The sequence below is a fragment of the Schistocerca cancellata genome, chromosome 6 (assembly GCF_023864275.1).
Source record: "Schistocerca cancellata isolate TAMUIC-IGC-003103 chromosome 6, iqSchCanc2.1, whole genome shotgun sequence".
Classification (NCBI taxonomy): Eukaryota; Metazoa; Arthropoda; class Insecta; order Orthoptera; family Acrididae; genus Schistocerca; species Schistocerca cancellata.
In genome coordinates this window covers 370,215,999-370,504,356 of record NC_064631.1, presented here as the reverse complement: position 1 = coordinate 370,504,356, position 288,358 = coordinate 370,215,999, and the positions used below count along the sequence as shown (strand labels likewise).

The following is a 288,358-nucleotide window of genomic DNA, read 5'->3' as shown; positions in this document are numbered from 1 at the left end:
GATAAAATTTATTAAAATTCTTTACCTAGGTTTCGGTACATATAAATATACCTTCATCAGAAGTAAAACTACTAAAATTACATCATGTAATGGAGAATAATAAAATACGCCTTTGACATAATTGTTTTTATTATTCTCCATTACATGATGTAATTTTAGTAGTTTTACTTCTGATGAAGGTATATTTATATGTACCGAAACCTTGGTAAAGAATTTTAATAAATTTTATCCTGCAACTGTTTTTGGCTGTCATCCTTTATTGTGAAGTAGTACACATTGTGAATAAACGTTGTGTTGTGGAACTTATACTGTACAGTGTAAGGTACACACATGAAGATATGGTAGAAATGCTGCTGATCTATGGAGAATGTACGTTGACGGGAAATACGTTACGAGATTGCTTGTTTGTTGATAGTACTGTTAGCGAACATTATGATTATTAAGTTAATATGTCTGTTTTCTACCCTACTCTACATACCTGTACTGTACCCTGTTGTAGGTGGACGAAATGCTGTTCAGGCAGAACGACTGTACAGAAGACGATTCCCTGACAAGCCATCGCCTTCGCGCCGGATGTTTGGTCGTCTCACATCTCGTCTACGTGAAACGGGAAGCTTAAATCCAAGACCTCGACATCGTCCTAGAACACGCACAGATGAACGTGCTGAAATTGCTGTGCTCGCTACCATAGCTGTGAATCCTCAAATCAGCACACGTCAAATTGAACGTGAAGTTGGTGTGTCGAAATCAAGTGCACAGCGTATTCTTAAACGTCATAAATTTCATCCTTACCATGTTCATTTACACCAGGATCTTCATGGAAATGACTTCCGCAATAGGGTAACATTTTGTCGGTGGGCTCAGCAAAAACTTCTGACTAATCCAAATTTTTTTGCAGATGTTCTCTTTACCGACGAGGCATCATTCTCCAACAAAGGAATTTTCAATATGAGGAATATGCATTATTGGTCCGCAGACAATCCAAAATGGCTCCGTCAGGTAGAGCATCAACGTCCGTGGAAAGTTAATGTTTGGTGTGGGATTATTGGAGATACCATTATCGGACCTTTCTTTATAAATGGCATACAAAATGGCAGACAATATTCCAGATTTATACGACACAATCTTCCTGTTCTCTTGGACACCGTACCTCTGAACCAGAGAGTGGTCATGTGGTATCAGTACGACGGATGCCCTGTACATAACGCCTTATGAGAACGACGACTTCTGAACCGTAAGTTCCCTGGTAGGTGGATTGGAGGAGGTGGCCCAGTTAGGTGGCCTGCCCGATCTCCGGACCTTACACCGCTGGATTATTTTCTTTGGGGAGCAGTGAAGGATGCTGTTTACCAACATGAACCAACAATACCAGAGGACATGAAGCAACGCATTATTGATGTTTGTACAGCCATCAAAGAGGAAACAGTAGCATGAAGTAGGGCATCCTTCATCCGCAGAGTGACCCTATGTATGCAAGCCAATGGGCATCACTTTGAGCATGAGATGTGAACGCTATGTTTAGTATGTAGTTCTGGTATCACAGTGGAAGTTTCTACAAAGGGTCATTTTACCCAATGATGTTAAGAAACATTTGTTTGCAACAATTTCTCATTTAACACATTAGATAAACATAACATTGATAAAGATGTGATAATAAAATTAATTGGTTAAACATGTTTACAATCATCTTCTGTGTCCTACCTGAACTTCCCAAATCAAAACATTTTTACCTAAACAACGGTAAAACTTTTAGTCCACTTGCTCGTTTCACTAAAACCATCAACATGAATTTTACTATTCCGAGTCAATGATTAACTGACACTTGCGTTAGTTCTACAGTAACGTAAAGTTTTAACATTGAGCGGCATTGCCTTTTTAGTAACGGATAAACGATAAGCGAAGTTAACTTTGTGACTAACGTTGCGGTACACAGATATGTTACAGAAGCGCATCACCCCTAGCCTATGGGATAAATAACTGCTGGAATGTACGACGTTAATGCAGGATGGCAGCAGACCGTATTATTCGTTTCGGATCTCTTGGTAAGTATGGAAGTGTTGGAACGTCCCCTTAGAACAATTATATACGACTGTGCTTAAACTGATACACAATATTTTTAGCGCAACGCAATCTGACTTTCAAAAATCCCTACAAAAGAATGGCCCTGACTAACATTAATCTATACCTTTCACAAATCACTTACCTCACAAAAATCTTCATTACTCGAACTACTGCAATACAGCGAGCGCCACTACTACCAGCTAAATAAAAGATTCAAACTACGGAAGGCACTAACTACTGATAGGGATAGTTAGCAAATGAAAGATTTTAATAGAGAACAAACAATGTATTTACCTTAATAGTCATAATATATGATATCCAGTATTACAAACATCAAAACTCCGCCATCTCTCTCCCCACACCCACCACTGCTGGCGGCTCACCTCCAACTGCGTAACGCTACGCGCTGTTCACATCCAGCTGCCGCTGCCCAACACTACAATGGCAGACAACAATGCAAACTAGCCACAGACTGCACACAGCACAGCCAGTGATTTTCATATAGAGCGCTACGTAACGTTGCCAATAAGAAAACATAAACAGCCTACTTACATAAAGAAAACATAAACAGCCTACTTACATAAAGAAAACATAAACAGCCTACTTACAGTGTGATTACGCATGTCAATCACATCGCGATTACGGGCAGCATGGGGTTCACGCCTGAGCCTCAGGACGTGCGCTAGCAGCGCATGTCGGGTGTTTCAAGCGTCAACTTCGCGTCTTAATATCTCGGGATGTAATGGGAATATTGCGATGCAATCAACGCCATTGTGTATGTGCTTTGTCATGCTATGGATTGCTGAAGAAAAAATATAGGAGGTCCATTTAAAAAAACATAAGTTTATGTCAAAAAACACATATGCTTTCGTTTTAGAATGTTTCCAAATATGTACATTCCTGGGCCCCAGCCCTACATTGATACCGGTGGAAGTCGTTTTCCTATAGCTGTTATTGTTCCAGAGATATTTTGGGTGGACAAGATAGCTGGGACACCCTGTATGTTCCTGTAAATAGTTAAGTTACTTATTGTAAATACTGTGTATATACAATTTTTGTACATAGTTTTTCTGTGTTGATACCAAATCCATTTTGTGAAAATCCAGGATGTGAAGAATAGTGTTTTTCTCCTGTATTGAGAATAAATATGTTTTGTGGAAAGTGAAGTAGTCCAACATGTGGGACATACTTTTTGTAAGGAAGAAACATATTATTACATGTCTATTTTGATGAACAAATAAATCTAATTTATTAAGCTGTAGTAATTTGTTTGCTTCCATTCTACCCTATCATAAGCATATATAATTGTTTACATTGTGCATTTACATCTGCATTTATTAGAATGGTCGCATTTACATTTAATTTTTTTTTATGTAGGCACATGCACACATCTTCAGAAAGTATTCAACTTCTTACAATAGGCAGAACATCCGCATTGCATGCACCCTTTCTATAAGTAGGGATGCATTTACACTTCCTTAAAATAGTGCTGAAGTAAGAACACTTACACCTATACATCAGATGCACTTACTGCCAGTTCTGTGTCAAAGCTGGCAGCAGGCAGAGAAGCTGCTGCCTGGCCCAGGTCAGCTATGTTGGGTGACGATACGATGGCCTAGCTATGCTCCCTGGCAAGTAAGCTTGCACATAGGAGGGGTAGTGCGAGATGGTGGGGGTTCTGGGGGTGGCAGTGCCATGTGCCCTTTTCCGCCTGGTGTGGCGCAAAAGATATGAACATAGCACAAGTGGAAAGATCCAAACATAGAGGAACTGGCCTTAGGAGTAGCGATATGCTGGAATTCTATTAGTACCAATCCATCTCTTAGTGAACAGTAGCTAGGGTAAACATGTTAAGCAGGTCAGCTAACTGACATCCTTTGTCTGATTATCAGACTTGGACCTGAAGGAGGAAGAAACACCTTTTGTCTTAGAACCAGTACAAGGAGGAAGGGGTTGAACTTTCCCTTTGTTCTAGAACCACATACTTGGACCTGTAGGGGAACACAAACATCCTTTGTCTCAGTGGAGAAAATCCAGGAAATCTAATGTCATACATCCTGTGCCACAATTACAGATCAGACATCTCAGATCAGCATCTTGGAATCTGACATCATAGACCCTGCACCAGTGGTACAGGTCAGCCATTTTGAATCCTAATATGACAGTGCACCATCTTGTATTTTTTAATTTCCTGGCAATTAATACTAACGAAACTAACTCCTTTATCTCAAGGCATAAATCTGGCAACAATGTAATCTGTCTTCATATTGTAGGTCAGCCGTATTGGATTCCAGAATGAGAATGTGCCAGCTTGAATTTTTGAATTGTCCACCAATTTATATTTCCACAGCGACATCATAGGACAGGGGGATAACACTATAGCACAACTAGGCTCGTTTTGAAATTCCATCAAAAATTTGAATTTCCTGCCATTTATACACAGGGAAATTGGAATTCGTCAAAAATTTGGCAACAATACATGATATCATCAGTGACATCATTGATGATAACATCAGAAATCTGGCAATAATGCACTCTGTCCCAGAGCCTTCCTCGTCTATGTACTCTGGATGTCGACATCATATGCCAGGAGGTAATAGAGAATGTTGAAAAAGAAATTTACGATCTTATGCACCAATCTCTGCCACTAGTCAAAGGAATAATGAAGAATGGACTCAGCCAACTCAGACTTATGCCACAATGACCAAACAGCAACCCAGCATTTGACCAACATCACGTGCAACCAACTTCTATGCCAAGTACAACGCACGCAGAAAAACGGACATTTGGAGGATGGAGAGCATAACAGTGGTAAGTTTTCACTGTGGATGATCTGGAAACGCTGTACTCTACTGCAGAGAGAAAAGATGAATGATCGATGACTACTACACTGGGAGAAGTGCTCGTCTGCCGCCGACTTCAGGAAAATTAAGCAAGGTGAGGCCGCCACAGATGAGTATTCTCCATTGACGATGGTCACCTAGATGTGAGGAAACCTCATTAATATTATCATCAGTGGTCGACTCAAGGGATTCCTCTTCTGTAATTTCGGGTGCTTATATCGTCAGTTAAAGAAGACTATGGTCTGTGATGTGAAAGCGATTGTGCTGAAAGTCCCAAATCGGAAATACGTCCAGCTGACAGGGATATGTATTGCAAGATAATGGTCAGTAATAGAACACAATAATTCTAATTTGTCATGTTAACAGAATGTAGTCAAAATGTTATTCTCGCATAGGACTTCATGCAGACATCACAAGCAGTCATAGACTATGGAAGATCAGAGCTCCAGACTGATGAAGTTATTCCAACAACCGCACATAACAAAGATTGCTCTGGGCTGTTTTTGCCAACGAAGACGTTGTTATACCGTCATCAGCAGCAAGACTAAGTTATCAATCGAGATAGTGCGAAAAGTGGCAATTGACCTTGAGTAAAGAAAAGTGTGCAGTTATTCACACGAGTACTAAAAGAAATCCACTAAATTTCGATTACGCGATAAGTCACACAAATCTGAAGGCTGTAAATTCAACTAAATGCTTAGGGATTACAATTAAAAGGAACCTAAATTGGAACGATCACATAGATATTGTTGTGGGTAGAGCAAACCAAAGACTGTGATTCATTGGCAGGACACTTAGAAGGTGCGACAGGTCTACTAAAAAGACTGCTTACACCACGCTTGTCAACCCTATTCTGGAGTATTGCTCTGCGGTGTGGGATCCGCATCAGGTGGGACTGACGGATGACATCGAAAAAGTACAAAGAAGGGCGGCTCGTTTTGTATTATCGTGAAATAGGGGAGATGGTGCCACAGACATTAAAATTCGCGAGCTCTATCTTCTTATCTCGTGTTTTCTACTGAAAAGCTCGTGCTTGTACTCTTGTTAACTTTACTATTACAGAGATCCCCTAAACTTTATTTTTTTTTGTTGGTCCTGTGCGCAGCAAATAACTTACTTGGTCTTTCTGTTGCCACTGCTTGATCTTCTACATTCCATTATTTAACAAAAACATAAAAAACCTGTTATTCATGCTGAGTGCAATGCATGTTCTGTATGGCGGCTCCTGCTGTTGCTGTGGCTGCTGCTGCTTACTACAACTACATATAATTCAAGAGAAAGGGTTTGGTCAAATCTAAACTCGATAAATGATAAGCCAAGCAAGTAATTCCTTTTTCAAAAACTATATTCTGAAAGAGCGTGTCACACTATTCATGAGTGGTCCATAAATCCTAATACGCCTTACCTGTCAAACTAATAAACACGAAAAATCCACATAAATCATCACTCTTCAAACTACCTCATAAATCAGAACTAGTGTCAGTTCGAAGGTTTCCTAATTATACTACTGCCCATCAAATATACATTCTCAATTCAGAGCAACTTATACACTATATTTTACCTGAAGATAATGTCAACAGTTTCTGTTATTTCATGTTATTTCTCCCTAAAAAACGTACATAGTTATTTCTTGCATTTTCCTTCAAACAAGTCACGAACATTTCATTGTTTTAGTGAACAATCGCAAGATGTCAACAGCTGATATAATCCTCTCGTCAGAAATGTCCCTTTGCAAAGTTCTCATTCTCTCAAACAATACAAATCGTTCATAATCATTCATTCTTGGTCTTTCATACAGGATAGATTGATAGTAAAAGATTAATGGATAAACAGGTTAGTCAAAGAATATGAAACAGTACTGAAAATTAAAATCGGAATAATATACTGTAATAGCTGGGGCACCTATGCTCGCCAAACATATATTTACTAAAGATCAGTAAACCCAGTAGGGCCTTATTACTTGAAAATTTTAATGTGTGATAAGTGATGAAGACCTCACGATTTATGTGTTCGTATTGTCTCAAGTTCCACAGCGTTTGTGTGTGCAATGCGTCGTATACGGCAGAGTCCTTCATACACCAAGAAAAACTTCCTACTCAAATATTTTCCCTTATGAGATAGTCGATGTGATCTAAGCAATGCTTTTTGGCCTACCTGTAAATTCTTGACGTTGACTCGTGGATTATGCAGCTTCTTTCTTCTGTCTGCAGCTTTCTTGATGTTCTGTAATGCTATATTTACCACTTCATGGTGTCTTAAACGTTGCTGTGCAGGGAAGGCTACTAATTGTTTTATCCTATCTGGTGGTTGTTTATTTTTCAACACAAGCAGTGGAGGCAGGGTAGTGGAATCATTAGGTAGTTCATTAATAATGTTTTTGAAATCGGATACATCTACGTCCCAGTTTCTATGTTGGCGATGGCAGTATAATCTGCAAAGTTCACCTAACTCCTTCATGATAACGTTCTTATGGGTTACATGATAGCATAAAACATGATATAAATACTGGTTTAATTTTTCTGCGTCGCAAGGTTTTCAGCCAACTGTTGGAACGTAATTGTGGGCCATTGTCAGAAATCACCTTGTCAACGTGCTCTACTTACTTCACGAAATTCTTGACGAATGCTGTAGAAACTGATTTTGCTGTAGCATTTCGTAAAGGTGTGAATGAGACATAGTTCGAAGTAATCTCAACAGCTACGAAAACATACGAATGGCCTTGTCTAGATCTTCTTACTGGCCCGAAGATGTCCACGGCAGCCATCTCTTTTAATTTGACTGGGATGATTGGAAATAGTGGTGTTCTGTGTGTCACTGTTGGTGGTTTTGCTTTCTGACATATCTTGCATATTGCCAGAACTTTACGGATTCTCTTTTCCATATTGTAAAAATAACATGTGTCTCGTAATTTTTGAAAACATTTCTGCGCACCAAAGTGGGCATAACTGAGATGTATGTGCCAAATGAGTTTATTTACAAGTTCGTCTGGTATGCATAAAACCCAAGAAGGACTGTCAGGACGTCTGCGTCTGAATAAGATGTTATCACGTGTGATATAAAACTGTCTTATAGCAGGATGTGACTTATTCTCCCACTTCCTTTTTATATCCTTCCAAATCGAATCCTTTTCTTGTTCACGAGCAATGTCTCTTAATGAGGATGAAATGAAGTTTTCAAAAGCAACCTTCTGAACGTAGAGTAAGCTGCAATTATTTTCTAGGCAATCTTCCTCGTTACTTTGAGCTAAACCAACAGGTGCTCGTGAAAGCGCATCAGCAATGATGTAATGTTTTATACGATCTTGTGTTGTCTCTGACCAGTAAGCAGATAAGAATGCGTGATAAAAATCACGATATGTGTGACATTCACGTACTATTGAGAGCATTCTTGTTGCAGGCTCTCCTTCAAGATAACTGCAAATGAATTCCAGTATGTGGCCAATTGGCCATGTTGGTGGTAAAGAATAGTCAAATTGCTGTAACCACTCTCGAGGGTGGATTTCGTGACTAGCATTCTGAAAAATTTTAAATTTCCTAACTGTGAGAAAAAGCTTATACTCAAACTCGTCATTTTTCTTAGCGGATGAGTTTTCTTTAATAGCATGACTCACGTTTCCTTCATTACGTCCCGCAAACGTGTCATATTCACGAGAAAAGTGGTCAGCATTTCCATAATTAACGCGTTCATTGTCGTTACCAATTTGGTAATTATCGGATCCACCAGTGTCACTGCTGCGATCGATCTTTTCTTCGATGCTGGCAAGCTGTTCCTGTATATTTTTCACGTCACGTTTGTTTTGCTGATTAATTGTCATCTGCCCTTGTTTAAAACGTTGCAGAGACTGAAATTCTTCAGTATCCGCGATCGGTACCGGCTGAGTGTCATCTGACCTGGTATCTAACCCGCTACTCAGTTCTGTCCCTTTCATGGATAATTCATCTACCTGTTTAGCTACTGTCGTTAATTGAGTTTCTATCTATGAAACTTCATTGGTTGTCTGTAATTGCAATGACTCGACATTTTTTGCTAATTCCTCTACTTGCAGTTCTTGTTGTGACGTCTGTTGTTTCACTTCAACAATATCAACATTTTGTACTTGATCAAGTCGGGATACAAGATTATTAATATCTGATTTGAGTTCTTCACGTACCTGACTTTTCAACTGACTGGTCATTTCTTCAAATTTACGATTAAAATGTCATTCACCTCACCCCGAAACAATGTGAGATTCTCGTTAATTTCGTTCTGAAGCGATTTGAAATTCTTTGCATTATTGTTGTTAAATTCAGTGAGTTTACTCTCCTGTCTGTCATTAAATTCAGTGAGTTTACTCAGTAATAATTGTAAAACATTATTACTGGGGTAGGGAGTACAGCGTTAATCTTCTCTGTTAAAGCAGAAGCAGTAACTGCATTTCCAATAACAGAAGGAAAGGCAAAATTACTCCGTTCTATCGGAGTGGCAACGAGACCTGAATTTCCACTGAAAGTGGGGAAAACAAAATTACTCTGCACTTTTGAAGCGGAAGCAACGCTGGAATTTCTCATAATGAGTTCGGTTTGCGTCACTGTATTGTCATGTCCTAAGTTGCCCAACACACGTGCGCGCCACAGCAGGTGGGCTCCTACACTGGCTTCTAGATTTGCCCACTGTTTCTATGTTTCGGCACAGTGTATCGACACGTGGAACTGTTTCATTATTTTGAAACGGCTATGTTTCACTGTTTCGAAACAGTGGTGTTTCATTCCGCTCTGTGTCGGACAACGTGACCAGATTCGATCCCAAACCAGCCACAGAAACTGTATCGTTGTTTCAGAATAACGCTGTTTAAGTCCACTTGTGCTTGGAACGGACTAATTGTATCGAAACAGCGGTGTTTCATTTCGCTTTGTCTCGGACGAGATTCGGGCACGGCACAGATACGGAAATACGTTTAATATACTACTTCATCAAACTTTTTCAAGAGTGTCGAAATCTTTTTGACACACAACAGCATGAAGCTTAAGATTTCCGAAAATAAAGCGTCGTTTCTAATTGACTGCTCTATTCCGAAATGCCGTAATATATGCTCTATAAACACTAACAGACAATAAAATAAAGCACACTATTCGCATTCAAAATAATAAAAGTGTGAAAAACATTCAGTTAAATTACACATCTATAACATATGCTTCTCTGTTTATGTACAGTAATCACATTAAAAAACGCAACTAAACCTACAACATTTTGAATTAAAAAAGGCGTAGGGTGGCAGTTTTTAGACATATACCTAAATTGGATGTACTTTCAAGCAATGTGATTGACGGATCATTGATGATGTAATGGTGAACGGGAAGGGCTGGGAAGCATGGTGGATTTATAGTAATGATTCGAAACACTTTGAGGGACAAAAATTCTTTTCTCTTATATTTTGTTATTTATTCGAATTATGTGGCTTTATTTGTGAGTCTATAGTCAATGTGTCTATTGTCCACAATGATTTTTTTTGCGTGTGCATGGATATTAGCAGGCAGGCCATATATTATCCACACTAACAAAATGTGTGAATCCCAGTAGCGTATCCGTTGTTTCTGCAGTATATTCCAGCCTCCAGTACCGTTCGTTTTGGTTCTTCTGTCTTCAGCTATGGCATTACGAAGCCCGGTGTGGGATTATGTTACGAACATAAATCTTGAGAAAATTAAATGTAACTTGTGCTCGGCAGTGTTGTCGTTAAAAAAGTATTTCAACTTCTTGCTTAAACAGACACTTGCGACATAAGCATCCAACAGTTAATTTAAGTGAAACTCACTCGAAATCATTTTTTATGAATCTGGGCAGTGACGAGGCCAGTTCAGTTTCCACAGCAACTGTTCAGGAATCTGCCATTTCAGTGCCTGTGCGTCAAGATGAACAGTCTGTGCAAGAAATACCCAGCACTTCCACCAGTTCAGTTCTGGGTAGGTGTGGTAGACAAACAAAGATTACTGGATTTGCATCAAGACCAGTGCCATCATCCAAACGAGCCAAAATAGCACATTTTAAGACTTGTTGTTAAAGAATACCTTCCATTTAATGTATTTGAGAGTGTAGAGTTTAGAAAAATGACTTATTTATTAAATGAAAACTATGTACCTCCCAGTAGAAAAACACTCTCCCACAGTTTACTCTCTAAAGTGTTCGACAGCACACTAGTGCGAGTAATATCTGCAGTGCAAACTGCATCCCACATCTGCATTACAACTGATGGATCGACATCTGTGAAAAATGAGAATTATATTGCAGTGACTGTTCACTTCATTGATGAAAACTGCAATCTGAAATCATATTTGTTATCTAGTTTAAATTCCATGACAAACATACAGCAGAAAACATTTCCAGTGAATTACGAAATGTGACTTCAACTTGGGGTATTACCAATAAAATTGTAGCTTGCACTACAGATAATGCATCTAATATGCTGAAGGCAGTGATGATGTGCAAATGGTGGCATGTACCTTGTTCTGCACATACACTGAATTTAATTGTGCAAGCCGTCCTTGAACCAATTACAGACACAAGGGCAAAAGTGAAGTCAATAGTGGAATTAAGGCCTCAAGCACTTGAGAAATTAGACAATATTCAGAAGCAAGCTTCCCTATTTTAACACCAAAACAAGATTGCCTTACGAGATGGAATTCCACATATGAAATGTTTGACAGGCTTTTGAAAATCAAAGAGCCTTTGCAAAGCACTCTCGCCATCCTCAGTGTGGATTCACAAACAAAACTGTCCAATGAAGACTGGTCAGTTATCGAAAAATCTTGTGAAATACTATCTCCTTTTGAACAAGTCACAACAGAAATTGACAGTGAAAGAAATGTAACTTTGTCAAAAGTTGTCTTATTAAGCAAAGGTTTATAAAGTCATTGTCTGAGACTGAAAAACTCAGATCACAGCAATGAAGCCACTAATACAGTAACTGCTAACCTTTTGGACAGAATCTGTACCCGCCTCGTTCAAAAGTTTGCAGATGAAGCAATTGCTTGTGAAGCAACATTATTGGACCCTCGCTTCAGGGAGCATGGTTTTCCAAAAACTGGGCATCGATTAAAAGAAACAAAAGATGCCATAATTAACAAGTGCTGTGCAATATGACAGAAACCCACTCGCTGTTCTACAGAAAATCCACCACCAGCAAAACCAGTTGTGGTGAGCACATTCACCTCTAGCAATGGCAACATTTGGCAAGATTTTGACCAAGGTGTAGGTGGCTTGATCCAAAATGTAGACAATCCATGTGCTGCAAGTATAGTCGAGTTTGATAAATACATGAAGATGCCACTGATACACAGATCACAAGATCCATTGCTCTGGTGGAAAGAAAATCATGTGTTGTTTCCTACACTGTTTGAAATAATGAAACGACGTCTTTGTGTTATGGCCATCTCTGTTCCATGTGAGCGCATTTTTTCAAGGCAGGGACAAACAATGACAGACAACCCTGTCTTTCAAGCGAAAAAGTATCAAAAATTAGATTTCTAAACTACAACTTAGAATAGGTACAGCAGATCTATTCAGAAATGAAACAGTAAAATTTCAATTGATTTTGTTCTTCTCTGGACAGAGTGCACTGAATTTATATTTGATTTTATTTTGTTTAGTCCACTAAGTGTGCATGTAGCTACCTTACAAGAACATTTTTCCCAAATTTGTTGCACACAGAAGACACGTTTTTGCTCACCATTCAGTGAGATTATTTTTTTTTAGTATGTTATTTATTCATTCATGTGTTTGAGAATAATTTTCTGATTTGTGTATGTATGTGTTTGTGTGTTTATTTTTGTAAATGTGCTGTGTTTGGTTATTACACTATAGGCATCTTGATACTTGTGTATGATAAATAATTCTCAGGTGAATCAACAATGGTACTTCGATACTTTTGCTTTTGGCGTTCAGATACTGTGATAAAAACTGCATTTCAACAGCAACGTAACTTCATATCTGATTTCCTGGTGAAGTTCATAATAAAATGGTAATACATCTGCTTGCTGTGAGTACTTGAGGTAACTCCATGTACCTGTACCTCAAACAAACTTCTTTAGCAAGACTATAACTGGTGTAGAGGTAGATCTGCCATCATAAAGGCATTACACTGTATAAATTGTTTTAAATTTTAGTCTGCATTTTATACTTCAAAGAAACATACCTATCTCTGCATTTCAGTTACCTTGAAATTCCAATTCTATCAAGTGTACTTACTATGAGATGCATCCAGCTAGCTTGTGAATGTTTGATGAGAAACTGCCATAGTTGACCATTGTGCTATATCCTCCAGGCTGTTACGGTGATTTTTTTGATCTGTGTGCATCAGTCACTTTGCATCCTGCTCTGTGTGACAAACAATGGAAAATTTAACTGTGAGTAATAAAAATGTGGGTGGCACACTCGTAAATGTTAATTCAGTGCCTCGCTTCCCAGAATGTTAGCTCAATAAATTACATCTCATGATATGGCTTTTCAACTTCAAATACAGATTATCACTCACAAAACCTATCAAAATTATGCACTAGAATACAGCGAAACGAGTTTGGCAAAATCTGTTATGCCAAACATTTCTAGTCTGAGGAAATATGGAACTGCAACGACGCCTAAGTGAAAGTTTCATACTTTCTGTTATATGATTGGCGGTTTCGCACCTCATTTGTGTTTTTATGACAATATTTATACAGTAGAACCTCAAGATGATATAATGTGAAGGCCTATACTATTACAAAACACAAACTGTTTCACTGTTTCGAAACAGCGTTTCGAAACATTACATTGTACTGTTTCATTTGTTTCGAAATAGTTAGGTGTTTCAGTTTGCCCATCTCTACTGGCTTCCAAACTGCCACTAATTAACGGTGCGCTGCGAAGCGCGACAACAATATCTTAGATTCCAGGGCTTGTGTATGCGCGCTGTAGCCAACCTTTAAATCCTAAGAAAGTATTGCCAAGTCTCAACGTGATACTGAATTGGTGTGGCAGTCATAAAACAAAGCCGTTTTTCGTTTGCGATGGAATCTTCTCATGAAATTTCAATCACCAATTTTCTCCTCTGATTGCGAAAACATTCTGTTGGCACCCACCTACACAGGGAGAAATGATCATCACGATAAAATAAGAAAAATCAGGGATCGCACAGAAAAATTTAAGTGCTCGTTTTTCCTGCGCGCCGTTCGAAAGTGGAATGGTAGAGAGACACCTTGTTGGTGGTTCGTTGAACCATCTGCCAGGCACTGAATTGTGAATAGTAGAGTAATCACGTAGACGTATATGGGAAGTTGTGTTGAACTGTGAAACTTCTATCGACTGCAAAAAGCTACTCAGACCAACGGCGTTCATAAGCATTGTAGGTGGTCAAGAAGAACTTTAAATCAGTAACTGTCATGAGCAACCACGACTCATCCTTAAAGGTATTTGCTCAGTGACAACTGAACCACTTCGGGTAGGGCAGCTTCGTGTCAGCAACGAACTCCGCTACCACTACATGCAAAGTAGAGGAGGAAGGTACTATCGAACTGCCAATAGGATCTGGCCTGATCAAGGAACAATTTCGACGAGTGATACCCATTTTGCAACAATTTTTGAGTGATTTCAAATCAGGAGTGGAGAAAAGACAGACCATATGGTCCATGGTAAAACACCATATCAACAGTGGAGACCAGCCTTGAACAAACGACTGCTCATATAGTGCCACCTGCTGAATGACAGAAAACTCAGGAGGAATTGGAGAAGGTGCTGCAAGATTACATCATTGAACCTTCAGAAAGTACATGATACTCCCCTGCTATCCTTGTGAAGGACAGCACATGGCGTTTCTGCTTCAACTACCAAGCACGGAACAAAGCCTTGAAGAAAGATGTCTATTCATTTGCCACACGTTGATGACATCCTAGACTACTCGGAAGGAGCAAAGTATTTCTCATCCATGGACATGCAGGAAAATGGAGGTCAGTGAGACCGACTGGAAAAGACCTATAAGTTTAAAGTTACGCCCTTTGGACTGTGTACCGCCCCAGCCATCTTTGAAAATATGATGGACAACCTGCATTGACGCTGATGAGGTGCCTTTGCTATGTGGATAGTTTTATCGAAGACATTTTCCTTGTACATCTTAACGATATGGTAACATCTTTTCCAGTCTTAGCCTGGGTTCCCGGGTTCGATTCCCGGCGGGGTCAGGGATTTTCTCTGCCTCGTGATGGCTGGGTGTTGTGTGCTGTCCTTAGGTTAGTTAGGTTTAAGTAGTTCTAAGTTCTAGGGGACTGATGACCATAGATGTTAAATCCCATAGTGCTCAGAGCCATTTTTTTCCAGTCTTAGTGTCATATGACGAGATTGCTGAGAGGACACACTGACACTAGCAGGTATGGAACTGACAACTGCGTTGAAGTGTATTTAGAGTGCAGACCTCCACCTGAATCCGAGAAAAGTGCGTCTTCGTCACCCAAAAAAAAAAAAATAAAAAAAAATAAAAAAAAATAGAAATTTTAAGGCACCTAGTCAGTGGTGGTGGAGTCTGTCCAGATCCAGAGAAATAAGAGCAGTCATAAATTTTCCAGCTATGCAGCACATTTGTGTTGTGATAGGTTATGTATGAATGTGGTCATATCTACCAGCGATTCATCAAGGACTTCTGTAGCAAGACACATGCCATGCAAGAAATTACTCGAGGGAGACGCCAAATGTTCTTGGTGCATCTTAAGGATGTGCTAACATCTTTTCCTTTCATGGCGACGTATGATGAGAAATCTGAGACAGAACTTCACACCGACACTAGCTGTTACGTGACTGTAGGAGTTCTAGTGCAGATTCAGGAAGGTGCTTAAAATATGATAGCTTATGCTTTCACATTACTCTCCACGTCCGATACGAACAACTCTACAATCAAGAAAGAGTGACTTTCAGTGGTCTGGGCGATTAACAAGTCCCAATCGTATTTATTTGGCAATTCGCCGTCGTGATAAACCACCATTCTCTATGCTGACTGAGTAGCATGACGGATCTGCCGGGCTGACTGGCGAGATGGGCACTGAGGCTTCAGCAATACCAAAGTGGACACAAGCTCAAGGACGCCGACTGCCTTTCAAGCAATTCTTTGGCAGAAAACAGCAGCACGAATGAAATCTCAGTTACTGCTGTATTAAATGACATTGCTGCTGAACAGACGATACATCCAACACTGCTGAAAACCTTAGAAGCCTTGAGGAAGTAAGTAAGGACAAAGGAGAATCCCAGTTAATAAATGGAACTCTGTGTTAGAGGAACCGTGGCCCAATGGGGCAGAAATGAGCGAGCTACTCTGAAGTATTTCCACGACGCTCCAACATCTGGTCACCTGGGAATCGTGAAGACTCTAGATATAATCAGGCCTAGGTGTCACTGGTCGGGTCTCTTTACCGATTCGTTGGACATTCTGTGAGCTACTGTAAGAAATGTAACGACAGAAGCACTCAAGGCCAGGCACCTCTCAGTGAGATATAGCTTGGGAGAATTGGTATGGATTTTTACACCTGTGGGAAAAGCAGGACTAAAGTTCTACTTTTGTTACTAACGTTCTACTTTTGGCTGTGTCGTATTTTTCATATTTCGTCGGGTGTGACATATGAAGTCGAGGATAATGACTCTTCATAACGAAAAAAAATTGCAGACGTCGTTCATTTCCTCCATATGAAGCCCTACTACAATCCTCGGCACAGTTTCAGGGAAACCGAAGACCCACTCGATTATCGCAAAACTTCGATGGGAGGGGCTACCTTCGATGCTCATGACAGTGAAGATGAAGTGATGACATAACATTGGTTGAATTTGTCCTATTCCCTCACCTCCAACATCTCGCAAATAGGAAGGCTCTTCTTGTTACTCGGCTGTACAGGACTTCGCACCCAGGCATTAGGCAGTGGCAGTGGGGTGGACTGAGTGGCAAACAACCAGGATGCACAAAAATATGAAAGCTGTTCTTTCACAAGGTCAAAATTGCGTGCTGTGAGAATAATGTCCCAAATTTTCTAGCGGCATCTTTTGCTAGCGCTGATATTTTTCAAATGTGCTTTTTTCTCATTAAAATATGAGGTCGAGATAGTGACGCTTCCCTGTAAGAGGACCTTATAATGATGTCATTATCTTTTAACACACTAATAGTGCAGGAGTGAATTCCTCCTAGACTTCGTACGTATTTGTTGTAGCGTTATAGTTGCTTAAGATGTGATATTGGCGTATTTCTTAAAAACATCACACTATGCTAATTGTTTCATGTGGGATATCGATGCTAATTGTTTAACAAATCTCGTATTTTTGTGTGTCTTAGGATGATGGTCTTGAAAAGTGGGAAAATATTCAACAACTTCCCCAAAACTGTAATAAATAGCACTGTGCTGGTATATGCATGCTATACCACCTTAGTCTCAAAGTATCTGAAGTCATTTTTGATTCAGGAATCACACTAAATAGAACGAGGTTGATGTAAATATAGAGGCAGCTATAATTTGACAGCGATTAACTTATTTCTAATACTTCTCTGTGGTGCTTGGTGATCAGGGGAGGGAAGGAGATAGGGAGAGTGTTTTTAATTTCTCATTATCACAACTGGGATATTTCTGCCTACTGAATTTTTTGATTGGGTCTTTCATTTTTCATACTTTGCAGTGATTGTTGAAGATATGGGAAGGGGAGATGAGGAGTCGGTTTTTAATTACCCACCAGCACAATTGGAGTATTCCCATCATCTTGAATTTTTGATTTCTTTCATTTATTATGCTTCACAATGATTGGTTGGATGATGGGGGAGGAGAGGGGAGAGGGAGTGGTGGAGGCGGGAGGGAAGGGGAGACGATGTGTGGCTCGTCTTTGATACGGATGATAATGTCACTGACAAGATTGCCCTCATATGTAGACAACCTGCTAAGGCTCTTGCACTTTTCAAGGTAATTTTGGTGCACATTTGGTCTCAAATCTCCACTGAATTCTTATTTCTGTGTCCTTACACCCACTCACTCTGCACCTCTATTAGATATTTAGGCGTTGTGCAGCGCTCAAATTTGAGAAAACTTTGTGACCTATAACAGCCTACCTGTCTCTTTTCCAGAGTGAATCAGTGAACTTAATTTGAAATGGTCATACTCGAACTGGTTTTCTAAGGAGTATAAAGGTTCTCTCAGAACATCTATTCTATTCTATCAGAAAGTGACCCTGCTGGCCGGCAATTCTTTGGTAGTGAGCATGTCAGAAAGTGTAAGTCCATATTACATAAAATAATCAATCGAACGGTACACATTCTCCACCATACTCTACAATGATTACTGGTACTGTTTATTTTATTATTACTCTACCAAAAATTGAGTATGCAGTTAACATTTATTTTCAAGGAATTCAACCACACATTGCAGTTCTTTCCTTTAAATTATTTAGTATATTCTGAATTACACAAAATGCTCTTGCGAAGGTTTCCCTCGAAGAACAAACTTTAATGGATCTGTAGATTTTCGCACCTCAGACGATGCAATACGAATCGATTTTTCTGTCGTTAATGGTGTGTTATGGTGATGGCGAAAATTCAGTAACCTGTAGTGGATAGGAGTAGTGAAAATAAAACACTCATACTATCAAAACTCAGTTTTATTAAATGCATTCTGTACAATATTCAAATTTTTGGCATTCCAGGAACCAATCCTTTTTCCTATATGTAAGAGAAGCAATATTTTAAAAATACTGCTACACTAGTCACAGACGTGACTGTACTACCTAGCAGCTAATCACACATCAGAGTTTGTTGGTTCACTTGAAGCAAACTGTGTATATGCTATAGTTTTCGAAGTACATTAAGGTCTCACTTCGACTTGATACTGGTAGATGAATTACTTAACTAATATGTCGAACATGTGGCTTCTGCTTCCAATAGCACACAGAATATTTAAAACACTGAGAAAGATGACTAAAAGAGAAACGTGGTTGGTGTGGCAAAATACTGTTGCCGCTGCGAACTGGGGCATCATATACGAATGTAGCTGTACACTCAGACGTTACATCAGCTAGGAAGTGAAATATAGACTTGATGACTCGTTCGAAACCTCCTTCTTGAAAGTTGTTTCACGCCAGAAAAAGCTCCAAGATGGCATTTAATTAGTGGTAATTTTGGGGGGTTAAGAGAGAACAGAGATCCTTTATATGGAATTTCTGAACGAATTTCACCATTTAAGTCGTGACAGAGATTCTGTATTTGTTATTTCGAAATGAATTTCTTACGTTTAAGTTACGGGCTCAAGGTGGTTTATTTTCAGTTTCTGGGACCGCTGTTTTTGTTGCACTCGAAATTACAAGATACAGCTACCAAGAGCATAAAATATATTTTGACTGTAAAAATAAGGCTACAAAAACCGATTGGTACTGATGGTATCAAATGTAATTGTATTCTCAACACCGATTGTTATTATCTCCAATTAAACGTTGCTGAAATGAAATGGCATGTGAGAAATATTCGCCACATTGTTGCCGAAGAATATAAGCAAACATTTTTAGAAATAAATCAGCAACGAAAAGCGTATGAATTCATAACAAATCACTGTAGGAATAGTACAAAACAAACGTAAGGTAATCTTATTATTTCGTTAAGATGTGAACTGGATTTTCTAAGCATATAAATGATACAGAATGTTAGTCATCTTCACTTTCTTACTGTGAGAGGTAAAAGTAAGCTGTACATGTCAACAGTTGCTATACCTAGCCTACGTTAAACGCTACAAGTACGTAAAAACTAATTAAATTATTGAGGTCCTGGTTGAAGGGAAGATGATGTGGACCAGCCTGAAAGGAAGGCTGTACACTGGTTCATTACAGTTAATCGAACGTGTTAATGAGATGGTAAAGTGGGTCGTTGTACAAAATAACGTGTAATGTTGGGAAATGAATATGAAGACTAGTGACACTGTTTGTAAACAAAGGTGATGTATATGAATACTCACTAACGTAACTTCTGAAGAGAAGTAATAAAGGATAACTCTGCACCATGGTTAAGGTCTCACGAAGACGAACCATTGTCAAAACGTTTCGTCGTCTTATCTTGGCAAGAACATATAATGTAGTGCAATACATGAGAGTAACTTTTGTAAATGAAAGATAGATTTCCCATACGGAACAAATACGAGGGTCATTCCGAAACTAACGCATCCTGTTTTTTGTGTTGACTTGAGTGGCCGGGCCATGTTATGAGCACGACAGTTCTAATTTTTTTATCTCCCTGCTAACGTTCTTTTCGTATCGTTGCTCTGCGACAGTTGGCGGAAGCAGAGAAGCGTTCCAGAGTGGCAGCTGCGATCGAGGTGCATATAAAACAGATATGTCGTTGAGTTTCTCGCGCCGAGAAAATTGCGCCAATTTAAATCTGCAGGTGCTTGCTAAAGGTGTGTGGACACGATACAGTAGACGTTAGTAACGTGCGGCGGTGGCTACTGCTTTTCTATAGTGGTGGAAAGGGTGTGCTCTGGTCGACTCTGTTCAGTTGCCATACTTCATCACAAGCAGCGTTTCGATTAACTCATCGGTGATGAGCGGCGAATTACGACCAAGGAATTGTGTATACAGATGAATGTCGATTATAATACCTGAGACAATATCTTACAACATCAGCTGTCGCAAAGTTTGCATGAGCTGGACCTTGCAGATTCTTTTTTTAAAAAAGATAAAAGAAACATCGAATCGAAATTTACCACGACTTGTTGGTGGACAAATACGAGGCTGGAGGTGAGAGTTTTCTGAACACCATCAGCATCAGAGATGAAAAGTGGTGTCAGCAGTAAAAGCCAAAATCCCAAAGGCTGTCCTTGGAGTGACGACATACAAATTTTCCAACAAGGAAGTAGTTCCTATGGGGTATCTACAGCTGTCGCCGCATCCCTCAAATCTGTCGCCATCAGTTTCAATCTTCCTGTGTTTCTTTGTCTTCTTCTATTTCCCTTTTTTCTTTAATGGCCATCTTTACCCCATTTAACCTGCCATCCTTCAGTCTTCCACTTGTCTTTCTACGGTGAGGATGGTATATCAAGGTCTTCTTTGGCCACACGTCATCTGTCATTCGCATTACATGTCCATACCCTAAGAGATTCCGTTCTTCTATTCTGTCTCTGATGCTTTCTTGAGTCTTGGTCATTTCCCTAATCACTGTGTTTCTCACGTAGTCTTGCTGAGATATTCTAGACGATCTTCTAATATAACGCAGTTCTATAACTCTCAATTTGTTTTCATTTTTTTCCAGTGAACTCTCAGGACTCACATCCATAAGTTTTTATGAGCTCTGCAGTGTTTCTATACAGCATCTTCTTCGCTTTCCATCTTATCTTAGAGAACCATAACAGAGGGTTTAGCTCCTGGATTGCTGTTTTTACCAGATATTTATTATTTTCTTTAATCTGCGTTGATGTGCTGGCCTTCTAGTATAATGCTGCCTACAGTCTTTCCACTACACAGGTATTCAGTCGTTTCAAAATTTACTTTCGGTTCACACTTATCATGTTCTTCTCACAATCACCCACAGGAAAATTGATGCTCGCATTCTACTGGAGTACGCACAGTGCAGTTCTTTTTCAGGTTTTGAAGCTTAAAGCCAATGTCAATTCAGAGCCCCTAAAACGATACCGATTAGCTGAGAGCACGAATTTCAAGAATGAGCTCTGGGAATAAGACAAAAAATTTCGCTTATAACACGATGACGTCAGGCCCCACACAGTTTAGCGACCCTGGAACGCAGTGCCAAATTTTGCTGGAATGTCCTACGACATCCACCTTAGGGTCCTGATTTATTACCTTCAATCTCTCATCTCTTTGAGCGTGTGAAAGTGGAGAGAACGCTTTCCAGACTCAGAGGCTGCCGTTAAAGCTGTAAGCGAGTGGCTGTCCTCAGATGGCTTAGGTCTTTACTAGCACGGGGTAGAGGCTTCTCTTCATTGCTAGCAGAAGTGGTGACTATGTGGAAAACGGGACAAGTGCGAGTGGGATTTGCGCTATGATTAAAATACGTGACATAAATGTCCTTATCTTTCGACTGCAATAACTCAGAAGCTTAAATCTCTTACACCACGAAGGCAACTTGGACCTCGGTATTTGACATAAATTTCAACTTGGTACCTCCACTGGCTCTTGAGAAAAATTGATCATAACAGAAGGGCAGACATATGAACAACAGACAACCTTGCAAGTAGGGCAACCACAGCTATCAGTAGTCATCATGGGTATTAATAAAAGGCTTCAGCTGTATTTTCTCGTTCATTTTTAGATGGCACTAAAGGCCACATCTTCAGGTGAACAGTTTTAGTTTTAGTTACATGTTCACCCGAAGATGTGGCTTTTAGTGCCATGAAACCGGCAGTAATCTAAAAATAAACGAGTAAATACAGCTGAAGCGGTTTATTAATACCCAAGATGAAGACGGAAAACAAATATAAAGAATTTTTATATGATATAATTACAAATTAACAATTTTAGGATTTTTTTCAACTTATAATATGACACTTTCCCTCTTACGAAATTTCGTGATTCTAGGTCAACTGAAAGTACACTATAGGCTTAAATTTTTCACACCGTCAAGGGATCGTAGACCTTAGCATTTGACATACATTTCAATATGATACCTATACCCGTTTCTGAGAAAAAGTTCAGACGGACAGAAGGTGATCTTATAAGGGATCCGTTTTTAACGATTGATATACGGAACCCGAAAAACGACCTTATATCTCTGAAATCCTTCTATGTTGCACTGTGTTATTGTTCTTTGAATAGCTGCCGTAGTTTCCATGAAAATAAATGGAAGGTATTAGTTTTGGAATGAGCCTCGTAGTAATTGCTATTAGCCGCACGGGGTAGCCGCGCGGTCTTGGCGCTTTGTCACGGTTCACATGGCTCCTCAGGTCGGAGGTTCGAGTCCTTCCTCGGGCATGGGGATGTGTGTTTTCTTTATCGTAAGTTAGTTTAAACTAGATTCAGTAGTGTGTAAGTCTACGGACCGATGACCTCAGCAGTTTAATCCCACAGAACCTTACCACAAATTTGCAATTTCCAGTTGATGTTATCACTGTATGATGACAGTCTTGGGAATCTTTCTTCAAATTTGCTTGGCAAAACGCTTAAGGAAGGACGATAAAAACTGAAATGTATTGCCGACGGCAAGAATCTGTTATTTGGGCAGATAACAGCGACTTTGCTAGAAAAGTTGAAGGAGATAGGTCACTGGGTGCGCTTTAAGACAAGACAGATAATGCCTCAAACGAGGAAGAGTTGGAGGTGAAGGAGATAAGCGGAAGAAAGAAAAATAGAAAAGCGCACGAATCGAAAGGAAGCAGCCGTTATCGCCTCGACGAATCCAACAGGCCAGCGGCGACGGCAGCCTCGAACTCCTGGCGTCCTTCGGGAGTGTCGAAGCTGAAGGAGATGGACGGCACCAGTAGGGGAGGCTGGTCGACGTCGGGCGACGGTTGGGCCGGACGGCCGGCCACGGGTTCGCCGTACAGCGTTTCCGGCTCCGGCACGACGACGCGCAGACCGCCCGCATGGCGGAACGGCGACGGCGTCGACGGTCGCGGCTCCTCGCTGCTGGCCGCTTCCACCCCGGGTCGTCCCAGGTCCGTGGACAACGACGGCACCACCTCCACCGACACCTGTGCTCGCTGCGCCAGATCCACCTGTTGCGAGGGACCTGCCAGGCCGTAGCTTCCCTGCTGCACGGCGGCGCCGGGCTGCGAGTTACCGGACACCACACCTCCGGCAAACGATTCGCTTGTCAGGCTTTCAGTAGGCGCGTAAGAGGCACCGACAGGCGACAGGGACGCACTGACTGGGGATGACAGTATTTGTACAGACACTTTTCCTTGCTGTTTCGAAGTCGCCGACTGCTCTGAGAGGGCAAAATATGCTGATGTAGCAGGCGACTGGGTACGGCTTCCGTCCTCAAATGTAAGACTCGTTGATTGTACTGGTGACAGTGACAGCTCCGGTAACGCGTCGCCCTGCTGGTTGGAGAGTTGGTTGTAAGCAGAAGGGGATGAGGATGGAGAAATTGTGGTACTGCTACTATCAGTCATCGGTTTAGATATAGAGACCACGGAAGGGCTACGAGAGAGACTTTGTCCTGGTATGGAGGATGAGTACTTGCTAGAAAGTTTCTCCCCGTACCTGAATCTATACAGTGCTGAGGGTAAACTATTCGGTCCAGATGTATCCGGCAGGGAGGGTGAGAATTTGAGCTCTGACGCTATAGGCAAAGGTGGCGACGAGCTAGGCGAGGATATAGGCACCGAGTGTTCGGCGTAGATCAACGTAGCGGGGGTCGTCACTGGCTGCTCGTTCCTCCCAGAGAAAGTTGCAGATGTCGCTTCTAGCGAAAATGGAGACGGTGATGAGGAGACGAAATTAGCAGGTAGAAAAAGGTCGCTGACGGATGGCGATGGCCGGAATGACACGAAGCGGTTTAGTGGAGATACTCTGTCACGGCCTAGTATAGCGAGTGGTGGCGGCAAGGGACTCGAGTACTGTTTCGGAGCTGCCGTCGACTGTGTCGCGCCGTTGATCGCTAGTAAATCAGTCAGAACAGTAGATGGCTCCCCGTGTGTGATAGGCGCCACATTGAATACTGCATCGCCAACTGTAGGAGTGCTGTCTACGATTCCAGTCCCAGTTGTACCAGCCCCCGAGAAGTATTTTGATAAAGGTGGAGGTGGAGTTGAAGACAGTTGCAAATCACCCAAGATAATATCACTGGCTGTGGTCGGCTTTGCCGAGACTACTACACGTCCACTGTCTACGGTTTCACCTCCAGCTGTTCCAGTCTCTGTGTAGTATATTGCTGCAGGGGGAGCTGGAGTTGAAGACAGCAGTATATCATCCAGTCTCTGCACGGGAGAGGAAATGCGTAATTCTTGTGGCGATTCTGGAGATTCGTTAGATAAGGGGTATGGTGTAGAAGAGACGACAGTCTGTGTGAATCCTGGTGCCCCGCCAGAAACTGTGGTCAGCGCCAGAGGAGGAACCGTTGCTGTGTAGAAGCCAGGTGCTGGGGTGGATGACGGTACAAATGTTTCCACAGTGACGGCGTTCGTAACTGGCAGTGGGCTCGGTGTGGACGAAACGAGTGCCACGTCCCCAGATGAGCTCACTGAGAACGCTGTAGACGGCGGGTAAGCAGTGTAGTCCTGCGTGGGGCGTGGTGATTCCGACGGAACTGGGCTCGGTGTCGAAGAGACGGAGTTGTCTGGCTGTGGAGAGGCGGTACTAGAGCCTAATTCCGACAGCGGTGATGGCCCCTCTGTCAGAGTCACAGGGCGCGGCGTGGTGGACGTCGATAAAGGTCCAAACGAAAAGGCAGGGGCGTCAACCTTCTGTGGAACGGTTGGGCTCAGTCTCACAGTACTGCCCCCACTGCTTCCGGGTGTCGGGATGATCACTTCGGCGCCACGAGCCACACCTGGAAACAAAAGCGGTTCCTAAAAATGTTGTCAACCCAAGGAGCCAACTCGCTAATAACGTGTAACACTGTCCCTGGTCTTTTTAAACGCCTCATTTCGGCGAGGAGGAATAATTTATTCATGTATTGCTCGGGTATTTCTTCGTTCCAGTATTCTATTAGTCCATTTCCTCCTCCCTCTATCTCTGTCCATCTCTCCTCCCCCTCTTTCTACCAACCTCCCCCTCCCCCTCTCCCTATCCATCCCTCCTGCCTCTGGGCACCTCCTGCTTTCCACCCACTCTGTCTCTACTGTAAATAATTCACGTTTACTGTACTGGGACAAAGATGAATGAGCGTACTGCATGAGTTGTGAATAAAATTCTTGACTCTGTGTTCAGTGTTATCTATGGCTGACTTGCTAGTCAGTCAATTGTGCAGCGCTGGGGAATTCAAATTTGAGACATAATAGCGAGCGGTGGCGTTCTTCAGAGAATGAGATGTGTTTTCCGTGAATCTGGGAGAAGCTATTTGGAATATTTTACTGTAGAGATGAAAACTCATTTATAATACTTGTTTGTTCTTTTTATTCCTGGAGAAGATTTTGGAGGAATTTTAAAGTTATGTTTGTAGTTTCCTTGTAATGAAAGAATTTTGTAATTGTTAGAGTCTTCCTGTGTTGTGCAGTCTTTTTGCCAATAATCAAAGCCTGATTTCTCAAAAAACGATTTTCCTTAGAGTGAAACCCACCTCCATGATTCCTCACGCAATCCTTGTCTTTGATAGACTCTCGCCGTCGAGGACCACGTACTGGGTTCTGTTACTAAGTCTTCGAGCCACTCACTCATTTGGGAACCTAAACCTTATGCTCGGACGTTCGTCAACAGTCTGCAGTGGGGTACCATGTAAAATGATTTCTGGAAATCGATGAATATGGAATCTGCCTGTCGCCTTTCATCGTGTGAGAAAACGGCAAGCTGAGTTTCGCACGAGTGATGTTTTCTAAATCCGTGCTGATTTGTTGTCAGAAACTTTTCTGTCTCGAGGAAATTTATTATATTCGAACTCAGAATGTGTTCAAGAATTCTGCACGATGTCGATGTTAAGGATATTGCTCTGTAATTATGCGGTTCAGTTCTTTTACCGTTCTTAAATGCATAAGTGAACTGCACTTTTTTCCAGTCGCTTGGGACTTTTCACTGGGCGAGAAATTCGCGAGAAATGCAAACTAAGTAAGGGCGCAAGCCTCCACAGTTTTCTGTAAAACAGAAATGGGATTGCATCCGGACCTGACGACTTATTTGTTTTTGGTTCTTTCAGTTGCTTCTGTACGCCACATATGCCAATTTCTGTGTCCTCCTTGCGGTAGTTTCTACGACAGGCAAACGACGGTATGTTTGTACGATCCTCCTGCGTGAGTGATTTCTTAAACGTGAAATTTGGAACTTCAGCTTTCCTTTTGGCACTCCAGACTGGTCGACGAGTAACTGGGTAGAAGCCTTTGACCCGCTTAGTGATTTTACGTGTGGCCAGAATTTTCTCGGGTCCCGGCAGGTTTTTTTCGCTAATGCATGACCGTGGAAGTTGTTGCAAGCTTCGCGCATTGATCTCCTTACAGACACACGAATTTCTACTAACTTCTGTATGGCAACATTTGCGCATTCATTTATGAACTGAAAGTGAACAATCTCTGTTTCCTCAACATTTTCCGAATCTGATTATTAAACCACACAACGTCTTTTCCATCCTTAATCCACTTACACGGCACATACGTGTCCAGAGCGCGATTTACGATCAGTTCAAATTTCGCCCATAATCTCTCTACGTCCGCCATAATGAAGCTAAGCGACGTCAATTTATTGTCTAAGTGGGATTCTAAGAACTACTTGTCTGCTTTTTCTAGCATGAACACTCTCCTGGCCTTCTTGACGGATTTATTGACTTACATAACCACACACATGCTGGTAGACTTTACTCCTTCTTAGGCGAAGCATAACACGTGCTTCGCAAACAACAACCAACATTCAAATGTGATATCAGAATGATTAACCTACTGCGTAATTTTTCCTTACATAAATAATGTAGATGGCGTTACTGTTACCTACTTCGAAGGTTGCACTGAAATGCTGATCATCTGCATTTCTAAACTAGTGCCAAATTGACGTAGCTGAATGTCGTCTTCATGGTGTTGGCAGCAGTGTACGTGGTAAGGCAGATTACCTGGAGGCAAATATCCGTCAGCGTGGCTGAAGCTACTGGAGAAGGCCTTCAGCTTGATCGCCGGAGGCGGCGCATCCAGCTTCTGGAGGCTCGGGTCACTTTCCAGCGGCGGCTCCAGACCCGTCGACAGCGCCAGACTTCCTTCTTTGTCCTGCGGCAAAGAAAGTTTTTTCTTACGCAAACAATACCAATCAACATCGGTCACTGCACCACTGAAACGAAGATCTGCTTCAACAAAAGGATATACAAGAAATCGAAAACCGTTACAACTGTCGAAATAGTGATCAGACGATATAACAAACACTGTATTAAATTAAGAATTTTATTCACTCTGACGTCTTACGAAGGAGGATGAACTTTTAGATACAATTTAGTATATTGGAGTAGACGGTAGAGAAAAATGACTCCATAGTTTCAAAATTGGTTCAAATGGCTCTGAGCACTATGGGACTCAACTGCTGAGGTCATTAGCCCCCTAGAACTTAGAACTGGTTAAACCTAACTAACCTAAGGACATCATAAACATCCATGCCCGAGGCAGGATTCGAACCTGCGACCGTAGCGGTCTTGCGGTTCCAGACTGCAGCGCCTTTAACCGCACGGCCACTTCGGCCGGCTCCATAGTTTCAGACCAGTCAGTTCAACAGTACATCAAATCGAGCAAAATTTACCAAATAATCTTACGTCGGAAACGCACTCGTGAGGTGATACGGCCATAAAACGATAGACAATCAGCGACGAACTCGCAGAAGTATGTGCATTGAAACTAAATTAACCAGCTAAAATTTCTTATGTTATAGAGCACACTTATTAATTGAATTAACTGAATAGTCAAAGCTATGTAAACTTTAAATTACTATCCATAGTTGGCTGCGTTAGACGCGAATTTTCTGTGGCGCTTACTACGCTAAAAGTTCCGTAATGCCATTAATTTGCTGAGATAACAAGCTGTGCGTCAAAAATAGCTGTGCAGCAAGATAGTCGAAAAGTCGTACTACAAGGCGCAATGGTATTAATAATGAAATATAAAGGCCACAGATTCTAAATTTTGCTAATGTACGGAGAGCATGAAATAACTTCTATTGTAAGAAGTACAGTAAACCAACAAGTGAAGTAACACAGTGGTGGAAAAGGAAAAAAAATAGATGTTAAACACTTTTTTCAAATCACGTTTTGAAAGCCTATGGTTGAAATTCTTCAAAGTGCGCCCGCTGTCAGCTGATTGGCTGTAGTTTTATGGGGGTGAGATTCCGGTCGATGGTTATTTGGAAAATTATGCACAATTCAAGGTCATCATTCTGCTCTGACCTTTTTATAAGGTCGTTTCTACCATCCTGTATGTAAAGGGTGAGGCAGAAAAAACAGGCCACCCCCAAATACAACTGGAATGAATGAGTATATCTAGGTGGGGTTTTCGCCAAGTTGTAGCGAACAACATGGCGAATTGTCTGATATTCGCAAGTAATTTTTATCGTTTGTAGTCGCCGCATTACGACACCGACTTTGTTTTTTTTTTCTAACTGAACTATATACTTTTTCTGTGGCATTTAAAAGAAGCTTCTATGAGAACTCAACGACATATGTGAGACTGTATCAAATAGTATCAACACAACAGCGTCACAAACCACTGTCCCGCCGTCAGGAGAAGAAGTTCGACAAACGTGTGCCCCATTACACCAAATGTAAAGAAATACGTAACTCAAGTATGGTTCTTGTGTTTAACTGTACGCTTGAAGCCCATCAGTCTCTGTTCTGCTGTTATAGCAATCAGACAACTTCCTCGTTAACATACTGAGACATTCACAATGTATACGGTAGCCGAAAAAGTGGATATCGTTTATGGCGAATATCACCAAACTAATAGAGCTCGGTGCGGTTTTATGCTAAAGAGTATCCAGATCGTGCTAAGCAGTCACGATCTGTTCAAAAATGGTTCAAATGGCTCTGAGCACTAAGAGACTTAACATCTGAGGTCATCAGTCCCCTAGCCGCGCGGGATTAGCCGAGCGGTCTCAGGCGCTGCAGTCATGGACTGTGCGGCTGGTCCCAGCGGAAGTTCGAGTCCTCCCTCGGGCATGGGTGTGTGTGTTTGTCCTTAGGATAATTTAAGTTAATTAGTGTGTAAGCTTAGGGACTGATGACTTAAGCAGTTAAGTCCCAGCCGGCCGGAGTGGTCGTGCAGTTCTAGGCGCTACAGTCTGGAACCGATCGACCACTACGGTCGCAGGTTCGAATCCTGCCTCGGGCATGGATGTGTGTGATGTCCTTAGGTTAGTTAGGTTTAATTAGTTCTAAGTTCTAGGCGACTGATGACCTCAGAAGTCAAGTCGCAGAGTGCTCAGAGCCATTTTTTGAACCAGTTAAGTCCCATAAGATTTCACACACATTTGAACATCAGTCCCCTAGACCTTAGAACTTGAAACGTCCCCTTAGTACAATACAAATCACTTACCTCACAAAAATCTTCGTTACTCGAGCTACTGCAATACAGCGAGCGCCACTACTGCCAGCTAAATAAAAGATTCAAAGTACTGAAGGCACTAACTACTGATAGGCATAGTTAGCAAATGAAAGATTTTAACAGAGAACAATCAATGTATTTACCTTAATAGTCATCAGAAGTCATAATATATACAGCAGTTCATGACATCCATTTTTACAAATCTGAAAACTCCGCCATCTCTCTCCTCACATCCACCACTGCTGGCGGCTCACGTCCAACTGCGCAAAGCTACGCGCTGTTCACATCCAGCTGCCGCTGCCCAACACTACAATGGCAGACAACAATGCTAACTAGCCACAGACTGCACACAGCACAGCCAGTGATTTTCATACAGAGCGCTACGTAGCGGCGGCGATACCAATATAAGAACCTAAACAGCCTACTTACATAGCCTACTTACAAACTACTTAAACCTAACTAACCTAAGGACATCAAACACATCCATGCCCGAGGCAGGATTCGAACCTGCAACCATAGCAGTCGCGCAGTTCCGGACTGAAACGCCTACAACCGCTCGGCCACCGCGGCCGGCAGTCGCGATCTGTCTTTGCAAATATTATAACTGAGCTACTCAAGCGTGACTTACGATCCACAGATTTACTTCCACCAACACCTAAGTCCTATTTTCTTGAGTACCTCATTTGGTAGATCAGTTGCCCGCGAAAGTGTCCCGAGTTCGGGTCTCGCTCCGGCACACAGTTCCAATCTTCCAGGAAGTTTCATATCAGCGCACACCCCGCTGTAGAGTGAAAATTCTTTCTGGAAACATCCCCCAGGCCGTGGCTAAGCCATGTTTCTGAGATATACTTCCTTCCAGTAGTGCTAGTCTTGCAAGTTTCGCAAGAGAGCTTCTGTGAAGTTTGGAGAGTAGGAGGTGAGGTACTCACTGAAGTTAAGTTGTGAGGCTCAAATGGTTCAAATGGCTCTAAGCACTATGGGACTTACATAAGTCCCCTAGACTTAGAACTACTTAAACCTAACTAACCTAAGGACATCACACACATCCATGCCCGAGGTAGGATTCGAACCTGCGACCGTAGCAGCAGCGCTGTTCCGGACTGAAGCGCCTAGAACCGCTCGGTCACAACGGCCGGCTAATCTGTGAGGAAGCGTCAGGAGACGTGCTGGGTTAGCTCAGTTGATAGAGCACTTATCTACAAAAGGTAAAGGTCCTAACTTCGAGTCTCAGTCCAGCACATAGTTTAAATCCGCCAGGAAGTTTCATATCAGCGCACACTCCCCTGCAGAGTGAAAATTTCATTCTGGAAACGTATGTATAGTGTTATGTTACTCAGAAGTGTACCTTTCTCGGTTAACTCATAAACAAACAATCGCATGTTTCCACAAGGTCACCTGTCAATAAGATGTTTACGACACCATTGGGCATGGTGGTTAGGTGCCGAAACAGGTTACTCGTTATAGACACAAAATGGTACCTGATTTTGTATTGGTTTCCTATCAGCAATTCATCTTTAAAACAGGTGAATCAATTAATTTGGGAAATAATCTACCGTTCTTAGTCAAATGAATCAACAAGTACGCTACTGTTACCTTTATTAATAACATAAATTAAGTTTCACTATTTGTCGGCAATCCAGAGCGCCTTGTGACAATATAAACAGTTTAGAAGTATCTCAAGGCACTCTACGGGAAACTTGTTGTTTCGTGGTTGGCCGTATAACCTCTCTCAACAATCAGCATTACGTTTTTTTGTGTAGTTTACAAGATTATTTTTGTGGGAAAAATTTCGCTGTTGTATCGGTTGTTTCTGAGAAAAGTCTTACGCGGTAAAAGCCGAGTTCTACAAAAATAAAATTAGTGTACTGGACCTTTTCTAGAGGAAGGTACAAGATGAAATGGTGCCTATTATGGTTAACGAGCGGTCTTATCCAACGACATCATTTTATTCGCCTTTTCACTACCAACACCGACACCCAAGTGTAATAACTTGCTACTTAACTTGGAAATATGAACAGGGGCGGCTTCTGAGGTTGTGCCGCTGTGCCGCGACACCACTTGTATAAAAAAGAAAGGAAGAGAAATCTATGCAAACTGCGCTTAAAATATTGTTCGGAGTATGTATTTTCTGATTTGAAGAGTCGCGTTTTGCCGCGCTCGTTCTCGCGGTAGATTTCTGAAGCTTGGAGCCAACTGCAGATTGGCACCGTCTGTTCTAAACGCTGTGTGAAAGGCTCCGCCGTTGGTTTCTACACGCTTCTTATGGCCGCCAGAGAGCAGTTAAGTGCAGGACCTATTGAAGCTCGATCTGCCACCTAGCGATCACGTTAGAATATGTAGGTGCTCAGATTTCCTGTAATCCAGTTTTACAATCCCTAAACGCTAATTAATGCTTAATTAAATCAAATACAGAAATAATACATTTAAATTTTGTTATAAATAGCTTTATGTAATTTGATTATAATTATGCCCTTACCTTTTGTAACGAAGAGGCACTATTTCAATATCGGTATATTTTACAACAGGACTACTGCAACAGAACTAAAATGGTAACGTATTCACCACCTGTTGAGCATTTGTTTTCCGAACAAAGGTGTAATATTTCTGTTTATACTCGTTACGTTCGTGTAATACAGTTCTGTACAAACACATTGTAGTTATTGCGAGGTCAGGTAATAGACCGTATACAGCTGTCTGAACAGTGTTATCTGCAATGGAAAATTCAGTTGACTGTGGAAATAGCAAACATGAACAGGGTAAATGAGTTATTAAAAACGCCATTTAGTGACAGGAGTCACAGATAAAAAACACTAGGTAGGCCACTCTCAAATCTGAATCTGTACCAGAAAGCAAAAAATCGATGCCGTAACTTCAGTCCAAAAATTTACCAAAAGATGAAATGGATTTCTGGGTGTGAAGAAAGCAACGCTGTTTTTTGTTTTCCTTTTGTTTCATTTGGGGGAGATGTCCATTGGTCTAAGACCGGAATAACTGATATTGGGCATATATGGTCTAGAACGAAAGTACATGAAATATCAAAGCGACACATGAATAATGCGCTTAGTCTTTCGTTTCTAGGCAAAACCAACATTCAGCAGAAATTAGATTCGCAATATAGACAAAAAATTGACAGCCGCAACAAATGTGTAGAAAAGTATAGATGTATATGGAATTTAACTGTAAACTGTATTCGGTTCTGTGGTGCTTTGGAACTGGCTCTCCGAGGCCACGGTGAATCTGATGCCTCTCAAAATAAGGGGGTTTTTCGCGAGCTAATTCAGTTCAGCGCGGAACTGGATAAAGCTCTTCAAGTTCGTCTCATTCAAGCATCAGTGTTCAAAGGCATTTTTAAGACTGTTCAGCCGGCCACTGTGCTCGAGCGGTTCTAGGCGCTTCAGTCCGGAACCACGAGGCTGCTACAGTCGCAGGTTCGAATCCCGCCTCGGGCATGGATGTGTGTGATGTCCTTAGGGTAGTTAGGTTTAAGTAGTTCTAAGTCTAGGGGACTGATGACCTCAGATGTTAAGTCCCATAGTGCTCAGAGCGATTTGAAACATTTTTAAGACTGTTCAGGACGAACTACTGCAATGCATGTTGGAAGTGTATTATGATGAAGTTATGTTGCAATAATCGCGGATGAAAGCACAGATGTGTCTTGCAAATTTCAATTGGTTATTGTTTTGCGTTATATTGTCGAGGGAATACGTGTTGAAAGATTTTGGAACTTTGTTAATCCAGAAAGTCAGAATTCTCATACTATAGCTGAGAGTATTCTGAAAGAAATTGAACCATTAATTGGCGATGATCGAGCAAAACTAATAGCTCAGGGTTACGATGGTGGCAAGTCGAACAGGGTTCAGAAATTAATTAAAGACAAATATCCAAAAGCAAACTACATCCATTGCTATGCCCTTCAGTTCGACATGATGTCTACGGCAGCCTCTGTTAATCGCAAAGCCCGCATCTTTTTTGCACACCTTTCAGGTAATTCTTCCCTCTTTTCTAACTCGTCATAGAGATCAAAAGTGTTGCATAGCATTATTCAAAAAGGCTTGCCCCGTGTGTGTGACAAGATGGAATTACCATTCGCAAGTAGTAAGAGATGTTTCTGAAAATAGGGAAAAATCTTATTACTTTTATGGAATTCACTGAAACAAGTGAGAGCATAAAACTAACTTCTGCTATCGAAAGAGCTCGTCATACAAACAAAGACTGCAAGATAACGAATTCATTTTCTGGCTATCATTTTTCTATAAGATAATGCCTCATGCATATGTCCTTTTTAATCAGCTTCAGAAGAAGAAACCAAACCGACCACAGCAAAGCAAGACAACCAGAACTTAGAAGCGGCAATGCAAAACATCAGAGATGACGTTGGTACCATTCTTAATGAGATTAGTTTCGAAGTTGACGAAACGATGCCTGCCAAGAAGCGAAAATGAACACACGGAGGAATCGGAAGCGTTACCTGAGCTGCCGAAGTGTCCTGTGCTGGAGGAGGGAAGTCGGAGGTTGCGGCCTCGGTGGTGGCGCGGCTCGACGGCGCCGCGGGTGTGCTCAGCTTGGCCAGGGGGCGGCCGACCAGCCGCTCGGCCTGCGTAAAAAAACATTCAGTAGCTCTAAGGAATTAACATCGCAACTGCCCGTGTAGCTTGTCATCTCGAAGATCTAGCAGCCTTCCAGTGGTTACAGAAACACTAGTTAAAGCGAGCTATGTTTCTAGCTTGCGAATGACTAATGAAGGTAAAACGTCTGAAGTTGAGTTTGTACTTACGTAGTTTCGAGCACAAAACGTGTCTGGGACAAAATTCAGGATTTATCAAAAAGAATCATCCGATTTCAAAAAATCGTAACTACACTACTGGCCATAAAAATTGCTACACCAATAAGAAATGCAGATGATAAACGGGTTTTCATTCGACATATATATTATACTAGAACTGACATGTGATTACATTTTCACGCAGATTGGGTGCATAGATCCTGAGAAATCAGTACCCAGAACAACCACCTCTGGCAGTGATAACGGCCTTGATACGTCTGGGCATTGAGTCAAACAGAGCTTGGATGGCATATACAGGTACAGCTGCCCATGCAGCTTCAACACGATACCACAGTTCATCAAGAGTAGTGACTGGCGTATTGTGACGAGCCAGTTGCTCGGCCACCATTGACCAGACGTTTTTAGTTGGTGAGAGATCTGGAGAATGTGCTGGTCAGGGCAGCAGTAGAACATTTTCTATATCCAGAAAGGCCCGTATAGGACCTGCAACATGCGGTCGTGCATTATCCTGCTGAAAATTAGGGTTTCGCAGGGATCAAATGAAGGGTAGAGCCACGGGTCGTAACACATGTGAAATGTAACGTGCACTGTCCAAAGTGCCGTCAATGTGAACAAGAGGTGACCGAGACATGTAACCAATGGCACCCCATACCATCACGCCGGGTGATACGCCAGTATGGCGATGACAAATACACGCTTCCAATGTGCGTTCACCGCGATGTCGCCAAATACGGATGCGACCATCACGATGCTGTTTACAGAACCTGGATTCATCCGAAAAATTGACGTTTTGCCATTCGCCCACCCAGTTTCGAGGTTGAGTACACCATCGCAGACGCTCCTGTCTGTGATGCAGCGTCAAGGGTAACCGCAGCCATGGTCTCCGAGCTAATAGTCCATGCTGCTGCAAACGTCGTCGAACTGTTCGTGCAGATGGTTGTTGTCTTGCAAACGTCCGCATCTGTTGACTCAGGGATCAGACATGGCTGCACGATCCGTTACAGCCATGCAGATAAGATGCCTGTCATCTCGACTGCTACTGATACGAGGCCGTTGGGATCCAGCACGGCGTTCAGTATTACCCTCCTGAACCCACCGATTCCATATTCTGCTAACAGTCATTGATCTCGACCAACGCAAGCAGCAATGTCCCGATACGATAAACCGCAATCGCGATAGGCTACAATCCGACCTTTATCAAAGTCGGAAACGTGATGGTACACTTTTCTCCTGCTTACACCAGGCATCACAACAACATTTCACCAGGCAACGCCGGTCAACTGCTGTTTGTGTATGAGAAATCGGTTGGAAACTTTCCTCATGTCAGCACGTTGTTGGTGTCGCCACCGGCGCCAACTTTGTGTGAATGCTCTGAAAAGCTAATCGTTTGCATATCACAGCATCTTCTTCCTGACGGTTAAATTTCGCGACTGTAGCACGTCATCTTCGTGGTGTAGCAATTTTAATGGCCAGTAGTGTATTATGTTATTTGAAATATGTGCGTGAACATCGCACTGTTGGGTAGAGCAAACTATCGAGTTTTACTTGGTTCCCGCTAGGTAGCACCAGTATGAGCCCGCTTCAGTTCTTTTAAAAATGGTGTCGGGATAACAGAAATTGTTTTGTGTCCTACGTTTTGCGCATTGCGGGTCAGTAATAATTGTTCAGTGTGGCTTTCGCACTAGGTACGGCGTGGATCCTCCTACACCACAGAGCATTAGACGATGGCATGAACAATTACGAAGAACAGATTGTTTGTATAAAGCCAAATCGCCTGCCCGTCCTCGAGTGTCTGACACAGACGGTGGACGCATCCGCCATAGTTTCAGAAGGAGTCCGCAGAAATCCGTTCGCCGTGCAGCTCGACGGCCCAATATGCCGCCGATGTCCGTCTGGCGTGTGATGCGTCGACGTTTACACACGAAACCGTATAAAATTCAGCTCTTCGCGAAGGTGACAAAGAACAACGTGTGTTCTGTAATTTCGTTCTTAGCAAGACTGAGGACGACAGTTTTCTTCCACGCATAGTGTTTGGTGAGGAGGCAACATTCCATTTAAAAGGAAAGATTAACCGTCACATTGTGAGAATATGGGGTACGGAACAACCACGTGAGGTTGTACAACATGAGAGGGACGGTCCAAAATGTAATGTATTAAGTGCAGTTTCACGGGAAAAGATGTATGGTCCATTTTTCTTTGCCAAGAACACTGTTACAGGAAGCACATATCTCAATATGCTCCAGAATTTTCTTTCCCCAATGTTGGAGACAGATTCGAACGACTTCATTTACCAACACTGCATCTGGAAACGCGAATTTTTAATTGAAAGGATTACTGAACGATGGATCGGTCGCATTGAACGAGATGATTCAGCCTCACATTACTGGCCTCCATGGTTACCGGACCTGACTGTATCTGATTATTTCTTGTGCGGGTTTATAAACGACTGTTTATGTGCCACCATTACTAACATCAATGAATGAACTGAGACATCGCATAACACCAGCTGAGGAAGCTGTAACTCAAGACATGCTAGCTGCAGTGTGGGAACAATTTGAATGCCGCATTGACATATGCCGTGCATCTCAAGGGGGCATATTAAACACCTATGAAAAGGTATAAAAAAAAACTTTTTGAGTTTCCCGTTCATAAAATAACAAAATTCATTGTATATGTTTATTAGTTTTAGAAATATAGATGAGCCACATCAGATGACTCTTTTTGATACACCCTGTATATAAAAATTACTCTTTCTAAAATCAAACAATGGAAACTCCAGGTAGGAATATCAACAATGCAAAAAGACAGATCGCTACTTACCATAAAGAAGAAACGTCAAATTGCAGACAGGCACAACTGAAAGACACTCAAATATAGTTTTCGGCCACAGCCTTCGTCAATAAAAGAAACACACACACAGCGTTCACATATACGTACAAGCAAGCACACCACACGCACGCACGACCGGCAATTCAACCCTCTCGGGCCGGAATGCTACTCTTTCTACATGCAGAGGTACGAGGGCTACATCAAACATTAAGCTACACATTATTATGGCAGGCCAAATAATTTTTATTGAATGTGAAAGGTGGATGTCACATGTACTGTGATAATTCTTAGTATGCCATGGGCCGTAAATATGAGTTAATTCGTAAATTTGATAAATGTTCTCAAGCCATGTGATATCGCCCTAACATTGTCATTATGGTTACACGTTTTGGAACGAGAGATGTTGGTCAGAGAGGTTAGCTTTGCTTTGCCAAAGTAGAGTCAATGTGTGCTGGTAGCAACTACGTGGTAGTGGACTTAGTTTGAAATGGACGGAAGGTGGCCTGCTCTGGAGTGCAGGCAGCATATTTGGAGAAATTTTTGTAATATGATTTTTAAAGAGAAATATTAAGCTGAATGATTACAACGTTGTTTGGATCAGAAAACGTAACAATTAAAGGCAACGTGGTTTGTTGTATTTGTAATTACTTAGGATACTGACTGTTATAACTGTGCTTATGGTTTAGATTTTCCGTAAACTTTGTGTAATGAGGTTATGTGGCTCTGTCTTCATGTGTGAGAAGTATGTGTCGATTCAGTTATTTCATAATCGGTGAGATCATACTTGGAGTCACGAACGAAGGTTGTCGAGTTTAGGCTTGTTCTGCACACCTACGTCACGCATTCTTCGAAAGGCACTGAGCGTTCAGTAGCATTGTGAGCGCTCTTCTGTAAATGCCGTGGTTAACCTTGCGGCAAGCGTGCTGAGGATAATTACACCAGCGGGTGCGTGCGGTACTCAGTGCTGCCTAAAATCGGATACCATTTAACTAACAGTTTTTTTAGTTTCCTGGTAGAATTTATAAAAGGGGTTTTGAGCTACAAATAACATCGTTATAGCCACAGGTTTCAGTGCTATAATAGGGCTTTATTACATCAAGTGTAACAAAAATATGTAGTGAGGAGAAACGGAAATAGTGTATAGTCATAACAAAGAACAAGTCCAATTAAGAAAAAAAATATCGTGAACACTTACCAAGAATCATACACTTTGTTCCTCTGGAGAAGTTTTACAGCCATTATAAATCACAATAATGTGGCTGCGTTGTGCGAAACCGCGCAGCGGCCGCGCGGTTTGAGGCGTCACGTCACGGATTGCGTGGCCCCTCCCGCCGGAGATTCGAGTCCTCTCTTGGGCATGGGTATGTCCGTGTGTTGTTCTTAGCATAAGTTAGTGTAACTTAGTTTAAGTAGTATTTAAGCCTACGGATCGATGACCTCAGCAGTTTGGTCCCTTAGGAATTCACACACATTTTTTGTTGCTTGCAAACAAATCTTTGCAACTGTTGCAAGTCACAGTACGTTTGTCATTTTTTTACCACCACATAGATAGTTCCTCCCATACATTCTAACAACTTCTTCGTTACTTACGGGGATTGATCGATAGGATGACAGAAATCCTTAGATGACCCTTGGTAAAGTAAAGAATTGAGTCCTTTTCTTACAACTGCCTCTCCATTAGATCCAAGGCCAGGTTTGTGAGGTGCGTTCTTCTTCTGAGACTTTTGCCTGGATTATTTGCGAAGAACAGCACTTAGGAGTTAATTCCTGCAATATCCAGATACAGGAAAAACAAGGCCAAGGAGCCGGCCGGAGTGGCCGTGCGGTTCTGGGCGCTACAGTCTGGAACCGAGCGACCGCTACGGTCGCAGGTTCGAATCCTGCCTCGGGCATGGATGTGTGTGATGTCCTTAGGTTAGTTAGGTTTAATTAGTTCTAAGTTCTAGGCGACTGATGACCTCAGAAGTTAAGTAGCATAGTGCTCAGAGCCATTTGAACCAAGGCCAAGGGCCATCATCTTGATGTCCTCTAAGTGGAGTAGGATGTACACATGTGACCAACAGTACCTACGTCATCTTTGGTTGCATTGTAGTTCAGATTTACAACAGACTTTCCTGTATAAGTGCCTATTTCATCAGTTTCATGCATTGGCGACAGAAAAAGCACATTCTTTTCGTTTCGCACGAAACAAAACAGAAGTCATCTTGAAATCCGAAAAAACAGTTTCGAGTTTCTCGCGACCTGTTTGGCAAAAATCCCGGAGGAATTCCCTTCTTGTCCTTCTTCAGTGTCCCTATGAAGTTACCCAGTCTTCTGAAAGATACTGTCCTAAAGGATAACTACTATAATAGTTATGCATAGTTACACTGCTGTGAGTACCATTGATTGGCTCAACTAATCTCTTCACAATATCCATAGGCTGGTTCGATACAAGATATGGTCCAAGATTCTCTCTGCCGCAGTATAGTACAAAGTTACATGTGTAAAATGTCTTGTTATCGCACAATGCGTACAACTTCAAACCATACTTCGCAGGCATATTGGGAATGTACTGCAGAAAACCGCAACGTCCATGAAAACGAACAAGCATTTAGTCTATGGTTGTGAGCTACCCTGGGTTGTAGTTATTTCTGCAGATGTTACAAACTGCGGTGTGGAGATTACGGATAGCAGCAAGTTTGTCAGTTGCAAGTCGCTCTTTTCCCGTTGAAGTATCTTCAAACCTCAGTAACCGGAGCAAGAACAGAAAGCGCTTGTAGCTAAATGCTGCCCTGAGAGTATTCATTCCTCTGTCATTCGATGCCCACAGGTCATGCGTTTGTGTGTCCTCCTTTTTGTACAGCAATGAGCAACAGTGATCCTAAGAGAGCATTATTTCGGAAGCAGAAGTACTTCCATAGTCTCTGTCCCTCTCGTAATTGACAGATGATCTCTTGTTACTGGGGTATCCGCCACTATTAAAGCTCAGCACCGAGCAGCGGCGCGCTCCATTAGGCGCGGCCGAGAAACGCATCGTCGGAGAAACGCATAGTTGGGCGCATTTCTTCGTGCGCGGCCCGCTGCTAAAATCGCGGGCCGCCTTCGCGCGCGTTCGCTTCAAACCACAGCGATTGGCCTCCTACACTCACCGATTGGCCGCCCAGAATATACAGCGGCCCCTGCCGCCGGCTCCATTAATTATGGAGCCTTAGTTACAGCCGCTACTGACGTCTTCAAACCAGTCCTCATCGTACTGTGTTCTACTCCACAATTAGGAAGGGCTACGCTACGGTGGACCTGCTGTTCGATGTCGATTTGGCTGCGTTCTGGACTTAGAATCCGATTGCTATACTGGAGCTTCGGCTTCAACGTTCACTAGGCTTAGTACGTCAATGGACTTTTGATTTCCGCCGGAATTCTGCTTTTCACTTGCACTTCCTGGACAATGGTATAACTAACATCAATTTATATTATTTCCATAAAGTGTTCGTCTACAGCTTGGCGCTTGGTAACAGAATTATTTTGCATCAGTGTTGTGTCAATAAACCGTAGAACGGTGATATATTTATTGTTATTCCTGGTTATAACACGATAAAAATGGCGAATGGCCAGCAACTATTTACAAGTACTCCTAACAAGGATTTCCTGCACGAGGCGCTCCAATTCGAAGACCCGTCATCAGATAAAGTTTTGAACTTAGCATAAAGCTTCGAAGTAACCCGAGCAGCAGGCAAGAAACTAGAGTCATGGATTGACATAGCAGTCGTTAATGTAAACAAATCAGAGCCAGCAGCCTATAACCACAATAGTGGCGATTTGGACGTAGCAAAAGTGCAGGCGGGACGCCGTAACGTTAACCTATAGCGTCCTCTACCCCGCTCGAGCCGATCGAACAGGTATTGTGTACCGAAACGATTGCTGTCTTGTCCGGATTGTTTTAAAAAACATCGACGTGAAGACTGTTCTGAAGATGGACCTATTCCCAACACTGTTCTTCCAACAGCCATTTAGCTTCTGCACGTCGTAGTTCCGTCAGGCAAGACAGGCTCCTGCCCAACAGATGGACGTTAATCTGGTAGCCACTATAGGCCATCAAGAGACTTCCAGTAACATTTTCGTAGGAGTGCAAATTGCAGAGAAACCAGTTCAATTACAAATAGTCACCGGCGCAGTCGTGAGCATTCTGAATTGCAGTACCTATTTGGAACTTGGAGCTCCTCCCTTACAAGAAACAAAGAGACTTGTAATGACATATAATAAACGTACCATTCCAGTACGCAGTCAAGTCGAACTGCCAATGACATATCATAATGTCACCCGCCACATTACCTTTTTAGTCATTACCAGTGATTCGCCGGCCGCTGTGGCCGAGCGGTTCTAGGCGCTTCAGTCCGGAACCGCGCTGCTGCTATGGTCGCAGGTTCGAATCCTCCCTCGGGCATGAATGTGTGTGATGTCCTTGGTTAGTTAGTTTTAAGTAGTTCTAGGTCTAGGGTACTGATGACCTCAGATGTTAAGTCCCACAGTGCTTAGAGACATTTGACCCATTTTTTGAATCAGTGACTCCGCTGAGAACTTGTTTGGACTGGACTCTTTTCAGAAATTTAGATTTTCCATAGACGATTCTGTGAATTTGATATCCGAAGATATTCCGTACCCGGACCTAGAGACACTTTGCCAGGATTATGAGTACATGTACCCCTCGAACTCGGCACCGCAAAGAATTTTGAGGCACACATCACACTGAAACATAATGCACGGCCTCGGTACTTTCGAGCCCTCGCCATTCCGGTAGCTCACAGAGACCAAGTAAAGGAAGAATTGGATAACTGCAATTGGAGTTCTGGAACCTTTTTTCTTCTAGTCAGTAGGCTAACCTATTAATCATAGTGTGAAAGCCATCGGAGGAGATCCGCCTGTGGGGCGATTTTAAAGCAACTGTCAGTGCTCAGTCAGAGATTGACACATAGCCTACATCTACATCTACATACGTACTCCGCAATCCACCATACGGTGTGTGGCGGAGGATACCTCGTACCACAACTAGCATCTTCTCTCCCTGTTCCACTCCCAAACAGAACGAGGGAAAAATGACTGACTATATGCCTCTGTACGAGCCCTAACCTCTCTTATCTTATCTTTATGGTCTTTCCGCGAAATATAAGTTGGCGGCAGTAAAATTGTACTGCAGTCAGCCTCAAATGCTGGTTCTCTAAATTTCCTCAGTAGCGATTCACGGGAAAAGAACGCCTCCTTTCCTCTAGAGACTCCCACCGGAGTTCCTGAAGCATTTCAGTAACACTTGCGTGATGATCAAACCTACCAGTAACAAATCTAGTAGCCCGCCTCTCAATTGCTTCTATGTCCTCCCTCAATCTGACCTGATAGGGATCCCAAACGCTCGAGCAGTACTCAAGAATAGGTCATATTAGTGTTTTATAAGCGGTCTCCTTTACAGATGAACTACACCTTCCCAAAATTCTACCAATGAACCGAAGACGACTATCCGCCTTCCCCACAACTGCCATTACATGCTTGTCCCACTTCATATCGCTCTGCAATGTTACGCCCAAGCCGGGAAAATTACTGTCAAAATTACAAGTTGGATTCTTCTTCTCTAGAATAGACGTAGCGGATGCACACCTCCAACTTTCCCTTGATGCAAATCTCAACTGTTTCTTATACTTAAAACGCCGCACAGGCTTTAGCGTTTGAAATGCTTAATGTTGGGTATAGCAAGTGCCTCCGTAATTTTTCAGAGGTTTTTGGAACAATTAGTACTCAAAGTGGATGGCTGCATTAACTATTTAGACGACGTCGTTATAACAGGGAGAACCACGGAGGAACACCTTCGCAATCTGAAATCTTTATTCAGTGTCTTAAGGGACGTGGCCTAAAATGCACAAAAGAAAAATGTTGTTTTTCCATCCAGGGATTAAGTGCCTCGGTCCCCTCATTTTCAGCTCAGGCATTCGTCCACTCGATAAACATGTCGAAGCCATAATCATACTTCCCAGGCCAACGACACTTAAGTAACTTCGGTTCTTTCTGCGGCTTATGCGCAGTTGTTGATAACTCCATGTCTCACACCTTTTGATCCAACAAAGCAGATAGTTCCTACAACGGACGCATCTGATACAGGCGTTGGAGAAGGCCTGGAACACAAGGAGGCGGATGGCTCTGAAAACATTGAAACTCACGCAGCACAGGTACTCCCAAATAGAAAAAGATGCGCTGACCATCATCTTCACAATAAAGAAATTCCATGTTTTAGTTTATGGCACGAAGTTTCATCTCGTCACAGACCATAAATCGCTGATCCCCTTATCCAATCCAGCAGCAAAGATTCCAGACCGGACTGCTCACCGCCTCCAGCGCCAGGCTTTATTTTTGGCGCGCTACCAGTGTGAGATTCACTTTTGCAACACGAATGAGCATGCCAACGAGGATGCCCTCTCCCGCCTTCCATGGGGATCAGATCCAGAGTTCGACAAAGAAGAAATTCTGTGTTTTCATCACGATGAAGAAGCAGAAGCCGCCATAAATTCTTTTCCCATTACCAGCTCGCGGGTCGCAGACATAATCGGTAACAATGAGGTAATCCAATAAGTCCGAAGTGACATACTTCACGGATGGCCTGAACGACAACCTCCCAAGGCTTTCCACGGCATTCCGTCAGTTCTTTAATCCCCAGAGCAGAGACACCCGCAAGTAGTCATCCCTTATTCTTTACGTCAGCACATCCTGCAACTATTGCACCAAGATCAGTGGAGGGTATCCTGAACTAAACTCCTGGCTTGTAGGTTCACTTAATGGCCAGTCATGAGCCAAGAGATTGAACAACTCACCCAAACGTGTCCATCCTACCAAAACGACCAGGCATCCCCGCGACATTCATTTGCTTCTTGGTCACCATGTTGCTCGCCCTTGGGAGCAGGTACACACTGATTTTGCTGAGCCAGTGCTTAACGCCATTTTCTTGACAATGGTTGTTGCTTGACACGTCAACCACCAACACCATCTCACCGTTAGAAAAAAATTTTGCGATTGAAGGTCTGCCAGAAGTGCTCGTAACGGACAATGGTCCACAAGTCCGTGACTAGGAGTTCTGTGCGTTCTGTGCCCAGCATGGCATTCGCCACATTCCCGTGACCTCCTTCCATCCGTAATCTAATGGAGAAGCCGAGAGGATGGTCCGCGCTTACAAAACTCAGATGAAGAAATACCTCGAGGACCATTCCACCGATGCATCACTAACTTTCTTTAGCAGTTACAGGTCCACACCCATTGGAGACAAAAGACTAGCGGGACTTCTCCACGGACGGCAGCCCCGGACTCTCTTGATACTGCTCATGTCGACGCCAAGGCCTTCCCACCTTTGCTTGCTTCCAAGTTCTGCCCTGGTACCTGTGGGCGAAAGGAATTGGCTGGCAACCAACTGGATTCGAGGAACAATCGATTGTCCACCCGGAGTATGCAGCGACGCCAGCCGCCGGCGCCTTTAACTATGGGGCCTTATTTAACGCCGCTACTGACGTTTACAAGCCAGTTCCCGTCGTGCTATGTTCTACTCCACAACTAGGAAGTGCTACGCTGCGGTGGACCTGATGTTCGATGTTGTTTTGGCTGCGCTCTGGACTTAGAATCCGATTGCTATACTAGAACTTGGACTTCGACTTTCACTAGGCAAAGGACTTGTGATTTCCGTCGGAATTCTGCATTTCACTTGCACTTCCTGGACAATGGTATAACCACCATCATTTCTATAAAGTGTTCATCTACAACTTGGCTCTTGGTAACAGAATTATTTTGTATCAGTGTTGTGTCAATGAACTGTGAAACGGTGATATATTTATTGTGTTATTTCTGGTTATAACAGTTATTTATTTATCTATTGGTATTCGCAACAACAGAATCAAATATGTCAGGGTCAATAAATTTGAGATAACTTTCGATTTCAGTTTTAGTTCCTGTATCATTGCGTTTCGGGCTGGGTAAGACTGATTATATTCTTACGTTTTGGTTTACCCGGCACCACTAACGGATTATTTATCCATAAAGTTTCCTGGTCCTTCCCAATATAAAAATGGCACTCATACTTGGTAATTCATTCACTTCATTCCCTCCATTGTACGATTGTTCAGATTCACTAGAATAATCAGCAGCCTCGACTGTTTCTGCTTCATCATCGCTGTCAAAGAAATCACTGTAATCCTCTCCGTCAGATGATTCCAAAAGACGGCGCTCAATTTCGTCTGTCGTCAATCATTTTCTGTGTGCAAACCTTGAAGACAATAAGAAAAGTGTAATACTAATATTCAGTAACCAAATAATGATTCAATCCAAGTGTTTTTGTAAAATATAGCTTCTGGTCTTCAAAACATTCAGTAGAGATTATGCCGCATCTACTTACATTGGAAATGAAAATGAGCGTTTGGTGTCATTGGCCGGGAGGCCCCTTGCGGGGCAGGTCCGGCCACCTTGGTGCAGGTCTTATTACATTCGACGCCACATTGGGCGACCTGCGCGCCGGATGGGGATGAAATGATGAAGACAACACAACACCCAGTCGCTGATGGGAGAAAATCTCCGACCCAGCCGGGAATCGAACGCGGGCCCGTAGGACGGCAACTCGTCACGCTGACCACTCAGCTATCGGGGCGGATATTTACTTATATTAACGGGGCGTTTGCGGCACGCAGTGTCGCCTCAAGTGTAGTTGTCCATTTCACAGAGAAGTCGCAGCTGTTATGAAGGGTCTTATAATGTGACAGCAGTGCAGCTTTTCGCCTTGCAGTGTCATCGAAGCATATGTAGCACCGTTGTGTGCTTTGCGCGCTAACTTAATTACGGAAAGGAAACTGGATTGGCGGTTTTGTATGCCGCAACGCGCCCGCCGCAGAGTTATGTGAGCATTAAACGTGATTGTAGCGAGTGCTTTAGTGAATTTGTGTTCCATTTGTTGCGAGTTGTCATCACTGATAGTGGTGGTGGGTAATAAATTCTACAGAAGCAAGCGAGAGACATAATGTGCAGGATATACGCTTTCTTCAAGCGGAAAGCACGCGCATGCGCGCACCGCAATTGTCATTTGGAACCGTCAACAATGCAGTCCCCGTTTGTGCCTCCACATGCGCGAACCGCAGTTGTTCGTGGAACGGACTATAGTACCTGATTATTCATTTGCATTCATGGTTTTATTTGATCTCACACTCGCACTGCACAACGAGAGTTATGTGCTGAGTCATATTTTTGAATACTGAGGAAGTCCCACCTAGCATTGCACATCGCAGGTGAGTGAAACTTAATTTTGACAGTTAGATCACTATTTTATAAGAAGACAAGGCTGCAGAGCAGACGAGCGGACCACTGAGCCCACGTAAGCCATAAATTTCATGATCATTGTAGTTCATATTCAGAGCCAGGCACATTTATTGTCAGAGTGCATTTACGAGGATAATATAAGTTCAGAGTTTAATGAGAGTAAAATACCTTGAGAAAGTGCTACATTGTGATTTCAGACAGGTTTAACAGATAAAGTCAGATGAGCTATATTCTGTGATCATTTGTTCTGTAATTACAATGATAGTTTTAGTACAGAAATTGTTTTCTAAACTAACAAAGATTCGTAACTTTCAAGGCCAACATGTAACACAAAGTCATTTTGTCACAGTCAGATCTATCTATCTATCTATATCCGAATCCCGCTCCAGCTACTGCCGGGTCTGGGTGCTGACGAGTCCTCTCCATTTGGCTCGGTCCTCCCACCACTTTTTCTTCCTCCACTTGCTGCCAGGTCACACCTCTCCTTTCAACAGATATTCTCACTCCCATTTTCCACCGTGTTCTTGGGCGCCCTCTAGGTCGTTTCCCATCCATCTTTAGTTCTTCCATAATTTTGGAGAGTCTCTGCCCATGCATCCTCTTAACATGCCCATACCATCTTAATCTCTTTCTTTCAATTTCTTCTCTCATACTTTCTTGTTTGAGGTCCTTTCTGATCTCTACATTCCTTACTCTGTCCATTCTTGTTTTTCCCTTTACTGCTCTGTGAAATTTCATTTCCCTTGCTTGCAGTCTGCTCCAGTCCCTTTCTTTCATTGTCCATGTTTCTCCACCATAGGTGACAATAGGGAAGTAATAATTCTTATACATCAGGAGTTTTGCTCTTTCTGGAACTTCATTATTCCAAATCAGATGTTTTATTGTTTGGTAGAAATTGCCTCCCTTCTGTAACCTCCTATTAATTTCGTTAGTTATTCTTCCATCCCTAGATATTTCACTCCCTAAATAAGTGAAACTTTCTACCACAGTCAGATAGCGTGCATAAAATTTATTGGATACAGATTTCTTTCTCGCAGTCGTATTGTTCGGTCGACCGTTTACCGTAGCTGGAGCTTCAATTGCCGGCCGGTTTTAGGCGCTTCAGTCTGGAACCGCGTGACCGCTACGGTCGCAGGTTCGAATCCTGCCTCGGGCATGGATGTGTGTGATGTCTTTAGGTTAGTTACGTTTAATTAGTTCTAAGTTCTAGGGGACTGATGACCACTGATGTTAAGTCCCATAGTGCTCAGAGCCATTTGAGCTTCAATTATTTCTATCTTAGTCTTGAGATATTTTCAGTCAACGTTTCTCAATTGCTCATCTTTGCATATTTTGCCGTGTGACTTCACAATAACAAGAATATTAAAACATTTTTAAAGAATACCTCGCTAGGCTTCAAAGTGGCACAGTTACATGAGACTATTGTTTAGCACAGTAACCAACTATCTGTAAAGAACGGTCAGAACGTCCTACCAGTTCAACAACTCGACGGCAGAAATCCGCTCCTTGGTTATGGAGTCGCTCGAAAACTGCTGTGTGAATGTTATCATCGTTGGAAAATCCTTTACCTTGGACGCGCTTTTAGCTTGCCGAAAAGATGAAAATCGCATGGTTTATCATATGCACTTCCCAGTCAATATTATCCACCTCTGTGCGGCACCATTTCTCTACCGCTAGACGCGACACTGCATACCGCCAGAATTCAGAATAAATATTTGTGCAATTGACACGTTTTGCCCATAAGAATTGTTCTGTGCCACGTACTTTGGAGTATGTTTCCAGCTGTCGCGTCTTTCCACTCCCGCACTGCGATGTACTGGTATAAGAGATGTGGCTATAAAATAATGGGATTATTGCTGTAAAACGTTTTATTCCAAAAACATACATATTTACTTACTGTCGTCCTCAGTATAATCCCCTCTTCTCTCTCTACAACTCTCCACGCGAATTTTCCATTGATGGAAACAGCCTCTGTGAGCTCCTTGAAGACACGTGCCGCTTTTTCTTTCGCTGTTTCAGCGGATTGGAGCTTTGTTCCTTTGAATGCAGATTTGACCTTGAGAAATAGATAAAAGTCACATGGTGCTAGATCAGTTGAATAGCGTGGGTGGTCTAACTCTGGGATGCTGTACTTCGCTAGAAAGTTCTTAAGATAACCACACGGTGTGAGCCGGTGCATTGTCTTGATGCATAACTCATGACTTGTTCGTCCTCATTTCTGATCGTTTTTTTATTATTATTTACTCACGGAGTTAAGCAAGAACCTCAGGATAGTAGTGTTGCTCAATAATTTGACCTTCAGGAACCTAGTGAAGGTCCACAATTCCATGAATACCGAAAAAAAATCATCATCGTTTTCAGTCTTTATTTCCTCATTCGAGCTCTTTTTAGCTCTCGGTGAAGTTGGGCCTTTCCAACGTATCAAATGGCGCTTCGTTTCTTGATCGTAACATGTTATCACTCTTTCCAAGAAATAAAGATAATTTTCAGTGGTATCCAAATTGTCAATACAAACATTTTCACGAGCTTCTTTTTGTTCGGTAGTGACAATTTTCGGCACCACCTTCGCACACACTTTTCTCATGTTAAATTGGTTATGTAAAATTTGTTAATTCCTACAGTTTCAGCAATCGATCGAATACTCAACCGACGGTCAGATTGAACCAGATTGCCTACTTTTTCGATATTTCCATCCATTTTTGATGTTGAATGGTGTCCCAGACGTGAGTTATCCTCAACGTCTCCTCGCTCTTCTTTGAAACGCTTGAACCACCCAAAAACTCGCGTACTTGATAAGCAGTCTTCGCCATACACTTCTTTTGTAAAATATAGGTTTCAGTAGAAGTTTTTCAAGTTTCATGTGACACTTCACGACAATTCGTTGTTCTATTATTACTCTTATAATTTTTCCAACAAAACAAAAAACAGCTCGTACGCAAACGAAGGCCGCGGCCACAGTCATTTGTGTACAGACACCAGAGATGCCGCACTCGACTGAGAAGGCTGCCCGCTTCATAGGTATTGGTCGGTTTTGGGGCATGCGGACTTACTCTGTGACAGCGTCGGTCCAGTTATTCTACAGCCACAACTCGTACGTAATGAAGCAGAACGTTATCTGCAGGAAACTCGGAACATGTAATCCGCGCGCCACTCTTGTTGCGCAGTGATCTTAGCTGGCATGGGACGACATGTGTAACATACTTTCTGAAGTCGCTACGTAGAACGGCCGCCGAAGTCTCGCCAGCGCTGCACACCACTAGTCTTGCTGTCCAACTCCATCAGTGAACTGCTCGGTTTTAGTCGGCACAAAGTATGCCAGACCGACTTTGGTGAAAAGAACTATCAGCTGAGCTGAATTTCCACACTACATCATACGGTTCCTATACTGGAAGCACCTCTCAGTGTGCTTCACCCTTGTACAGGCAAACTTGTATAAATGTTTGTAACTATTCTACAGCTTTGTTATTATTCATTACATACTGCTCTTCTCTATTTTAATTCTTGTGAAATATGTCTCATATACTCAGTAAAATAAAATTTTATGGACGATGTCTGTCATCCCAGTAAATGATTTACTTGTCATTTAATTTAATCCGAAGTGAGTAAGTAACTACCATATTTAAGTTTGCTTCTAACTGATTATTTTGTCCCAAAATATGTGGTAGAAAAGCAACGCATTTTCGGGATCCAATACCACAAACCAGCTATAAAGATAAAACCATTGCTGTCATACGACGGAAAGAAAAGGGCTAACTAATTACTAGCCGATTATCAAAGACTACTAATACAATCGGCAGTCTTCGTGTAACGTATCTCATTTTCACTGACTCCAATGGGCCCTTTCGTTTCACTTTTTTTTTTTATTTAGAGGTTTTTATATAGGTTCTGCTTAATATTTACAGCGAGGCTTCCCACACACTACCACCTGAAACTGTTCGTTGTATTGAATGCTTAAACTGTGATGCATGTCACCTATTAGGCGCATCAGCTCTCCGTCAAAATTCAAACTGAGATGTCAGCAAATTCCATTGTGCCGGTAACGCGAGACTGTCCTCTATGTGAGAATAGTATGCTGTGCCAGCTGCTGCTGATGGAGAAAAATAAATCAGATACTTCTTTCACTGCCGTTCTTTCTTCATTGGCTGAACTGAAGTTCACGCTTCAACACCCAAACGCTAAGAAACGAAGTAAGGAAGTTTCAAATCAGCACACACTCGGGTGCAGAGTGCAAACTCATTTGGAAACAGTCCCCCCAGTATGCGGCTGAGCTATATCACCGCAATATCCTTTCTTCCAGGAGTGCTAGTCCTGCAAGGTGTGCGGGAGAACTGTGAAGTCTGGAAGTTAACAGATGAGCCACTAGTGGAAGTAAACCTGACACGAGGGTTGTGAGTCGTGTCTGGATAGCTCATTCGGTAGGGCTGTTGATGACGAAAGGCATGGGTCTCAGGTTTGAGTCCCAGTCCGTCACACAGTTTTAATCTACCAGGAAGTTTCAAATCACCGCCCACTCAATTGCGAAGTGAAAATTCATTCTGGGAACGTAAAGATAAACTTCGCCAAACGTCGGGAACGGTAACAGCGTGAAGTAGAGTAAGTTGATCTGCGACCTACCAAGAGAACTCTTTGCTGAATGGCGTAATACTGTTTCACTGTCAAGACTGGAATATTCTTTTTACGAAACACTTTCAGTTAATATTTTTAACCTGTCGCTTAAGTCTGGAACTAAACATACAGAAACAAACGGCGTCACCTGGGAAGGGCAGGAGGACGAAAGGGTTGCAGTTGTGCGTGGACGGTTGTATTAGGGAGACCGGAAATTAGTGTCCTCTTTTACGTTAGAGTCACACAGATAATTTGAATTTTCTCATTTGGAGAAAACAGAAGAAGCGATCTCTTTTACTTGCTACAAACATTCTAAAGTCAAGATTGCATAGATATTTCTTTATTTAAAACAAACGATTACGACAAACTTCGCTATCTTCAGGTCGTAAAAAATCTTTGTGTTATGAAACATGTTTATAGTTTAGTTATGACGAAACCTTTATAATGTGCTGTTTTTATCCACATGACAACTGGGCGTGAGGTCCAAAAAAAATTTTTTATGATATGAAGACGACAGCAAAGTCTGTCGAAACAGATTGTTTTAAATAAAGAAACAATTACGCGATCTTGGCTTTAGAAAGTTTTTATCAAACAGATAAACTGTTAACAGGTCTCAATTTTTAATTAGTGATGTAATTACCCTAGTTATCAACAACCTTTTTCCGTCTACATTTTCAGTGCCGGATGGTTAAAATCAATTGGTTTTTGAGAAAATATCTGGAGACAGCAGTTTGGATATACACTATGTGATCGAAAGTATCCGGACACCTGGCTGAATATGACTTACAAGTTCGTGGCGCGCCCTCCATCGGCATTATCGTGTTGGCCCACCCTTAGCCTTGATGACAGCTTTCACTCTCGTAGGCATACGTTCAATCAGGTGCTGGAAGGTTTCTTGGGGAACGGTAGCCCATTCTTCACGGAGTGCTGCACCGAGGAGAGGTATCGATGTCGGTCGGTGAGGCCTGGCACGAAGTCGGAATTCCAAAACATCCCAAAGATGTTCTTCAGGATTCAGGTCAGGACTCTGTGCAGACCAGTCCATTACAGGTATGTTAATGTCGTGTAACTACTCCGCCACAGGCCTTGCATTATGAACAGGTGCTCGATCGTCTTGAAAGATCCAATAGCCATCCCCGAATTGCTCTTCAACAGTGGGAAGCAGGAAGGTGCTTAAAACATCAGTTTAGGCCTGTGCTGTGATAGTGCCACGCAAAACACCAGGGGGTGCAAGCCCTCTCCATGAAAAACACGACCACGCCATAACACCTCCGCCTCCGAATTTTACTGTTGGCACTACACACGCTGGCAGATGACGTTCACCGGTCATTCGCCATACCCATACCCTGCCATCGGATCGACACATTGTGTAACGTGATTCGTCACTCCACACAACGTTTTTCCACTGTTCAATTGTTCAATGTTTACGCTCCTTACACCAAGTCAGCCGTCGTTTGGCATTTACCGGCGTGACGTGTGGCTTATGAGCAGCCGCTAGACCATGAAATCCAAGTTTTCTCACCTCCCGCCTAACTGTCATAGTACTTGCAGTGGATCCTGATGCAGTTTGGAGTTCCTGTGTGATGGTCTGGATAGATGTCTGGTTGTTACATATTACGACCATCTTCAACTGTCAGCGGTCTCTTGTCAGTCAACAGACGAGGTCGGCCTGTATGCTTTTGTGCCGTAAGTGTCCCTTCACGTGTCCACTTCACTATGACATTGGAAACAATGGACCTAGGGACGTTGAGGAGTGTGGAAATCTTGCGTACAGACTTATGACACAAGTGACACCCAATCACCTGAGCACGTTCGAAGTCTGTGAGTTCCGCGGAGTGCCCCATTCTACTCTCTCACGATGTCTAATGACTACTGAGGTCGTTGATATGGAGTACCTTGCAGTAGGTGGCAGCAGAATGCACCTAATATGAAAAACGTATGTTTCTGGGGACGTCGGGATACTTTTGAGCATATAGTGTAGTCCAAATTTTCACACTTTCGCATTTCTTGCCATTACAAAATGTTTTAGTGATCGATATAAATGGTAATTCTATGGAGCAATATAGGGCGAGTATGATGGGTGAGGTAATACCTCCCACCGCAACACATTAATTTTTTCCAAAGTTCGTCTTGTACAATGCTGGTTTGCTTTATCGTGTTGCAGAATAACGCCTGTTGACAATTGCTGGGTGCTTTTCAGTCAAAGACTGATTTACTCGATACAGCTGTTCGCAGTAAAAGCCTACGTTCACAGTTTGTTTAGGTTACGGTATTTGAAAATGAACGACCCAGCTAGTACTCCATCAAACACACAAAAACGCCTTTTTCTGGTGTAAACCCGACTTATCGGTACTTCGTGGAGGTTGATTCGGAGAGAGCCACAACCTTTTGCGTTTTGGATTATCACAGGACACATTTGTCATCGCCAGCGATCAAGAGATCATAAAAAGCTTCTGTGTTGTGTCCTGAAGCAATAAGTTGCATGTAGTAGATTGGTTAGCTTTGTTTGTCTTTACTAATCTGTTGCAAATATTCTTGGATGGTCAGTCAAGACTGGTTAAGAGTGTTAGACAGTTCCTCGATTGTTTGGTACATATTTCTTTCTACTTCCGGCCTTTAACATGCCATTTTCTAAAGCTGTCGGTCATCGTGACGGATAAGAGTTGGAAAGACCAGAATTACCGGATTTGGACTTAGAAGAGCCATTTACGAACGTCTAATGCACTTGTATGAACATCGCAAATGCTTTTGGTAACAACTGTTGCATTATTATCCTTGTAAAACTCAAAAAGCATTCGATGCCGGATATGTACCTCTTCTGGCATTTGGCCGACAGTTTCAACATGACGTTAGAATGTCTCTGGCATGTCTTTGAACTACACTGTGTGGTGATAAATGGAAAACCAATATCAATATACGCATAAACTACATTACTTTCCAGTCCCTCCGACAAATACAATACGCATGCAGTACAGAGCTCTAAAAGGCGCGCCGAAATTTCACTGAGCGACCAAAAGTTATAGGAAGGCAATAGCTGTGACGTTAACAGCAAGCAGCTCCTCCGCCAGTGAAGCCAATGCAGTGAATCTGTGCTCCTACAGTCTCGGTAGAGGCAGTTTCGTGATGCGCCACATTCAGATCGGCGCGATGGTACTCACCATGGATGACCCCATATGGATCTGCTGATGCAACATTCCGTCTGTCTGTCAAGCACTTGTGGTCGTCCTGTGAAGCAGTTTAAGCGTGGAAACATTGTCTCTGGGACACGAAAAAAACCTCCTAGACACAACTTACCTCGGAAACCCGAATTGTTATGGACTCTCCCGCGCGTCTTCCATCGATTATCGTCCCACTTTCAAAGTCAGTTAACTTGTGACGTACTGCCATATTCGCTGAACACCTGCCTGCAACAGCCTGCTCAGATTTCGTGCCTACAGTCACGTACACCTCATCTAGTTCTGACGTTCGGGCTTGATGCACAACACTTCTTTAGATAGGTGAACTCTTCGAGTGACAGTTGCCCATACAGTTTACTGTTTACCACTCAACTAATATTTTTACTGCAGGAATGTGGTGCTGCGTCTACTGTACCTATGAGTGTGTAGGACTGCATGCCACCCTGATGACAGCAGTGACACAGAATATACACTCCTGTTGACACCGAAACGATGGGGAGCAATCGTAATCGATGACAGCTCAGCCAATGCCCATAACTCAGGAAAATTGGCTGGAGCAGAATTCAAGGTAAGCTCGATGACGTCCCGTCTTCTTTTTGCTCTAATGCCCACGTATTTCGGACGTTGATGACCATCATAGCTACATCACTTTTCGTTGTTCGAAAAAGTTTCTCGCTGGTTTGTGAATTGTTGTTCTTAAGCTTCCTAACAAAGACGTTCTTCTTCTGTTTGGTTTCTTTTATCAGGTATATTTCATTGACGAATCTTCTACAGCAATTTATCGCTGTTTCCATTCCTCATTAGGTGGCAGAGATGTTGTATTTTACCACGTCGAGGACTTCTTTTTATTCCTTATTTTTGCGGAGCATGTCGTTTTAATAATTTTATCTACCCGTGACACTTCCTGAAATGCTTCAATTCGTCCTCCCCCGCCTCCCCCGCCTCTCCCGTCTCGGTCAAAATCCAACTCTCAGCTCCATAGAAAAGGATGGGAAACATGTAACAACGTAAACATCTTCGACTGGAAGCTTGTGGTTGCTGAACACACTTATTTTATGAAACGCAGCTCTGGCTTTCTCAAGACTGACTTTAATTTTTTGCTAGTTATCTCATTGGTTTTTAACGTTAGTTCCTAGATATATGTGTTTGTTTCCTTGTTCAATAATCTTACCATTACTGGCTCTGAGCACTATGGGACTTAACATCTATGGTCATCAGTCCCCTAGAACTTAGAACTACTTAAACCTAACTAACCTAAGGACAGCACACAACACCCAGCCATCACGAGGCAGAGAAAATCCCTGACCCCGCCGGGAATCGAACCCGGGAACCCGGGCGTGGGAAGCGAGAACGCTACCGCACGATTACCATTACTGTTTCGATGACAGTTTGGTATGTCTTTCTTGCTGACGTACTAGATGTGCTCAGTAGGACAGAGTTCTGGTGACTTGCAGGGGAAAGTGGGGGAGGGGAGGGTGACTTACAAACATTCAATGTCCGAAGAAAATCTCTCAGAGCTTTCTGATCCAGTTACACTATTTGGAAGGGATGGCTGATGCACTAGATTGCTGAAGGTATAGGTCGCCCACGAGCAAACACATGCGCATGAACGTACGTCGGACCTATCGCTTCATTTGGTGTTTTTTACGCAATCGCTCAAGTCATTGGCGGCTACCAAGCGTACCGCGACTTATTAGTCCAGACGGCCTTTTCCAACGCTTAGTACATCCTTGCATCTGTTGGACAGTGACTTCTGTACCCCAGAGGACAGCTTTAGAGGTAGTGTATCGCGTGTGACGGGCATCAACGATCTGGAAGCGATGAAATGCCCTGATAACACGCTAAATGCCCATCCTGAGCTCGACTACCTTATTTATACGTAAGACGATGTCTGGCGAAATTCCAATCACATGACACTCCGAACTGTTACAATTTCTTTGTCGTCCTCTACTACTTAGCAACTGCCTCTACTGGAATTGGTCACGAATGTGTACTTTTGTTCCCTTACGTAATAAACTGCTGATAGTGACTTACAAGCAAATTATTTGGATATTTGAGCTAGATTAAACGACGTCCACCTGCAATTGAGACACCACCATGGTCGTTGCGCTCTGTCAAGAGAAGCTTGCTCAGACGTTGCAGGTGAGATGTGTCGTACCTGTGGCAGGACGAGGTTGCCCGAGTACTCCGGTATGGGCAGGTGCGGGCTGCCAGCGCGGAAGACGGCGGAGCCTGGGCAGTCGACGTTGTTCCACCAGTCGCAGGTGCCGATGTCCTGGTTGAACACCGACCCGTTGGGGCACAGCGCTGACGACTTGGGCACCGGCGACGGACCCGCACACACGTGGAACACCTGGCAGCGCGTCTCCGGGTCGGCGTGGTACCCTGCAGCACGTAACAACGTCCAATCTCAGTGCTCGGATAAGCACCGCTGACGAGCACCGTCCGCTAGTGCACATCTAACAAAGTGATCTTTTAACTTGCCACGGGTACGGGATGAACAGTGGCTAGTATGGTTGAGGCGGAGAACTACTAGGCTCTAGCAGTCGTTTGCAAGTGGCACTGTGCCGGGTTTCCACTTCAATTTACAGTTCTCTTCAGCTCCTGAATGCTGACGAAAACTATAGGGGCAAATTCATCTGTGAAGCCTACTCGACCGGCAACCAAGAGACGCCTGTTACAAATTAGACTATGAAACGTCATCTCGGAGGGGGGGGGGGGGGGGGACCAGCAGCTGCTCTCAACAAGGCCAATAAACTTGTGCGTATAGCGTTGCCACCATTCATCCTACGAGAATACACAACGGCGTATACAAAGACAGATCCTAATGGCAGTCATCCTGCAATGGCAGACAGTATGAGTAGGAGCAACAACGCCCTGCCTACGAATAAGCGCCCAGTAAACCTATACAGGGTGTTGAAAAAAGAATTCTGTATTTTGAGAGGTTGCGTTCTAAAATGCGTACCTTAAAAAGTATGAGCACTTGTTCATCTTCCTGCTGTGAAACACATCTACTGCAAGCTATTTGCTGTTCTGAAAGATCTACAGAATGAGGGAAACAAATGAGGCCACATTTCTCTGTTATTGTCCGTGGATGCAGCATGCAGTATCATCTATTAATGTTGTTACTGTGAGCCGTATTCACAGTTCTGGGTAAGTGCAGCGCATACGTTAATTCTAATGGAACCAGATTGTGTTTTGATAAAATTGTGGCACTGCCTTTACATTTAAGTTTTATCGTTGCACTAACCAGCATAATGGAAGCCTATTATTCCACTCGGGATATGGCATCCCGATCTTCTGTTAGAGTCTGGCACATTGAAGACCATAATAGATCATGTCTACCTATCACAGATAATAGACCGTACAGAAGTGTTCTATTACATTTGAATTTACAGTGAATGTACTATGTTGGTTTATATGTGATTGTGTATGTTCTGTCTTCAAAGTACGTTTGTGGGTCTGTGTGTGTGTGACTGATAGGTACACGCGAAGTATAATTGTTTGTGTTGTTGATGACGATGGGTATATTGCATTGACAATTTGCCCCATAATGTATAATGTCTTCATCTCCGTCTTCAGTCTCCATCAATCCCTCTTTATCTTTTATGGCCACAGTCTATCATTGACCATCAATATCTCCTGCCTCTTTGGCTCCCACTGCTGTTGTCTTCATCTATCTCTCTTTCACTACAACTATCTCTCTCCCCGCATCACTGTCTCCTCTCTCTCTATCATTCCCACTGTAACTGTCTCCTCTCTTTTCCATCTCCAATGTCTCTCTGTTACTCTGGTTCAGGACAAAAAGCGCAAATATGTTTGCATGCCGAAATTTTTGGTGAGGAAGGCGGAAAGAAGATTGATGCAGCTGGTTCTCCACTTTTCTTTACCGTTTTTAAAAGACGAACGTATTCGCCTTTTTTTGCTCCGCCAGGAGCAATATTTCGCTTGTTCCTTCTTTTTCCTACTACAGCCGGTAGTGCTATTTGTAGAAAATGGATTCCATACGTCAGTAAGTTTTTGACAGATTATTTATGTATTCAGGTACATTAACATACTTTGACACATAGAAACAACACGTAAGTACGCTTAACATAAGATTAAATCATTTGCTTTATATTTTTTCTGGATACTTCGCAAATCGATCGCCATTTATCGAAAACTGACAGCTTATGATTTGTATCTTAAAAGAGTAAAAATCTTATTAGAAATATTTTAGAGAATTTGCAGCTTTTCCAGTTTTACATAATTTTTGGCGGTCATTTCCAGTTTCTTTTCAGGCTTGTTAAGATCCTGTCGCTTGTCGCTGCACTACCACTTTGGCATATTTGTGTAGGTGTGAAGTGGCCTTTCCACAGAGATAGAGCATTATAAAGTTTTGCTGATGAAAAAATGCTGACTAAAAACTAATATGGCTACCGCAGAGCCTTGCCATATGTTCACCACGTCAGTTAAAATTACATTTACACCTCAGGTTGGATATTACGCGCATAAGTACGGTAACTTTGAACCTTTGGTTATCTGTAACGGATAATGACATCGGAAAGAGTTTCAAGGTCAACAACATCGTCGTCGGAGTATAAGGTAAAACTTTGCCGTGGACAGAAATTATAGATGTGGCCACCCCGACAATTGGTACTTTTGGTACCCAAAAAGCACGGTTTTTCGGGATTTTCTCAAGAACCACCCATAAGAAAAAGCTGCTTTTATAAGCCGCCTAATGTCCACTCTGGACCTCACCAAATACAAAAGAAGTAAGCGATTTGTTCTACACTCCTGGAAATGGAAAAAAGAACACATTGACACCGGTGTGTCAGACCCACCATACTTGCTCCGGACACTGCGAGAGGGCTGTACAAGCAATGATCACACGCACGGCACAGCGGACACACCAGGAACTGCGGTGTTGGCCGTCGAATGGCGCTAGCTGCGCAGCATTTGTGCACCGCCGCCGTCAGTGTCAGCCAGTTTGCCGTGGCATACGGAGCTCCATCGCAGTCTTTAACACTGGTAGCATGCCGCGACAGCGTGGACGTGAACCGTATGTGCAGTTGACGGATTTTGAGCGAGGGCGTATAGTGGGCATGCGGGAGGCCGGGTGGACGTACCGCCGAATTGCTCAACACGTGGGGCGTGAGGTCTCCACAGTACATCGATGTTGTCGCCAGTGGTCGGCGGAAGGTGCACGTGCCCGTCGACCTGGGACCGGACCGCAGCGACGCACGGATGCACGCCAAGACCGTAGGATCCTACGCAGTGCCGTAGGGGACCGCACCGCCACTTCCCAGCAAATTAGGGACACTGTTGCTCCTGGGGTATCGGCGAGGACCATTCGCAACCGTCTCCATGAAGCTGGGCTACGGTCCCGCACACCGTTAGGCCGTCTTCCGCTCACGCCCCAACATCGTGCAGCCCGCCTCCAGTGGTGTCGCGACAGGCGTGAATGGAGGGACGAATGGAGACGTGTCGTCTTCAGCGATGAGAGTCGCTTCTGCCTTGGTGCCAATGATGGTCGTATGCGTGTTTGGCGCCGTGCAGGTGAGCGCCACAATCAGGACTGCATACGACCGAGGCACACAGGGCCAACACCCGGCATCATGGTGTGGGGAGCGATCTCCTACACTGGCCGTACACCACTGGTGATCGTCGAGGGGACACTGAATAGTGCACGGTACATCCAAACCGTCATCGAACCCATCGTTCTACCATTCCTAGACCGGCAAGGGAACTTGCTGTTCCAACAGGACAATGCACGTCCGCATGTATCCCGTGCCACCCAACGTGCTCTAGAAGGTGTAAGTCAACTACCGTGGCCAGCAAGATCTCCGGATCTGTCCCCCATTGAGCATGTTTGGGACTGGATGAAGCGTCGTCTCACGCGGTCTGCACGTCCAGCACGAACGCTGGTCCAACTGAGGCGCCAGGTGGAAATGTCATGGCAAGCCGTTCCACAGGACTACATCCAGCATCTCTACGATCGTCTCCATGGGAGAATAGCAGCCTGCATTGCTGCGAAAGGTGGATATACACTGTACTAGTGCCGACATTGTGCATGCTCTGTTGCCTGTGTCTATGTGCCTGTGGTTCTGTCAGTGTGATCATGTGATGTATCTGACCCCAGGAATGTGTCAATAAAGTTTCCCCTTCCTGGGACAATGAATTCACGGTGTTCTTATTTCAATTTCCAGGAGTGTATTTGCCTGGGCTGGAGGAAGTATATAGTGTTTATATTTTGACACTGTACTCTAGGATAAGTACTCTTGCGATAAGTATGCAAATGGTCACTAAGTCAAGGGCTATCCAAAATACTTAACGCCTTATCTCTGTGATCAGTAGAACTCGAGTTAAGACCCTCTAAAAATCGCAATTTCGTGCAGGCTTTTTGGAACATTCTGGACCGATGTTGTAGGTAACAAAATATGGTTATTTACAAGCATTTACTGATTTGCACATTGAGTTCCATAGAGGGCTTCAGGTTTAGACCTACAGCGTGATATTTTCATCATCACAATCTATCCATCCATCGTCATCAAGATCATCATAATCAATTTTTCACGCAAGCTTATAGTTATAAAACCTGTTGTAGTACTTTTAATGTCTTCAACTCAGTTTCTCTTTCTTCACTTTCTTGTTATAAAACCTGTTGTAGTACTTTTAATGTCTTCAACTCAGTTTCTCTTTCTTCACTTTCTTGATCTGTCCTCACTTCTCCATCTCCTTGGTCTACAGCTTTTAGTTTTCAGAAATGATCTATATTTACATCCTTTTGTTGCTGTGGACGCAAATTATGTACTAGTGCAGTAAATCTCGTCCAGGAGGCAGCCTGTTCGAATCCCGCTTGTGGAAGAAAATTTAGATCATAATGCTAGAAAGGTGTAAAATTACAAATTACGATAGCGTGTGCCAATGAAATGAAATGATCGTATTGCATTTATTGGCCGGGATATCCCCTTCTGGGTTCGGCCGCCGTATTGCAAGTCTTTTTAGTTGACGCCACTTCGGCGACTTGCATGTCAATAATGATGAAAGACACTCAACATCCAGTCCCCTGCCAGAAATCGAACTCGGGCCCCCTTGTGTGATAGGCGGTAACGCTACTGCTGCGCTACGGAGGCGGACTGTGCCAATGATGAGGATTAAATCACAAAGCTGTCCCCAGAGTGTCATGGAGCCACAATGTTGACTGTGAACTGTCTGTACAAATACTCTTAGCTCTGTGGCCCCATTGGTGTAATTCGAGAGGAATGAGTTGTATGTCAGCAACAAGTTGTCCTGTGTTCTTTCTTTTCATTTACATAATCATCTCTGAAAACATTAGCAGAACACTGCACTGAATTCAACGCATTTTTTCATACGATACTCTTACACAATTGCCACAAATGCACGAGGTGGACGGAACCAAGACAGAATCACCTTCATTAGGGCCGCACCAATGGAATATGGAATAACCCCTGTCACCACACTCACTAATGAACATAGGTATTCACAGGATAAGTCTATCGCTATTCACTTTTATATTGTGCTTATTCCAGTTCCTTCTGTTATCTTGAATTTTTTGTTTTATTTCCAAATTTACAGAATTACATCTCGCTTGTAATGTCGATGTTTCTGACTCCGTTTCATCGTTGCTCCTCCTTCCTCATTCTAACAAGACAAGAATTTTCTCGTTTGTTATACAAATAGATAGCCATTATGGTATGAAATATTGCCTTGCTTTGTTTTGTCTTATGAATACTTGTTTTGCGTGTATTCCGCAGCCCTGACAGGTTCTTCGGTATATCACATTTCCACTTCCTATGAATATCACAACACAAGCAACTAAAGTCATTAATTTAATCTATTATTGTATTGTTTACAGATTTTCTCTCCTTGTACAGTACTTTTGATTGATGTTATTCATTTGTATTAAGCTTTGGCATCAGCTTTGTGGGTGAAAGCCGTGTACCACATTATGAAGCAGCAAATGAAATGGTTTGCCAAACAGTGTGACGATCTGCTAGAAGTACGTCATCTGTAATTTGTAATGCGTTGTGTACGAGTAGCGATATGTGTACAAGCGTGACGACAAAACGGCCGTCGCTTGAATATTCTTCTCGTTCAATACATTTCTTCTTCTTCTTCTTCTTCTTCTTCTTCTTCTGACAATCCAGGATAAGGCGTTATGGTCTTTTCCGGCCCTATCATCTCTTCCTTGACCCTCCCACACTCCTTCCGATAGGATTGTATTCCATAGCTTGTCGCGGGATTCTCTTAGGGGGCAGGCGCAATATATGCTCTACACAATTCTGCTTTAGATGGATTGCGGTTTCACTCAATGGGTGTACCCCCAGTTCTTTACTTTTTTCTTAATTTCTTATTGTGCCTTCTCCTGTGAAGCGTTTCAGTTTAAGTAGGCTGTTTAGATTTTTATATTGGTAATGCCACGTAGCGCTCTGTATGAAAGTCACTGGCTGTGCTGTGTGCAGTATGTGGCTAGTTTGCATTGTTGTCTGCCATTGTAGTGTTGGGCAGCGGCAGCTGGATGTGAACAGCGCGTAGCGTTGCACAGTTGGAGGTGAGCCGCCAGCAGTGGTGGATGTGGGGAGAGAGATGGCGCAAGACTCTTCAATGGTGATTGTGCACCTGCACAGTCACAACAGATGGCTGCTGGCCATCTCTACAAGGACTGCAGCGGGTCTACATCTTTGATGACTCACCAATACCATTATTTCTACAAGGACTGCAGTGGGTCTACATCTTTGATGACTCACCAATACCATTATTTCTACAAGGACTGCAGTGGGTCTGCACCTCTGGTGGCCCACCAATACCACAATCTCTACCAGGACTACAGTGGGTCTACTCTGTGATGACTTACCTACCAATATTCATCAACTTCGACTGACTCTGCTGTGGGTTTGCTCCATTGTGGCCCATTACCTATCAGCATGTCAAGAGTCAGCACTGTCTTTCCGTTGGAAGGACACCACTACTTCTTCAAGACTGCATGGAAATCCACTACTTCTGTGTGCAATTTTTTTTACTAATGAGACTTTGTAAAAAAAAAAACTGTAATTACTATTATGATGAATGATCAGGACTGTCTTTATGGACTGTGAGAAAATTTTAGCTTTTGACCAACATTGTATCAATAAGTGTGTGCATTGGATATCTTTGTTAGTGTAATTATAAAAAAAATTTATCAAATCATTATTGGCCACTGGCCAAAAAAATTTGTAAAATTTTTTGTGGGGAGCATGGGGGCTATGTAAGTAGGCTGTTTAGATTTTTATATTGGTAATGCCACGTAGCGCTCTGTATGAAAGTCACTGGCTATGCTGTGTGCAGTATGTGGCTAGTTTGCATTGTTGTCTGCCATTGTAGTGTTGGGCAGCGGCAGCTGGATGTGAACAGCGCGTAGCGTTGCACAGTTGGAGGTGAGCCGCCAGCAGTGGTGGATGTGGGGAGAGAGATGGCGGAAGTTTTGAAATTGAACTGCTATATATATTATGATTATTAAGGTAAATACAGTGTTTGTTCTCTATTAAAATCTTTCATTTGCTAACTATCCCTATCAGTAGTTAGTGCCTTCAGTAGTTTGAATCTTTTATTTAGCTGGCAGTAGTGGCGCTCGCTGTATTGCGGTAGTTCGAGTAATGAAGATTTTTGTGAGGTAAGTGATTTCTGAAAGGTATAGTTTAATGTTACTCAGGGCCATTCTTTTGCAGGGATCTTTGATAGTCAGATTGCGTTGCGCTAAATAATATTGTGTGTCAGGTTAAGCACAGTCGTGTATAAGTTGCTCAAAGGGGACGTTTCACAGTTATTTCTAATTTTTCGAGCTGTCTTAAGTCTTTTGTTTCTACTGTCCAAATTTCTGCTCTACGTAATACTGTGGTAGTGCCATGACATTATGTAGTTTCATTTAAGTTTCTCAACGTTTACCCTTTAACGTTGTTCCTATCGCGCCACATAAGTTGATGGGTGTTAATTTTCTTATTTATGTCTTTCTCTTATATGAACGTTATGCCACATCCTAGATGCTGGAAACTGGATGCCTGTTCTACTATTGTATTCCTGATGATTATCCTGGACCTTATGGAGTATTGTTTCTTTTTTGCTGTCAGTATCTTCAGACTATAATTTAGGCTTACATTGTTTAATCTATGTTCCGCAGTTTGTAGTTTGACTTCATGTCCTGTATGATTACCTGGCTGTCGGCAAAAACCATCGTATTTAGAAATTTGCCTGGTCCCGTTCTTGTATGTTGAGGTATACTGTCCTTCACCCATTCCCTGGTCAGGTCGTCGGTGTAGATGATAAACAGTATCCTTGATTTATTTCTATTTTTGGTGTAAGCTCTTTGCTATTATCCATTCTTATGTCGGTGTTTTCACATAAACGTTAGCATACTTTTATCACGTGCCTGGGGAAACGTCTTTTTTCATTATTGACCAGAGTTTTTTTTTCTGTGGATGTGGTCGGATGCCTGTTCATAGTCGACAAACATTAGATATACTTCATATTGAATTCTCATCTTACAAGGCAAAATTCTTCGTAACACGACAGAGATAAATGAAATACCTTAATGAGAGCAATACCGAGAATTTACTTAAGATAAGGAAATACAGTTTTACATTAAAATTTCTTAAACCGTTTAAAACGGACAACTTGAAGTTAAAATATAAACCATTAATAAAATACTACTACACTCCTGGAAATTGAAATAAGAACACCGTGAATTCATTGTCCCAGGAAGGGGAAACTTTATTGACACATTCCTGGGGTCAGATACATCACATGATCACACTGACAGAACCACAGGCACATAGACACAGGCAACAGAGCATGCCAATGTCGGCACTAGTACAGTGTATATCCACCTTTCGCAGCAATGCAGGCTGCTATTCTCCCATGGAGACGATCGTAGAGATGCTGGATGTAGTCCTGTGGAACGGCTTGCCATGACATTTCCACCTGGCGCCTCAGTTGGACCAGCGTTCGTGCTGGACGTGCAGACCGCGTGAGACGACGCTTCATCCAGTCCCAAACATGCTCAATGGGGGACAGATCCGGTGATCTTGCTGGCCACGGTAGTTGACTTACACCTTCTAGAGCACGTTGGGTGGCACGGGATACATGCGGACGTGTATTGTCCTGTTGGAACAGCAAGTTCCCTTGCCGGTCTAGGAATGGTAGAACGATGGGTTCGATGACGGTTTGGATGTACCGTGCACTATTCAGTGTCCCCTCGACGATCACCAGTGGTGTACGGCCAGTGTAGGAGATCGCTCCCCACACCATGATGCCGGGTGTTGGCCCTGTGTGCCTCGGTCGTATGCAGTCCTGATTGTGGCGCTCACCTGCACGGCGCCAAACACGCATACGACCATCATTGGCACCAAGGCAGAAGCGACTCTCATCGCTGAAGACGACACGTCTCCATTCGTCCCTCCATTCACGCCTGTCGCGACACCACTGGAGGCGGGCTGCACGATGTTGGGGCGTGAGCGGAAGACGGCCTAACGGTGTGCGGGACCGTAGCCCAGCTTCATGGAGACGGTTGCGAATGGTCCTCGCCGATACCCCAGGAGCAACAGTGTCCCTAATTTGCTGGGAAGTGGCGGTGCGGTCCCCTACGGCACTGCGTAGGATCCTACGGTCTTGGCGTGCATCCGTGCGTCGCTGCGGTCCGGTCCCAGGTCGACGGGCACGTGCACCTTCCGCCGACCACTGGCGACAACATCGATGTACTGTGGAGACCTCACGCTCCACGTGTTGAGCAATTCGGCGGTACGTCCACCCGGCCTCCCGCATGCCCACTATACGCCCTCGCTCAAAGTCCGTCAACTGCACATACGGTTCACGTCCACGCTGTCGCGGCGTGCTACCAGTGTTAAAGACTGCAATGGAGCTCCGTATGCCACGGCAAACTGGCTGACACTGACGGCGGCGGTGCACAAATGCTGCGCAGCTAGCGCCATTCGACGGCCAACACCGCGGTTCCTGGTGTGTCCGCTGTGCCGTGCGTGTGATCATTGCTTGTACAGCCCTCTCGCAGTGTCCGGAGCAAGTATGGTGGGTCTGACACACCGGTGTCAATGTGTTCTTTTTTCCATTTCCAGGAGTGTATTAGCAAGGAAACGAGAAACTCATCAGATCCAGGCATTTCCCTTATCAAAGCAGGGAAGTTCATTCTCGCAGAACGTAATTTACAAATTAACGCACTGACAAGTTACTTGGTTTTCCTTTGACCCGAGGGCTTGCCTACGTGTGACGAACCAGTAAGGTTACAAACAGCCAAACTCGATCCAGCAAACAAATTCATTACGCATCACCAACTGGAGGCATCCATATAATAAATACCATCGGCGGGCTACCCAGACTTAGAAAACTTTAACATGGAATTATTGCCGTGCAGTCACAGCTCTTGCAAAAATGTGTGTGAGTTCTTACGGGACCAAACTGCTGAGGTCATCGGTCCCTAGACTTACACACTACTTAAACCAACTTATGCTAAGAACAACACACACACCCATGCCCGAGGGAGGACTCAAACTTCAGGTGGGAGGAGCCGCGCAGTCGGCGACATGGCGCCTCTAACCTCGCGGCCACTCCGCGCGGCCACAGGTCTTGCATTCTGCGGTTTATGTAAAGGGGCAGTGCGGTACTTCGAGGCACCGAGCGCGCGAAACCGATTCCAACATTTGACTTCCGTAACATAAATCCAGCTGGAACCGGCATCCGTATCCACAGTACAGATGAGTTCACGGTTCTCCCCAAATTAAGGGCGTAGACGCTCTACTATAGCTCATTTCTCACTGCACCAAACACTCCACATCGCACACGACTCTTTAAGAAACAGTAATCACGCGTCCCGCACGCTCTGGTTCGCTCTGCCGTGTATCCAGTGAGCCAACAGAGCTCCACCAGCCGTCCCACGGCATCGGTTATTATTTTTCTCTACGGTGACAGCGTTCGTTACCGTCACAGAGCGCTCCCAAACCGGTCGACCGCCCGCCGCTCTGTTTCCATCTGCGAGCGCGGCTCCGGTCTCACGACCCAACAAGCTGGCCTTTCGCGCACGTGGGCTTCCAACGGACGATCGGCCGCGCGGCGAATTCGAAATGTGCGTGCAACCAGCACAAGGGGCTTTTCCTTCTTTTCCCTTGAATACCTGTTTTAATTCTGTCAAATCTATTAGATCTGCCCCTTCCTCTGCGTTTTCTTCTGTTGGCCCTTCAGCATCAGGATTATACTACAGATAGAGACAATCAGGTAGGAAAGAGGTGGCAGAAATCGCATTGTGGCCGCATGGTTTGAGGCGCCATGTCACGGACTGCGCGGCCGCCGGAGGTTCGAGTCCTCCCTCGGGCATGGGTGTGTGTGTGTGTGCTGTTCTTAGCATAAGTTAGTTTAAGTTAGTTTACGCAGTGTGTAAGTTTAGGGACCGAAGACCTCAGAGATTTGGGATTCACACGCACACGCACACACACACACAGACACACACACACACACACACACACACACACACACACACACACACACACACACACATCTTCTTATAAGCTCAACAAACACGTACTGTGTGGTTATAATTTTATTTATCGTACAGTACGATGTGGAGCAGTGGTTAAACTGGGCTCTAAATCCCTATACAGCCTTCCAGAAATACTGTACATCTTCTTTAGTGTGCAGTCTTGTGAGGGAACACAATCAGTTGCATACTTAAGAAACACTTCTACTGCTGTATCTCCCCTCACTTCGATTTTAAGAATTTTGCTGTTTGTACTACTGTTCATTACTTTCGCCTTGGCTTTATCTATCCTTAAGTTATATTTTGTGCTACGTATGGTGCCCGTTTCACTTAACAAGTATTAAAGAGCACCGTTACTTTCGGCTAAAGCTGCGGCCGCAGTGGCACCTGTATCGGGGGATTCTGCCGACGGTGGACATCGGCCGAAGACGGCATATCTTTTCAGATCAGTACGCCACTATGAGCGCGGCCTCACTACAGCCGGTCACACCGTTCGAACGTATAGACATCGGATGACAATCGGTTAAATGCAAATAATTTTGTTTTCTTCGGTCACTTCGAATGACATTCTCACACTCGAAATACGGCCTGTGAGAAACTGATAAGTTTACTCCAAGAAAGGGCGAATTTGTGGCATTCAGAGGATAAAATATAATCGGGACATAGCAGGACTGATATAGCACGTTTATCGAAAACCATAATTTTTAGTGTAAATTATAACCTCAAAAAATAATTTGTTAAAGTAAGAAGGATCTTACGACTAAAGTTATTGCAGTGGCTCTTGTTTGGGCTGTGGTAGGTGGACATTAAATGTCTACAAATTATTATTACTCTTACTGTCGTTTTTATGTCAGTTGGGTGGTCATTCCTAAAGACAGAGTGGACATTCCTAAGGACTAATTTAAAAACTAATATCTTCACTTTTGTACCCCAAATACTACGAAATACTGAATTTATTCTGTAACAAATTTTAGAGGTATGTTTCGTGCAAATGCACTAAAAGATACTGTAGTATAGTTAATTTCCTTTATTAAAAACTGCACTTGATCTGAAATAATACTGCCACCAGAAATCTTGTTACTTCCTTTCTCAAATCTGCTATGCAAATGTTTAAAGACCATTGAAGTTTCCAGTTCTAGAAGCTGATTATCTGAATACTGCTTTCCTTTTCGCCATTTTTGGAATAAAGTGAGCTGCTGTGAAACCACAAATCTACCTTTCATTAATTAAATAATACTTGTTTACTGACATACAAATTTTATCCATGCATTATATAACAGAATCATCATCTACTGTCACCACGTAATTTAACTATTATGTGCTTGTAACCTCATTGCCAAAACCCTTATACATCCTACCACTGTAACATAATAAACCATACTCGGACCAACGCGTTTTGGAGAATAAGGTGATGTATCAACGAAACTACGTATTTACGTAATACAGACGTATAAATATGAAAAACGTCAAGTACGGCATTTTTGCTTCAAAGATGGTAGCCTCTTCTGACGTGTTTAGGTCGTCGGAGAAGGACGGTGGTGTCACATAGTTAAAGTGTTCGTAACTTTCGTGATATTGTGTTTTCCCTGTCATCTCATATATCCGTAAACCTTGTCTGGTTATTCCAGTAACTGCTTACACAGCATGCAGTACTCACCACGCTCTTTTCGAGACAGATATGGCTGATTTATACACATTCGCCATCTTTTTAGTGTCAAACGCCGCAGTGCAGCACTTGTCTCCAAGCACAGAAGCTTATCCATTCCACCCTTGGTGGTTGAAATCTAACCCACATAGGATACATAAGGTAGATAATAACCTAACGTATCACCTCGACTCCGCCAAACACTGACGAATGTGATCGAGATCACCGTGACCGAGACGTCGGCCTATGTTATCGGGCGACCTCTGACTGTGGCGTCCGTGCCACTGTGAACGCAGTCTGAGAGACGTATGTTTTCCCTTGTGCTTATTTACTTTCACCTCCTTCTTTGTTTCATATACACGCGAGTAAATCAGTGGCCTATGCAGCTGTCCTGCGCTACACTCTTGTTAACAACAGTTTTCCGTCGTATTTTGTACTTTCATTCCTCCCACTTGATATCTGCACATTATTTCTCTATTTCCTCACTTTATCATAATCACCTTTAAGTTTAGATCATCCTGTTTATCTTACATTGTTGAATACCGCAAAAACTGCAGAATCCTCCTGAGAGCAGATGCAAGATCAGGTCGTTTGGCAGGTCGGTTTAGTTTAATTAAACCATACTCATTTTCTGTTTTTGTTTCTATTCCTCTGTATATTGATCTAAGTCAGCAACAGGCAAATGTGAGATGTGAAACGAAGTATTCGACAATCTCAGCATCTATCTAGTCGAATTCTCCTTAACAGTGTAATAATTCCACTCTTGTAGGAGTGTGTTCCGTCACTGCTTTCGTTTTATCGACTCTAGCCTATTTTGTTGTAAATATTGTCTTCTATTTTAGGTTGCGTTCCTGTTCTACTCGAGTACAGTCGCTGATCTGACTTGGAATTTGGGAGGATTTCCAGCATGGCTCATTTTGTTTGACGTGTTTAGCATCCGACTTCCTCAAACATTCTGTTTCCCTTTTTTTTTTTTATCTTTAGAATTTCAGTTGACTGCTCGTTACTACTGAGTTATGATTTGAACGTCTGCACATGTGTATATTTTTCCTTCGAGTATCGAAATGATTGTGTTCTATGACTACAATAACAATGAATCACAATTTCAACTCATAAAATACCTGGGTGTACCAGTTTGGAGGACTATGTCGCGGAATGATCACATAAGTTCAAACGTAGGTAAAGCATGTGGCAGACTTGAGTTCATTGGTAGTATACAGGGAAAATCCAGTCAGTCAGTAAAGAATATTGCTTATAAAACACACATGGGATCCATTCTAGAGTGTTGCCCAACAGTAAGAAATTAGAGTATGTGATTTCCTTTACAAGCGGACTGCATTTTCCTGGAACTCTTCCAACAAATCTAAATCTTCCATTTGCCTTCCGTAACACTGATTTTTCTTGATCATCATACTTCATGTCGCTTCTTAGTGTTACCCATAAATATTTAAACGAAGTGACGTGCTAAAATGTTCGTGACCAGTGTGGTAGTCATATACCATCGAGTGCTTTCTCTTTGTTGTAAGCATTATCATATATTTTACTATTTAAATTCCAAAAGAGACGAGTAACTCGATCTTTCACATATCTCGCGAAATGACTTAGACGGAAAATTTGAGGCTCATCGACAGTAGTTGTTCCCGGGCATCTTTCGTGACTAGAACAGGAAAATTAGCAAACAATTGTGGTACCCGATGTACCCAACGCCACACACCACAAGACGATTTGCGCAATGTAGATGTAGCTGTAGAACCCTAGGGGTGCTACTCCGGTGATGAAAGTTGGAAGTCTGCTTGGAATTGAGAAAGTAAGGGAGATGCTGCTGGCATAGGGACCTGTGTGTTGGAAATTGAGACGTGCGACCGAGTACCTCAGGAGACAGGTGCTTCGCCCGCGGGGATAAATCTCCGATACGCCGAGTTTCGCCAAAGAACGGGTTCCAATTTCCGTCGCTCTCCGAGTTGAATCTGTGACAGGCGCTTGCAGAGGAGGCGACGTGACTCACCTTCGGAGCGCCCCTGGCAGGAGAAGGCGGTGCTCGGGATGGTGCTGTAGACGGGGTAGTCGGTGCCGGGCTCTCCGGGCACGGACTCGCGCAGCTCCCAGCGCCGGGGGTCGTCCACGTAGCGACCGCCGCCGTGCTTCTCCGGCCGGTACCTGCGCGCACAACAGCTGGTCACTCCACTGCAAAACACAACCAGCCCTCGAGTATCGGGGTTCACGCGGAGTTCGGGTGAGTACTCGTATGAGTAGCAACGGCATGTGTTATTTCTGTGTTCTCGACAGGAAAACTTTGTGTTCGTGCTGAAAGGAACATTTCACTTAAAAAATTGGAAAAATAGTTTTTGACTAAGGCCTTACTGGCCGAAAGCTTTATTTGTGTCATCCTTTTTTTTGTGCCTATCAGCGACTCAGAATCTCCGCTATATGGTGAGTTGCAACTTTCTTTTTCATAGTATTGTTACAATCTGGTGAAACAAATTTTCACTTGTGATTGCTAGTCGATGCGGACCCTGTGAACTCGGAGTTGAGAAGATAACTGATGTATGTAATGAACAAAGTGTGTTAGATAGACGAAGAAACGAATATCTGCATATTCTAAAAATAACCCCAAAAAATTTTGGTCCTACGTAAAATTTATGAACGCTACAAATAATTCAATACCTTCTCTTGCTGACAGTACGGGTAATGTAACGGATGATGATAAACAGCCAGCCGCGGTGGCCGAGCGGTTCTAGGAGCTTCAGTCCGGAACCGCGCGACCGCTTCGTCCCAGGTTCGAATCCTGCCTCGGGCATTGATGTGTGTGATGTCCTTAGGTTAGTTAGGTTTAAGTAGTTCTAAGTTCTAGGGGACTGATGACCTCAGAAGTTAAGTCCCATAGTGCTCAGAGCCATTTGATCCATTTTGTAATGACTTGCAGTTATCTCTCAATATTAGTAAGTGTAACCTACTGCGTATAACAAGGCGAAAATCCCCATTAATTTACGAGTACAAAATAAATGCCCAGTCCTTGGAAGCGGTAACATCTGTAAGTATCTGGGTGTGACTACTCGAAATGATCTCAAATGGAATGATTAGATTACACAAGTAACGGGCAAGGCGAACTCCAGATTGCGGTTTATTGGTAGAATCCTGAAGCGATGCAGTCCTTCAACAAAAGAAATTGCTTACAATATGTTAGTTCGTCCAGTCTTAGAGTAATGTTCATCTGTATGGGACCCTTACCAGTTGGGTCTGATTCAAGAGGTTGAGAAAGTCCAAAGAAGAGCGGCAAGATTCGTGACTGATACATTTAGCCATCGCGAGAGCGTTACAAATCTCATGGAATGTTTGAAGTGGGACACACTTGCCTATAGACGACGCGCCAAACGGAAGGGGCTGCTCACTAAATTCCGAAATCCGATCTTCGCCGAGGATGTAGAGCATATGTAATTACCACCAACTTCCAAATCGCGCAATGATCACCTTTCAAAGATAAGGGAAATTAGAGCTCTGACTGAGGCGTTCAGACAGTTGTTTTTCCCTCACGCGATCCGCGAGTGGAACAGAAGGGGGCAATTTTTACTTTGGAGCGAATTGTGACCTCCACCACACACCGCTTGGTGGCTAGCGGAATATATATGTAGATGTAGATATCTTTTCCTTTCATTGTCCTGTAGCAGTGAGCTATTGTGGCTACTAATAAAACTGTTCTTTTAAATGCTGGATATTTTATTATAAAATCAACAAAAGTAAAGGAGCTTTTCAGAAATTATCAAATATTGTTTAGAAAACATACACATATATTCTGGTTGTCTTTACTGGCTAACATCACATAAGGAGCACAAATAACGTGCATTTGTTGCAGACAGTTTTCTTACTCGTATGACACTTAACAAATTATTTGTTTCCAACGCGGTCAGACTTCACAAAGCAATGTGTTCACTTTTCTTGTCTCTCAGGAATAGCTTCGGGGTGGTGCAGCTACTAGTCTTCCTGGTTGCTATGTACTTCTCATCAAGCTTCTCTCCCAGCTGCAGTATGAAGTCCTTGCTTTTCAACTTTTCCTCGATTAGAGCATTGTACAATACCCAGGCATTTATCCTAGTCAAATACAGCAAGTTGTAAAATGTGAGAAAAAGGTAAAATCTGAGTGGTGATGCTTTGATTATTTGCGAGCCACTCCATATTTACAGCAGTCATAAAATGTAACTGTATCTGGCTTCTTTTTACGTCCAGTCCCAATTTTCACATAAGGATGCATAATGCTGAGAATCGGGGCATTCTTGCTGCTCTTTCCATGATAAACAGTCAATGTCGTATTCTTCTTCAGCAACACTGTGCTACACAACACTTCTTTTGCTTTCTTGACGGGGGCTGGTCTTTCCCTGCGAGATCGATTTACAGTGCCCACATCCATATTACTTATAGCATTTGCTTTCAAGATTTCAGAGACAGCCAATTAGGTGAAAAAATTGTCACATGAGAGATCTCTTCCCTTATTCAAGTAAGACTGCACTAACGTATAGACATAATTGTTATAATTCAAAAGTGTGTCTATGCAGCACACGGACAAACAATTGCATAGCAAACAAATAAAAATGCTACCTGCTTCATCATATGGTTCAAAGTCATCATCTGATGAGAAAAGTGAAACTACATGTCATGGTAACTCTTCCTCAGATGAAAACTCCAGAGTCTCACCCTCATATTCATGAGCCAAAATCTCATTTATGGCATTTACAATGCCCTCTTCTGTTCTTGGACGTTTGGCCATAATAAATGTGTTTTCTGCAAGCATTATTTGTACATTTTGAATCCACTACTAACTCTGTAATTCATGCACCAAAGCACTGAATGTGCGGCACGTGTGTACTCTCCCAGACGTGTTTCAATCCGATTTCCTTCGCCTCCACGGTTGGAGAACTGCAGCGTCATCAGAAAATGACATAAAATGAGTTTTGAGAGTGTTGAGCAAACAGAATGAAAAAAAAAACATGAAGCGACAAGATACGAAGTTACTATAATGGCTACAACAGTGGGATCAGAACTGACCTGCCCGTGGCTCTAGGTGAATTTGGATTTTTCTCTTTTACGGTTTCCCCGTAAAACGTAAAATTAGGTGTGATCGTTAAGTAACATATTTGAAACAAACTCATAGAAATTCAGCAGACGCGACAATAACACAAAATAATGAACAACGAAAGAATTACGGAAGAGATCACGTGTGACCCAGCCGCGGTTCTAGTGTTGGAATTGTTTGTATCACTTTTTGGCACGTGGCGGTCGTGCGAGTATACGCTCACTGTACCTGTTTCATTGTTCATGTCGTTCAGTCGACGCTTCACTACCGCTGAATGATGGACGTGTTTTTCTTAGTTGTACAATTCTGTGATTTTCAATTTATCTAAGAAATTAAAAATGAGGAGAAAAAGATTTAACCATTTTCACCACAAACTATATTAAGTGTACAGTGGAACTTATGCTGATGAAAATAAAGAAAATGTACAAGGTGAAGTTAACTCTTTATAGCGAAATTTGAAAAGTAGTAAGAATGCTGAAGGTGAAGTAGATTCGAAAATGAAATAATTTTAAATAAAACTAACGAGAAAGGAAATGACAGCTACAGACTTTTTTTTTCAAAAATTCCTTCCTTATCAAAACCACCAAAACAACTAGAGCCTGTGGGCGTAAAAGTATGTTCAAGTTTTATATTATTTTAATAGATAACTTCCTCCACCACTAAAAATAATTAAGTGTTCCGTAACAAATTGAAAAACGGAACAACCCAATCAGTTAAGTTGTTGTTCACTACTTACAAAGCTAAGTTGGTAATCTCATCTTTCTGTCTGTCTGTTCGAGGTATTCTCGATTTCAATACAGTTTTCACTATCTTGTAGCTGGATTCTTCAAGGTAATTTAATATACATATTGCGAGAAATGCCCATATTCAACGTTTTACATGTTTACTTTTAAATACAGAAAGAAACTAAACAGGACATACCAGAAAAAACTGAAGATATTAATATGCAGTCAATTACTTCAGACAATACCTAAATCAACGCCCAGTAAGAACACTTCTAGGAATAAAATTCTAGTACTAGAATTTGAGCTCAATAGCTTGCTGGTAGCAAGCAACAGATGAAGCAATAAGGAAAGATGTTCAGCAGCAAAAAACATACTGAAGAAGATCAGCACAGCCGAATAACGAAAAAGTCTGACATTCTAGAAAACAAAAAAATTCTAGAAATCTGTGAAAGTAGTTCCGACTTTGCAGCGGCTCTAGAAATTCGAAACACTATTGATCTACCTGGAGTAGAAGGAAATAAATCCGGTTTATTTGAAGTCATAAAGAAGATTGCAGCTTTTGGTGGCGCAGCTGATGATCGACGTCGCACCGAAATTATAAGGTGCTGCGAAGCATTGGCCTACGTAGAAGCCGAACTATGTAAACAGAGGTATGCCATCAGTCGATCAAACTCTTTCCCAGACTTGTCAGTATAGAAGAAGGAAAGAAACACATGGCAACTGTTCTGTTAAAACGTGCAAACCACACTCCACGCCATATGTAAAGCATAAAGATAGCAAATTTTATACAGCTGCGATAAGAAACCTTGAATCTTTAACTTCAGTTTTAATAATTTCTAAGTTTAAAATTGCAAATTACGTGACGTCACACCAGGGGAGGGGAGGGGAGGGGTGGGGTGGAGGGATTATACAGATGCGGCCACCTGCGACAAGGACGTGAAACGTGGTGTAAGGCTCCAAACCTCATTACATTCGTGCGGTGTAAATTATGGAGGGTCCGTTTCTGGAGAGTAATGCACTCGCGCTATACAGCGAGCTTTCAAATGTGACATGTAGCTTGTTTTGTAGATAGCAGTTTCCGGTAAAACGTAGTGTAAGAGATAATCGATAGGAATGGAACCACCCTTCTAAAACAAAAACGTATGTATAATGAGAAACCGAAAGTCAAGTAGTATGAGATAGGAGAAGCGGAAACCTGTAAGGTTAAGTTACCACAAAAAAATGGTTCAAATGGCTCTGAGCACTATGGGACTTAACATCTGTGGTCATCAGTCCCCTAGAACTTAGAACTACTTAAACCTAACTAACCTAAGGACATCACACACATCCATGCCCGAGGCAGGATTCGAACCTGCGACCGTAGTGGTCACGCGGTTCCAGACTGAAGCGCCTAGAACCGTATGGCCACAATGGCCGGCAGTTACCATCATCATGGCCATTTTAGAAGCCACCATCTTGGATGAAACTCGTAGTTTTCAAATGAAAAGGGAGTCGTGTAACGCAGCAAATATATAGTTACATGAGAAAGACATTTGAGAGTAGCTTCATTCACTCTAGGGTTACGTCGCATTTTGCACAGAACAAGGCAAATGCTGGTGGTAGCACATAAGGCAACAGAATTTACTCGAAGTGTTGTGCAGCACTTTGAAGGGTTGTTGATATACGTTTCACCCATTCCTCTCGGACTTTAGCCAACATATGCACCTGAATGCGAGCACAAGCATCGATACTCTGCTCCCTGAGATGTACAAGATTTCTGACCTTCACAGCATACACAGTAATCATCACGTGTCTCCATAGATACTGCAATCCGGGGAACGTGGCAGCCACTTTTACCACATTTACTAACAAGAATTTTATCAAGACACCTGTTCACAGTACTCCGCAAATTCTCGATGGGATTTGAGGAGGGTGAATTACCAGGACATTGAAGCACATTAATGTTGTTTTCTTCAAAGAACGTCTTAACTGCTTCAGAAATGTGACACGGGGCTAGATCGTGTTGAAATGTTCCACCACCATCTGCAAAGGTCTGTAGAACGACACAATCCTGCTCCAAAGGATTTCCATGTATTTGGTTGAATTCATGCAGTCAACTGGGGAGCCACTTGCAATGGAGATATCTCACAATATTTTTTTGGGAAATTATTTTACAGTCTGTTCAAGATGGCCAGCTCTCACTGCCTCATGGATGCTTCGCCTGACAATCTTTGCTCTATGTACTTGAACAATAAAATGTGAATATTTACTTAAAATTACACGTTTCCAGTCATTGAATGTCCAAGGTTTATGTATGCCAATCATTTTTCTTCGTGGCAGATTTAACAACGGCTTCTTTATTGACTTTTGTGCCTTCGCCCACAATTATGCAATGGTGCTGCTGCTCGCAGTGTGGTTTCAGCGGTCTGAGACTGCAGTCGTGTGTATGAGTTGCGTTTGCGTGAGTGTGTGCGTGTGTGACTATGACGAAGGCCTTACTTGTCGAAAGCTTTATTTGTGGCAGTATTTTTGTTGTGCCTATCTGCGACTCAGCATCTCCGCTTTATGGTGAGTAGCAGCTTTTCTTTTTATAATTTGTTACATTCCATCCTAGATTTTCCATTGTTTGACTTTCACAAGATCTGTCAGGCGAGTAGCAGAAACACATTCCTCACTAACCTTAAAAACCACTTGCATTGGAGGATGTTACATCATCTTCCGGCGGTAAAACATACATAATATGTATACTAGTGTAGTCTGAACGAAAATATTGGTTCTAATTATGACAGACCTAGCGACCTGCCCCTGCTTCGCTAGTGTTGCAGTAAGTGTCTACAGCTGGACGACTTGTATGCTGTAGCGGTAATTTTGTTGATGGTGTGGGGAAAGAAGCTACGCATCATAGTGAAAGATGCAGAGGCGAGCAAGTGTGCCAGGACTTAACCCCGTTCACTGCTACGAACACCACATCATCATAGCGCGCCTAAGCGTAGCATACGACGTATAGTGCCTTAATATAAAAATGAAATTAAAAATTAAAATAACTTTTCCAAACTTCGTCCGAGTATGCTTCAGTATATTAATGTTAAAATTGTTAAATCTCAAAGTTTTGCTAAATATATTATTTTAAGAAAAAAATAAGTAGCTCTAAATAATGAAGCTAGAGAGCCAAAAACCGTGCAGGATGTGCCAATGTATGTCACAATCAAAATTTACAAGTGTCAGCTTGATTGTTTGCAATATTTTGGTTGTAATTGGCATTTTTACGAAAAATTGAAGGCACTAAATAATTCACACAGAAAAATGACAATTCGTATTAAGAGTCAGTTTGATATAAAACCACGAAGTATGTAACACCAATAAGCTACCTCTATTAGTTTTCAAGTTATTCACTAAAAATTAAATTTGAAACAAAAACGTCCCTATTCGTAATAGATTAAGTATTGTTTGTATTTGTTATGAAAAATTCTAATTACAGCACTCGATTACAAATGGTTCAAATGGCTCCCAGCACTGTGAGACTTAACATCTGAGGTCATCAGACCCCTAGAACGTAGGACTACTTAAACCTAACTAACCTCAGGACATCACACACATCCATGCCAGAGGCAGGATTCGAACCTGCGACCGTAGCACTCGCGCGGTTCAGGACTGAAGCGCCTAGAACCGCTCAGCCACAACGGCCGGCTGCACCCGATTACACTGATGAAATAATACAGCTGTACCAATTTCAGGACTTTAGTATGCATAACAATCACTACAAGGAATCTTAAAGAGTCTGTTCACAGGTCGTGCGTTACTGTCGGTTACGTTCTAACATTCAAGCTGGCAAAGTTTGAATGCAGTCGAGCTAAAAAAAATTTAACTAAATCCAATGTTACCCCATTCATATAAAAATTTAGAAAATTGTAAACTATTAAACGACAGAGGTATTAATTAATACGTGTCCGAGAAAGGGACCATTTAGAGGCTGCTACCTGTGCCTAGAGCAGTTGGTAGCAGATGGTTCATCAGCGCTCCGCTGCTCCCTTATATAAATACGGCCAGAGAGGCAGTAAGAAGAAACATTTCGCACCGAGTTATCAATTCGTTCGCGTCAGTCAAACGCCTGTGTGCATTGTGCCTCGGAACGCCACAGCCAGGCAGCTATCAAATGCGTTTTCGGTAAAAGTAGGAAGTGAACTCACAAGGCCTGTACATCGTCCTGGATCGCTTAGATTTCACGGAAGTAACTGTTTGTGTGCCGCTCGTAATTTTGACAAAATCGCGTGGCAAGTAGTGAGATTATTTTCCACTTTTAAGGCGAGCAATTAACCTTTGCTGATTCTCAGTCAGGACGATAGACCGTTTTACTTGGAACTTACTGTAGAGGTCGCCTCTAAACTGCTAATAGTGCTGTTTCCAATATGGACATTAGTATTATTATTATTATCAGTAATATTGTTACCTTCGTGCGTGTGAACTTTTACTGAATATACTAGAGCTACACTCCTGGAAATGGAAAAAAGAACACATTGACACCGGTGTGTCAGACCCACCATACTTGCTCCGGACACTGCGAGAGGGCTGTACAAGCAATGATCACACGCACGGCACAGCGGACACACCAGGAACCGCGGTGTAGGCCGTCGAATGGCGCTAGCTGCGCAGCATTTGTGCACCGCCGCCGTCAGTGTCAGCCAGTTTGCCGTGGCATACGGAGCTCCATCGCAGTCTTTAACACTGGTAGCATGCCGCGACAGCGTGGACGTGAACCGTATGTGCAGTTGACGGACTTTGAGCGAGGGCGTATAGTGGGCATGCGGGAGGCCGGGTGGACGTACCGCCGAATTGCTCAACACGTGGGGCGTGAGGTCTCCACAGTACATCGATGTTGTCGCCAGTGGTCGGCGGAAGGTGCACGTGCCCGTCGACCTGGGACCGGACCGCAGCGACGCACGGATGCACGCCAAGACCGTAGGATCCTACGCAGTGCCGTAGGGGACCGCACCGCCACTTCCCAGCAAATTAGGGACACTGTTGCTCCTGGGGTATCGGCGAGGACCATTCGCAACCGTCTCCATGAAGCTGGGCTACGGTCCCGCACACCGTTAGGCCGTCTTCCGCTCACGCCCCAACATCGTGCAGCCCGCCTCCAGTGGTGTCGCGACAGGCGTGAATGGAGGGACGAATGGAGACGTGTCGTCTTCAGCGATGAGAGTCGCTTCTGCCTTGGTGCCAATGATGGTCATATGTGTGTTTGGTGCCGTGCAGGTGAGCGCCACAATCAGGACTGCATACGACTGAGGCACACAGGGCCAACACCCGGCATCATGGTGTGGGGAGCGATCTCCTACACTGGCCGTACACCACTGGTGATCGTCGAGGGGACACTGAATAGTGCACGGTACATCCAAACCGTCATCGAACCCATCGTTCTACCATTCCTAGACCGGCAAGGGAACTTGCTGTTCCAACAGGACAATGCACGTCCGCATGTATCCCGTGCCACCCAACGTGCTCTAGAAGGTGTAAGTCAACTACCGTGGCCAGCAAGATCTCCGGATCTGTCCCCCATTGAGCATGTTTGGGACTGGATGAAGCGTCGTCTCACGCGGTCTGCACGTCCAGCACGAACGCTGGTCCAACTGAGGCGCCAGGTGGAAATGGCATGGCAAGCCGTTCCACAGGACTACATCCAGCATCTCTACGATCGTCTCCATGGGAGAATAGCAGCCTGCATTGCTGCGAAAGGTGGATATACACTGTACTAGTGCCGACATTGTGCATGCTCTGTTGCCTGTGTCTATGTGCCTGTGGTTCTGTCAGTGTGATCATGTGATGTATCTGACCCCAGGAATGTGTCAATAATGTTTCCCCTTCCTGGGACAATGAATTCACGGTGTTCTTATTTCAATTTCCAGGAGTGTATTATGAAGTTCCGATTGATCGCGAAATGGAAACCACTTTGAAAATCAGAAATATTTGGCTCTGAGCACTATGGGACTTAACAGCTGTGGTCATCAGTCCCCTAGAACTTAGAACTACTTAAACCTAACTAACCTAAGGACATCACACACATCCATGCCCGAGGCAGGATTCGAACCTGCGACCGCAGCAGTCGCGCGGTTCCGGACTGCGCGCCTAGAACCGCGAGACCACCGCGGCCGGCCAGAAATATTTTATCTGCAACAGTTAGCTACAGCTTCCAGCCACTGCTCTACATAGTCACCACTCCAACTTAAGACATTTGTCGTAACGTTGTACCAACTTTTCAATACCCTCGTCATAGAAGGCACCCGCCTCTGCTTCCCGCCAATCCTCTACGCTCATCTATAGCTCGTTGTCTGTGTGAAAATGTTGTCTTCGTAGCCAGCAGTTAATGTGAGCAGAAATGAAACACAGAGGGAGCCAATTACGGGCTGTACTGCGGGTGATCAGACACTTCCCACCGAAGACGCTGCAGGAGCATTTTCATTGCCCCTGCAGATTGCGACCGAGAATCGTCACTAAGTAGGAACCGTGCGATTGCAGTCTTTCTCGGCGTATTCCACTGATGAATTCTTCTCGCAGGAGATGATGGATACAAAACTCATTGAAACGTTGCAACAAGACGACGCCACCACTCGGCTGGTAACCCGAGAAGAATTCATCAAATAGGAACCGTATGACAGTCCTGTGATGTGGACTGCATAACATCAGGCGAAATCTCTCACCAGGACCTCATACTTGGCGGGAGACAATATTTTCTACGCATCTTTATGTGCTCACTATGCGCTCAGAACCGAAAAGAGCGAACTGATGCAACCGACAGGCATACTAGGGACACTGTCTAACACATATGTGCAAAGCTTTACTAGATTTTTCACAGTGGTTTCCGTTTCTTGACCCATCGGAACTTACTTTCCGAATATCCCTCGTATCGGTTAGAACTCAATACTTTTACTTATAGCTATAGTTCCGGATCCCACTGAGTAAATAACAAGTACGAACATTTTTTTATCAGTGAGCACAAGAATAATGTGAATAATGTGGACTGGAAGTTATGGTCAGCATGTTCTCCATCGCTTTCTGGCTGACCGCAAAAATTGTTTTCATGCTCTTGTAAACGGCGAAGATATTTTACTCGCCGCTCCACAATAGGGCGAACATCGTTAAGTAATTCTTATAAATTACACTATTTAAGCACAACGCGCCACTTGCCGGCCTACTGCAGCTCCAGAGTGAGCAGTGGCCCACCGCAACCCGATGACGATGTGAGTCGTGCATCAAACGGTGCCGCGCCTGGGTGCCCGCACTTTGTTCTTAGAGTGGTCGCGCCACTCCGCCGCAAGTTTCAAAATCCCTACAGTGGTTCCCGAGAGCAGCCGTAACACCCAGACAAAAAAAAAAAAAAAAAAAAAAGGCGTCAGTGGCTGTAATTCATCATACTTCATCCGAGTAGCTCCAAGTATTTATAAACTACAATTGCTGCCTGAAAAGTTCTCGACCTCGCGTCATTTTTGCCCCATACCTTAGACCACATGTTAGTAGACACCAGGTAAAATTGCAGGTCTTTCCAGGCAGCAGTTGACTAGGCAGTCGCTTGAAGCAATTGTGGCGCACATGGTGTTAAAATTGGAAAAAGTCGAGTATCGTACAGTGATTAAATTCATCATAAAAGAAGGTTTAGCACCGATCGAAAGGCACATGAGGCTTGTAAATGTGTATGACGGCTTTTCACCTTCCATTTTCACCGTGAAGAAATGAGAGGCAGAGTTTAAAACGTGGCCATGAAAGCGTCCAAGATGATCCACTCGAAGGACCTCTAGAAATTGCACACATACCGAAATTCATCGACAAAGTGCATCAAATTTTGAAAGATCGGGGTATAAAAGTGCGTGAAACTGCTGATGCTCTATGGATGTCTAAGTAACGTGTTGGTTACATCTAGCACCAGGAATTGAACATGAAAATTTTTTGCGTAAGATGGGTGCCATGTGAGCTCACGTAATCATTCGTGAAAACAGATCTGGCTTAAAGAAGAAAAACATCGTCTTGCATCTGGACAATGCACCTGCCCATGAAACTGTCTTGGCAATGGAAAATCTGAGAGATTTACACTATGAAGTGATGGACCATCAACCATATTCCCCAGATTTGGCTCCATCAGATTTCCAGCTGTTCTCAAACCTGAAGAAATTCCTCACTGGTAAACGCTTTTCGTCCAGACGAGAAGAGTTATTGCTGTAGATGGGTACTTTGCAGAACTTCTGGAGGAGCAGTACAGAGAGGTGATAATGGCTTTGGAACACTGTTGGGTAAAACGTGTTAATACTAAGGAGATTGTTGTTGCTGTTATGGTCTTCCGCCGGAAGGCTGGTTAGTTGCAACTCTCCGTGCCACTCTATCCTGTACAAGCCTCCTCATTCCTGAATCTGCTTACTGTGTTCATCTCTTGGCCTTCTTCTACGATTTTTACTTCCCAAGCTTCCCTCCGGTACTAAATTGGTGGTCCCTTGATGTCTCAGAATGTGTCCTACCAACAGATCCCTTCTTCTAGTCAGAGAGCGCCACAAATTTCTTTTCTCCCCAATTCTATTTGTTACTTGATCTACCCAACTAATCTAGAGGAAATTATGTCGAAAAATAAAACTTGTTTGGTAGCTTAATTCACTATCAGGCCGAGAATTTTTCAGACTGTCCTGTTATATACACGGATCGTCCTCATGAATCAACGTACTTATTATTGAAAAAGTTACCAAAATCCCTAAAATAATTGCTGAGAGAAGTCTTCATATGTAGACAGAAAAAGGCGATGGAGAACTTTAATCTGTAACATGTATACAATGAGAATTTCTATACAAGTTGTTAGGAGTATAAGTGCTGATATTTTTATTGGTGACTGAGGACAGTTTACTGAACAACATTACACCAGTATTTACTTCATTTGCAGATTAATAATTATACCTATTAGGTGGAGTATGTTTCTACGTTAGTTAGTACTTCCAAGTACATGCAGCAAGAGCAAGCCATAGTCGTTATTTTCCCCTGAGTAGCAGGTCAGATGTTGAAATATGGACACACGGACGCGAAACAGTTAGTCTGTACTGACAGGCGTAGTCCATTTAGTGCTACAGTTACGACAAACAGAACATCAGGTGACATGTTTGTGGGAAGATATATGCAGAGGAAAAACAACTAACATACTAAAGTGGGTACATTTTCTTCTATTTTTCTGAGTCATCAGTTTTCTGACTAGTTTGATACAGCCCACCATGTATTCCTCACCTGTGCCAATCTTTTTATCTCAGAGTAGCAATTGCAACCTATGTCCTCAATTATTTGTTGGATGTGTTCAAATATCTGTCTTCCTCTATAATTTTTATCCTCTACAGCTCCCTCTAGTACTATATAAGTTATTCTCAGATGTCTTAACACATATCCCATCATCCCGATCCTTCTTCTTGTAAGTGTTTTCCATATATTCCTTTTCCTCGCCGGTTCTATGGAAAAACTCTAGATTCCTTACCTTATCAGTCCATCTAATTTTCAAAATTCGAATTTCTATGTTTCGATTCACTTCTGTTCCTGTTTTTACACAGTCCATGGGTACATATTAAGGAACCAATGATCACAGTATCTGCACGTATACTCTTAACACGCTGTATAAAGAGTGTTTCAGAAGTGATGGTCAATAATTCACACATGGAAAGTACAGGCCCAAGTAGCTAAACATCTGCAATAAACATGGGTTCACAAATCAACCGTTGTCGACATACAACACATTTTCTGTTGCTGTTCATCAGTAGCTATGAACACATGGCATCTCTAGACGTTAAAGCAGGTGTTCAAAATGTTGTCCATGCAACATTGAACTCGTTCCTGAAGTGAGATGCGAATCCTCTCAGGCAGTCCTGGGGAATTATGTGAATGCTGGAAGGCTACTTCAGTCCGCAAGCGTAATTCCTCAAGAGAGCTGACCTCGGTAACGTAGACCAGGCCTTGAACCGTGGGATTTAAAGCCGGAAACCTTGGAGGCTATGGCTCAGGCCCTCCTCTACCTTTCCAATGTTGACCATACGACCGAGTTAGAAGCCGGCGTACTCGTAAATGAAAATGTTCTGGAGCACCTTCATGCATGAACCCAATGTTCAGGCGTTGCCTCACTGGGATATCATGATGTACATCTAGAATTACACTCTGCAGAAACAGCATGTACTGCTGTCCGGTTATTCTCTGTGGCAGAAAGTGTGGTCCAATTATACAGTTTCCGAGCAGTCCTGCCCAGACGTTCAACGAATAACGCTGCTGATGTCGTGATACGTGTGTTGCATTAGGACTGACATCGGCCCAAATGTGACAGTTACGGTACTTAAAAAATACCATCACGGGTAAATCCAGCCTGCTTACAAACAGGGAACTCAGGGTACACTGTCGTTGCACCCGTTGGCAGAAATTCTCTCTAGGAGGGAAGTCTGCATTGTTGAGGGCTTGCACTCGTTGGAGATAATATGGATAGAGTACTTGGCGATGTAAAATCCGCCACACATTGCTGTGACTCAGGACACGCTCTTCGGTAGCGATCCTCCTCGTTGAAGTACTCGGAGTTCGTGTACAATGCGTAACACCCTTTCCTCAACATCAGGTGTTCTGGATCTGGGTCAACCTTCTCGTACATGGTGTGCGAAACTCTCCGTTTCTCAAAGGCGCTGATGTAAACGGCTAAATGTACGTCTGTCGGGATGCTTGCGGAAAGGAAAAGCTTCTTCATACAATGTGCAGCCTCAAGGGCACTGCCATTTGCTTTGCCATACTTGAAGTGCATGTCAGCATACTCTTCATTGGTGTATTCTCTTTCCATGGAGTCTTCACGTTCGTACCTGTTTTTGAGGCTGGTACGGTGGCGGAAAGGTAAGTAGTTGCGCATGCATAAAGATACCAAAGTAAATACCGCGGTATCCAGTGGCGTTTACAGTTAGTTCCCAACTTGAATTAATGCGTACCTCGGCAACGGTTGAGTTGTGCACCCATCTTTACTGGAGCTTTTTATCTACTTTTGGCCTATACTTCCCGTGTGTGAATTATTGACCATCACTTCTCAAACACCCTGTATGTACTGTGTCAGTGGTGTAGGTAGAGATATTGTGATATCTGGTGTCTTAATACGCGCTACCTTCAGTGTGCTATCTGTTTTTCTTCGCCGTCTGACGGTCTTTCCGCAAACACATCACAAAATTCACTACTTAATATTTTTTGCAGAGTTGTAACTGCACCATGAAGTGGACTACGCCTGTCAGTGTAGAGTAACTGTTTAGCGTCTATTCATCTGCGCTTCAGTACCTGACCTCCTCCACAGCCACGATAGACGGTAATGAATTGCTTGTGCCACCCATACTTGAAGGTTAACCAACCTAAAAACATACTACGCACTTCATGACAGCTATAATTATTATCTGCAAATGAAGTAAATACTGAAGTACCGATGTTCAGTACACTGTCCTCATTCATCAATAGAACACGCTGTACCTATCTACAGAATCTGTTGTTGTTGTTGTGGTCTTCAATCCTGAGACTGGTTTGATGCAGCTCTCCATGCTACTCTATTCTGTGCAAGCTTCTTCATCTCCCAGTACCTGCTGCAGCCTACATCCTTCTGAATCTGCTTAGTGTATTTATCTCTTGGTCTCCCTCTACGCTTTTTACCCTCCACGCTGCCCTCCAATACTAAATTGGTGATCCCTCGATGTCTCAGAGCATGTCCTACCAACCGATCCCTTCTTCTAGTCAAGTTGTGCCACAAGCTCCTCTTCTCCCCAATTCTGTTCAATACCTCCTCATTAATTATGTGATCTACCCATCTAATCTTCAGCATTCTTCTGTAGCACCACATTTCGAAAGCTTCTATTCTCTTCTTGTCTAAACTATTTATCGTCCATGTTTCACTTCCATACACGGCTACACTCCATACAAATACTTTCAGAAATGACTTCCTGACACTTAAATCTATACTCGATGTTAACAAATTTCTCTTCTTCAGAAACGCTTTCCTTGCCATTGCCAGTCTACATTTTATATCCTCTCTACTTCGACCATCATCAGTTATTTTGCTCCCAAAATAGCAAAACTCCTTTACTACTTTAAGTGTCTCATTTCCTAATCTAATTCGCTCAGCATCACCCGACTTAATTCGACTACATTCCATTATCCTCGTTTTGCTTTTGTTGATGTTCATCTTATATCCTCCTTTCAAAACACTGTGCATTCCGTTCAACTGCTCTTCCAAGTCGTTTGCTGTCTCTGACAGAATTACAATGTCATCGGCGAACCTCAAAGTTTTTATCTCTTCTCCATGGATTTTAATACCGACTCCGAACTTTTCTTTTGTTTCCTTTATTGCTTGCTCAACATACAGATTGAATAACATCGGGGATAGGCTACAACCCTGTCTCACTCCCTTCCCAACGACTGCTTCCCTTTCATACCCCTCGACTCTTATAACTGCCATCTGCTTTCTGTACAGATTGTAAATAGCCTTTCGCTCCCTGTATTTTACCCCTGCCACCTTCAGAATTTGAAAGAGAGTATTTCAATCAACATTGTCAAAAGCTTTCTCTAAGTCTACAAATGCTAGAAACGTAGGTTTGTCTTTCCTTAATCTTTCTTCTAAGATAAGTCGTAGGGTCAGTATTCCCTCACGTGTTCCAGTATTTCTACGGAATCCAAATTGGTCTTCCCCGTGGTTGGCTTCTATCAGTTTTTCCATTCGTCTGTAAAGAATTCGTGTTAGTATTTCGCAGCTGTGACTTATTAAACTGATAGTTCGGTAAGCTAGTAATAGAATCTAGTAATAATAATTTCGTGTTGCTCGTGTCCTGGTGCAAGTCTTTTAATTGGACGTAACTTCGGCAGCTTGCGTTTTTGTAGTCATCTTTCTAACCTGGAAAAGCCGAGCTAAGGACCTGTAGTTTAACATTGAATCCGAAATTTGTTTCGTTCCTGTCAAATCTCTAAATCATTGAGAGGTGATTGCTAGACTAAAAAAAATCAAAGATAAAAATCTGGTCTTACAGATTGAATCCTACGACCGCTCGCGATTTATCGCTAAACTTCTCAGTAGAACATGTAAAATGCCTCCGTTTTTGTATTTTATATTCTGTGCCAAAGATAGGTATTATAATCACAAATGTTACTGTTGTTTTTAAACTGATCCATGTTGTTGAGAACAAATTTCATTACTGAGTAAATGTACTGTGAGGCTGTTGTAAGAATTCCTCACCTTTTAAACAGATGCCTATAAGATGGCGGCTATGAGCCACACTCATTATTGTAACCACGTTCTCTTGAGGAGTGAATACTTTGTGCCTGAGTGTTGAGTTACCCCAAAATATTATTCTGTATAACATCAGAGAGTGAAAGTATGCAAAATATGTTGGCTTGCTAATTTCTACATTCTCAAAATTAGCAATTATTCTAATTGCAAAAGTTACTGAACCTAGTCGCTTTAGGAGATCCAAAATATGACTTTTCCAATTAAGATTCTCGACTATATGTACACCCAAAAACTTAGTATGCTCTTCCTTGGCTGCTGACTTCTATTGATGTGTTATATTGTTATATTGTGTTATATTTATTGAAGGAACTGTGCTCCTTGCAGTACAAAATTGGATGTACTGTATTTTTTCAAAGTTCAGAGGAAGCCCATTCGCAGAAAACCAATCAATAACATTTCCAAAGACATTATTTGAATAATTTTCTTTTGGAGTTTCTTTTACTGGATTAATAATGATGCTTGTACCATCAGCAAACAGTGTCAGTTTAGCTTGTTTTTTCAGATAAGAAAGGAGGTCATTCACATATATTAAGAACAGAAGAGGACCCATGAGCGAACCCTGTGGAACACCTACTGTAATTTCACCCCAGTTAGATGAAGTGGAAAACTTCCTTAAATAACTTCTACATCTACATCTACATGGTTACTCTGCAATTCACACTTAAGTGCTTGGCAAAGGGTTCATCGAACCATTTTCATACTACTTCTCTACCATTCCACTCTCGAATGGCGCGTGGGAAAAAGGAACACCTAAATCTTTCCGTTCGAGCTCTGATTTCTCTTATTTTATTATGATGATCGTTTCTCCCTACGTAGGTGGGTATCAACAAAATAATTACGTATTCGGAAGATAAAGTTGGTGATTGAAATTTCGTAAATAGGTCTCGCCACAAAGAAAACCGCCTTTGTTTCAGTGACTGCCATCCAACTCGCATATCATATCCGTGACTTTCTCACCCCTATTGCGCGATAACACGAAACGAGCTGCCCTTCTTTGCACTTTTTCGATGTCCTCCGTCAATCCTACCTGGTAAGGTTCCATACCGCGCAGCAATATTCCAGCACAGGACGGACAAGTGTAATGTAGGCTGTCTCTTTAGTGGGTTTGTCGCATCTTCTAAGTGTTCTGCCAACAAAGCACAGTCTTTGATCGCCTTCCCCACAATATTATCTACGTGGTCTTTCCAATTTAAGTTGCTCGTAATTGTAATTCCTAGGTGTTTAGTCGGACTAACAGCCCTTAGATTTGTGCGGTTTATCGTATACCCAAAATGTATCGGATTTCTTTTAGTACCCATGTGGATGACCTCGCACTTTTCTTTGCTTAGTGCTAATTGCCACTTTTCACACCATACAGAAATTCCCTCTAGATCATTTTGTAATTGGAATTGATCGTCTGATGATTTTACTAGACGGTAAATTACAGCGTCATCTGCAAACAATCTAAGGAGGCTTCTCAGATTATCACCTAGATCATCTATATAAATCTTGAACAGCAGAGGGCCTATGACACTATCTTGCGGAACGCCAGATATCTGTTATGTTCTACTCGATGATTTACCGTCTATCACTACGGACTGTGACCTCTCTGGGAGGAAATCACGAATCCAGTCACGCAACTGAGACAATATTCCATATGCATGCAATTTGATTAATAGTCGCGTGTGAGGAACGGTATCAAACGCCTTCTGGAAATCTAGGAATATGGAATCGATCTGAGATACCTTGTCGACAGCACTCATTACTTCATGGGAATAAAGAGCTAGCTGTTTTGCACAAGAACGATATTTTCTGAATCCGTGTTGGATATGTATCAATAAGTCATTTTCTTCAAGGTGATTCATAATGAAACTTCCTGGCAGATTAAAACTGTGTGCCGGACCGAGACTCGAACTCGGGATCTTTGCCTATCGCGGGCAAGTGCTCTACTATCTGAGCTACTCAAGTACGACTCATGCCCCGTCCTCACAGCTTTATTTCTGCCAGTACCTCGTCTCCTACTTTCCAAACTTTACAGAAGCTCTCTTGCGAACATTGCAGAACTAGCACTCCTACAAGAAAGGATATTGCGGAGACATGGCTTAGCCACAGCCGGGGGGATGTTTCCAGAATGAGATTTTCATATCAGCGCACACTCCGCTGCAGAGTGAAAATCTCGTTCGTGATTCATAATGTTCGAGTGCAGTATATGCTCCAAAATCCTACTGCAAATTGAGGTCAGTGATATGGGTCTGTAATTCAATGGGTTACTCCTATTTCCCTTCTTGAATATTGGTGTGACCTGTGCTACTTTCCAGTCTTTAGGAACAGACCTTTCGTCAAGTGAGCGGTTGTATATGATTGCTAAGAAAGGCGCTATGTGTCTGCATACTCTGAGAGAATCCTGATTGGTATACCATCTGGACTGGAAGACTTGCCTTTCTTAAGGGATTTGAGTTGTTTTGCAACACCTAAGGTATCTACTTTTATGTCACTCATGCTAACAGCTGTTCTGGTTTCTAATTCTGGGATATCTACTTCATCTTCTTTCGTGAAGGAATTACGGAAAACTGTATTTAGTAACTCCGGTTTAGTGCCATCATCATCGGTGACATTTCCATCGCTATCCCGCAGTGACGATATTGACTGTTTTTTGCCACTGGTGTACTTTACACACGACCAGAATCTCTTTGAGTTTTCTATCGTATTTTAAGGCAATATCTCATTATGGAAACTATTAAAAGCATCTCGCATTGACGTGCGCACTGACGTGTGAAACTTAGCCAGTCTTGGAGATTTGGTATGCTTTTTTAGTTGCTTCTGCAACGGTGTTCTGACGTGTTTTGTGTACCGAGGTGGATCAGTCCCGTCTATTATTAACTTACGCGGTGTGAATCTATCTTTCAATTTAAGCCATATCTGGTCTACTTAATCCATGTAAAGAAACTTTTTGCTTCCTGTTCTGTAGATATGACTGAAACAACTCATATGCCATTCCATATATACTGTAGAAGTGTAATTTCTGTAACATAATGGCATGGGTCACACAGTCAGATGCTTTGGATAAGTCACACAAAATACCTATTGGTGACATTTTACTATTTAAAGACTCTATTACGTGGGCAGTGAAATGCTATGCCAACACAACCATATTTTGCTCTCCCAGTCACTGTCCAGTATTTTACCAGCCATTTTGACGTCCATGGAGCCTTGCACCAAGGGGGTACAAGACTCGAACTGTAGCCTTATTTGTACAGAACACATATGGCTCACTTCGTTGATCCTACTGGCATAAAGTGTGTAAATTTACACTTAGCTATGCCTATAGTTTAATTTCTGTACCAAAGTAAAATTGCATGTTAAAGAAACAAAAAATTGTCTGTATTACTTTTCTATATAAGTAGAAAACACAAGTGGCTCTCTTATTCTTCCTGCTGATATAACTTACAAGATAAACTACACTTTGCAATGAATACAGTTCGATCTTTGTAACAAAGTAAAATATCACTGTAATAAAATCAAAACGTTATCTGCATTATTTGTGACAATATGTACAGATTTGTTCTACAACAGTACATAACACATGTAGTTCATTTATTGTCACTATTGATCTGACATACACGTTAACACATACTTGCAGTGACTTTATTTATGCTGTCACACAGTTGAAACTACATGTCACTTCGATGAAATAATGCACTAAACAGTATTTGTAAGATTAGAACGTAATACACATTCATATAGATAAGAAATCAGTGTAAGTTACATCAGCAGGAAGAATAAGAGAGCCACTTGTGTTTTCTACTTATATAGAAAAGTAATACAGACAATTTTTTGTTTCTTTAACATGCAATTTTACTTTGGTAATCACTTTCAACTTCTTTTCATGGTCAGCCAAACATTATAGTGTCCCTATTCTAGAAAATTAACTTTATCTTGAATGTCACCTCTACTTACTCATGGTCTCACGCAGTGGATACTATGTAGCCTGGATCGAATTATATGTGGAACAGTCAATTTATCACCAACATTTAATACATGCTTGCATAGGTAAGACATGAGGGTTGCTGTGCTTTCAAGTACTCATATTCAAGTACTTTTCAAAGTCAGCCAAACGTTACAATGAAACCTTGCTAAGGTATTATGATTATCTTGCAGTGCAAAACGTTTGTCATACTCTGCTGAGAACTCTACCTTATGCTATTGCACAGTGGAAACGACATGACAATTCAACAAAATAACATACTGAACTAACAGTATCTATCAACATTAATGAATACACATTTGTAATGGAGTTTCTGCACTTTCAGCTACCACTTTTTACAACTTTTCAATTTCAGCCATAATGCATGCTCTCTCTGCAATCTGTCTGTGTAACTGTATATTATGTAACTGTATATTATGGAATGTTAGACTGTTATAATATGTATAAAACCAGTAGGTTACAATTATATTTTCGTTATATATCTGTAGCATATAGGCTAAAATTACATTTTCCTACTGCATACACATACAGCCACATGCTAACATGTACACAGTTACTTCTGCACACATACACAAAAAGCAACTGTTTGCCTATTACTTTAGTTCTTGTAACTATAGTCGAAATCGACTGAGTCCACATTATTTACTCGTACATGTTAAATCATACAAACTTTGCCACTGATGAGTAATTTAGATTCCCCACCGCATATAGCTGTGAATCTTGCAACAGAATCAGTCACTTGCTATTAGGGGCCGTCTTGCAGTTGTTCAAATAAACCAGCAGGGCTACTCCAAATATCGTTTTGGTGCATATTGCGCTCCAGATCTTCTTCCTTCTCTAATTCTGATAGCATTTCTTTACACGTTTTGCTTCCAACATCCTCCCTCTGCTTCAAATATTGCATAACAGAAGCAGAAGAACCCCTGTTTTCTTGGATTATGACAAGTAATTGCTACGAAAAATACGAAGTTTATTTGTAGTAGTGATATTCATGTCAGGCATAAATTTTGTGATTCCGAATCTCGCAGTATATGCACAGAGGACAACTACTTCTACCAGTAACAGTATCAGTCACGTGCTACTAGTGGCTACCTTACTTTAAATATGTCTTTCTGCTTAGTCAGCAAGGTCTCAGACAAGTTAAGGCTGTATGATACCTGTACATGCGCGTTCAAGGAACAGTCTACGCAATATCCAAGCATGTCACATTATGCCATGTTGATTTAAATACACGTGTGAGAAGTTTTTGCATTGTCAGGAATTGGCGCCTTTTCTGATCGCATTCTCATGACATCACTATCGTTCATGTCTGCTAAATTTAGAACAAGTCTCGATGTCTCTCAGGCTTCGCTGACGAAGCATATGTACACATTTTAGCAAAATCCCCCTAGCTTTTACGCTATAATAAGGGGGGAGGAGAATTGGTGGGATGGGCCACACACGTGTTTGACGCCAGTGGAATGGGCTAAGATATGTATACATGCTTAGTCAAGGTCTCAGAAAGTCGAGATGTCTTCTGAATTTTGGAGTCAAGACAAGATGTGACATCATGATTATGTGATCAGAAGTGTCACCAACAGGAGACAAGATAAATGCTTCTCATATGTGCATTTTAACTAACACACAAATATGTTACATCACTAGAGATTGATGAACTGTTCTTTGAATGCATATGTGCAGATATCAATAAGTCTTGACTTGTCTGAGACCTTACTCACTAGGAAAGATACTAAAAGCAAGGAAGCTACTAGAAACAAGTGATTGTTGCTGTTTCTGACAGAGTAAGCTGCCCTGTGGATGTGTCACACAGTGATTTCGAATTTCAAAAGTGAATGTCTAATGTATATTACGTACTACTACTACTACTAGTACTAAGCTTCGTGTTTTGCTTATCAATTACTTGTTTTAATTCAAGAAAATAGGGCTTTAATCTGCTTCCATGATGCAGAGGCTCGGTGAAGGTGAAAGTGCAGAATTCACCAAAAGAATATCAGCATTAGAGAAGGGATAAAAGCACCTGGTCTTGAGCGCAATTTGGAGCAGTACTGATCATTTTTGAAGAACTTCAACGTATATCGATCAGCTCAACAGTGGAAAGTATGAATGATATACTGTGGTAAATAACATGGACACAATCAATTTCGACATTAGTCATAAGGACTAACGATGTGGACATAGCTTCTATTCGTATGTGTGTCTGCTAATAACTGTGTATCTCTTAGTGAATGGTTGTGTATGTATTACAAAACAGAAATTGTACCTCCTGGTTGTATGTGTATGATAACAACATAAAATTCCAGAATTTATTTGTGACATCCCTTTGTGATTTTCATGTTATTTATATCTGACATTCCTGCTTGAGCCTCTATAACAGAATAAATATTCCATCTCCTTCAGTGTGTGTACAATTATATAGATTATATCACATGATAGCTTTCAGAGAATGCATGTATAATGGCTGACTTGAAAACATGTAAAAATGGGTAATTGAAATTGAAGCAACATTCGTTTTTTGGCTACATGAAAGTTTATTAAACAATGTTAATAGATCCACTGCTCAGTACGTTATTTTATCGAAATGTCGTGCAGTTTCCATTGAGTGGCAACATTAGTTAACATTTTCAGCATAAGATGATAAGCGTTTTACGCTGTAAGATAACGTTAACCCCCTAGAATGGGGCCTCTAAAATGCTTGGCTGGTTTTGAAAAGTAGAGGGCAGTTGAAACCATAACAACCATTGTGTCTTACACATGATTTATTACTAGAGTTGGGAGACTTCTGTAGGCTACAGTAGATTATGGTAAGCAACTATAGACTACTGTAGTTTTCGTATTAGCCTTGGTCAGTTAATATTTCAATCACGTCACCAGTATGTCACGCGAGTTGCATACGTACTGGGCGTTATCTCATTACGATAACTTTGTCTACAAATGGGATCAGTGTCTTACTAGAGCCCCTAGAAACCGGAAGCGGCGAACAGTCTAGAAAGAAAGTGAAAAAATAAACAATATGTGTAGCAAAATGGAAATTTTCAATGTTTAATTCAGGTTTTACTCGAAAATTATTGACTTGTAACGTGAAACGGGGAGATATTGTAAAAAATAAAAAACTCTAGATTTATTATATAGCGCTAGAAAACGCAATTTCATTAAAAATTGTAAAATTATAAAAACGCAAAAAACAACATATCAAACATCGCTTCTATACTTAGTCGAGATTATATAACAAATGCGTCTGTTATTGCTAAACAACTTTTGCACTTATCAGCAATAACTGGAAACTCTTGCCTATGACTATGATGATGAACATTGTATTCTGTACAAAATTACAACATAATTATATAGATTTTTTGTGTTATTGGATGTAAATTGCACTTGCATCACAAGTATTTGCTTTGGTTACATAAAAACGCTGAAGGTACGCGAGGAGCGAATTTTTATCACTTGCAGTTTATATTCTGTAGGGGTGTAAAATACGCAGAGGTGTAGCACTGAACGACGTGTGGTTCTAACTATGAGCAAAATACACCAAACAAGCAAACAGAAAACAAAGAGAAGTCGTCGGTTCTCGGTTCTTCTCACACTTGTTTATTTACTTATTTCCCCCTGCCAATGCTACCAATACTACCAGTATCCTACCTTTCAAAACTTCATTTTCATACTGTGCCAAACTAACAAACTGTAACTTTGGTAGGGCGCAACTCTGTGTATTACATCTATGTATTATGTAACGCTGATAAACGGACTGTTCCGTTATACGAGTAATTCTATCCAAGCTGCATACAGTTTCCACTGTGTAACTACTTAAGTAAGTCATTAAAAGCATAGCCAACAGCCTAGCCGCAGTGGTAACACCGGTTCCCGTCATATCACCGAAGTTAAGCGCTACCAGGCTGGGCTAGCACTTGAATGGGTGAGCATCCGCTCTACCGAGCGCTGTTGGCAAGCGGGGTGCACTCACCCCTTTTGAGGCAAACTGAGGAGCTACGTGATTGAGAAGTAGCGGCCCCACTCTCGTAAACTGACTTACGGCTGGGAGAGTGGTGTGCTGACCACATGCCCCTCCATATCCGCATCCAGTGACGCCTGTGGGCTGAGGATGACACGGCTGTAAAGCTGCTAGTTGTTGTGACTTGTTTCATTATCCTCCCAGTAATTCTAAGTTTATTATCAGCATTATTAATTTCAGTTTTTACCAGCATATCTCTTGACCTGTTGGTAAATTTCCTGAAAATAATATTATTTTTGAAAATGGTAGTAATACAGGAATTTTATTTGTTCTGGCCTTTATGCAACCTCCTCTTTTCCTCTACAACATTTTTGAGAAAGAACCTTTCTAACATCATTACAAATTTATCACAGATTACATTGAATTTTACATTAGCATGTCTTTCCTTATCTCATCCCATCCCAACTCTTTTATTTTATTCTTAAATCATTGTATCCAAGAAACCTTAATAAATGTCACTGTTTTTAATAACACATCTTGAGCTACATGATGCTACACTGTTCATTCTCACTAGTTGTACATAATTATCATGTTGTTTATTAACAATAGCGTAAAATTATTTTTTAGTATGAACAGTGTCTGTGAAAGTATTAGTCACGTTCCTACTCTCTTCCTGCATACAATATGGAATATTTATTCTTCTACCTTGTATGTCAGTCGCCAAATTTCCTCATAAAACAAACACATTTTACTTCTCTTGAAACTATTTGATATTTGTGGTCCTTTTCCGCTTTAATTTCTTTGAAGACTGTCTGTCCATAACCAGGTTGCAACCTTAAGAATGTGTAAAAATGTGTCTCGCTGTCTGCTGTAAACAGAGGGATTTGGCCTTGTGTTCTTGATTACGAAAGCGACCAAAACTGACGAAGAGAAAACGGCAGGTGCCATAACCTGATTGCCCAGAAGCTTCGCTCTGTGGAAAATAAACCAAAATGAGCGAATACGTGCCTCGGCTTATGCTTAGATACTCGACCGTATCTGAGAAAATGAGTCAAAAATTTTGGAGCAACGTTCTGTGTCTTTGAGCGAGTAACTGGTTCAACTGAAGCGGTGGCATCATGGCTAGCGTCACGGCTTCACAGTTTCGCACCCCGTGTTCGAAACCTGAATGTTATTTTTATTTTCGTTTTTAATTTATTTACCAATGTCCGCAGAAAATTACTGTATATATTGAAATAACATTGTCCTTATTCGTCTACTGATAGCATTTCTGGTGAATGAATTTAAAAAAATTGAATGAAAAAATTATTTTAAATTGTTTTTGATGAAATTCCTGTAGTGTATCCTGATTCATAATCAGTTGCAAGCGCCAGTTTTCGGAAAACTAATCGGTTATGCGTGGTTTGCCGTGAAATCATTGACAATGCGAGAAATCTTCAGCAATGGTAACGACGTTTCATTCCAGAGTGAGATTTATACCAAGAAATGTCGCTGTTGCTCTCCTGCCTCCGCCCGCTTCTCGTGGCATTCTGAATTTCTGTTTAGAATGTTTCTACGATCGGTGTGATCCAAGGGAATGCACAAAATCTTCCTGAAGAATATAATATATGAATTAAGAACTGATATCAGGATGATATACGAGAATAGGAGAATTTAAAAAGATTGCAACCCCTAAGAGCACCATACACACATATATTACATTATAAATCTATGAGACTTATTGTGAAACCCAAGTGTAATTTTACAATTACTATAACTCTCTTGTATCCACTAACTTCATAAGAAGCTTTCTTGTGGTAATTTTCGATAGACATGTGTAGGTAACTGAAAGAAATAAAGTAAATACAAACACTAATCAGGTTTCGAAAACGGGACGCAAAACTGAGAGGCAGCGACTCTAGCAACTGTGCCACCAACTAGACTGATCTTTCTCCCGCTAAGACACAACTAAATAACATCGAAAACTTCTACGGTCGTTTTCTCAGAAACGGTCCAGTAACTTCGGATAAGACGAAACACGTGTTCGTATATTTTTACTCCTCTTCCACTGAGCGAAGTTTTAGGGAAATAGGGTTATGGTACTAGCCGTGTTCTCCTCGTGAGTGAGGACTATTTCCAGAGAGCGATGACTTCCACAGGTAAGTACAGGTGCACTCCGCTAAATTAGTGACACTGCGGTGGTATTCAAAATCCATCAACGTTCGTAATGTTTTACAAAGATAGCATCTGTTAACATTAACGTGCCACACAGAGGACGCTACCTAGACGCCAAGGACAAAATTGTTTACTCTGAGCAGTGGTTTCTATCGCAAAGTTATGTGTGCCATATACGTAAATAACTTATGCACTTGTGAAACAACAGCAGTCAATGTACGTATTGTTCACTACCACAGCTGTCTTTTTTATTTAGTGGAGAGGACAGTTTCAAAGATTCGAAAATCCTGATGCTTAAGAAACAAGACCGTCCTATACGGTTGTCAGTGTGAGACATTAGCTGCAGTTTGACATTTTGAAGGAGGACATTCTTCAGAATTTTCTTTCTCATTTCTACCTAAAGGCTTCAGTCTGTCAGTTTCTTATGAAGAATAAAACCTTGTTTCCCATTTGCAGGTCAACGTTTCATATGGTGAAGAACACTTTACGCCTAAAGCCTCGCTTCGACGACCGTCTTGTGTGATCTTGCTTCTTAAGTACCAGGGCTTCTCCGCTTGTTTTAAATTGTCGACTCCAGTCTTGGTATTTAGCAAATCCTTATTCTCTTTTCTAATTTTCTTAAACCTTGGTATATGTATTGTTACCAATATTGGAGTGCCTCTTTAGCCCCTTCTTTCAGTCCCAATTAGTAATTCTCAGCCTCTATCGTTCTGGTCACAAGATTTGTGTAGTTCATTTACGTTAGCTTTGGTGTTTCCTGGCACTGTTATAGCGCTTATGATATTTTCTTTCATGTAACTTGTCCCTTAAACCCGCAATTCTGTCTTACACATGTTGCATTGAATTTGTTTTGTGGCAATAGGTCGTAAGTCTGAAAATTCCTGGCAGATTAAAACCGTGTGCCGGACCGAGACTCGAACTCGGGACCTTTGCCTTTCGCGGGCAAGTTTCATATCAGCGCACACTCCGCTGCAGTGTGAAAATCTCGTTCCAGGTTGTAAGTCTCCTATTTTATAGGTGCTACATCCTTGCAGATCCCATACCTCCACCCCCATTTATGCCAGTACTTCCAAAAGTATCTCATCGAATCCAGTTTGTTTATACATGATGTTTGACTATTACAGGTACAAACGAAACGGATGAGTAGAGGATAGCCGCGCGGGATTAGCCGAGCGGTCTGAGGCGCTGCAATCATGGACTGTGCGGCTGATCCCGGCGGAGGTTCGAGTCCTCCCTCGGGCATGGGTGAATGTGTTTGTCCTTAAGATAATTTAAGTTAAGTAGTGTGTAAGCTTAGGGACTGACGACTTTGGCAGTTAAGTCCCATAAGATTTCACACACATTTGAACATTTTGAGTAGAGGATAATGAAACAAGCAAATTAGCTTGATAAACATAAACCTGGAAACCAGTGGTTGTTCCGATACAAAGTATTACGACTGAGTACATGAACATCGAAGTCTCCGAGGGCAAAAACCGCAATATGCACTTCAGGACAAACGCATTACAACAAGTCCACATGGGTCCTCATCACCGCCCTTACACGTTCAAAAATCTCAGACGTGTTCCGTATGCAATGCGTTCCCAGAACTAATCGACATTATCAACATGGCTGAAATACGCCAAAGTTTTTTAGTATCCGCACACAAAAAAGTCCAACGAATTCCATTCGGGGACCAGGGAGGCCACGATGTTGGCGAGCCACGTCTGATATACTTGTCGAAAAGCTGTTTACCAGTACTTAGGCATCTGGAATGATAAAATCAAACGAGGGCAGTTTATCATTGTATTTGCTTCACTTGAGAGTTTTCGAAAGAAACATATCCTTAGACATTAACAGTGCTGTAACCTTGGCATGACTACACTTGCGCACATGTCGTTGTAGGGAATCCACTGATTTCAGGACCTGAGTATATCAGGATTATTTGCTTGTTTCATTGTTCTCTTTTCGTTTGTACCTGTAAAAGACAAACACCGTATATGCTGGAAGAAGTGTGACCCTTGGGAAAGTTACTGGCATTCGATTTACAAATATGGGTGTTGAAGATAGGTAAATGATGTAAAACATTCTAAAGATTTCATTTGGAACTTTTTTCAGCTTAAATCAATCAATATCGAGAAAGATTCACTCTGCAATACCAGGTCATCTGTTTCTTCTTCATCAATCTCTTACTTCTCTTCTAGACTTATGACCACAGCAGTTGAGTCCCATAGTGCTCAGAGCCATTTGAACTTCTCTTCTAAGGCGCAGTAACATAATCCAGCACCATCCGTAGTGACTTTCAACATATTGATGCCATCTACATCTACATGTATACTCTGCAAATCACGTGTAAGTATCTGGCAGAGGGTTCATCGAACCATCTTGACAATTCTCTATTATTCCAAACTCGTTTAGTACACGGAAAGAACGAACATATATATCTTTCCGTACGAGCTCTGATTTCTCTTATTTTATCATGGTGATCGTTTCTCCCTGTGAAGGTCGGCGTCAACAAAATGTTTTCGCATTCGAAGGAGAAAGTTGGTGAATGGAATTTCGTGAGAAGATTCCCCCGCAACTAAAAACGCCTTTGTTTTAATGATGTCCATCCCAAATCCTGTATAATTTCAGTGACACTTTCTCCCCTCTTTGACGATAATACAAAACGTGTTGCCTTTCTTTGAAATTTTTCGATGTACTCCGTCAATCCTATCCGGTAAGGATTGCACACTGCGCAGCAGTATTCTAAAAGAGGACGGACAAGCATAGTGTAGGCAGTCTCCTTAGTAGATCTAAGTGTCCTGCCAATAAAACGCGGTCTTAAGTTAGCCTTCTTCACAACATTTTTATATGTTGCTTTCAATTTAAGTTGTTCTTAATTGTAATTCCTAGGTATTTAGTTGAATTTACGGCCTCTAAATTTTACTGATTTATCGTGTAACCTAGGTTTAACGGATTCCTTTTAGCACTCATGTGGATGACCTCATACTTTTCGTTATTTAGGGCCAATTGCCAATTTTCGCACCATACGTATATCTGTTCTAGATCGTTTTGCAATTTGTTTTGATCATCTGATGACTTTACTAGTCGATAAGCGACAAGGTCATCTGCAAACAACCGAAGACGGCTGCTCAGATTGTCTCCAAAATCGTTTATATAGATAAGGAACACCAAAGGGCCTATAACACTACCTTGGGTAACGCCAGAAATCACTTTTGTTTTACTCGATGAATTTCCATCAGTTACTACGAACTGTATACTCTCTGACAGGAAATCACGAATCCAGTCACATAGCTCATACGATATTTCATAGGCACGCAGTTTCACTACAACCCTCTTGTATAGTACAGTGTCAAAAGCCTTCCAGAAATCCAGAAATACGGAATCAATTGGAAATCCCTTGTCGATAGCATTGAACACTCCGTGCGAGTGAAGACCTAGTTATATTTAACAAGAACGATGTTTTCTAAATCCATGTTGACTGTGTGTCAAGAGACCGTTTTCTTCAAGGTAATTCATAATGTTCGAACACAATTTATATTCCAAAATTCTGCTGCATATCGACAACGATATGGGTGAATCATTTAGTGGATTACTCCTACTACCTTTCTTGAATATTCGTGTGACCTTTGCAACTTTCCAGTCTTTGGGTACGGATCTGTCTGCCTTTTCATCGAAGCGTTACTTAGACTAAGCATTGTCTTGTTTACTTCTCAAAAATTATTTGCAATTTTCCTGTAATAGCGTCACTATTTTCATTCCTTTATTTGCGTCTCAGAGCTCTCCTGGGTTTACTTATTTGAACTTTCTGCTGATTTCCAACGAATGTGACTTATATTTCTGACAGCACAAGTTACTCTTTCTATTTTTTGTTCTTTTTCCATTGATAAATTATGGATCCTTAAGTTATCCGCAGCTTTCTACTACCTGAATTTGCTGTAGGAATGTTACCCTATCCGCCCTTAGTTTTCTCTTCGTTACTATTATTATTGTCTTTTCCTGTTGGACTTCGTTATTGACGAAAAGGACTTGCACTTACTGTTAACCTCATTCTTACTCTGTTTCAGTATCTCATCTCTTCTGGGTTATCTTCTTTGAAATTCTTGCTGATTTACTACATATGTAACTTACATTTCTGACAGCGCATATTTCTCTTTGTATTCTTTTGTTCTTTTACCGTTGATAAACTATGGTATTCTTGAATTACACAGGCCAACGAAATTTTTTTAAACTTTTTTACTTTGATAGCTGATCTTTATAAATTTTTTATGAGCTAAATACAAATCTGGCCTTAGTTTTTTTGCATGACCCATAGTTTTTTGAGCACTATGCTTTTTACTGTATAGTATAAAAATCCTATGCTATACGGTAAATGGGGAAATTAATGAAACGCTTTGTTCCATATATGCATGATTTGTATTTACAGTAAGCTACTTAAAACAATGATATATGTTAATAGTGTCACTTGTCAGCTGGAATTGTTTTTATTTTCTTTCTCTTTTTTCTTTGAAGCTTCTTGTGTAGCTTTTTCTGGGATGAGTCGCTTGCTGAACTTCCAAGTGAAGTGACCAACAATAGTTCCCCATCATGTTGGAGTTCCAGCGGTTTTGGTAGCGTTTTTCCATCACTTTAATGTCCTGGTGAAAACGCTCTCTTTGCTCCTCACTAACATCTGCCGTATTGTCTGGGAAGTAATCAAGGTGACCGTTCAAAAGTGAACTTTCAGACTCATTAAACATCCTAAAGTTTCAAACTTCTTTAACATTGTAGCTGTAATAGAGTCATATTCTGGATCTTTTTCATGTCCTAACAACTTTGTAAGACTTGCATGAATGATACCCATGCTTCTTTCTCATTTAAGGTCATTCTGGATTCAAAGTTAACATTAAACATCAATTTTCTAATGTCAGGTCCGACAGAGACGCCTTCTTTTAGTTTAGCTTCTGAAATGTGTGGAAAATTTTGGCAGAGATACTTAAAACATGGTCCATATTTAGGCAAAGCCTTTACAAACTGTTTCATTAGGCCTAACTTTATATGTAGAGGTGGTAGGAGTAGGTTTTTTTGAATCTACAAGGTTTTTGCGTTGACTGTTCTTCTAATCAGGTTTTAAGGACTCCCTCACGGGCCAGTTCTTTCTGCACCAGTATTGATCCCCAGCCCTACTGTCCCATTCACACAAGAAACATGGAAATCTGATAAAACTACCTTGGTGACCAAGCAGCATGCATGTTACTTTTAGTTCGCCACATATCATCCAACCATGAGCAGAATAGCCTATTTTATTTAGCACTATTTCTACGTTTTCGTAGCTTTCTTTCAAATGTACAGAATGTCCAACAGGTATAGATGCATACATGTTACCATTGTGTAGTAAAACAGTCTTTAAACTAGTTTTGGGTGAGTAAATAAATAGTCTCCAGTCTTCCTTTTTGTATTCAATGCCAAACTCATTCATCAGACCAGGAATGTCTGAGCAGTACACTAAATCACATTCTTGTTGAAAAACTTGGAAAATTGCTGCTCTCTCATTCTATGCGCGTATACGCTGGTTCCAACTGCCAATAAGTTCTTTTCTTTTAATCTAGAGCCAAGCAATTCAGCTTTTTCTTTCGTTAATCCCACATCCCTTACCAAATCGTTAAGCTCGGTCTGAGTAAACCATTTGGGCTCTAGGCTTTCTGTATTACAATGTAATTCATCATTATCTGGTTAATCTAAATCACATTGTACGTCAGAAAATACTTCTGTTGAAATAGAATTCAAATCATCTTGTGGTTCGGGAATTGGCAAATCTACATGATGCCTTACTGGTCAGATGGTGGACGAAAGGTTAGGGTAGCTTATTACCTTCTTGTTTTTCGAATTATGTCCAGTAATATCAACACTGCAAAAGTAGCAATCATTGGAATTATTTCTTGTCTTTCCCCATATCATAGGAACAGCGAATCTAAAGGCTTTTTTCTCCTTTTTGGACCATTTTCTCAGATTTTTAACACACACATGACATACCATATGCAGCGCCCAAGATTTATCTTGACCACCAAGCTTAGATCCAAAGTGTGATAGATAAAACTTTTTCGCAAAGTCTGTAATGTTTCTTTGGTGTTTTTTAATCACAAATTCACCACAAATATAACAAGAACTGACAGCAGAGTTTTACAACCACGATTAGACATTGTACTGAGCACATTTACAGGAAACGGGAAAGTGAGGTTAGGTTGACAGCAAACAAAACACCAGCTGTTAACACAAAAATAGAATAGACCTTTCTTTGCCAGCAAATGTTTTTCAGCAGTGCTACCAACGTCATCTACATTCATTAGACCACCTTTTTAAATTATTTTAACTATATAAAAGCTGCTAAATTCTTTAAAAATCGCTTAATTTAATAAATTTTACTGTAAAATCTGAAGAAATGATGGGTGATACAGTTTTTTAAGTATCATATTTGGAGTTCCCCCCTAAAAACATAAGAATAACGGATTTTCAGCAAAAAGTTTTCCCATCGTTGGCCTTTGTTATCCTTGGCTCTCTGGCCTCTTCCTTTGCTATAGGAATGTTAACCTTTGTGTTCTCAGTTTTTATTTGTTCCAGATGAACTATAGTCCTCGTATTCCCCCCCCCCTCCCCCATGGGACTTCCTTCTTGGAAGTATGTGTGTCGTAACTACATGCCTCCTTATCTATATCTGACATTAATTCCACGTACTTTTGTCAGAATTCTTCTGTTTTCTTTTCTGTCGGCCTCCCATGGCCAACTCTTGTTTATTTCAGACCTAACGGTATTAGGTATCGAGGACCGAGGGTGTCTTTCACTTTCCTTTTCTATCTTTAACGGTGAAGAATCCGATGGCAGATATGGCGGAAGAGGAGTTCTCTGGAAGGACTTACTGGCGGAAGATGTATCTTCAAATCAACCCTTACATAGAGGGTTTGACTCATCAAACACTAGAGGCAGAAGTCCTCGAAAAAAATTACCTGGCCGTCTTGGATGGGGTTTCTGCCTTGGGCTGTGAACCCATACACATAAAAAGATACACGTTCTAAAGCCTCATGTCGAGCCTCAGAACAAGGCAAGACAAAATAGAAAAAGACCCAGTATAAATAAAGACAAGAAAAAAGGATTAACGGTCGTAACAAATATGGCCACATGGAATGTACAGGGATTAGGATCAAATGAAACCGAACTAAACAGAATTCTCAAAGAATGTAAATAAATATCGTCGTGCTTAAAGGTAGAAAAGAGCTACAAGACTGTCATGCTTTACAGTGGAGTGACAAAACAACAACAGCATGTTGTGGAGTAGCAATTTGTATAGACAGTAAATGGAGGGATAAACCGAGAGTTTTTCTTTAGTAAATGAAAGCCTGTCAATAGTAAGATTAAAATTCGACAGGGGTCTCCTAACAATAAGAGAGGAAGGGTGAAGGAAGAAACAGATCTTTATTATGAAGAACTTCAGAAATGTCTAAATAAAGCAAACAATAAGGACAATGTAATTTTAACTGGAGATTTAAATGCTGTAACTGAACATGTGCCAATTCATAGTTTAACTGATACTAACGGGGAAGACATTTAAAATCATAATAGAGCAAAGTGAAGGGAATTCAAAACATTTAACCAATTGAAGGTAACAAATACCTTCTTCAAGAAGAAAGACTTTCACAAATCTACATGGTCAGTGGTTCTAGGCGCTACAGTCTTGAACCGTGTGACCGTACAGTTGCAGGTTCGAATCCTGCCTCGGGCATTGATGTGTGTGATGTCCTTAGGTTAGTTAGGTTTAAGTAGTTTTAAGTTCTAGGGGACTGAAGACCTCAGAAGTTAAGTTCCATAGTGCTCAGAGCCATTTGAACCATTTTTACATGGTCTGCAAGAGGTTTCTGTTCACTCTTAAATTACGTAATAATTAATCAAAAGCTAGCTCCAGGGACAATAGACCCTCAAGTTATAGGTGTAAAATTATGTACACCGCTATCTTGTAAAATCAGAATTCCAGTTATGGTCAAGATGAAAAAACCAATCCATAAAAAATAAAAATAAAGATGAAAACAATCTAAATAAAAGATTTTAGGTACATCTGTTGTAAGATGAGAGCATAAGAAATCTGCATCAGAATAAACTGATGCAACTACTCAACGAAATACCAACTAATGAAGCCATAAACAAAGAATGATCTAATATTATAAAACGCTTTAAAACTCATGCCAGATGATGCGCTAGGTGAAAAATATGGAACGAAGAGACAGAAAAAGCCATAAACAATAAACCGCTAGTATATAACGAATACTTATAGAAGAAATTAATAGAAGCTAAAGAGCAATACCATCGGAAAAGAAATGAAGCAAAATCAGCAGTGAAATGAGCACATAGTGCACTGTGGGACGCTTTTATTAACAAGCTGAACGTGATACCCATGGGAGACAAGAAACAGCGTGGAAATTAATGAAACAACTCAACACAGAAGAAAGAGGTACCGTAAATCTAAACATAATACAAACATCTGACTGGATTACACGTTATAAAGAAATGTTATACAATCTCGAAATCAAAGCAGATAAAAAAGAAAAACTGCAAAGAGTGGACTGTATTCAACTGACAGAATTGAAGACAGTTTGAAAAATGAAAAAACAAAAATCACCAGGACTATATGCAATAAATATCGAATTGATTATACGGAGGAAATATCTTAGAATTAAGAATGCTACATCTCTTTAAAATGTGCTGGGTAAAATACAAGATATCAGAAGAATGGAGAATAGCAAAGGTCATTTCAATATAAAAGAAAGGCAAAAATATAACATATCTAACTACAATGGCATAAGTATTCTGGATATTGCTTACAAAATCTGCAGAAAAGTAATAAATAAAGGTTGAAAAATGTCTCGAATGTAATTTTAATGGAGGAACAAGCAAGTTCCGAAAGGGAAGTTCATGCATAGACGATGTTTTTGTACTGAAACTAATTCAAAAGAGGCGAGGATTTAATATGGAAACTCACCTAGCGCTTGTGTATTCTGAAAAAGCATTTGGCAGCATTCATAGAGACAAGCCATGGGTAATTATGTAAAATGAGAAATCCCTAAACAAAAGATTTAAGGTACATCTGTTGCAAGATGGGTCCCTAAACATCTGATAAAAGTCACAAAAAGCCTTGATATGAAATCCAGAATTAGAACTAACAGATCAAGGAATAAAAGAAGGATATTGCTTCAATATCTGTATAGATGACATGATAAGAGAATGAAAAAGAGGTGAAACACCATCAACCATAAGTATTGGGAAGAATAAATATATTTACACGTTGTTTTTCAGAGTTATCCTACAAGACAGTGAAGATAAATTGCAAAAGGTGTTACATATACTAAATCAGACAAGTGCAAGCTACCTGTTTGACTGTATACATATATAAAATTAAAACTATTTACTTCTTAGGTATCCACCTAGTAAGAACTGAAATAGTCCTCAACAATAAACAGGTAGCCCTTTTTATGTATTTAGCATGTGAATACCTTATGATGAAGATTTGAATATGCAAAAAAAGGTAATACTCTCCCATGTATATGTGGCACAATAAGGAGAACACTTAAGGGTAAAACACGGACAGAAACACAACTGACATTTTATAAAGTCAGACAGTTCCTACATTATTATATGGGGCAGAAAGTTTGACGCTCATAAATAAAGATTTTTGACAAACAGAAGCATCATAAATGAAATTTCTATAATCTATGAAAGGGTGCACTAGGGAAGGCAATCAGAAACAAAGGAATAAGGGATGAACAAGGGTTCCAACCATGACCCCAAAAGGCAGTGTGATACACAGAAAAATGGAGAGAACATGTATTTTCTATGTCACCATAAAGACTTCTTAAACTACCAATGGCTTATGAACCATGGGGCAAGAGAGGTGTGCGAAGACTCAGGATGAGATGGTGAGACCAAAACAGGCCCTAGGCCTAATCATGGAATGGCAGAATAAGAAGAGGAAGATTATTATTATTTTTATTATTATTATTCTCTTTTCCTATTGAACTTGGTTGCCGAAAAAGAAAACTACTGTTAGCCTCATTCTTACTCTATTCTTCAGTATCTCATTTTCTTGTAAGCTTCTCTGTTATTATTATTATTATTAAATTTCAAACTACTGTTTGTAGCTACTCATTTAGTTTAAAATTATAATAATAAATAAAACATGTATTTTGAATCCACAAACACTTTATTTGCAGATTTATCGTTGATATGATTAATTGGATAGATAAGTTTGTTACACACTGCTCAGTTCCTCAGATCTTGAAATCAAATTGGATACAATTACCGTCATTTCATGATGCAATCTAATTTTCACTCATTATATGTACTCTTTGTTACAGCGACTCTCCAAACCCTAGTTTTGCACAAAACTGGTGCTTTAAATGAAATGATTTTTCCTTGAACTTTACCACTGAGCATAAAATATCCATTTTTTCAGATATTTGAACTCTTGGTGTTCCATATTGCCAAATTTTGTGTTCAACATACTGTTGCACGACTAGCCAATAAAATCTTCTGCTTCTATAGGTGTAGCTTTGGCTATGAAAGTGTCTTGATCCATTAAAATTTGTCCTTGGTATTTTTTGAACCATCTGATAAGCAGTGACATGTGAACTTCAAAAACAGGTTTTATGTCACAAGACAGGTCACATTAGTGAAGTAGTACAAGCTGGTACAAGAAGGGAAAAAATCGTTGCTACATACTAGGCTTACATAATATAGTAACAGTGCTATTACTATTAGGGTCATGAAGCAGTGCGAGAAAGAGAACAGTCGGTAGAATATTTAACTAACAAAAGGGACAATGAATGTTTGAGAGATTGGCATAAATTAAGAAATTATGAAGAAATGACATAACTGTCAATAGAATTATAATAAGGCAGCCTCAACATTACTAAAACAAATGAAAACTGACGAAAACAAAATTCTAGATTGACAGCAACACAGAAATAGTCATTTTACCAGATCACTAAAATAATAAATAAATAAAACAGAGAACAGTGCTATTACTGTTAGAGTCATGAAGCAGTGTGAAAAAGAGAACAATCGGCAGAAGATTGAACTAACAAAAGGGATAATGAGTGCGTGAGAGATAGGCATAAATTACGAAATTATGAAGAAATGACATAACTGTCAATAGAATTATAATAAGGCAGGCTCAATATTACTAAAACAGTCGAAAACTGACGAAAAGAAAACAGAAAAAATAACAGGGGGGGGGGAGAAGAGCGTGGAGGTCTGATTTTCAAAAGAATTAAGAAAATATGGTGAAAAAGCTTTGGCCTGTGACGGGTCCTCGTGTAGCAAAATAATTCTGCTGTTAAGAATGTCATTATTTAAACAATATGGGGGAGGTCTGAGAGACATCCCACTGCGTATACATCTGTCTTAGTAAAATAAGAGTGTAAGAGGTAATATACAAGTTAAAAACGAACTTAGTGACCTTGGTAAGTAGAAGATGTAATTATGCAGTTATTTCAAATTTCTTTATGAAGAATCAAGTACGAAAAGCGAATGTGATGGGTATATTGTTTCAATATAGTAAATTACTATCTGACCTGTAGTTTTATTAAAGTTATAAACTGTGCATGTGTGGTAATCTGGAATGAATAAGTGCAACCTAATGTAAAGTTTAGTAGTATCTCAGGTAAAAAGGAAGTGTTTTGTGACACAAAGAACGTAACATAGTTCATGTGAATCAAGTTTTATTACGCCTGATGTTTTGGAGTACGTTTAATCAATGGATTTGAAGCATCCTGTCTCACCTGTTGTGTTTTTATTGATTGAAGGTCTATCTAACGAATGATATAATCTGTCAGCCCTTTTCGGTTACCTGCTTTAAAGGAAAACTAATATTGTGAAGTAATCATGTTTTTTGTTATTTATAAGATTATTATGTTGCTGATAAGAATGAAAATCAGCTTGTTCGTTGAGTCTAACCAACAATTTTAGTGGCCATGTGACAGTCTAGTGGTTGTGATGGTCCAGTTACATCGCTAATTCCGCTGACATTTGGGTATGGTGGAGAGTTACATTTACAGCTATAAGGTAAGAGCTGAGTCAATTTTTTTAATAATAACATCATACAGCTTCAAGAATCTGAGTGTCAGGTGACGAGAAAAAGTACTAACATGTATCTTTTTTTTCTCTGCCAAGTCAAGCGACTAGCTTTTATGTCGACAAAGGCGCACGGAAGTGCGATACTCTCGCCAAGTAGCAGACACAAGATCACATAGCCATGCAACACAAAAGCTACCATGAGATGGGTCTGACATGACCATGAAGAGAATACCTCAAAGGACATAATAAATGGAATATAAATTTTTTTGTACGCGGAACTGAATATGTGGTGAAATCCGCAATTTTGTCTTTGACACTGTAATTGTAATGGCAGGGCTTAGTTCATGTGAATGAGTTCAGATCCGTTTTCATTAATATATTTAGTATTCAGACTGATGAATGTTGCTACTCACCATAGGTTATTGTGAAAAAAAGTAACATGTACATGACCTTTGTATAGATTTGATGATTATTATTTAAAATGAACTGGTTTTGGCGTTTTGTGCGATCCTGACTTTTAGTACATAAATCTAAATGCGGTATTTGATATCTAACGTTGCATTAATAATACAAGAACGCACAAATATGGAGCTTTATTTTTCTTGTTTGGCTAAAATAAACAGATTTTAACCATATTTAAATTATTCTCGCTGAAATTAATTCAGATATTAGTTATATTTATTAGCTTATTATTATAATGTGTAAACAGCAATTATAACCGAAATACTCGGGGAACATTACTTACAAGTGGAATATTTCATTAAATGAGTCTTCAGTTACTAATAAGTCTGAGTGTTGCTATGTAGCAAGAGCCTATCTCAGAAGTAGGACTGATTAAAGAATTTGGTCAATAAGTAATTTATTAAAGTCGCGACATTGCTAAGAACGCGATTTACAACTTACGTACTTGCCAACCAGCATGAGTGGTTACAAATAGCTATTTGCAACGAGCAAGGGATCTATTACAAAATATACATTCTTGATACTTGAAATACATTGCAAGATGAAAACTGATGAGCTGAATTCCCACCAATAAGGTTGTTACTTGAAAGCTAACCTTAAACAGCTTTGATGTTTCATGTGTTTTGGGAACACTCATTGGGGACCGAGATTCCTTGTTATCTTTTATTTTCGGGATTGACTCAAAAGTGAGTACTGAAGCAATTCTTCGAGCTAAAGTACATTTCTGTACATCTGATCTTGGCCGTAAACCGGACAGTTATGCTGTTTTGTACCTGTCAAACTACCGCATCTCTACCAAAAGAGTATTCAATTCATGTTCAACAAAACATATATTAAAACCGAAGAGAAACTGGGACTTTTCTTAAGTATTAATTGATTACAATACAGTACTGGAAGTGTGTTGTGTTTGGCATGTTTAAAAGTGTCGGGCACATTGTACGCAGGGGAGCTTCGTTATGCTGGTCGACTTGTTGTTAACAGGCGCAGATCACTGACTTTAAATTTCTTTAATGCTGCGTCTAAATCGACATTGGAACAAATCTACCTGCGTATGTTTCTTTTCGGTTTCTCATGAATTCTAAATTCATAAAATCAGAGCGGAAGATATCGTGCGCATCCTACGTATTTAGGGACACGGTAGGTGACGAGAAACACTCACTTTGTTCACGGTGATTAAAGCTGACATCTACGATCAAACTCAGGACAGAAAAATTGCAGTTGAAGCACTAATAGCCAGCAGTCATTTCGCACTTTAACTGGTTTCTTGAAACTATCGTCACATATGCTACATCAGCTGACGCCATACCAACCGATGAACAATCCTGATCGGCACGCGGTTCCTGGCTACAGGCGACACAGGCAGATTCCAAACGAAAAACGAATAACAGAGAGAAAAAAGTAAGAGCAAATAAAGAAGCCAATATGATTATGAAAATGATGAGACAAAGAGCTAAAAATTAAAAAAAAACATCACATTTAAACCAATTAATTGAATAAAAATAATATGGTATGTCACGTCGATAAAGATTTAAAAACAAATTATCACCTATTGAGATTCCAAATCAAAACCGTCGGAGTGTTAACACTGTAACTTACCCACTACGCTACAGCACGACATACTGTGATAACTTTATATTTATTCCTCTAGACATCACAGAGCAATGGTGATTTGCTGCCTTCAAAATGTTCAGCCTCATGCAATGTCTTATGAAGCTTATCTACTCTAGTCCAATTTCTGTGCTGATAATACATGCGTGTCTAAGAGAACAGACACAGTTGACAATCCACTGCTGTACCAAGTATCTCGAAATTAATTCGCTGGTTGAAAATCCTTGGCATCACCGTATTAGGTGTAGATATACTAGCTAATAGCAACAAGTAAAAATATGTTCCGGAGCAGTCGCCTTAACCACTACAGTTATCCAAGCATGCTCCCCGGAACGACCTAAACTTCCTTATGTCACACTCTCCACTGTCTACATCCTTATTTCGCAGTCCACGAAATTCATCACCTGACGCTCGCAGTATTATTTGGATTTCCGGCACAGAGAGACCAATGTTCTTATCGTCATGTGCCATCGTAAACGGGATAGTAAATATATAATACTAAATCTGTAATACGGCTGATATCAAGCAATTCGCTGTTAGCGAATTAATTTCGAATTGAATATCTGACGCTGAATCACGTCTTGTGCTATATGATCCAGAGGTGTTTGGCTAGTGCTTCGTACGAAACGTGCTTATTTCGTAACCATCTTTGTGTGTGCTTGTTGTTTTTGGTGTGGTGTCATGTCTAATGAAATGCGAAGTAAAAGGGCCAGATGCAGGATTCGAGATCCAAACACATCAAGAAAGAATGCCGGACAAGGCATTGGAAGTGAACTGACCATCAAACATTTCGCGCGTGACGTTGAGCACTCTGGTGGAAAACCAGATCCAACGCATGAAGCGTCAACGGGCAAGTAATTTAAATCAGCTTATATTGTGTACGTCCTTACAATTGAGACGCTCTTCTCAGCATGGCGCTCCAAGCGGCGGTTTGTGTAGCTTGGGCCTTAAACCGGCCCTGCCTAATACTTGGTACAATAGCATGCATTCTGTCCCACACACTTAACAGTGGACTGCAAAGTATACACATAAATATAGGAGTCTGAACTATCCACTGAAATAATGTCAAGTCCCTGCCAAGCTAGTGTGGCACGTGGATTATCACCTATAAACTAACTGATTGTTAAGTTACATCTCCCTCTTACTTTGTTTCTTCAGTTTCAGAACATTTCTGTTTACATATTTTGACTGCGATATATGGTAAAAAATTTTACACTTAGCCTTAGTGATAATTTGATGATCAAATCTAGAAATTAAACATAGTTCAAGAAATCTTAATGGCATAACTAAACAGAACCCGAGTCAGATACCTATACATACGCTATTTATATCTACATTATACGTATTACTAAATTAAAGTCCCTCCGCCGCGTTTTTCTCTCTGTATGTGAAGTTTAATGTCAGGAACTACTGTTAGGATTTTGATACGGTTTTCAGTAATGGACTGATTCCTGAGGAAGGTTTGTTTATATAATTTATAAATATTTCGTGTTAATCGGTTGACCTGTGATGAATTAAAGTCCACCGCCGCGTTTTTCCGCCTGTGTGTGACGGCTAATCTTAGGCACCACTGTACAGATATTGATACGGTTTTCACTGATAGTTAGACTGACTCCTGAGGAAAGTTTGTGTATATAATCTACTATCGCTATACAGACAAGTCGTCTGGTCATAGATACTTAATGCCAGCCGTGCAAAGTTGAGGCCGGTCGCTAGAATATACCTATTTTTATCAAAACGAGTTCAAATACATGGATCGACTACACTCTCAGCCATACAACGAAGTACCAAGAAGATGTCCAGAAAATGAGAGAATCCATCAGAACATGATATCAAAAATAAATGTGATTGAATTACGCACTCCAAGCACTTCTTGAGAAAGTGTTCACTTGACTTTCCAGTATAGGCCATGAATGAACATTTTATCAAATACAAGCAAATAGTACTGGAATGTTCTTTATAAAAACTGAACATATTAAAAATATTAAAAATCCATGCTAAGAGTTGGGAACTGATTATGATCAAATAAACAAGATAAGGAAAATTTTTATTTTATAGATAAGAAATCTGTTAAGGTAGATAAAAAATCATCCCAACTGAGAATCAGTAATTGAAGCTGCGCTACAATCGACTTGAGACCTGTAAAGTGGAATCTAGACTATGAAAAAACAGACAACTCTAGACCACAGTGTGATAATTGACCCAGTTCTCCATATAGTGAAATTTCTGGCCAAAGGCAGAACTAGATAAGGAAAAGGAAAAGAAATAAGGAAATAAGGAATAATATACTTCCAGAAGCCTTGAGGTCAAGAAAGTATAAAGATCACTCAAATAGGCATTTGAAAATAACTTTAATTTTTTAATTTAATAAATTTAAAATCTAGTAGAAGTATAAGATATGAGGAGAAAGAAGTATAGTTGACGGTAACCTGAAGATAATGGTTTCTTAAAGAAAAGGAAGATTGGGGCTTACATCCGGTTTGTGACAAAGTCATTACAAATGAAGCACAAGCTCGATTTGTGGAAGGCAATAGACCGTGGCCTTCAAAGGAACCAACCGGCAGTCGTCTTGAGCGATTTAGAGAAATCACGGAAACATAAAGCTGAATTTTCGGACGGATATTTGAACTGCTGTCCTCCCGAATATTAGTCCCGTGTGTTACTACTGCGCTCGATAGAGCGTGTTCCAGTGGAGAATGAACGAAAAATTCGACAGTTTTGTTCAGAGATCTTAGAGGGACATACGTATTTCAAGAGACTAAGAAAGTTAGACGTCGGTGAAAGTAAATTAAGGACTCAGAGTAAATAGAAATTTATTTAGGGGATCAAGAGGTGTCTGAGAGAGTTTCAACTAGAGAACTGACTCAAGAGGAAGAGAAACTGTTCACAAGAAGAATTGTTAACGATCAGACTAAAAGTGTCCTAGTACTGGAAAAGGACTACGTTGCCGAGAGAAAAACCAGACATCAGGGAAGACTCAGTTTCTTCTAACAGCCGTATGACCACGACTTTTCGTTGTGACCACCATTATTTTCACTTATTCTTTAACATTTGAATCTCTTGGATGTTTCCCACAATGCTCCTTGAAGATTTACTTGTCTGAAGGATAAGATCCGTTTTCTTTGAATTCTATACCGGAGAACAACAAATTTCTCTTAAAGCGCATTAGTACCTTCTTCAAAATTTGTACTCTTCTGTGGTCCTCCATAGTCTCTCCGTTGTAGTGAGAGAAAAATGTACATTTTTTTCTAATCTATTGTGTTGACTGTTAAGTAAAGTATTCTTAACAAACAAAAGAGTTATTGCTTTGAGTGACTTTGATGTGCAATAGACCCAGAGATCATTAGTGTGCTATTTAGAATGTAATGTATCTGTGATGACAACGTGGTTCATGTACTTTTTTTTGAGTTATCAGTCTTTTGAATGGTTTCATGAGCCCGCCACGAATTTCTCTCCTGTGCCAACCTCTTCATCTCAGAGTAGCACTTACAAACTATGTCCTCAACTATTTGCTGGATGTTTTCAATCTTTGTCTTCCTCTACAGTTTTTGCTCTCTTCGGCGCCCTCTAGTACCATGGAAGTCATTCCCTGATGTCGTAACAGATGTCCTATCATCCTGTCCCTTCTCCTTGTCAGTGTTTTCTACATATTCCTTTCCTCTCCACTTCTGCGTATAACGTCCTCATTCCTTACCTTATCAGTCCACCCAATTTTCAACATTCGCCTGTAGTCTATATCTCAAATGAATCAATTATCTTCTGTTTCGGTTTTCCCACAGTCCATGTTTCACTATTGTACAATGCTGAGCTCCAAACTACGTTCTCAGAAATTTCTTCCTCAAATTAAGGCCTATGTTTGACACTAGTAGACTTCTCTTGGCCAGGAATGTAATTCTTCTTCACTTTCACTCAGAATAGCAATGTCATCAGCGAATCTTATCGTTGATATCCTTTCACCTTGAATTTTAATTCTACTTTTGGACATTTCTTTTATTTCCATCACTGCTTCTTCATTGTACAGATTGAACAGTAGGGGCGAAAGACTACATCCTCGTTTTACACACTTTTTTATCCGAGCACTTTGTTCTTGGTCGTCCGATCTTATTATTCCCTCTTGGCTCTTGTACATATTTTACCCTTCTCTCCCTATAGAGTACCCCTATTTTTCATAGAATTTCGAACATCTTGCACCATTTTACATTGCTGACAAATCCTATGAACGTGTCTTGATTTTACTTTAGTCTTGCTTCCATTATCAACCGCAACGTCAGAATTGTCTCTCTGGTGCCTTTACCTTTCCTGAAGCCAAACTTATCGTCATCTAACACATCCTGAATTTTATTTTCCATTCTTCTGTATAGTATTCTTGTCAGCAACTTGGCTGCATGAGCTGTTAAGCTGATTGTGCGATAATTCCCGTACGTGGCAGCTCTCGCAGTCTTCGGAATTGCGTGGATGATATTTTTCCGAAAGTCAGATGGTATGTCGCCAGACTCACACATTCTATACACCGAAGTGAATAGTCTTGTTGCCGCTTCCCCCAATGACTTTTAGAAGTCTGATGGAATGTTATCGATCCCTTCTGCCTTATTTGTTCTTATGTCCTCCAAAGTTTTCTTAAATTCTGATCCTAATACTGGATCCCCTGTCTCCTCTAAATCGGCTCCTGTTTCTTCTTCTACCACAGCAGACAAATCTTCCCCCTCACAGAGGCCTTCAATGTACTCTTTCCACCTATCCGCTCTCTCCTCTGCATTTAACATGGAATTCCCGTTGCCCTCCTAACGGTACCACCCTTGCGTTTAATTTAATCGAAGGTTATTTTGAGTTTCCTGTATGCTGAGTCAACCCTTCCGACAAGCATTTCTTTTTAGATTTTTTTCACATTTTTCATGCAGCCATTTCGTCTTAGCTTCCCTGCACTTCCTATTTATTTCATTCCTTAGCGACTTGTATTTCTGTATTCCTGAATTTCCCTGAACATTTTTGTACTTCCTTCTTTCATCGATCAAATGAAATAATTCTTTGTTATCCATGGTTTCTTCGCAGTTACCTTCTTTGTACCAATGTTTTCCTTTCCAACTTCTATGATTACTCTTATTAGAGATGTCCATTCCTCTTTAACTGTACTGCCTACTGGGCGATTCCTTATTGCTCTATCTGTAGCCTTAGAAAACGTCAAGCGTATCTTGTCATTCCTTGGTACTTCCGTATCCCATTTCTTTGCATATAGATTTTTCCTGACTAATCTCTTAAATTTAGGCCTACTCTTCATCATTGTGATCTGAGTCTATATCAGGTCCTAGGTACGCCTTACGATACGGTACCTGATTTCGTAATCTCTGTCTGTTCAAATTGAGAGTCAATAGGTAGAGAAACAGCAGAGAATTTAGTGCAAGAAACTCTGTATCCCGATTCATTCGCTTTCTCACAACGTTCCAAAACTGCACCAGGCATTTGTTCGCGTTCGGATCACGAAATGATAAGTCGCAGTTCGTCACTTACCTCGGCCTATTCGTTTCTTGTTGTCGTTCTGTATCTGTCACACAGAATAATTTCTTTCGACTATGTGACTTCCCAATTTTTTTTTCAAACGATGCCATACTTTTCTATTACACGTTTATTCTAGTGTACTCTTATGGAATTCTCGTAACGTTCTTGGGTAAGCCGTCAACAAAACACAGAATGTCTACAATTTTCTCTCTGTCAGCCATCTGAATTCCCATTCGAAACAAGCTGAACATTACTAGCGCATATCAATGCACTTTGTCTTCGCTTCGAACCGTTTCCCCGTTACAAAGACCAAGAATGAAGAGCGTTTAAAAGTAAGGCTATTTATTTACGCACTACGTTTCCCCGTTACAAAGAACAAGAATGAAGAGCGTTTAAAAGTAAGGTTATTTATTTACGCACTACGTTTCTCACATTCAGTAAGAGCAAGAGGGAAAGCTAAGACTTGTCGATACTCTCATATCAACCAATGTCTTCAGTGCTACGAACTCCTGTTCAGTATCATGCATTCCAGCGAGTATGCTATAGTGAATCGTAAGAACGGTAGTAGGTTATTTCTCCAAAAATATTTAAATATTTTCGGCGTAAAAGATTAAACATTTTGGCTGAATGTTCATTCTTTATTCAGAACCAGTCGTTTAAAAAACTACTTGTTCGCTGAGTTAATACCAAACTTAAATTTTCTTGCATTTTAGTCGTTAATCATCGAGACTGTAGTAATGAATATAATGAAACCCATCAATCACATAGTTTGGTTTTTAACTCTTGTTACCTGAACGTTATTTTGAATCTACTTTGTAGCTCTCTTCAAGACTTCGCAGAGCTGGTCGACTCCTCCTGACTAGAACCAAAAAATACTTATAATTTCACATTCTCTATTTTTTTCCAGTAAGGAGGACACCTTAAAAAATCCTTAACCATTTTTCTACCATATTGTCTGCAGTTGTGAATTTCAGCATCTAATGTAAAGTTGACCGAGGTACCTATATGTTTCATTGTTTTGTGCTAAGAGAGGTGTTTCTTTTTTCATTTTATGTCATATTAGTCTAACTAAATTTATAGGAAATACTTTTAAAGCTGTAGCAGGGGTAATTTAGTATCCATACAAAACACTTAAAACACTTCATTCACTGTCTAAAAATTCTTTAAAAGTAATAGCCGATTCAGTGAGTAGGTCAGTTTCATTTCAGATACATCACTTCATACACAAGAACCAGACATTAACAAAAAAGATACTGTATTTTTGTCTCCTGATTATTCCTGTAAATACGACAGCTAAAGTTTCTTCCGTACAGGCACAGTTATTCGAATATCTGTCGGAAGAAATTTGGCTTCAGGAATGTCTACTGTCTTGTACAATATTACTGGAATGCCCTAAAATTTTTATAAGATTTCCTGCTTACCTGTTAACTGAAATTACTAGCTTTTATATGTGTTCGGAAACTAAGGGCAATATGTCAAACAGTGATCGCTTAAATCAGGTACAATACAGACACTACTTATCACAAATTCTCAGTAATGTAGGAAAAAAAAATAATTTCATTAGTTGTGGATTTATTTTCTCATAGTTTCTCCGTTATGGAATAGCGACAGCAATGTCAAATATAACAAATTTCTAAAGTCAATACCCACAATTGTTTGTTAGTCCGCGACGAATATCTTTTTTTCTTTTCTTTTAGTACAACCGTATCAGTGTCTGGTTTACTACAATTCTTATGAATTTTGTCTGGTCGCTCTAGTAAACAATGTTATTCTCATCTCTAAACCTCTTCTTTAAAACCGATGTTGAAACAATTTGCCTTTAAAGCCGATATTGAAATCAGCCAAACATTTAGTGACCCAAGATAGGGAATTAGCTTCATTTAACAGTTCAAAACGTTGTCGTCTTTTGCTATCACACATTGGTAAGTACATAACACTTGGATGAAATAGCGATATGCTATAGCAACTTCACGCTAGGATATTAATTTTATCCTACAATACAAAACGTTTGTCATGATTTGCTGATAGTGCTAAGCAGGCAAAACAGTTACCACTGACACAAATCAGCTTTTAGGGTTGTGGAAACGATGGTCAGTATGTAGGGTGACTACCATTATTCTGGATAAGCATATGTACACGTCCTAGCACGGTTCCCTTTACATCAGTTAACAAGTTCCGAATACTCCCAAATAGTTCTCACCACTTACAGTAATTACATCACCAAGTTACAGCGAACTTGTGGGTGACAGCTCTTGCTCATAGATGCTATTTTTTAGGGTAATGATGGTCAGTTAACAAGATGTCGGCCATTTCCGTGGATACTAATGTCTCGGGCAACGATGATTATTTTGCAGGGTGACAGCCATTAGCAGCATTGTAGTGGGTGGGGCAGTGATAGTTTACAGCATAAGTGCCACTATCCTACGTGCTTAAAATTAATTGCTTTTTCAGTGCTTCTGCTTTCACACCGCTGATTACACCACACCAACTTAAGTCCTTGCTTTGCAATAGAAAAAACATTGATTTACAGGATAACTGAATAAGAGGCAAGAATACCAATGACTACAGAAGATGCTTTATAAATAAAGGCAATACACATCTGGCATAAAACTCCTTTTAATTACAGTAAGTTTAAGACAGAAGAACCAACAGTAAACTAGTGTAGTCATCTAAAGATATGTTTCATAAATCAAAACTGGTAATGGCATTACAATAAAACAGCTTGCCACAATAATATATCAACTTGCCCCAAAACTGCATCGACTTGCCCCAAGATTGCGTCCAGTTACCCTGGAACTGTAAGCCTTGCCGCTGTTATCCCCCCAGATACAGTATTTCTGGTCGAAGGGTCTGCGCCACTCTCGAACCCTACTGGCGACACAGCACGTCATTGTCTGGGAACACGGAGCTCATGAGCGGCTGGCAATGATCTGCTAGTAGCCGAACTTTGCCATTTCTAGTCAATGATCGGTTCAGTTGGACTAGAGGGCACAGTTCCCATGTAAACACAGCCCACACCATTATTGAGCCACCACCAGCTTGCACGGTGCTTAGTTGGTAAATTGGGTCCATGTGTTCGTGGAATCTGCGCCACATTCGAACCCCACCATCGGCTCTTGTCATCTGAAATCGGGACTTACCTATCCAGGCCCTCTGGTTACCCTCCATTCAGAGGCTATTGCACGCACCGACCGTTAGTTTGATTTGTTAATAATACAGGGTGATTCAAAAAGAATACCACAACTTTAGGAATTAAAAACTCTGCAACGACAAAAGGCAGAGCTAAGCACTATCTGTCGGCGAATTAAGGGAGCTATAAAGTTTCATTTAGTTGTACATTTGTTCGCTTGAGGCGCTGTTGGCTAGGCGTCAGCGTCAGTTGATGCTAAGATGGCGACTGCTCAACAGAAAGCTTTTTGTGTTGTTGAGTACGGCAGAAGTGAATCGACGACAGTTGTTCAGCGTGCATTTCGAACGAAGTATGGTGTTAAACCTCCTGATAGGTGGTGTATTAAACGTTGGTACAAACAGTTTACAGAGAATGGGTGTTTGTGCAAAGGGAAAAGTTCTGGACGGCCGAGAACGAGTGATGAAAATGTAGCACGCATCCAGCAAGCATTTGTTCGCAGCCCAGGAAAATCGACTCGCAGAGCTAGCCGAGAGCTGCAAATTCCACAATCGACTGTATGGAGAGTCCTACGAATAAGGTTAGTTATGAAACCTGAACGTCAACTACCCGAGGCGATGGATCGGCCGCCAGGCAGCCCGTGACAGAGCACTTCATCACTGGCCTCCAAGAAGCCCTGATCTTACCCCCTGCGATTTTTTCTTATGGGGGTATGTTAAGGATATGGTGTTTCGGCCACCTCTCCCAGCCACCACTGATGATTTGAAACGAGAAGTAACAGCAGCTATCCAAACTGTTACGCCTGAAATGCTACAGAGAGTGTGGAACGAGTTGGAGTATCGGGTTGATATTGCTCGAGTGTCTGGAGGGGGCCATATTGAACATCTCTGAACTTGGTTTTGAGTGAAGAAAAACCTTTTTAAATACTCTTTGTAATGATGTATAACAGAATGTTATATTATGTTTCTTTCATTAAATACACATTTTTAAAGTTGTGGTATTCTTTTTGAATTTCAGGTATCAGTCGTCCTTTGGAATTTTTACTGGCAGATCTAGATTTCAGCTAAATCTAGAACTGCCAATAAAAATTCCAAAGGACTACTGATAGCTGAAATCTATTACCTAAATACACTCCTGGAAATGGAAAAAAGAACACATTGACACCGGTGTGTCAGACCCACCATACTTGCTCCGGACACTGCGAGAGGGCTGTACAAGCAATGATCACACGCACGGCACAGCGGACACACCAGGAACCGCGGTGTTGGCCGTCGAATGGCGCTAGCTGCGCAGAATTTGTGCACCGCCGCCGTCAGTGTCAGCCAGTTTGCCGTGGCATACGGAGCTCCATCGCAGTCTTTAACACTTGTAACATGCCGCGACAGCGTGGACGTGAACCGTATGTGCAGTTGACGGACTTTGAGCGAGGGCGTATAGTGGGCATGCGGGAGGCCGGGTGGACGTACCGCCGAATTGCTCAACACGTGGGGCGTGAGGTCTCCACAGTACATCGATGTTGTCGCCAGTGGTCGGCGGAAGGTGCACGTGCCCATCGACCTGGGACCGGACCGCAGCGACGCACGGATGCACGCCAAGACCGTAGGATCCTACGCAGTGCCGTATGGGACCGCACCGCCACTTCCCAGCAAATTAGGGACACTGTTGCTCCTGGGGTATCGGCGAGGACCATTCGCAACCGTCTCCATGAGGCTGGGCTACGGTCCCGCACACCGTTAGGCCGTCTTCCGCTCACGCCCCAACATCGTGCAGCCCGCCTCCAGTGGTGTCGCGACAGGCGTGAATGGAGGGACGAATGGAGACGTGTCGTCTTCAGCGATGAGAGTCGCTTCTGCCTTGGTGCCAATGATGGTCGTATGCGTGTTTGGCGCCGTGCAGGTAAGCGCCACAATCAGGACTGCATACGACCGAGGCACACAGGGCCAACACCCGGCATCATGGTGTGGGGAGCGATCTCCTACACTGGCCGTACACCACTGGTGATCGTCGAGGGGACACTGAATAGTGCACGGTACATCCAAACCGTCATCGAACCCATCGTTCTACCATTCCTAGACCGGCAAGGGAACTTGCTGTTCCAACAGGACAATGCATGTCCGCATGTATCCCGTGCCACCCAACGTGCTCTAGAAGGTGTAAGTCAACTACCCTGGCCAGCAAGATCTCCGGATCTGTCCCCCATTGAGCATGTTTGGGACAGGATGAAGCGTCGTCTCACGCGGTCTGCACGCCCAGCACGAACGCTGGTCCAACTGAGGCGCCAGGTGGAAATGGCATGGCAAGCCGTTCCACAGGACTACATCCAGCATCTCTACGATCGTCTCCATGGGAGAATAGCAGCCTGCATTGCTGCGAAAGGTGGATATACACTGTACTAGTGCCGACATTGTGCATGCTCTGTTGCCTGTGTCTATGTGCCTGTGGTTCTGTCAGTGTGATCATGTGATGTATCTGACCCCAGGAATGTGTCAATAAAGTTTCCCCTTCCTGGGACAATGAATTCACGGTGTTCTTATTTCAATTTCCAGGAGTGTACATTGGATAGGTCCATGATGGTCAGTTTTGTAACAAGATGGATAATGTTTCAGTGCACGTTGATATAGTTGCGGGAAAAGTTGATACAGTTCTGGGGACAAGCTCATGTAGTTTTGGGGGCAAGTCAATAGAGTTTTGGAAGGAAGCTGACATAGTTCTGGGGACCGAGTTCATGCAGTTCTGAGGCCATGTCGATACAGTTTCACGGCAAATTGATATAGTTTCGGCGCAAGTTGATACAGTTTTGCGGAAAAGTTGATACAGGTTTCAGGGGAGGGGCAAGTTGATACAGTTCCAGGGGACAAGTACTTAAAGTTGTTGGTCAAACATTTACAGGTGAGGGGCAAACTGATGACGTTTCAAGGGGAGGCAAAATTTTACAGTTGGGGGTAAGTTGTTACAGTTGTGGAGTAAACTGATACTGTTTTTGGGAGCACGCTGTTACAGTTTCATGGTAAGTTGGTTCATTTTAAGGGAGTTGACACAGTTTTCGGTGTGTGTGTGTGTGTGTGGGAGGGGGTGGGGGGAGGGGGGGATGCAGCACACTGATTCAGTTTTGACGTCTAGTTATTTTAATGTAAGAGCATTACCAGTTTCAGGTTATCATTGGCGTTAGTACATCTACGTCTACATGGCTACTCTGCAAAACTTACTTAAGTGAATGGCAGAGGGTTCATAGAACAACCTTCACAATAATTCTCTGTTATTCCGCTCTTGTTCAGTGCACGGGGAGAAAACGAACACCTGTGTCTTTCCTTATTTTATGATGATGATTGTTTCTTTCTATGCAGGTCGGCGTCAAAGAAACATTTTCTCATTCGGAGGAGAAAGTCTGCGACTGAAATTTCATGAGAAGATCACGTTGCAAGGAAAAACGACTATCTTTTAACGGTTTCCATCCCATATCCTGTACCACTTCTATGAAACTCTCTCCCCTATTTGTCGAAAATACAAAATTTTCTGCCCTTCTTTGAATATCCTCAATGTACTCTATTAATCCCACTGGTAAGGATCCCACACTGCATAACAGTAATCCAAAAGAGGACGGACAAGTGTCGCGTAGGCAATCTCTGTAGCAGATCTGTTGCATCTTCTAAGTGTTCTGCCAATAAAATGCAGTCTTTGGTTCGCCTTCTCCTCAACATTTACTAAGTGTTCTTTTGAATAAGTTGCTCGTAATTATAATTACTAAGTATTTAGTTGAATTTACGGCCTTTAGATTTATCGTGTAACCGAAGTTTAACGGATTCCTTATAGCGCTCATGTGGATGACCTCACACTTGTCATTATTTTGGATCAACTGCAAATTTTCGCACCATACAGATATGTTTTCTAAATCGTTTTGCAATTCATTTTGATCTTCTGGTGACTTTATTAGGCGATAAACGACAGCATCATTTGCAAAGAATCTAAGACATCTGTTCAGATTGTTTCCTAAATCGTTTATACAAATATGGAACAGCAGAAGACCTGTAATATTACTTTGAGGATCGCCAGGAATCACATCTGTGTTTAACTCGATGAGTTTCCGTCGATTACTACAAACTGTGACCTCTCTGACAGAAAGCCATGAATCCAGTCGCATAACCGGGACGATGTTCCATAAGCACGAAGTTTGATTACAAGCCGCTTGTGAGTCACGGTGTCAAAAGCATTTTTGAAATAGAAATAATACGGAGTCAATTTGAAATCCCTTGTCGACAACAATCAACACTTCGTGTAAGTGAAGAGTAGGTGTGTTTCACAAGAACGATGTTTTCTTAATCAATGTTGACTATGTGTCATTAAACCGTTCTCTTCGAGGTAATTCATAATGTTCGAAGACAGTATATATTCCAAAATCCTGCTGCGTATCGACGTTAACGATATGGACCTCTAATTTACTGGATGATTCTTATTGCCCTTCTTGAATATTGGTGTGACCTGTGCAGCTCTCCAGTCTTTGGGAACAGATCTTTCGTAGAGCGAACGGTTGTGTGTGATTGTTAGTATTGAGCTATTGCATCAGCATACTCTGAAAGGAACCTAACTGTTATATAATTCGGACCGGAAGATTTGCTTTTATTAAGTGACTGAAGTTGCTTCACTACTCCGACGATATCTACTTCTGAGTTATTCTTGTTGGCAGCTGTTCTTGATCCGAGTTATGGAATATTTACTTTGTCTTCTTTGGTAATGGAATTTTGGAACGCTTTGTTTGATAACTCTACTTTAGCAGCACTGTCATCGATAGCATTTCCATTGTTTTGGCACAGACGAGGCATTGATTGTGTCATGCCACTAGCATACTTTACAACGACCATAATCTCTTTGGGTTTTCTGCCAATTTCCGAGACAAAGTTTCGTTGTGGAAACTATTATGAGCATCCCACATTGAATGTCAATGGGGTTTTTATCTCTTCCTTACTTTTTCTGCAAGCCGCTGCTTTTACCGCAGCAAAATAGGGGCTCATCTTGATGGAGGGTAATCCGTAGCGGGTTAGAAGAAGCAGTGAACCAGGCATCTGTTAATGATTGTCGACACATAGGGCAGTGAGAGTGATCTATCATTGCCCCACCCAATATAATGCTGCTAATGACAGACACGCTGTAAACTGATCAGCATTACCACCCAAATTAATAACCGGGATATTTTTAATCACACTATAAACTGATCATAATTGCCATAACCCTACAAACTGATTTGTGTTAACTACCACTGCCTTTACTACTTACAAGGGAAACTCGCCATCGTATCCCGCTCAGATTTAGTGGTAAGATGGCCACGTGGATACCTCGTCAAACACTGAACACAGACAAGCATAAAAAAGGAAGAAGTCGTTCAAAAATGGTTCAAATGGCTCTAAGCACTTTGGGCCTAAACATCTGAGGTCATCAGTCCCCTGGACTTAGAATAACTTAAACCTAACTAACCTAAATCGCACACATCCATGCCCGAGGCAGGATTCGAACCTACGACCGTGCAGCAGCGCGGTTCCGGACAGAAGCGCCTAGAACCGCTCGGCCACAACGGGCAGCGAAGAAGTTGTAAAATGACCTGTGAAAAAAAGCAAAATAGAAACACTGAACGGTCTAAGCTTACGAAGTGCAATACTGAGCAAGAATGAACAGCTGCGGCGTCGTGATTTAAGTGCACGCGGTGTTGGACTGTGAAGCCGACGACCCGTGTTCAGAATTCTCTCGTGCCATTTTTTTTCACATCATTGTGAACTGTTCTTCCTATTATTGAAATGTTTATTCTCTTTCTGTAGTCTTGGCAGTTGTCATACTATACATTGATTATAAAATATGAGTCATGTGGCAAGAATACATTACTTCGAAAGTAAATGTGATGAATAGTGAGAGCAGAAGAGGTACCGCATAGGCATCTCACGGAAATTAAAACAACAAATAAACGGGTGTGAACAATGTTACAACACTGGAGTTCAAGAGTCACCACTGTTGCGTTTATTCGTTGCAGCTTACGTGACAAACTATCGTGATTTCATCATTCCCCTGTGAGTAATCACATTCACATTCATACGAACACCTAAATCGGCCAAGGAGACATATCTTTCTCATTTACCAGGCGTACAAATTAGGTGCGTCGATGAGAGATTCCTATCATATGACACACGTACTGTCACTAATGTCGTGTATGACACAGCAGACCTGTTTTCCGGTGGAGGATTAGGTTGACTTGTCGCCTTGTCATCAAACGTTGGCGGTTCTCATTCGAAAGCGACTTCCTTTCGGCTGCTAATAGAGTTGTTGTGCAGATTCAGCTGTCATTATAGGTCCCTTCCTTATACTTCGCTGTTGCAAATGGACGTTACACCACGATACAGACACAAGTCTGAATAGAGCGAACAGCGGGAATACAAAATTGGCCCGACGGAGGTTTGAACAAGGCTCGCCCGCTTGCCAGTTCAATAACGTGGCCACTTAACCACAACGCCGTTCCTGTTTGAGGCTGCTGTATATTGCACGTCTTGTCATTGGACCGCTCGGTATTTCTATTTTGCTTTTTTTCGTGGTTCAGTGCACCTTCTTCCTGCTTTCATGCTTGATCCGTGTTCAGGTTTTGAAGGGCTGTCCACTTCCTCCTCTTACCAGTGAATCTGGTGAGTCCAGAGGAGGACCGCACTGCAGTTCCTTCTCTAAATCCTCGAACAAACGAAAAAATGGCTGACATCGAAATAAGTGTCCAAGGAATAGAAAAGCAACTGGAATCACTCAACAGAGGAAAGTCCACTGGACCTGACGGGATACCAATTCGATTCTACACAGAGTACGCGAAAGAACTTGCCCCCCTTCTAACAGCCGTGTACCGCAAGTCTCTAGAGGAACGGAAGGTTCCAAATGATTGGAAAAGAGCACAGGTAGTCCCAGTCTTCAAGAAGGGTCGTCGAGCAGATGCGCAAAACTATAGACCTATATCTCTGACGTCGATCTGTCGTAGAATTTTAGAACATGTTTTTTGCTCGAGTATCATGTCGTTTTTGGAAACCATACTATATAGGAATCAACATGGATTCCAGAAACAGCGATCGTGTGAGACCCAACTCGCTTTATTTGTTCATGAGACCCAGAAAATATTAGATACAGGCTCCCAGGTGGCTGCTATTTTTCTTGACTTCCGGAAGGCGTTCGATACAGTTCCGCACTGTCGCCTGATAAACAAAATAAGAGCCTACGGAATATCAGACCAGCTGTGTGGCTAGATTGAAGAGTTTTTAGCAAACAGAACACAGCATGTTGTTATCAATGGAGAGACGTCTACAGACGTTAAAGTAACCTCTGGCGTGCCACGGGGGAGTGTTATGGGACCATTGCTTTTCTCAATATATATAAATGGCCTAGTAGATAGTGTCGGAAGTTCCATGCGGCTTTTCGCGGATGATGCTGTAGTATACAGAGAAGTTGCAGCATTAGAAAATTGTAGCGAAATGCAGGAAGATCTGCAGCGGATAGGCACTTGGTGAAGGGAGTGGCAACTGACCCTTAACATAGAAATATGTAATGTATTGCGAATACATAGAAAGAAGGATCCTTTATTGTATGATTATATGATAGCGGAACAAACACTGGTAGCAGTTACTTCTGTAAAATATCTGGGAGTATGCGTGCGGAACGATTTGAAGTGGAATGATCATATAAAATTAATTGTTGGTAAGGCGGGTACCAGGTTGAGATTCATTGGGAGAGTCCTTAGAAAATGTAGTCCATCAACAAAGGAGGTGGCTTACAATACACTCGTTCGACCTATACTTGAGTATTGCTCATCAGTGTGGGATCCGTACTAGATCAGCCCGCATCTCGTGGTCGTGCGGTAGCGTTCTCGCTTCCCACGCCCGGGTTCCCGGGTTCGATTCCCGGCGGGGTCAGGGATTTTCTCTGCCTCGTGATGGCTGGGTGTTGAGTGCTGTCCTTAGGTTAGTTAGGTTTAAGTAGTTCTAAGTTCTAGGGGACAGATGACCATAGATGTTAAGTCCCATAGTGCTCAGAGCCAGCCGTACTAGATCGGGTTGACGGAGGAGATAGAGAAGATCCAAAGAAGAGCGGTGCGTTTCGTCACAGGGTTATTTGGTAACCGTGATAGCGTTACGGAGATGTTTAACAAACTCAAGTGGCAGACTCTGCAAGAGAGGCGCTCTGCATCGCGGTGTAGCTTGCTTGCCAGGTTTCGAGAGGGTGCGTTTCTGGATGAGGTATCGAATATATTGCTTCCCCCTACTTATACCTTCCGAGGAGATCACGAATGTAAAATTAGAGAGATTAGAGCGCGCACGGAGGTTTTCAGACAGTCGTTTTTCCCGGGAACCAAACGCGACTGGAACAGGAAAGGGAGGTAATGACAGTGGCACGTAAAGTGCCCTCCGCCACACACCGTTGGGTGGCTTGCGGAGTATAAATGTAGATGTAAATGTAGACGTAGATGTAGAATCTCAGGGAGAATGTGATGGAGAGTTTCCCTTGTCAGCATTGTCGGCATGAGATGACAAACATTTTATACTGTAAGGTAAAGTTAGTGCCCTAGCATGAAATCGCTTTAAGGTTTGGGTAAGTTTGAAAACATAGCAGTCTTTGTTTCTTGCTTATAGGAATGTGTGAACTACTGATCATTTCACTGAAGTGTCATGTAGCGCCCACAGTGTGGTGGCAAAAGATGACAACGTTTTGAATTGCAAGATAAAGTTAATACCCTATCTTGGGGTCACTATAATGTTTGGCTGATTTCGATACGAGTTTTAACGAAATAAGAGCTAGGAATAACATTGATTACTTTGGTACTTGTCATCGAAAAGTGCACTTTAAGCTGTACGCTATCACCAGTAGCAGTCATGTGACTCTTTCAGTGCTATAAAATCAGTTTTTATATACACTCCTGGAAATTGAAATAAGAACACCGTGAATTCATTGTCCCACGAAGGGGAAACTTTATTGACACATTCCTGGGGTCAGATACATCACATGATCACACTGACAGAACCACAGGCACATAGACACAGGCAACAGAGCATGCACAATGTCGGCACTAGTACAGTGTATATCCACCTTTCGCAGCAATGCAGGCTGCTATTCTCCCATGGAGACGATCATAGAGATGCTGGATGTAGTCCTGTGGAACGGCTTGCCATGCCATTTCCACCTGGCGCCTCAGTTGGACCAGCGTTCGTGCTGGACGTGCAGACCGCGTGAGACGACGCTTCATCCAGTCCCAAACATGCTCAATGGGGGACAGATCCGGAGATCTTGCTGGCCATGGTAGTTGACTTACACCTTCTAGAGCACGTTGGGTGGCACGGGATACATGCGGACGTGCATTGTCCTGTTGGAACAGCAAGTTCCCTTGCCGGTCTAGGAATGGTAGAACGATGGGTTCGATGACGGTTTGGATGTACCGTGCACTATTCAGTGTCCCCTCGACGATCACCAGTGGTGTACGGCCAGTGTAGGAGATCGCTCCCCACACCATGATGGCGGGTGTTGGCCCTGTGTGCCTCGGTCGTATGCAGTCCTGATTGTGGCGCTCACCTGCACGGCGCCAAACACGCATACGACCATCATTGGCACCAAGGCAGAAGCGACTCTCATCGCTGAAGACGACACGTCTCCATTCGTCCCTCCATTCACGCCTGTCGCGACACCACTGGAGGCGGGCTGCACGATGTTGGGGCGTGAGCGGAAGACGGCCTAACGGTGTGTGGGACCGTAGCCCAGCTTCATGGAGACGGTTGCGAATGGTCATCGCCGATACCCCAGGAGCAACAGTGTCCCTAATTTGCTGGGAAGTGGCGGTGCGGTCCCCTACGGCACTGCGTAGGATCCTACGGTCTTGGCGTGCATCCGTGCGTCGCTGCGGTCCGGTCCCAGGTCGACGGGCACGTGCACCTTCCGCCGACCACTGGCGACAACATCGATGTACTGTGGAGACCTCACGCCCCACGTGTTGAGCAATTCGGCGGTACGTCCACCCGGCCTCCCGCATGCCCACTATACACCCTCGCTCAAAGTCCGTCAACTGCACATACGGTTCACGTCCACGCTGTCGCGGCATGCTACCAGTGTTAAAGACTGCGATGGAGCTCCGTATGCCACGGCAAACTGGCTGACACAGACGGCGGCGGTGCACAAATGCTGCGCAGCTAGCGCCATTCGACGGCCAACACCGCGGTTCCTGGTGTGTCCGCTGTGCCGTGCGTGTGATCATTGCTTGTACAGCCCTCTCGCAGTGTCCGGAGCAAGTATGGTGGGTCTGACACACCGGTGTCAATGTGTTCTTTTTTCCATTTCCAGGAGTGTATTTTGATGATCTACTGACTAGTACAAAGATCGAATTACGGTCTTCGGTTAACCTATAATTTATTTACGTAATGTCAATAAGTGAGCTGCATGTATTTTAATAAGTAATACAGACAGTTTAGATGTGGAAACATTTAATTTGATGTTCCAATGTGGTTCAAAACTGTGGTACAAAAATCAAAACTTTGATCATCAACAACTTTCGCTTAACCTATAATTTTTGTCAGTACTACCAAGATGCAAAACCTGTGTATTTTTTAAAATCTTACACCTCAGTTAATTAACTATAATAGTGGCATGTGTGTTTTGTTCTGGAAAGCTAATACACTGAAGCACCAAAGAAACTGGTATAGACAACCGCTTTCAAATACAGAGATATCTAAACAAGCAGAATACGGCGATGCGGTCGCCAACGTCTATATAAAACTACAAGTGTCTGGCGCAGTTGTTAGATCGGTTACTGCTGCTACAATGACAGGTTATCAAGATTTAAGTGAGTTTGAACATGGTGTTATAGTCAGCGCACGAGCGATGGGACACAGCATCTCTGAGGTAGCGATGAAGTGGGGTTTTTCGCATACGACCATTTTACGAGTGTACCGTGAATATCAGGAATCTGGTAAAATATCAAATCTACGACATCGCTGCGGTTGGTAAACGATCCTGCAAGAACGAGACCAACGACGACTGAAGAGATCCTTCAGCGTGACAGAAGTGCAACCTTTCTGCAAATTGGTGCCGATTTCAATGCAGGGTCATCAAAAAATGTGAGCGTACGAACCATTCAACGAAATACCATCGATATGAGCTTTCAGAGCTGAAGGCCCACTCCTGTATCCTTGATGAGTGCATGACACAAAGCTTTACGCCTTGGTTGGGCCCGTCAACACCGACATTGGACTGTTGATGACTGAAACATGTTGCCTGGTCGGACGAGTCTCGTTCCAAATTGTAGCGAGCGAATGGACGTGTACGAGCATGGAGACAATCTCATAAATCCATGGACCGTGCATGTCAGCAGGGGACTGTTCAAGGTGATGGAGACTCTGTAATTGTGGGGGGCGTCTGCAGTTGGAGTGACATGGAACCCCTGATATCTGTAGACACGACACTGACAGGTGACACGTACGAAAGTATCCTGTCTGATCACCTGCATCCATTCATGGCCATTGTGCATTCCGATGGACTTCCGCAATTCCAGCAGGACATAGGCGACACTCCACCTGTCCATAATTGCTACAGAGTGGCTCCAGCAACACTCTTCCGAGTTTAAACACTTCCGCTGGCCATCAAACTCCCCAGAAATGAACATTATTGAGCATATCTGGGATGCCTTGCAACGTGCTGTTCGGTAGAGATCCCCTGGTACTCTTACGGATCTATGAACAGCCCTGTAGGATTCATGGTGTCAGTTCCCTCCAGCACTACTTCAGATACTATTCGAGTCCATGCCACGTTCTGTTGGGGCACTTCTGCGTGCTCGCTGGGCCCCTACACGGTATTAGGCAAGTGTACCAGTTTGTTTGGTTTTTCAGTGCATATTTTGTGAAATAATGTAATATTGTTTTGGTGCAAAGTCTAAATTTTTTCCATAATCAGAGGTGTGTGATAGTACATGCACATTACGATAAGCGAACTGTGTGTGTGTAGGTGTTTGTGTGTGTGTGTGTGTGTGTGTGTGTGTGTTTGTGTGTGTGTGTGTGTGTGTGTGTGTGTTCCGCTGACATATTTTAGATGTGGATTTTTTGGGCATATACCTTTGAACATTGTGCAACAATTCAGATCATTCGAACACTTTTGAGCACAGCTAACATGGTTGCTGGTTGCTCTGGGACTATATTTTAATGTGCCCTAATACGCTGCACTGTGATCGGCTTTTTTGTTTCTATATTAAGTCGGTATTGGTTGGAGAGGGGACGGAGAGGGGGAGGGAGAATGTAGGGGACAGCGTGACCCGTCACGTGATGATGCTGATGTCATTCATACATGTGATCATTGATACATCTGATTTCTTATAGAAACATATTTTGTGCTTGTATAGTCAGGGCAAGAGCACACTGCCAACGAAACAGCTGAAAAAGTAAATTTTAAGTGTAAAGGAACCTTTTTTTAAATTTTTGATCTGTTTTGTGTTATTTGGACAACTTACTATGTTGCAACAAATTGCATCTCTATTACAATTTGATGAAAGTTACGTCTACATAAGTGAATCACGTTATTACTGCCTCCTTATTTACTTGATATCTGACAGACGTAGTTATTGAAGTACTTGTGTAGTAAGATACTGTGGCAGTACGTACAGTTTTTGGTAGCAGGATCCTCTTGGAACAGCGCCGTGACCATCGCAGACACCAACAGCGTCATCTCCCGCGACAGCATCACCGCCACCAACAGCACCACCACCATCAACAGCGTCACCAACACCAACCCAACACCATCCAGTCAGCAGCAAACCGTTATATCCTTATCACATTTTCAATTTTATTCTGTTTGGGACTTCAGTATTTCATGTCTAATATTTGCGTTTCAAATTTCATGTGCATTGCGTTCAAGAACTGCATGTTAACTGCAGACAGCATGCCCGCTTCATGAGGGATAAAATTACAAGGAAACGCACCGCCTGAAAACCCTGACTCTTTGCTATAAAGGTGGGAACGATGAATTGCAGGAGATTATGATTATGTGCTTTCAGACCAAATGTAACAGTATTTCTAAAGCAGTATACTTGGCCAATCCTTAATCCATTTACAGCATAATGAGGTTTTTTTCTGGGATATTTTCTAACAAGGGAACTCTCCATTGCACCCCCATCAGATTTAGCGGTAAGAGGGCCCAGTGGGCGGCCGTCAAAAACTGAACACATATCAAGTGTGAAAACAGGAAGACGGTGTACTGAACTGTGAAAAAAGAAAAAAAATACAGAAACAGTGAACGGTCCAAGCTTACAAGTGCAACACTGAGCGCAGAAAAGAACCGACGGCGTCGTGGCTAATTGGTCACGGTGTTTAAAGCTCCCTCGTGCATTCTTCTAATTTTATTTATTTTATTCGCTGTATTCAAATTTGTGTCTGCGTCGTGGTGCAACGTCAGTTTGCAGCAGCGAGGTGTAAGGAAGGGACCTGTAATGAAAACTGATTCTGTGCAACTACTCTATTAGCAGCCGGAGGAAGTGGCTTTCGAATGGAACTGCAAACGTTTGATGTCAACCGAATCCTCCACCGGAAAACACGTCTGGTGTGTTCTACATGGCATCAGTGACAGTACGTGCGTCATATGACAGGAATATCTTATCGATGCACCTAGTGTGTACGCCTGGTAAATGAGTGAGATATGTCTCCTTGGCCGATTTAGGTGTTCGTAAGAATGTGAATGTGATCACTCCCAGGGAAATGATGAAATCATAATAGTTTGTCACATTAACTGCTACAAAGGAACGCAACAGTGTCACAATCACGCAGTTTCTCTGTGTTCTGTCAAAATACATGTTTTTAACGTTTTTGAAGCTGCGTTCCGTTTTGGAAGTTTTGACACTTCAATTCCTGTGTTGTAACTTTGTTCACACCCGTTTATTTGTTGTTTTCATTTCCGTGAGAAATCTATGTGGTATCTCTTCTGCTCTCACTATTCATCACATTTACTTGCGACATTAATGTGTTGTTGCCACACGACTCATGTTCTATAGCCAATGTATAGAATGACAACTGCCAAGACTACAGAAAAAGAACAAACATTTCAATGACTGGACGGACAGTTCATAAAGGCGTGAAAAAAGAAAATAAAAATAAAAGGCACTAGGACCCAACACCGTGACCACTTAACCACGACGCCATGGCTCTCACATTCTACTAAATGTTGCACTTGTTAATATTGGAGTGTTCACTGTGTCTATTTTGCTTTTTTTTCATAGTTCAGTACATCTTCTTCCTGTTTTTATGTTTGATCGGTGTTCAGTTTTTTCACGGGCTATCCACTGTGGCATCTTATCACTAAACCTGAGGAGGGAGCGATGGTGAGGTTCCCTTGTAAGTATTTTGGTAGAAAGGACTAGTAATCTCCGGTAGCTCGCCACAGAGTAATAACGTAATTATAATTTATTCGGTTTGTTACTCCAGTTATCTTCACATCTGTAAATATATGTTCACAGCAGTGAATAGGTCCTCAAAATACTAGTATCTTACGTTCGAACGCAGAAACATCCGATTTGTCACAGACACATACGAAGAGATGCAGTGGTATTGTGATGTGGTTGCTGTTTCAGCAGGAAAAGCGCAGCGTAGCGACCTATCGCCACTCTTCCTCTGTATTCTGTCAAGCCCAGCACTAGTGCATGTTGGCCAACTCTTCATCAGTAACCTATCTTCGCTGATGATTATCACTGTAAAAGTGCAACTATCACCGCCAGAAAACGAAACCAATACAGAACCGAGCAATAATGAATGCGAGTTAGAGGGCGAACGGTAACTTAAGGTTCAAAATGGCTCTGAGCACTGTGGGACTTAACTTCTAAGGTTATCAGTCCCCTAGAACTTAGAACTACTTAAACCTAACTAACCTAAGGACGTCACACACATCCATACCCGAGGCAGGATTCGAACCTGCGACCGTAGCGGTCGTGCGGTTCCAGACTGTAGCGCCTAGAACCGCTCGGTCACGGTAACTTGGGCGTTACTGTAGTAAAGAGAGAGTGAAGTGAACGAATGGAACAAGTTTGTTTCCAAACAGGGCATAGAACCCGTGATGTCGACATCTGCGACTACTACGCAGATTTTCATTGCAATACAGACAGAAAAGTAGGAGGACGTGCTGAAAAGTAATCCTTCCGAATTTTTTATATGAAAACTCTTAAAGCGCTTCAAATAAAACAAACGTTAGTATCGTTCTATATATTCCATCTTCATGTCTACATATCCATTTCTCAACATAGTCATCCTGGCGACGAGTAAATTTCTCCCAACGAAGGACCAGTCTGTTGATACCGTCACTGTAAGAAAGTTTCTTTATGGAGCCACAACCTCATCTCTTCTTGTACCGCGTCATCGCTATCAAAGTAAACTCCCAGAAGGTGTTGTTTGAGTTTTGGAAACAGATGAAAATCAGATTGAGCCAAGTGGGGACTATATGGAGGGTGCCCCGTGACAGTGAAACCAGGGCGTTACATTTTTGCAGATGTTGCAGCGCTCGTGTGTAGTTTAGCACCGCCATATTGAAGGAGAGGGTGTTCCATGTGTGAACTAACTCTTCGAATTTGAAACTCAATTACAGCATGCTGTTTCTCACGCGCCGACATAGTTATGTTACACACAGCCATGTTACACACTACAATTCGAAGCTTTCTGGTGGCAGAGGACTGGAAATATGTAGACATAAATGGTACAGATGTAGAATATTAACAACTTCTATTTTATTTAAAAAGCTTTAAGAGTTTTCTATTAAAAATTCAGAGACATTACTTTTCACTATGCCCTCATCAATGGGGATAAGAAAAAATAAAATAAATGCAGTTACTCTGTAACGAGCGACCGGAGACCATGGGTCAATGATATCAAAGTAGCCAGAGAATATCCCTGAATAACCTCCGAAATTTTGTCAGTGGGGTTTCGTTTCACCCCCAAATAATGGAAATGATTCGATAAATTCTCTGATGAAATGCTCCGATGGAAATATACCTAGCGATGATAGATAAATGACATTGTTATGCATAACCGAAGTAGTACACTGGAGAAAATCCTACAACCAACGTACTTATTCCTCGGAGTTAAAATGTATTCATGACATGATAATTAAAGGTTGTGTGGTTTTTGTTATACGCCAGTCTTTTAATTTATAAAGTTTAATTGGTTTATATGTATATATATTAAATTATCTGCCTACTGAAAGCGATTCCACCACGCCACGCGTAAGTCGACCATTAATCTCTACTTTGCCCCATTTATTATTTTAATATTTTACTACCAGAGCTCTGTTTCTCTAAATTTCTGCGAATTTATGGTTTTCTCAAGCAGTTGGCACAAAATGCAGAACAAGACAGATTATGTTCTTGAAAATCTCTCCGATTTGCAGCCGGGTGTCAGTGTTAAACAACGCGACGTTTCGACGAGTGTCATACTCATCATCTTCTGGCGATGAGTACGATACTCTCCGAGACGTCGCGATATTTTAACACTGCCACCCAGCTGGAAACCCGAGACGGTATTCGCCTAGAGGGCCTACATTCACAAGACAGATTCTGCTTTAACTGGCTGTAGTTTTGTGGGATCCATCGACTGTGCATAAACGAAGCCCATAACTGCGGGGCACAGATTGAGACTCTATTCTTGTACGCTACGTTCCTTGCTAATTTATCTGATTTTCAAGAAAATGTCATAGAACCCATTCCAGTTCTTATTTGAGTACAAGAGAGATCATATCTGCAGTTAATCCTATAGGCTCATTTTTGAAATCTTTTATTTAAAGTATATTAAGTCACTGACGTGACTTCCCTCAGTTCCAACAAAGACATCGCACTATGAATGTCAGGGTGAGATGACTCGCCATGTATAATTTGCTTAACATTTGCATAATGTTACCGGAAAAAAAGATGAATCCATAAATGAGAGCAATAACTGCAGCACAGAATCTTTCTAATGAGCCAAATTTGTCCAGAAAACTACTCGTACGATTAATTCAATTTAACTTCATATTATATCATACTTATCAATGTACACATTTAACGTAATAGAGTTTAGAGTCATACATTTCATCTCAGAAAAAAGAAACTCACAAGGGCCGAATTTACACGATTTTCTTTCTCAAAAACTGAAATATTTGGGGTTAGATATTTTTGAAAATACGCTGAATCAAACTAATTAAATTTCCTTTTAAGGAGGAGTTTGTAGATGGGCAGATGTTGCGCACTCCCTATACTGCCTGTCAGTTAAATGTTTTCCCCATACGGTCGAACAAACCTGTGACCATCACGTCACCCTTCTATCCAAACCCTCCATGTCCTCCGTTAGTCTGTCCTGCTATATACCCCACGCTCTCGGAAGATATTCCAGTACGTCGTGTAAATGAATTGTAAACAATTTCTTTTTCTAGAGAAATTGGACTTTTCTTGTGTTTTACCAGTATATCGAAGCGTAATATTTCATTTACTTTCAACGAAGCTTGCTTAATCGATCTTCATAAAGGCCTGTCTCCGTACTGTCACCTCCAGCTATTTTTATAATATGACTGACTGTTGTTGTAAATAATTAATTCTGTGGTGAAACAGTGCTACATTCGAATTTAAAGTTCTCTACGGTAAGAGCTAACGGCTTGTGCTTGGGCCATACTGCTATTTTATCGTTATTAACTGGACATTATCAAAATTGTAAACTATTTTATTCACAATCTACGATGAAAAATTTTGAGAGGCCCGGTTATCAATTTCAGTCAGAGTTGCGCATCTTCAGATCTGAGTAATAATGTTTTGAAACCAACACGTTATTACGCTGACCTGCGTTTTTCACCACTAAACGAACTTAATTGTCTGGTTCTTTCACAATTGTAATCGATGATTGTGAGTAAAATAATTTGAATATTCTCAAGTTCGTAATACTATACACTAAGTCATTAACATATGACATGAATAGTAATGTTCTCACTATACTTCCCTGGAACAAACTAGCTAATAGCTCTGTTCCTTTAGATTACTCCTTTTCCAGAATAACATACTGCATTCTGCCCATAAAGAATATTCAATGTAGAGTGAATTTTCACTCTGCAGCGGAGTATGCGCTGATATGAAACTTCCTGGCAGATTAAAACTGTGTGCCGGACCGAGACTCTAACTCAAGTCCCGAATTGGAATCTCGGTCTGACACACAGTTTTAATCTGCAAGGAAGTTTCAATATTCAATGTAATTAGAAACCCTTTCAGATAGCCCTTTTCCCTTTTTTCTATTGAATTAGAAATTGTTCAAATGAACTGAAACGTAAGTATCTGTAAGGACACTGGTACTTGACAATAAATATATACTGTACGAAGAGTGTGAGTTTCATATGATTGATGTTTTGGGCATGCATGCTAGTTTCCCAGCCTAATTCTGCTCCAGGATAAGTCATTATACTTTAACTCATCATATGAACCATAATTCCGCTATAAGTAAAAGTGAATGTTATATAGGCGCAATTCTACGAATCAGTTCATTTTTTTTTTTTTTTAAATACGAAACAGTATTCGTGCTTCGTGTTCTTTAGCAAGTTTTAGTGGTGTGAAAGAGTAGTTATTGTAATATGGAAAAGTATTTCTTTCATTTCGTCTGAGATAAATATTATTTTCCGTACATTATCTTTAAATAAAAAATTAGGATTTATACCTCATATCATACGCAACACATGAATTATTTGCTCATAAAACCTATCTTTCGTAAAACATTAGAGCTTTCACAAATCTAGGAACATAATTCCTTTTTTTTTAACTCTAGCAAAAATTTTGTTTTATGCACAATACAGCTTGCTGTAATTGAGTTAATAAGTCAGATTGAATAATTTTGTATTATGCACGATACAGCTTGCTGTAATTCAGTTAATGAGTCAGACTGGATTTTATGATACATAATTCGCAACCCCTGTCAATTTACACATTTTATCGTACTGTTAAATCTATTTTATCTGAGTCTCAGAGAAACAGTAAAATAAGAAAGATGAGCTAGTTCATACATGCCCTTGATTACGTTGTTATGAGGATTTGAGAAACGTGAAGTAGGTAATTTACACATCATAGCTTAACATTATACTAATCACTTATATATCTTATTGTGTACACTTTCGGTAGGCTATTATTATAAGTTACCAATTAAATACAGTGAGTTTACTGAACAGTACTGAATTATATCGGTAAATTCTCTAGTTACACAATTATTTGCTTTAAAGATGGAGGTAATTATATTGTTTTTATTTACTGCTGTTTATAGTGTGGAATGAAACAACAGTAATATAATTATTTATTTATTTTCCTTTAATTCTTTTATTTCTTACATATTTAACTGTCGTATAAAACTGTTGAAAATAATAACAAATGTAACATTAATGGCGTAAATGTTTAGAAGACATTGTTAATCTGATACGATGGTAGATTATGCATTGTAAAGCACACAATTATCCGGGGCGTTTATTCACAATTCACATTAACAAATTGAAATGGAACTACTTGACACAGATTCAGATACCAGTTTGGCGATGTCCGATCGAGGTAGGATGGCAGCAGCTCCAGTAACATCGAAGTTTATATGGCCACAATTGAAGACGGAGATAACACAGAAGAAACGGAGTGATAACCGAAATTCCAGTTGCATGTCAGTGTTATCATTCTGTCTAAAAAGTTACACACAGAAGAAACAGGGTACGGTCAAGTGCTCCCTGTTCAAACAACTTAGCTTCAAATGATATGTCTTCAGAATTCCGTGAACCCTTGTGAACATATGTCTGCAACACGACTGTTTGCACTGTACTTGTGGCAAAGAAATTAATGGCACAGAAATTTCACGAAATGAGTGTCTAGAATGAGTTACACATCTCAGAATCTTATGGGGTCAGACACGAATGGTTGTCTTCAAAGCGATGGCTGAGACACTGAAAGCCGTCTGAGCTTCTTAGTAATCTGCCTCAAATAACATTCGTGAATGAACTGTCGTGAGAGGGTCAGGATAATGATTACGCACTATTCTCGCAATGTAGCTTACAGTAATTAACAAGTAGTTAACAGCCATCTCCCGGGTTAGCTTCTATTGAGGGATAGACTCACTTTCCATCGTCGGCTCGTTCCTTTCTCTGCAGCTCTCCTGTAATCACGGGAGCAGACCTCTTCTTCAAGAGGCGCAGGTCAAAATCTGCTCCCGGAAAGAGTGCTGGGTATGAGAAAGGTTGTCCTGCACTCTTCCTCGCGTCTCCTGCAGGCGCTCCTGGTGTCGGGTAAGTGAACGGGATGCTAGGTGATTCTTTTGGATAGCCAGTGAAGATTGTCTGCGTGCTGGGATACGTCACTGGCCGAGGAGTTGTGTATGTGGGCCTCGGAGTCGTATATGTCGGCCTCGGAGTCGTATATGTCGGCCTCGGAGTGGTGTACGTGTACCTAGGGGTACTGTAAGTGGGGCGTGGTGTTGTAAATGTCGGCCTTGGTGTTGTATAAGTCGGCCTTGGAGAGGTTGTGGTAAAAGTGACTGGTCGTAAAGTAGTTGTAGTGGTGTACGTGTAAGGCCGAGGTGTGGTTGTCGTTGGGAGTCTTGAAGGGTATGTGAAAGGTCTGCTGGGTGTTTCCTTGGGATACCCAGTTATTTTGGGGGTTGTCTGAATCGAAAAAGTTGGCCTTTGCGTCGTCGTACTGAATGTGTACGGCCGAAGAGTAGTGGTTGGCAGTCTCGTAGTGTAGATTGTCGTAGGTCGGAACGTTGTTGTTGGCCTCCTTGTGGTTGTCGTGATGAATGTAGGTCGGAATGTTGTTGTTGGCCTCCTTGTGGTTGTTGTGATGAATGTTGGTCTCGCTGTTGTAGTACTATATGTGAAAGGTCTCTGTGTTGTTGGGTACGTGAAGGGCCTACTAGGTGATTCCTTCTGGTAGCCAGTGAAGACTGTTGTAGACTGAGAGGGTCTATAGGTGCTGAATGTTGGCTGTCGAGTTGTAACAGTGAAAGGCCTCGGTGTTGTTGTCGAATATGTGGGTCTTGGAGTGGTGAAAGTCGGTCTCCTGGTCGTTGTAGTGAATGTATATGGTCTGACACTGGTGGTTGTAGGTCTCGTTGGGTAGGTGAATGTAACACTTGGAGATACAGTGGGGTAACCGGTTGTTCTGACGGTGCTGTATGTGTATGGTCTCAAAGTGGTCGTTGGATAGGTGTATGTGAAGGGCTTAGCTGTAGTAGTGCTGTAGGTGTAGGTAATGGGCTTGCTGGTGGTTGTGTAGGTGAAGGGTCTCGCAGTGGTGGTTGGCTGTCTGGTGGGATACGTAAAAGTGACGGTTGGAGACGGGTACTTGTATCCAGTGACAGGAGGTGCCGTTCTAACTGTAGTGGGCGGCGGCGTCGGCCTCGGAGTCGTGAACGTCGGGCGCCTCGTTGTAGTGGTGAACGTGTAGGGCCTCGCAGTGGTAGTCGGCGGCCTCGTGGGGTACGTAAACGTTACCCTCGGCGACTGCGTCGTATAACCAGTTGTAGCATACGTTGGTCTCGTTGTATAAGTAGAAGGTCGAGCTGTGGTTGTGGAATAGGGTTTGCGAGTTGTCGTAGGATAGGTGTAAGTAAAGGGTTTGGCAGTAGTAGTCGAATATGTATAAGTAACTGGCCTGACAGTTGTTACAGGAGGGAGGTAGGAGACTGGTTTGAAAGTGGTCGTAGGGGATGTGTAAGTATAGGGTCTCACAGTTGTTGTGGGAGGGAGGTAGGTGACTGGTTTAGGAGTGGATGTAGCGAATGTATATGTGTAGGGTCTCGCGGTTGTGGTGGGTGGGGTGTAGGTGAAGGGCCTAGCTGTGGTAGTTGACGGAGGGAGATAAGAGACTGGTTTTGGAGTGGTATAGGTGAAGGGCCTAGCTGTGGTAGTGGTTGTGGGGGGAAGATAAGAGACTGGTTTTGGAGTGGTATAGGTGAAGGGCCTAGCGGTGGTAGTGGTTGTAGGGGGAAGATAAGAGACTGGTTTCGGAGTGGTATAGGTGAAGGGCCTAGCGGTGGTGGTAGTCGAGGGAGGAACATAAGAGACTGGTTTCGGAGTGGTGTAAGTGAAGGGTCTAGCTGTGGTAGTGGTTACAGGGGGAAGATAAGAGACTGGTTTCCTAGTAGTGTAGGTGAAGGGTCTGGCGGTGGTGGTGGTGGTTGTCCCTCTGGTTGGGTAGGTGAACGGTTGCGGCGGCTTTTCGTACACGTATCCCTGGTCGGCACGCTCCTTGTCCGGAGCCAGCAGTTTTCCTCCGTAGGCGAGGCGGGCGTCGAAGGTCGGCCCCAGCAGTAGGTTGTTTGAGGGAAGGCCCACCTCCCCGGCGGGCGATGCCCCAGCACGGCCGCTCCATCCTGCGAACACAGCAACGGCATGTGTGAGCTGCTTCAGTCGCTAGCTACAACTGACGTAACGTCGCTAGCACGAATATCACGGTAACTCAGTTGTTCCAAATTCTTTTTCACTAAAGCTAACTCTCTCTCTTCCAGGCGGCGTCCAAAACCAGGGTGACTGACAGTTCTTTATAATGGCTAACCGAATGTCTTCGCAGTAAGACTGAGCCCGTTACAGTTCCTCGTCTAAAAGAAGAGACCTTATCCGAGTCCTCCGCTGTACAGGCAGACACAGTGACCGTATAGCGACGAAGGCAGACTGTATTTTATGTAAGATTTTACAGCCGGCCGCAGTGGCCGTGCGGTTAAAGGCGCTGCAGTCTGGAACCGCAAGTCCGCTACGGTCGCAGGTTCGAATCCTGCCTCGGGCATGGATGTTTGTGATGTCCTTAGGTTAGTTAGGTTTAACTAGTTCTAAGTTCTAGGGGACTAATGACCTCAGCAGTTGAGTCCCATAGTGCTCAGAGCCATTTGAACCATTTTTTTAAGATTTTACAGGCAAAATGCTACTTTTGTTTAAAAATCCATCCTCAGCGCCGCGTAACGTTATTTGCGAACCACTAAGGAGGATGGAAGACGTAAATAATTATAAAAAAACAGAAAAATAATATAGTAAGCGGATGGAGTGAAGAATGAAGGAAGGCACTTCGAAACCATGATGCTTCATTAAAATCGGTTAAAGCTGAAAGAAAAGTAATACAAAAGGAAGTTCCAAATATATTTACGGAATGTCTTTGGAGGAAGACAATCCCCCAAAACTGGAGCAATACTGGAATCATTCTACTTTAGAAGAATGGAAACAGGTAAGACATAGACATATCAGCCTACACTTTAGTTGGCTTTAGAAGTATATAAAACTCAGTAGACCATTTGAAAGCCATGAACGTAATTACAGAATGGAGCAATGAGTACGAATTCCCGCTTTGTCTACGGTTAATGAATATTGATAAATCTTTCGTCTATTTCAGAAAAAATCTGTGCTGCCTGTCCTTGAGAAACAAGGGTCGACCTATTTTAGTCCACTGAAGAAAATACACGTCTATGCAACAGCTTCTACTAGACACATTCGTGATCGTGGGAAATCCGATTCTGCGAAATCCAAAACTGAAAGAGACGTCAAGGAATGACAGTCCATATCACGAAAATTATTCTCAGAAAATATGGAGGAATTTTCAGATCTAGAAACTGTAAAACAGATGAAGGAAAACGGAATAATTTGAACCAAATCCGTTTCACTGTTAACAAAGTGCTGTTCGCTGCCGGCCGTGGTGGCCGTGCGGTTCTAGGCGCTTCAGTCTGAAACCGCGCAGCTGCTACGGTCGCAGGTTCGAATCCTGCCTCGGGCATGGATGTGTGTGATGTCCTTAGGTTAGTTAGGTTTAAGTAGTTCTAAGTTCTAGGGGACTGATGACCTCAGATGTTAAGTCCCATAGTGCTCAGAGCCATTTGAACCATTTGAATTTTGCTGTTCGCTTCTGGCACAGATAAACTTCAACGACTGCCTTATGAGTTTAAAGTAGGCCTTAAAAATCAAAAGCTTGAGTTTTTGTACCGCATTTTTGCGGGGTGGGCATGTTTATGAACGGTTTTGGCGTGGGTACTTGAAAGGGTGGCAGGATGTTGCTGCCACATCGTACTTCCGCAGCCCTATGTAAGCGACACTACACCTGTGTGGTGCAGGGCGTGGTGACTGGTATTTGGGTTGGCAATCTGTATGAGCTAGGAAATTAACACGTAACCGTCAATTGGAAGAGTAAAAAAGGTGCATTTGAGAATGAGGCGTGAAGTCTCGAAATTGATCACGCGGTAAATCTTTTAACGCCATAACTGCACCCTGAGGCTATTTTATTTGTTGTTATTACTATATCCGGTTGCGTTCCCCCATACGCTATAATGAATAATGATGATATCAAAAAGATGGGCCGGCCGAGGTGGCCGAGCGGTTCTAGGCGCTACAGTCTGGAACCGCGCGACCGCTACGGTCCCAGGTTCGAATCCTGCCTTGGGCATGGATGTGTGTGATGTCCTTAGGTTAGTTAGGTTTAAGTAGTTCTAAGTTCTAGAGGGCTGATGACCTTCGAAGTTAAGTCCCATAGTGCTCAGAGCCATTTGAACCATTTTGAACCAAAAAGATGGAATCTGTTTACAGGAAAAACGTTTGACCAAGTATATTGAACTAGAAAGGAAATACGTAGAGAAATAAGTGCATTTCTACCAACAAAATCGCTCTATTTCCCACCCTAACAGATAAATGTTCTTCTTGCTCACAAGGTTTGTGGATGTCAAACAACAGTAGTTTCTCTCAACAACTCCATTAGATACGCGTCATCCAACCCTTGAGAAGCACGTTACAAAGTAAATGTAATCTGTACTTCGTAATGCTCGCTAATGAGGAGCTACGCAATGTTTCCATCCTTAAAAATCCGGGTTTTTCGCACCGCCCCCTTGAGAGGGCTATTCCGTGTGCTAAGCCTGTCACGCAAAGCCACTGCGTTCCACAACGTGATGGGGATGAGGAGACGTCTTTTGACGCGTCTAGGAACTGTCTTCTTTGTTGGCGGTTAAAATCTTGTCGATATTTTTGAAATGAGGATTACAGTAGTTGCTTAGTAGCTAAAAATGTGTTAAAGAACCCCTCGTTATCTTTTTGAAGACTTCAAGCGTTAGGCTATGATGATATTTGGATATCACGGTATACTTACAACCGAACCGTCAGGCGGGGACTTCAATTGCACTCGTACTGAATACGAACAGAGCGTACAAATAACTGTGCCATCTCGGTAGAGGTAGCGGTGAGTTCTGCGCCGCTGTTTACGTAACCGCACGTCTGTTGAAGTACTTGGCCTCCGAGCTGACTGCTGTTGCTCTCACCTACGTCACAGTGAAAGTAGTGGGAGCATGCTAATCTATACTCTGCACGTTATTTCCCTAATCCGCTGCACTTCCTACTTTTCAACCAAAACAACATCTTAAACATCTCTCAAGCACCAGTAAACGTAATAAGACAGCCTTATTACAACGTTACCGCCTCTCGGTAAGTGCTGTTAAGTGCTCTAGCGGACGAAATGAAGTCGTTGCATGCTACTTTGAGCGAGTGATGCCATGTATTGTGTTGTAAGCGAATGTACAGTAACTTATGCTCGTAACAAGTCTAGGTGCCACGGCAAGCCTGGAACCAATACATCAGTCCATCTTTTGGGGACAGAAATATTTTAAGAACTTTTGGCGGGAATGTCATAGCGCTTAAATGCGCTAAAGTTGCTAGTCGTTTAATACTGCACACTCTTTTCCTCATCGCAGCGGAATGAACTTGTACTGCATGACAAAAATCGCAACATTCGTTTGGGAATAATTCCCAAATTGTGTTAAGTCCATTCCTTCACGAGTTGCATAGGCTAAAGATGGTGCAACTTCGCATTAATCTTTTTCGATCAAATTTCAAATGCTTCTGAAAACATCTGCTTTAGTGTAGCTGGTGTCTAGGCAGATGATACTCTCGTAAAATTGGAGCATGCGTGGAAATGAAATTATTTTGTGGCGCCTGGACGTTACAGATCCTTTGTTTTTAGACACACTCGCAGATTGAGAAACGTAAGGAGAGTTTCTAGAAGTGTGGACTCCTTCATAGATGCCTGTAAAAGTTGTTTCTTCACTGATATTGTACACAAATATATGACTGTAGCCATTTGTGAGGATATGAAGCGGAATGATGGTTCAGGCTCAGTCGCAGGTAAAGTTGACGACAGACTTAGGTTCATTCGTAGGATACTGGAAAAATGCAGTCAATCTACAAAGGAGACTGCTTACAGAACACTTGTTCCACTCTTTCTAGAAAATTTTTCACGTGTGAATGATTCATACTAAACAGGGCTTACAGGGATGCTGGGCGCATTGAAAGAACGCAGAAATGCTGAAAAAACAAAATCGCCAAACATTTGAAAAGAGTCTTTAACTCTCCCGCGAAAGCCTAGTTACAAGGGGAATAAAAAAAAATTAAAAAAATGAAGAGCCAGAGGCTGTAAAATGAAAACCGCCGAAGGGATCGTACACCGAGGTGACAATAGTCACGCAGTAGCGATATGCACATATACAGATGGCTATAGTACGCTATACACAAGGTATAAAAAGGCAGTGCATTGGCGAAGCTGTTATTTTTACTTAGGTGATACATGTGAAAAGGTTTCCGACGTGATTACGGCCGCACGACGGGAATTAACAGACCTTGTACGCAGAATGGTAGTTGGAGCTAGAAGCATGGGACATTTAATTTCGGAAATCGTTAGAGAAGTCAATATTCCGAATCCTCAGCGTCAAGAGTGAGCCGAGAATACCAAATTTCAGGCGTTACCTCTCACCACGGGCAACGCAGTGCCCAACGGCCTTCACTTAACGACCGAAACAGCGGTGTTAGCGTATTGTTGTCAGTGTTAACAGATAAGCAACACTGCGTGAAATAATAGTAGAAATCAATGCGGGACGAGCGACGAACATATCCGTCAGGACAGGGCTGCGAAATCAGGTGGGGGCTACGGCAACAGTCGACTGACGCCAGTGCCTTTGCTAACAGTACGACGTTGCCTACGGCGCCTCTCCTGGGCTCAGGCGGATCCTAGACGACTGGAAAACTGTGGCCTGGTCAGATGACTGCCGATTTCAGTTGGTAAGAGCTGATGGTAGTGTTTGAGTGTGTGGAAACCCCACGTGCCATGGACCCATGTTGTCAACAACGCACTCTGCAAGCTGGTGGCGGCCCCATTATGATGTTGTCTGTATTTACATGGAATAAACTGGGTCCGCTGGTCCAACTGAACCGACCATTTGTTGGAAAAGTTTATGTTCGGCTAGTTGGAGACATTTACAAGCCATTCATGGACTTAATGTTCCCAAACAACGATGGAATTTTTGTGGATGACAGTGGGTCATGTTACCGAGCCACAGTTGTTCGTGTTGGTTTGAAGAACATTCTGGACAGTGAGGGTGAATGATTTGGCCACCCAGATCGTCCAACATAAATCTCATCGAACAGTTAGGAGACGTAATCGAAAAGTCAGTTCGTGCACAAAATCCTGCACCGGCAACACTTTCGCAATAATGGAGAGGCAGCAATAGAGCTGCTGGGCTACGCCGGGCAAAAGGAGCTCCGACACGATGTTAGGTGGTATCTCATTACTTGTGTCACCTCAGTCTAACGCCACTGCACACGCAAGGGAGTGTAATCACTACAAGAGCGCTGAGGCCCCAAAGTCGTCGCTAGAGGGACACTGGCGCACACTCACGTGACCGTAGACCGAGCACATGCACGCGTCGACCGTCCACTGCGCTCAGTCGTGCTGAAAACGGTGAAATGCAAGCTTCCAAAGAAGAGCAAAAGGGTGTAGTCGGTTTGCTTACAGCGGGACGAGCGCTGGAAACGTAAATTCGTCATAGAATGGCACAAATGTACGAAGAGCACTGCATGTTCGTTGCAAGGGGCAAGACGTGATACTCCATGGTCACCCATCACAGTACAATAATAAAGTAGCCCTAACAAAGTAACAGTTTGCATACACAGATTTAGGACAGATAATACCACCTGATACACACACACACACACACGCAGGAATAACAAACGCTACCACGGCCAAAAACACAAAACAAAACACGATCGTATTCCGTAACAACGAGGCAAAGTACATGACGTGTAGGTGGATCTAGAAAACATCGAAATGAAAATATACTCCAGGTTAGTGAAGAGCAGTGTCGAGGTCGCACAGGTTAACGTGATCCCAGCGCAGAAACGCATTCTCGTCGTGGCTGCTGGGCCAGTCCATCCCTTTGTTCAGAAAGAGCGGCCACGTTAGTTCCGTGTCGCCTGGTGAGCTGTGTGCTTTATCCGTTGACGGTGGCCGTCTCAGTTTGCAACGGTTTGTCACCGTAATTCGAGCATTCTCTGTGTTGTACACAGAGTGGCACCGCAGTCTCCACGCACTGTAGGCGCAGGGAAACTGCTTCATAGTCAGCCAAGCTAGATCCTGTGCAGTGTCGTAAAATTCGTGACGGAAGAGGTATCTGAGGTAGTAAATATCCCATTATAACTGTACTAGAGAGGATTGCAGGAGCCACTGGCGTTTCCCAAATAAAGAAAGTAAAAAAAAAAGAGGGAAAACGTAGCTATACGCAATTCCCAAGGCTTCTTTAGTCCAATAAAGATCCGGAAGAAGGGAAAGAAAATAAACACTTAGAATGATTTTGATGAAAAGACTGTCAGGACATCAATACATAATTTCCCCGTGACACATAAAGAGTACACGACATGAAAGTCACCATAGTTATAGCTGCATTGATAAAAAAAATACATCTTTTAAAGAAGGAATTTTGGCATTAGGATAATTTCGTCATTAGGATCCTTACTACACAAGTTAGGCTGTAGATAAGCCATTTTCTATTTTTCCTATCTTATTTATACATTTAAATGTTCGTTAGATATACAAAGTAAACATAGTGAAAGGTGACGGTTACGTGTTAATTTCCTAGCTCATACAGATTGCCAACCCAAATACCAGTCACCACGCCCTGCACCACACAGGTGAAAGGTAACAGTAATGAGGGTAGATCCATCATATTCGTCAATTTTACTCATCAGTCTTCTGATTGGTTTGATGCGGCCCGCCACGTTTTCCTCTCCTGTGCCAACCTCTTCATGTCAGAGTAGCACTTGCAACTTACAACCTCAACTATTTGCTGGATGTATTCCAGTCTCTGTCTTCCTTTACAATTTTTACTCTCCTTACAAGTTATTTCCTGATGTCTTAATAGATGTACTACCATCCTGTCCCTACTTCTTGTGCATGTTCCATATTATTCATTTCCTCTCCGATTCTGGACAGAACCTCCTCATTCCTTACCTTATCAGAACACCTAATTTTCAGCATTCGTCTGTAGCATCACATCTCGAATGCTTCGATTCTCTTCTGTTTTGATTTTCCCACAATCCATGTTTCACTACCATTCATTGCTGTGCTCCAAATATACATTCTCAGACATTTCTCCAAATTAAGGCCTATGATACTAGCAGCTTCCTCATGGCCAGGAAAGCCTCTTTCTCCAGTGATAGTTTGCTTTTGATGTCCTCCTTGTTGCGTCTGTCATTGATTACTTTGCTACCGAGGAAGAAGAATTCCTTAACTTCATTTACTTTGTGACCATTTATCCTGATGCTAATTTTCATTGTTCTCTTGTCATTTCTGCTACTTTTCAATACTTTCGTCTTTCTTCCATTTACTCTCAGTCGTATTCTGCCATCATTAGACTGATCATTCCGTTCAGCATATCCTGTAATTCTTCTGCACTTCCACTGAGGATAGTAATGTCATAAACGAATCTTATCATTGATATCCCTGCACCTTGAATTTTAATTCCGTTGTTGAACTCTTCTTTTATTTCCATGATTGCTTCTTCCATATATAGATTGATTCCCTCTTGGCTCTTGCATGTGTTGTATATTACCCGTCTCTTCCTAGAGCTTACCCGTATTTTACTCAGAATTTGACACATCTTGCACTATTTGGCATTGTGAAACGCTTTTTCCCGGTCGACAGATGCTATGAAAGTGTTTTGATTTTCCTTTAGTCTTGCTTTCATCAATAACCACAACGTCAGAACCGCCTCCCTCGTGCCATTACCTTCCCTAAAGCCGAACTGATCGTCATCTAACACATTCTCAATTTCCTTTTCCATTCTTCTGTAGTAGACACAGGTAAAAATCGTATATCATATCACTGTATAGTTGGATAAATACAAGAAATTTATTCAATGCTCCTTTCAGTTCAAGTGGGGGAGGGGGGGCAGGAGGAGGGGGGAAGGCAGATTAACAAGCAGAGACAATCGATGTGAATTTTTCATGGTATTTATTTGAGTTATTACTGTTCACTTCAAATGCTTGCGTAAAAAAGTATTGCAGTTTGAGTGAGTTATTTTGTTGTTTATATGGGGTGGCGGTAACAGAAATCAAACCCAAAATGCTTTGAGCCAAGGCTTCAGCTGTCGCAACTGCAGCTCGGCTACGGTCAGGGAACCACCGCCACTACCCCGTCCCCACCAATACTGCTCTGTCTACGCCCACAAGAGGTACATTATTTTGCGCGACCTCTAAACCTCAGTGTAGAAGAACTTTAGGATAGACGTAGAAAGCAAAAACGAAATTGAGTCTCTCTTCTTTTTCTTGCGCCTTTATACGGCGTGTGCTCAGTGTCGCAATGGTTATTAACGGATTTGGTATGGTTAATTTAAGGGGTGGTCGGATGCCCTTTATATCACAACCCTGCTACTCCCCGGGAATAAGTGTTTGTACCCCAACTCTCTGCGTGAGATGTGATTCATGTGAAAGTGTGCGAAAGTTTTCGACATGTTTTCGAATGGTGTAACTCAGGTGGGGTCGTTAATCCGCTGAACGGATTTAATCTGGAATCGGCGTACCTATCCGTTCCGCAAGAGGCGCTTTAATACACACGGTTATCTGGAAGGATGAAAAAAAGAAAAAAGTAATAATGATACACTGAGGTGATAAAAGTCCTGTGATAGCGATATACACAAATACGGATGGCGATAGCATCTCGTAGACAAGGTGTAAAAGGTCAGTGCTTTGGCGGAGCTGACATTTGTTATGAGGTGATTCATGTCAAAAGGTTTCCGACGTATGGCGGCACGACGGGAATTAACAGCCTTTCAACGTGGAATGGTAGCTGGAGGTAGACGTATGGGATAGTCTGTTTCGGAAATCTTTAGGGAATTCTATATCCGAGATCCACAGTGTCAACAGTTTGCCGAGAATACCAGATTTCAGGCATTACCTTTCACCAGGGGCAACGCTGTGGCCAACAACCTTCAATTAACTACCGAGAGCAGCGGCGTATGCGTAGAGTTATCGGAGCTAACAGACAACCAACGCTGCGTGAAATAACGGCAAAAATCAATGTGGGACGTGCGACTAACGTGTCGGTAAGGACAGTTCAGCGAAATTTGGTGTTAATATTCTATGGCAGCAGAAGACCGACGTGAGTGCCTTTGCTGACAGCACAACACCGGCTACAGCGTCTCTCCTGTGTTCATTTGGGCCCTTGACGACTGGAAAACCGTAGCCCGATCACAGTTGGTAGGAGCTGATGGTAGTGATCGAGTTTGGCGCAGACCCCACGAAGCCTTGGCACCTATATTGTCAATACTGTGGAAGCTGGTGGTCCATAATGGTATGGACTGTATTTACAGCGACTGGATCCTCTGGTACAACTGAACCGTTCATCGACTGTAAATGCTTATGTTCGGCTACATAGAGACCATCTGCAGCCATGTTCACAAATAACAATGGAATTTTTTATGAATGACAGTGCGCCATGTCACTGGACCACAACGGTTCGCGATTGATTTGAAGAACATTCTGGACAACTCGAGCGAATGATTTGGCCACCCAGATCGCCCGATATGAATCCCATCGAACATTTATGGGACGTAATCGGGAGGTCAGTTCGTGCACAAACTCCTCGACCGCTAACACTTTCGCAGTTATGGATGGTTATATAGGCAGTAATACACTATATTTCTGCAGAGGACTTCCAACGATTTGTTGACTTCATGCCACGTCTTGCTCCTGCACTACATCGGGCAAAAGGAAGTCCGACACGATAGCAGGAGGTAAGCCATGGCTTTCGTCACCTCGGTGTAATTTAATACTGTATAATAGTAGTAATTCAAAACTTGAGAATTGTTTATGGACGTGGCAAACAGAACTCCTAGAAAAACCACGTTGTTACGATGACAACTGAAGATCTATTGAAATAAACAAAAAATAATGAGTCACGCAATGAAAATGTTCAATTATTTCACGTTCTGATCCTTGGTTCTCTGTCACTAGATGCAGTGCCGTTTCTTTTTCGTCTGCAAGAGAAAGCCAGGCGTGTAACGAGGAATGGTGTGGGATGCACGCGGGCCATGGAGAGCTGCTCTTGTCTGGAGGGCAATGAGGCTTTTGTGCCGCCGTTACTGGACGGTTACTGGCGGTTCATCAGTCTCGCGTTTGGATGGAATGAGGAAACGGAACTTCCGCCCTGCTACTTTCACTTTGAGGGGAACAGCTGGTGAGAGGACGGATGTGATTCTGTTTCCCACTCTGGCTGCGTCGTTACTGAGCTAACACTGACGCCTCTTTATACTGCACTGTAATTTATTATCGTTCGATCGGAAAGAGAGCGGTGTATCCCAATACTTGTACTTAGAGTTCAGGTAAACACAGCAGACTAATCGAACATCACGTACTACTTCGCCATTTGTTAGCCCAGACTTCTACGTCACCCGATATCATTTGATGTTTCTGACATTCCAGTTTATTAACAATGAGCAAGCATCCATATTACTCGATAGGCCTTTTGGAACAAAGAACAGGCGTCGCAGAAGAAGAACTCCCGACCAAGCGATGTGTTTGTATCTCAGATGCAATTGTTCACTCGTCGCTGACAAGAATGACTCCAGCTACATTTATGCAACTCTGTTTCGTCACTTGATGATCTTCTACTTAGTATACAGTGTGATACCAGCAGTCCTGATGATGGGGAGTAGGGTGTAGATGGAAGGGATGAAGAGGAGAGAGGGACGTAGGCGGTCAGCCCAGTTTCGCGTCAGTAACGTATCTGCATTTTACTGCTGTTCTTTCTGTTTTTATCGACTTGATATCTATATAGAGTTTTATCTGTGTTGCTGACTTCTCTCACGAGTCAGACAACGTTTTTGATCGGAAAAGTTGATGAAATAAGAAAGAACTTCTGTTCTGACAGTGTAACAGCAGGGATGTAAAAACGATAGAAAACATGCCATTTCTGTAGTCAGATGAATAAACGCTCGTGGTAAGATATATAACTCGCGCACCTGTCTTTATACGATTACCGTTAAATTGTTGCCTGAGTTTCAGAAGAGTTTCAGTCACCACAGATTTCCGGAGAACGATTGACAACTCACTACCTTTACGAAAACGCGAAAGTTTCTGAGTGGAGTGTAGAGGACGTTAAAATGAATTGAGATAAATTTTTCTACGTATTTAAAAATAACAGATACACGTCTGCCTTCGCAAGGATTACTTTTTACCTTTTTTTTTAAATCAACAAAAATGGCGAATAGGCAAACTTCTGCGCAAATGAACCGCTACAGATCACTAAATAATGAACACATTCTGATGTTGGCTATCTGACCATGTGACGGTGTTGAAGAATCATCGTGAAGGCCTGTAGTATAGTGGGAAAATGAAAGGATTTATTGGCGAGTGTTGAAAGACACATCGTAAGGGTCCGAACGGTTGGTGTCTCGAGCTTACATAAAGTAAGCCGGTTTTTGGATAAAATGAACCGATAGATGCAATTACGGTATGAGGAACTCATGACAACACACATCGTTGGCCTAACGATGGAGGTGACAAAATGCTGAAAGTCACGACTGCAGCAGGGCTCAGATGATAGGACAGCTGTTTGCCAGCCGTGCACTGTACACTTTTATGGGCAGATAGAAACATTCATCGCCAGAATTAAAAATCATACGAAAATAGAATGAGTGGAAACTATTGTATCAAACAATGTAAAGTCCAGGTTGGAACATCAACAGTTATTAAAACGAGATAATGCTAGTCACTATAAAGATCACACGTTGAGTTGCAGACAGCGACAACGATAAGACTGTTGTACACTGAGTTTTCGACCAAAGCCTTCTCCAGAAAAGAAAGTAAAACACACACACGTTCACAAAAGCAGGCACACTTAATTTACACGCGACCGCTGTCTTGGCCACACTTAATTATTTCTTATATTGAGTATCCTTTTCGGCTAACTGCCATCATAAAATCAAATACTTTAAAACATCCATTTAGTATCTATCGTCATAAGTTGTATTAATACATTGTACTGATGGTTTAACCCTTTGTTTCCTGTTGGTACTTCTAAGTACCAACTCTTTTGAACCTTATTTATTTTGACTGCTCAGGTATTGTCTACATCCTGGGCTGTTGGCTTTTTCGAGTACATGTTTATGTTTATGTTTAGTAAGAAACACCGCACTGCCTTCTAGATGTCGTTTGTCAGTCAAAGAGTATGTTTATATAATCTTTGGTGAGAGCTGTAGATTTACTTTGTTTTCTGATATACAATTGTTAGAAATTATTGTTCTTTCTAGCGTAGATATGCTGAAAATTACGTTATATTTTATTCCCGTACAACTCTTTTGTTAAATCTGTGGTTTTTATTTACGAAATATGCGGAAATCATGTGGTACTTTAAAGTATCATCTGGCCGTACGTACATTTGTCGTGTACTGTTATACAAGCGTGATTTGTCGCTTTCTTTGATATTTTATGCTGCATTTTACTAGCATTTTCGATCCGGTTGTATAAGGGTCAGGCTGCTTTTAGTGTTAGCACGGTTATCATTATTGTATATGTTGATTTGCAGGGAAGCACAACTTTTTGGTCACTGGCAATACCAAGAGATGACGGTATTGTTGCAGCTCTTCTAAAGTATTTGCCAGACGATGATAATGTTACAGAAGTAGAGGCTGATGACGACAAAGATAGTTATGTTAATAATCCTGCAGGTCTAGGTTTTTGACGAGAGTTTTGAAAAAGCCTTGGGATTCGATGCAATTTTTGAAAGAGACCAGATAGAACGGGCACTAGTGGAGGTTGAAATCAGTTTACCTGAAACTGTAGAGAAATCTGAGGGATAATTTATTGCTTACATCAAAACCCTCTCAAAAGTAGAAATATAACTGAGACTAAAATCGACAGAAGTTGGAGGAAAACATTTATTACTCAGTCATTTTCTTCAAAGGAGGATATAATGTGAAACAATATAACCCAATGAAACTTGTATAATGCGATTACAAACTGTGGCATGTTGCAGACCTGAAAGACTACATTCTTGCCTTTGTTTTTTATCAAAGGGATAACTGAAGTTTTGGAGAGGGAATTGTCTGTTAGAGTAGTACAAGGTTGTTCGAAGAAGTTGTGGGGCAAAAACAGAAGACTAAACCTTGATAACTTTTTCACTTTTTCTGCCTGTAAAAGTAAAAGTAAAGAAAAATTTGATTTTTGTACTATGAGGATCAATAGGGTAATTTTCCCACCAGGCATATCTACATCTACATGGATACTCTGCAAATCACGTTTAAGTGCCTGATGGAGGGTTCATCGAATCACCTTCGCAGTTCTCTATTATTCCAATCTCAACAACAAACACCTATATCATTCCGTACGAGCTCTGATTTCCTTTATTTTGTCATAGTGATCGTTTCTTCCTGTGTAGGTCGGTGTCAACATCGCATTCGGAGGAGAAAGTTGGTGACTGGAATTTCGTGAGAAGATTCCGTCGCAACGAAAAATGCCTTTGTTTTAATGATGTCCAGCCCAAATCAGGTATCATTTCTGTGACACTCTCTCCCATATTTCACGATAATACAAAACGTGCAGCCCTTCTTTGAAATTTTTCGATGTACTCCGTCAATCCTATCTGGTAAGGATTCCATACCGCGCAGCAGTATTCTAAAAGAGGACAGATAAGCGTAGTGTAGGCAGTCTCCTTAGTAGATTTGCTACATTTTCTAAGTATCCTGCCAATAAAACGCAGTCTTTGGTTAGCCTTCCCCACAACATTTCTAATGTGTTCCGTCCAATTTAAGTTGTTCGTAATTGTAATTCTTAGGTATTTAGATGAATTTACGGTCTTCAGATTTGACTGATTTATCGTGTCACCGAAGTTTAACGGATTCTCTTTACCACTCATGTGGATGACCTCACACTTTTCGTTATTTAGGGTCTACTGCCAATTTTCGCACCATACAGATATCTGTTCTAAATCGTTTTGCAATTTGTTTTGACCTTCTGATGACTTTATTAGTAGATAAATGACAGCGTCAACTGCAAATAACCTAAGACGGCTGCTCAGATTGTCTTACAAATCGTTTATATAAATAAGGAACACCAAAGGGCCTATAACTAACTTGGGGAACGCCAGAAATCAATTCTGTTTTACTCGATGACTTTCCGTCAATTACTACGAACTGTGACAGGAAATCACGAAGCACTCACATAGCGGAGACGATATTCCATAGGCACGCAATTTCATTACAACCGACTTGTGTGGTACAGCGTCAAAAGCCTTCCGGAAATAGAAATACGGAATCAATTTGAAATCCCTTGTCGATAGCACTCAGCATGCGAGTGAAGAGCTAGATATATTTCACAAGAACGAAGTTTTCTAAATCCGTGTTGACTGTGTGTCAATAGACAGTTTTCTTCGAGGTAATTCATAATGTTCGAACACAATATATGTTCCAAAATCCAGTTGCATATCGACGTTAATGATAAGGGCCTGTAATTTAGTGGATTAGTCCGACTACCTTTCTTGGATATTGGTGTGACCTGTGCAACTTCCCAGTTGTTGGGTACGGATCTTCCGTCGAGCGAACGGTTGTATATGATTGTTAAATATAAAGCTAACGTATCAGCATATTCCGAAAGGAACCTAACTGGTATACCGTCTGAACCAGAAGACTTGCTTTCATTAAGTGATTTAAGTTGCTTCACTACTCCGAGGATATTTACTTCTACGTCACTCGTGTTGGCAGCTGCTCTTGATACGAATTCTGGAATATTTACTTCGTCATCTTTTGTGTAGGCATTTCGGTAGGCTGTGTTTGGTAACTCTGCTTTGGCAGCACCGTCTACGATAGCATCTCCATTGCAAATGAAAAGAGATGACTTCCATTATAGGATGACATTCTCTGGAATTGTGGTACTTCGCTGAAAGACAACTAAACTGTGTGTCTGGCTTCGTATTACCATGGAACAAAAATAATATTTTCCTCCAGAAAGCAGGAGGATGGCAGTAAAATCGACATTCAATGCTCTTCTGCAGTAAAAAACTACAGTTGTGATATGGGATTTGTGAATCATGCTGACAATCTTAGATCTGCTTATGGGCTAAGAAGAAAATTCAAAAAGTGTAACTACCACGAACTGTCCTTTTCACTTCTGGAGTTTAGGAGGAATTTTGCTCATGGACGTATGGGACAGGTGAAGGCAAAGCATGTCAACCCCATAGCTGCGAAGCAATATATGCAACAAAAGCAAGAAATCAGTCCCAAAAGATGTAAAATTAGGAAAGAAAGGTGATTTTGTCACGTTTGCCGTAAACATTGGAAGATTTGATGTATGTTGTAAAAGAAAGGTTCAGCAGGACCAAACTAAGAATAGTTGTTTTGTGGAGCATTTCCCTGCTACAATGAAAATAAAAATATTTTTGCTAAACTCCATTTAGTAATTGTGTGATTACCTGCCTAATATTCACTGATTTGTAGCTTTAGTGCGTTATAACACATTTGTATTCGATAATGTTGGAAGCTGAGGAAATAAATTAAAATTTGTTCCACAGCTGGGCTTTGAACCTTGCTCTCCTGCTTGAGAGACAAATGTGCTCCCCATTACATCACCGTAGCGTTATAGCTAACACCGCTGCATGGTTTTCCCGACTTCAGTGCACTCCCTAATACAAACTTCGATTAACACCTTCAGTTTGTGTTAAGGAGGGAGTAGAGTAGTCTACGAAGGTGTGTTAACCAGACTGCTATCTTAGTGTAAGGGTTAGTACATCTTCTTAGCAAGAAGTAGATTTGCCTTCAAGTCCCGGCTCTGTCACAAATTTTAATTCATTTCTTCAGCTTCTATGATTATCGAAGGTAAAGTTTGGACTATGGGAAGTCCAGGGTGGAATAATGGCAAAATTATGAAAAGTATAGATTGCTAGTCACCATTTAGCGGATTTGTTGAGTCGCAGACAGGCACAACAAGAAGATTACTAAACAGTAAGCTTTCGGCCAAAAGGTCTTCTTCTGAAATAGACAACATACGAACACATGAACCATGGACCTTGCCGTTGGTGGGGAGGCTTGCGTGCCTAAACGATACAGATAGCCGTACCGTAGGTGCACCACAACGGAGGGGTATCTGTTGAGAGGCCAGACAAACGTGTGGTTCCTGAAGAGGGGCAGCAGCCTTTTCAGTAGTTGCAGGGGCAACAGTCTGGATGATTGACTGATCTGGCCTTGTAACACTAATCAAAACGTCCTTGCTGTGCTGGTACTGCGAACGGCTGAAAGCAATGGGAAACTACAGCCGTAATTTTTCCCGAGGGCATGCAGCTTTACTTTATGGTTAAATGATGATGGCGTCCTCTTGGGTAAAATATTCCGGAGGTAAAATAGTCCCCCATTCGGATCTCCGGGCGGGGACTACTCAAGAGGATGTCGTTATCAGGAGAAAGAAAACTGGCATTCTACGGATCGGAGCGTGGAATGTCAGATCCCTTAGTCGGGAAGGTAGGTTAGAAAATTTAAAAAGGGAAATGGATAGGTTAAAGTTAGATATAGTGGGAATTAGTGAAGTTCCGTGGCAGGAGGAACAAGACTTCTGGTCAGGTGAATACAGGGTTATAAATACAAAATCAAATAGGGGTAGTGCGGGAGTAGGTTTAATAACGAATAAAAAAATAGGAGTGCGGGTAAGCTACTACAAACAGCATAGTGAACGCATTATAGTGGCCAAGATAGACACGAAGCCCATGCCTACTACAGTAGTACACGTTTGTATGCCAACTAGCTCTGCAGATGACGAAGAAATTGAAGAAATGTATGATGAGATAAAAGAAATTAGTAGTGAAGGGAGACGAAAATTTAATAGTCATGGGTGACTGGAATTCGACAGTAGGAAAAGGGAGAGAAGGAAACATAGTAGGTGAATATGGATTGGGGGAGAGAAATGAAAGAGGAAGCCGTCTGGTAGAATTTTGCACAGAGCATAACTTAATCATAGCTAACACTTGGTTCAAGAATCATAAAAGAAGGTTGTATACATGGAAGAATCCTGGAGACACTGAAAGGTACCAGATAGATTATATAATGGTAAGACAGAGATTTAGGTACCAGGTTTTAAATTGTAGGACATTTCCAGGGGCAGATGTGGACTCTGACCACAATCTATTGATTATGAACTGTAGATTAAAACTGAAAAAAATTACAAAAAGGTGGGAATTTAAGGAGATGGAACCTTGATAAACTGACTAAACCAGAGGTTGTACAGAGTTTCAGGGACAGCATAAGGGAACAATTGACAGGAATGGGGGAAAGAAATACAGTAGAAGAAGAATGGGTAGCTCTGAGGGATGAAGTAGTGAAGGCAGCAGAGGATCAAGTAGGTAAAAAGACGAGGGCTAGTAGAAATCCTTGGGTAACAGAAGAAATATTGAATTTAATTGATGAAAAGAGAAAATATAAAAATACAGTAAATGAAGCAGGCAAAAAGGTATACAAACGTCTCAAAAATGATATCGACAGGAAGTGCAAAATGGCTAAGCAGGCATGGCTAGAGAAGAATGTTGAAGATTAGGTGGGTAGATCACGTAACTAATGAGGATGTATTGAATAGGATTGGGGAGAAGAGAAGTTCGTGGCACAACTTGACTAGAAGAAGGGATCGGTTGGTAGGACATGTCCTCAGGCATCAAGGGATCACAAATTTAGCATTGGAGGGCAGCGTGGAGGGTAGAGGACAAATGTAAGGATGTAGAGGCTTATCTCACTAGGGGTAAGATGGATACAGCCTACAGGAAAATTAAAGAGACCTTTGGAGAAAAGAGAGCCACTTGTATGAATATCAAGAGCTCAGATGGAAACCCAGTTCTAAGCAAAGAAGGGAAAGCGAAAAGGTGGAAGTGTATAGAGGGTCTATACAAGGACTTACTTGAGGACAATATTATGGAAATGGAAGAGGATGTAGATGAAGATGAATTGGGAGATGCGATACTGCGTGAAGAGTTTGACAGAGCACTGAAAGACCTGAGTCGAAACAAGGCCCCGGGAGTAGACAACATTCCATTGGAACTACTGACGGCCTTGGGAGAGCCAGTTCTGACAAAACTCTACCATCTGGTGAGCAAGATGTATGAGACAGGCGAAATACCCTCAGACTTCAAGAAGAATATAATAATTCCAATCCCAAAAAAACAGGTGTTGACAGGTGTGAAAATTACCGAACTATCAGTTTAATAAGCCACAGCCGCAAAATACTAACGCGAATTATTTACAGACGAATAGAAAAACTGGTAGAAGCCGACCTCGGGGAAGATCAGTTTGGATTCCGTAGAAATGTTGGAACACGTGAGGCAATACTGACCTTATGACTTATCTTAGAAGAAAGATTAAGGAAAGGTAAACCTACGTTTCTAGCATTTGTAGACTTAGAGAAAGCTTTTGACAATGTTGACTGGAATACTCTCTTTCAAATTCTAAAGGTGGCAGGGGTAAAATACAGGGAGCGAAAGGCTATTTACAATTTGTACAGAAACCAGATGGCAGTTATAAGAGTCGAGGGGCACGAAAGGGAAGCAGTGGTTGGGAAGGGAGTGAGACGGGGTTGTAGCCTCTCTCCGATGTTATTCAATCTGTATATTGAGCAAGCAGTAAAGGAAACAAAAAAAAATTTTGGAGTAGGTATTAAAATCCAGGGAGAAGAAATAAAAACTTTGAGGTTCGCCAATGACATTGTAATTCTGTCAGAGACAGCAAAGGACTTGGAAGAGCAGTTGAACGGAATGGACAGTGTCTTGAAAGGAGGATATAAGATGAAAATCAACATAAGTAAAACGAGGATAATGGAATGTAGTCGAATTAAGTCGGGTGATGCTGCGGAATTAGATTAGGAAATGAGACGCTTAAAGTAGTAAAGGAGTTTTGCTATTTGGGGAGCAAAATAACTGATGATGGTCGAAGTAGAGAGGATATAAAATGTAGACTGGCAATGGCAAGGAAAGCGTTTCTGAAGAAGAGATATTTGTTAACATCGAGTATAGATTTATGTGTCAGGAAGTCGTTTCTGAAAGTATTTGTATGGAGTGTAGCCATGTGTGGAAGTGAAACATGGACAATAAATAGTTTGGACAAGAAGAGAATAGAAGCATTCGAAATGTGGTGCTACAGAAGAATGTTGAAGATTAGGTGGGTAGATCACGTAACTAATGAGGAGGTGTTGAATAGGATTGGGGAGAAGAGAAGTTTGTGGCACAACTTGACTAGAAGAAGGGATCGGTTGGTAGGACATGTCCTCAGGCATCAAGGGATCGCCAATTTAGCATTGGAGGGCAGCGTGGAGGGTAAAAATCGTAGAGGGAGACCAAGAGATGAATACACTAAGCAGATTCAGAAGGATGTAGGTTGCAGTAGGTACTGGGAGATGAGGGAGCTTGCACAGGATAGATTAGCATGGAGAGCTCCATCAGACCAGTCTCAGGACTGAAGACCACAACAACAACAACAACGAACACACGTTCAACGCAAACGCAACTCCCACACAGAGAGACCGTGGTCATGAGCGTGTGTTTGGTTTGAAAATGTGTGTGTGTTTGTTGTCTGTTTAGTAGTCATTTTGTTGTGCCTGTCTGCGACTCAACATCTCCGCTGTAAGATAATTTTGTCGTAAAGTTGAGACTCGTATGTCTAAAGGAAAATGTAATTCCACATTACTTTGAAAGAGTGCTGTACTGGGAACTGTTGGTTGGAAACCACTGGAGGGTCAGATGGTACTTAAAAGCACCTCCTTTGTACAAAATAAATAAAATTAAAATTCTGAAAAACATTCACTGTTGTTTTGTTGTCCATGAAAAAAGTGGGAAATTTATGGGTTTATGACAGTTTAGGCAACAAAGGGTTAAAGTACTCGAGCCAATAATGTCAGTTACCCGAAACGCGTAATCAAAATAAGAACGGCTAAGGCTAACAAATTTTGTGTATTTATTAAGACGCGATTGGCGGCCTGAGCAGTTTGCAAGGATAAGGGAATACGTTGAGGCCTGGGTAGGGGCATCTGAAGTTCCTTTAGCACGTGCGGAAGTACGTCCCCTGTGAAAGCAAGGCTTTACGGGTAGACACAAAGGCGGTGATGTAGCGTGCTCGGGTGGGATCACGGCTTACGGGCATCACTGGCAGCAGCGGCGTGCATACGCAGCGCTCTCCCTACTCCGCTACACAGCTGCTCCGAGGCTGTCCGTGCTAACAACGAAGTCTAGGGCTAGGGCATACGTCCGCGAAATGCCAGTCGTCCATCAGCTGTCCCGCTTTAGGCTTACATATAGGTATATTCACTTAAATCAATCGAAATTGGCGTACTGTCAGAATGAAACTTTGTGCGTATTGTGTTGCTGAGATACCTCTCTTGGTTAAGAGAGTTGCTACCAAAACCCAAAGGCTTTCGAAGTTAATCTCTGACTGCAGATTCCTTGGCATCAATTGTGTTAGGCACAGATCTACTACCCAATAGTGACATACGAAAATTTTTGCCAGACGGGACTCGAACCTGGATTTCCGGCTTATCGCAAGCGCGAAATCCGGGTTAGAGTCCTGGTCGGGCACAAATTTTCGTATGTCACTATTGGATAGTAGATCTATACCTAACACAGCTGATTTCAAGGAATTCGCTCTTAGAGAATGAATTCAGGCAGTATTTGTAGAGCTACGGATCGTCAGCGTGTCGATTCTTTTGTGGTGTATCGTGAGGCAGCGTATGAAAGGGAGTTTGCGTCCCGAGAGAGAGGAAAAGAGAGGTCGCTAATCGAAAGTGTTATTATGTGATGAAATCGTGTGAAAGGGTGGTTACGTTCTACTGCGAGCGCGAACGCTAGTAATCGGTGTCACGCGCGAGAGTATTCCGTGCTATTACAATCGCGGAATGAACAAAGATATATGGTAGATAACTGATTCTGTTTGAGATAGCAAAGGAGACGGACGTGTTATAGATACGTGGAAAGAGGATACTTGCATTGTTAACGGCAGACATATTGTAATTCTCAGTTACTATTATTTTCATGTTAAAATATAAGTAGAAAACAGAGTAACTTAAGAGTGTAAAATGGAGGCTTAAATTGTGTACTACTAAGACAATATAATGAAGTTTATTTAAAGTAATAAAAGGTGTGTTGGAGTTTCAGTTCAGTGATAAATAAGTACGAAGTTCATGTAATGGGGTGACTCGCGCAAACAAAGGGACAGATGTGTACTGGAAACTCGGGGAGAACCTGCAGCTTACACGGTCAAATTCATATTTGAAAGTAAGTTTCTAAGAAGCATAATAATTGTTCTTCACGCAATTCCTTGACCACCGAAATCCAATGGACATCTGAGCTCTGTTACTGCAGAGCAGACGCCGGAAGTTTTAAGTGAAGACTGATCTCATTTTTTGAGTTTCAGGTAAATCATCAGACAAGCCGATTAATCAGCGACGAGAGAGATCAACCTACATTGATCTGGACGATATAGTAACATTTCAGACATGCATGTAAAGAGGCAAATGTCTGACTTTTCAGTCCAGTCTGGCACACAGCTTTGAACTGTCCATTACAGCTACACTCTGCCGCAGATCCTCCTACGCACGCTGAAGAGTTACTCTGGAGTATCGGAAGCTCTAACAGATGAAAGCTATTGAGTGCGACAGTCGGAGGGTCCCAACTGATCAATCGACAAAGTCTGAATAAAAAGGACGACTATGCGAAAGTGACTAGAGTTTAACAGCGCAGCAAGAAATTTCTGAGGCTAAGAAACATTCCGGCATTTTGCAACAATATTCTTCATTTAATCATTATTGACACAGTTGCAGACTTTTTTAAAAATGCCGTTTATAGTGGACCGAATTACATTTCAATGTTCATGGTACTTAAGTTACACTCAACAGTGATGATGAATACAGGTATTACACTAATGCCAATATTGTTAACAGTAAGTTGAATACAATTTTTTCATGACGTAACATCCCGATGAAACAAGAGTAATGATGAGTCAATAAAAATGCTTGATAACAGAATTATATATGGAGAAATTAACAGCTCAGAGGAAGAGTGAGAAATAATAAAGTTAGAAATCAGAAAGAAAGGAAAAGATAGTTGTTGAGGAGGGTGTGTTAACAGTGCGACAGAAAAATATGTTTGTCGTTGTCCAAGAGGAAGGCAGCTGAGGTACATTCATAGAGAAGTTACGCCGATGATAACGGGAAAAACTTTAGTGTCAAATGGTTCTAAGCACTGTGTGACTTAACATCTGAGGTTCAAAAAGGTTCAAAGGGCTCTGAGCACTATGGGACTTGACTTCTGAGGTCATCAGTCCCCTAGAACTTAGAACTACTTAAACCTAACTAACCTACGGACATCACACACATCCATTGCCGAGGCAGGATTCGAACCTGCGATCGTAGCAGCAGCGCGGTTCCGGAATGAAGCGCCTAGAACCACTCGGCCACAACGGCCGGCACTTTAGTGTCCTCTTGATATCAGAAATTTCTTCCAGAAATGTATGGCTGAATAGAGCAGGAGGAGAATCATTTGGTGCTATGCATAGGTTTACACAGTATGTCGAACGTATCACTTTCCTTGCTACAGCTAACGAACAGTGATGAGTATTTCATTTACGAGGAGAGGTGTCGAGGGCTCATTAACTAAAAAGCTGATGAAGTAAGCGGAATATGTGAAAATCGCATCACCTAATGAGGGACGTTAAACTGTTAGCCCTTTTGTTGCGTAATCAAGGGACGATATAAGGCGGCCATAGCATTTTTATACTGTGCTTTGCTTTAATGGTTGTCGATGCTGTATTATGTTCAAAGTCGCTAGTTTATGACGATAATCCGGGATGGACAGTTTGAGAAGCTCCGGTATTACCATAACGTTCTCGCCTTTCGCGTCCTTCACAGCAGTTCCAGCTCATGTCCACTATCATAGCCGTAGATAAAACGCGGTCAGTTTTCGTTCGCTGCATGCTAGTGAAGGTGTCTCCTACACTGTGTTATCCCGCACACTAACCTTTAAATGGACGTATGTGACATACCATAACAGGGTGCCCCCCCAGACATCGGACACGGCTCCCCACGATACATGCAGTTTCCTTTGTACCTCGCTAAGCACACAAACTGCGAATAAGGCGCCGTATTCCCGGCTCACCCTCTGACTCAGTTGGGCACTTTGCTGTGCAGAACTCCTAATTTTCATCTATTCCGTCAGGATAGTCAAAACAGCAGTCAGAAGTAAACAGCAGTTTCGAGGACGACGAGTGACCAGTCCCGCAAATAATCTGACCCCTCTAGCACAGTGCCATGTGGATCGACCGAACCTAGCGAAGTCAAATGATTTTTAGTCTTACGACCCTCAAAACTTTAGTTATACAAGGTGCGGCAGCGTTCATAGTAGGATATTAAAAACACACCATCAGGCAGTAACTGTAATTTATTTATTACCTCTTATGTCAATTAATAGTTAAAGGTATGCCATTTGCTGGAATATGACTCCTGTCAAATGATGTCCCCTTTGCACAACACATTCATCTGGGCGGCGTTGGAAGCTTTCCGTAACTCGGCGTGACGTATTCCCTGGGACACTGCCGACGGCAGTGCTGATGCGATCCTTCAACTCAAGAATGGCGGCGCAACGTGTTCGGAACACTTCTTGCTTCAGGTAGCCCCAAAGGAAAAAGCCTGCACACGAAAGATCAGGTCAGTGAGGCATTCACTAAAACGAGAAATTACTCTACCGGGAAATGTCTGTCGCAAGAAATCCATGCAAATTCTGGCCACCATTCCTGAGTTGAAGGATCGCACCAGAACTGCCGTCGGCAATGTCCGAGGGAATACGTTACGCCGAGTTATGGAAAGCTTCCAACGCCGCCCAGATGAATGTGTTGTGCAGAGGGGACATCATTTGACAGGAGTCATATTCCAGCAAATGGCATACCTTTAACTATTAATTGACATAAGAGGTAATAAATAAATTACAGTTACTGCCTGATGGTGTGTTTTTAATATCCTACTATTAACGCTGCCGCACCCTGTATCATTGCCACGATGGCTAGACGGGATTCGACTTTAGAGATGTTCGGTCTTAATCACATGGATCGTTGAGTGACTGTGGGAAGATACAAGACGACTTAGACAACATTTCCAGTTGGTGTGATGAATGGCAGCTAGCCCTAATTGTATAAAAATGTAAGTTAATGCGGATGAATAGTGAGTTCAAACCTATAATGTTCGGATACAGCATTAGCAGTGTCGTGCTCGACACAATCAAATCGTTTACCGTATCTGGGCGTAAGGTGGCAAAAGCGATATGAGACGCAACGAGCAGGTGACAACTGTGGTAGTGAAGGCGAATGGTTGACTTCGGTTTTTTGGGAGAATTTTGGGAAACAGTGGTTCACCTATAAAGGGTACCGCATATAGAACGCTGGTGCGACATATTCTTGAGTACTGCTCGAGTGTTTGAGATCCATAACAGGTCGGATTGAAGAGAGACATCGAAGCAATTCAGAGGCGGGCTGCTAGATTCGTTACCGGTAGGTTCGAACAACACGTAAGTGTTACGAAAATGCTGCAGGAGCTCAAATGGGAATCTCTAGAGGGAAGGCGACGTTTTTTCCGAGAAACTCTATTGAGAAAATTTAGAGAACCGGCAGTGATTCTACTGCCGCCAATACACATGGCGCGTAAGGACCACGAAGTTAAGATACGGGAAATTAGGGCACACACGGAGGCTTATAGGCAGCCGTTTTTCCCTCGCTCTGTTTGCGAGTGAAATGGAAATGACTAGTAGTGGTACAGGGTACCCTCCGCCATGCAGCGTACGGTGGCTTGCGTAATGACTATGTAGATGTAGATGTAGCATACTACCACCGGCCCCTCGGTCGATTGAGTAATGTCCGGAAAAGAGGTTTTTCTCGTACTGACAAGGAGATCGTGTCTGCTCTCATCACCGATTTTATCCGAATTTATAGTATACTCAGCACTTGGCCAGAAATAAAAGTAACAGAGCCGGGAGCGCTAGATGGCCAAGCGTTTAGAACAAAATTGTGTTGTTGACACGAGTCGGATGAAGCATGATCCGCTTCTGTTAGCAAGTTTGCCAGGCAGCAGCTGGCGCAGTGGAAAAAGTACAGAATCTTATTCAGAGAGGCGTGGAGTCCAACCCCTGCTCACAAGCTGTTTTATTTTCAATTTTTACGTTACTCACACTCTAAATGACCAAAGTAACACTCGATATATTGTATTTAAAATTTTCATTAAAGGCATGAAGAGGAAAAGCAGAGACAAATTTGGGATTTCAAACAAATTTGCAAGAAACACATGTATTTACAGCGTCCACAAGGACTCTGCAAATAACTTTCCAAGAAGGGACTGTAATTAACACGTACAGGGTGTTTCAAAAATGACCGGTATATTTGAAACGGCAATAAAAACTAAACGAGCAGCGATAGAAATACACCGTTTGTTGCAATATGCTTGGGACAACAGTACATTTTCAGGCGGACAAACTTTCGAAATTACAGTAGTTACAATTTTCAACAACAGATGGCGCTGCAAGTGATGTGAAAGATATAGAAGACAACGCAGTCTGTGGGTGCGCCATTCTGTACGTCGTCTTTCTGCTGTAAGCGTGTGCTGTTCACAGCGTGCAAGTGTGCTGCAGACAACATGGTTTATTCCTTAGAACAGAGGCTTTTTCTGGTGTTGGAATTCCACCGCCTAGAACACAGTGTTGTTGCAACAAGACGAAGTTTTCAACGGATGTAACCAAAGGACCGAAAAGCGATACAATAAAGGATCTGTTTGAAAAATTTCAACGGACTGGGAACGTGACGGATGAACGTGCTGGAAAGGTAGGGCGACCGCGTACGGCAACCACAGAGGGCAACGCGCAGCTAGTGCAGCAGGTGATCCAACAGCGGCCTCGGGTTTCCGTTCGCCGTGTTGCAGCTGCGGTCCAAATGACGTCAACGTCCACGTATCGTCTCATGCGCCAGAGTTTACACCTCTATCCATACAAAATTCAAACGCGGCAACCCCTCAGCGCCGCTACCATTGCTGCACGAGAGACATTCGCTAACGATATAGTGCACAGGATTGATGATGGCGATATGCATGTGGGCAGCATTTGGTTTACTGACGAAGCTTATTTTTACCTGGACGGCTTCGTCAATAAACAGAACTGGCGCATATGGGGAACCGAAAAGCCCCATGTTGCAGTCCCATCGTCCCTGCATCCTCTAAAAGTACTGGTCTGGGCCGCCATTTCTTCCAAAGGAATCATTGGCCCATTTTTCAGATCCGAAACGATTACTGCATCACGCTATCTGGACATTCTTCGTGAATTTGTGGCGGTACAAACTGCCTTAGACGACACTGCGAACACCTCGTGGTTTATGCGAGATGGTGCCCGGCCACGGCCGCGGTGGTCTAGCGGTTCTGGCGCTGCAGTCCGGAACCGCGGGACTTCTACGGTCGCAGGTTCGAATCCTGCCTCGGGCATGGGTGTGTGTGATGTCCTTAGGTTAGTTAGGTTTAAGTAGTTCTAAGTTCTAGGGGAATTATGACCTAAGATGTTGAGTCCCATAGTGCTCAGAGCCGTGCCCGGCCACATCGCACGGCCGACGTCTTTAATTTCCTAAATGAATATTTCGATGATCGTGTGATTGCTTTGGGCTATCCGAAACATACAGGAGGCGGCGTGGATTGGCCTCCCTATTCGCCAGACATGAACCCCTGTGACTTCTTTCTGTGGGGACACTTGAAAGACCAGGATTACCGCCAGAATCCAGAAACAATTGAACAGCTGAAGCAGTACATCTCATCTGCATGTGAAGCCATTCCGCCAGACACGTTGTCAAAGGTTTCGGGTAATTTCATTCAGAGACTACGCCATATTATTGCTACGCATGGTGGATATGTGGAAAATATCGTACTATAGAGTTTCCCAGACCGCAGCGCCATCTGTTGTTGAAAATTGTAACTACTGTAATTTCGAAAGTTTGTCTGCCTGAAAATGTACTGTTGTCCCAAGCATATTGCAACAAACGGTGTATTTCTATCGCTGCTCGTTTAGTTTTTATTGCCGTTTCAAATATACCGGTCATTTTTGAAACACCCTGTACACAACTTAGTATTCTGCTAGTTTCGTTTTGATCTTCGTGGAGCTCTCGACAGCTACTCGCGAATAATAGGTTCCCGGTGCAGGTAAAATTGTCCCATCGAGAGGGAAAGCGAAATCGCAACCCCACAAAACTGCATAAGAATACACTCCATTGTACATCACCAGCTATCCTCGTCAATATTTGGCGAAATGGTGCACCACACACGGTTTTTTGCCGAACAGTACGATGAGACAAAACCTTTTATGAATATAAACCAAATTTGTTTTTCAATCGAAGCGTTAAAACAACCATTTAATTGAAAAATGCGGCGATTATAACGCGTGCAAGGTGCCGAGGCAATTACTGCTTCCCCTGTTTTTACGATGAATATCAACGTAGCATGTGAAAACCATTAACTGAAAAAAGAAAAAAATACGCCCACTAAGACTTCCATGGAAACTTAATCATATATATATAGAGTCCGTCCATTCGCTGAATCGAGAATTTCAACGACTTTTGCATGTTATAGATATCGATACTGGTAAGATATTGCTCCCCAGAATTCCAAGACCGTATCAAAATCTTCACAGTAATTGCTCAGAATAGCCCGTACATACAAAATGAAGCGAGAAGGGAACTTGACTTTATATGTGTAGAGAGAGAAGATTTAATAAAAATTTGTTTATTTACTTACCAAAACATGCCCGCAACATACATTTTATGTTTCCATGCAGTAATGTTCATATGCTATGCTTTTGACGGATGATGACTGTAATGTATTTTTAAATGGCAAAAACATATTTTTTATGTGGTACAATTACAATGTAACTACTTACAGATTTTTTTACTGTACATGCTCTGTGAAACCTTGTTTCTTGCCGAATTTTATGATTCTTGGTCAATGGGATCTACGCTGTGGGTTTTGATGCGTGAGTCTGCGAGTTTCAAAATATGATACATAAATGACCGAATCTTTTCATCGCGTTGACTTGGAAGCTTAAATTTTTTATATCGCTAAGGGACCGTATGTCACATAAGTTTGAGCTTGAAACGTCTACTCGTTCCTGAGAGAAATGGTTCTTAACAGCCGGACAGACAAAAAGAACAACTGACGGACAACAAACTTATAACGTAAAGGTTCCGTTTTTACAGACTGTGGCGCGGAACCCTAAAAACTATCTAATTTCATATACGAAGTTCTGAAGGTCTGAAATCAATAAATGGTTCTTCCGAACAATAGTAACGTTATTTGCCTGTCGCCAAACTGCTAAGTGCAGCTACATGACGTGATTACGTCTAAGACGTGTAAAACTGGGAACTACTTGAAAAACGTAAGATGTCATTTTATTTAGGTGTAGGTCAAAGTGACACAGGTTGCGAAGATGTACTTAATATGAACTAATTGCAACTGATGGAGGTCATCATTTTCAAAATGCTAGAGACCAATAATATTTGACTCGGATATGCAATACTGATTCTTACAGGTTCTTCAACGCAAAAATTCACGCGCAGAGCGCATTAATATCTGCTGTTTAGCAGTGATGATTCAGTCTTCATGTCACCGGAAAGGAAAGAAACCGTTTAATTTGTTACAAGAACAGACCTGAATGCTTACGCGTCAAGAGTGTTCACGAACTGACAGAGTCTATTTCTATTTTGTCAAAGACACCTACTGGTGTGAAGTTGATAAGCTGAAAACACTGTAAATTGAAGTACTTATGAAATATTTAATGAACCAGCGTAATCCTCCAAGTATTATGCCATACCGCACTTGCCTGTGTGTTGCCTACAAAGTCTCAGTGTAGTAAACATAAGCGACCAGTGTGCTTTGCAATACACTTCGTCCACGAGGTGTTCTTTTTGGAGACTAGACTACGGAAACTGATAATGTAATTAAACTGGGACACCGAGCTAATCTTTACGTTTCATAAGCTAGAAGCTGAGAAGAATTCTCTGAATCCTAATGCTCGTGAATACATCCGAAATTGTGAAGCCCACTTATGGAGTATTTTTAAACTGATGACGGTCTATTCCATGTCTGAAACTGGTTGTTAATGAATCAGTTTCTGACCGGACTTCGTAGTATTCGCTTACGGTTAAAATGTCACATCGTGTAACAAATACTCCTTGTTGGCCTTCAAAAAAGTCTTGAATGCAAAACCATATTTAGTACCAGTTACTGCTTCATGCTAACTGATACGCTTTCATTTGCCGAACAAATAAATTTGGTTGCTTCATATACAGTTTACATTGAGCAACAGAGACTTCTTCTAAATGGAAACGCAGTTTTTATGTAAAAAGGATCGTATTTCGGCTATTGTTGTCCACTCTGATCTCGAAGTAGTGGAACGCCCATTTGTAATACGTGTGGTATCTTGGTTAGAAAGGGCAGAAATGGTAATGGCACTTTCGCCAGAGCCGACAAGTTTACTGTCCAAGTTCACAACTTGAAGAGTCGTGACCTTTACAGATGAAATAACGAAACGAGCTTGTGGAAACCACAGGAACGTATCACCGTTGCGATTTCACTCTCCTTGGTGACCTTTGAGGAATTCGGCAGTAGACCTTGGACACCGTGAAGTAGCTGGATGACGAAGTAGGATTTTTATGTGTTAGTAAAATAAGCGTGTTTGTCACACAGTGCCTGATATACACTTCTCCCGGCCTTGTCACGTCCAACAAGCTTACAAATTCCACGGATTAAGCCACTGAAACCTACCAGCAGCCTACAGTACGCGACTGCTGACGGTTCGGGCATGACTTGATCCTTCGCATTTCTGCTCGCGTAGCGTCTCTCACACGCATACTGACACATGGTAATATAAAAGCGTCAAGAATTTATTGTAATTCGTGATTATCAAATTTAATTAGGTATGAAATTAATTGCCCATTCATCTCGACCTGAAGGATTCCCTCCTTGAAGAACGGAGTCTCTTCTACCATGACGCATCTTCCGACAGTCTAGTAGACGCGCCTGCATTTGTTAACTTTCCGTAAGTCTAGGAAGCCAGACGGTGTTTTATGTTTCCAATTTGGACGTGGAGTACGGAAACCTATCATCAACATTTCTCCAATTCATTCAGAATGTCTCACGAGTTTGTAACACCGATTACTGGAAACAAACAGGCAATTAAGCAAGCAGATCAGTTTGAATTTTTTAAGTAGCAAACATATATTTAAAAAACATTTCGTTAACTGTAACTCATAAAATCCTCTTATGTTATGTAATGATTCATTTTTCATATTTGATCTGGCAAGTTAGCCGAGAGAGATAATGTGCTGCTTCCTGGACTCAGGTAGGCGCGCCGGCCCCGGATCGAACCCGCCCAGTGGATTAACGTCGGGGGCCGGTGTGCCAGCCAGCCTGGATGTGGTTTTTAGGCGGTTTTCCACATCCCACTAGGTGAATACCAGGCTGGTCCCCACGTCCCGCCTCAGTTACATTACTCGCAGACATTTGCAACACATTCACACTCTTTTATTATTTACACTAGACACTTTCATGATTTAAGCTTTGGGGTACACTAATTCCATCCTGGGGGGTATGGGGTGGCGGCAGGAAGGGCATCCGGCCACCCCTTAAAATTAACCATGTCAAATCCGTTCTTAACTGTGCCGACCCTGCACACGATGTGGGTGGGACAAAGGCAGTAGCAAAAGAAGAAGGAATTCATTTTTCATATTTAGAGTCTTATGAAGAGTTTCAGTGCCCATGTATTTCTGTGTTTGAAGCAAATGTCATCGATTACCATCACAATTCGTATGCACTCAGTGAATAACACTTCGAGACGGAACATTAAAGTATTTTACCTGCCTAGCAGAACACAAACTGCTCCCATCTGTCACAAGACGATCTACAGATTCCGTATTTCTCGAGTTACTTGAAGACTGAGTGGAACTTTTTTGGGTCATCAGTCCTCTGACTGGACTGATGTGATTTGCTACAATTCCTCTTTCGTGCCAGCTTCTTCATTTTAGAGTAGCACGTGCACCATACGTCCCCATGCATTTCTTGGCTGTATTCCAGTCTTTCTCTTCCTCTACAGTTTTTACCCTCTTTAGTTAGCTCCTGTACCATGGAAGTTATACCCTAATGTCTCAAAACGTGTCCTCTCACATTGTCCCTGCTTCTTGTCAGTGTTTTCGATATGTTCCTTCCTTTGCCGATTCTGAGGAGCACCTCCTCATTCGTTATCTTTTCAGCCTACCTAGTTTTCAATACTATGGTTAAAGATTCTACATTACCCTTGGTTTTATTGCCCAGGAGCAAATTACCGGAAATCTCTGCTGACTAACAGTTGGTGTCCCCTGTACAGGCTGTGTCAACTACTGTTGACACTGATGTTAAACAGGTGTAATTTTTGAGATCAATGTTGTATTTCATATAATTTTTTAAACCTCATGAAATGGACAAGGTAGTTATACAGGGTGATTCCAAATGGCTCCATACACTATGGGACTTAACATCTGAGGCCATCAGTCCCCTAGACTTAGAACTATTTAAACTTAACTAACCTAAGGACGTCACACACATCCATGCCCGAGGCAGGATTCGAACCTGTGACCATAGCAGCAGCGCCGTTCCGGACTGAAGCGCCTAGATCCGGTGAATGATTCCGCTATAATGATACAAACTTTTATGGATGATGGAGAAGAGTAAATTTATCAATCTGAGGTAAGGGACCCTAGCCCAGAAACGACCGTGTCGGAAGGTATAAGCGAAAATGTAGTCAAATTTCACCGTAGACTCTAGCAGCGTTCCAACTATGGGCCCCAACTTCCGAACCCTGAGCATGACGTACAGTATTCCCATGAATACTCCCCGATATCTTGTTTGTGGAGTAGTAACGACGCATGTACCATGAAGTCAGAGAGATAGAAAATCCTAAGTACAGCAAATTCCATTCACCTGCACAAGTTTCACGAGCTGCTACATTTACAACAGTTGTTCAAAATGGGGTCCTTCGCATAAATGCAGATGTGGTACCATCCCCGGTGTCTCCAGAATGAACACTGTTGCAGGAAACGAGAGTCATTGCCCGGAGATCACCTCCAGTCTCGACGAAATCAAGGGTGAGATGAGGTGGACGTGCTGATCACTAAACAGGATCCCCTCTGCCTACCCACTTTTCAGGGAACGTCTGTTCCAGGTGTTCACGAAAGTGAGGTGGGGCTCCATCATGCAAGAACCACATCCATTGGCGAATAACAAATCCAATATGTTCAATGAACTTGGGTAGTGTGTCTCTGAAGAACGTTATGTACACTGGTCCATTGAAGCGGCGCGAGAAAGAAGAAGAATTATCACTGACTGATAATCTGTGTTGATGACTCTTCACAATTGTAGCGCACGGATCATCATCGGTCCAAACATGACTATGGCGACTATTTGGCATTCCATCTCTCGTGAAATAGGCTTCATCAGTAAAAGTTACACACACACAGGAAAATGAGGACCTGTAAGGCTTTGCAAGAACCGTTGACTGAACGCGACACGAGGTACGAAGTCAGTTGGAGGCAGAGCATGCACTTTCTATGGATAGTAAGTGTGGAGCTGCTTTCCCCGTACTACTCGATACATAATATCTGCGAAACATTCATTTCACGCGCAACTGATCGAGGGCTAATTGCAGGCCCTTAATCCATTCGAACAAGCATTGCACCTTATAAGTCGGGAGTCGTCGTCCTCATCTGTCGTTGTACTTTGGTACCAACTGCTCTGTTTCACTTAACCGTTGGAACAGTCTGGGAAAGTGGTGTGAGCAGGATTTCTTCTACCGGATATTAGGTCCTTTACAATCTTTCCACTGCTGTTTCCATTTGCTTGTCGATCCAAGTATCTCATGTCAGCAAATGCCGTCACCGAATATAACTCCATTTGGTTAAGGCTGATCGATGTCAGTACCTCAGCTTGTAAACACAGACTGCAATCTACTGCAGTACAGGATTGTTTATCTCAGTAAGCAGTACAACATCCGCATTGGATTATTTATCACCACAACTTATACACTTAATTGCTCGTCGGTATTGGCTACCCTACAACCTTAGCAACAACGATACCGATATATGCACCTGTATTCCAGTGCCAGGCGTTTCGTAATGATTTCCGCTTATAATTTTCGACTCGGTCGTTTCCAGACCATGGTCCCTTGCCTCAGGTTGATACATTTACCCTTCTCCATCATCCCTGGAAGTTTGCAATATCATCAAGGAATAGTCCTGTATAACATGCCAAAAGCTGCGACAAAATGAGCGGGAAACATCTTTGCGATGAAGGAGCCCACCGATGCACTCGAAGACTCACCATGTTTATTTCCAGTGAGCTACACAACAGTAAAAACACCGCTACTCAATTGAAGAGAGGGCACATTTCCTGCATTCGTGAGAGTCGTAATATGCGATAAGCGAACTGTTTTTCAATCAATGAGCAGTGTATTAATGATGAATTTTTATCACTTATGACAAATGTCGCTATTTTCTGTTAAATATTACATCGGAAACATTAGAAATGGTTTTTAAAGTAACAGTGATTTTCCAAAGTTAATCTGTTTTATTTTCTGAAGTACAAAATTATTGAAAATAGGCAAGTAAAGTAAGATCTCGTGTCTGAGGTATTATTCCTCATCAAGAAATCTCATTCAGGGTTTCAGAGCCATTACCGAAAGTTCAAATGTTTCTGTGTTGCTCTGTACAGTGCCCAAAGTGACTTCCTTTCTTCATGGAGGCGCATTCCCTCTTTGCATCTAAGTGACAGGCAGTTTGTTTATTACATATAATAAGTGCCTTATATAGTAGGGACAAGTACGTATGTTACTGTATTATGTTTTCTCTTGTTATTCTCTTGTTTTTCAGGTTAGAAGTAACTTGTGCAGCACAGGTTTGTTGAGGTTAAATTATCGTTTGCTCGGATGGTGTATTTTCGGTGTTTTTTTTTTTTCGATCACATTTATTTCAACACTTCACTTCCACTCCTCACTGTGTATCAAATGTGTGTGTTCACAGTGCGTAGCGTTTCTTACATTAACACGCTTATTTGTTAAAATAAGCATGATACTCGTCGTAATAAAGAAGGCTATTAACGCCTTTGAAAAGTTGAGATATGTTGTCTGTGAAAGATTCAAAGTTTAGAATATACACTTCTGTACGATACGTCATAGTAAAGCACAGAATTCCATGGTATTTTGCGTGTTACTGAGAGAGGGTCTCCGCAGGTGTGGGGGCTGCCAGTTGCCACCCAGACGTGAGCGCGCCGACTGCCCCCGCAGTGGAGCCGCTGCTGCTGCTTTCACCCTCGTAACTCCCGCTGCCGCGTTGCAGAGCGATCGCTTCTCGGAGAAAGGCCGAACGAGGAAATGGCAGCGGGTAGGTTATCGTGCTGAATGAGACGGCGTTTTCCGTTCCGCAAGATTCAATCTCAGACACGATTAATTTCGGTTATCGCTCCATTGACGTTTTGGAAAGCCACCACAAATTTTTCGTGAAAAAAGAAAAAAATTCTAGCAATGTTTCTCCCCGAATATGTAGTATGAACATTAATAAAACAGAAAAACTTCAGAGACGGGTTCCTAACTGGAAATGGAGGAAGAAAGGTTCTATGAACTTGTGTCCGGAAATGGATCGTTGCCATGGTAGATGGCACTCTGGCCACATGCCGTTTGTTCCTTGTGTTTTGCAGACTGTGTGATTGACGCAGCGTATTGTAAACAGCCGTATGATCTGGTATTTATGTCAGAAACAAGGAGATGGTGTTTATGTACGGCTAAGCAGATGGAACGGTCGAGAGGCAGCGCGGCTACACCAAAACAAATAACCTCACAGACACCAACCACATGATACAACATTTCAAGCCATTTTTGGGCGTTTTGTATGATCGTGGGTCTTTTCAGACAGACGAAGGTGCAAGGACGCGGCAGACTGTGCGTACACCAGATACAGAGGGCCGGGTTCTACAGAATATTGGGATGAACCCTAGTACGAGCTCCAGGCAAGTGGCCCGCAGACATGGTGCAAAGCAAAGTACGATTACGTGTACCCTGCGTGACAACCGCTACCATCCCTATAACCTTCAAATAGTGCAAGGATTATCAGCAGCGGATTTCCCTCTAGGGAAGGATTTTGTCGATGACTTTTGCACAAGACCATCACAATTATGGGTTTTCTGCCATCAGTCCACTTTACCGACGAAGCAACCTTTATCAGAACCGGCATCATCAGTCGTCGTAATCGTCATCTGTGGGCTACAGACAATCCTCGGTTTGAGCTGTCTCATCAATATCGATTCAACATCAATGTGTTGGCAGGGACCCTTGGCGACATCGCCTCGATGGAGGAACATACCTGGACTTCCTGCGGAATACTCTGCCTCGGCTGCTTGAGACTGCCTTTGGCAGTACGACAGGTTACGTGATTTCTGCACGACGGAGCACACCCCACTTCCGCAATACAATTCGCCGATACCTCAACAGCATCTCTGCCGGGTGTTGGATAGGATGCGTATGCTCCTGTAGCATTGCCTGCAATAATACGCTTGGATTTTTAGATCCGGGGGCATCTGAAGAGCATTGTGTATGCTGAACCAGTTCATGATGTGCAGACCCTTCAACAGCGTGTTCACGACGCCTGTGATTCTACTCGGAGACTGGCCGGAACATGCAAAAGAGTGCGGCAGTCCTCTATGCGACGTGTGAACGCGTGGATTATTTGCCATGGAGGCCACTTTGAACATATGTTGTGACGTGGATGCGATGCAACTCTGTATTTTGTTCCGGGACGAATTGTTGTCGTTGGTCATTCACCGTCATGGGATCTCCTTGTACCGAGCAGGCACGTTGACTATTTAGCGGTAGAGACAGCTAGTTGCCTGTGCACAGATGAAAAACTGTAAACCAGAGTTTTGCACTAAGTGGCAAAAACTAATGCAAAGTTATTGGTGCACGGGTCGATTGTTGGCTGCTGAACCCTCTGCAATGCTTTTGTCTCGTACATTCCTGGCAGAAACCGGCTGCAGACGCCTCGCGTCCAAATCGGCTACGATCTGGTTCACAGTAAACCGTCCATCTAACCCTATAGCTCTGCGGAGGCGACGCGCCGTCCATTCTCCGAACACTTGTGGTTGCTCTTTGCGGCGGATTACTCATGTAAGAACACTGTTTCTGCGATACTGAAGATCTTCAGTAGACACAGTTGACCTCGTAAACGTGTAGCCTGCCGAATTCTTGTGTAACCTCCCGACTTCTTGAGTAACCTCCGACATGCTGTGACCAATGCGACCAGTCATTAGTCAATAAATTAAGCTTTCATTGATTAGCGACGTGCATAAAAGACTTCACAGTTTTCTAACATTGTAGTTTCAAACTTCGAACTGCAATGGTAGGATGCTACCTACCGGTCCTGCCAACTTTCTTCCGAGCCATCGATATACCAAGAAAGCTATTTGTTGAAATCTGAATTTCTGGTAAAATCCTATTCCTCCAAACCGAATATGCTTATCTCTTGGACAAAACTGTTCTATCTGTAGTGAAAAGTGCCTGTTTTTATGACTGAGAATTGAATGTTGCCTCTAAAAACTAAATATTTATCTTTTCACTGCGTAGGCAACACATTTTATCATCTACAGAGAGTTTGCCCTTCTAGCAGAAACTAAAGGTGAATGATGCTTTCAGAATAAGAACATCGTGGAAAAGCATTCGTATGCGATGTCTTGTCGCGCCTCTTGTATTGGGGCAAACTTTTTATGTTCTACTGTGAATCATTACTAACAATAATGTTTACATTACAAAGCTTCACCTGCCCCAGAAATTTTATTTCCTTTGCTGTCATGTCTCCTTTCCCTGTTCTGACGCCTGACTGCGGCTTAGTATCACACGAAAAGCAGTTCTTGAGAGGTTAACATCTCCGCTTACTTCCTGAATTATTAGGCGAATCCCGTTAGAGACTTTCCTCAGAAATGTCTGCTTTACTGTCATACGTAATCCTCTACAGTTACTATGCGAAGTATTTGCACAGAGATAACTTTTCCCGCAGTTAGATTTGTGCTTCATCTTGTCGATCGTCTGTCATGGCTAAAGATGCAACTCCCCAAAAACATAATCTCATGTATTTTTTATTTTTATTTCCAAAGACTGCAATTTTACAACTGTATATCATTTTTCCAGTTTAATGGAGACTTTCACAGAAACTCTGCTCTCACGCGTTCTCTTCAGATAGACGAATAGTCTTAAAACACACAAAAGGATGTATTTTTATATAAATTAACGAAATATAGCGATGAAAGTAGACAAAGTTTGTAACTGTCCTTTATTCCCTTTTTTTTAAGCTTCGCTAACATTCGTCGCCACTACCTCAGCGTTCTAGACACTGCGCAACGCGTGGGACATAATTACCCGTCAGTCGACATTTTTTAACCAGCCTAGTACAATATAGGGGCCCTAAATTTATAAAATCGGTTTAGTGAGGATCGCCAAACCGCTTTCATCGACGAGACGATTTTAATTAGTCACAACTCCTAGACCACTTAACATTGTAACTATGTGGCTGACTGTAATTGATGTCGACCAAGAACGATACACCTAAGACAGTCTCCACTTAACGTTGCCAAAGGTTCCTTTAAAAATACTCGAATTCCCAGTAGAGTGATGTTGCGAAATGGTTAAGACTATGCATTCAGGGGGACTGGAATTCAGTTTACCGTTCGCCGATACAGATTTGGTTTTTGTGGTTTATATAAATAGATTTAAGCAAATGGCGGAATGGTTCCCTTGTAAAGGAACCAGTCGATTTCCTTCGATATCCTTCCCCAATCCGACCGTGACTTGTTCCCTACGTAACGAACTCTCTTTGTAGGCAGGACATTGGACCCTAATGTCTTTTGCTTCGGAGACTACGAAACGAAAAGTCTCATAAAAATGGTTCAACCAGCCACACAAAACTAATTAATTTACCACAGAAACAACATAATTCACTTCTACTTCAAAAAATCACTTCGTCCATTCGTCACTAATTATCCGGAGGCTGGTTGGCAGTAATTCTTCATCTCTATTCCTCCCTGTTCCCGGTTAGTCTATTCATTTCATCATTATGACTCTGCTCTTACATCATATCTGATCTCTCTAGAGTATTGCAGTCTAGGTCCTTCTCTTACTCTCCTGCCTTTTATCGTTCCTTATGTTATATTAAGGAGAAAATTATCGTGTCGGTAACGGCCAATTACTGGAGTTTTTCTTTTCCGTGTTGTTGACAGTAGAGGACTTTTTTCACCTGTTTTTCTAAGAATATCTTCGTTTGCGAGTTTTGCGGTCTGCGAGGTGCTTTCCTTCCTCTTTAAGTACCACATTTCAGATGTCTCCATGTCTCTTGTCCGAGCCGTGGAAGGTCACGCTCCAAGACAGAGTTAATAATCCTCTGTTTGGTCTCCAAATTTAGCTTCCATTATGTAAGCGCTTCATTGCCTGTACAATTCTGCTCTTTATATTGGCTGAATTCTTGCCATCTTTGTCCGTGTCTTCAGGTCAAAATCTATTTCAGCTAGATATCATCTCTACAACTATGCACGACGCTGTTGCCGAAACATCCTGTAAATGTAGGAAAATCTGCACTGACGTCATGGAAAACTCTCGATTATTTAGGCTGCAAAGTATCGATGATCCGTTAGCTGTTTATGAAAGAAATTAAAGCGACGAAGACGTATGTCCAGTAATACTAAATGATAACAGTGTTCCAAAAAGTCAAGAAGAAATGGTAATCGCTCACTAAAAATTCAAATTAACCGAGAAAGATGGTGGATATGACTAATATGGCGACATGGCACATTCATACATGATCAGCCATCGAGGTTATTGGACTCCTTATTTTCCTCGGAATGTCTGTAAAGTGTATGCATGCTCAGCAGCAATACGTAAAAAATTGCAGAATTTGTCACTAAACACCTACAGTGGAGCAAGAGATCGACCTCTTTCACTGATATTTATGTACTGTTTATTAGATTAGATTTACTATCATTCCAGTTGATCCGTAGTGAGGAGGTCCTCCAGGATGTAGAACATGTCAGAAAAACGATAATACATGACAAATATTTACAACTCAAACAAATTAGCTAATGTACCATTCTACAGGTCCCTCGTAGAACGAACAGTATTCCTAAATCGATCATTCACTCTTTCTGATTGTTACTAAAAGGGGCAGTCAAATGAAAAAGAGACAGACGGAAAAAAGTAAGTAAACTGTTTATTATTTCAAAAGCAATAGCCATAACTGTTAATACATCTGTAGAAATAAGGAATACTAACAGCCGCACTTTTTATAAAATATGTTAATTGCGCGACCAGTTTCGACACTGCATTAGAGTCATCTTCAGGCCGCTATAAAAACTGCTGTTTACACATTGTGTTAACAGAATTCCAAGAGTCCAATGAATTTACATGGTGCCTGTCCTAAAGCACCGACGCTTGGATATCATTTGGTTTGCATAGGGGCCTGAAATTACGCCAACGCAGTGTCGAAACTGGTCGCGTAATTAATATATTTTATAGAAAATACAGCTTCTGGTATTCCTAATTTCTACAAGTTTATGACTTCAGTAATGGATCACGTAAAAGTTAGTACATTTGTCCCTCTGTGAGACAAGCCAGTCAGTGCCTTCATGGAAGAGTGTTTGCGGTTGCCAACGGAAGCTTGATTGTAGCCAGACGTGCACCCGTTCATCCGAAGCAAATCGAAGCCACGGGTGTCTTGTTTCAGGGCTCCAAAAATATTAAAATCTCATGGGGAGAGTTCGGGACTGTATGGAGGATGTGTAAACGCTTCCCTGCGAAACAACTTTGGCAACATCTCGGCCCACCCATTTGCAGTCTTGTCTCAAAGTAGGATAAAAGTATTAACAGTAAAACCGATTACTTTTGAAGTAATAGATAGTTTCCTGACTTCTTTCGCTCTGTTTCGTTTTCATTTGATTGTCCCTTATATTTTCGCCTTGAAGTTCCACCCGCTTTTAGAAATGCCCCATTCAGAAAACGAATGGAAATGAACGAATCTGAAATAGTTTCGGATGTTTTTGACGATGATTATTCAGATGTTCCTAGTGAGAATGAAAATCCGGATGACTGTGTGAATGAATATTTTTATGGTTCTGACGATGATTCCAGTGACATTGACATCATTAGATCTGTAAAGAAGCGTAAGGTGGCTGTGTTTTCAAGTGATCCGACACTAACGATGAAAGTAAAATGTAAATGTCGTGTGACTAGGACCTCCCGTCGGGTAGACCGTTCGCCGGGTGCAAGTCTTTCGATTTGACGCCACTTCGGCGACTTGCGCGTCGATGGGGATGAAATGATGATTATGATTAGGACAACACAACACCCAGTCCCTGACCGGAGAATATCTCCGACCCAACAGGGAATGGAACCCGGGCCCTGAGGATTGACATTCTGTCGCGCTGACCACTCAGCTACCAGGGGCGGACGCGATGAAAGTGATTCTGTTCTTGTGAACGATACGTTTTGTTATAGCGTTAGCCTTTCGAGGCGGCGCCCGACTCTCATTTGGGCACTGCCATGTGTTGAATTTCTGTCCTCTTTGAAATTAATAACAAAACTCTTACACTTTTTGACATATTTTAAAGTACTTATAATACAGTTACACCTTACGAGTCTATATTCCCATCAATATGGTCTCTATTACATTTATGAAATTCAAGGTGTGTATTATTGTGTAGGGGTTTGGGGAGTAATGTGAGTATTATTGTTATTTAAGGGTATGTTGTGTATGCCTCAATACTTACAGTACACAGCTTACATTAAAAAAAAAAAAAAAAAAAAAAAAAGAGGTAGCAGGAGTTCCTGTAACGGTAAAATAGGAAAACTGCATAGTAATAAAATAGTGAGAGGTGGTTGGTTGATTTGGGGGAGGGGAGCAAACAGCGAGGTCATGGGTCTTATCGGATTAGGGAAGGATAGGGAAGCAAGTCGACCGTGCCCTTCCAAAGCAACCGTCCTGGCATTTGCCTGGAGCGATTTAGGGAAATCACGGAAAACCTAAATCAGTATGGCCGGCCCCGCTCGGTTATAATAAGAGTCTGAAGGATATTCTGTGTGGCCAAGTTATCAGCTATCCGGTCTACCGTTCCTCGTTTCAAACACATCATACGGTGTAGAAGCAGCATTTAGTACGAAAAATCCACTTTTAACGTATTGCATTGCCGAAGCGAGCATCAAGAAAGATAAATGCAGTATTTTCGTGGATCAGTAACTTGAATTTCGATGGAACCACCTTCTGGAAGACTGTGGCTGACCGAAAAAGCGACCGGATCTGCAGCCGCTACGTAATCTTGACGATTGCCAGTCCGGCGCTGGGGACACAGCAGGTATCAGGCAAACAGGCAGGCAGGCAGGCATTAAAGTAGGCGAAAGGGAGAGTGACCGGCAGCAGGGAGAGGCGCTGTGTCATCGCGGACGTGTTTGGTCGCCCCAAAAGGCCAACCGGCTCGGCAGCCTCTCTGCATAAATCTGGGAAGCGCCTCGTGACGCAACCCGCGGAATGTGCCGGGCCGGCTAGCGGACAGGGCGCTGCGTTCACGGCTGCTCGCCGTGCCGAACGCCGCCCGTAACGCTTTACGTGGAAGATTGCAGCCGCCCGACACGCGGAAGACTTCGCCACGGCCCACGGCGCGCCCGCTGGCGCCTGCTGACGCTCTGACGCCGGCAGCCGTGCGTTTCGTGTCGAGCCTTTCACAGGGGCCGTCGTTTGACCTTCGGCACGTCTTATGTCTGTTATTTGCACCGACTGGCGCACAATATTCGCATACGATAATACTGCTTTCGAGAAAATAAAACAGATATATACACTCTCAGGGTCGCCCAACGAAATTACAGGAAATTGCAGTTATAACGTGTATATGCAAAATTGAATCAAACGGTGATGACTTCCCGTAACACTTCGCAGCTGTTCACAAGAATTCACTTCGTCTCCTTTTGCTGTGTCTTTATTTAGGTACAACGTAAGACAAAATAAGTTAATTGTTTTGCACATTGGCGACTCGTGAGTATACGTTTTGAGTATTCACATATTTTTAGATTCAGATACATCTGAAAGTGTGAAGTAGCCTCTGGTGCAAAGTAGTTATGTTTACCAGCAAATTTATACAACTGCAGCCACTGCCAATAATAATAATAATAATAATAATAACAATATGCATAACTTCCTGACAAACGAAAGAATTGTTTTCGAGGAGTTTTGCTGTTTTGTACATAATTAAGTACAGTTAAGGGCTTTCGGTAATCTCCGTTTCGCACTTTTATGTTAGTGTGAGTTTTAGTGCTTTTTTTATTTTTTCGGACAAATGTACAAGATCTCTAACACCTGTATTAGTCCACGAATTAACTTCCGGGCTACGTTGCACCCACACAACCACTTACGCTTATTGTACACTTCTTTGTTAAACGTTCGCTTGTAGTCACGCTGATTTGATTTCGTCACTTCCTGGATCAACGGATCTGGTATGGAAGGCGTTAGTTCCTTTGCGGCTAACTTTTCCTGGTAATATTCTTTTCTGTTAGTATTCAATGTAGATTCAACAGAATTCATGTTGATACTGCGCACGAAAACAGATTCCCGCAAAGTAAACTATAAATACAAACTGTCGTTTGCGGAAATGATTCAATTCAATTGGTAACGACCACCAACATGTCACTTGACTAGAATACAAATAGATTACTGTGTCATGAAATACAAAACTTAATGTGCAGGCTGTACGAAAACTCTCTTTACCCCCGTCTAAATGTGTACTAATTGCTTTTTCTTGTTGCAGGCGATATTGATTTATGAGAAGAATGGCTGATGAATCCAATTACACTTTGGAACAACGAGTCGTCATGCATACCTGGTTTCATGAACGACCTCACTCTGGGAAAACACTGAGAGAGTTTCGACACGATTTCACCATTAGATTTGATAATGGCTGCACCACTGAAATCAACAATATTAGGTTGTGAGAAGAAGCTGTTTGAAACTAGTTCCGTAAAAGGCAGACCACGCTCTGGAAGACCGAGAAGAAGAGCAGACACATTTACGGAAGTTGCAGCATCAATGGAACGTCCGGCGAAACGGTCGCTACGCAAGCGATCACGGGAAATGAACATGCCGTTGACAACTTCACGGCGACATACGCGAACAGACTTAGATCTAAATTATTGAGACCCTCGTTTGAGAATTAATTGAGTGACCAAGACTTGAAGACTTGACGTGACACCTGTGCTCGGTTACTGGAGGTGTTCGATACAATTTCCAGACATGGAAAAGTTATGTTCTCAGACTAATGTGCCGTGTTCCGTAGTGCAAAAGGTAGATATGTTTATTCCTGGAGTAACGAGAACCTGCACTTCTGTGAGGGATTGGAAATGAACTAGCCCCATGTCATGATGTGGGCTGCAGAGTTTGCCACGCATTTGATTGGTCTATTTTTATTTGAAAATCCCGGAACTCACGCTGCTATGCCAGTGAATCAGGAAACGTATCTCTCCATGCTACACGACTGGTTTGTACCGGAATTGGAATGTTTGGGACTTTTGGTCGTGTCTGGTTCCAGCACGATGGAGCGCCAGCGCATTTTGCACTATGTGTAAGGGAATTCCCTACCGATGTGTTCAGAGACAGATGGGCTGGAAGAGGATCATCAGCGTTACCGCACCTCTGAAATAGCCCCCCCCCCTCCCCGTCCTCTGACGTCCCGAACTGACATCGTGCGTTAACGCATTAAGGGGACACATGAAACAGAAAGACGCCCAGAATCTTCATCCGACAACTGAGGACCTCAAAGACGCTGTTCGGAATGCATTTCCTGCTGCGACGAATATCACATCTAACCTGGAGGTGAATAATTTTGTGCCATGAAAATAACGGATTGCACACATATCATCTGTAGTAATAGGTGGTAATCTGATGCTACACCTGCCTCTCATCAGACCCATGCTGTTGAAAGAACGTTTCGCACGGATGTCAGCAATATAGAGGGGGTGTAATGGGACTTTTGAAATAGTAGTTTGTACTATAACTCATTCAGAAACGCACATAATAGGTTGTTTAACAATACAACAATAACATATGCTGACTTCCTATCTAATTTTACCAAATAGTGAGTGAGCTGACATATCTGAAGAGTGTGCTATACCGTCTAGCGGGATTTATGCCGAGCGAACGCAAATAAAAGTCCGCTGCAGTGTGCTACCACCTAGCGGCATTGACGTAAACTTGTAGTTGAATGGTAAGGGGTAGCTGTGCAAATCACAAACTGTCTGCGATATTTATCAAATTCATATGTATTTTACCCATAAGGCAATTACGTCACCCTAGTTCCGCATGCGCAAAAGTCTCGTAAACCGTGCATAACTGAAGATGTGCTCACGATCCTAATGCCAAGCCTCTCGGAGTCTAGAGGGGCAGCAATGTTGCATAGTGGGGTAGATTTAAGTGACCTGTACGGTATTTCAGATTACTGCTTCTATGTTGCGTTTAACAGCATTCAAAGAAAAATAATCAATAAATGTGCAGGAGCCGCGCGGAGTGGCGGGTATGAGGCGCCATGCACGGATTGTGCAGCCCCTCCCGCTGGAGGTTCGAGTTCCCCCTCGGGCATGGGTGTGTGTGTTGTTCTTAGTGTAAGTTACTTTAAGTTAGTTTAAGTAGTGTGTAAGTCTATGGAAAGATAACCTCAGCAGTTTGGTCCCTTAGGAATTCACACACATTTGAACATTTGAAATGTGCAAGATATCAAAAGTCAGGGTGTTCACGTGTCCTTGTACACTTACACAGCAGGCGCTACTGGTTTAATAACACCCTGTTGTTGTTGTTACTGTTGTTGTTGATGTGGTCTTCAGTCCGAAGACTGGTCTGTTGCAGCTCTCCACGCTACTCTGTCCTATGCAAGCCTCAACATCTCCACTAACTACTGCAACCTACATTCTTTTGAGCTTGCTTACTGTATTTCAAATGTTATTTATGCTCCTTTGATGATATTTGGTTCTGCATCAGTAACCACTGCAAGTATTTTCTGGTATTTATTCCCCATTCTTTAAAAGCCTATAATAATATACTCATAATATATTCAGCTGTTGTGATCCTGACAACTTCTACAGGGTGGGACAAATAAAAGTGGCCCGGATTGGACTTGAATGTATGCATATAACCACACCCCGTGACGCGCACATCACGTGCACACCCGCCACGTTATCCACACCGGTTCAGAGCGTAGTGCGGGTTGTGGCAGTGTGAGTGGAGTGCATAGGGGACGATGGTACTTACAAGGAGCAGCGGATATTCGTTGTGGAAAGTTACGTGACAACAAAGTCGTGGAAACGGCGTGGTCAGTTGTTTTGCTGAGGAGTTTGATGTTGTCAAAGCGCCGACAAAGAGTGCCATGCAACTCTTTGTCCGAAAATGGCGTCAGACGGGATCTGCTTTGAGCATGTCAGAAAACGTTCCGAAACGTACCCGCACACGCAACGCCCGTCGCAAGAGTCCAGCACGATCATGCGGACGGATACTCCACCTGGAACGGCACATGCATCCGTACCGCGTGTCTATCGTTTATGCAATAAAACCAGCAGATGCTCCCCAGCGCCTCCAGTTTTGTGAGTGGCTGTTCACTGTGGTAACAATGAATGGCTTGGATATGGATCCGTTCTTTATGTCTGACGAAGACTGTTTTCACCTGAGTGGTTATGTCACCTCGCAGAATCACAGATTCTGGGAAGCCGAGAAACCACATAACTTCTACGAAACACCATTACATGGTAAGAAGACTGGGGTTTGGTGTGCAGTATCTGCACGCCGCGTTATTAGTCTCATATTCTTTCATCAGACGCTGACTTCGGCGCGTTACATTTCCGACATTTTGAAACCATTCGTGGCAGCATTAACGGAGGAGGAAAAGACCTGCAGTTATTTCCAACAGGATGGAGCAACTGCCCGTACAGCCGGCCGAACCTTGGATCACATTTACACAATCTTCACGCCTGACAGATTAGTTAGCACAGGTCAGTCTGGTCCCGGCCCCAGCTGGCCACACAGGTCACCTGATCTGTCAGTGTGCGGTTACTTTGTGTGGGAACCCCTCAAGTCTAAGGTGTATGGCAACAACCCTCGTAGTCTTCAAGAACTGCAACAGAGAATTTCGGATGAGATTGTAACAATTCCAGCAGAGCAGCTTCGATCCGCCTTCAGCAACCTGCTGCCCACGGCCCAAAAGTGCCAAGAGATGAATCGTGGTCACTTTCAACATCTGCTGTTGTCAGGTTAGTACTGTACTTCCTTTCCTCTGATGTGTTTCTTTGTACCCTGGAACTGTTCTCTGGGCCAGTTTTATTTGCCCCACCCTGTAGAGTAGTTGTTTCCATTTCATCGCGAACAAAACAATGAACATTAATTCACTGAAACTTCTACACTACATTGTGTCTATCTAAATATCTGCTGCAACTGTTAAGGCGTCCACATTCTGAGTTTTATTTTTTAAGCAGTTATGAGTAACTTTACGTTGGTTTTCCCAGAATACTACTGCCGGTGGCCGAGCGGTTCTAGGCGCTGCAGTATGGAGCCGCGCGACCGCTACGGTCGCAGGTTGGAATTCTGCCTCGGGCATGGATGTGTGTGATGTCCTTAGGTTCGTTAGGTTTAAGTAGTTCTAAGTTCTAGGGGACTGATGACCTCAGAATTAAGTCTCATAGTGCTCAGAGCCATTTGAACCATTTTGAAATACTGCCGGTGCGCTACGCAAAGGTTTAATAAATTTCGACAAATTATAAACACGTCCATTTTCAACAGTTCTAAAAGGTTGTTTACATTTACAAATCAGGCACAAAATTGATTTAGACATGTGTACACCTTCCGGTCCTCTGAAGTACACTACCTGACAAAAAAATGTAGTACCCGGAAGGGGAAGGGGAAACTAAATGAAACTTCACAGAGTTGACAGGGCAAGTGATATAACTGCAGTGATTACAGAACAGAGCCAAATATACAAAGAACTTGGTGGTAAGGTTATCATAAAGCCTTTGTATCCCCTGCTGATTCAAGCTGGCGAACAACTGTGGTAACTGGGTACTGGCTCTGGAACAGAGTTACGTTCGAGCTGGCCCCACATGTGTTGTGTCGGGAACACATCTGAGGCTCTTGGTGGCCACTAAAGTCAGTCATCATCACAGAGACAGAGCTCATAGTCGCACGTGCCGTTTGTGGACGAGCATTGTCCTGTTGAAAAATGGCAGAACGATACTGCCGCACGAAGGGTTACACTCACAACGCAGGATGCCCGCGACGTACCACTGTGCCGTCAGAGCTTCATCAATCGCTGCCAGCCGAGATCTGATCATACCCGATAGCTTTCCACAGCATGACGTCAGGAGTAATTCCTCTGTGTCTCTCCATAACACTCGAAGAAAACGATCTCTTCTCAGCTCGCCGCCCTAATAGCCGACGATGGTCATTCGCACTAGTACAGGTCCGCTACTCATCGCTGAACACAACGTGACGGCATTATCTTCAGTCCATCGTACCTGTTTACGGCACCACTCCAAACGCAGTTATAGTGTTAACGATAGCCTACGCATGGGATGGTAATTCCCTAGTCTGGCTGCTGAACCTGGACAACGCGTATGTCTGCCCTAACGTTCCCATGAAGTCCAACATCGTGTCACCGTCACATCCTAATCTGGATACTGCACTGTTCGATGAGCCGGCCAAATGGAGACGCACAATGAGGCCCCTTTCACCCTCCGCCAGCTACTGATAACGATGTCTCGTATGAGTGCCCAGGATCTCCATGTACTACACAGTGATCACTCAACATCCGACACTGTTCACGTCCCACATTTACCCTACCTGGTAACAACACTAAACAACACTAATGCATTGTGGCGGTACCTTTGTCACAGAGAATTGCAACTCTGACCATTTAGACACCCACTGATGGTGTGTATGTGTACGAAGTGATATTGACACGAAACCATATCTTCCGGCTGATTCAAAATTTTGGTCCTTAGGTATTTCGGAAGTTTGAAAATATTGATTGAAGATATGGTTTGGACACTGACTCTGAAATTTTACATTTATCTGATTGAGTGACATTAAAAATATCTTACCTCTCCCACTCCCCTCCCCCCCCCCCCCAATGGAAATCATTGACAGTCACAAATGTGATGCACTGTCGTCCTTATGAGACATGAAACTTCCTGGCAGATCAAAACTGTGTGCCGGACCGAGACTCGAACTTTCGCTGGCAAGTGCTCTACTATCTGAGCGACCAAGCACGACTCAGGGCCCGTCTCCATAGCTTTACTTCTGCCAGTACCTCGTCTCCTACCTTCCAAACTCCACAGAAGCTCTCCTGCGAATGTTGCAGAGCTAGCACTCCTCTAAGAAAGGATACTGCGGAGACATGGCTTAGCCACAGCCTGGAGGATGTTTCCAGAACGAGATTTTCACTCTGCAACAGAGTGTGCGCTGATATGAAACGTCCTGGTAGATCAAAACTGTGTGCCAAACCGAGACTCGAACTCGAGCTTTGATCTGCCAGGAACTTTCATATCACTGCACACTCCGCTGCAGAGTGAAAATCTCGTTCTTATAAGACATGTTCATAAAAAAATTGAAATGACAAAAGAATTATTGTCAGAGGTTACAAATAGCTTGTTTTTTTCGTCAACATTGAAGGTCGACATATTATCTTTATCATCAATGTTACGACATTTCAAAGATTTAAATATCGATACTGAAACATCAGTGTTTAATCTCCTAACAACAATATATTGTAAATATCTATGACCATTGGATGATCCTAATGGGGACTCGGTAATCCAGTATATTTGGTAAGAACTAAGCAACAAACATAGAGCCTTCCATGGCGGTGCCAAGCTCTTTATGTCACTTATGAAAACGCAATGAATGACTTGTAATAATTTCACACAGTACCAAGTATGGCACTGTAACAGAGAATAATGGCGATTATTATCATTGTTATATAACTTACACTAGCTGCCTGTATTCTTCATTGCTTCGTGCTGCTTCTCTTATTGAGGTTACTCGCATCTTGACATTGCGAGTCAGCCTGAAAAAATTATCAAGCAATGGATACCAGCCGCTGGAAACTGAACTTTTTCGGCAGAGCAGGAAGTCAAAAATCCCTTTTTGACTCCTTATCCAGTACACAAGTGGGACATTTGAGAACACTCCAGAATCAACGGTCCCCTACACTATCTGTAGTAGTCGTCAACGTTAACAGCTGCAGTAAATACAACAGAGCGCTGTTTACATAATTGCTTATTTATTTCCTTTCGATGAATATTGCCTTTCGGTGAATACACACATCATGAAGGGGAGGCGTCAACATGACAGAGCCTGCTGCATTATAAAAAGGAACGCATTTCATACCTGGCGACGCGCAGGGGCCCCTTTGTCAGCTACGTCGTTGCTCTGACCTTTCAACAGCGGTTTCGAATTTTTTTCTTCGCAGGGGCCCATTAGAAAACTGTTCAGGTTTTTAGTGGAACGATAGAGGCAACCGTACACTTCTTCGTAAGTATCACCCCCTCAGGATTCAGAAACTTGCTCCTAGTTCTACAGTTTGTTACAGAACAATTGTCAAAGACCTGTCTCCGTGGAATGTTTGAACCTTCGTCCTCGTAGTGAGAGAAAGTCTGCCGGGGATGGTCGCTCTCCTTGGCAGACATAAAAAAAATACGACGCTGTGGCGCCGGCTGTACATTTTGCAACGGAGGGTTATATAAATAGCTGCCGGTTGTATTGCACATGAAGAAACGCCTGCTCTCTTTTAGACTGTTTGCATCTCCTCTCTTTTATTTCCTTTCAGTGAAGTGATAATTTAGAGCCATTATCAGTTAGTAACTGTAAAGTACAAAGAAGGTAGATGTGAAAGAACCGATTGATAACCCTCTTTCATATTATTCCCTACGCCCAGCATAGCCTAAAACGATTTATAGTTCATTAGGATGAAATGCTGAACAAAATAGAACCACTGAACTGAATTAAGATATTAATACGTTCTGTCAATGAGGCACCATAGCACAGGAAAATGAAGGCATCGATTCACGTAATAAAAAAGACATTACCAGATTTGAATAGCAGGTCATCTTGGCGCATGAAAGATACGAGGGCCGTTCAATACGTATTACAACAATTTTTTCTGATAGGAAGTTGGTTTTATTCAGGATTCCAATACACCATATTATTCCCCACTCTTTTGGCGTATAAACCCTATTTTTCAACATAATCTCCATTCAGCATTCATGGAACCACTCTACTGGTCGACGTCGGAGCCAACCTCTTGCTGCATCAATAACCTCCCAATCTTTCCACAGAGTGCATCCGTCATTGGGCCAAGCAGATGGAAGTAGGATGGTGCGAGATCCGAGCTGTAGGGTGGGTGAGAGAGAACAGTTCAATGAAGTTTTGTGAGCTCTTCTCGAGTGTGCAGACTTATGTGAGACCTTGCATTGTCTTAGAGAAGGAGTTTGTTTGGATTTTGGTGGGTACGAACAAGCCGAAGTCGTTTCTACAGTTTACAACATTGCAGGTGTCACAGCTGTGTGCTGCCGGCTGGCACGCGGGAGATCGCACAGGTTTGCGCTACAATTCTGCGACGATGACAGACTTCTCGCACGACGACTCACCGTGTTTTTGTTCATTGCCAGGTCTTCGTGGACATTTTTCAAGCGCCTAGGAGTATGTGCGATGCTCTGGTTTTTCTCCATAAGAATCTAAACTAATGATAGATCTCTGCTTCGAATACACTTGCGGTACAGAAGCCATTTTGAAGGCTACGTATAGTACATCCACCTATCGGAACTTCATGAAACTATAGGGTCCGGAACGGGAATATTCCACGATGTCACGCAACAAATTCCGCATTTTTTCAACCGAAATTGGCCGAGAAAAATAATATGTTGAATTACTTCCTAAACGCGCCTCGTATTAAAGATATTAACTAAACTGAAAATATTTCGTAAACAAGATATGGATTTAGAATCATACTTCATTGCCTTATGACTGGCTTCCAATCACATAAAATAGACGTACCGATAACTGTGATGATATAAATCGAATTCGTAATAAGCGAACAAAGTCCTGAAAAAAAGGTGTTTCTCCGTCTTCATATAGAGCATTGATGAAATCAGAATGACACTCAGTCACGTAATTCGATCAATTAGAGATTGACTTTCTTGATTTGGTGCATAACTGTTGTCGCTAGTGGATTTCCTTATACTTGCATGTATTATGTTTCGTATTACACCCCCGTTTCACCAACAACTTATGATGGTAATGTAAACAGACCGTCCGAGTAGCGAATTTTTCATGTATATTTACTATTAACGGTTACTGACTAAGTCGCATGTGTTCTGGTATGCTGGTCAGTAATCGAAATTTTGTTATCGAAGTTAGCTCTTACCGACGTATTCGCGTATTAAATGTGAGGAAAGTCTAAAAGTCTCAGCTGATTTTGTGAATGAAAGTAGATGCTATAATATATTTAATTTATGATGGAACGAACAAGAATTGTGGTGTATGGTACGTACGTATATTCTCTTACTGACCGATGCTTATGGTGTGCCCATAGGTCCTAAGAAAAGTCAATTTGTTGACATGTGCAATTCGTCGATTTACAATTTCAATCGCCGGCCACGGTGGTCTTGCGGTTCTGGCGCTGCAGTCCGGAACCGCGGGACTGCTACGGTCGCAGGTTCGAATCCTGCCTCGGGCATGGGTGTGGGTGATGTCCTTAGGTTAGTTAGGTTTAAGTAGTTCTAAGTTCTAGGAGACTTATGACCTAAGATGCTGAGTCCCATAATGCTCAGAGCCATTTTACAATTTCAATCTCTTGAAGTACTAGAATCGTCAGACTTCGTCGAAATAGCTGACTGGTTCCCAAAACGTGGTTCTATGGAAACTCATTTGGGAATTAAAAATAATTATAAATTGTTTCTGTGTGATGTAGGCTCAGGAGCTGTCTTCCTCTTGAATTTCGATGGAGTTTCGTTTCTTACATAATAACAGAAATATTCCAAGAGTCGTTAAGTGAGCGCTACGGAATGGACAACCGTTTTGTTTTAGCCCGATCAAGTGACCGGGATACAATCTGACAAACTTTTTATTTCACTGTTACTTCAGTCACGAACTATAAGTGTTTATCAATCAGATTCATAATTTCAGTCGATGATGACCATCACTAGACCCAAAAAATATACAATGGTAGCTTCACGTACAAGTATATCTAAATTACACAAATATTTAATTTATGAAAAAACGAATGATCTGTTGTATTTTAAACTTCAAGTTTAGAAAAAACAAAAATTTTGTAGTTAATTACCTCAATTTTTACCACAGTTTTTAATAGATTCGGAAAATTCTAGAGTTTCATACACCTTTAAGTACGGTTTGTATGCTGTGCAAAATTCGTCGAACCATCTTTCTTACTTATGAAGAAAAGTGTACCTATAGCAACAAATGCTGCCATTAGTGAGTGAAAAAAATGACGAAATTTCACATGTAAAAAAAATTACTTCGTTATGTTTTCGAACTTCCACTGCTATGAGTGTGAATTCTGAATCCTTTCTGGTCATGCTGAAAAAGTTTTATGAATTTATTTGTAAAAGTATAGACAGTGGAAATTAAAATGTCCTGTGGTGCCTCTTCTGCTCCAAGTCGGCCCGTTCGAGGTCCTACCCCCCTTAAGCAACGTGGAAACGTTCTCATACCTGAGTAGATGTAGGACACTAAATGTATGGTGTCGTCACATACATACATGGTCACACAAGCTTCGCCACAAAGTTACAAATTTTGGGTACCAGAAGCACCAGTGCGACATATATGTTGACGCCTTATACTGGTGAAGCGATTGGTGACGCGCCTACATTCTGGCACGCTAGATGCTGTTGCTACATGACAATTCACATGACTTCAATAGATATATTATTTTTAATCAAGTGCACTAAATCTTTCCCCGGAATTTAGTGCAAGTAGATATAAAAGCGCAGATGATTGTGCTTTATGAAGTAAAACGTAACGAGGAAGAAGGCTTTATTAAAAATAATACTGATTATTTTACAAAAATTACAATGTGCCATTGTAGAATGCGAATTCCATAAAAAAAATCCGAAGCTCAGTAATAAATAAAGTAGAACAAAACACGAGCACACATGCTGTGCCCGCTCACTCCACTTATCAATAGGAAGCACCCAAAAAGGCTGACAATTATATGCAAGGAAACTGAAAACAATTATCACTGGACATAATCAGCGTTGTTGTCACATATATATATTCAAATGAGTTACGGATGATTTCAATAGCACGTGCGCAGAAGTTTAGTACTACTCGTATTTTATTTATTAGCGAGCTTCCAATTTTTAAAAATTACTAAGTGCATTGTACAATCGTACTGCGCAATTTTTGTACCATAATACAATTTTCAATGAAGCGTTGCATTTTATTGTATAAAGCTCGAGTACCTTCAACTCGTATAGGTATTTACACTAATTCCCGTTGGAAAGATTTTGTACACTTGATTAAAAGAGATATTTCTATTGAAGTAATGTGGCCTGGCGTGTAGCAGTGACATCTAGCGTGTTATAAAGCAGGCACGTCAGTCGTCGCTACACGGCACCATTACTTTTTTCCTTAAAGTGTCAACAACTATGTTTGCTTTGAGGGGCAATAGTACTGGAGATTCTGAACGAAAAAACTCAAATGAACATGTGGCCTTTTCTTAATCGTATGCGACACACCGCTGTTGGAAAAATCATGGGAGTCAGTCCCATGTCCTTGATTTCCTTCAAAAGGTGTTGCCAGGTACTCGGAGAATATTCGTTTCACAACACGACGTCGTACTTTCAGCGCAACGGAGCACCTATATATCCTGTACGGCCAAGGACACATTTGTTGTTGTTGTTGTTGTTGTGGTCTTCAGTCCTGAGACTGGTTTGATGCAGCTCTCCATGCTACTCTATCCTGTGCAAGCTTCTTCATCTCCCAGTACCTACTGCAACCTACATCCTTCTGAATCTGCTTAGTGTATTCATCTCTTGGTCTCCCCCTACGATTTTTACCCTCCACGCTGCCCTCCAATACTAAATTGGTGATCCCTTGATGCCTCAGAACATGTCCTACCAAACGATCCCTTCTTCTGGTCAAGTTGTGCCACAAACTCCTCTTCTCCCCAATCCTATTCAGTACCTCCTCATTAGTTATGTGATCTACCCATCTAATCTTCAGCATTCTTCTGTAGCACCACATTTCGAAAGCTTCTATTCTCTTCTTGTCCAAACTATTTATCGTCCATGTTTCACTTCCATACATGGCTACACTCCATACAAATACTTTCAGAAATGACTTCCTAACACTTAAATCTATACTCGTTGTTAACAAATTTCTCTTCTTCAGAAACGCTTTCCTTGCCATTGCCAGTCTACATTTTACATCCCCTCTACTTCGACCATCATCAGTTATTTTGCTCCCCAAATAGCAAAACTCCTTTACTACTTTAAGTGTCTCATTTCCTAATGTAATACCCTCAAAATCACCCGACTTAATTCGACTATATTCCATTATCCTCGTTTTGCTTTTGTTGTTGTTCATCTTATATCCTCCCTTCAAGACACCATCCATTCCGTTCAACTGTTCTTCCAAGTCGTTTGCTGTCTCTGACAGAATTACAATGTCATCGGCGAACCTCAAAGTTTTTATTTCTTCTCCATGGATTTTAATACCTACTCCGAATTTTTATTTTTTTTCCTTTACTGCTCGCTCAATATACAGATTGAATAACATCGGGGAGAGGCTACAACCCTGTCTTACTCCCTTCCCAACCACTGCTTCCCTTTCATGTCCCTCGACTCTTATAATTGCCATCTGCTTTCTGTACAAATTGTAAATAACCTTTCGCTTCCTGTATTTTACCCCTGCCACCTTTAGAATTTGAAAGAGAGTATTCCAGTCAACATTGTCAAAAGCTTTCTCTATGTCTACAAATGCTAGAAACGTAGGTTTGCCTTTCCTTAATCTTTCTTCTAAGATAAGTCGTAAGGTCAGTATTGCCTCACGTGTTCCAATATTTCTACGGAATCCAAACTGATCTTCCCCGAGGTCGGCTTCTACTAGTTTTTCCATTCGTCTGTAAAGAATTCGTGTTAGTATTTTGCAGCTGTGGCTCATTAAACTGATTGTTCGGTAATTTTCACATCTGTCCACACCTGCCTTCTTTGGGATTGGAATTATTATATTCTTCTTGAAGTCTGAGGGTATTTCGCCTGTCTCATACAACTTGCTCACCAGATGGTAGAGTTTTGTCAGGACTGGCTCTCCCAAGGCCGTCAGTAGTTCCAATGGAATGTTGTCTACTCCGGGGGCCTTGTTTCGACTCAGGTCTTTCAGTGCTCTTTCAAACTCTTTACGCAGTATCGTATCTCCCATTTCATCTTCATCTACATCCTCTTCCATTTATATAATATTGTCCTCAAGTACATCGCCCTTGTATAGACCCTCTATATACTACTTCCACCTTTCGGCTTTCCCTTCTTTGCTTAGAACTGGGTTTCCATCTGAGCTCTTGATGTTCATACAAGTGGTTCTCTTATCTCAAAAGCTCTCTTTAATTTTCCTGTAGGCAGTATCTATCTTACCCCTAGTGAGATAAGCCTCTACATCCTTACATTTGTCCTCTAGCCATTCCTGTTTAGCCATTTTGCACTTCCTGTCGATCTCATTTTTGAGACGTTTGTATTCCTTTTTGCCTGCTTCATTTACTGTATTTTTATATTTTCTCCTTTCATCAATTAAATTCAGTATTTCTTCTGTTACCCAAGGATTTCTACTAGCCCTCGTCTTTTTACCTACTTGATCCTCTGTTGCCTTCACTACTTCATCCCTCAAAGCTACCCATTCTTCTTCTACTGTATTTCTTTCCCCCATTCCTGTCAATTTTTCCCTTATGCTCTTCCTGAAACTCTGTACAACCTCTGGTTCTTTCAGTTTATCCAGGTCCCATCTCCTTAAATTCCCACCTTTTTGCAGTTTCTTCAGTTTTAATCTACAGGTCATAACCAATAGATTGTGGTCAGAGTCCACATCTGCCCCTGGAAATGTCTTACAATTTAAAACCTGGTTCCTGAATCTCTGTCTTACCATTATATAATCTATCTGATACCTTTTAGAATGTCCAGGGTTCTTCCATGTATACAACCTTCTATCATGATTCTTAAACCAAGTGTTAGCTATGATTAAGTTGTGCTCTGTGCAAAATTCTACCAGGTGGCTTCCTCTTTCATTTCTTAACCCCAATCCATATTCACCTACTACGTTTCCTTCTCTCCCTTTTCCTACACTCGAATTCCAATCACCCATGACTATCAAATTTTCGTCTCCCTTCACTATCTGAATAATTTCTTTTATTTCATCATACATTTCTTCAATTTCTTCGTCATCTGCAGAGCTAGTTGGCATATAAACTTGTACTACTGTAGTAGGTGTGGGCTTCGTATCTATCTTGGCCACAATAGTGCGTTCACTATGCTGTTTGTAGTAGCTTACCCGCGTTCCTATTTTCCTATTCATTATTAAACCTACTCCTGCATTACCCCTATTTGACTTTGTGTTTATAACCCTGTAGTCACCTGACCAGAAGTCTTGTTCCTCCTGCCACCGAACGTCACTAATTCCCACTATATCTAACTTTAACCTATCCATTTCCCTTTTCAAATTTTCTAACCTACCTGCCCGATTAAGGGATCTGACATTCCACGCTCCGATCCGTAGAACGCCAGTTTTCTTTCTCCTGATAACGACATCCTCTTGAGTAGTCCCCGCCCGGAGATCCGAATGGGGGACTATTTTACCTCCGGAATATTTTACCCAAGAGGACGCCATCATCATTTAATCATGCAGTAAAGCTGCATGCCCTCGGGAAAAATTACGGCCATAGTTTCCCCTTGCTTTCAGCCGTTCGCCGTACCAGCACAGCAAGGCCGTTTTGGTTATTGTTACAAGGCCAGATCAGTCAATCATCCAGACTGTTGCCCTTGCAACTACTGAAAAGGCTGCTGCCCCTCTTCAGGAACCACACGTTTGTCTGGCCTCTCAACAGATACCCCTCCGTTGTGGTTGTACCTACGGTACAGCTATCTGTATCGCTGAGGCACGCAAGCCTCCCCACCAACGGCAAGGTCCATGGTTCATGGGGGGGGAAGGACACAGTACCTTACCGAAACGTATCTTGGGCGTTGGTTCGATCGCCGTGGAGTCATTTTTTGGCCACCGAGGTCACCTGATCGTACTCTATTTGATTACTCGTTGTTAGATTGACTTAAGAGCAAAGTCTGCAAGCGCAGAGCGGACAGAAAGGGCAAACTTCTCGCTCGTATTTTGTATGCGTGTGCTCAAGTAAAGGACCGTACGAATGAGCTAAGACTAGCTACACAGCAGCACAAGAACTGCAAAATTCACTGCAATTGACGGTGAACTTTTTGAATACCTTTTGTGAGGAGCTGTATGAAATTAAACAAAACATTAGATCACAATGTTTCATTATCTATCACCTGCAATTGTCCTGTTCAAATTGTTTTCATTAGTTTCCTCGGAAACTGTTAAGAACAGGACATATGTTCGTACGACATTTTGCTCAGAATCACTATCACCCCTCGAAGCGTGTACCTTTCCTCCTGACTAAACCTGTACATACACGATACATTTAGTATACTGCACCTACTCGGGTACGGGAATGTTTCCAAGTTGCTTAAATTTATTTCTGATTGTGTATTGGATATATCGCTAAGTCGAGCCACCTCTGTATGTACATTTTTAGGTCTGAAGCTGGCCGTCATTGATCGACGTTAATTACCTCATTGATAAACACTTGAGGTCCTCTACTGGAATTATAATAAAATAAATATTTCCTGGATCGCTGTAAAATTCTACTAAGACTACGTTGCAACTCCTGAATCTGACAAACAATACTTAAGAATAGTTGAATGAGAGATGAGGCTGAGAAGGGACAGTGATAGCTACGAAGATGCTTACGCACTTCCGTATCTCAAAAATAATTAAGACGTCAATTACCAAGCTGACAGTTTAAGAACTAGGTTCAAGGATATCCGACCTCAATGAGAATTATCGACTTGCTGCTGTTATGCCGTTAACATCCTGTAAATAGAGCTAGACATATGAGAAGAGGTGTAATGCAAAAGCCACAAGCACATTCTTATGCTATTTCATTTGCAAATAATTAGTTATTAAATTTATTATACTGATGGTCACAAAAAGAGCTGCTCCCAGAAGGACCCTACCGATTCCCTGCAAACTGTGTAGATCTATTGCATGCCATCAGCTATGCCAATGATTGGTTTTGCACGGTCGCCCACCCATCGGTAGGGCCGTAACGTGGTGCCCGTCGGTTGATATAAGAGTGCACCAAATGGCCGTGACAGCAAATACGACAGCTAAACGTGTACTATGCCCAGGCGACAGGATCAACAGCGGGCTGCCCAGCTAGACGAGTTGGAGAAGTGTCGCATCGTGTGGCTGCGAGAGGCTGAGTGGTCCTACCGTCGCACTGCGCGCCACACCGCTGATGCGGACACAGCCATTGCCCATTATTGTCGGCAATGAATACAGGAACACACGCATGCACGACATGTAGGATCTGGACGTCTGACACGCACCACAACGAGGGAGAACCGACGGTACAGGGCTCGCCACACACCGACCATTACGACTATTGCCACTCAGACCCACGCAGCATCGCGCTCGATTCCCCTATTGTCGTCAATGACGGACATGGCGCCCTGAAGATTGGCTGTGGGTCATCTTTAGTGACGAGTTCTGCTTCTGCCTTGGAGGCGATGATCAACAGATCCGTGTCTGGAGTCGTAATGGAGAGAACAGTTTGTGGTCTTCCGTGACACTTCACGCCAGCCTAGTGTGATGGTGTGAGCAGCGATATCGTATGTAGCCCTTTCACCTTTGGTGCTCCTAACGGGCTCTGTGACAGCGGCACGGTACACGGACGAGGTCCTGCAAGCGATAGCTCTGCCATTCGGCCGGCCAGAGTGGCCGAGCGGTTCTAGGCGCTACAGTCTGGAACCGCGTGACCGCTACGTCGCAGGTTCGAATCCTGCCTCGGGCATGGATGTGTGTGATGTCCTTAGGTTAGTTAGGTTTAAGTAGTTCTAAGTTCTAGGGGACTGATGACCTCAGAAGTTATGTCCCATAGTGCTCAGAACCATTTGAACCATTTTCTGCCATTCGTGAGCGCTCACGCACATGCCCTATTCCAACAGGATAACACTCGTCGCCGGCCGAAGTGGCCGAGCGGCTCTAGGCGCTACATTCTGGAACCGCGCGACCGCTACGGTCGCAGGTTCGAATCCTGCCTCGGGCATGGATATGTGTGATGTCCTTGGGTTAGTTAGGTTTTAGTAGTTCTAAGTTCTAGGGGACTGATGATCTCAGAAGTTAAGTCCCATAGTGCTCTGAGCCATGTGAACCATTTGAACGCTCATCCTCGTAACGCTGCCACCTCCCGGCCGTTCATCTCAGCTGTAAATACTCCGCTATGGTGAGCCGCATCGCTCGATCTCCCACCGATAGAAATTGTGTAGGGTACCATGGAAGGTATCATTAGGACTCCGCTTCCAGCCAGCCATCTGCGGGAACTGCAAGCACAGGTGCTAGCGGCATGTGATGGAGTATCACAGGACTACGTGCGAGACTCTACGACACCATGCCGCAACATCTGCACGCTCGTATTCACAACCGTGGGTTTCTGACGTCACACTAACACCTACGATTTGTGACAGTGTAGCGTAATAACTGTTGGTCCTTCATAGTTGAAAATGTAATCATTTTGTATGTGTACTACCATCTACCCGCCTGCCAACGATGATCGCAACCACTTTATCCTTCTGGGTGACTTTTATGACGATAAGTGCATTTAATCTCATCGTAAAGGAGTTCTCATTTAAAAATTTCATTGAACATTCATTTCTTTAGATGCATACTACTAATGTGCTCGATTCAGTGCAAAAAATAGCCGTATTCCTCTCCTACTTTTTGCGACACTGTTCTCTTTTTAGTGTTTTCTGAATTACAGTAAATTTTATGTAGGTTGTTCCCCACGGCTCGAAAATAAGCCCAACAGAAGGGTTATCCCCTTACAATTATGAGATGTGCTGTGAATAACGTCTGAATGTTGCAGCCAGATGCGGCGTCTGGGACGAGTGTAGACACAATATTTGCTTAATCTGTTACAGACAGATACAGCTTTGTAGTGATCTAGCCGACACGTCGTGAGTTAACTGACTTCTAACTTGGGATGATAACTGGTGCAAGACGCATGGATCACAGCATATTGGGTGTCCGAAATCAACACTGTCTAGGATGGATCTTCAGTATCGCAAAGACAGTATTCCCACAAACGTTAAACACATAAACCACGACCACAAGTGTTTGGCGATGATTTCAGCAGCTGACGGCTGGCTAACGTCCTTTTGCGTGTCCCTGACTTCTGGCTAATCAGTAACGCGCGAGCAGTTCCGCACAGCTGGTCCTCCGTTGCTCGTTATAGTCTTCTATTAGGTGACGAGGAACGCAGCGGTCACATATTTGAGTACCCTAATTGGTGGACGGGTATGTCAGATCTACCAACAGAGATGTCGACTTAAGCAGCGAGGTGTTTGTTTGTGATCCGTCGATCACCTCGAATGAGTGTGTCCGCACGCTCCAGCATTGCAGTTGCCACATCTGTATGTTGCCGGCCTTCACGCTCAAGTTCGGATAGGTTTGCGCTGCCTTTCTGCGATGATGACAGACTCATCGCCCCACGACTCATCGTGCTTTTGTTCACTACCGGGTCCCCGTAGAAATTTTTCCAGCGCATATGGATATCTGCGATGCCCTGGTTTTCCGCTATACGACAGTTCTCCACTTGGAAAGAACTTTCGTTATAGACGCCATTTTGAAGGCTATGTATCGCCACCTATCAGAACTTTATGAAACTATAGGGGCTGAAGCGAGAATATTCCACGATGTCACACAGCAAATTCCGCATTTTTCAAACAAAATTGGTCGAGAAAAGAAAATGTTTTGCATTCCTGATTGAACAACCCTCGTGCAGTGTCTAATAAATGTCGAATATGTCATCTCCTAGTAGTTTCTATCATTGAGGAGTTCATTTGCAGTGGACGCTTCTGTCAGGATTTGCCTCTGTTCCAAATAGTGGTGCGGCCTGGTGTGAAAACCCACTCCGTTTCTTGTGTACTTCCTGAACAAACTGCCTTTCACCAAGCTCTCTTCAGAATGAGCGTTAGCCTTAAGTCGACCTACACGATGTGCCTTTTTCTTTCAGGCTCGGCACATTTCTAGTGACACTAATTCTTGGGGTTCAATACTGCTTTCCAGTCGTCTCAGAATGGATAAATACAGGCCCTGTATGGTTTTCAGGGGACTCTTGTACTAGTCTTCCTACAAACAGTGCAAGTTGAGATAACGGTGATGGAAGGGGATAACTACCACGCACCTTCCTCTCCAAACTAGATCACAAAGACTCAATTATATTGAGGTTTGGTGACTGTGTTGGCCAGGGGACATGGGACTACTCTTCCTCGTGTTCACAAAACGAGCCCTGAACGATGAGAGCTGTAATAGCAGGGGCCCTGTCATTTTGGAACACAACATCGCCGTTAGGTAACAGACATTGTACCACGGATGGACTTGACCAGACAAAATGGTCACCCAATCCTTGGCAGTAATGCCATCTTGCAAAGTAAACATGGGGCTCATGGAATAATCCGATACGGATGCCCAAATCATCACTGAACCCCCACCATGTTTTATTAGTGGGAAGTTAACTCGGACAGAAGTTGGAAATAGTGTGAAACGAGTCTCATCCAACCAAATGACTTACTTCCATTGTTTCATAGTCAGGTTTTTGCGGCTTCGGCATCACACTTTTCTGTTGCGGGAGTTTGCATCACAGGTGAGTGATTTTGGAATTCCGACTCGCTCTGCAGTTCCGTGCTTATGGAGGTCCCTTCGTGTTGTTTTGCTGCTGACAGGGTTCGCGAGTTCGGCATTAATTTCTGCAGTAACTTTTGCAGCTGTCGTTCTCTTAGTTTTCCTCACAATCCTCTTCAATGGCCGCCCATCACGATCGCTCAACTCACATTCCGCGTTGTGAGTGGATGGTGTTTTTCCGCTTACCCTGTATGCGATATAAATCTTCGATACGGCCCTTCTTCAAACACCAAACACTTCGGCTCCGTTGATTACGGAAGCTCCCAACATACGAGAACCAACACGTTCCCCTCCCCCTCCCCCTCCCACCCGTTCAAATTCACACAGTTCCGACTTACAACTACACAGAACACTATTCTGAGCACAAATGGCACTTGAAACGTGGTCAAATGCAACAACCTGGCTGGCATCTGCATTTATGTTCAAGCATGCACTTCTCGCGGTATTTCCATATTTTTTTCCAGCCCCTGAACGTGCGGTTTATCAGTCCAGCAAAGAAACGGGGTAGCTACTTTAGTAAAGTGTCGTCTTGTTTCGCATGCTCTGTTGCTTCCCTTACGGAGGTCGAGTGTTTGACAATAGTGAAGCTTAGAGTTGGAGCAATAATGAAAAGTTTGGTTGTACTCTTTTGGTCCAAAACTGCTTTATCCAAGCCATATAATCTACTTCTTTATAATTAAAGGACCGTAGAGTAAGAGCGCTGTCTCTCCTCGTAAGTTATGTGGAAGTCATAATGGCAGTCGTTGGTTATCGACGACAGGTGGATGCAGCAACCGACAAGGTTTACATTTCTTTCAGCTTGAGTGCCCAATCGGATGTGCTTTTGTTCTACCGTGTTTCCAATCATACGATGGATCTTGTCTGCTTCTTTAATTAACCCAACCTGGTAACAGACTAATGAGCAATATTCGAGAATCGATCGAACAAGTGTCTTGAAAGACTCTTCTTTCATAGATGAATTATATTTCCGTAATATTCTTCCTATGAATCTCAGTCTGGCATCTGCTGTTCCCACTACTTGTTTTCTGCTGTGATTCCACTTAAGGTCGCTCCAAATGGTTACTCCTAAGTACAGGGTGACACAGAAAAACGGGAACATTTCCACAATCCAATAAAACTAAAAGTGATGAATGAAAGAAATTGCATTCATTGTAATTGAAACCTTACAAATTTGCCATTTACGAAACATTGATGGCATTTATCATTTTTAAAAAATTACGTCCTTTTGATGGCGTCCTCCTATACGAACACATTCGTGAAATCTGGTGTTGAGATTCCTCACTGATCGCTGCAACATCTCAGCTGGGATACTGAGAACTGCATCCCGAATTCTCTGTTGTAACTCATACATGTTTCTTGGTCGAGTCGTGTAGACTTTGCTTCTGAGGTAGCCCCACAAGAAAAGCTCACAAACGGATAAATGTGGTGATCTAGGGGGCCAGGGAATGATACCGAATCGTGAGATCAGACGGTTGCCAAACAATTCTCGCACATATGCCATTGATTGTCGTGCAGTGTGTGATGTCGCTCCGTCCTCTTGAAACCAGGCTTCTTGAACGTTTGGAAGGTTGTTCAATGCAGGTGTAGCGAAAGTTCCTAACATCTCCACGTAACGATCGGTATTGACAGTTATTGTGTTTCCCTGTTCATTTGCGAAGAAATACTGTCCTATAATCCCATGTGATGAAACGTCACACCATACTGTGACTTTAGTAGCTCGCAAAGCGGGCTCATGAACGTGATTAGGAGTTGTGTTTGCCCAGTAACGGTAATTCTGTTTATTCACATAACCTGTGAGATGAAAATGTGCCTAATCTGACATCCACAAGTTGTTTAGAAATTCATCTTCATTGATTAGTTTTGTTATCATTTGTTGACAGAATCCCAATCGTAAACGGTAATCCTTCAATTGTAGCGCCATCTGTAGTTTATACGGATGAAATTTTAAATCAAGATTAAGAACTCTGAGAACACACTTCCAGGGCATTCCAACCACCACTGCCTTCTTACGAATTGAACGCTGTGGGCTCCGTAAGACAGACTTGCATACAACATCATTGTTCGTTGGAGAACGCATACTTCTTGCTCGTCCTGTTGGTTTCTTATTGAGGGCAGATCCAGTCTCTTCAAAGTTATTAACTCAGCATTTTATCGCGTGCTTCGACGGAAAGGAATCATGACGTCCTAAATTATAAAAACGTCGGAACTCCCTCTGCGCCGCTACCAAACTGTCACTGTTTTTATAAAACATTTTTATGGCTGACGCACGCTGTTGTCCGTTCCGCTGATCCATGATTACTGAAATGGTGGACTGTTACCTCGCTAACTGCCACGAACCCCCAGTGCTGCTACCTGCCGATGCTGCCACTACTAATTTCAAACATTCCCGTTATTCTGTGTCACCCTGTATTTTATGGTACTTATATTTCCTGCAATTTGTCACCGATTGTGTAACTGTACAATAGTGGATTTCTTTTCCTGTGTATACCCATGTGAAACCGGTGGAGAACTACGCCGGAAGCCTCGACGGGCTGTTTTCCGTTCAGTTGTCACACAATTTCAGTAATATAACAGATGCGACTTCTTATCTTCTCTTCCCAGAAATGTGGCTATAATATAAAGTAGCCGGAAGAGAACTTGGTCCACCGGTTTCAGCGATACGGCAGTGGGATCTGCTTGTTCCACCACCAGAGCATTGTGAAATACCACAAGAGGTTAACCAGCCAAGCCTTACAGACAGAGAAAGCATAACTTTGGAGGGAACCAGTTTTAAATTTGAGAAGAAACGTAGCGTTCACAGGAGAAGCCGGGAGAAAATCTGGTTGTGGGCGCTGATGACTTGTAACATTTGAATACGCATAAAACCAAATGCTTATGACTGTAAAATGTTACCAGGAACACCTCCAAACGCGGAACTGTAGACCACCACAGCGCGTTCCTCGTAATACTCGTGCTGTAAGCTGCGACCGATATAATCAGAAACGGAAAAAAATTACGTCTAATTAATGGCCACAGCCGCTATAACGATATTAAGCGAGAAGAAGAAAATCTGTATGAGCATAAGCTTTCACAAGAGATGTAATCATAAACATTAGGCATACGCTGGAAAAACTTTTCTGTGAGCGCCAAATGGCCCCATTTCTTGTGTTATAATTTATTATTCGTCACTTATAAAACTGTATCCTTACACTTGAGACAGTACCTCCTATTATTTAAAACGTGATCTTGATTTTTCTTTATCCAAGGCGACCAGTCTTTTGAAAAATAGAAGTGACTTTCTTTTACACGTTTGATTAGACACTAACGCCAAACTAATTATATCTATAGCCAAATGTGCCTTACTTGAGTCATTGTTGTGGCCTACGAATATTTACTTCGCATGTCGAAGCTATAAGATGGTATCAATAAGCTCTGAAGTTCTCCCTTCCACATTAGGGCAGTGGTTTATTAACGTAGCTATTAAAACAGCTAATTAATTAATATTTAGGAACTGAGTTACTCCTATGTTTTCTGTTGCTGTAGCCCAACCGATTTTCTCTCGGAACAGCTAAATATGCATTAGTTGAAAAAGGGAAGTGCGATGAAATTCCTAAGAGTACAGTTTGTATCATATTCGAAATGTACACTCCTTTCTGCTTCCCAAAATAGTGAGTGGAATACATCTGCTGCGCTATTCTCCTCCAGAACTGTTGTTTAATGTCAAGGCCAACGTAATTGACTCCAATAGGGAATCAAAAGAAACCTGATGTGTATGACAATTAGTGGAAAGGCAATACCTGATATCAACTAGAGGCACATTCCAGTTAAAGTTTTATACGATAAATTCCTGACAGTTTTCCTCCTGTCAGTTAAGTATTGGTAATAACGTGTTCTCTAAGGCCTCGAAACTGCAGTCTTTGCACGCAGTAATCTTCTCAAGCTTCCCAAACATATTAATTCATTAATGGCATTTCACTTTTTTATTAGTTAAGAAATGTTCTTACAAATGAAGTTTCTCAACTTTTGCATCAGCGTTTTTAAGAGTGTTACCTGTAAAAGGTGACTTTAATGCGGCAAAATTTTTCCACCATACACTTAATATTACATATATTATTTTCGATTTATATTTATATTAGATTATTGTTTACGGTCTACAGTCGGATTATTAATCATTTCATTGTCCGATACTGGTTAGCACCTCGTAGTAACAATTTCTGTAGTACTGCATGCGTGAGGGTTAATTAGAACTGAGCACTGACAGAAAAGGTGATGTGGGCCACGTGTTCTTCAGAAGCCGCCATCGGCTGAAGAGGGGCTGTGAATATAACTATCATGTTCCGCAGGGGAGGACATTTATTGCCCTGAGAAAGAGAGAAGACAGAGGAGGCGGTGGTTTACAATGCTGTGGGCTGCAGAATCCCATTGAGATGATGATGTTTGGTTTGTGGGGCGCTCAACTGCGTGGTTATCAGCGCCCGTACAATTACCCAATCTTTGCTCAGTCCAATTTCGCCACTTTCCTGGATGATGATGAAATGATGAGGACAACACAAACACCCAGTCATCTCGAGGCAGGTGAAAATCCCCGCAGAATCCCATTGCATGGACAGGAAATGTTTTGAAAGTAGCATGGGGTTCATGTGACTGGTTGGGAGAATCATGACCGACTTGGGGGGAGAAATGGTTTTCCAATGACCGCTTGGATTCGTTGCCTCAGCGCGAACGTAGACGCTGCGTGTCCAGGAGTGAGTGGGGTACGGTGTGGAGAGTCACATCCCTCTGAGGATCGATCGAAGCATTTCCCTCCGGGGGTCGACTCAGAGACTTCGCTGGTGAACTGCGGAGAATTTGGCAGTTAGATTTTGAGTAATGTTGCTTGCGATAAATGGGAGCGCGTGAAGATGTTTCTCTATGAACAGAGTCGTTATTCTGTTTAAAAAAAATGGTTCAAATGGCTCTGAGCACTATGGGACTTGACATCTGAGGTTATCAGTCCCCTAGAACTACTTAAACCTAACTTAACCTAAGGACATCACACACATCCATGCCCGAGGGAGCATTCGAACTTGCGACCGTAGCGGTCGCGCGGTTCCAGACTCAAGCGCCTAGAACCGCTCGGCCACACCGGCCGGCTATAATCTATTCACGACAAAACCCAGATCGCTAGTTGAAAATAGTATTCGGGACGAGCTAATTAGACATTAAACAGCCGTTTAAAAGCCCTGTGTATCATGTGACACAAGATATCGCATCTGAATACTGGCGATTAGTTTTGGTGGGACGCAGCGTCTGGATTGTGCGCTGTGCGTCGCGCGCCTCTGCCACTGACAAACCACACCCAGAGATTCCCATAAAACGAAGCATAGTGTTGTGGTTTTACTTCAGTTTAGCACGTCAGTCCAATCATTCGTGTCGGGATGTTACTAGAATGAATCACAACTTGATACCGTAAGTTATTGATTCCCAAGCAGCGGGACTGGGGGCAAACGTGCAGCGCAAACTGTTAAAGCTACAAAGAAGCGTGATAAGACCTGTTACAGAGGAAGCCAGAACTATTCTGTTGATACGCAAATGCGCTGTGGAAATAACGTGTGTGGGAAGACATAGCGGCGAGCACATTTGTTTAACTGAAATTTACAACTTTTACAAGCCTTATTACAGGAAAGAGATCGAGCGCTTTTCGATGCCCATCCCATAAACTATTCAGATGTTTCACAAAGCAATGAATTAAACTGTGAGAGACATTTTAATTGAACTTTTGATTAAAATCAGCATAATTTTATCCCAGGTAGCTACATTAATAACGAGACCGTATGTACTGGCAGGCATGATTAACATCACCTCCATTTAGTTTGTAAGATTTGCATATTTGTCATTTTTAATAAGCTTTGAATATTTGAAGTTTTTGTGGTGTCACCGCCAGACACCACACTTGCTAGGTGGTAGTCTTTATATCGGCCGCGGTCCGGTAGTATACGTCGGACCCTCGTGTCGCCACTGTCAGTGATTGCAGACCGAGCGCCGCCACACGGCAGGTCTAGTCTAGAGAGACTCCCTAGCACTCGCCCCAGTTGTACAGCCGACTTTGTTAGCGATGGCTCACTGACTACATACGCTCTCATTTGCCGAGACGACAGTTTAGCATAGCCTTCAGCTACGTCATTTGCTACGACCTAGCAAGGCGCCATATTCAGTTACTATATTGATATTGTGAATCATGTACCGTTAAGAGCGATGTTCATCATTAATGTATTAAAGTTAAGTATCAAACTATTTACGTCCGATTTCTGAACTCTCATTCCTTGTCATGTTCCAAATCTCACGTCAGTATAGTTCTTCCCTCCCCACGCCAGTCTGCGTGAGGTAAAACGCGTGCATTTCGGCCTTCAGTTGTAACACGGTGTTGGTTCTTCTGCCAACACAACAGTTTTAATTATTTATAAATTGGCGTGGTTTTGCCCGTGATTTCAAATTTGTTAGAGCTACATTAATTATGACTGTGATGGTGGAAAGAGCGGGCAAATTCCTGTAAATCAGAGGTGCCATCCATGTCTGTACTGCAATTAGTGAAGATATGGAGATCATGCTCTATTTTGATTACTGCTGCTACAGTTTTCAATTGCTTAAAATTAACGTGCGGACATAGAACTGCACATAGAACTAAGTATAATATTTGAATTTTGTCAAGATTTTAAGCGCATGTGTGATGGTACATTCAGAGTTTTTATTGCATTTGTATGTTGAAAGTTGTAAAGGAAGTTGATGATAGCATAAACTCATTAAGTGGCATACAGGCCTGAATTTTCCGGGAACTGTGCTCCGAGGTCATAAAAGGGCCACTGCTTCTTACTCTTTTGTATTGATTGGGACCGATTGGTAGGGGCAAGGTCTATGCTTATCTGAGTGGTGATCCAGCCGATCCTTTCCGGTGAGAGAAATTTTAGCGTGATCGGTGACAACACCTTGAAATATTTTGTGTCAGTTCAGTGCTCAGGATTCTGTTTTATTTCTCCTGGTTGTTCAGCAGAACTTGTATTTCTGGGAGTGAAGTTGTGGATTAGACTAGCATTTATTTGTGTTAGTATAGAGTTTAGCTTCTATTCATTTTAGCTGTGAGCTCTGCCTGTGTTTTCCATCTATTTTATTTATATATTGTGTTCGCTAACGACTTTATTGGAGACTTGAGCTAAATCTACAGTTCCTTTTAGTTCCGTTAGGCGGGTATTAACACTCCTTTTAGTTGTTCCAATATAAACAATGCCACAGCTACACGGAATTTTATACACACCTTCGGTGGCTAACGGATGTCGTGCGTCTTTTACCGATCTTAAACTTTCACTAGTTTTCTTGGTAGGTCGAAAGATTGTCTCCACTTGAAACTTGGCCAAAACTTTCCCAATACGGTCCGTGATGTTATGAATAAATGGAATAAAAACTTTTCCAGCCGACGGTTGTTGTCGTCGTGTATTTTCGGACTCGTTTCTTCTAGGGTGGAATGCTCGATCTATCTCGTTGTCAGTGTACTCATTTCTCTTGAAAGCCGTACGCAAATGGCTTAATTCATCTTGCAAATAAATTGGCTCACAGATGTTATTAGCCCTGTCCACTAAAGTTTTTATGACTCCTCTCTTCTGCCTAGGATGATGATTCGAATTCTTATGTAGGTAACGATCGGTGTGTGTGTGTCTTTCCTATATACCTTGTGCCCTAAAGTCCCATCTGCCCGTTTAAATGCATATTATGAATAGACTTTCTTTGTTAAGCTTAACCGCCTCTAGTTGGAGTATATTATTTGCACTTGTTGCACATACGATCAGCCTAAAGTTATTTTAAATCTCATTGGGATATCGTAGACAGTTTTATTATTCTTATTTTTATTTACAACGACGATAACAGGAGTCAAATAATCATCCTCTAAGACGAAGTATTACGAGCTATCATTTCCAATTCCCGCAATCAGTAGAAGTATTAAAATATCTTGTGAAAGGGAAAGAGAAACGTATTTGTCGACACGAACAAACAAAAGTTCTGCAGTAGTTCCACACTACAAAAACTACCCAGAATTATAAGAAGACATGTCAGAAATCAGCAAGTCTGACAACAAACAGACTTAAGTCTAAATGAAATGTACTGAAACGAGAGACAGAACAATACGCCACAGGAAACATCACTATTGATTTACATGGAAGGGCTGTAAATGATCATTCACATCTAGCACGTATTTCTAATAATCATTTCTTAAATATAGTAGAATACACTGGGACAAGCAGACAAAAAATCAGTAAGTTGATATATTTTGCGAATTTTTATTCAATGTCACAATGTCAGATACAATAATGTTCTAGAATAACTCATGTTGAAGGAAGAAGTCCTCATAGCTTATAAATGTGCTATAAGAATAATATGTGGTGCTCACCCACAGTCATTTTGTAGAAATCTGTCTATGGAGTTTGGCATTTTGATTACAGCTTCACAGTATATTTATTCCTTCATGAAGTTTGTTGTAAACAATTCACTGCAGCTCAAAAGGAAAAATATTAAAATACCTCAAGAAAGAATGGAATTCGTTACTCCACATTGAGGTTGCCTTTTGCACAAAATGGGGTGCACCATGCTGCCACCAGAACTTTTGATCACTTACCTAATGATATGAGTCTGACAGACAGCAAAATTGAATTTCAAAACAAAATGAAAAAGTTTCTCCATGACAGCTTCTTCTATTCAGTAGAATAATATTTCCATTTTACTAATGTGCAAAATGCAGTGGGTAGCAATTTCTAACTCACATCTGTAATTTAAGAAAGAAGAGAAAGTGGGAGAATACAAGGTCTACCTGTCAGGAGTCAAAGCAGGAATAGCACAATGGGGTGTAGGGCTTTACATCAGGAAATAAATGGAACCCAGTGTAGTTGCAATAAGGTATGTAAACGAACGACTGTTGTGGATAGATTTGACAGTGTCTAGCAAGAAAATTAGGGTTGTGTCAATATATTCGCATTGTGAAGGGACAGATCAAGATAAGATGGATAGTTTTTATGAGGCACTTAGTGATGTAGTTGTTAGAGTAAAGGACAAGGACAGTGTTCTGCTCATGGGTGATTTTAACGCCAGGATTGGAAATCGAACAGAAGGGTATGAAAAGGTTATGGGTAAATTTGGAGAGGATATGGAGGCCAACAGGAACGGGAAACAACTCTTGGATTTCTGTGCCAGTATGGGCTTAGTAATCACAAACTCCTTTTTTAAACATAAGAACATTCACCGGTATACTTGGGAAGGCAGGGGAACCAGATCTGTCATTGACTATATAATAACAGATCAAGAATTCAGGAAGGCTGTGAGGGACACACGTGTATTCAGGGGATTCTTTGATGACACTGATCATAATTTAATCTGCAGTGAAATTGGGATTGTGAGGCCGAAAGTGCAGGAGGTCAGGTCCATATGTAGGAGAATAAGAGTGGAGAAACTTCAGGATAAGGAAATCAGGCACAAGTACATAACAGCGATCTCAGAAAGGTACCAGTTGGTTGAATGTAGTCAATTACAGTCATTGGAAAAGGAATGGACAAGGTACAGGAACACGGTACTAGAAGTGGCTAAAGAATGTCTTGGAACAGTAGTGTGTAAAAGTAGGATGAAGCAAACAGCTTGGTGGAATGATACAGTCAAGGCAGCCTGTAAAAGGAAAAAGAAGGCGTATCAAAATGGCTACATACCAGAACTCAGGTAGACAGAGAAAGTTATGTTGAAGAAAGAAACAAAGCCAAACAGATAATTGCAGCATCCAAGAAGAAATCGTGGGAAGACTTTGGAAACAGGTTGGAGACTATGGGTCAAGCTGCTGGAAAACCATTCTGGAGTGTAATTAGCAGTCTCCGAAAGGGAGGTAAGAAGGAAATGATTGGACAGGTCAGGAAAACTGCTGGTGAATCCTGTGGATGCCTTGGGCAGATGGAGGGAATATTTTGAAGAGTTGCTCAATGTAGGTGAAAATGCGATCAGTAATGTTTCAGATTTCGAGGTAGAATGGGATAGGAATGATGATGGAAATAGGATCACATTTGAAGAAGTGGTAAAAATGGTCAATAGATTGCAGTGCAATAAAGCGGCTGGGGTGGATGAAATTAAGTCGGAACTCATCAAATACAGTGGAATATCAGGTCTTAAATGGCTACACAGGATAATTGAAATGGCCTGGGAGTCGGGACAGGTTCCATCAGACTGGACAAAAGCAGTAATCACACCAATCTTTAAACATGGAAACAGAAAAGATTGTAACAACTACAGAGGTATCTCTTTAATCAGCGTTGTGAGTAAAATCTTCTCAGGTATTGTTGAAAGGAAAGTGCGAGTATTAGTTGAGGACCAATTAGATGAAAATCAGTGTGGGTTTAGGACTCTTAGAGGTTGTCAGGACCAGATCTTTAGCTTACGGCAAATAATGGAGAAGTGTTATGAGTGGAACAGGGAATTGTATCTATGCTTTATAGATCTAGAAAAGGCATATGACCGGGTTCCTAGGAGGAAGTTATTGTCTGTTCTACAAGATTATGGAATAGGAGGCAAACTTTTGCAAGCAATTAAAGGTCTTTACATGGATAGTCAGGCAGCAGTTAGAGTTGACGGTAAATTGAGTTCATGGTTCAGAGTAGTTTCAGGGGTAAGACAAGGCTGCAACTTGTCTCTACTGTTGTTCATATTATTTATGGATCATATGTTGAAAACAATAGACTGGCTGGGTGAGATTAAGATATGTGAACACAAAATAAGCAGTCTTGCATATGCGGATGACTTAGTTGTGATGGCAGATTCGATTGAAAGTTTGCAAAGTAATATTTCAGAGCTAGATCAGAAATGTAAGGACTATGGTATGAAGATTAGCATCTCCAAAACGAAAGTAATGTCAGTGGGAAAGAAATATAAACGGATTGAGTGCCAAATAGGAGGAACAAAGTTAGAACAGGTGGACGGTTTCAAGTACTTAGGATGCATATTCTCACAGGATGGCAACATAGTGAAAGAACTGGAAGCGAGGTGTAGCAAAGCTAATGCAGTGAGCGCTCAGCTACGATCTACTCTCTTCTGCAAGAAGGAAGTCAGTACCAAGACTAGGTTATCTGTGCACCGTTCAATCTTTCGACCAACTTTGTTGTATGGGAGCGAAAGCTGGGTGGATTCAGGTTACCTTATCAACAAGGTTGAGGTTACGGATATGAAAGTAGCTAGGATGATTGCAGGTACTAGTAGATGGGAACAATGGCAGGAGGGTGTCCACAATGAGAAAATCAAAGAAAAACTGGGAATGAACTCTATAGATGTAGCAGTCAGGGCGAACAGGCTTAGATGGTGGGGTCATGTTACACGCATGAGAGAAGCAAGGTTACCCAAGAGACTCATGGATTCAGCAGTAGAGGGTAGGAGGAGTCGGGGCAGACCGAGGAGAAGGTACCTGGATTCGGTTAAGAATGATTTTGAAGTAATAGGTTTAACATCAGAAGAGGCACCAATGTTAGCACTGAATAGGGGATCATGGAGGAACTGTATAAGGGGGGCTATGCTCCAGACTGAACGCTGAAAGGCATAATCAGTCTTAAATGATGATGATGATGATGATGATGATCTGTAATTTAAAAAAGAAAAACTTGTAAAATATAGATAAATACCATATAGCCTTATTTACATATGAATGTGTTCCATATTATTACGGTTAATCATACGAGCGGTGCAAGGAACCCGAAACTAATTGAACATTGGTATCTATGCTCAACGTGCTGTTGAGCCCAGTGCTCCCAGTCATATGGGAACTTCTCTGTTTGCAATATCTTTTCGGTAGTTTTCTTTAAACGTGTTGTTATTGGAAGACTATTGAATGAAATAGAATTTTGCGTTATTTTTTTCTGGCTTGCGATAGGCCTACACAAAAGCAAGAATGTGACAGACAAATCACCGAATAAAACAATTTATTTCAGTCAATTATTAAACTCGGCGCTTTTCTGTTAGTTATTAGGAGTACTACGACTTTAGCGTCACGATTTGGTGCTCTGACTGTTTGAAGTATTTTTTTCTGGAGAATGCACGTTGATAATAATCTCGTAGGAATCCCTGTCTCTAGCATCTAACTTAGATTAAACCAAAACTTTTCATACCCATAAAACACTTCTGTCCGTTTTCTAGCATAAAATGTGTGTTAGAAACACGTTTTCTTTGTATATACCACAGTTTTACAAATAGAAAACGAATAAAAAGTTTCCCGAGACCTTGTTGGTAGCAGGAATTGATAAACTGCGCTATGTCTGGGAAGCAATAGTAAATAATGCAATAAACAGTAATGTAAGTTATTTTATTTGAATATGTTTGCAGATGAGCTCAATATCGAAACAGTCACTGTGGTGGGCAGTAACTTCCCCTGTCGGGAAGTCCGTAACTTTTCTCAAAAAATTAGAGTGAGCTACACGAAGTTAAAGTTTTTGGCTGGTCAAGTTTTCATCGTGTTAAAAAGAGATTAATTTGGTTCAAGGATGACGCGTAATGAACAAAATACGTGTGTACGGGATGTCAGGCAGCTTTTTAAATGGATTGATGAGTTTATCGCAAATAGAATACAGCACGTTTTGCTTAAAGTACAGAAATATTCTAATGTAAGGCATACGAAGTGAGCGTTATAGGACTATTAGTGTTCACAGTACACAGGGTGTACAAAATAATGCCGACAAACTTCTAAGGATTGAAGCGGGTGTGTTGAGGAGGAAATTGAGGGTAGAAATCCATGTCCAGAACCGAGTAAGGTGGCGCAGTGGTTAGCGCACTGGACTCGCATTCGGGAGGACGACGGTTCAATCCCGCTTCCGGGCATCCTAATTTAGGTTTTCCGTGATTTCCCGAAATCGCTTCAGGCAGAAGCCGGGATGGTTCCTTTGGCAGGCACGGCCGACTTGCTTCTCCATCCTTCCCTAATCCGATGACCTCGCTGTTTGGTCTCTTCCCCCAAATCAACCCTAACCCATATCCAGAAACGTCAACCAACGACGTTACAGAGTGTCTGAATTAACAGGCCGACGCCTCCGCCGCTGTTTCGGTTAATGGCCTCTACCGAGGTGTGGAATCGTCTGCCGCCATTTAACATCCTGAATGCTGTCAGGCCGTCCGCCAGCTTACAAACCCACGTCATATGACGGAGGAGTGAGTTTATAGTTAGGCGCTTGCTTCTATGACTTGGGCGCTCTGTAACGTCGTTGGATAACTTTTCCTAACTTAAATTTGTTCCCCAAGGCACACCCTCAAACCACTCGTAGTTCGTCGGCATCAATTGGTTACATTATGGTTTTGCTGCATCCTGTATAAGCAGTTTTTCACAGATCCTATTACAAGCTTTTACAGGTTGTTGAACGGACTTGGGTTTCGTTAGGGAACTCATGCCCGGTAATGTACCGTTTGGATATTCAGTAAGTTTCAAGATAGGAGCACTTTCAAATATACAGCTTCACGGTACGCAGACAAACTCAGAAGATTTTTTTTCTCTGCTTTTCTCACTCTTGATTGAGAGTGATCTGACGTGAGAGATAATGTTCTTTTCAGCCACAGGTTTAGTATTTATCTGTTGTGACACCATTTGTTTATAGATAGAGACAGAGAATAATTTTGAATACGATCTTTTGAATCTTATTATTTTCCTCTCTGGGGATGGCGGTGTCGCGTCTGCAGCGTGTCGGATGCGGCCAACTTGGACTGCCGTGCGCGTGGTGTTCGCGTTGAGCAGCCCTAGCAACTACATGCATAGCACTGTGGTTTAACTCCGCCATTGCCGGTCCCAAGCCCGGAGCCCCATCTCGCAGGTCATGGGGAAGGAGGAGGGGGAGGAGTAAGAACCTCGTAAAAAAACCTGGGTCCATCTGGCTCCGGACGGTAGCACCCAGTTAGGGCCCCTACCTAGGGTTACAGGCGAAGCCCGGCCAACGGTCTCGAAGGCGGAAGAGGAACGTCGCTTCCCAGCGGCAGAGAGAGCGGAAACATATCAGGTAGCGGCAGTACTCCATGTTAGGGGCGGCTACCAAAGGCGTCTGTGTCCCCATGTCAGGGGCGGCCTGAACACATCTGGAGCTAACAACTTCAGTCGTATAACTGGACGGGCATGTGAGCCATCCCAGCAAAAAAAATTTTTTAGCTCATGGAATGGATCGCACTATGGAATCGAGATTAACCCAGGGGGACAATTCCTCGTTGACCAAGGTCGGCGCAAGCAGGCATTCGGATTCTGGGGTACCTGCCAAAAAGTGCATAAGGGAAGAGTCGGAGCTCCCAAGAACCTCAAAGAAAATTAAAACTAAAAAGACTTTCAGAATTGGAACCATAAATGTACAGACAATGATTAAGACTGGTAAACTTAAACAGGTAATAGATGAGATGAAAGAGAGAAGCATTGGAATATTAGCGATGCAAGAAACAAGATACTCTGACGAAGACACAGTGGAGTCAGAAGGCTTCATAATACTGAAGGGGAAACCAGGAGCTAAAGTGGAAAGGAAAGACATGCACCTAGATGCTTTGGTACAGGGTTCATAGTAGACAAGAGATACGAGGATGGCATAACTGAAATGAAGAGCAGGTCAGAAAGGATATCAACACTGACTTTTCAAGCAGGGAACAAAAAGTATACAATAATAAAAGGACATGCACCTACAAATGACAAGAACAGGAAAGACAAGAAAGTTGCTGATAGTTTTTGGGAAGTGCTAGATGATACACTGAAAAACATACCATATAGACATGTAAAGATACTAGTAGGAGATTATAATGCACAGATTGGAAGAGAGAAGCAACATAAAGGAGTAGTGGGCGAGTACCTTGCACACCAGCGGACAAACAAAAATGGAGAAAGGCTAATTGAACTGTGTCGAGAACACAAAATGAGATTGATGACAACACACTTCAGGGCCAAACCGTGTAGGAAAAAGACATGGGCAAACCCATGCACCCGCCTTGGAGTATTTCAAATTGACCACACAGCAATCAGCTGGACAAATGCTAAAGAGATCATGAACACAAAGGTCAGGAAGAACACAAGAATAGAATCGGATCACTATCTTACAGAAGTTAAGTGCCTTTGGATTCCAAACAGGGACAGACTGCCACAGACGAACAGAAGAACAGAAAACATAAAGGTAGACAGAGACAAATTAAGACAATCGATCCAGGTATGGGGAAGGAATTGAATCATTCAATGAATGGGACGACATGAAGCGAAATATGGCGAAACAGGCTGAACTATGGGGAAAGGAAGAAAAGAAACGGAAGCACTGGTGGTGGAACAAGGAATGTGCGGAAGCGGTAGAGACTCGCAGGAAAGCCTGGAGAGACTGGAGCAGCAAGAAGGACCCGTAGAAATGGGAAGTTTTCTTAGGAGGAAGAAAGGAAGAGCCCGAACAATAAGATGGACCAGGAGACAGAAGATGAAGCAGGAACTGGACGAGATTGAGACCAAACTTCAGGAAAAACAACAGCAGACACTTTTTCGGGAAATTCAAACAGAGTCGCCGGCCGCAGTGGTCTAGCGGTTCTAGGCGCTCAGTCCGGAACCGCGAGACTGCTACGATCGCAGGTTCGAATCCTGCCTCGGGCATGGATGTGTGTGATGTCCTTAGGTTAGTTAGGTTTAAGTACTTCTAAGTTCTAGGGGACTGATGACCACAGATGTTAAGTCCCATAGTGCTCAGAGCCACACTCAAACGGAGTCTGATTGGATACAAGGGTAGAGAACTGTTTATAAGAGATAAGGAAGGGGAGCTGGCTGTCGATGCGAAGGAGAACTGTCGGAAGATTTCAGAGCACTTTCATGACCTGCTGAACTGTGAACCACCTGAAGAAGAACTGGAACTGGGGACTGACACAGAAGAGAGAGAGCCACGCCCTCCAACCAGGGATGAAGTCGCACATGCTATAAGCGATCTGAAGAATAATAAGGCAACTGGAGAAGATGTTATAGCAGCCGAGATGATAAAGTGGGTAGGCAACAAAGCAATAGCCAACATGACCAACACAATTCATCAGATCTGGAGAACAAAGAAGTTGCCAGAAGGATGCAAGAATGCAATTGTAGTACCAATACACAAGAAGGGGGACAAGAGAGTTGTAAACAACTACAGAGGTCGGATACAAGGTACTGTCAAAATTAATGCTCAAGAGAGTAGAAGAACAGGTGGAAAGTACAGCTGGCGACTACCAAGCGGGATTCAGGAAGTGAAGAGGTTGTGCAGAACAGATATTTATCCTGGAGCAACTGATAGAACATAGGGCCTTAAAAAATAGACAGACAGTAATAACCTTCGTGGACTTCACAAAGGCATATGACTCCATCGACAGACATACTCTTGTTAGGATCCTGAAGAACAGAGGACTTGATGGAACTACACAAGAACTCATAAAAGAAATTCTGACAGACACAAAAGTAAGGGTGAGATTCAGAGGAGCACTTCAGAAGAATTTGAGATCAAGACTGATGTTAAACAGGGAGATGGATTGTCACCATTGTTGTTCAATATAGCACTGGACGAAGTGATCAGGCAGTGGAGAGCAATAAACGAGGAAATGGGAATGCCAAAGACCCATGTGGGGGACAAAAAGGACAACAGGGCTCAAGTGGACTGCCTAGCCTTTGCAGATGACATAGCAATAGTAAGTGAGACGGAAGAAGACACGAAGACACAACTCGACAACTTAAGTAAGGTAGCCAGAAAGGTGGGACTGAAGATCGCTTATAACAAGTCAAAGACATTAAATTGTGCAGATGGTGGACAAATTTAAATACCTGGGAGTTTATAACAGGAAGGAACAGGAGCAAGGAGGGAATAACAGACAGGATAAAGAAGATGAGGTCAGCCTTCTGCATGACGAGAGAGATATACAATAAAAAGAATATATCCACAGAGGCAAAGATAAGCCACTACAAGGCAACAGTGAGGAATGCGGTGTTATTTGCTGCTCAAACGATGACACTAGGAAGAAATGGGGCAGAACAACTAGAGAAAGAAGAGAGAAAAATACTGAGAAAAATACTAGGTCCCAAAAGAGGTGGATGCGAAGACCTAGGGAAGAATTGTTCCGGAACATGAGAACAATATCCGGGGAAATCAGACTCAAAAGGGCAAGGTTTGTTGGGCATGTAGTTAGGATGAGTATGGACAGAATGACGAAGAGAGTGGGAAACAACAGGGAGGACAAGGGAAAAGACAGAAACCAAGTGGATTGTTGAACTTCGGAAGGACTGGTTGGAATTGGGGATCAAGGTCGAAGGAAAGGAAAATTGGAGGAACAAGTATACACCGACAAATATGCCGGAGATCAATGACAGAGAAGAATACAGACAAGGTTACTAAATAATAAGGGTGGGCAGTAAGCGCTCTGCTCTGCCATTGGCTGGCCTAGTGACGTCAGCGTGGAAGCAAGCGCTCACAAGCAGACGACACGGCATGCGTGTTTACGTCAAGTTTTTGGCGGAAGATTTTGTTTATACCAGAAATGAGATGTCTAAACTGCTTTTCTGCTGCTAAAATATTACAGTTAAAACTGATGAGTTAAATTCTTTCGCAGCTTATGCCTCACACATCGGTAAAATGTCAGATCACAACCACACTGACACACACTTGAAATTCGAAACCTCGGCTCAAATAAATCAGAAACTATTCATTTAATCGCATTGAAATGAATTTGCTTAAGAGCTCGAAGTTGCACACACTTGGCCGGCCGCGGTGGTCTAGCGGTTCTAGGCGCTCAGTCCGGAACTGCACGACTGCTACGGTCGCAGGTTCGAATCCTGCCTCGGGCATTGATGTGTGTGATGTCCTTAGGTTAGTTAGGTTTAAGTAGTTCTAAGTTCTAGGGGACTGATGACCACAGATGTTAAGTCCCATAGTGCTCAGAGCCATTTTTTTTCTTTTTTGCACACACTTGTTTGTAAGAACAGCATTCCTTCTTTCTAAAGCCGCTATAGTATTCATCAAAGTAACTTCATCTGTACATGTGCTCTTATTATGATGTTTCTTATTTGTTGACAGCTTTTCCAGAGATTTCTTATGTAGTTCTCGTTTCTTATACCGTTTGGTTCTGTCTTCTGTTGCGGGTGCCACATTGACAGTCGCACTACTGCACGGCAAATTGCGCGAAGGAACTGCATCTGGCTTGAGCATTCTTTTTCGGGACAAATTAAGCAATTCAGACTGTTAATCCCTTAAGTAATCTGTTTCTGCGAAATGGCGAGAACATATTCTTGCATGCGCAACATTTACACTGTCTTTCCTACAACATTTCGACAACCATAGTTTTTGTAATGTTTCATTACGCGGGAAACTGTGATACATTACGTCAGTTCCCTTTGTTTTCCAGTTGTAGGAAAAACAGCCCGTTACAGCACAGCCTGGCATTGTAAAAATTAATTTTCTCACTCACTTGTAGATTCTCCAATAAGAATTTCACAGGACGAACCATAAACGATAGAGCTGGCGAACACAATGTTGATTCCGCTGTCCACTATCGCTAACTATTTCAGTTCCGAATCAAATATCAATTACAGCAAAAACCGTTAACACTCCCGAATTCCGAATGTTTCCGCTGTTGACTGAGTACCTCAGAAGAAAGAACTCAATCAAAATACTCCTTCAAACACAAAACAACACAAGAAAAACAATCACACACAATTCGAACTGTGTACTGTTTGGCACAGCTGCTTCAACCGTGACGTCATGCGTACAACTGAGAAAACACGTTGCTTTCTGCGCCCCCCTGAATACAGGGAAAGATTAGAATGTCACCAGTGGAGCCGCCAAGAAACAAGGTAACTGAAGATCTCGGAAGAAGAGCGGGAGAGGAGATGAGAAAGAATGAAGAAGTTCTGGGAGAAGAAGAGGAAAATGCAGTCCACGAAGGGGCTACCCGTGGTCCTACAGTGGCCGTAACGGAAGAAGAAGATAGCACTGTGGTTTGATTTATAATTACAACATCACCTACCAACAACGGCTGCGAGAAACTGATGTGTTCGCAAGTAGGACGCGACACAATCGTCACGTCATGTCACGTCGAAGAGAGAACACGTCGACGAGGCTCGAATGAGCCCATGTAGAGCACACAGGTCATTGTCTCCGCTATATGCGTTCTGTGAATAGGGAGATTTAAAACTGCCCGATCTTCTAACTCACACTGCGTCACAAAGAAAACCTTTCCAGAAATGAAAGAAGTGATAAATGACAGACAAAAATCTTGCGACGGGGTTCGAACTCGAAACTTTTGCGTCCATAATCTGACAGTTTACTATTGATCCGCGGAGACATAAAGCACAACTCCTTTACTAAGGGGGGACCCTGGTTCAGGTTGCCTATCTAATGGCTTCTAGGAGCGACAAAAATTTTATTTTCAGTATTTCATATAATTGTTGACCGAATTTGGTCAACAATTATATGCTTTAAAGATCCTGGAGTGGAGAATTTACTGATAGGGACATAAGCAAGATTTGTTCAGTCGTTATTTTCATCATTAAACAGTGACGCATTTCATCTTAAACCATACACTGGCAAAGTACTCGTACTTCAAAACACACAGGGAAGGTCGCTTCTTTCATATAATATGTCACGTAATTGCTCGATGCGATTGTCTTTTTCTAATTCAGTAGGGCTGAACCGCGCATAAGCACGTGTATAATTAAGTGGCGTGTGAGGGTGAACAACGTCCGTATCATAGAGAGGCCAGTTGTTGCAGTGGTGAGCCACGTGACTAGGACTACTGGGCTTGTGCTTTTTCTCCGGTGGCTCGTGCGGCGGGATGAAAGGGAACCTTGGTAATAAAGGCAGCAGCAGTTCACTTTCACGCTTGACGTCACACATAATGGCTTGCCGCCAATAATTGCGCAAGTAAAGCTTACACCTGATGCGTGGCAGCACACTGCGTCCTACTAACGCCCTCACCACGTCCTGCGTCCCACACTTTGGCTAGTATTTTCCTTGTCAAAACAAAACCAGTACCCTTTCTTCGAAAGCTTTGCTCTTCTTAATACGTCCGTACTCAAAAATAAAACACAATCATAATTTAACGTTCTAACATATTCCTGATTCGGTGTCAGAATTTACCTAAAATCGGCTAATTAATTCAGGAAATTGAAGGAGTGTCTAAGCGTCTAACCGGCTATCTTTACGAGACCAACCACAGGAAAAAAATCACAATTAAAGACTGTAACTATCGTGCGTTATCTTACCTTATTTTTTATTAATACTTTAAAAATACTAGCATAGAAAAAGAACCATCTAAGAGAACCAATGGGTTACGTTTTTCTTTCTTCTTTGTTTCTTCTTCTTCTTCGAACATAATTGGTCTAAGGCACTAAATATTTCAGTTTCATCACGATAAGAAACTCGTTTTCGATGTACAGGCTGGTCATATTGAAATGTCCCAAATCTAATTAGCGCAGTTAAGCTCAAAAAATGGTTCAAATCGCTGTAAGCACTATGGGACTTAACATCTGGGCTCATCAGTCCCCTAGACTTAGAACTACTTAAACCTAACTAACCTAAGGACATCACGCACATCCATGCCCGAAGCAGGATTCGAGCCTGCGACCGTAGCAACAGCGCGGTTCCGGACTGAAGCGCCTAGAACCGCTCTGCCACAGAGGCCGGAAGTTAAGCTCACACGTAATTATTACCCTCCTAAGCGACACTGTTAAATTCTTGGTTCTGATGATAGCTCCATAGCTGAAACCGGCAATCAGTTTTAATAAAATATTATGCGACTAACACGTTGATATTTATACATCAGATTTGAAATATTGTTGACTCTTACTCTTTCCAATTATTACCTAGAGACATTTCTCCACAGATTTTAAAAACTGGTTTGCAGGATACTAATAGGTCACTAAAATGGAGAGGGTAAGCAAGACTTTATCGTGCGTTCCAGGTGTCATATTTATGGGGCTTTATGAGTAGGAGAATGTTACAGGATACATTTTCGTGAAATGGTAGTTATAACTATGTAGGGGAGAGTGTTGTATCTAGAGAGTAGTGAACCTGACGTTTCTGGTCGGCACTTCATTCTAGTGAGTGGTTAAAAATAAAATAAAATAAAGTAATGCGCATTAGAGAGTGCCATAAGCAGTTTCCGCCATTTGCTACAGTTTTTGTTGTTGTTGGACGTATTTCATGCAGCATTTGTAAATATTTTGCGTTCTACATATTTAAGTGCTGTATAGTACATTAAAGTTATTTGAAATATGTTGTCAGATCATCGTTTACAGAGTTTTATGGTGAGTAAAATGCTCTATATTTTTAGAGCTGTGAACAGTGAAGCTGTAGTTGTCGGTTGCATACCATCTTGTGCCTTGAGACAGAAGAAGGTCTTTTCGATTGAACATGTGTACAAGAAAATGAACTCAGCTTCCTTAGAACCGCGCGACCGCTACGGTCGCAGGTTCGAATCCTGCCTCGGGCATGGATGTGTGTGATATCCTGAGGTTAGTTAGGTTTAACTAGTTCTGAGTTCTAGGGGACTGATGACCTCAGACGTCCCATAGTGCTCAGAGCCATTTGAACCATAAGCTTCCTTAATGTCTTAACGATATTACGCGTCTTGAAATTGGAAATTTTCGTTGGTTTCCAACAGTTTCTGTTTCAATATGCATTAAACTTGTAACTGGTTTTTGATAACACTTCTGCTTAGTTTGATTTCACTGGTTATTGGTGTATAGTAGAGTAATAATGTAACGAACAGACGACTAGGTATAGTATTGACAAGATTTTCTCGATTGCAACGCTTTTAAATTTTAATAGAATATTTGTTCCTGGGTAAGGACCTTATCGTACCTTGGAACATGTTTTTGCATTTGGAAAAACCCTAATTTTCCAGAGTACATAAATAGTTAATGCCATCATTTCAAAATGAAATAAGAAAACATATTAAACTTCTATTATAGGGCGAAAACCTGAAAAGTGTACCAAGGTACAACACTCATCACCTGCCGTTATCTTGTGGGTGGAAGCGAGTCTGCCGGCCGGAATGATCGAGTGATTCTAGGCGCTACAGTCTGGAACCGCGCGACCGCTACGGTCGCAGGTTCGAATCCTGCCTCGGGCATGGATGTGTGTGATGTCCTTAGGTTAGTTAGGTTTAAGTTGTTCTAAATTCTAGGGGACTAATGACCTCAGAAGTTAAGTCCCATAGTGCTCAGAGCCATTTGAACCATTTTTGAAGCGAGTTTGGTGGCCCTTACGAGAAACTATTTGTGTAATGTAGCAATGCAGAGAGTCGACCCGGACCTTAAGAGCTGCTTCATCGAAAGCCTAGCACTACGTCCGGAGGCCGTGTCGCTTGCGCCAGGAAAACCTGCAGCTCTTGAAACGCGGCACGGGTCTGCGCTGGCTAATTCGCGCAGCACAGGAGAGGGCGCACTCCTGCCAAAGGCATGCTCAAGATTTGGAGAGAAGTGTGAAACACATTGTAAAATAGAAAAAAGACGATGCACCACTTAGCAATTATCTGAATTGGACGGAAATTGGTAGATGTGATGTACATGTACAGACAGACAAATGGTTACAATTTCAGAAAAATTGGGCGTTTGATTCAAGAGAAAGAGCTTCACTAATTGAGCAAGTAACGAGTTAGACCACCTCTGGTCCTTATTAAAGCAGTTACTCAACTTGGCACTGATTGACAGAGTTGTTGACCTGAGGGACATCGTGCCAAATTCTACCCAACTGGCGCGTTAGTTTGTCAAAATCCCGTGGTAGTTGGAGGGCCCTGCTCCAAACGTTCTCAACTGGGGAGAGATCTCGCGACATCGCTGGCCAAGGTAGGGTACGGCAAGCACAAAACCATGCCGCCGAAGTTCTCGCCGTGTGCGAGAGGGCATTATCTTTCTGAAATGTAAGCTAGGATGGCTTGCCATGAAGGGCAACAAACAGAGGAGTAGAATATAGTCGACGTAACGCTGTGCCGTAAGGGTGCTGCGGATGACAGCCAAAGAGGTCCTGTTATGAAAACAATAGGCACTGCAGACCGTCTCTCCTGTATGTCGGGCAGTATGGCGGGTGACAGTCAGCTCAGTATCCCACTACCGTCCCGAGAATCTCCAGACACGTTTTAGGCCTGGATTCTCATTGACTGGAGTAGAAATGTCTTCAGTAATGACTCCCGCTTCGAACTACGCTCCGATGAGCAACAAAGACGTGTCTGGAGGCGCCTCAGACAGCGGTGGGATACCATCCTGGCTGCCGCCAGACAGATCACCCGACATTCTGGAGTGATGGTCTGGGGAGCCATGTCATTTCATAACAGGACCCGTATGGTTGTCATACGCGGCATCCTTACAGCACAGCGGTACGTCGGCGATATCCTACACCTCGTTCTGTTGCGCCTCATGACAAGCCATCCCCAGCTTACATTTCAGGAAGATAATACTCGCTCGCACACAGCGACAGTTTCTACTACTTGTCTACGTGCTTGCGAAATCCTACGATGGCGAGCAAGGTCACCCTATCTCTCGCCAAATGAGAACGTTTGGAGCATTATGGGCAGGGCACTCCAATTAGCTTGGGATTTTGACGATCTAACTCACCAACTGAACAGAATTTGGCATAACATTCCTCAGAAGGACATCCAACAACTCTGTCAATGAATTCCTACCCGAATAACTACTTGCATAAGGACCTGAGGTGAACCAACTGGTTACTGACTTCCTCAATTTGCGAAGCCCTTTCCCTGGAATAAATCATCCAATTTTTTTGAAACTGTAATCGTTTGTTTGACTGCACATGCACATCACATCTACCAATTTCCGTCCCACTTGGGTAATTCGTTCGTGGTGCGTCGTTTCTTTTTTTTTCCTTTGTCTTAGTGTGTATTTAGCTATGATATGTATGTATGAGCCTACTTCTTTTGCAAATTGTGAACCCTAGGTTCCAAATAAAAATTGGCATGAAACTGACCTTATTCCGAAGAACGTTTTCTACTTTTATTTCAAATTTACCTTTAGCATCAGCTATTTTATGTAATTAAGTAGCATTGCTCAATCTTTTTATTACTAAAAATCAGTTGTAGTTAGAGAAACTGATCTCATTTTCCTATCATGGTACTCTATTTATGTACCTCATTTGTTATTCTTTTCATTTTCTCCGTAGAGCCTGCTGTTATGATAATGATGCACAATAGTGTGAGAGACTTTTCAGCCGAGACGAGCTGGTAGTGGGGCAGATGGAGTTTCAGTTGGGAACCTTTGGGAGGGAATTTCAAGTCTGATTACAAAGGGAAACACTCAGCAACCTTGGTTACAAACAGGGAATGGAAACTACCTTTAACCCAGTTCTGGGACCATATGTCCAAAACGAAACACTGAAGTCCCCATGTAGGTTAGAGTAAACTCAGCGACATGCTCAACTTGTGCAGTCTGCCTAAACGTCATCTGTTACACCATGGAGAACGTTTGTTAGTTCTTCCGAACTCTGTTTGTCTTCCTCACTTTTTATCGAGCAAAATAGCTGACTGGTTAATACTCTCGACTCGTCAAGCTAGCCAGATTGGAGCGTGGTGGAGCAATGGTTACCACACTGGACTCGTATTCGGGAGGGCGGCAGTTCAAACCCGCGTCCGGCCATCCTCATTTAGGTTTTCCGTATTTTCCCTAAATCGCTTCAGGCAAATTTCGGGATGGTTCTTTTGAAAGGGCGCGGCCGACATCCTTCCCCATCCCTCTCTAATCTGATGGGGCCGATGGCGTCGCTGTTTGGTCCCCTCTCCAAAATCAATCAACCTACTCAGATTGGGATGTTTCGTGGATCTTCGTAAACTGCTTCAGCTGAATGATGCGACGATCCGTGCGACACGACTGTGGCCGATTCGTTTCAGGGTCTTTGCCTCCGAGAGTTTGAGCTCCGTCAGACCACGACGCCCGCAGCCCCTCTCCCCTCGCGGCACTCATTGAGGCAGCGGCACGACGCGTTGCATGCCGCAGCTGATCCTGGTGGAGGCTGCTGCGCTACACGCAGGTGGTCGGCGCTGTGCGGAGCAGCGTAGCGTGCCGTGGCGCGGCTTTGTGGTGCGGCGTGACTTTCTCCAGCCGCCTCCGGCGAGTGGCAAGGTCGGCGCACCGCTGACATCCGTCACGCGCTTTAATAAGCAGCCAGCCGGAGACCGCGGCGTGGCGCGGCTGCCGAGCAGGAGCTGCACTGGGCTCATCTGGCACCGGGCCCGAGACCAACCTAGTATTCGTGATTCGTTTGTTACGGTCATCGACGATCACATGGCGCCTGTCTGCGCACCCTCCGTTTCGACTCTGCAGACAGTAATTATGCTGAGTTTAGAGGTGAACAGTGTTTGCAACCGTGCCCCACCGACGAGTACGTACTCCTGTCGAACAGCTTCGGCCATTCGAAAGGAGTCGCATTGTGGCCCTGCGGGAAGCTGAATGGACATATTGATGGATTGCTGCACATGACGGGTACAGTGTACCCGTGTTGTGTCGCTACATTCATCCCTGGTCTGTGGAACATTCCGACGTTTGTTGACCAGGTTCTGGACGTCCTCGTAGTAGAGACGCATGCCATGATAGACGCAATGTGCGAGCAGCAGTGTCAAATTGAATATCGTTCATGGACGGGGACATTGCACCTGCTGTGGGATCACTTGGCTTGCAGAAGGCCTAAGATCACGTACGCCTCTGGCCATGTTACTGCTGACACAACGACACCACCAATCATGGTTGCCCCGATGTCGTGAAAGACTTGACAGGAGAGTGGAATGGCGCTCTGTTGTGTCAGTGATGAGAGTAAGTTGTGCCTGTATCGAGTGTTCGAAGTGCTGTATAGGTGCAGGGCATAGACGTGAACTGGCTATACCAGGGTGCATTCGACCACGACACACAGCGCACGCGCGCGCGCGCGCGTGTGTGTGTGTGTGTGTGTAGTGTGTATGTGAGAGAGAGAGAGAGTGTTTGGAGCTTACGGGAGCTCAACGCCGAGGTTATTAGCGCCCTTGCACGTAAGGACACACCGGTCCTATCGCAAGCTTCTTGGTGTGGAGGGGGCTTCAGTTACAACTTGCGTTCACATTTGGCGTTTCTTCAGATAAAGCAACCAGTGGCCGCTCCATTGCACAGGCTATTATCTCCGCGCTACTGTCATTTATTCGACAGGAAGGTGGTGTGCTTCTTCGGCAGGATAATGACGTCCACATACGTTTACTCTCCGTGGTGTAGATACAAGGAATCTCGCCAATTCAACAGTAGGAACTTGATGAAGCGGAACCTTCCTCGTTTTCCAGGGCCTGAAAGAATCATTGCCTAACAGAAAAAAAAAAAGGCACAGGTTTGCCATTTCGCACGTTTATGATCCTTTACAGCCGAGAATACACGCCCGCATTGTCACCAGAGGGAGATACCATGTGTACTGATGCGGCTGTTTGGACGCCCTTTACTGTGACACATGTGTTTTATTCACTCTGAATTTATCTTATACTCGTAAAATGATGAGTTGCCTGTCACCTCACTTGTAAATATAATGACGTACTCCTTGAGTATGTTATTTTTACGGCAGTAGAGAGGTAGCCTCGAATTGGCTTCAGCACGACAGCAAGACAACCTCTGAGAGCTTTGTCACTTACGATTTAGATTTCATTCTGTGCTTAAGTAACATTTAACAGATAGCTATGCAGCAGTGTATTCCTGCATAGTGCTGCCGTTAGTAGTGGGAGGCCCAACTGCGTACATTGCACTTGAGCTGGTCACAAAGCTATTTTGTTTGTGGGTGGAAAAACGCTTTTGTGGATTTCTTGGACACTATCTTCTACTGCTGAAAATACTGAAGAGCTAACTAACTGAAGGTAAGTTGATATACTAAGGCTGCCCAGAAAGTAAGGCACTGCATTTTTTTACTCAGCCGGAAACAAAGCTACGAATGCGCAGCGTTACGTCTATACACACATCAAAAAAAGTTTTGCGTCACCACGAATCCGAGAGTTTGTGGGTGGAAAAACGCTTTTGTGGATTTCTTGGACACTATCTTCTACTGCTGAAAAGAATGAAGAGCTAACTAACTGAAGGTAAGTTGATATACTAAGGCTGCCCAGAAAGTAAGGCACTGCATTTTTTTATCTCAGCCGCAAACAAAGCTACGAATGCACAGCGTTACGTCTGTACACACATCAAAAAAAGTTTTGCGTCACCACGATTCCGAGAGTTCCGGAACCTGTACAGAAAATTGGAATAGAGATCAACATAAACATCATTTCCACCCTTTTTATTGCTCATGAAAACCATACATTGCATGTTGTACCACCATACAGCGAGACCATCAGAGGTGGTGGTTCAGATTGCTGTACACACCGGTAACTCTAATACCCAGCAGCACGTCCTCTTGCATTGATGCATCCCTGTATTCGTCGTGGCATACTATTCACAAGTCCATCAAGGCACTGATGGTCCAGATTGTCCCATTCCTCAACTGTGATTCGGCGTAGATCCATCAGAGTGGTCGGTGGGCCACGTCATCCATAAACAGCCCTTTTTACTCTATCCGAGGCGTGTTCGATAGGATTCATGTTTGGAGAACATGCTGGCCACTCTAGTCGAACGATGTCGTTATCTTGAAGGAAGTCATTCACAAGATGTGCACGATGGGAGAGCGAATTGTCGTCCATTAAGACGAATGCCTCGCCAATATAATATGCTTCCTATATGGTTTCACTATCGGCAGGAGGATGGGATTCACGTATCGTACAGCCGTTACGGCGGCTTCCATGAGCATCAGCAGCGTACGTCGGCCCCACATAATGCCACCCCAAAATAGCAGGGAACCCCACCTTGCTGTATTCGCTGGACAGTGTGTCTAAGGCGTTCACCCTGACCGGGTTGTCACCAAACACGTCTCTGACTATTGTCTGGTTGAAGGGATGTGCAACACTCACTGGTGAAGAGAACGTGATACCAATCATGAGCGGTCCATTCGGCATGTTGTTGGGCCCATCTGCACCGTGCTGCATGGTGTCTTAATTGCAAAGATGGACCTCGCCATGGACGTTGGGAGTGAAGTTGCGCATCATGCAGCCTATTGCGCACAGTTTGAGTCGTAACACGACATCCTGCGGCTGCAAAAAAAGCATTATTCGACATGGTGGCGTTGCTGTCAGGGTTCCTCCGAGCCATAATCCGTTGGTAGCGATCATCCACTGCAGTTGTAGCCCTCGGGCGGCCTGAGCGAGGCATGTCATCGACACTTCCAGTCTCTCTGTATCTCCTCCACGTCCGAACAACATTGCTTTGGTTCACTCCGAGACGCCTGGACACTTCCCTTGTTGAGAGCCCTTCCTGGCACAAAGTAACAAAGCGGACGCGATCGAACCGCGGTATTGACCGTCTAGGCATGGTTGAACTACAGGCAACACAAGCCGTGTACCTCCTTCCTGGTGGAATGACTGGAACTGATCGGCTGTCGGACCCCCTCCGTCTAATAGACGCTGCTCTTGCATGGGCGGGTTTAGTGACATCACTGAATATTCAAAGGGACTGTGCCTGTGATACAATATCCACAGTAAACGTCTGTCTTTAGGAGTTTTGAGAATCAGGGTGATGCAAAACTTTTTTTGATGTGTGTATAATTTGAAGTCTCCTGAGTGAGAGAGCCAAGTTTCCGTCACTTCCAACAGATAACACAGCTGCAGGACAGTTTCAAAGTAGCGTCTGTAGGTGGTGTACGTTAGAAGCAACGTGCCATCGTTGAATTTCTCACTGGAAAGAAAGAAACTGCGGGGAATATTCACAAACACTTGTGCAAAGTCTATGAAGCATCTGATGTCGACAGAAGTACATTTAGTCACTGGGCACGGAGGGTGAGGTCATCAGTAGGCGGTTCGGCGGAGATCCACGATTTGCAGCGGTCGGGGAGACCGTCCCCGGCTGTCATACCTGACATGATGCAGGGAGCTGATGTCCTTCGCGAGGACAGACAGATTACGACTCAGCAGTTGGCACTGCATCTGTCAATCACCAAACGAAGTTCACATAGTTGAACACCAGCCACTAGGACAAGGATTGGTACCGGCAGGGCATACACGCCATTTTTTCGAGCTGGAGGAAGGCCATAGAGCGGGATGAAGATTACGTAGGAAAATAGGGTGTGTAGATAAAACACCATTCTTTAGTGTGTGTAATTCTCATTATGTTCAATAAAAAATTATTGAAGAAAAAATACGGAGCATTACTTTCCGGTCAACCCTCGTAAATAAGTTATATGTGTAGACCATTTTGTATATGTGTTAAATTTTACAAAATTTTTCTTCAGGTATTGTCACGCAAACCGCCTCCGTGGCCGAGTTCGCTAAAGTAAGGTTGCGCGGTGGCTCTCGACCAGTAGGTAAGCCTGATAGAATCGTAGTGCTGGAGACACTTTTCGCCGCTAGTATTTGGTCAGCAAGGGGAGGAGATATGGTAACGTAAAGGTCCTGATCACCACACTTGGTGCCAATGTCCTGGTTTACATACTAAACCTCTCCACAGTATCTCATGAAGTGAGGGCGTGTGACACTGTTGATGATGATCCGTTCGACGGATGGGGAGGTGAAGCTTGGCAGCCCCCTTGATGCTATGGGTAGGCATGCGCCGGTGCCGGGTTTCACCCTCTCCCATCTCTCATCATCATTATCTTTATACAATACAAACATTACTCTGCACTAAACACCCTCCCCCCCCCCCCCCCACACACACATACACACACACACACACACACATGCAGCATTACAAATATCGTAATGGCGCATGTTGCAAATAAATGAACAAAAAAATCCTATTAGCAAGCGAGAAACATTATTTCCGTAGGATATAGGAGTAACTTCGAGAGAGCACGTCAAGTCTTATTAACGAAATTAGGTACATTTGTGAACGATCTGGGAAAAAAGGTCAAAGTTATATATTCGTAGTTGGTCGCTCAAGCCACCACGGTGCTCGGATTTCCGTCATCGATCGTATCCACAGACGAAACTACCTTCATGAGGGAAGGTATCGTCAGCTAGTACCTCCGTATGGGCTACGGAGGATCCCCATGGTATAGTGGCAGCGAACCATCAGCACTGGTTCAGCCTCAGTGTGCGATGTTATAGACGATCACCTCCTCGGACCAATCATCCTTCCATAACACCTCACAGGCGAGGCCAATCTGCGCTTTCTGCCGGTGATCTTCCTTCCCCACTGGAAGACGTGCTTTTTGTCGTACGAAGGGTAATGTGGCTATTGTGTGACGATGTTCCAACTCATTTGCCTCTTGAATGTGTGGCTAAAACAGTAGTCCAAGCAGAACATTCTCACGTGCGTGGCGTTTTCTCATGTGTGCTTTCAGTTACTGAAACTTACGTTGTCAAAGATCTTTTATCTCCACCTTCAAGTGGGTGTACCTCCCTTGGAACGCATTTCTGGCCATATGTCCATAAGGCCTTTCTTTTTATCCTCTCACGGATCGTTTCCTGCAGTTTGTCCCTACTTATCAAAATCACCCTATACGTCATATCAGGGGTTAGTGCGCTTTTGCGATCGACATAGGTATTTTTTCAAGACGGAAAGCCTATATGTGCCAAGAATTTGTAAGTTCCGGATGGTTCAATTAAAGTGCAGGTACTCAGAGAGCAAGTAGGGGCTGTAGGTATCGCATGACAGCGAAACTTCGTAGATATTCTAATGAGTTAATGCGGAACATATTTACGCTGGAAAAAAAAATCGTCCCAGCTGTGGCCACCAAGTGCAAGTTTGGTGCTATGAATGCAAGAATGACGTACTGAAATGTTTCCATATGTAATGGTTGAGGAACGGGACGTGGGCGGAATAGGTCAAACAAGCGAGGAAAGCGTAACGTTAATTTTATTGTTAACCGACACTCACACAGTTTGTTCAGTATGAACACTGGATACTTCGACGAGATGTTGCATCCGTAAAACGAAGTGATCGAAAATTGCTCGCAGCACTTCCGGTGGAATCTGAACAACGTGTTCCTGTATATTGGCCTTTACATCAGGTAGAGATCGAACAAGTCCCCACAGCCAAGAGTCACATGGATTCAGATCAGGCGATCTTGTTGGTTATGCGTGTGGAAATCCTCTGCAGATAACACGTTTGCAGGAGGTTGCATTATGCACATCTTTCAATGGGCGAGAGACATGAGGTGTTGCCCCAGCTTGCATGAAAAGTGTGATTTCCATACACTTGCGTTCTCCCAGAGCAGGAATCACATAGTGTACAAGGAGGTCTCGACAGTGTGCATACGCCACGGTACACTTGACAGGCCCACCGGGTATATTCTCTTCAAAGAAGAACAAACCGAGAATAAAGGTGCTTGTGAACTCACGCCACACAATCACATACGGCGTGTGCAGTAACTCTTCGTGCATAACACGCAGTTTAACAGTACCCAAAATCTGGTAGTTCTGTATATTCACTGCATCGTGTAGTGTAAAATGTGCCTCGTCACTCCATAGAATATTGCCCGACCACATGTCACCAACTTCGATCCATGCTAGAAACTTAACGTTGCTGCGGATCATGAGGATTCAGTTGCTGCACCGTATGGATCTTGTACGGATACCAATGTGAAGCAGACCGCAAAACTTTCCGTATTGTTCACCGTGGGGTGGACGATTCTCGTGACAATGCACGAGCACTAGCACTACCCGGGACACGTCCTGCATGGTCTGTTACAGCAGCAGCAACCTCGTCAATAACTACCACCGGGATCGGACGCCTTCCTCTTCCATATGCCAGACCAAGTGCACCCATGTTTTTAAGTTTGATTACCATCTTCGTTAAACGATTTAATGAGATCGAGCCTCTCCTCAGATTTTCCAGTCGGCAGTAATGTCTCAATACCACACTGTAGTTGCTGCCGTTCACATAAAACAGTTTCACTAACAGCGCATGGGCTCTCTTCTCGATAGCCATACTGTGCACTCGCATTAAGACTTGTCAAATGACAGCGTGGATGTCATACCTCCATACAAAGCGCATACAGCGCCAAATTAGCATCTGGCGGCCAAACTAATTTTTTTCCAGTGTAAATCAGTTCCGCATTCGAATATCTACCAAGTTTCGCTGCCATACTCACCTCCGTGAGTAGCTGCACCTTGATTATAATCACCCGGTACATTTCCCTTGTGCGGCCGTGGAACTCCGTTTAATCACTTTCCGATTTTCTAGGCAAGTGTTGCGGCTTAGTGACTGCGATTACTTTCGGTAGGACGAGGTTTCACAGTAGGCCACCGAGCCATTAGTTTCAGATGGCGCTGAACAAAAGAGATTGACTTAGTTCTAATTGAAGCCAATACATTACGCTTGTTTCTGTGGAAAGTTCAAGTGTACTGTTTTTGTGCCACTTTTGACGTATTGACTTATCCTCTTTTTGCCTGGCAGATATTGTCGGCAGAACTTGCTAGAAATTACCTGAAGATATATTTGTTACCGGTGTACGTTTTCCAGTCCATTGGTCGGATATCGGAATATTGGTGGAAGCCGTTAAAGAACACAGGAGATTAATTATTGACTTTAGAGTTCTGACACGTGTAAGTCTATCTCGTGGTTTCTAGCGCGACTGATGTTAGCAGTTTTAATATCATAGCAGTGTAGAAAATTTATCAGAGCTCTCCAGCGAACTTCTCGCATTTAGCTTCTGAGCCATACCTCGCGTACTTCGGCCACGAGCGTGTGGACTGCGGCCGCGCTCATGAGTGGCACTTGGGGTGGTAACACCACCTTTTCCAGGACGAGACGGAGGAACCTTGCAATTTTGCTAATGTTTTAGACACGTGATGGGGAAACTATGATCACCTTGTGGTAAAGCCGTATAGCAGCTGTCATGCTCAGCAGCGTTGAGGTAAAAGTAATTTATAAAACCTGACTGACAGATTATAGCATTTAAAATAATGTTATCAAGAGAAACTACTGTTCGAGACCAAGAGAGTTTCCAGTATCACCTATGTGATATGATAAACAGCTAAGTTGATTCACGAAAGGAAGAATGTTACAGGGGTCGGAAAGTACCAACGCGAATTGTTTCAGAAATTATTTACGGTGGAAAAAAGAGCAAGCTAATAACGTAGGATGGAGCGAAATTTTCCAAATAACCATCGGTTCAAACGCAACCATTCAGTGACGAGCTCACGTAAGTGTGCGCATCTAAACTAACGTACGGCAGCTAATACATATCATGCTAAAGAGCGCACTTATTAATTAATTAGTTGAAGGCAGTAGTTTCAAATGAACATCAAAGCTAGGAAAACTTTAATAAAATCTTATGCACCGTCTCTTACGCTAGATGCAAATTTTAATGCTGTTGTCAGGTAAACCTTGTCTATTAAACCATCTACACTAAAAGTACCGTAATGCCATTAATTTGAACTGCAAAAATAGTTATGCAGTAAGACGTAAGACAGTCGACTGCAATGTTGTTAATAATGAAATCTAAAAGCCACATAATTTTTGGTAATGCGCAGTGAGCATAAATGAATGTTTATTCTTACAAGTACAGTTGGTATGAATTAAGGCAATGGTGTAAATTTTTTTTTAATAAAATTAAATTTTAAACATTCTTTTTTCCTCAAATAACCACTTTTTCAGCTAATATTCGAAACCCTCGTCTGACATCGCTACAAAGTTAACACCACGGAAAAAATGATTAGCGTACCTTCTCGAAAATTCGGTCACACACACACACACAAACGTTTGCGCGCGCGGCTCTGATCGGGTGTCGCAATCACGTATGGGGTGACTATAAAGCCCCGCTGTCATTTCAAAGAGTCATAACTTGGAAAATATTAGATACAGAGAATCGTCGTTTGTTGTAAAGCGTTTAGCAGTTCTCAAAGTTTTTTTCCCTATGTTCATTGTTGCACGTTGGACTTGGGGTTCCTCTAAATGGCGACGTAGCAAGAGAAGGTGCAATCTGTCATATTGTATGCAGACTCCAAATCTGTGACGAAGGTACTGCGGAATTATCGACTCCGGTATAGAAGGACACCACCGGCAAAAACAAGCATAAATGAGGTGGTCCAGAAAATTTAAAGAGACAACACGTTTGATAACAAAACAATTTTTCAATACCTGAAGATGACAGCAAAGTCTTTCGAAACCAGTTGTTTTAAATAAAGAAACAGTTATGCGATCTCGGTCTTAGAAAGTTTTTTGCATTTAAAGAAACAGGCAGTGTAAAAGACCTTCCTCGAGCTGGACGTTCCCCTGTGTCTGAAGCACGTGTTGACACAGTACAAGCTGCATTCCAACCAAGCCCTGATAAGTCAAGTCGTCGTGCCTCATGCAAACTGCAGGAGGCAAGGCCGAATGTACATAAAGCGCCAAACATTTTTTTTTCGTACAAAGCGCAAACTGTCCACCCACTGCAGCGAAACGATGGTCCCCTGAGGTTTTCCATCCTGTCCCCCATGTATGGTGACAATGACTAGTGAAAAAGTGCTGTTTTCAGACAAGTAACGTTCCACATTTCTGGACATATGAAGTGCTACAACATTAGATCTGCGGGTTACCTTTTTTTTTCAGAGAAAACAGTAACGGGAAATATTTACCTGGTCGTGATGAGCAGTTCTTGCTAGCACAGACCGAAGAACTGCAGCCGTCCATCATCTCTCAGCATGATGGTGCACTCCTACATTGGAGTTTGAACGTGCAGGATGTGCTGTACGACGCTTCTTTTGAGAGGTGGGTGTTTCGTGATGCCCCATCCCATGGGCTCCGCTGTCTCCTGATGTCACGCTGTTAGGCTTGCAACATATTTACGACATAATGATTTGTATGATGGTACGCTTAAGGCTATTTGGAGCCATCAAAGGCAATCGAAGGTAGGAAATCTGAGACGCATTGCAGAGAGCAGGCAAAAGTAGTAGCGTTTAGGTTACCAGAGATAAATTGTAGCTCTAGAGCCGTGCGAACTGCACACCTTCTGGACAGCTGTCCTAGGAGAGAAGTTTCACACCATCCACCGCCTAGACACTATCGTAAGGCGTCACTGTAGAAGTTGGCCACGAAAAGGCACTTCTTAACGGAGGCAGCAAGCTTGATACTGGCACCTGAGAACTTTAATGTCAGTCGGATTACACTGGTTAGAGTGCTACTACAGCAATCCCTACCCACAGAAGGACGGAGGGCGGGACCAAGTGACGTAAAACACTCTTGGCGCCGGCCATAATAGGAGTGGCAGTGACGTTTAGATTTCAGCTGTACGCTGTTGATACAAAACTTGGAGTTTTTTAATGTAAAATCCAGAAGCATCCCCACCTACCTACCGAGCAGGGGAGGAATCTAAATGTGGGTGGCCAGAGGCACCCTGGAGGTGCAGAACGACTCGCCAGATTGGCCGAAGCTTGTGTTAAGTGTCGGTTGATTGGTGGGTCGACTGTAGGAAGGGAGAAATGGTGCGCCACCACGATTCCTTAAAAACCCATGTTTTTATATTCAGAGGGAGTTCTCAGTCAGATCACTGGGCGTCGACTCCGTGTCGCTCATGGCCAGCCTCGGTAAGCTCCGACATGTCTGCTTTTCCTCAAGTTGTACTCTCTCAAGTTCATACTTAACGTGCTGCTAGTGTTCTCTACTTCTGGTAGCAGCCGCACCCATGGCTTGAGACACTGACTTCTGTTGTGCAATAAACTGTCTCCTTTGCTTTTCTAATGTTTAGAATTAGCCTTCAGTGTAGTAGCTAGCCTGGTCGCAAATAAATAGTGCGAATCAGACCCCTGAATTCCACGAACCCCCTAACTTCCCTCTATCCTCTGTCGGGACAGACAGGCTTCCTTTTGTGGGGCTACGTTAAGGATCGCGTGAACACAACACCAGTCAATGACGTTGCTACCCCTCGTGCACGAGTCACTGAAGCAATCAGAACTGTTGATGCTGCAGTGCTGATGCATGTATGGGGAGAACCTAATTATAGTCTTGATTTCTATGAGCGACGAATGGAGTACACATTCAAATTCTGGCCTAACATAAAAATAACTTTGAGAACTGGTCTATCTCTAATAGTTTCCGAGATATAATTTTTTGAGCTGATGGCGTAACTTAATGGACGGCCAGTCTTTCTGGCCTACAATTATTCGGAGAATTTTGCTGGAATTGGCGACTCTTACGCCGCTGTGCCATTATTACATTGTTTTCCTCCTCCTTGTCCGGGGCAGAGGGAGTGGCAGTCGGTAAGTGGTCCATTCTGAGCACCGACCATGTTCCACAGCCGACTGGCGCCCCTGCGTGGCCTTTCCCACGTGTCGTGGACAGCACTGGGCCGTGTACGCCGGGCAAGGTGAATGCGAGGAGAAAGTAGCGCCGGCTGCACACTTTCCAGGCTAATATTTCGCTTTGTGTGTCACGAGATGCTGCCTCCGAGTTAAGCGGCCCATGAGGTCGATGGCGCGTCCTCTCGCATAAGCAGGACATGCGTGCCGCGAGGGCGGCCGTTACGTAAGGCAGCCAGGCCGAGCGGCCGGCGCGCGTTGCGCAACGTCTGGGTCTGCAGGATGCGCGGCCAGCGGGAACATCTCTCCCACGCAGAGGCGTGCCGAGTCAACTGCCTGCATATGGACAGGTGGCTCATCTGTTAAACGTGTTACCGGCACGAAATTTACACTATCTGATCAAATGTGCGCGGACACTCCATGTAAAGTGGAATTGACCGCTAGATGTCGCGAAAGATGGATTTGCCCGTATAAAAGTTTTGTGTTGTATTGGGAAAGTAAAAGCGTAGGCGGTCAGGAGAGCTCAGAGACTTCGAACGTGTACTAGTCATTGCCTGCCACCTGATTAATAAATCCACCAGCTACACTTCAGTACCGGTGAAGGTGCACAAGTCACTACTGGTGAAGTGACTGTGAAGGGGAAACGTGATGGGAAAACTACCGCTAAAACAAGACCATGCAGACTTCACGTATTGATGAGCAGGGATCATCGAGCATTGCGGAGGGTGGCTGTACAAAATCGCACGAAATCTGCCAAAGGAGGCACTCGTGAGTTTCAAAGAGTTCCCATAAATCCTGATAACGCACAGACTGTCCGTAGCGAGTTAAAAACAATAGCGGACAATGGTCCAGAACTTTTCTGTAGTCAGTGATACGCGCCGCTTGGAGGGTGTAAAGAGCAGCGTCACTGGACATTGGATGACTGGAAACGAGTGATTTACAATCAAACTGAAGGATTTGGCTTTGGTGAACGCCGGGAGAACCTTACCTGCCATCATGTGTAGCTCCAACGTTGAAGTACGGAGGAGAGTGTGTTACGGTATAGCAGTATTTTTAGTGTTTAGGGGATGATCCGCCTACAGCTCTTAAAAATGCCGAATTCGGACGGTTATGAGCACATTATACAGTATTGCTTACTGCGTACAGTAGAGGAACTATTCGGAGACTATTTATGTAACAGGGTAAAATTGTGCCCTGTTATAAAGCAGCATCTGTGAGGCAAACATCTATCAACGCCAACATACCTAAAATGGACTGGCCAGCCCAGAGTTCCGACCTGAATCCAGTGAAACACCTCTGGGAAAAGAACGTCGACTTCGCTCCAGACCCCAGCGTCTTCTCAGGTTTCGGCTCCTGACGACAAGCGGCTGCCATTTCTCCACGGACATGCACACACCTCACTGAAAGTGTCCCCATCAAGATCAAGCCGACATAAAGTCAAAGGTGGACACACTCTCACTTAATCCAAAACTTCCTGGCAGATCAAAAATGTGTGCGCGACCAAGACTCGAACTCGGGACCACTTCCTTTCGCGGACAAGTGCTCTACCCAAGAACGACCCACGATCCGTCATCACAGCCTTACTTCCGCTAGTACCTCGTCTGGAGGAAGTAAGGCTGGGAGGACGGGTCGTGGGTCGTTCTTGGGTAGTTCAGTTGGTAGAGCACTTGCCCGCGAAAGGCAAAGGTCCCGAGATTCTAAAAGTAATCTTTGATCAGCCTGTGAAACATAAGAAGTGTAAGGCACTAACTAATCAAAAATTTATATATCACTTGTAAAACACAGAACTATACACAATGATCTTAGCTCAAGTAGCGGCTTCTTTCACCGTGCTTGGCATAGTTATCGATACATGAAACCAGGTGAATAATATGAATCCGTTTCGTTAGCTCTTAATCAGATGAATATTGGTGGGTGAGTGTGCTTTATTATTATCCTAAATGCACACATAAAAAAAAGGTTTGCATCACCCCGGTTACCAGAACTCCTGAAAACAGACGTTGACTGTGGATATTGTATCCCAGACACAGCCCCTTTTCAGAGAAAACTTCAGAGGAGTCACTAAACCCGCCCAATGATGTAAACAACGATACATGAGCAACGCCTATTAGACGGAGGGGGTACGACAGCCGTTCTGTTCCAGTCATTCCACCAGGAATGAGGTACACGCCTCGTGTTGTCTGTAGTTCAACCATGCCTAGACGGTCAATACCGCGGTTCGATCGCGACGGAATTCTTACTGTGTGCCAGGAATGCTTCTCAACAAGGGAAGTGTCCAGGCGTCTCAGAGTGAACCAAAGCGATGTTGTTCGGACATGGAGGAGATACACAGAGAGACAGGAACTGTCGATGACACGCTTCGCTCAGGCCGCCCGAGGGCTACTACTGCAGTGGATGACTGCTACCTACAGATTATGGCTCGGAGGAACCCTGACAGCAACGCCACCATGTTGAATAATGATTTTTGTGCAGCCACAGTACGTCGTGTTACGACTCAAACTGTGTGCAATAGGCTGCATGATGGGCAACTTCAGTCCCAACATCCGTGGCAAGGTCCATCTTTGCAACCACGACACCATGGAGCCCGGTAGAGATGGGCCCAACAACATGCCGAGTTGATCGCTCAGGATTGGCATCACGTCCTCTTCATCGATGAGTGTCGCACATCGATTCAACCAAACAATCGTCGGAGACGTGTTTGGAGGCAACCCGGTCAGGATGATCGCCTTAGACGCACTGTCCAGCGAGTGCAGTAAGCTGGAGGTTCCCTGGTGTTTTTGGGTGGCATTATGTCGGGCCGACGTACGCCGCTGGTGGTCATGGAAGGCGCCCTAACGGCTATACGACACGTGAATGTCATCCTCCGACCGATAGTGCAACCATATCGGCAGCATATTGGCGAGGCATTCGTCTGCATGGACGACAATTCGCGCCCCCATCGTGCACGTCTTGTGGAGGACTTCCTTCAGGATAACGACATCGCTGGACTAGAGTGGCCAGCGTGTTCTCCAGACATGAATCCTATCGTACATGCCTGGGATAGATTGAAAAGGGCTGTTTATGGATGACGTGGCCCACCAACCACTCTGAGGGATTTACGCCGAACCACCTGAGGAGGACAATCTGGACGAACAGTGCCTTGATGAATTTGTAGGTAGTATGCGACGTGTGTATTTATGATTTTTGAGTAAAGCACATTTGTATATGACTTCTTAACATCCTCTTTAGAATAACATGTGTAAGATTAAAAATTGAACGTCGGGTTTAAAAAGGAAAGAGTAAAAGACATGCTTTCGGTTGGCATGCGGTACCTTTGCCTTATAATTACGGAGAGATGTTACAACATATCTTCCAAAGATGTCATTCTGTAATATCTAAGATGGAGTCGGTTTGCTGGCCAACATCACACTAGCCATATAACAGTCTGTGGCCCACGTTGCCGCGTAACAAATACGGCAAGTAGTAACTTATCGAGCCCTCCCAATGTCCACCTGCTTAAGAGCCGGGGACACAAATTTCTGTAAATCAGCCTGTGTAGAGCATCGAGGACAGGCAAGGGATGCGGTAAAATAAGGTGACACTTACAAACAGGTTCAGAACTATTTTACCCGTACGTTTAATAATTTATATAATACGTTTGTATTATAATTTAGAATACTTATGATTCGTGGGGCTGCCTGAAACCAGGTTCTTGACGTCGGAACAGGTCCTAACCATGTAGGTATATGTAGAGCTCGAGCATCCTCAAATACGTTCCTGTGCGTGGGATAGGAAATCTGTCCGAGTCGTTTCCCTGTCATCTGGGCGAGTATGGCGGTTTTGTGAGAGTGCGTGTGTACGGTAGCAGATACCAGATCGCTAGCTGGAAGTGGTGTCCAATGAACAACGTCTGCTTGATGAGTTTCAATAAAGCCAATAAATTACATTTGTTTCCATGGGAATTAAAATGTGCTACTTTTGTGTGGTTTCTTCCTTACTAACATTAACCTGTTATCTTGTTTTATACACTGCCTGATAAAAATATAGAAGCAACCAGAAGGGGAGGAGGCAACGAAATGAAACTTTATGGTTTGGGAGTGTGATGTTTTTCCACTGATTACAAAAGTGAGTCAGATTTACAAAGAACTTCGCAGTATGAGCCCACTAACTAGAATGGTGTTGCATCCCCTGCGGCCTGGATAGATGTACTGTTTTGGGAATGTTTTCATAAAGCTGTTGTATCTTCTCCAGAGGTAAGGTGGCCCTCATCTGTCCTAAATGGTTCTTGATGTTCTGGATACTGACACTGAGAAGGAGTTGAGTCCGAGCTGCTCTCACACATGCTCTATCGGGGACAGATGCTGGCTACAGAAGTACTTCAACATCACGCAGACAGCTCATAGAGACATGTGTCATGTGTAGAGAGGCATTGTCCTGTTGAAAAATGGCACCACGATATTATCGCATGAGGTGTAACACATGAGGACACAGGTTCTCTCTGACGTGTCGTTGCGTCAGCAGAGTTCCTCCAATCACTACAGCCGCGGCAGGAAGTCTTACTCGATGGTTCCCAACATGCCAGAAGTAACACCGCTGTGCCTCTCCAAAACATTGGAAGAATCGGACTTTCCCCAGGTCGCTGCCAACCGCGGTGGTGCAGAACCGCGATTCATTGCTGAACACAGCGTGGCGCCATATATCAGTAATCCATGCTTCTCGGTTACCGCACCACTCCAAACGCAGCCGTTTGTTTTGTTTCCAACAGGCTATATAGGTAGTCCGGTTGCGGGAAGACACAGAAAGTTGCAGGAAGTCCATTACTTGTTCTCGGATGATAGGCACACGTATGAAGTGGTCCCCTTCGGTGGTCAGACGTGGTCGACAGGAAACCTGACTACGACCATGCCTCCTCTAACGTCCCCATGCAATCCAACATCGGTCCACTGGCACATCCGAATCTTCTGCAAATTTGAATGTTGCGTGATTCAACCCGGCGGCCAAATGGAGGTTCGCTTAGAGGTCTTTTTTAGACTCTGTCACGTGGTGATTAACGGTGTCTCACTCTAGCACGCACCATCTCCGTGTCCTTCACAGCGATCCGCAACGTCTGACGCTGTTCACGTCCCTTATGGTATATCCTAACAGGTCTGGTAAAAACACTAAACGTGAACAGTACTGAAGTAATCTGGTGGCCTTTCTACCCGTCACAGAGGACTGCAACTCCAATCATTTACATTCCCGGTGATGGCGTATCCGTGTTACAGTGTCATCCGACCATGTCTTGTGGATGCTTCACTTTTTTTTGTCTGGGAGTGTATATTTGCGGAGATGCACGGCAGAAACTGGAAGTGGTGAAGGAACTGTTAGGGCTGCATATTTTGCGGTCCACTGTTGGATCTCGGAGTCTTTCAGGAAGTACAGAGCATTTATTGATGGTACAGAGGGCTGAGGACGCTTCCTTGGACTGATTTTGTAACTGTCGCCAACGCAGAGAATTAATGAGGGTCCGCCAATAACACGTTTCCAAGTTAGTCTGCGTAGCAGTGCCTTTCGTAATTTGTTTTCTGCGCCGCACAGAGCAAGAATGCGTGGATTCTGATCGCAGCTGCTATTGGCACTTTGCGACACCAGGGAAACGCCAAGGACGGGGCGGAATGAACGTGTCAGGCTTGTGTCACTACGTAACGATAATTTCGCAACTGATCGTATTCGTACATCAGGACACCAGCTGCTGCTAACCGCTTACACACCCATTGAAAGAACAGCGAATTCCTGTTTCTTCTTACCAGAGATATTTGTGGGAAGATGTCACCTTGAAAACAAATGAAGTAAATCATGCGCCTGATCTACGTCGATGAACAGATCGAGCACTTTGAACGACAAGTGGGTCTCGTCAGGCCTCTCGGCGATACGAGACCTCAACCTCTCGGCGCCATTTCGTGTGGCTCACTCGTTTAGTTCGTTCACGACCGGCCTATAAGAAGCTAACGGTAAGGACCCGCTTGAAGTACCGGTCCATAAACATCTTCAGGAATCGTCACCTTGGGGTGTTTGTGCGAGGCGGAACTGCAGTCACTTGTGATATCGTCCTGTGCCTCGAAGTATTGACGCAGGTGACGGATGTGCGTCATAAGGCCGTCTCCAGCAAGAAAAAATAGCTTGTTCAGAGTGTTTCTCTTCACGAGACAACAAACTCCTATTAAGAGGAGTGATTTGCCTTGCAGATTACGTCCTAGAGCAAATACGGTAATGAGCTGCACCTCACAACTTACATTTGTACGACCGTTGATGGTAATTTGTACGTTGCTGAAGATGTAGCTCACACCGCCGGTTAATCGTCAAGGTGGCGCTATGTGTCAAACGAAGACAAGAGTCAGTTACATAATTCATTAGCAGCATAGCGGCATCCGTTATGACGTAAGACTCGTACACTGACACCATTCATTTCACCCAAGGTAGTGACCAGACATTAAGGCTTGACTTTTTTTCGTTGCACGGTCTCTTCAAGGTTTAACGGCGTTCTATCAGCTTGCGAATTAGTGGCAACATACAACTTTTAATATAAAATCGGGTTGGTACGAACACTGGCAGCTATTACTTAATAAAGACGAATATAAAAGTGAAGTCTTCGAGTAACTTAATACGCGACAGCCTTTGACCAGATGGGTAATGAGTCATACGCGGAGTTTATCGTGTCAATAAAAAAAGTGTGGATATGTAGTGGATCGATCACGTAGTTTCTCTTCAGGTAAATCTTATGACAGGCTTCAGTTCGTACATAGGTAGGGCGCTGAGAAACTGCAGTTCGTATATGAAACACACTGCTCAGAAAACAGTTTTATGGCGTGTCCAATAATTAGTTGTATAGTATTCACATTAGTCTGATACAACAAATAGCAACGACAGGAGAGCCGAGTGAATAGTCGTAGTCTTGTCTGATTAATGGCTAACAGTAACAGAAATGCACGCGTACGCGTTTCATGGAAAATTCCTATTAACATCTAAAAAACTGTTTCCTTACAGGTTTTCCTCGACGTTATAATCCCGTTTATGGTTATCGCTTAAGTAAATAACAATACTGAAGTAATCTCTCAGGCTTTCTCGGTGTTATACTTCCGGCTCTGTAGCCGAGTTGTTGTTTCCACGTTACGTGTACTCGCTGCCAGTCTGCTTGGAGTCCAGGCAGCTGCTTCACGTAATACCATAACTCGCAGCATCTGAAGAAGATGGAAGGGGCGGCCGTCGGAGAATTCTACATAAATTGGAAGCAAAACTCGACTGTACACTCGGAAGTACCCCATTAAGTAATGGAGTACACTTATGGTGAAAGTAGCAGCGAACTCAAAAATATTAAGGAACGATCAAAAAGTTTCCTTTCAAGGGAACACTGACCCCTTGTCTACATGTCGGTGCCACATCGGAGTCGCGCTGGGCTGCATGTATGCTGCAGCATCGCTCCAAAACGGAAACTTTTTTATAGCTTCCTGCATTATTTATTTTCGTTATTTTTTTCATTTACTGCCTTACTTAACAACGTGCTTCAAAAATATGCAGCAAGTGACTTGATAGCCCATGACATTAATATACACTGGTGTCCAAAATTAAAGCAACTATCAGAAATGTGAAAAGTTGCGTTTATTTTGCCACAAAATAGTATAAACATGTGATAGTAAAGTAGAAACAATGTAAAGAATACAGCATGTAAGCAGCTGCAACATGCGAAACCGTAGACAAAAACGTTCTTCTATTTTTTCCAACCTATGGGATTTGCACACAAATTCTGACAACTCGTTAAAGTGCTCAGTTTGGGTTGTGACCACATCTGGCAGAAATACAGATTTGACAACGACGGGGAATACTGTGAATGATGTCTTCAATCTCATGTTAAGGCAGTAACACCCATTCTTGCTGCAGAACTACTCGCAAGTCTTAGTGAACTGCTGGTGAATGATGATACGATGGAAGCCGTCTCCCCAGTGCATCCCAGACATGCTCTATGGGATTCAAATTGGGAGAGCGAGCAGGCCACGTCATGCGTGCAGCATCTTCCGTTTTCAAGAAAACATCAACCACTCATGCTCTGTAAGGGTCGAGCACTTTCGTCCATCAGTTCGAAGTCTGGACCCACAGCACCTCATGACAACCGCACATGAGGTCCGAAAATCTCGTCACAATTCCTTAGAGCAGTTAAACCTTACCGATTCCCCCGTGCGATTTAACGAAGAGGTGTTGGAGCTGTCAATATAATACCTGCCCATACGGTTATGGATTCTCCTCGGTATCGGTCTGTTTCCACAATGTTTGGGTCCAGAAAACGTGTTCCTTCATATGTGAATCCGTCGAAAGACGTTCCCTTCTGTGAAGACGCGTCAGAAGTACACATACAGCATGTCTCCGACAATAAAGGCCACTCTGCCGAAGCCTTCCGTACACCATTTGCCTGTCGCCGCATCAGAAAAACAACAGAACGATTCACATTAAGGCATCGGGACACTTCAGTTTGCGACTATCCTTTTCCATTCTTCCTATGGCCTTCCACCGCAATGAGTCTGGTAGGAGGTTTCTCTGTGCCATACTGCACCGTCTGTGATTGCGGATGTGGGACTACCGGGCAAACATTATCCTGTTTGACAGATGCCCTGTCGTCATCGTTGGAATGGTTGTCCGTTGACCGGAATGCCATCTTCCGCGCAGAACACGATCGTGCTGACGTCTGCTGACAGTTTGTATGATTATATCGTGAATTAGACACGGCCAGGGAAATAGCGGTTTGTTGCTCTAATTTTGGACACCAGCGTAGTTGTACTAAATGAAAAGGCCATTCATCCCATCGCCGTGCCGCGTTTATGTATTTCTTGACTTTCATAATTTCACATTTTCTTTTTAAAACTTTTTGTTTTTGTAATTGGAAAATTATTTACGTGTGGAAAAACTCGTTAGGTTGTACACATAAGTCTCCTTTATCTTATTGGAACACAACCGATTTCGCATTTCTTGGTCATTATCAGCTGCAGAATAGAGCACAGCTACATTACAGACGACCAAGTGCATTCCATGTAGTTACATACCTCAACTAGTGTCGCTATAAAATAAGCCGAGTCAGAGTGCGAGAACTCTTCTGAAATGTTTTGTACGTTACAGCCTGAGGGAAAACTCGACTGAAAATATACAGAATCATGTAGTGTATTGTTCTTTTAGACAAGAGTATTACAAGAAAAAACAACATGTGACACTACTTTGACTTCCTCTCCTTAATCAGAAGCGCTTTTCATAATTTTGTATAAATAAGGAACAAAAAATGTAACGAAAATGAATAATATAAGGGGCGATCAAAAAGTAGCTGCCAGATGCAACGTGCCTATTTTTCACTACCCTGATCGTTCAGCCGCCGAGGTCTCGATCTTCATACGTTCTATGTAAGTACAAAACTAGGGTTCTCCAGACAGAATCAACTTTTGGGAGCATACGTTTGCAGAAACTACCTCTCCTTTCGAAAATAAAGTGATGACATTTCTGTATGCTACAATTTGATATGAGGAGCAGAAGCGTTTCAGTCCTATTTGCGCTGTTCGTGTGGGTCAGCAACATACGTCATGAACCCTTGCTGTGTCGCAACAGCTGCTTTCGATGTGCAGTGTTCAGTTTCCTGATAAGACACTGCCATTTTGTAAGATTTGCTTCGTCCAGAATATAGGTTATTTCCTTGCTAGGAAGAGTCAGTGCGGGCTTAAATGAAATCCATTTCCTATCTGCCATTCGGTCTTTACGCCTTTCCTCGCAACCACAAAAATACTGTCGTAAACGTTTTCTACTTTTCGGAAACAATGGTGTTTAAAACTGCACAACGGAAAGCATCTCAGGGATACTGTGTTAAAGTAATGAAATAGTTTTCATTCATTCTCAATTTAATATATGAAACTGAGTACGTGTTAGGCTCTCGACTTCCAGATAGTCCGTTTCATTTCCAGTTTGTTCCACAAAATTTTCGTTCACTACTCAACAACGTAAAATATAACTTCAGAAAACCAGAACGTTGGAAAACTACGACGTATACGCACCAGCGGACTGGACTGGTCCGCCACAAGCAGGTAAATTTTATTTTAAGAGTGGTGAAGTCAGGTTAAAAGTAACGGAGCATTGTAAAGATTATTGTTAGGTGTAGTGAGTTAACGAGCCATACCGCTACATTTGGACGAAAACAACTTTTTTCCACTAACCCATCGCTAGAATTTAGATACTTAACGGCTTAACGTTTTATGTTTCAGGTTTCGATAAGATGAGAAGTGTAACAAGGATACACATTATTTTTGGAAAGAAAGACTTTTGTCTTCGGAGAAAGTGAATCTAATGGTGACCAGTGTATGCAGATACTAGTAAATGCTTAGAAACGGTTTTTAATTGCGTCAAATGAAAATAAAATGTTAAGAATACACATTAATTGATGCACGATGTTAAAAACCTAAGGGGCATGTCATAGGCGACGACTCTGCCGGTGGATATTATGGGCTACGCAGGTGCCGTATGTACTCGGCGAGGAAAAGCCCATGCCAACGATTGGCAAACAGTCGTCTGTGCCACTTTAATACGTGAAAGCTGGCCGCCAGGTTAAGGGTACTCTGATTAGATCTCAGAAGCTAAGTCGAGAGCCTTTGCTATCTCGTCAGTCTGCAGACACTGCGAAACGGCGATGTGAATGAGTACCCAAGGTTTCTTCTGCGACAATCTGCAGATCCATCCAAACTTTCTAAGAAGCAATGTTTCATTTCCTATCGTGGACGATCAGATCGGCTACAGATCGTACACTTAACAACATATGAGAAAACAGTCATCAGAAGATCAGAACGAATTGCAAATTATTTGGATAAGATATCTGCATGAAATCGAAAAGTGGCAGCTGACCATAAAAAATATAAAGTGCGAGGTTCTCCATTTGCGTACTACGAAATTCAGTTAAATATCGCTTACACGATAAATCACAATATTGAGTATAGCCAATTCAACTAAATACCTAGGGAGTTCAGTTATGAAAAACTAACGCTTAGAAAATGTTGTGGAGATGGCAAACCAAACACTGCGGTTTATTGCCAGAACACTCAGATGATGCAACAGGTGTTCTAAAGAGGCGGTCTACACTAAGCTTTTTCCGTCCTCTGATGGAATATTTCTGTGCGGATGGGATCCTTACCAGATAGGATTGACGGAGGACATCGAAAGAATCCAAAGAACGGCAGTTCGTTTTGTATTATTGCGAAATAGGGGAGAGAGTGTCACGGATATGATTAGCGAGTTAGGTTGGCATTCATTAAAACAACGACGTTTTCGTTGCGGCGAGATCTTTTCACGAAATCTCAATCGCCAGCTTTCTCCGCTGAATGTGAAAATATTTTACTGTCGCCAACCTGCATTGGGAGAAATGATTATCGTAATAAAATAAGAGATATCACAGCTCTCGGGCGGGAAAATTAAGGTGCTCATTTTTCCTGTACGCTATTCGAGAGTGGAACGGTCGACAATTTGTGTGCTGTTATGAGGACTCTGCAAACACTAAAGTGTGAGTTCATGGGTAGTCATGTGCATGTAAACAAACATCACTGCTGAAAGACATTTTCTCTGCTGTTCCTATGATGCAACTGAACCAAAGCTCACTTTTTTTCTTTGAAAGTAGGAGAGTACTCTTTCAGTCACTAATGTCAATCACTACATGTATAAGTATTAATATTCGATACTGCGCATGTAAGACAGGAAACTATCAAAATAAAATCAATAACCGGCTGTAGTGTCTCAGTCGTTAAAACTCTTGCCTTTTATTGGTGACAAGCTGTGCTACAAATACGATTCACGCAACTCAGTTTACATTGTCTTTATTTCTTTAAATAAGTTCAGACCAATGTTGAGACAGCATTCCTAACTTGTGTGTTAGAACTTACCTACGGTTACCTCTTTAGAGACTTCAAAGTTGTCAATGCCCTTAAACGCCAGACCTCCTGCTCAAAGGTATGAACTGAAAACAGTGCGCAACCTACCCCTAATCAGTGGCGAATACGTGCTCTACGTCAGCAGCAGTAGACTGAATATTTCGAGACACCTTTCTAAGCACGTCTCTCCATCGGTGCCATATAAGGAAGCATTTTGTTTTCGCCGTTTTCTACGAGATACACATTCCATGTTAGAGAGGTTCTTGTATAAAAGTCATATTCATATCTAAGTTTTGCTTCGTGATAGAAATAGTTAGACACAGGGAACATAAATTACTTTTTTTAATAGCTACAGGAGGAAATCACTAGACACAATCACTCAATTTGTAGAAAAAATCAGTTCCTTGTCTTTGACTGGAAATTTAATTCAAGGCTTGTATCGAAATGAACATTGGGAAGAAAAGGTGAAGAAAACACTATTACAAGTAGCCACACCGCTCATGTGATAGTGACGCAAGTCAAATACTGTGGACTGCAAGTAGCGCGAAAAGCAAGTAATAGTGAAAGTAAGCGATGACTTCCTATTAATTCGCTACACATTAGTATCAAAAACCTGATTAGCTATTCCAAAAGAAATGTAATCGTAGTGTCTTTGTCTAAGACGATCGGCATCAAACAAGACTACCAAGAAAAGTGATGCGTGTTTTACAAGACACTGCCTGCATGGTGCGAGAACGTTGCATGACAAACCAATGGAGGGTGTTTGTTTTTCCATCTCTTGGCAATGATATCTCGCGCAGTGGAAAGTACTAGATAGTTCGGTGACACTTCGAGACGACATTTGGTCGTGTAAGATTTCCGCAAATTGACATCGGTGAGCAGGACAGACTGCAAGAAAGACCAATGCGTCTTGTTTTAATGCGGCACATATTACTATCCACGGCGACAGTCAAAGACAACGAAAAAGAAGATATCTACACGGAGGCGTTTTTCATCTGGTCTGCGAGCAGTACATAGCATATTATATCTCAAATGACTTTAAATGCGAGGATAAACTGGACATATGTTTAACAGACCTCGTTACTTAAATATTTGAAAGTGGAAACTCCTTTGTAAGCGTTGTCAAAATGCATTTCATCTGGAGGACTTGAGCCATGAATTTTAATAGGTATACTCCATGCCTTAGGAAATGCAATAAAATGGTACAATCAAATGCGATTTGTAGCTTAGAAAATCAACCTTAAGTTTGCGTGAGATCAAAGTCTGAATGATGTACAAAACAGACGAAAAGTTAATAGAACCATCCAGATTAGGGATAAGCAACAGAAATTTCCAGTCCATCGTTTGCTTTTAGAGTTAGTTTGTTTGACAAAAACTAGCATGTACAAACCAGAGGTGGTAATGAAACCTGTAACGTAGAAAAAGGAAACATAAGCGTCAGATGTAAAGATAAGGTATCTGGGTTCATAATGTGAAGATCTATTGGAACAGCCAATACACTGGCACGTAATTTGCATGTTGAAGTAACGTCAACCAGCACCAAGTTTCTATACGAATTTAATCAGACAGCATTAGATTGCATTTATTTTAAAATATCACAGTTCTCTACTGACTATGCTTATTGCAGGAAATCACAGTTGCTGATTTCGTATACACTTGATTAATTCCTCAATTTAGTGTAGTACCATTTAAAGTAAAACTTAAATTTTCTGTTTTCACATGGTCTTTGTAATCCGAGCCGTCGATGACATAGTATCACAGAACGGTGTTCCAGCATGCACCTTTAACTACATCCTGATGAAGAAAAGTAGCTAACGTATGGATGCTCTAGCGTACCATCGGCGACTACTGTTGCTTCCAGTTTCAGATAACGTCAAAAGGAACCTCCAATTTTGAAAGTTTGTACCGACTATGAACATTCTGACGGTGTTAACTGCGACTTCATGTGCAGAATATCCTTACTTCTTTCTCAGAATGCAAAATTCTAGATCATCTTGACCTACACGGTTAAGCTTTGCATTTATGTTGCTGCGAAGCTGACAGTCACGAGCCATGGGTGTACCTGTATCCAGATGCTAGATACGTACATCATAGATTTTTACAGTTTTGTGCAATGACTTGTGCAATGCATTGTCTTGCTTTCCAGATCTGCTTATCGGATTCACATTGTGAATATACTTTCTCGTTTACTTACTTTGGTTATTTTATGCGTTGTTAACACGACTTCATTCTTGAACTGGGGCCTCTACCCACTCAAATCCCTGTACCAGCAAGAGTAGATCTGCTCAGAGACTACACTTCTTCGATGCTAGTTACTAGAGTATATTGTTTCAGCCAGTAGAGTCATACCTCATTTTTATGGAAGGAGACACTGATTGCCGGCAGATTATCTCTCCAAATGGAAAAGACTCAGACCTGTTTATACGTGCCGATGAATCACTCGGAGGTTCTTACTGGTATCGCAGAGCCGAAAGCAAAGAAAGATTTATGCATCCAGAAGGACTTACGCCCGTTTTTCAGATTCCCAGGACATTCATCAACACGTGGTGAAATCGTCCATCACGTTATCAGATTCCAGACCATCGCTTACTCTCCTGAAGCATTTAGACAGCGGATGAAGAAATTAACCCGTGGTGCATGACATAGAAATGATGCCATTATTCCGCATCCGTCAACAACATTCCCGCCTGTGCTGAAGAATGCCACAGTGCAGCATTTAAAGAAAAAAATTATGTTCTTTGGCCTTTGAAGGCCACCTACGATGGAGAAATTAGTCATTGTCGAACCCCATCTATCGATTTCCTACGAAGAGTTTGAGGTTCAGTCACGAAAAAGTGGGACAAAGAATGGCAGAAGTCCTCCAGGAGTAGGGGTAGAGCTTACAATTATATCTAGTGTTCAGAAGGCAAGAGCCACCTTTGAGCCTACATTTCAACAACACGTCTCCTTATTCGAACACATTCTGAGATTCAGACCAAGAGTTTTGTTCTCCTTCTTGTAGTCATTATCTTGTGAGATGAAATATAAGATAATCGCCCCATTTCTTGTTAAGAAAGATCTGGGTAGCACACACCCACTACAATAACAATGGAAGCTATATTTCTACACCATTTTATAGAATAAAAAGGATTTTTAAAATGGAATTTTACGTGCACTTTCGACAAAGCAGTCCCAAAATAGTTTAGTATGATATTCTTTTTGCAGATACGTATTAACGGCGACAGCAAATCACAAGAATAATCAGTACTCCAATAGCGGCAGCAGTGCACTGGCCCACACTGGTTGTCACCCGCCACGCAGCAGCGCTGCTCAGTCGCTAGCGCTACTGGAGTACTGTTTATTCTTCGTGTTTTAATGTTCCTATTAACACATACTGACAAAACGAATATCGCGCCAGATTAATCTGGGACCGTTCTATCGAATGGGCACGTAAAATTCCTCTTTAAAAGTCACTTTGCTTATGACGGGAAACAAACCGACACTTCCCGTCGACACAGGGCACCGCGTGAAAGATTTGATGCACAGTATTTGTTTGTGCTGATTACAGCTACACATAGCGAAAGGAAATTGCAAATATTTGCCGAAACATCAGGAAAATTCTTCTGACGACTCTTAGGAACGACGCCCGGTATGTTCCTTGCTGACACCACCAAGAAACACTACCAATACAGGAGGAAAAAATGGTTTCTGTACGTGCCACTGTTTAAGAGCTCATCCAGATATGTCGACTGTATAAAGGACCCGATTACTGCCCTTTCAATTGTAGGACGAGTTATATTTGACCATGAATGTGTTCGAATTTAGAATGATTTTGTGCTTTGGTGTTTCTTGTACGAGGTGCATTCAAGTTCTAAGGCCTCCGATTTTTTTTCTCCGGACTGGAAAGAGATAGAAACATGCGCATTGTTTTAAAATGAGGCCGCGTTCATTGTCAATACGTCCCAGAGATGGCAGCACCGTAAGGCAGATGGAATTTTACCGCCAGCGGTGAGAATGAGTACTGTTTTAAATACTTAAAATGGCGACGTTTTCCTTACTTGAACAGCGTGCAATCATTCGTTTTCTGAATTTGCATGATGTGAAACCAATTGAAATTCATCGACAGTTGAAGGAGACATGTGGAGATGGAGTTATGGATGTGTCGAAAGTGCGTTCGTGGGTGTGACAGTTTAATGAAGGCAGAACATCGTGTGACAACAAACCGAAACAACCTCGGGCTCACACAAGCCGGTCTGACGACATGATCGAGAAAGTGGAGAGAATTGTTTTGGGGGATCGCCGAATGACTGTTGAACAGATCGCCTCCAGAGTTGGCATTTCTGTGGGTTGTGTGCACACAATCCTGCATGACGACCTGAAAATGCGAAAAGTGTCATCCAGGTGGGTGCCACGAATGCTGACGGACGACCATATGGCTGCCCATGTGGCATGTTGCCAAGCAATGTTGACGTGCAACGACAGCATGAATGGGACTTTCTTTTCGTCCGTTGTGACAATGGATGAGACGTGGATGCCATTTTTCAATCCAGGAACAAAGCGCCAGTCAGCTCAATGCAAGCACACAGATTCACCGCCACCAAAAAAATTTCGGGTAACCGCCAGCGCTGAAAAAATGATGGTGTCCATGTTCTGGGACAGCGAGGGCGTAATCCTTACCCATTGGGCTCCAAAGGGCACTGCGGTAACAGGCGCATCCTACGAAAATGTTTTGAAGAACAAATTCCTTCCTGCACTGCAACAAAAACGTCCGGGAAGGGCTGCGTGTGTGCTGTTTCACCAAGACAACGCACCCGCACATCGAGCTAACGTTACGCAACAGTTTCTTCGTGATAACAACTTTGAAGTGATTCCTCATGCTCCCTACTCACCTGACCTGGCTCCTAGTGACTTTTGGCTTTTTCCAACAATGAAAGACACTCTCTGTGGCCGCACATTCACCAGCCGTGCTGCTATTGCCTCAGCGATTTTCCAGTGGTCAAAACAGACTCCTAAAGAAGCCTTCGCCGCTGCCGTGGAATCATGGCGTCAGCATTGTGAAAAATGTGTACGTCTGCAAGGCAATTACGTCGAGAAGTAACGCCAGTTTCATCGATTTCGGGTGAGTAGTTAATTAGAAAAAAAAAAATCGGAGGCCTTAGAACTTGAATGCACCTCATATGTTGTATCGATGTCTCCATTAAGCGTAACATGAATCAATTGCTTTCGAGTGACGAATTAAGTAATATTTGGCTGGTACAGCAACGTAACATATGATATGAGTCACACTGATAAGAGTTGTCCTCTGTGGGGAAGATAGAAGTGGGAGAAGAATGAAAACAAACAAAGGAGAACGCTCAGGCTCACGTAAGCTGTTAATGACATTTTATAAGAAAGCTTATAAAATCAATGCCCATTTGAATATTTCCTCGTTATAATTACGAAGTAGGGAACTGTCTTAGAAACACGCCGTACTGCTATGCTGTTTATCCCTATATCAGACACCTGACAGCGGGGAACCTGTACGTTTACGTCCATTTTTTGCTTACTACCTTCTTGGTGACAACAATGGACTGTCACATACAGAATTAAATTTATGTGAATCTTCATGATACTCTACATATTTTCCTTTCTTATTTTCAATTCTGAACATCGAATTAACGTTCATCACACTATTTTTCCTGGTCTTCATTTCTTTTTACTACTGTCGCTCTAACATTTAGATGGCTACTTATACGCTACTCTAGATGCAGTTTTCCTATGACATCTTTGTCCAATCGTAGTTGGGCTTTCCTTTACTGCGACAGAAAAAGAGCCACATGTTTTCGTTATTTCAAACTGTCTTCACTAATTTTAGAATCATCTTCATATTTACTGTTACAACAACGTAAGCTGCTACTATAGTAACAAATAATGCAACTATTTACAAATTTAAAAAGTGAACGGTACAACTACCACCAATTTGGTTATTCTACAGGAACTACTACTGTTACTTCAAATTGTGTTACTAACATTAATATTAATACTTCTACTATGATCACATATGATAATTTTAGGGTCACCTGCCCCTCGGAGAACAATTAAATGGTATATTGTCCTGTGTAACTTCACTATTTCCGTTTACTGTAGTCTGAGATGAACACACACAAACACACACACACAAAATTTGCTCTATAGGAATGTATCTACTCTCTCTCTCTACGTTCCGTAGCATATCAAACACCCTATCGGGTCCCTCAATATTTCGCTGCCTTCAGACAGCTGGTGACGTGTCAGAGCGCATCACGTCACTGATTATTTTCGTTCCTTTGCGTGCACTTGTGGCCATCTTCTTTTACTCTTCCGTTACTCTACCAAGCAATCGTACAGCTACTGGGGTTCGTTATTATTCCGTAGCGTCGTCAATAGTCCTAATTTTCCCCAGGGTCGTCAACAGTTCTAACTCGTTTCTGCTGTGAAGTCTGTTGGCTATAACTAGGCCCTGCTTTTTCTGAGACAGCATCAGTTACAACATTTAAAATATCAAAATCCTCTTTTATTCGAATTATGTCGTAAAGAATTTCACCTCTTAAAGCCTGCCGCGCAGTACTTGCCATATCTTCAAGAACGGGACATTCCTATAGGACATGATCAAGTGTGCCGATATCGTCAGTCACAGGTGATCATTACTCTCTCACCAATTCTTTTCAGATATGTAGGGTATGGCCCATGTCCGGGAAGATAAAAGACCAGTTCCCTACTTGGCTCAAAATTTATCTGAAGCCATTTGTTTGTATCAGTAAGAAATTGAAGCGTCCTCCTTCCTGTAGCTGAGGAATTACATTTCTGCTGCCATTCTCCACATATTAACTTACTAATTGCTATCGGATTTGTTGCTGGTTTCCCAAGAGCTTCGTGTATTTTCTGTATAATGGTTTTCCTTCAGCCAACAGATGGCAGGCTTTTCTCATATTTTTAGGTTCAGGGGACACGTCCAGTACTATAATTAGGACGTCTTCAGCTGAGTTACTGAAGGCTCCACAGCTTCGTAACAAAATTTATCGGTGAAATGTTCTTACTGCGGCGGCAGATTTGACCAGTTGTAATCTGTGCGCCCAAACACTGCCACCATAACCCACAAATGCAGTTAATATAAACTTGTGATACACTCTCCCAGCAATTTTAACTGTTTTTCAAGCTATCCAGAGGTGGTTCTAAGGTCAAGTCCCAGAATTCGGTACCGCAAACGGAGCCCTGAGGACAACCTTTCGTAATATGTTTGGGAACTATTGATGTATAACTTGACAGCGTCACCTATCGGTTCCTGCGGAATCCAATAGACAACAGTACTGCATTCTTGGGCAGCCCGTTTGCTTTAGTCTTCTAAAGAATGAGGAATATCATAAATTATCAAAAATGGTTCAAATGGCTCTGAGCACTATGGGACTCAACTGCTGTGGTCATAAGTCCCCTAGAACTTAGAACTACTTAAACCTAACTAACCTAAGGACAGCACACAACACCCAGCCATCACGAGGCAGAGAAAATCCCTGACCCCGCCGGGAATCGAACCCGGGAACCCGGGCGTGGGAAGCGAGAACGCTACCGCACGACCACGAGATGCGGGCATATAAATTATCAAACGACAATGATATGCCTATATTCGTAAATTATCAAACGATCCTGATATACCTATCATTAAACCTGTTACATGTTTAATGTCTATAGCGTATACTAATTTTCTAACCTCGTTAACCACATAGTATATTTACTGCTCCTGAGTCCATACTGAGCATTATTCCACCCCCTTGATATCCTGTGGCATTTAAATCTATTGATCTGGGCTTCTTCCAAAATCTTACACAGTACAGTATTATTTGATGAGTATGGGACCTTTATTTGCTCCATTTTTGTAATGACTTTTCCGCCGTTTTCCAGTATTAGGAAAACGCTTTGTATCATCCATTCATTAAATACTCTGCTTATGTAAGGAGCTACATAGATACTTAATGAAATGTACTACCTTTCCTCGTACATCACAGAGATCAGGAGCTCCGTTCGCTTTCATTTCGCATACAATTTCAGCCACCTATATATCAGTACACGGGTGTATGGTGGCTATATTGTCATAAGTCACTTCGAGCAACTCTCTGTTTTTTGTTATTTTCAGAGTCTGAAAGGAGAACTTGAAAGAGAGTTTCAGGGAGTTCATTCCAGTTTGTTGTCATTCGGCCTTGCGTGTTGACTGTGGATACAGTAGTAGAGAATCTTAATATCTTAGTTGTAATTTTATAGAGCGTTCCCCCAGGGATCTACTGCCAGAATTTCTCGAACAAACCTCTCTCAGCTAGCTAGTCTGACAGATCTTATCTCAGTTTTATACCTTTCTTTGAATTGCCTATATTGCACCAATCTGAGATCTGTGTCATGCAAACTTCTGTGATATATTCTTCCCGCCTCCCGAATTTGTCTTCTAAGATCAGTAAGTTATGAGCTGCAAGGAGTCAGCTGTGCTGTAGCACAGCCTCTTCTATTGCCTTCTGGAAATCTTTCGATAATTCAAAGATTTTCCCGTCAGCTTTGTCTCCCGGCTCCGTTATGGATGGGAAAACGAACTCATCGCGCAGGAGTTCCCGGTTTGCTTTTCTGAAATTTCTTACTTGTGAACTAATGAATTTTGTGTTACTACCTGACTTTCCCCAGTGATGAAGTATTTTATCAAATTATGATCGCTATTTGTCTCTCCTGATGTGACTTCCAGGTGTCGAACGTCCCTACAAGCGGCATCCTATCAAGGGTGACGTCTCTGTTTTGGTAAGCAGGTGTGTTACCAGAAAGATTATGAACATAGCAGCTTCAGAGCCGCCTCCTTGAATCCATGACCTCCGTCATCTGGTGTTCCACTGTGCCAAACTTAGCGTTTGCGTCAACTCTAATCACAGTAAGCTTACCATAAAGAGCCTGACAAATGTACTTTAACTTTTCAGTATCGTCACAGCACTGAAAATACACGCTGACAATAAACCAACTGGTATCCCCAGAAATAACGTCTACGCCTACGGAGCGTTCATCACACAACCGAGTGATATTGGTGAGTTTTAATCTCCTATTGGCGTCCATTGTCATGTTTGCATCCATTGTCTTCGTAGGACGGTTGTAGATATTAAGATGCAAATGAAGTGTTTCTCGGACTGCTGCCGCGTCCGTTCTGTACAGAGGTACGTGCCTCGCACACCGGTAGTTGAGCTCCACGCCTAATGGGAACGCATGCGGCGCAGTCAGTCAAGCTGCTTGTCTCCGTCTGTGGGGCCACTATTCATTCTCGGATGCGACACTTTCTCTCGCGACCGTAAAATACTTCTCATTTCCGGTCTCAGTTACGTCAAAAATAATCAGTAAAGCTATTACCTTTTATGAATCACAGGATGTGCCAAAGCTGGTTGTGCTATCCCAAGAACAATAATTGTATTGTAGATCACTTCACCTCTTCTTGAATTTTCCATTATGTCCGTAAGAATAGGGTGATTAACTCTCTGTATAAAATATTTGTAGCCTGCGTCATATCAGTGAGAGCAGGGCGAATGTTCCTTCAGTCAGATGCTTTCGGAACAAAACTGATTTCCTGAGGTGCACTCACACATGAAAGAAACAATAAGAAAACCTTTAAATGGTTATAGACGGAGCCCAACCGAGAATTACTCAAGGTTTCGAAACGAAATTGTTCGTTGTCTTCTCAAATAACCTCGGTTAGTAATAAATTCAGCGAATTTACAGAAACCCAAGGAAAATTTAGTCAGAATCGGCGGCTATGGCTTCCATTCCGCTACGGCCAAACAACCGATCGAGAGGGCACAGTGTTTATTAAGTCACTGGACTAACATTCGGGAAGAATGGGGTTCAAATTCTCAATCCAGATGTTCGTTTTCTGTGGTTATCCAAAAACTCTTAAGATAAATACCGGGAACGTTCCTTTGCAAAGGATAAGACTGATATTTTCTCCACCCTTGTGCAAACTGAGTCTTGACTTTCTTCCCGATGACGTCGTCATCAGCAAGACACTACAGCCTCATCACCCTTCCATTCCCTTCCCTTTCCAACACATGTCTTAAGCCTCTCAAGGGAGGAATTATAATCAATATTTTTAGGCCTGAATCACAGTCTGATACACTGCTAAGCATATTGATAACAAATCTTGCTTACTAACTAACTAGTGACCGATGAATACGGTAGTGACAAGTGATAGACGGTTGAAAGTAGAGGAACGACCTAAGTGTGGTGGGTATTCCAGGTACGGTAGTGTCCATTGCACACCTTTGGCGGTACTCAGTTGCAGTGCGCTACTTCAAATAAATTAGTGTTTCCGTGAGACGTGCGTTTAATGATAACGTGATCAGTAAGGACAGTTACGTGGGAATGAATTTTCTCTCGATCCTTTAATAAAATATTCTCAATCATCTTACCGCCACAAATTAAAATACGAAATAGTTATTGGAAGTGTCAAAAAGGCTGAAGACATTTTATAAAGGACAGAGTTTTTCACCAACGCCAGTCAGATCAAAGACTCAGTAGTAGATCGGATAGGATGTGAGCAGCAACAGAAATCGACCACAGTGTTATTAAGGAAACCAGTCTGGCGTTCGTCTGGAGTGGAAACCTAACCAGGACAGTGGACCGCCATTAGAACACTGTTCATCGCAAATGCGAGTCCTACGTCTCAGTTGTGTGACTGGATTCGTGATTTCCTCTCAGAGAAGTCGCAGTTCGTAGTGATAGATGGTAAATCGTCGAGCATAAAAGAAGTGATAACTGGCATTCCACAAGGTAGTGTCATAGGCCCTCTGTTGTTCCCGATTTAAGTAAATGATCTAGGTGATAATCTGAGCAGCCCCCTTAGATTGTTTGCGGATGACGCTGTAATTTACCCTCTAGTAAAACCATCAGACGATCAATTACAATTACAAAATGATCTAGAGAGAATTTCTGTATGGTGCGAAAAGTGGCAATTGGCACTAAACGAAGAAAAGTGTGGGGTCATCCACATGGGTACTAAAAGAAATCCGATAAATTTTGGGTATATGATAAATCGAACAAATCTAAGGGCTGTCAATTCGACTAAATACTTAGGAATTACAATTACAAGCAACTTAAATTGGAAAGACCACATAGATAATATTGTGGGGAGGGCGACACAAAGACTGCGCTTTGCTGGCTGAACACATAGAAGATGTGACAAACCCACTAAAGAGACAGCCTGCATTACATTTGTCCGTCCTCTGCTGCAATATTGCTGCGCGGTGTGGGATCCTTACGAGGTGGGATTGACGGAGGACATCGAAAAAGTGCAAAAAAGGCAGCTCGTTTCGTGTTATCGCGCAACAGGGGTGAGAGTTGGGGTGGCAGTCACTGAAACAAAGGCGGTTTCATTTGCGGCGAGATCTATTTACGAAATTTAAAAAAAAAAAAAAAAAATGGTCCGACTGGCTCTGAGCACCATGGGACTTAACATCTGAGGTCATCAGTCCTCTAGAACTTAGAACTACTTAAACCTAACTAACCTAAGGACATCACACACAGCCATGCCCGAGGCAGGATTCGAACCTGCGACCGTAGCGGTCACGCGGTTCCAGACTGAAGCGCTTAGAACCGCTGGGCCACTCCGGCCGGCTTACGAAATTTCAATCACCAACTTTCTCTTCCGAATGCGAAAATATTTTGTTGACACCCACCTACGTAGGGAGAAATGATCATCATAATAAAATAAGAGAAATCAGAGCTCGAACGGAAAGATTTAGGTGTTCCTTTTTCCCAAGGCGCCATTCGAGAGTGGAATGGTAGAGAAGTAGTATGAAAATGGTTCGATGAACCTGCTGCCACGCACTTAAGTGTGAATTGCAGAGTAGCCATGTAGATGTAGATGTAGATCACTACACATTACGTCTACCGGTGGCGATTGAATGCGACATACTTCATTTTTAACAACTGTTACTGCGACAAATTTTTGTAACAATTATTTTGTTATTAAAATTACAACAACCCTATTTTGTACCGTAAGTACAGATACCAAGTTCGAGAAATTTATTATTTCAAATTGATTTGTTTTCTAAGTAAAACTGCTCCTTCTTTTGGTATTCTGTTTCTAGTTGATCAATAAAGGTTTGTGAAGAGCTGTCATACGTTATAAGTGCATGTCGCAGCTGGACCTGAGAGCTATGTATCGTTAATAGCCGTTCAAAAGAGCCGACCGAGTAACCATTGCTGTATGGAAAGAGCTCATATATTGCTACCTAACTGTCTGTTTGGACGCACAAACCCCGGACAATAGTTGTGGGGTTGCTGTCACTCGCTATAAACTAACATAAATGGCAGGAAAACGTACGCTGTATTACCGAAGAGAGAGTGTCGTGAGAGCTATTAATTGTGCCTTCATCAGGTTCAGAGAGCGAATTCAGGCCATTCATCGAACCCACTACAAGAACCCTGTCCGATATATTTTAAGAACAAAGTGAAATCAGTCGTGGCGTCGCTGAAGTAAGTTTAAGCTTTATGGAGTACAATGTTGCATAGGTATCATTGTTCCTCTTTTGTATTTTTTATGCTTTGGTTCTCTTAATTCTTCAATAGGCGACCATACCAGGTGGCACACTGGCAGAGACACGGGCCTTCCATTCGGAAGGACCTACGAATCATTCCCTGTCCGACCTATCAGTTTTAGATTTTCCCAAGTGGTTCTAGGCGCTTCAGTCTGGAACGGCGCGACCGCTACGGTCGCAGGTTCGAATGCTGCCTCGGGCATGGATGTGTGTGATGTCCTTAGGCTAGTTAGGTTTAAGTAGTTCTAAGTTCTAGGTGACTGATGACCTGAGATGTTAAGTCCCATAGTGCTCAGAGCCTCTTTTTCTTTTTAGATTTTCCGTAATTTCTCTAAATCGCTTATGGCAAATGTTTGGCTGATTCTTTTGAAAAGAACTCGGCGGCGAGACAGTTTTGCTTGTGCTTCCAGAGCCCGAACTGTTGTTCCGTTTCTATTGACTTCGACGTCGAGGGAACTATGAACCCTGAAGTTCCTTCTTATTCCTGACGAAGCAACTGGTTAATAAATGAAATCCTCCTAAGCAATTTTATGTGTATTTGTTACGCCAACACTGGTGGATTTATCCACTATAAAATACATTACATACCACATACATTGATGGAAAAATGTCGCAACACCAAAAGATGATTAATATATACTAATGAAATTTCGGGAATACATTTGTATTGGTAACATATTTAAGTCATTAATACTGCAATATCACAAGTTAATATAGGCGCAAGATAAGCCGTTGCAAAAGTGAAATTCTGATACATTAATAAAAGGTGCAACTGCCAGAATATTAATGCAAGCATGCAAACGTGAATGCATTGTCTTTTACAGGTACCGGATATCAGTTTGTGGATGGAGTTGCATGCCTATTGCACTCGATTGGTCAATCCAGGGACGGTTAATGTTATTTGTCGATTACGCTATGGTTATCGATTGTGTCCCTTATGTGCCCGATTGGAAACAGATCTGGTGCTCGAGAAGGCCAAGCCAACATTTCGACACTCTGTAGAGCATGTTGGGCTACATCAGCGGTATGTAGACGAGGGTTATCCTGTTGTAAAATACCCCCTAAAATGCCGTTCATGGATGGTATCACAGCAGGTTCGATCACCAGATTGACATACAAATTTGCAGTCAGTGTGCGTGGTCTATCCACGAGAGTTATCATATGAAATCGCACCCCAGACCATACATAATTCCAGGTGTAGGTCCGGATTGTCTGGCACGCAGACTGGTTAGCTGCATGTCCTCAACTGGCCTCCTCCTAACCAACACACGGCCATTACTGGCACCGAGGCAGAGCTGGCTTTCATCAGAAAACACAACAAACCTCCCCCCCCCCCCCCTACAACGAGCTCCCACTTGACAGCACAGAAATCGCAAATGGCGGTGGTTTGGCGTCTGTAGATTGCACGCTAAAGGGTATCTGGTTCGGAGCTGTCCTTGAAGTAATCGATTTGTAACAGTACGTTGTGTCGCCGTGGTGCCAACTGCTGTTCAGATTGCAGCTGCAGATGCAGGACAATGCGCCATAACCATATGCCGAACACGATGGTCTTCCCTCTCGGTAGTGCAAATGGCCGTCCGAGCCCGGTCTTCTTCCGACCGTACATTCTCCTGACCACCGCTGCCAGCAGTAATGTAAAGTCACTATATTCCTGACAAGTCTTTCTGCAGCATCGCAGAAGAAACATCCAGCTTCTCGTAGCCCTATTACACATTCTCATTCAAACTCAGTCAGGTGTTTTAATGGTGTCTTTGTCGCCTTAAAGGAATTCTTGACTAACATCTCGAAGGTAACTAACCCTTTCGACTATTACAGCGTGTATTTAAAGCAAACCTGATCTGCCCTCATAATGGTGCTACTAGCGCTACTCTTATGCGACTGGCGCGAAATCTGACCTGACATCGTTTTTCAGGTGTAGAAACACGCTTACAAATTTTCGTTTATGTCGCACTACTCCTTCTTGGTGTTACAACTTTTCTCCCGTCACTATATGAGACTAGATGTGTCATCGACGTTACCATGGTATGTATCTCCTTCACTTATATTAATCCATTAGACCATCTCATCCTTCCCTCTCTCTCTCTTCGTGTATATGTTCCTTCACCTCCTCTCTGTCCGTCCCTCCGTCCCATATCTCTGTCTGCTTCCGCCATCTGCCACTCTCTGTTCATCTCTTCCTATCCCTCCGCTCTGTCCATCCCCTCATCTCCCTTATCAGTGTCAATCGTCCCTTCCCCCTCTGTCCATCTCCTCCCCCCCCTCTAATTCCACCTCCTCTTCCCCCTCCATGTGTCAGTGTGCTTTACTCTCTATTTCTGTTTCTTTCTACTCCCACCTCCTTCTGTCCATCTCCTCTCCCCCCTCTTCCAGTTCATCTCCTCCTATTCCCTTTCTCTCTCTGTTTCCTCCTCCTTTATGTTTGTTCATCTCCTTCCTCTTCCTTCTCTCTCTGACTATCTCTTCCTCCCCCTGTCTCTTACCATCTCCTCCTTTCCCATCTCCGCCCTTTTCTCTGTCCTCTTCCTCCTCCTCCTGTCTGTGCTTATTTCCCTCTTCCCCCTCGCTGTCTGTCCATCTCCACCTCTCCCCTTCTCTCTCCATGTTATCCCGCTCATCCCAATAGGAGGCTGGTGGTTCTTACTCCAAGCTATTTCTTTCCAGACTGTAACTAATACGAGTACGTGTACCTAATTTTATTGAAATCGTTCCAGGGGTTAAGGATGAGCATCTTACCCGTGGCTTTGGCCTCACGCGCACATGTCAAAGACATTTCACATTTATTTAACACATTTCACACGTTTTTATTTACATATTTCGCCTATATGCCTAGCGAATTTCTCCCTGCAGTTTCATTTTCAAGCAGCTCATTGTTTATGACTTTGTATCTCAATAATTATGTGCTTTACGGAGACACAATTTTGTAGGTACTACTATCTGCGAAATGTGTTGCGAATATAGGTAGTAGCAAAGAAGTAATAAATAAAAACGTCAGGCACGAAGCGTCAGTTTCTCACGCGTCTCTGTATTTGACGTCGTATCTGCTGAACTATGTATCGTACAATGATATGTTTCCGTAGGTACATTCAGCGGCGGATGTGGATACTGTCTGTGAAAAGTGTTGCGAATAGAGTTAGTAGCAGCGAAGCAATAAATTTAAACGTCTTGTATGATACGGTAGTTTTTCATGGATCTCAGTGTCTAAGCTGTCGAACTCCTGGGCTAAGTGTCGTACAATGACGCAATTTTTCTAGTACATTTAGTGGTACACGAGATAACTGTCTGCAAAATGTTTCACGAATACAATTAATAGTAAAAAAGTAATAAATTAAAACACCATGCTTCATGTGGCAGTTTTACTGCATGAACAGCGAAAATGTAGTAAGTGATGATCTTTTTTCTTTTCATCATTTTGTAGAGGTTGTCAGCGAGGAAAAGTTTATGGAAGGTTTGAAATTATGTGCAAAGTTCGTTGCAAGTCTCTTAATGCTCCTGTTCTCAAATACTGAATGACTAAAGTATGGGATTTTTGGACTTCGTGGGCTACACTGCTTTTTTAGCCACACCGCCGCCCCTTTGATGGGAGAATGGTCCTTATTGCCACAGTGATCCTTCATAGACCGTATGAGATTTGTGTACCAAGTTTGGCTGAAATCGATCCAGTGGTTTAGAGAAGTGGAACATATATACATACGAGTACGTATATACATTTTTGGATTATGGCATGTGAAAATATCGTGTTCTTTATAGAGAACAACGCTCCAAACCTGATTTCTGTGCATTTACCGAAAAGACCTTCCTTGTATTTGCTGGGTTCTTGTTGCTACTCAAAGTGAAGGATGTCATACGACATTATTATTATTATTGTTATTTACAATTTTCTTAGTGCTGTGCAATTCTGATTGGTCATGGGATAGCTAAACATATGTATTAACAAGAATTCTGCACATGACTTCCAAAACAAGTAGGCAGTAGAGAATTTATTATTCTAGTGATAACAGTGTCACTGAAGGGCGTGATGGAATTTTAGGAAGCTATACACATGTATTGTTATATAACATTACATTAGTATTTGTTCCATAGATCATGAGTACGACATTTCGTAATGATGTGGAACGTGTCAGTTTAAATAAGTTTTCTTCACACGATATAAACTATTTTTTTACAATTACTACTTCATATCTAAAAATTCATCTAGTGAGTAGAAGGAATTGTCATTCATATATTAATTTGTTTTTAAATGTTGCTTGACTATCTGTCAGACTTTCAATGCTATTTGGTAAATGACCAAAGATTTTTGTAGCAGCGTAATTCACCGCTTTCTGTGCCAGAGTCAGATGTAACCTACAATAGCAAAGATAATCCTTTCTTCTAGTATTGTAGCTAAGTACTTTGCTATTATTTGCGAACTGGGATGTGTTATTAATAACAAATGTCATAAGTGAATGTATTTTTTGCGAAGGTACTGTGAATATCCCGAGTTCCTTAAATAAATGTCTGCAAGGCGATCTTGGGTGGACTCCAGCTATTATTCCGATTACGCGCTTTTAGCTTTTGTGCAATGAATACTTTTTCTCTTAATGATGAACTGCCCAAAATATCATGCCACATGAAAGCAGTCAATGAAAATAGGCATAGTAGGCTAATTTGCTGATATTTTTATCACCAAAACTTGCAGTAACCCTAATAACATCAAGTAGCTGAACCTAAACGTTTCAGCATATCATCAATATGTTTCTTGAAATTCAATTTCTCATTAGGTAATGTAACACAAACTATACTTTTTAGTTACGTCGGAATGGGAAACTTTTACGGGTCGTGAGGAAGACTTGCCCCTCTCGTCTTGAGTTTTACTAGAAACTAATTGTTTTGCTGTTTTCACGGTAGATAGCTTATCGGCAACTCACACAAACATTGGATTTCGCGGCCGTTGTCATCTGCAAGAAAACGTATCTCGATGTGTGACTGCTTCGTCATGATCAATGTTGCACAAAGAAATATCGTGCTGTACTCAAGATAATGTTTCTTCATATGGATGTGGCTTTGAAAATAATACCAGAAAGAACATGCTTCTAAACAGTACATCATACATCCTTATCAGAAAAATTTGCTGTCTAGTGTTTCACTCCATGCATTTCGTAAATTTATTTACAAATTCTTCATTTCAGTTATTTATAGCTTTTAGCTTTTTCGTGATTGTGGCGAACTTCAAATGTGATTATGCGAACTTCTGAGACTTGCTTAAAACAAATGTAGTTTTTATTTCAGTTCCAATATTATTGACACAACTGCTGGTCATATGCAGCGTATAGCAACGATGACCATCTCCTTTACCGTGAAGGTTCTTGCTCAACTTGCGTTGTGTGAATGCATTTGGCAGATAAACCGGAAAAAATATGTGTCCACAACGCTGCAATAAATTCAAGAACTATGAAACATTCCTATTCGTCTCTAAAAGACTTCTTGTAGTGAAAAGATATTTCTCCGCAGTTGCGTAGGGCGAGTTTCCCACGCTCGGTTCTTATGTCAGACCTTGAACTGACCGTTCTGTTCTGCGTTCTGCCTCTCACTCATTACAAATGCAACATTATTCTTCCTGCACGGCCGTTTTAAGTGCGGTACTTTTCGCTCAACATTCTTGCAGTCGTCAGGTGCGTAATCCACGGAATACACGAATAACGCAAAAACACACAAAATTTCTCTTTTACGGAACACTTGCTTTGCAAATCAGACTGTAGTGATATGTTAAAAATGAATATATTCTCCTAAATTTGAATTTCATAGTCCACCTGCATCATTTCTGTTTTGTCTCATTCTTGATGTTTTCTATAATTTTTGTAAATATTTTCAGAGAATAACCGTATGGATGCCGGTATCAACGGAACTTTAATTTCTGATTTATAACATAGATAATAAAATAAGTCTCTAAATTATTAGCAAGATCTTTAGAATCTTTGACAGATTTACACGGATTAGGACTACGTACACAGTCCCTCTTGCAATCTTGAAAATTTGCCTTTTAACATTTCCGTGGGATACTGCAGCAAATGTTGTACACAGTCGTGATTTCATTATACTAGTACAAAGCAGGTAGTTTCAATGTCTGACAAGTATAACAACGCGAGAACAAAGCAAACAATTCTGCTAACGAGATGTCATCTGTAGGGTAATTGCAACGTGTGTGAACCACAGACATTCGAACGTTAAAACACGCAGTAAGTGTGTAAACTAGGAACAGTTTGCTGTATACTCGTCACTTACCACTGTGCGCCATAACGAACATGTACGAACGTGATACTTACCGTTGTATCCACGCGTAAGTTTTTTTCTGTGGTGAGTTTCAGAACCAACTCTGCATCTACACACTAGCAGACTAGGTGTTTTAAGAGAAGCAGATTAGGATCTCAATGAATATATTGCACTGCCACTAGATGGGATAGTAAATATCAAATACCAACGTTTTCCTTCAAATACAAGAAAATAATTAATATATAGGTAAGTTTTTATGATTCGAATTCCGGCAATGAGAATAAACTACTGACACAGTAACTAATCATAATTGTGATGGTAATTGAAACCACTCTGTTCCCTTCGTATTACTTTGTGTTACAAGTATGTCCAGTGTTGCAAAAAGACCATGATGAATGCCCATTACGCACCATTTCCGAGTAAAGTAAAAGGAAATAAAGAAGTCATTTGAGACGATCCACAAGTTCGGATAGGGAAGGAAGGAAATCGCCTGTGTCGTTTACACTGAACCCATCCCGACATTCGCCTTCATTCAGGATAGGTGGACGAGGTTTTGAAGTGCACCGCTCTAGAGTGTGAGTTTAGTCTGCTCAGCACTGCGCCATGTCCCTACGTCAGCACAAATGAGTAACGTGAAAGACTACCGTCGTGAATGTGCCGCGTACTTTCATTACCTTGTAGAATATAAAACGACTTTCGCCCTGATAGAGACGCTGCTACTTCGCTGCGTAGACTCTACGAGAAACCGAAGGAGTTGTGCAGCCCTCCTGTGCATCTACATCTGCATCTGTACTCTGCAGAGCACTGCGAAGTGCATGGCAGAGGGTACATGCTACTGTACCGCTTATTAGGGCTCCTCCTCATTCCATTCCTTTGTAGAGTGAGAATTATTGATTAAATGACTCTGTATGCGCTGTAATTAATCTAATATTGTCTTCACTGTTCGTACGGTATCGGTGCGTGGGGGAAGGGGGATGGGGTGTAGCATATTCCCAGATTCCTCATTTAAAGCTGATGCTTGAAACATTGCAAGTAGGCTTTCAAGTCTGTCTTTAAGCGTCGGCCAGCTCAGGTTTTCCATTATCTCTGTGGTTCTCTACCAGGAGTCAACAAACCTGTGACAATCCGGCTGCCCTTCTTTGGATGGATTCAATGTCACCTGTTCGTCCTATTTTGTATGATGCAGTGTTGCCAGATGTCCCTATTTTCCCGAGATGTCCCTAATTCTTGTTGTGTCATGGCGAACCCTGCGTAGCCCTTACGCGGGTTGCCAGATATCCCAACTTTTTGACACTGCTAACAATTTGAAGTATAACATGCAGCCGCTTTAAAATGGTCAATTGCATCTAAGTTCCGAAATGAGTTTCTGTACGCGTCTTTGCGGGGAACCAAGAACGAACACGATGACCAGGATGTAGTGGTCAGCCAGCGAACTAAGGGACTCCTCAGTGCGTGCCCGAACTGTACTTTTTGAAAACAGTCAGCCGCATGGCTTCCATTGTCATATGATTAGTGCTGATTCGTGTCGGAAAATTTTTATTAACAGCCTAAAGTTGGCACATTCGATGAACAGAACAGTATTTTTAACTATAGCTGTAACAGTGCTGTGCTGTATTCATTATATATTACAAGGAAACACTTGCGGCTGTGTTGATTTAGAGGGTAGTGAGGTGGACGGGCCCTGGTGGTCCCGCGTTCAGTGCAGACAGAGGCGGGAATTTTTCCCCGTTCCGGTCCCTGCAGGACAGACTCATGTCCACTCAGCCAGTATCAATTGAGTACTGGGGTTCTTTCCCAGGAGTGAAAGGCTGTCGGCGCGATGGGTCCGCTACCGTTCCCTTGCTGGTGCCGCATCGCTGCATTCAGCCGGATAGCCTGGGCACCGACTTGTACCATACACCTTACCTATTTATCTAACGCTAAAAAATTTGCATCTCCTTTAAATTTCCCGACTATTAGGTTCTTATCTGCCATTTTTTAAACCAGCAGGTCCTAATCCCAGTTTTCTGCACATTGCATCTGCCAACACTATATGGGTCCCAAATGCTTGAACAGTACTCTAGGATGGGTCCCACAAGAGTCTTGTAGGCAATCTCCTTCAAAGACAGACTGGGTTTTCCCAAAAAAATGGTTCAAATGGCTCTGAGCACTATGGGACATAACAGCTATGGTCATCAGTCCCCTAGAACTTAGAACTACTTAAACCTAACTAACCTAAGGACATCACACAACACCCAGGCATCACGAGACAGAGAAAATCCCTGACCCCGCCGGGAATCGAACCCGGGAACCCGGGCGCGGGAAGCGAGAACGCTACCGCACGATGGGTTTTCCCAGTGTCCTACCAAAGAGACGATGTCTGCAACATTTATGACTGCTCAGAAGTAAGACACAACAAACGGAGAGTGGTCGGACACGGGATCAAGACACTCAATGGCGTCTCGGATGAGCTCAATAGAATTATGGGAAGCAGAGCTGAGAGGGTGGACGAGGTCACACGTTCAGCCTGATGTCAGTGAAATATTCTTACGCACTTCGGATGTGTTCGGGCTGTGCACTGTCTTGCCAAAACTACAGAACGGATGCGGAACACTGTAACCTGGAAGAGACCGTAAATACCTGCATCGTTCGTCGCTAAGAGACTTTGACAGACGCGTCAGCAGCGAAATTTCAACTCAACGCCGGCCGCGGTGGCCGTGCGGTTCTAGGCACTGCAGTCCGGAACCGCGGGACTGCTACGGTCGCAGGTTCGTATCCTGCCTCGGGCATGGATGTGTGTGATGCCCTTAGGTTAGTTAGGTTTAAGTAGTTCTAAGTTCTAGGGGACTTATGACCTAAGATGTTAAGTCCCATAGTGCTCAGAGCTATTTGAACCATTTTTCAACTCAACATTGCACCAAGAGAATATCTACAGCACCTTCCCACATGGTGCCCTGTTGCCAAACTTAATGGATTGCCCCGTTTTGTCTTAGACATTCTTACTGCCGATCGCTCCGTGTAGTTTTAGACGTTCTCACTCCGTCCTCGGCATACACCAATACCCACCGATTTTCATGTTTTGAGCACCAAAAGTGATGTTCCTCGAACCAAGCTAATCTCTGCATTTTGTGCCATGTGATCGGCGGAGGTAAGCGAGTGGGGCGGTGGCTTTTGTATCTTCATAGTCCTCGTATAGTTGCTTGCCGAGTGTTGTTGTTTAATACTGAAATAGCGAGTGATTTATTGCGCTGAGGCCCGTCTATTGGCTGTTACAATTTCCGATTGACGACGGCAACATTGCGATCAACCCGTGGATGGCCACTGCAGTTCTCTCCGCAGCGGCGGTTTTCAACACATCAAGGCCCACTCTTGCCACGGAGACACGAGAGCAGGCCAGTGTTCGCACGGATTTAGAAGTGGAGTGCCCAGAGCGGCAGGCCCATACATCTGGCCGCGACTAAATGCGCCGACATCTCACGTCTTGCCCATCATTTTCTTCTCTGTCACTTCAATGCCCAGTGAAAGGTCTTACATCGCAGTCGCGTGATCCGCTACACTACTCCTTTCGGCGTGACGGTAGAAGTGCTTTCTCCCTTAAAACAGTATCTGCCTCTTGTGTGATTCATCATTTTCGTACATGTTCAGCTTTAAACGATTTGCTACATTAACAGTCACTTCTAAGCATTTACGTGTTTACTTCGTATAGTACCCGATTCCATTCGATTACGAAAAATTTGGCTAAGTTGCAAGTACAATTGTTTTCTTCGACTCCTGTAATTGTTAAACTACAAATATAGCCGAGTCAGATGCGCAAAAATCTGTTTTCACATGGGTTGAGGGTTGTTTATCTAACCTTCTATTCTTTTTAGGGTTCCGTACCACAATCGGTAACAGCGGAACCCTTGTGGGATCACTTTGTTGTCTGTATGTCAGTTAGTCTGTCTGTCTGTCCGACTGTTAAGAACCCTTTTTCTAAGGCATAGGTAGACATATCAAGTTGAAATGTATGTCGCAGGTCTGCAGTCACTTCGCGTTGCAATCAATTTGAGCTTTCAGAAGACACGACCATTTATGTCACAAGTTTTGATACTTGCGAACTCACTCATGAAAACCTATAGGGTTTCACCCAGAATCACAAAATTTGGCAAGAAGCAACTTCTCACAGTACGAGTAATGGAAAAGATCCGAAAACTGTTAAATTGTAGTTATATCACATAAACATATTTTCCGTCATTAGAACTAACATTGCATTAATCATCCGTCAAAAGCATAATAGAAAAATATTACTTCTTACAAACATGTTATAGTAAGTAAACAAAAAATATTTTATTAAATCTTCTCTCTCTACATGCAGTATATAGACTGAAGTCGCCCTCTTCCCTTCTTTTCGTTTGTACGTGCTACTCTCAGGGTCAACTGTAGAGATTTTGATAGTCTTTGAATCCCCGGGATCGATATCTTGCCAGTATCCGTATCGATAAAAGGTAGAAATCTTCGCAATCCTCGATTGCCAGGATGGACGATTTATCTGTGCGTGAGTCCTAGTAGCACTTGGTCAATTTTTTCGCGTCAAGTAAAAAGCGAATTTTTTTTCATTAACAGTACAGAAATGATACCAATGATACACTGACGAAAAAAATTGCACCACCAGGAAAGAACTGAGCGCCATAACGAAAGCTGGTAGCCGTGTTTCTACATCTGAAAGATGATATTTATTCAATTTTCTCACCAGTTGCGTTAGCAGTGCCACTATGAGGATGCAAATCAGGTTAAACACACGCTGTAACGGTTATGAGCGTTAGTTATCTTTAACATTGGTCGTAGTGAGTTCGTGTTAGTCCAGAATGCCTTTAAGGCGACAGGTCGTGCGGTAGCGTTCTCGCTTCCCGCGCCTGGGTTCCCGGGTTCGATTCCCGGCGGGGTCAGGGATTTCCTCTGCCTCGTGATGACTGGGTTTAAGTAGTTCTAAGTTCTAGGGGACTGATGACCATAGATGTTAAGTCCCATAGTGCTCAGAACCATTTGAACCATTTAAGGCGACAACACCTCACTAAGTGTGAATGCGGTCGTGTAATAGGGCTTCGAGAAGCCGGATATTCCTTCTACTGCATTGCAGGAAGACTTGGCAGGAATGTAGCCACTGGTAGGTTTGATCATCACGCGAGTGTTACGGAAATGCTTCAGGAACTCGGGTTGGAGTCTCTAGAGGAAATGCGTTCTTTTCGTGAATCGCTACTGAGGAAATTTAGAGAACCAGCATTTGAGGCTGACTGCAGTACAGTTTTACTACCGCCAGCTTACATTTCGCGGAAAGACCACAAAGATAAGATAAGAGAGATTAGGGCTCGTACAGAGGCATATAGGCAATCATTTTTCCCTCGTTCTGTTTGGCAGTGGAACAGGGAGAGAAGATGCTAGTTGTGGTACGAGGTACCCTCCGCCACGCACCGTATGGTGGATTGCGGAGTATGTATGTAGATATATGGTTGCTGGCAGTGGTTACGAGAATGTACAGTCGCAAGAAGACCGGGGTCCGGACGGCCACGTGACACTATCGAGAGGGAAGACCACCGTGTTCGGCGTATGGCTCTGCGGCATCGTGCTGCATCTGCTGCAGCAATCTGAACAGCAGTTGACAACACTGTGACACAATGTACTGTTACAAATCGGTTACTTCAAGGACAGTTCCGAGCCAGACGCCCCAAACCACCGCCATTTGTGGTGTCAAGCGAGAGGTCGTTGGAGGGCAGGGTGGGGGTCTGTTGTGTTTTCCGATTAAAGTTGGTTCTGCCTGGGTGCCAGTGATGGTGGGTGTGTTGATTAGGAGGAGGCCAGTTGAGGACATGCAACTAACCTGTCTGCGTGCTACACGCACCGGATCTACAGCTGGAGTTATGGTCTGGGGTGCCATTTCGTATGACAGCAGGAGCACTTTCGTGGTTATCCCACGCACCCTGACTGCAAATTTATAAGTCAATCTGGTGATTCGAACTGTTTGTTACCATCCATGAACAATACCGTAGGAGGCGTTTTACAACAGGATAACGCTCGTCCACATACTGCTGTTGCAATCCAACATGCTCTACAGAGTGTCGAAATGTTGCCTTGGTCAGCTCGATCACCAGATCTGTTTCCAATCGGGCACATATGAGACACCGTCGGATGACAACTTCAGCGTCATCCACAAACAGCATTAAATGTGTATGTATTGACCGACTAAGTGAAAACAGATATGTAACTTCATCCTACAAACTTACATCCGGCACCTGTAATAGACAACGCATGCACGTTTGCAAGCTTGCATTCAACGTTCTGGCGGTTACACCGGTTATTAATGTACCAGCTTTTCACATTTGCAATGGCCTATCTTGCGCTTGCATTAACCTGTGATCTTGATGCGTTAATCACTTACATATGTCACCTAAAAAAACATATTCCTGAAATTTCATTGGTCTATGTCAATTATTTTTTGGTGTTGTGATTTTTTCCCGTTGGTGTATTTTTCGTGATTATGTTGTATTTTGTCAGATGTGATGAATTACAAATGTCATTAGTATTCGGACTGTGGAGCTGAACGCATAACTGAGAAAACATAAATATAAAATGGTGAAAATGTTGTTATGATAATCCTCGAATACATCCACCAAGCGAGGAAGCATAATGTTAAGTCAATGGATTCGCATTCCAGAGAAGCGGGGATCGAATCGCAGTCTAGCCGTCCATATTTAGGGTTTCCTCGAGCACTCCCGGCATGTTTTTTGAATGATTGCCTTGATAAGGACGTCGATGAGATATTAAACTTGAATTGCTTTCTTCCTTTGAAAAATGCCCTAAACTTTCGGAGTGCGTCATCATAGTCACCCTACCATTGCTCAAGTTTACGATAGTACGCAGAGGACGAGAACTTCAGTTATGGCGGAAAAGCAGTGAGTTCTTAAGAGTTGTGTACGGCAGTAAGGCTGTGCAAGTCTCGGCGATGGCGCAGCTCCCAGAAAAGACATTCGCAACAAAAGTATTCCTACACCAGAGACTACTGCTCCTATTGCAGAGTAAAGTTATCCCTTCATATCACACTGCAGTACTTCATTCATAAAAACATCTTTCCCGCTCTTATTGATGTCTTAATTCGTGTAACTGACGTTACTTACGATGTTCACATACAATAGTTATTTCATACACTTCGGTACATTCAAGATGTCTTTCTATTTGTTTCGTAACATTATTCACAATGAGAACAATTTTACATGTATTAACATTCCTTGCTAATAATAATAATAATTATTATTATTATAATTTTCTTGTGGTTCATTGGCCGGATGCTAACCCTTCAATTGGACACCACTGCAGAACTATGTCTTTAATGTACCGCAGTTACCCAAAGGCGGAAAGTGAATCTACAGTTTAACGCTGACTCTGAACAATGTGTCTTTTCTGGCGACACCTCGCCGTATTGAGAGGTGAAGTCTAGAGCATAGGTAACAAGATTTTCGTGGTCCGGCCGAAACCCGATCCCACGACCCCTTGGTTCCCAGGCACTCGTTTTACCCCTAGACCACCTAGCCCGAAATAGCTTGCTAACGTTCTTGCTAGTTTAGTAGGCCTTATTTAACCTCTTTTGAACTTGTATTATTCAAAGGTTCTTAGGATCTATGTAAAGGTTTTAGGACATCCAGTACTGTAGACAACTCCAGTTTTATTCGTAATATTTCGACGCAAAGACTAATCACTTACGTCAACTGCAGACGGCAGTAAGCTTGCGTGTTCTCGCTGCCAGGACTCTAAATAGGCAAAAACCACAATTGAGATATTTACCCGAAGAACCTCACAAGAACGACTCAGTCATTCGTCGCAATATTTTACATGAAAATAAAGTAGTTTAGCACTGTGTAAAACCGCAAACGTACCGTCTATCAATGACGCTTGGCAAATACTATAAGTGTTACAATCAAAGGAAGACACAAATTAGGTCATATCCATTAGAAATTTTCATATGTTGAACATTTAACCTTAGGAAATATGGCTATTGTATTCTTGATTGCGTTTTTTAGTCGAGTTGTTCTCGAAAACTCATCGTTCAATTCTCTTCCCAAGGACATTGCCTTGAATTTGAAATGATTTTCTACAGAATATTAACTAAATCTGGAGACAGGTACATAATTAAAGCCTTTTAAATTCCTGCACTAAGAAGAAGCGAAGGAAGACTGGTATTTAAGATCCATTGTAGTTGACGCCCACACAGGTTGCACAAAGTTGTGCAGTTCACTCGAAATTGGTTTGCTTGAAGGAACCAGATCCGCATTCACTTCAAGTAGTGTAGGAAAAACGCAGGGAGCTTGTTCAGAATTGTCAGACAACGATTGTAACACTTTTGTTTTTTAGGGCCCACAGTACAACATCTGTTATAGCCGGATGCGCAGGTGAAGAAAAGGGTTTCTATTGGTTAGGCAAGTAAAAATGAACATGTCAAATGCTTACCACTAGTAGAAAATTATATGAAATGGCTTCAATTATTTTTCTGTGATCGTAAATAATTTATTCTCAGTCATGTGTTGTGAACTGTAACAACACCATCACACACGCACTTTCACAGAATCAACGAATTTGTATGTAACTACTTTGAGAAAATTTGTCGTTACTGTAGTTACTATGGCTGTTGCTATTATTATTGTTTTTATTATTATTACTGTTATTAGATTTTAAATATTTTACTTTCTCTTCGACTTTTACGGTAATTCCCACCAGCCGCTGTGGCCGAGCGGTTTTAGGTACTTTAGTCCGGAACTGCGCTGCTGCTACGGTCGCAGGTTAGAATCCTGTCTCGGGCACGGATGTGTGTAATGTCCTTAGGTTAGTTAGGTTTAAGAAGTTCGAAGTCTAGGGGACTGATGACCTCAGATGATAAGTCCCATAGAGCCATTTTAAGGTAATTCCAAGAATGAGGCGTCATTTTGCAAGGCGCAAAAAAACCTAATGCAGAATATGATACAAAGTTTCATGTGGAACAATGCAGTCTGCCTATGCTAGTTGATAATTGTTTTTTTTTTTAATTGTCCAGATATGATTATGATTTTCTGGTGTCAGGGAATTTCGCGCTCATAACTAGACGAACTATTACACCGGAGATACAGACAGCTACCACCCAGGGAACATCAACTTGTGTGCAGCTTGGCACCAGTAGGTGTTTAGTGTAGTTGTGTCAGGCGTCCTGATCGCTGGCTGCCATGTAGACAGCTGGCCCCGGCAGAGCGGACCAGAGGCAGGCAGGCCCGCAGCAGCCGCGCCACACCACGGCTCAGCGCCTGCTGCTGCTGCAGCTGCGCCAGGTCAGATAGGAGATCGAGTGGCGAGCAGTGAATGGCGAGTATCCACGGGTCGAGAGTTCTGTTGGTCCCAAGAAAATCTACCTACAGCCGTGTGACCTTGGGTGCCGGTGAGATCCGTAAATAGCTCGGTTCTCCAATGTGAAAAAAAGTTGTTTGGAACTGAGCGGTTGAAGTTGATTCAAGGGAAGTGAACCGAGTGCTTAAGTGGAACAAAGGCGATAACAGTGTAAGGCGACTATATCTTCCGAATCCTTCGATGTCACTTCACATCTTTATTAACTGACAAATAATTAATACTTTTGTATAGGTAAATCAATATTTAAATTCAACCTGAATTCAACTCATATGTAGCAGTTTGATTATAAAGCGCAGGATTATTGATTAAGGAAGGAGATTGTTTGGAAGAATATTTCAATACCGCCAAATGAGAGACTATGTGATGCCGTCGATGAAAAACACGGCGTCCGACGTAAGGTCGCTAAACTGCTGGAGGGGACGCTAAGGTGGCGTCACAACACAGCAGAGAGGCCTAGAGCGTCGAGAGTGGTGGATGTAAGAGTCGGCCATGACGATTGATGTGGGTAAGCTGTAGAAATACTGAGATGATAAACAATTCTTCAAATTCAAATGATTCAAATGGCTCTGAGCACTATGGGACTTAACATCTATGGTCATCAGTCCCCTAGAACTTAGAACTACTTAAACCTAACTAACCTAAGGACAGCACACAACACCCAGCCATCACGAGGCAGAGAAAATCCCTGACCCCGCCGGGAATCGAACCCGGGAACCCGGGCGTGGGAAGCGAGAACGCTACCGCACGACCACGAGATGCGGGCATAAAGAATTCTTCAAAGACTACTGAGGGCACAAGATAGGTGTGACTAATGTATAAGAAAATTAACGAACAAGTTTTTTTTAACAAAGAGTTGAATATAATGAAAGAGGTGAAGCAATCAATGGTAAGATTGTATCGTAACAGTTGGTGCCGTTAAACAAAGTGGAAACAATAACCTGTAACTCAAAATCAATAATTGTGAGTCGCTTTCAAAAAAAAATGCAGACAGAAAGACTCATTGTTGTACGACTACACGATTACAGAAAAATCTGTGGAAGTAGTTACTTCCATAAAGTACTTGGAGTATGCCTAGGGGAGCGATTTAAAGCGGAACCACCACGCGGAAATAACTACGGGAAGGGTAGATTTCAGGCTGAGATTCATTGGAAGAATCCTCAGGAAATGCACTCCGTCAACAAAACAGGTAGCCTTCACAATCCTCTTTCTACCAATATTTGAATATTGCTCGTCTGTATGGGATCCATAACAGATAGGCTGCCGCTCGTGGTGGCCGAGCAGTCTACAGTCACGCAATGGGAAATCGAATTACTGGTTACTTTGGTCTTACTTTCTTCCTCTCAACATAATAAATTTCCTATCTGCTGTGGAACAGACTTCCTTTTCATTACGTGGGGGTATTATGTGCCTGCGTATATCACGCCAAAACACGATCAGCTTCACTTTCGCCGATGCAGTGTAGCCGTTGTCCGTAACGCTGCCCGCGACGCAACAGTGATATGTGGGCTGCATAAGCGTCAGGCGAACTCACCGGACAGCGCCGCCAGCAAGAGCAGCAACAGCGGGAGCGGCAGCGGCCTCGGCGTCTTCATGCTGCGTCCGCGTCTGGCTGTGTCTGGCGCAGCACTCACTGCGGGCAGACGCCTCCGTGGCCGCTATATGCCGGGCGGCGTTCGCCTCGCCGAGGGGGGAGGAGCAGCGACCAGGGAGAGCTAGCAGCCGCTCCCACCTGCAGCCGAACCCGTCCGATGCTGCTGGAGCCGGTCTTTCCATCAGCCTCCCAACCCTGCGCTTCCGACGCTCTTGTTTTCAAAGTTCAGCCACAAGTCCTTTGAAAGGAATATAGATTCTCACCGATAATCACTATATCACCCTATCATCTCGTGAATACCAATGGATTTGGACATTAAATTCCATGACGTTTTGAAACAGCATAAGGGAAGGATTGATTTGGGAGAGGAGGTCATAGGTCTCATCGCATTAGGGAAGCATGGGGAAGGATGCCGGCAGTGCCTTTTCAAAGGAACCATCCCGGCATTTGCCTGAAGCGATTTAGTGAAATCACGGAAAAACTGAATCAGGATGGCCGGACGTGGGATTGAACCGTCTGCCTCCCGAATGCGCGTCGAGTGTGCTAACCACTGCGCCACCTCTTCGGCTAAACAGCATAAAGAAATTGTGAGACACAGTACCTGGACCTGGCTTTGCTCTGTTACTTATTTTTGTGTCACCCCCTTTCGGCCTGTATTCCGTCACTAAGGGTGAAATGGCATCGCAGTTGTCACCAAGCAGACAACGAAACTGGAGAAATTTGGAAATGACGCTAATACCAGTTACTTTCGCTTGTTTCCCATTTCTTCATCTTCCTACCCCCTATCTCCCAATAATGATTATGTTAATAGGCGTAATCAATGAGTGACACCTAAAATTACTCAAAGTTGGTAAATATAGTGCCACTGGACTCTGAGACAGAGAGGGTAAATAAATCGGTGGCCAAAGAGTGTCCCTGGTGACGTGACATGACATCAGCCATGTAAGCAGACGGCCGTTGGTCGAGCCCAGAAAGTAACATACATATAGGCAACAAAATGGAGGGCTCTGATTGGACTAAAACACAAGGAAGCACTTCCCTGTCCTGTGTCAAGATAACAAAGCGACAGTCGGGAAGGGACGGTTTAGGTGAGCGGTTGCGTATCGAGCGTAGATACCGCTGATCACGGTAAAATATGAGTTTCTAGATTTTGTTAAATACAACTGCAATTCTTTTGGCGAGATACGCGAAGGGAAGAACTTGTAATCTGCATATGGCCGAGATGGATGATAAGTAATTGTGTAAACGTGTTTTGTAAAACAACACAAAGGATTATCAATAGAATTAAAAATGGCATCCCTTCAAACAATAAGTACGTGTGCGCTATTATTCAACCACTAATTCTTGTCAGCTTTCACATCACGGTGCACCGTTACTACTGGTGAATCTACGACGAGCGCTTCTACTGTGCAGAGGAGACGTTATCGTATGAAAGACGCAGGTCGGTGTATTTCAGGCATCTATAGTGAGATACGACGGGCGTGCGTGTCCCCGCCAGCAACCTCGTCGAGTTCAGACGATCTATCACCAATAGGTTCTGCGACTGGTGGAGCTAACTCCAGGAGCGTGTTGAACAGCCCCCGCCTCCCCATCCCCACCCCCGCCCACCTGCCGGTCAATTATCGTCAAGACTCTTACTGTCCAGCCTAGCAACCCCAAATAATATGGATACGACAACAATATTAGTTATTTACGACCGCTTTTACGTCACCCCCTTCCCACTCCCCATCCCATCTCAACAAATTCCCAGGGATGAAATATCATCGTAACTGTCCCCACTTAGTCTGTCAACAACAAAAACTTTAAGGTCAACAGTAAAAAAAGTTGTTTCTAATTATTTTTACATACTAATGTGTGATAACGTCACCCAAACCAAAATCTTCAGCTACATCTGCGTACATACTCTGCAAAATATTGTGAAGTGCATTATAGGGATACTCTGCACGGTAGCACATGTTATCGTTTCTTCCCGTTCAAATCCCATATGGAGCGCGTGAAGAATGACTCCTTAAATGCTTCTGCACATGCTGTAATTAGTTTGATCTTGTCTTCATGAGCCATAGGGGAGCGATGCATAGAGGGCTCAAGAATATGTCTCAATTCTTAATATTGCTTCTTGAAACTTTATGAGTGGAGGTTTCACGAGATAATCGGCGTCTAACCTCAAGAGTCTGCCAATTCTGGTTTTTCAACATTTTCCTGTGAATCAAATAAATCTCTGTCCATTCAAATCAAAATGGCTCTGAGCACTATAGGACTTTATATCTGAGGTCATCAGTCCCCTAGAACTTAGAACTTCTTAAACCTAACTAACCTAAGGACATCACACACATCCATGCCCGAGGCAGGATTCGAGCCTGCGACCGTAGCAGTCGCGCGGTTCCGGACTGAAGCGCCTAGAACCGTTCTGCCACAGCAGCCGGCTCTGTCCATTCGTGCCGCTCTTCTTGGTATACGTCCAAGTATCCCCTATTAGACCCATGAGGGCGTGCTGAAAAGTAATGCCTCCGAATTTTTTGTATGAAAACTCTTAAAGATTTTTAAATAAAACATTCGTTATTATCATTGTACATCTTTATGCTTCATGTCTACATATTTATTTCTCAACGTAGTCACTCTGGCGACGAACACATTTCTCCTTCGAGAAACCACTTTGTTCATGCCGTCACTATAGAAAGTTTGACTTTGTTCACGCAACCACAATCTCACCCCTGCTTGCATCGCTTCATCACTATCAAAGTGGGGTCCTTGAAGGTGTTGTTTAAGTTCTGGAAGCGGATGAAAGTCGGATGGGAAGAAGTCGAGATTATATGGAGGATGATCGATGACAGTGAATCCAAGCCGTCAGATTGCAGGAGATGACGCAGCTGTCGTGTGTGGTTTGGCGCTGTTACGCTAAAGGAGAGGATGCTCCATGTGTGGACGAGCGCTTCGAATTCGAAACTCGGGTGCATCACGCTGTTTCTCACTCACCGACGTATTAGGTTGGTGAATAAGTTCGTAGCTTTTTTCCTTAAGTTTAATAAACACAATAGATACATATAACAGAGATTTTACTCATCAATAATATATCCTCCTTTACTGTTTACAACAGTCTGCCGACACTGCAGTAACTTTTCGATTTCGCGACTGTAGAAATCAAGTGTTTTTGAGGCGAAGAACTCATCCACCAAGGTTCGGAGCACATTTTCATCCGGAAAGGAAGCTGCTTGAAGGGTGTTCGATAGGGAACGGAAAAGATAAAAATCTGAGGCCCAATTTCAGACGAACATGGTGACTGTAGTCTTTCTTCCCATCCCAACCCCTTTATAGTGTTTTTTGTCAGTCTAAAAATGGTTCAAATGGCTCTGAGCACTATGGGACTTAACTTCTGAGGTCATCAGTCCCCTAAAACTTAGAAATACTTAAACCTAACTAACATAAGGACATCACACACATCCACGCTCGAGGCAGGATTCGAACCTGCGACCGTAGCGGTCGCGCGGTTCCAGACTCTAGCGCCTAGAACCGCTCGGCCACTCCGACCTTCTTTGTCAGTCTAGCAGAATGCGGACGGGCGTTATTGTTGAGTAAATGTCACGATTTTTTTTTTTGTCATAAGACTATTTGTTTCGGTCAATAATGACCATCTTCAGATCTATTTTATAGAAACATGTCCTAATATATTGGAGCCATAGTGGCCTCGTCAAATGCTAAGCACAAAATCAGCGCCAGATATTAGTCATTGTGGAATAGCATCATTTCATTCTGTCTTCCTGATCAAGACTCTTGGATTGCGCCTGCAAGACATCTCAGTTGTTGACAGTAAATGTCAGCAGTGATGGTTACACCTCTGGAAGTAATTCGATGTGCACCACATAGTCGCTGTTCCACCAGATGTATAACATTATGTTTGTAGATGTGCGTAGGTCTTTGTACGGGGAGTTGCTGCTTTGTTTGGGCTCAACCATTCCTTTCTTTTCCTCATATTACCACAAAGACACCATTTCTCACACCAGTAACGACACAGGATCGGTGTTGTTCACGAGACAATTGATAAGGAGCAGGCAGAGATACGCATAAGGCTGCCCTGCTGATTTTTGTGATTTTGGCTTAGAGCATGTGGTATTCATATACCCTATTTTTAAACTTTCCCCATAGCATTCAAATGTCACACGATAGTTGAATGATCACACTTCATCACATTTGCCGGTTCTCGAGTACACTGACGTAGATCATTGTGGATTAATGCGTTTAAACGATCATCGTCAAATTCCGAAGGTCTCCCTTAATGTGGAGAGTCACTA

General features: G+C 42.6%; 2 protein-coding genes across 2 annotated transcripts; both read right to left on the bottom strand.

Annotated features, from left to right (window-relative positions):
* Window positions 1-23,236: 23,236 nt before the first annotated feature.
* On the bottom strand, window positions 23,237-39,770 carry LOC126088333 (uncharacterized). Its single transcript, XM_049906467.1, has 4 exons — window positions 39,693-39,770; window positions 34,479-34,604; window positions 27,550-27,700; window positions 23,237-25,350 (listed from the first exon to the last, which is right to left on the bottom strand). Exons 1-4 carry the CDS (start codon window positions 39,768-39,770, stop codon window positions 23,237-23,239), a joined length of 2,469 nt encoding a protein of 822 aa, XP_049762424.1.
* A 16,999-nt stretch (window positions 39,771-56,769) lies between these two features.
* LOC126088332 (mucin-2-like) lies at window positions 56,770-284,107 on the bottom strand. Its single transcript, XM_049906466.1, has 7 exons — window positions 284,013-284,107; window positions 141,866-144,120; window positions 85,981-86,043; window positions 85,679-85,833; window positions 71,873-72,024; window positions 56,865-57,091; window positions 56,770-56,784 (listed from the first exon to the last, which is right to left on the bottom strand). Exons 1-7 carry the CDS (start codon window positions 284,071-284,073, stop codon window positions 56,770-56,772), a joined length of 2,928 nt encoding a protein of 975 aa, XP_049762423.1. The 5' UTR covers window positions 284,074-284,107.
* Between the last annotated feature and the right edge of the window lie 4,251 nt (window positions 284,108-288,358).

What these genes read in the sequence shown, in the direction of transcription:
- LOC126088333 (XM_049906467.1), bottom strand. Translation starts at nt 39,770, where the DNA reads ATGCATGAAACTGATGAAATAGGCACTTATACAGGAAAGTCTGTTGTA. An exon ending in ACAATGCAACCAAAGATGAC is followed by an intron (nt 34,605 to 39,692) that starts GTAGGTACTGTT and finishes TTTTTTACGCAG; the next exon opens with GCCGAGCGGCTGGTCGGCCG. An exon ending in TGACGGATATTTGCCTCCAG is followed by an intron (nt 25,351 to 27,549) that starts GTAATCTGCCTT and finishes TTTTGTTTCCAG; the next exon opens with GTGTGGCTCGTGGCGCCGAA.
- LOC126088332 (XM_049906466.1), bottom strand. Translation starts at nt 284,073, where the DNA reads ATGAAGACGCCGAGGCCGCTGCCGCTCCCGCTGTTGCTGCTCTTGCTG. An exon ending in GGCTGGATTTACCCGTGATG is followed by an intron (nt 85,834 to 85,980) that starts GTATTTTTTAAG and finishes TTTCTGCCACAG; the next exon opens with AGAATAACCGGACAGCAGTA. An exon ending in CTGCCAGGGGCGCTCCGAAG is followed by an intron (nt 57,092 to 71,872) that starts GTGAGTCACGTC and finishes TACGTGCTGCAG; the next exon opens with GGTACCACGCCGACCCGGAG.